Here is a 288,358-nt window from a genome sequence, read left to right as displayed (position 1 = left end):
TTTCTCCATGTTCTCTTCTCTCCATCAATTGGTGACCTTTCTTGCTTTTTTTCTTGCCATTTGCAGGATGCCAATAGAGCACGTAGACTGTCCTTTACTTATCCCAAACTCTTACAACATAATTAGGCTATCTTCTGGTTTCAAGAACTTTTATAATTGAAAAAGCAGGTCTTGAGAGAGACGATCACATCTTGAGAGAAAGTATGATAGCCTGAATATTGAAATAGCATCCACTAGTGAGGACCAGAGAACAATTTCCTGGACTCTGTGGAGATGTTCTGTGGAACATTTATGGAAGCAGATAGGGAAGAATCACATAGGAGGGTGAGAATGGGTGATGATTTGCACTGGTGCAAGGAGTACTCACAGTGATGAAATCATAGATCCATTGAAATATCAAAATATGTAAGAAAACAGCTTTGAGGAAAAGCCCCTACAGTGTTGAGAGCTTACACCACTAGAGGGTAAGTAATGCCGCCAGTTCCTCAAAAAACATTTCATGGAACAACATACTTTTCTTTATGTAGCAAGGGCTGTTTCCCTCCCATCCCCATCATGTAGAGTAGAAGTGTTGTAGTGTGGCTTGAAGAGAGGTGGAATAGACATCTCTAGCATCTTCTCTTTCCACATTTCTCTAAGGGAGATTTTAATTCTTTCCAGGAGGGGAAGCAGGAGGTAGGGGCCACTCTGTTCTTCTCAGAGGAAGGGGATACTAGTCTAGAATTATATCTCTCTGCTACCTTAAATATTAGTCTAGGGGATGTGAATTTCAGGTTTAAGCTAACTTTTGACCACTGTTTCATTTATGGGGGAGCAGGCAGACCTCAAGCTTTATATCTAAGGTTTGACTCCTTGCCCACCAAATATCAGTTCCACAATGAACATATAGTAGGTAGTCAAGAAACTCATTTATACAAGTCCATAGAATACAGAATTCAGAGAAAGTATATGTAGGAGAATATATACGAGATAATACAGGATGAAGGAACTCTCCCACTAGGAATAAGGCAACTTGGCTCAACTAAGACAGTCCTAGATCTCACCAAAGAGGAATTTCCCTGAAGTCTCTAGTGTAGCAAATGGGATAAGGACATGATGGAGACTAACAGCTCCTCTTATGTCTGCTTTTTCCTAGGGTCTTTTTCTTTAGCAACTTGATGACATCTTCCAACTTCTCTCTCAAAGCTAGAAGACAGAAGTGTCTAAAGTGACTGCAGAACCCAGAAAGAGCTAAAGAAACTTTAAGCAGTACTAACAACTGAAGAGACTGAAGCTCTCTTCTCTCATGCTCATGCCAACTCCACCTCCTTCCTCATAAGGACTCAGAGCACTGATTGCAGAGACAACCCCATGTCAATGGGCTTTCAGACTCAGGTTACATTTATTTGACATTCCAATGGCTCATAGAGGAAATTCAACATCTTTTCATTTTTTACATTAAATTTTACTTTTTTACTTGACAAAAAATCTATTTTTTTCTCCCTCTAGCCTTCCTCCTACCATACTAGAAAAAAAAATGAAAGGTAAAAAGCTCAACCCTTGTAACAAACATGCATAATCAGGCAAAACACATTCCCACATTGGCTATATACAAATTAAAATTTAATAATTATACTGGGATGCATTCTAGCCCGAACAAGAGTCAATAGGTTAAAAAAAAACCTCACTCACGCTATTGAACTCAAATGATACATCTTTTCTAATACTGTATTATGCTAAATAGAGAGATCCTAGGAACTGAAAGGATTTCATTTTGAGAACTCTAGATACTTACATTGTAATTAGGTGATTAATGACTTTAGTAAGATAAAGTATGTAAAATGGACGGGAGGGCTATGCTTTCAACAGAAAAAAAGAGACATTAATCCCTTATTTAATATCTAACATATCTCAAAAATAGAAGTTAATGGTGTGATTGGGCACATTATTTCTCATTTCTTGTTATAGACACTGAAGATTTGAGGGGTATATATGGTATTTTGAGTTCCTCTGGGACCTTTGTCTTCTGCATGTGTTGGCAGATACAGATGAGTTAGAGATTTGTACTCTCCTTTGATTTATTGTCAATGAGAGAAACCCTTTTGCTTCTTCCATAAAGAAATTAATATTATCCAAAAAAAGCCCACACTCTTTTAAAAGGCTTCTTAATCCTTATTTCACATAGTTCCATTTCCTACAATACAAGTTAGAGGTAGCTATTGTGGCTGCCTTTACTTGCCTCATCTATTTTAGAAAAATAATCTATAAAGATAAAACTTATTGGAACATTCCACTTTTAGAAGAAAAGAAAAACTACTGTGCTATAGTGAAAAGATCCTTCGGTTGGAAATCAGAAGCCATGGGTACTTAGTCATACTACTACTACTACTACTACTACTACTACTACTACTACTACTACTACTACCACTACTACTACTACCACTACTACTACTACTATTACTACTACTACTACATCATTCTGTTTCTCATAGGCTCTTGATTGAGCTATTATTTTCAATTCAACAAATATGTATCTACTATGCAAAAGACACTGTGCTAGACACTGGGTACAAAACATACAAACACAACAACAACCACAATAAACATTTATTAAGTGCTTTTTATGGACCAGGCACTATGTTAAGTTTAGGAATACAGATACAACAGAAAGACAATACTTGCCCTCAAAGACCTTACATTCTGATGAGGAAGGCAACACATAAAAGCTAAGTTGGAGAGTGTACTTCCAGTGGATGAATTCCAGGGCTGGAATGAATTTCAGGATGAAGAGGTTACTGGAGCTTAGTAGATAATCCATATAATTAAAGCTGTAGTTTTTCCAATAGCAATGTATGAAGGTTGAACTATAAGGAAAAGGGAACACCACAGAATCAACTCTTTTGAATTATGGTGCTGGAGAAAACTTTTGAGAGTCCCTTGGACAACAAGGAGGTCAAATCAGTCAATACTTCAAGACATTCATTCAGGCTATTCACTGAAAGGTCAAATACTGAAGCTGAAGCTTAACTACTTTGGCCACAGGATGAGAAGACTGGACTTGTTGAAAAAGACCCTGATGTTGGGCAAGATTGAAGGCAAAAGGAAAAGGGGAAGACAGAAGATGAGATGGATAGATACTGTCATGGAAACAATTAGTATGAACTTAGACTTTGAGATTTAGTGGAGGATAGAAGGGCCTGGCGTACTGTGGGTCATGGGGTCATGAAGAATCAGACATGACTGAGTGACTGAACAACAAATTGAGGAACTCCAGAGTGTAGCCTGCAGAAGAAACAGTGGCTGTCCTCAAGAAGCTTACATTATATTGGAGGATATAATACGTGCATCAGGGTGGCACAGTGGATAGAGTGCCAGGCCTGGAGTCAGAATGATCTGCATTGAAATCTAGCCTCAGACACTTACTAGCTGTGTGACCCTGGGCAAGCCATTTAACCCTATTTTTCTCAGTTTCCTCATATGTAAAATGATCTGGAGAAGGAAATGGAAAACCATTCCAGTCTCTTTGCCAAGAAAACCCCAAATGGGGTCATGAGAGTCTGACACAACTGAAAGGACTGAACAACAACATAATATGCATAAATAAGGCTATTTGAGAAAGGAGAGAATACAATTAATTAAGAGCAACTAATGGTATCAGGGAAGGATGCACAGAAGAGGTGACATTTGGGAAGAAAGTCAATTAACAAACATTTATTAAGAGCCCACTACGTGTCGGGCGCTGTGCTAAGTACTTGGGATACAAAGAAAAAGACAAGACAGCCACGGTCTTCAAAAAGCTCACAATCCAATGGGGAAAGCAACATGCAAACATCTATGTACAAAAAAGGTAAATATAGGATAATTTGGATATAATCAGTAGATTATATCCAAATTAAAATTAAGGGGAGATTAGCGAAGGCTTCCTTAGAAGGTGGCATCGAAGATTAGGTTAGGATTCAAGGTTAGGTTAGGGTGCCTTTGGATTCAAAGATTAAAGAGATACAGTGGCAGAGATCCAATTACAGAGTTAGATTTCTATAGAAATTGGGTGGATCACAATCTGAGATACAAATATCTACACCTGAAGTGATTTTTGAGGCAAGAGAGGAGGACAGCTTTGTGGAGCTTTGTAGGAGAGGGAAGCATAACTCTGATTTGGCGGAGAGAATGCTAAGTGCTAGTTGACCCTGTAGCCATAAGCGGTCCCCCCCAGTTGCTTGGCAGCAGTTACTTGGATAGAGGATGTGAAATCCAGGAGGAACCCAAACCCATAAAATAATGATGAATGCTACAGCCTCCCTCCAATTAAACTATGTAGAGAACTTCTTATTCTAAGTATATATAAGGTCGATCTTGGTAACAGTTGTAAAGTGATTTCACTTCTCAGTGATCTGTTATCATAAGAATAAATCTACCTTTGAGAATGCTGCTTAGAATCATGGGTTAGTGGGGATGATATACTCAAGTACTTGCTTAAGGCTCTTAGTTTAGTATTTTTATTATCATCTGTCCCCTTCATGTGGTATGCTAGCTACATCCACACAACTTTCATTTGATCTTTTTATTACTCAGTATCTTATCGTGTCATGTTTATCTCTGTCTTTTAAAACTTTAGGTCAGCTGGAAACCCATGATTGGCTGTAGGCGAGGAAGGAGATTCTGCAGAGAGTCACACAAGATAGAAATCTGGCTTCCAGTGAAATGCAGACCTTTTATAGGGCTTAAAGTGATGGTCACAAGCATTTGCTAATTGGTAAAGTCATTGTAAAACAAGGGTCAGAAATTATAGAGCTTGGTGATTACTTTTAGATACTACAAAGCGCTGCTTTTAGTCGGTTTCATTCCCTGGTTGGTAAATACTTTATTTGGCTCTATAATTTAGGACCCACCTTCTTGTAAAGAAATAGGGATCATAGCCTATATCAGATTGCATGCTGTCATGGGGAGAGAAGAGTGGAGGGGGGGGTGAAATTTGGAACTCAAAATCTTATAAAAGCAAATGTTGAAAACTAAAAATTAATTTAAAAAAAGAAATAGTGATCATGGGTTGTGTCAGACTCTTTGCGACCCCATTTGGGGTTTTCTTGGCAACTGCAATGGTTTTCCATTTCCTTCACCAAATCATTTTACACATGAGGAAACTGAGAAAAATAGGGTTAAGTGACTTGCCCAGGGTCACACAGCTAGTAAGTGTCTGAGGCTAGCTTGAGTATAAAAATTGCTTCCCCTAGACGAACAATATGAGATAAAATTCTAGCCCAGTATCCCATCTCTCTGAGAAGAGCAGACCGGCCAGCCTCTTTCCCCATCTTCTACAAAATAGAATATACAAGAGTAAGTGAGTTCTTTTGCTGGGAGTGATCAAGATAGGTTGAGGGTAGGTAGCCAACAAGCCTCATACCTGTTGGTGAGTTTGGAGGATGTTTACTTCAAGCATGTGAATGGGCTACAAAGATTAGAGCTTGGTCAGACATTGAGGTTGCCAAGGTCATCCACTGCATCTAAGGTATCACCAGTCATCTTGACTTTTGTCTTGCCACTGGACTTCAACGACTCTGGAAGAGAGAGTGGGACTGACGACTTTGTGCAACTCTGCCTCACTTAAATCTAATTCACCCGTGACATCACCACATGATGTCATCAATCCTCTTCAAAAATGAAGAGCAACAATCCAAGCAGAGCAACAGTTTGGAGAAGTTCTACAAAATAGAACATACAAGAGTAAGTGAGCTCTTTAGCTGGGAATGATCAAGACAGAAAGAGAATGATCTCACCAATGAGAGGTTCTCTCTCTGTAGACTCTCAAAGTACGAGCCCTAGAGGTTAGGAACATGATGGTCTGGCTCTCCTATATGTCTGTCATTCAGAGTCTCTTTCACCTTCCCATTAGGAGCGTCTCTTTCTACATATATCTTTGCCTTGCAACAGAGATATGCGTCATACTCAGCATTGTCTCAGCTAGTCAGGAGTTATATCTCCCTCCCCATATAAACTGGCACAAGACTCTCTTCTTTCTTTCCTCCCTCAGGAATCACTTTTCTCCTTGATTGGAAGGAATGGGCAATTCTACTTTTCAAATTCTTGCTTGGCTGAGGCTGAGGGTGAAGGTAGAAAAGATCATCCCATAAGGTATTAGCAGAGAATGTGTATCTGAATTGGACACAAGAAAAGGAATTAGAGTATTGAGATCAGAGTTCAAATTCTAGCTCTGCCGCTAACTAGCAGTGCAAATTTTTTGCTTGGGCAAATCTCTTTACGTCTCTCATTTTTATTAAATATCTGCAGTGTGCCAAGAGCTAAAGTATACAAAGACAAAACCCCCCAAAACCAGTACCTGCCCTCAAATAGCTTACACACTCTTAGGGGGTCATAATGTTTAGACAGATAACTATAAAGAGTATACTTAATCTGTAAATATATACTAATAAATGCTAGCTGTTATATAGTGCTTCTAAGGTTTACAAAGCATTTTATAAATATTATCTTTAATCTTCACACTAGCCGTCTAAGGTAGAAGCTTTTATTACTCTCATTTTACAGATGAAGAATCTGAGACTGAGAAGTTAAGTGACTTGCCCAGGGCAACACACTCAATCTACCTGGTAAATGTCTCAGGCACTATTTAAACTTAGGTCTTCTTGATTCCAAGTCCAAACTCAAAGAGCTAAGTGGCAGAGATTACAGAATGTGGAATTTGGAGTCAGGATGTTCTGAGTTCAAATCTATCTTCAGATACTTATTAGCTGTATGACTGTGGGCAAGTCATTTAATCTTTCTGTGCCTCAGTTTCCTCAACTGTAAAATGGGAATAAGAGCAGCACCTACCTCCTAGGGTTGTTGTGAATATTAGATGAGATAGTATTTGTGAAGCATACTTTAAAGTGCTATATAAATGGTATTGTTATTGTTATTATTATGTCGACTGTACCACCTAGTTGCCAAAGAGTATAAAGTAATTTTGGTCCGGTCCAACAACCATATAGAGAGTATTGTGTAGTCCTTGCATATGTAAAGACAAAACAAGAAAAAGAATCCCCTTCCTAAAGGAACTTATATTCTGCTGGAGGGAAACAAGATATATACAGTTAAGTCAATACCAAAATGTAAAAAAAAATACAAAATAATTTGAGGGGCCATCAAGAAAAGGCTAAATTATATTCAATGTCCTGTCTTTAATAAAGAAATAGAAGTATGTAATAGTACATTTACACAGTTTCCACTTAAAAAAAGGAGAGGCAGTGTGTCACAGTGGGTGGAGACTTGGTGGTTCTGGATCTAGGATGACCTGATTCAAGCTAAGTCCCATCTCCATTGAGAATGAAGTCAAACCAGAGAGCCTAGCACAGCAACCCTGGGCAAAGGACTGGTTGGCCACAAGCCTTCTGGGATTTGTAGTTCTTTCCAGTTGGGGGAGACAAGAAACTAAGATGGTATCAGTTGGGAGAAGGGATGGTACGGAGGTTTTCAGGAGAGAGGAGAAGGTAAGCTGGCTGTCGTCCCATGGCAGTGGCAGATTCAGAACAGCAGCAGGTGCCAGTCACTTCTGAAGGTCACTTCTGTAAGACTGTGAGAGATGACCACTAACTGAAGGGACAGTGTGGGAGGTGAGCGTGACCCTGCACGTGTTTTACCGCATTCCCTCCCTCACCCAGGAGCAAGAAGGAAGTGGGGGAGAGAAAAATAGGCTGGGGGAGAAAGGGACCCCTGCTGGACTTCCATTTGTATTTTCTTAAGTTTATCCTGCTAACGAACACATTTGCCAGATTTAATATTATTTCCCGTAAACACTTGTGGTCAGCCCTGGCCTTATGTTGCTGGGTGTCCCTTTGTCTGTGGCATGAGGGCTCTATGAGAGCTAGGGGAGAGGGAGACCTTTGCTCATTAGGGAACTATTGGGAGAGAGTTGGGCTCTCTAAGTGGAGGGCATGAACCTCGGACCTGTAGGATAAATCTACTCCACGGAGGTAGCCCAGATTACAATAGAACCAGATATGAGCTAAAGTTCAGACATATATAAGACAGAAGATTAAAGCTGAGGAAACAGCAAAGAATTGGGCATCCCCCAGAAGCCAAAAAAACAAGGTGGAGCAGTGGGTCAAAACTAGAGTATGTGCAGAATTCAGGGTTATACCAAGGTCAAGATGGGGCTGGACTTGGAATCAGCGCAAACTACAGTAAGGAGCTTTATCAACAATGTGTAAGAAACATAAACATTTCAGAACTGAGGGAAATCCTGCCTCAGACTCATGCTTGAACATCATATCATAGATATAGGGGAAGTTCCAAAAGTCTTAAGTTTCAGTAGTTTAAATCTGCAGTAAGACTGTTGGGACACACTAGGGCACATAAAGGGACCTGAGAGGTCATTTAGTCCAATTTCCTCATTTTACAGATAAGAAAATCGAGGCTCAGAGAAGTTAGATGACTTGTATAAGATCACACAGTAAATAGGAGGAATGTTGAGATTTGAATCCATATCCTATTGACTACTATAATATGCAGGGTACTTTCTACTGCTCCATACTGCCTATGGCTTCCTGCAGCATGCTAACCTAGGCTGTAGGGGCTCAAAGTTTCATTCAGTGGTTTAACTTGCCTCACTTGAAAAATTCAGACATCAAGCATGCCCCATCATCCAGTACTCTGTCCCTGAACCTGTAATAATTTGCTAGCAGAAACTCTAGACTGCTTACTGTTATGCTGTTAATTCTTTGTAGCATTCATTAGTCATCACCTGACCAATTATTCTAATTATTTATAGCCACAGTCAACAGCCTAGATAAAATATATCATAATTTGACCTTTTCCCAACTGTTCTGGGTTCATAAACTTTCATCCATCTTCCAAAAAATGACAAAAGGTTTATCTCTGTTTAAAAACAAAGTTAAAAAAACCTCAATCAAAGGTCTGGCTTTTGAGTTCCTTGAGCCAAATTTTCTCCTTGAGTGAAATATTACATTTCAGTTAGAAATCCTGGGATATATAGAAGTTTATATTGGAAGTACTGAGTCCAGCTTGATGGCAGAATAATAGTGTCATAAATGGCGACACCATCATAATCTGTTTGATAAATCCAGTAAATATTTGGTGGGAGCTGGAAATTAAAAAAAAGAAAACAGAGATAAGGGAAAATGGTGTTCATCAAAAGGACAGCTGTTTATCCTGAAGTAAGCTGCAGTAACAGAAGACTCAGCATTTGGTCAGAATCTCCACATAGTAGGTTGGTGAGGCAAGCCAAAGGGCTGGACCGGGATATTGAAGTGGTCCCTTCCTGAGCGGGGTCCATAGTAAGATCCAACTCAGAAGAAGCCAAGCCCCAACACACCTTAACTAGGATTTTCCACACCCCTAGTGTATCTGCTACCTAAACTTCTCTTTGTTCCGTTTTAATGAGAACAAATGTGAGAGCTGAATGTTTTTCCAGATTTCAAGGCCGAGTTATTGCAACCCAGAGAAGCTTTTCTGCCTTCTGCAAATAGCAAAATGAAGTCACTCTCAAGGATCTGTTTTCCTATCTCTAACTAGAGCATTAATGCTCTTTCCTCTTGTTCCTTGCTCCACCTCTGTAGGGCAGGCTACACTTATTCAAGGTTGGACTTCCCCTTCGGTGGTTTATCCCTTGTCCTTGCTTGTGTTTTCTTCTTCCTTTCAACCCTGGCTTTCTCAGCCCGTGGGGCCAATTTCATGTCCCTAGCCTGTCACTGCCCAATATGGGTCAAAGATTAGTCAGAATCTGTCCTGGGAACTTTCTCCACCAGAGTGAAGGCAGACAAGTTGGACTGGCAGGTGCTGTGAGTAGGTGGGCAGGAGGAAATGTGGCACAAAAGGGCCAACCTGCAGGTGCCAAGGTAGTAGAGTGAACAAGAGCTTCGTCAGGAAGACTGGGTATACATGGTGGAAAATCAAAGGCAAGGAGTTTTCCCCTCTGTAAAAGGAAGGGGTTGGATTAGCCATACAGATAAAACACTTATTAAGCACCTACTGTGTCCCAGGTACAGTGCTAAATGTTGGGTATACAAACACAAATAAGCAAGATAATCCTTGCCCTCAAGAAGTTGACTTTGTAAAGAGGGAGGGAAATTTATAGAGGGGAGCTAAAAAGGGAGGTTGAAGGAGGTAGGGCTAGATAATCTCTAAAGTTCCAGTTCTAAATCTAAGATCCTGTAATCTTATGGTAGGTTAAGTATAGGTCAAGTACGCAGGTGGGAAGGGAGGTAGAGAATCTTTACTGGACCTAGAAGGTGGGAATCAATATTAAGGCAGCAGCAGAACAGACAGATATAGAGTAAATAGGAGGTCTGGACTAGATAAACTGAAAGGGTTGGAAGGAGGTCAGAGGCAGTAGTCTGGCATCTCTCCCAGGAGGATGAGTTGCGCTAACAGATTTGCTGTCAAATGCAGTCTTTTAATGAGAAGGCTCAGGGATTTCTGGGACTCCCATACCAGAAAGGGCAGTCTATTTTAATATTAATGGAGTCTAGGTTTCCCCATGGGGATCTGTATTCCCCGGGCGTTAACTCCATCTTCCTTAACCTAGGAATAATGCAAGTTTGGTATAGAAGTCAACACTATGTCCTTGAGAGAGAGTCCAATTTTGTCAGGTCAATGAGCAATAACGTTCTCATTTAGAAAACTGCCTGATGATACGGCCATGCAAATAAACAAGTATTTTTTTCAAGGCAGAGGCCAGAGGCCCTTTCCAAGAAGCTTCATTCCAGTATCACCAGCATCTAGGATCCCGGAGGAAAAAGGCTGAAATGAAGATGAACGTAATGTCCACCACAGGCCATTCACATAGATCCAGTGGGGTACTGGAACACTCAGGGAAAATTCACATCATCGTAGAGCAGGGGTTGTAAAATTTTTGTTTTTTGCCAAGGACTCTTTTGGCAGTCTGGTAAAGCCCATGGATTCTCTAAAAGAATGTTTTTTAAAAAATTGAAGAAAAAGGTAGATTTCAGTTAAAGGTTAATGAAAATAAGGATGTCACTTTTTCCTATCAAGTTCACGCTGAACTCTATCCCTTTGGGGGCCCACAGACACTAGGTTAAGAAAACTCTATGCTGGTAAATGTGGAACCTCCTCTAGCCATAATGGGGAGAAGGTCCTGATTGGATGAGGATGTAGTACAGCAGTAAATCTGGCATCAATATATCACGAGCTTCTAGAAGTGGGGGCCCAAAGAAGGGCAAACTGCTCCAGGTAACATCCATGCCAGTCAGTAGCAGGATTGATCTCATGAGAGGTTGCTTCACTTCCAGCCTAAGTAAATTAGGAAGATCCAATAAAAAAAAAAGTAGTTGAACACTAAATAGCATAATTCTAAAGACCTGGTATATCAGAACAAATTATAGAAATAAGAGAAATTTTCATCAGAGAAAATGAGACAATATGCCAAAACTTATGGGATGCAGCTAAAACAGTACTGAGAAGAAAATTAATTTCTCCAAACATTTTCATCAAGAAAAAAAAGAATGTACAAATCAATGAATTGGGCATGTGATTAAAAAAATTCAAATGACCAACAAATCAATAATTACCAACTAAGTGAAGAAGCAGAAATTATGGAAATTGCGAAAGAGATTAATGAAGATGAAAGTAAAAAAGAACATTGATAAAAACTAGGAGATTAAAAAAAAACATAAAATCAATGAAATTAGTTAACCTGACTTTCAGAAAGGAGAGGAAAACCAAATTACACAAAAAAATGAAAAAGAGAACTTTGTTATATAACTAATAAAATATACTATTCTATCAATAGATGGTGAAAAAGCTTGACAAAACTCCATACTCATTTCTATTAAAAACTCTAGAAATCACAGGAATAATTGGACCTTTCCTTAATTTAGTAAATAGTATTTGTCTAAATCAAAGAGCAATCATTATATATTAATAGAGAAAAGTTAGAGGCCTTTCCAAGGTAAAGCAAAGGTTAAATCAAGTACACTCATTATCACTGCTATTTAGCCTAGTGTTGGAAATTCTGCATATTGCAATAAGATTAAAAAAAAAAGAAATCAAGATAATTAAGAAAGGCAAAGAGGAAACAATTATCACTTTTTGCAAATAATAAGATGGTATACTTAGAGAATTCTAGTGTCAGCTAAAATAAGTGGACATAATAACTTCGACATACCTTTCAGGATATAAGATAAATCCACACAAATCATTAAGTCATATTTAAAACCATTGAAACCCAGCAGGAAGCACTAGAAAGAGAAATTCAGAAGCTATAAAAGATTTTGGAATTAAGATTCACATAGGGACCATATGACAATAGGTAATGAATCTAACTAGAAAACATCATTGGGGGGCAGCTAGGTGGCACAGTAAATAGAATACTGGCCTTGAAGTCAGAAGGACTCAGACCAAACACTTGACACTTACTAGCTGTGTGACTCTGGGCAAGTCACTTAACCCCAATCACCTTAAAAAAAAAAGGAAAAGAAAAAGAAAAAAAAAGAAAACATCATTGGCAGAGTACAGACATAAACAGTGGGAGAAACATTAAGTGCTCATGAGTAGGTTGAGCCAATGTGGTAAAATGACTACTACCTATATTAAGTACTTATTCACTACTGTAACCAGTCAAACTCTGGAAAGAATGTTTTATACACCTAGAAAAATGATAATGAAATTATATGAAGGAAGAAAAAGTCAAGAATCTTAAGTGTAATAATGCAAAAAAGGGGGAAGGAAAGGGATATGTCAATATCAGATCTCAAATTCAAACTACAAAGAGGCATTCAGAAGCAGACAAATATGGTAACAAAGTGTTTGATAAACTCAGAGACCAAGTTATTAGAGAAAAGATTCACTATTTGACTACTGCTGTCAAAAATGTTCAGCAGTGTTACAAAAATTAGATTTACACCAATACCTCCCACCATAAATGACCTAGATAAAAAAATAGCTCTCTTTACCAAGATATATAAAAAACTGATTCACATTGATAAGAAAAAGAGCCATTTCCCAGTTAACAAATGGTCAAAAGATATCACAGGCAGTTTCCAAGCTCTCAACAATCACATAAAAAATGCTTTAAATCACTAATACTTAGAGAAATGCAAAATAAAGCAACTTCGAGGTTTTACCTCATACCTTTCACACACTGGCAAAGATGACGAAAGAAGGAAATGATAAATATGAGAGGGGCTGTAGAAAAAGAGTACACTCTTGATGGGATTGTAAACTGGTCCATCCATTTTGGATAGCAATTTGGAGCTATCCCCAGAAAGTTACCAAATTGTGCATGCCCTTTGTCCCAGTTATATGATTACTCCCAAAGACATCAAAGGAAGAAGAAAAGGATCTATGTGTACAGAAATATTTATAGTACTTTCTTTCATTGCAGCAAAAGAAAAAAAAAGGGAAACTAAGGAGGCATATTCTTATTGGGGCATGGCTTAATAACTTGTGGTTGTCAGAGTATTGGATCTCATGGCCAAAGGGCTTTTCTTGTATGCAAAATCCCAAATTGTTTCCCAGAATAGCTGAATAGATTCACAGTTCCAACAGCAATGAATTGGTATGTCTCAACGTTGTCTTAATTTGTATTTTTTTCATTGCTAGTGATTTTATATATCATTTCAAGTTGTCATTGACAGATTATATTTTACATTTCTTTTGAAAACATGTTTTCATGTCCTTTGATCTCTTGTCTGCCTTTCACTCTAGCCTTTTAAGACTTCTTTTGATGCTAGTTTTAACGATTTCACTTGAATAAAAAGTTTAAGATGGGATCACATAGTTTTCTTTATCTTGGGGTTTATACCTTCTCTAGGGATGTGTGTGAGAAAAGCTTTGATCAAAAAATGAATTTACTTATTAGAAAGTAGCTGTCGGGGTGATCCCACTGGAAATAATTTCCTAAGGTTAGGACTTAGAAGTCAACTCTTGCCAGAAACAGAGAAACTCTCAGCTTCCATTAATTATGAAGGATTTTTTGTAGGATAAGAGAAGTAGAGCTAGAAGGGACTTTAGATACTATCTAATTCCACTTCCCCCAATCTGCAGGTAAGGAAACTGAGGCCCAGATAGGTTGAGTGAGTTCCTTAATATCACACAAGTAGTAAATAGAAAAGCTGAGATTTGAATTTGAGTTCTCCAACTCCACATTCGATTCTCTTTCATCATACCTTGCTCACCCCACCAAAATGTATGAATAACCAAAGGACAAGACTGCCTATTGCCCTTTCATTAAACCAGATTACAGACTATAAGTTATCATCTAAAATGGAGGACCAATATAATTTATACTGGGAATATGCCCACACAAATGCCTGAGCATTGGTGTGTTCTAATTAAGAATTGATGGCAGAAGCTTAATTATGTGTTCATAATGAATACATAATTAAGAAAACTCTCATGGAATCTGAATAGACTATTAAAAATTGTGTGCTGTGGTGTTTTCATATTTCTCTTTGAGAGATAATTTAATATAATAATAGCTCAGATTTATATTTCACTTTAAGATTTGCTAAGGCTCATGCGATGTGTTAGTCCAAGTTTTAGGTCATGCTCACCGCTAATATGTTTGTCAGATACCTATCTCAAAGGCTTCAATTACAAGAAACATAACTGTAGCATATGAATCCTAATAGTGTGACTCCTTTTAAAAGTCAGGTTGTGAAATTATTCATTAACTACAGACTAAGGGAATTAAATAGATGTAGTTGATGTCAGGTGGAGGCAGGGTCAGGAAAGCGTGGTGTCTCCAATATAAAAGGCAGTTCAAAAATCTCAGTTGAATAGAATAGATTTGTTTGAGGGGGAGTTATCAGAGGGATCATTTCATACTGTTCTAGATAGAAAACAGGAATGGCTGTTCCTAAAAGAAAAGAGAGGAAAGAAAAGAAAGTGGTGGCTCTAAGAACTAAGGAAGTGTTAGATTATAGGATTTCAAGATATTTTGGCTCTTAATTAAACTTAGTGAGTACCAAAATAAGCTTAGCGTGAATGACCTGAGAGTGGAATGGGTTAGAAAGGGTCAAAACAAAGTAATTACAGTTAAGACAAAACAACACACACCATCTTTGTCCTTAGGAGATTTTTTTCCTTTTTGTTCTACCTGGGTTTATATAGTTGTATTTTGTGTTGAATTAATGGCTTAAGAAAAATTGTATAGTACTTCCAATGATTCCAAGTTGCTTCCTACTGCCAAAACCCATCTTTTAAAGCACCAATGTTCTCCTGATGATGCTGTGTGACTGCCCATCTTGCAACATCAGAATCTCAGAAAATGTTATAATTGTAGATGGCTCAAAGGACAATGAAAAGAAAAGACTGATGATGGGTGAAAGTAGGCTTCACTGTATTACCAATGAAACTGAACATGAGAAGAGGTACAAAGATATCAAAAATGTGTACGAGTAGGAGGACTGGACATGTAATCAGAATGGGAGATGACATATCGATATATCTTGTTCCTCACTGGTCTCCACGAAACATTAAAAAAGCCAGAGAAAAACCTTGAATATGCTGGCTAAATACTCTGTGGAAGGCTTACGGAAGAGAAGGTATAGACTGGTTATGGTCAGTATTGCTGGAGGAAATACCCACACAGCTTTTTTGAAGTGCATTAAATTTGACAGTCCCAACTGACTACATCTGAGAAGAAAGGGAGAAGGAAGAGTCCACAATGATTTTAAGGTTATGAACATGGTTATCAACCAGAATAATCATATCAGAAGCTGTGAGGAAGTGACAATAATAAGCTTGGGTTTGGACACGTTGAGTCTGAGATATTTTTGAAGAGAATTAGCTGTCCTGTGAGGAGGTGGAGATGTTGGTCTGGATCCCAGATGAGAGGTCAGGACTGGAAATAGAAATTTTTGAATCAGCTGTAAAGAGGCGGTAGTCAGATCTGTGGGCATTGTGTGGGACAGAGACCACTTACTCAAAATTAAAAACAAAGACTTAGATGCTTTTGAAGTAGAAAGGAGTTTATTGCTTTCTCATGAGAAAGGGTACCCTCTTAGTCACCATTGTGGGCTAGGCTTATTAATATCCTAACTCGAGTTCCTCTTCCCTAACTCCCTTCCCCTTATCCCATTGGCTGGGCTTTCAGGGGGTGCAATCTATTTCACGGAGACACAAGTTTGCCCAGAGACAAGAAAAGGTAGGAAGCTTTTCAAGGGCAAGCAGTTCAGGTTGGGGGCAGGGCTATTCTTTCTGCTAAACATTTAAAAACAGGGTGGGGGGGGAAGGGTTTTGAAAGCAACAACCAAGAATTATTAACAAGAACCATTGACTGAGAGATCATCTCTCACAGCATGAATGAGATCACCAAGGGAGAGGTATTGATTTTTTTTTGTTGTTGGGTTTTTTTGGGCTAGGCAATGGGGTTAAGTGACTTGCCCAGGGTCATACAGCTAGTGTTATGCATCTGAGGCTGGATTTGAACTCAGGTCCTTCTGAATCCAGGGCTGCTTCTCTATCCACTGCACCACCTAAGAGAAGGCCACGTGCTCTTGGACAGCACTCATCTCAAGGAATTTTAGAAGACATTTCATTGACATTTAAAGGCAAAGTAATAGTATCGATATTGTAACCTGGTTTCTAGTCCTGGGAGCAAGGTCCATGTGGATGTAGTGGAAATAGGGGGGGAAATAAGAAAGGAAATAATTTTAGATTAGAAGGGTGAGCTCCTTTAAGCTATTCCTACTTTTCACAGCCGTTTACTTTTCTCTATTTCCAAATCCATGGATAATTTAAAAGCCTCAAGTTTGTTTTTTTTTTCCTGTAATAGCCCTCATGGCAGTAGCAGTGGGAGGTCTGGATTTCAAGAGCAGGGAGGAAAGGATATGGGTGGTAGCCGGGAGTTTGTAGATGTGAATTGTTTGTAAGTCAGGGGCTGCTTGTATATATAATGTATATACACACGAGTGCACGTGTGGGTATGTGTATCATGTTGTATATGTACATATAGGTATATTTATTCAGAGGAGATCTTTTTTTTTCTGTTATATTTTCAGTTTGAGTTAAGAGACTTTGAGTGATTGAAATGGAAATTTTTTTAGATGTCTTCTAATAGATGCACCATTCCAAAAGTTAAGATAAAATGGTTCCTGTTATTTTATGGCACCCGGGCACAAAATTGGTGAAACTATGTCTATTTAACTTTTAAGCAATATATACCAGCCCAATGCCACATTTCCAGTGACTAAAAGTAACCCTGTTAAATGGAATTGATTAAGAATATCTAACCTAAGTCAGATATTTTTCTGGAAAAAACAGACTTTGATTCAGCCCCAGATGTACACAATTAAAGAATAGTCTTAATCTCAGCTTGGGTTCACTCTGCTTGGCTTTGGTTCAATGGTCCTTAGCTGTCTCCAGCTAGTTGCAAAGAATGGGTAATAGTCTTTATGCAAATGCAGTGTGGGCGTGTAGAACTCTGTCTCATATTTATGAACGTTGATGATTTAATTTAGTGTAATCTCTGGCTTTAAAGGTCATTTGGTTGAAGACTCTACTTCTGGGTGGAGATTGATCACTCATTGCTCTCACTGCTGGTTTGAGGGGTGGTGCTGGGGAGAATATATGGGAGAAGAGAGATCCTGGTTTTCTGGTTTCCAGCTTTAAGAGAGAAAAAAACTAACGTATTTTAGACTCTCTTCAAATCACTGAAAGGAGATAAAGACTCTGGGAAGAAGACATCTAGAGGCGCTGGCATCTCAGTGGATATTGTCCTATAAATTATGCTTGTTCCTTTTAAAAATGTCAGGTTGATGAGTCATTTACCCTGAAATAGCCTCGGGGTTAATTAGAAATACCTGGGGTGGGAAGGGCACATACAACTTGTTCTTTACTGCTGGATGAGGAAACCAGAAGAGAGTCTGGATTCAAGAGTCAGGAGGAGCCATAGGAGAGGACAGAGAAGTGATCTTGGGCAAAGTCACTTAACCTTTGTCTGCCTCAGTTTCCTTGGCTGTAATATGGGGATATTAGGACTTACCTTGCAGGTTTGTTGTGAGGATCAAATGAAATAATATTTGAAAGTACTTAATACCATTGGTGCCACGTAATGGGCGCTACATACATGCTTATTCCCTTCCTCCTTCTTTTTCTGAGATTGTCTCCAGTTTATTTTGTATGTATTTTGTTTGGGCATTGTCTACCCCATTAGATTATAAGCTTCTTGAGGACGGAGACTGTTTTTTAACACATAGTTACTACATGCTTGTTGAACTGACTGAGAATATATAGATGTACAGAGGGGAAACTGTAGGCAGGAAGCTCGAGTTGTCACAAGTCCTTTGAACTTGAACATTTTTCTTTTTTTTTTCTTCTAGTAACATTTGTTCCATAGTAGTAGAAGCACTAGGATGTAGGAGATAGAGTGCTTACTGAACTAAGAGTTAGGAAAATTTGGGTTTCAATTCTACCTCTGACACTCTCTAGCCATGTGACCCAGGCAAGTCCTTTGGGACTTCAGGCAACTCCTTAAGGCTTGTCTCCTAAGAAGGCACTGTTTATTCGCAGAAGACAGAGCTAGGAGCCATACATAGAAGCTGCAGGAGAGGCAGATGAAGGCTTAATCTAATGGAAAATTTCCTAACACTTAGAGTGATCCAGAAGTGGGAGGAGTTGCCTTGGGAGGCAGTACATTCTGTGTCTCTGGGCAGAGGCTGGGCGACCACTTGTCAGGGATGTTATGGAGAGTTTCTGTTTATGTGTGGCTTGGTCTAGATGTCTGTTCTAACTCTAAGATTTGTTTTGGTGGAGGGAGATATGCAACTGGGAGTCTCCCATACTGAGGAAATTGTGGTTTCTTTCCATATGGACAAGTATTTCTCTCCACTGATGTCTCATATGGTGTGGTCATGAAAAAAAATATTTTTGCCAGAGTCTGGGTTTGACTGGCCTAGCCTTGGAGGACCAAGGGGCATTTTCGTGACAGTAGGGCCTTACTGCAGGATTAATATTTATAAATTATGTCATTCCTTTTTTTTTTAAACTATAAGTAATTATCTTCCATTATACTGTAGAGCTTTGCATAAATGTTCTGATATAGGCCTTCTGGCTGTATCCCCAGGAGATGATTCTGACAGCAAGGGAGAGGCTGGACCTTTCTAGTCTTGGCAAAACTCCCTCTTTGTCCTGAGGATATAGAATTGCCTCCTGCTTCTAACTTGGGGTGTTTCAGAAAAGAGGAAGATTGCTCTCTATTGGAGCCTGATGTTAGCAGTGCCTTCGAACCCTGGCGAGGTCCCTTAAGGCCAGGCTAGGTTGCCTAAAAAACTATGAACTGCTTGCAAAAAGGTAGGCGATCGTAGACACTACTCTGCTTCCTGTGGAGAGATTCTGCAATTGCATCTCCCTCATCTCTGCTTGCTTAGCCTCTGCTTCTTTCCACCCTCAGCTTTGCCAGTTCTGACTTAGCCCGCTGGCCACGGCTCTCTCTTCTCCTTGCTACTGAGCAAGTTTCTTGCTTTTGAACTCTACACCACCTATTCTTCTTACCTGTTTTTAATAAGAAGTTTGGCCTCAGTTTTTTTCAGCCCACTTAGCCCTTTGACTTGGGCTCCAGCTGACCTCAACACTAACTCACTTCAGCAAACTCTCAAATAAGCAGCCACGTGCCACACCTACATCACAGCTTCTGTGCCTTGGAAAGGCAACATTTAACTGATTGGTTGGATGGACCATTAGAGAACATTAGTCTAGGGGTTGAGAGAAATTAATATTAGGCTGTTAAATTAATAACTGATTATTAATTTGTGATGTACCCTTTTTCTTTAATTTTTGTTAAAATCTAACTCCTGAAAAAATCAGTCAGCCTCTGAAGGGCATGGATGAGTGATGAGATTTGCTCTTAGTCCCCAAGGCAAGTACCTGTTAACTGCAACTGGGAAGCCTAATTTCTATTTAGAATATAAACAGAATCCAGTTTGGGTGAACCTTTGCCTGGATGAAGAACCTTGGGTCTTTGATCTCTTCCATTAGCGTTTAGGGCTACCCAGTTTGTGAAGGAGAAAACTAGCCAGAGAGGTCCTGATGGAAAAGGCTTCCCCAGTCCAGTTGCCTTGAGGCTGGTGATCAAGCTGCATTCTCAGCATGAGAAGATGAAGACTTTTAGCCCACCTCCTCACTAAATGTCTACCAGTCAAGGTTGATTTTTACTTGTCAGAAGAGTTCCCTTTCAGATGGATTTAAGGAGTTTCGGGGTCTTCCTTGGTGTTTTTGGTTACTGAGAGAAACCACTGATCATCAATTTATTGATTGCTGGCTAGCCAAATTAATTAATAAACTGATTATTAATTACCTAGAAACTCTGTCTCTCAAGGTTTTCATTTGTCACAGGTTCTTAACCTAGGGTCCATGAAATTGTTTTTAAAAAAATTTGGCAACTGTATTTCATTCTAATAGGTTTCCTTTGGAATCCTACATATTTTGTCTTATGCATTTTAAAACATTATTCTGGGGGCAGCTAGATGGCACAGTGGATAGAGCACTTGCCCTGGAGTCCAAAAGACCTGAGTTCAAATCTTGGACACATACTACCTGTGTGACCCTAGGCAAGTCACTTAACCTTGATTGCCTCCCAAAGAATCTCAGAAAAACAAAAAACATCTTTCTGAGGAGGGATTCATAGGTTTTGCCAGACTGCCAAAGAGGGCCGACACACACAAAAAGCTGTAAAACCTTTGTATTTTTACCCACGAGGAAATTAAAGAACAAAGCAGAGATATGACTTGCCTAAAGTCATACAGGTAAAAGGCAGCAGATATAGGATTTGAGCTGAGGTTTTCTGATTCCAGATCCAATATTCTTTCTGCCAACATTATTAGGAAATAGCATGTGACTCAACATGTATTACAATCTCTAGCAATAACCTCCAAACTCCAAATTAAATTATTTGTCTCATGACAGTTATAGTTTGAAGTTACTCTTAAGAAGGGGTGAATGAGTTCCCTAGAGTAACTGAACCTTTATTGTTTTCTCAAGTTTTCATCCTCTGTGTGTCCCTTCCCCCCACCTCCCAATTTTAATTACCTGATCAGCAGAGGAACTTGCTGGCTGCCCTCTATGGGGACTGAATTTTACTGAAAGTAAAGCTTTCATGTGTCCTGGCAGCATGCATTTTAGCCCAGTTAGGTGTAGGCATGCTCTGATTGCTTAATGGGCAAGGTGTAAATCTTTATTTATGTTTGTTTGTTTGTTTATTTACCTATTAATTTATTAATTATTTATTTATTTATGCGTTGTGGATGCTGTCTTTGCTTCTTCTCTGTTGCCATGGTTCTGAAGCTAGTAAGTTAGACTTACAGTGTTCAAGGATAAATGAACAAATAGCTTTAACTTGGAAGTATTTTAAATAAAAAGAAATATAGTCTGGTACCTGAAACCTTAGCTCTGCAAAGTGACTAGCTACTTACCACCACAGTGAAAATAAAGATATGGTCTTTTAGGAGTACTGGGGGGTACATAATAGGAGTGATTCTGGTTCCCATCAGCACTATGATCAGGAAGGGAATAAGCATTTATTAAGCAGCTACTATGTAGGCACTGTGCTAAGCACTTTACACATATTATCTCATTTGATCCTTAGCACAACTCTGGAACAAAGGTGTCATTATTATACTCATGTTACAGATGAGAAAACAGGCAGGTGGAGGTTAAATGACTTGTCCAGGGTCACATAGCTAGTAAGTGTTTGCAGCTGGTTTTGAACTCAGGTCTTCCTAACTCCAGGCCCAGTGCTCTATTCGTTATGCCACTCTGCTGTCTTTCTTTTCCATCGATAAAGCTAGTGGGCCATGGCAATTGGAGCCACTTGGGTGATTAGTGCAGTAGAACGTCATTTCTCTCTGAAGTAGTTACTGTCTCCGATGGTACCTGTTGCTCCTCTGTCATTCCACAGATCATTTAGGTACTCGAATGGACAGAATGTGCAGGCAGGGCTTCCATATTATGACATATAATGTAAGCTAAGCTAAGAGAGACTTTGTCTTGTTTGTAATTAGAGGGATACTCAAGAGCCCTCCAAGGTATGGACTGGTGGTTGTTATAGAACGTGACTGTGGTGGGATGTGACTGTGGTGAACCCAAAGGGACCCTGAACCCTTTACTTCTGAAACCAAAATGTGTGGGAAGTGATCCCTTACCAATACTGTCTTTGGGTATGCTTCAGAACATCATGTGCAGAAGACTTGGGGTAAATTGAGATTTCAGATTTTACTAAAGTAGATTTTGTCCTCTGTTAATTTAGGTTCCGCTTTTGTAAATGTACTCTAATCTACATGTGACAAATCTAATCTATATGACAAGTTCTTTTAGGATCCCATGAAGTTGATAAACAGATTATAATCTCAATGGTATGGGAACTGGATGATGAGAGAATTATGAATTATCATTTTGGTTAGCCATATCTTTACAGAGTCTGGGGAAAGCAATGGGAAAAGCTAAGGCTAGCAAAAACTGGCATTTCATACTTCCATCAGGAGTAACTTGATACAACATAAATTTCTAATGGCTTGATCGTTAGCATAGATCAGACAGAACAACCCATCAGTATGGTTGTTTTGTTTCACTTGCCCAGGTAGCGAGCTGGACAGCATAGACCCAGAGTACCACCTAGTGGTCAACCCAGATAGGGCATTTCTGGGACTATTAGATGGGGAAAAAAGCCAGGTCTTTATCAAAGTGAAGCAAAGTGCTTCATTCACAATGAAACTGACTCGTTGTGGTGTCAATTAGTTTCACTGGACTTTATTTATTATAGCAGGGGCAGATCTAGAGCGCATGGAAGATGGTCCGTGTAACTGTGTAGCCCGCCCATATGTAATATGTAATATGACAGTGTAAAAGACCTGCCCTAAGCCAAGACTAATTCAAGGCAGTCTGGTCATTCAGATTTGGTATTGGAATTAAATGAGATACTTGTAGACCATCTCGTAGTCAACAAAAGGAAATGTTCTTTGTACACAGAAAGGTTAGTCAGCAAGGACACAGCATTGATTCATCTTTGTGTAGCTTCCAGTTTTTGTGTTGGTCATGTTGATACCACTGGTGGGAAGCCTGGGGCAAGTCTGTCATTGTTTCAATGTGGGCTGGTTGTTGGCCACCAAGAAGCTATGTCAAGGTTGGAGTTTTAGTCCCCTAGAATAATTAAGACTCAATGATTGTTTCAATACTTTTAAAGGAAAAACTAGCCTCTGAGGGGTCATGATAACAATAGCTAGCATTTATATAGCATTTTAAAGTTTGCAAAGTACTTTACATATCTTAGTTGAGCCTTCCAATTACTCTATGGGGGTAGATGTTGTTACTATCATTCAATTTTACAAATGAGGAAACTGAGGTTGAGAAAGTCAAGTATCTTGCCAGTGGTCTTGATGCTTTCATGTGTCTGAAAGCAGAATGGGAACTCAGGTCTTCCTGATTCCAAGTCTAGTGCTATATTCACTGGGTCACGTAGGTGTTGCTCTTAGAACAGGGTCTCCAAGAGAAAGAATTGGATTTGAGTTTACTCAAGTTTGTCCTCTCTTTCTAAAGCACTTTAACAAAACATGTTGTATGAAGGTACTTCAAAGACTAGAGCATGAGTGGAAAGGAGCATAGGAGATCACTTAACCCAACCTCAGGTTTGAATCCCCTCTGTAACACCCTGGATTTATGGCTACTCAGCCCCATGTTGAAGATCTTCAGTGCTGGAAAACTTTATTACATTCGAGGGTAGAGTCTACACAGCATGAAAAGAAGAAAAAAGATAATGAGGAGAAAAAAACACCACTGAGAACTAACCAAGGTCAGTCCTGAGCGTTGAGAAGACTGGCATTTTGTTGCCAGTTCTTAGATAAAGTTCAGGAGGCTCAGATTGACTTTCAGTTTTGGATTGAGGTTGAGATAGACATGAAAATAGTAGAGGGAGCATCACCTATAAAAGAAACACTGTCTTTCTTGTTGATTAACACTGGGTTTCACCTGGAAGTAATTAGCTGATCTCAAGAACCCGTTATCTGAAGCTTAATTTCAAAGCGATTCATTTCTCTTTCAGCTATGTTGAAACCTTAAGAATTCTAAAGACATCCCAGGTGACATTGGCTACTTGCTGATTCCCCCATGTTGGAAATGACAATCAATGCTCCCTGGAGCTGGACTGTTTAATTCATGAGTATGAATCTCATGCCTTTTCATACAATCCTCAATGTTTACTAGGAGGGCAATATCTATCCTATTTCTTTCTTTCTAGGGGAAATGTTCTTCCCCTTTAAAATGTAATTCTGAAACATGGACCACATTGAGAATCACTTAAGGGTTTATTTGAGGCATTTGGGTGTCCACATGGATCAAATTAAAAACACTTCAAATCTCTGCTTCTCTTATTGAGTGAAGCTGTGTCTAGTTAGCCTAAGAATAGTTTGTTCTAACTGAGGCAGTCTCTTTATCATTCAAATACATACTGAGGTATGTATACTGTGGTATTGTTGTCCTTTGTTTTGAAGAGGACCAGTGACATCGAAGGGTGATGACTTGCGTGTGAATCGATTTTAAGTGAGGCAAAGTTGCATACAGTTGTCAGCCTCACTCTCTCTTCCAGAATCATTGAAGTCCAGCAGCAAGACAAAAATCAGGATGACTTTTGTGTTACAGTAGATTTGGGTCTAGAGGGTTTGAATCTCCATTTTGCCAATGACTACCTATGCCAATGACTACAGTGACCTCTTGGAAATTAATTTTCCCATCTGAAAAATGAGAGGGCCGAACCAGAATCAACTGCATACGTCTTAAAGAGCTTGGAGAGATGCCTGATTGACAAGAGACAGGAGGTACCACACTGTTAACAATGATTATTCCTTGATGTGTGGCTTTTATTAAGGATGCTTTTAACATAAAGGAACTTGGCTTAATCATGTAGTAAAAGCAGGAATAATAGATAGCTTTACATCTGTGATCCCACGACTTGAAAAGCAAACAAATCTGATTTTCAGATTTTAGATGGCAGTCATTAATCTTCCCTGCCTATTAATCTGTGGTTTTGCTTAAGTCCTACCCCCTGCTACCCTTCTTCCCCTACATACCTCTAGGCTTATCTTCTTTGCTTAAAGAGACATTAATGATGTTAAAAAGAGGTGTTAAAGATGGCACTTAATTAAGGTCTTCCCTTAGTTGTTTTCAGAAAGATTGGAGAGCTTTGGAGAGAGCTGTCTGGAGCATTTTGTGTCAAGAACAAATACTTTTGGATTCATTTGTTCTCAGGATTGTGTGGAGCCTGCCCCACTCAAATGGATAGCTGTTTGATTTCTCCCTAAAGAAAAAAATCCCAAATGAAAAAAACAAAAAACACATTGCATCCTGGTGAACTCCAATCTTATTTTGGCAGTTTGCTTTAAAAAGACAGCTTTTTGGACTAGTAAAATGGAGGATTAAGTCCTTCTCTTCAAACCTCTTTAACGCTCTAATTTCTAAGCAAAGGATTGTATCCCAGATTAAAGATATTAAAACTAAATCCTCAAGATAAGAAGAGAAAACAATCTCATAGGGTAGGAATCTTCTGACTTAGCACTGGTACACTTTAATACTTAAAGTGATCACTTAGTTATCTGCCCCCTCACCCCAATTCAGGCAGCAGCATGATGAACGATTTGTGTCATCTGCCATAGTGTAGTGACACCCATTCTCCCTCTCCCTGCAGTTTTTTTGCTCAAATATCACCCCTCTCCCACCTAAGTAGACACATAGGAAACAGAGAACCAGGGAAAAATCTCCAAGAGTCAAGCTAAAACCTGCCCACAGCCAGTGACTAGGATCCTAATTGGAACCAGTCCCATTCTAAGACAGAGACCCCAAAGACTGGAGTGACTCTGCCAGAATCCTCACTATCCTGCAAGAAGCAGCTGACTCTGAGGAAGGATAGAAAGGGAACAGAGAGAAGAATGGGGCCAACTTTAGAAGGGACCTGTGGAAAAAGTGGCTGGAAATGAGCTGGGATCAGTCCTGTACCTGGCTGTTACATGGAGTAGGGACCCAGACTAGAGAATCCTAAGTTCCTCTGAGACAAGGAGGCTAAGGCAGCTCTTCAGCTTAGCTTTGTCTGGTCAGTGGCACAAGTAAAGAGGGAAGAATCAGTGAGTGACCTGGCACGTAAGAAAAAATAAAGCTAAAACGCCAATATATCGGGAGAAAAAAAAACCCATCTTACTTTGATCATTAGTAATTCCATTAGTATAGGCATTCTCTCTACTGACTTGCACATACAATTCATAATGATAGTATTTATGTGGCATTTTAAAGTTTGCAAAATATTTTACGTATATCGTTTCATTTGGTCCTTACAACAACTTTGTGAGGTAGGTACAATTATTACCCCCATTTTACACACAAAGAAACTGAAACAGGTTAAGGGTCTTGTCAAGGGTCTCACAGTGATTAAGCGTCTGAGGTTGGATTTGAACTCAGGTCTTCCCAACCCTATGTCTAACACTCTATCTACTGTATCACCTATCTGCCGAAGACCTCTCATCTGTGCAATTTTTGTCCATGCCTTTTCATAAATTCTCCACAGACCTTCCTCTAAAACTCTCAATATTTTGTGCAGATGAGTGGATGACTCACCTACTACATGACTGGTCTGCCTCCTTTCATGGCCATACAGGTCCCTGATGATAGTTTGCACCGTTTCTGGAGTCGTTGCTCTTTTACCTATGCCCGTGGTATAGCTGTGCTTTTCCTTGGTCATGTGTGGTTTAGTTCTTTTGATATTACGGTGTTTCATGATTTATAGTCATGCACCATTGCAAGGAGAATCACTATTAAAATGGTGTTAAAAAGATGGGCTTTTGTGGTAACGAGCATCTGGGGATCTTTGATCATCCTGCCTCTAACACTTAGTACTTATGTGGCCCTCCCCCGGGCGAATCACAACCTCTCTGGGCTTCTGTTTCCTCTTCTATGAGATGAAGGCTTGAATCCCTGTGCCTTTGAGGGCTCTTCCAACTCTAAATCTATGATCTTAGGAAAGCACCATGCATACTAGTGATATAACGAAGCTATACATTCTTATTATTTCACATGGAAGTTACCTTTTATATTGGAATTTTAACCAAATGCGATGTCCTTTTGGAGTTGGTATAGAACGGTGGAGGGAGTTTTGCAGTCAGCAGGAATGTATGGAGCCCTCACTTTAAACGTCTTCATCTCCATCTCCATACTTGCCTTCTCCAAAGTGAAAAGAATTAACTAACAAATAGGTATAAATCCTTTGAGAAATGCCAAAAGAGTAGGAAGGGCATCACATATCACCATTTGCACATTTAGAAATAAGAAAATATTTGAGTGAGTTTGGGAAGCTTCTTTCAAATTCCAAGAGTTATGTTCTGTCTGGTCTCACTGGAGAGGAATGATTTCTGTCTGCCTGAAATGGCCTAAGGTTTCATGATGATTTGTCCTAGTGCTGGAGTTATGCTAAAAATCTTCTCCCTGGGCTGTTAAAGGTTACTTTCTTCTGACATTTTTCTCCCTAGTGACTTTCATTTACCACTGTGCCTGGGGATGGGAGTGGGAGTGGGGTCATTGTCTTGGGTAGAAAATCCTCTTTATTTTACAAACTTGTGCTACTGGCATGAAAAATTAGAATACCAGAGAGTAAATTACAGAGCTAAAACCAATCCATCAAAATGGTTTGAGATAATGGAGCACATCTTTAAAGTTTAATCATTTCTCAGGAATAATTTTTACATTATGCAAATTGATTGCCAGGAATTGATTGGTGTAAGTGTTTGACTTTGGGAAATGCCATCTAAGACTGATTGAACTGCTTGGGCTTAGCACAAATTCTTTTAATTTTGTAGCCTCAGTTTCTCCACCTTCACAATGGATTTTTCTGCTCATAGAGCCTTATAGTACTGTTGTAGGCATTAGCAGGTTAAAACAGGTCACTAACAATCGGTATTCTATTCGTAGAGCCTCATAGAATTGTAAGCATTAGTGGGTTAAAATTAGTAATAAAAATAGATTTTTCTGCCCACAGAACTGTTGTAGACATTAACAAGTTAAGATTGGTAACTAAAGTTAGAACTAACAGCAGTAGAGTCCTAAGCCCTTCCTTTATTTTTTTCCCTTGAAGGTCTTGTCATATCCCAGGTTTCAGGTATCACTCATATCTCTAGCTCTGACCTTTCCTCTCAATTTCTCTGAATGTCCAGTGAAATGACAGGACCACACCCTTCCTACTTAATTATGTGCCTTGTGCTGATCCCTACTAATGTCACAAAGTTAATTTGTCTCATCAATTGTTTCTAAGTTCTGTGAGGGTAGGTACCAGGGGTTTGCTGGAAAAGCTGAACAACTGGCTTTCTAGAAAAATAAATGGACACACAAAACTTCTAAGTTGAACATTTTTAACATTTTCTCTAGACAATGAACAAAGTGATAAATTAAGTGTTGATTTGTAGAGTTGCTGATTTCAATGTAGGCCATGTAAGTGCTCATACTGAAAGTTTAACAACTGGCTCTCAAGAGTCAGTTGGAGTTGGCACCCCTAACTAGGGACCCTGTCTAAACAAACTTCTGATTTTCCAGGGCATACATTCCGATCTTGGGAAACCAGAGCCCCTTTTGTCTGTGGAGTGAGTTTCCTCTGCCTGAAAAGGGTAGCCTGCAATAAATGGCAACTCAGACAGAACATTTTTTTTTTTCCCTTTTAGAAGCAGTAACAGCCCTGGCCCCATGTATTTATTTCCAAGCAGAAGAGGGGCATGCTTAGCCTACTCTGCTTGCCTTGCCAAAGTGGAGTTGAGGTGGGTCTATTTATTTATTCCATTAGCATCTGCTAAGTGCCTACTCTGTGAGGCACTGTGGTACTGAGAGCCTGAAGACAGACTGAAAAATAGTTCCTGGTCTCAAGAAGCTTGTGTTTTACTGGTGTGTTTCAGTTTGCCGCCTAATCATGTACTGCTTTATATCTTCTTTAGCACTGTAGCCTGGGAGCTTTGTTTGCCTTTTCAGGCAAAAGTCTCTTTAAAAATTCTTTTTAAAAAATTATAAATTTAACGAACATGAACATTGTCACATACAAAGACAAGCAGAATGTATATGAAGCCGTGAACTTTGGTTACGTACAATTTGCTTTTATATATTTGTGTCAAGTGGTAACAATCTGGGGGGGACGGTATTAAAAGAAAAGGGAAAAAAAGAAATTTACGTGATAACTTTATTACATGTTTAAAAGGAATAGCAAGCTTTACACAGTAGATTTGCAGTTTCATGTGCAATCTTTTATTATATTCTGTTGTGGAAATGCTTGTTTTATTCCATAAATTAAAAATAAAATAGATAAAAATGAAAATGTATATTAAATTTATGCATTAATATAGATATAATATAAACTAAATATATATTCAATTTGATACTTTTAAGAGTAGTAACAGTATTGGCCCTGCTTATCAGTTTCCTCTTCTGAACTTCTTGCTGCTTTTTGGGAAATATTTAATTGATGCTCTTTTCTTCCTGTTTTGTTTTTTTTGAGGGGGGGCTACTTACTTACATATTTTACATTTTGCACTGAAATGCTCCCTGGAGATGTTACAGCCTCTTAGAAGGAAAAAAAAAGTTCTGACTGAGTTGCCATTGATTGCAGCCTTCTCTTTTCAGGAAGAAGAAATTCACCCCACAGACAAAAGGGGCTCTGGCTCCCCAGCATCACACTGTATGCCCTGGAAAATGAGAAGTTTGCTTAGATAGGGGCACTACTTACGAGTGTATGAGAGCCAGCTCCTACTGGCGCCTGAGAGCTGTTAAATTTTTTTTGTTAAATTTTCAGCATGAGCATTTCCATGTCTCACATATAAATCAGCAACTCTGTAAATCAAGGCTTAATTTATTGTTTTGTTCATTGTCTCAAGAAAATGTTAAAAATGTTTAACTTAAAAGTATTGTGTGTCCATTTATTTTTCTAGAAAGTCAGTTGTTAAAAACCTTTACCAGCAAACTCACAGAACTTAGAATCAACCATGGTTGATGAGACAAATGGAATCTATGTCTCATTCTGTACTTTTTGGCCCATTGCCTCTTTGCGGAGTTCGGAAGCATGTTTCATCAATCTTTTGAAGTCATTATTGGTCATTGCATTCAATATCCTTTTAATTTCTCTCCTTGCCTCCAGATTCTTTCACTATCTAATTCATAATCCACAAGATGCCAAGTTGACATGACTAAAAGACCAATCTGACCATATTACTTAAAAATCTTTACTGTATTTCTATTGCTTTTAGGATAAAATACAAAAGAATTGGCCTGGCATTTAAAGTTCTTCGCAGTGTGACTCCTACTTCCCTTACCTCATATTATCCTGCTTCGCACACTCTCGATTCCAGGCAAACTGATTTGCTAGCGGTTCCCTGGTCACAAACAATATTCATTTTTTTTCTGTGCCTTTGATTTCCATGTCTAGAATACACTTCTTCCTCACCTCCACTTCTTAGAATATCTTGCATGTTTCAAAAGAGAGATGAGGTTCTACCTCCTATATGAAGCCTTTTCTGAGAACTTTTTCCCTCTTGAAATTATTTTTCATTTTCATTTTATTTACTTAACTGTGTGCATATTGTATTCCACCCTCCCTCTTCCTCCTAATGGAAAGTAAGTTCACTGAGTGTAGGGACTATTTAGTTTTTTTCTTTTTATCACTTTTTATTTAAGTGCACATGATAAGCACTTAAAATATCTCTGGAATGATAGCCTAGCATGCTATCCACTGTGCCACCTACCTGCCCTTCGTATACATCAGTGGCCCCATTTCTATGTGAATTTCATACCACTGGTGTAGTGGATGGTGCACTGGACTTGGAGTAACACAGACCAAGGTTCTGCTGTGCTCTGCTCTGCTCTCCTCATCTTTCCCCTAAATTTCATTGTGCACAAACTGGGTTGTGGTGTTGAGGAGCATCTACCATTTGGATTCGCATTCAGCAGACGAAATGTAATTTATTCATGCAATGTTGCCATTGCTTACCTTTTGGAGAGCACACACTGAAGTCATTAGAAATTGTAGGATGAGAAGTCTGTGGTGGCATGGATAGAACATAGGACTAGGAGCCCCAAAATCCAGGCTCTGACTCTAATACTGTTCCTTCACACCTTCTCTCCAGCTCCCTACCTGTATATTAGGATTTGGCTCTTATTTAGACTTTTTAACAATTTTCAGACTATTTGCAATGTTTGCTAAGTTTCCTCTCAGTCTTAAAAAGACAACAAAGAAACCCAAGCAAAACTGGCCCCATTTAAGTTTGATGTAGTTTGTATTGCCGTTGGTGATTGAGAGCCTAGTTTGTTTGGAATGATTACTCAATTTTTATTTGGCTGACAGGAGACATTCATTTCCTCATATTTTCCTTATGTTCTGATGAAAAATGGAAATACTCAAACTTAGCTTTTTTTGTGGCTAAAAACAGCATGAATTATTCTCCTAGTATTTTAATACCCAACAGCCAAAATTTATTATTTGCTAGCCAGAAATTCTATTATAGAGATTCATTCAGAATTGGAATACAGAAATAAATAAAGTTGTTGACTGACCTAGATTCAACAGAAAATAGGCAGACTATGCCCATTTGGGGAAACATGAAGAGGCAGAGAGTAATCCTAACCTGTTTCAGGAGGTTGATACTTTGAAGGATGTAACAGAGAAAAGACAGGAGAAATAAAGAACTTAAAATATAGCTAAGTAATGGCTAAGGGTCTCTGCCTGTACACTGGAGCTATTCAACTGTACTTATGCTCCAAGGAATAAGAATCTATATGTATCATAAAGAGAGAGGTCATTAAGTCATCTTAGGAGGAAGAAGGTACAGGAGTGGTGATTGGTGTATACCTCAAGAGAGGTACTGAGGTGCGTTTGTCAACTTGAAGTTAACAATAGAATGTGGTTTACTTCCTACTGCTGGTTATGCATGTGGATATAAATGGTGTCACCTGAAGGAAACTTGAGAGCATTTTTAGGGATTATGGGATTCTGAACAAGAAACTGAAGACTAGGGGTATTTCATCTCTGCTGACTGGAAGTGGGGGGTGCCAAAGAGAGAGGCAGATTTAGGAATTAAATAGCTAGTTAAGAAAGTAGTGTATCTTTTTTATGGATTTTAAATCTTGTGGAGTTCAGATTTTTTTTCAAAAAGCATTTGTTGGTTACTATGAATTTTTCATTTAGAAGTGGAAGATGTCTCCTTCATTTTACAGATGAAAAAGTGGGGTCCAGAGTTTATTATTTCAGAGGTGTCAAGCTCATCCCACAGTATGTCCTGCAAAACTCCTTAGTATAGCCTGAACAAGATCAAAGCGTAACTGGGAAAAGTTTAACAAAATAAATAAAAATACAGTATAAAATAGATAATATTAATTTATGATTAATATTAATTTGTGATTTTTAAAGTCATTATATAGCCTGCAGGGATCTATTTCTATCTGAGTTTGAGTTTCATTTGCAGAGAATGATGATGGGATATTTGCATGCGTAGGACATTTACTGTTTCATTTGTGGATATTTTAGTTGGGCAGAAAACCCAACTTAGGACCGCTAAGACACAGAATGTCTTGACGACCAGAGAGAAAACTGCCTCTCAGATAGATATGTTGAGAGATCTCTTTGAAGGCAGGGCACCGATTGAGGTAAAGATGACTGCAGTGTATTGTGGTCTCTCTGATCATTTACATGTGATTGTTTTTAGAGTTTTGAAGGTTTTAACTGAGAAATTACAATCAAACACCTGTTTGGGGACTGTGGAACAGTCATATAAAAGCTATTAGGGCCACATCTCACAGAAAGATGGATTTTAAAAACTTTCATATTGTAAATTAGCAGTAGTACATAAGTAGTCCCTAATTTGGGGCAGCAAGGCAGTACAGCATATAGAGTGCCAGGCCTGAAGTCAGGAGGACTCCTCTTCCTGAGTTCCAACCTGGCTTCAGGCACTTCCTAGGTGTGTGACTCTGGGAAAGTCACTGAACCCTGTTTGCCTCAGTTTCCTCATCTATAAAATGAGCTGTAGAAAGAAATGGCAAACCACTGCAGTATCTCTGTCAAGAAAATCTCCAATGGGGTCACATAGAGTTGTACTTGACTGAAACGGACTGAACAACAATAAAAGCCCTAATTTAAGCATTAAAAGCAGAGGAGGATGTGATATGATCAGATAAAGAGAGAAGAAGCAGGAGAGGAAACTGATTGCAAGATGGTTGGGCATAGAAGGCTAAAGAATATATAGATGAAACAGAATATAAGAGCTGAAAGGAGCTGAACTGACAGGCAAACTCTGCAGCTGTTTTTCTGAGAGTTGTACAAATTGGAAGAGAGGTATTGCTGAGAGCTGATTGATTGGAGAAAGACAGTATAGCCTTCTATTGCCACCTATAGCCTCAGAGAGGAGCAACCTTTTAATCTTGCCTATGTTGGAATTTTCTGCCCTCTATATCTTAAGGAGAAATAGATGGGACTGGAGGGTGGGGAAGACAGAGTTTGTATGTGCTTTGCTATGAACTGTGCAGATCAGAAAACAGGCATGGCTTTGCTGATAGATGATTGGAGAAAACAATATTCTCCTGTCTGGATTTAGGCTTCATGGTCCTATTTCTATACATAACTTGAAAGAGAGAAACTTCTCAAACACTAGAGCAGTTCTAAGGATCTCAGCTGTTCTCCAACCAAAAGGAACTGCTTGTCACTAAAATAGCTTAACACTCTTAGGCCTTGTCAAGAGTGTCTGTGTGCTAAAAAGATGCTGATTAAGTGGCCTGAGAGTAGCATAAAAGTGATTTTGTTAAGCAGGATTGCTGTGAGCTTCAGATGTGGGAGCAGATAGCAGAAAAGCAATTATGTCCAGCTAGTGATCTGTGTTATAGATTATTCTCTAAAGAGACAAAAGGATATCAAGGCCTTCCTTGCATTACTCTTTATGCACGTGTTGTTTTATGCTGTCTTCCCCATTAGAATGTGAGCTCCCTGAGGACAGGGTCTGTTTTTTTTCCCTTTGCTTCTATCCCCAGTTCTTAGTATACAATGTCTGGTTATAGCAAATCAACTCAAGTTAAGCCAAGGAGAATTTTTAAGGACTTACTATGTTCCACACGCATTGTGAATAAGTGCTTAATAAATGCTTATTAACTTGCCTTGATCTTGGTATAAGCCTTTACCTCCAAAATAAGAAATAAGGTTTAAAGTGCAAATACCACAGGGAGAGATAGCAAATTAACTTTAATATACACTCAAGTATATATGATTCAGAAACCTTCAAGTTTAGTCAGTAGGCTAGGACAATGGATATTATAGTAATCACAACAATAATAATAATGATAATAACCGATATTTCCATAAGCATCAAAGTTTACAATGCATTTTGGATACACTACCAGTGAAGAAAAGGTGAGTATAGGGATGAATAGGCAGCTCAGAGCTGGAAGGATTACATAAAAGGAAGCCTGAAGGCATCTAAGAAGAACTATAGACCTTAGGAAATTCTCTATCTCAACAGTGTGAGGAACAAATATCCCACACAGTCAATGGAGAAACCCAGGAGCTGGAAAGGATTAGAGGCTCCAGCTCAACTCCAGAGGTATTCAGACTCATGGGGAAAAGAGATTTGTCAAATGATTTCCATCCTTAGAGAGATCTTCCTAAGAATTCTGTAAGAAATGTTGCTCCAGGTGCCCTTCTATACTGAAGTGCCCTTCTATACTGAAGTGCCTAACCAGGAAATTCTAAGAAAGTCCTTCTTTGGTTATAGGCACCAACCTTGAGCAGAGGATCAACTGAGATATTTCTGTACATCTTAATTTTCTTTGGGGATCATATTCTTTAAAAAAGAAGCAAATGATGAAAGATGCTGATCATCTAAAGAACTGTTGGAGTCTAAATGCAGATCAAAGTATAATTTTTAAGGTTTCTTTATTTGCCTGGTTTTTTTTTTTTGGTCTGCATTCTCCATTGTAACATGACTAATATGGAAATATGTTTTGCATGACTGCATATATGTAATCTATATTAAAGTGCTTGCCTTCTCAAGGAGGGAAGAGGGAAGGGAGTGAGGGAAGGAAACTTAGAACTCAAAAATTATAAAAAGTAGACGTTAAAATTGTTTTTACATGTAATTAAGAAAAAATAAAAACATTCATAAATTAAAAAAAAGCAATAAAAACAAACAAAAGAAACAGACTTTATGGAAGACCCTGAAAATGCAGACTAGAAAGGGCTCTCAGAAGCATTCAGGCAGAGAATAGATTTAGTAATTAGGAATTTAATTCAACAAATTTACTGTCACATCTGGTCCAACTCCCTCATTTTACAGATGAGGAAATTGAATGCCAGAGAAGAGTCAGTAGAACTAATTGCTTTACTTTGGGGCATGGGGTGAAATAATTACTAATGTGTGTTTATTCCAAATGGGAGTAGGTTTGCGTATGTGTGTGCATGTATACATATGTATATACACACATATACACATGTATACATATATACATGTATACACACATATGTGCATGTGTATGGGTAGAGAGAGAGAGAAGAGACAACATAAAGAGCTTTTGAATGTAAAATAAAGCAATTGGACTAGAAGATGTCTGAGGCCCCTTCCAGTTCCAACTAACACTCAAAAAGTATGCCTAGACCAGAGGCTCCATAATTTCTTTGGGACCTGCAACCTTTGACTTTCGGTAAGCTTTCCTATATATTCTAATCAATATAAAGGAAATACATTTTATAATTTACCATGTACATGCACATAAAAATAAAATAGATACATTTTTCATAAAGAAAACTTCTTCATATGTAACATTTTTAGTCTGACCATGTCATTTCCTCTCCTTCACTCAAGAAGCGGTAGCGCCTATTACCTCCAGGATCCGATTAAAAATCTCTCTTTGGCATATAAGGAATCTCTTGACCTGTCCCCTTCCTACCTCTTCATTCGTCTTAAGCTTTTACTCTCTTGCATGCTCTCTTGATGATCAAGCCACTTTGACCTACTTGGTGTTCCTCACATGCAACATTCCACCTCCATCGCTTTGCACAGGCTGGTCCTCTGCCTGAAATATTCACTCTCTTTCTTCACCTTTGCCTGGCTTTCTTTGTGACAAGGTTCAAATACTACTTTCTGCAAGAGTCATTTCCTGGGCTTTTCCCAGCCTTTTCCCGCTTCCTCCTGAGATTACCTTCCATCTTCTAAGTACACGGTTTGCACGTTGTCTCCCCTATTAGAACATCAGCTTCTTGAAGATGGGGATAAGTTTTTTTTCCCTTTCTTTCTATTCCCAAGGTTAACACAATGACAGGCATATTGTAAGCCCTTAATAAATGTTTGTTGACTGACTACGAGTGCCATGAAGTTGTCGCTACAATTCACAAATTGTTTTCCCTAAATGTGACTCGTTTGTGCAATATTTTAATAGAATAATATAGTGATTTAGCAGATATTCCCTGTATTCTCCTGGAGATATGCTGTAAGGATCTCAACAGCCTGCCCAGCACAGTAAATGAAGAAGCCAGGGAAGGCCAAATCCCCTGAGTCACCTGGGCAAGGTAAGGTCGGAGGTAGGGTCATAAGCCCTTTTCTCCATTTTTGTGGAGTTTGACTGTTAACTAGCCAGCAATAACATTATTTCTTACCCAGCATAGATTGGCACCAATCCCTCAACCACGTATGATCTACACACCAGGTTTAGGTTTCCTATTCTCTGCATCCTAGTGTCTAGTGCTGCTTGACCCAGATAGGGACCCTGTAAAATCCACTTGGCTTTTTTCAGTTTTGGCATCACTTTCCACCAGGTCTAAGTGGACCTGGTTTGTTTCCATCTTCCCTTACTACCTATTATATTGTAAGTATTTCCTAATAATAATGATGATAATGATAATAATAATAATAGCATTTATGTAGTGCTTTGTAGCTTGGAAATCACTCTACAAATATTATCTTGTTTGATTTTTACAATAACCCTTGGAGGTATGTATTTTTCTTATTCACATGTTACAGATAAAGAAACTGAGACATCCACTATATCACCTATTGTCTCTGCTAGTTCTTTTCTTGTGCTGTATCTCTCTTACTGTGCTCCCCATCTTTGTGCTATACCCTGGGTTTCTGAATCCAACTTAACATTACAATATATGAATGCCTCAGGTTGTGAACACCTAGCCTAGACTTTTGCCATTGGGAAACATGTCCTGAGATCATAGAATTAGGGTTTGAAAAGATCTTTAAGATAATGGAGTCTATTTTGCAGATGAGGAGATTGACGCCCAGAGAGATAGAACGACTTAATCAAAGAACCCACATTCAAAGTGGCAGAGCTGAGATTCAAATAGAGTCTCCTACTCCAAACCCACTGTTCTTTCAACTTCATCAGTTTGTTTTTAACTTAATTTTTCTTCCTTAGGAGTGGATTCAAAGTTACTTCAATGAAAGGCAATAATTGTAGGTGGATATGACAAAAAATTACTGTCAAAAATATTTCATTTTCTTTTACCTTACAGCTGCTTTTTAACAGAAAAGATGAAAGGCAAAACAAGTTATTGTCTGTGCCTTTGACCTTCCAAATGCATTCGAAGATATGAATGTAGGGAGGTTCCTTCCCCTTATGACCTTTCCCCTCACTCCAACACTTTGTCCTTTACCTCTCTAATACACGTATCATGTATAGTTATTTGCATTTATGTCTTCTTGCTCTACTAGGCTATAAACTCTATGAAGGAAGGGATAAGATTGTGACTTCTCTAAACTTTCTGTCTTCCCCAATTTTCCCCAGAAGCCTCTGTACTGAGTAGGCAAATAGCTTTGTTAAATTGTTTTGTGAAATTAATAAGTGATGATGAATTATATTGGATTTTATGCAAATTAAAAATGCCTTGAAACTTCTCCTCTACAACATTTTACTTTTTTTAAAAAATCAAGCAATTCACAGATGTTGAGAACAGAGACCTTGTTTTATAATCCATTTATCTCTCTCAGCTTAACATAATAGCTTGCCCCCAAATAAGTGCTCAACAAATATTTGATGTGATTCAAAATTCTTAATTTTCTACTAAAGAGGAAGGTGGTTTGTTATCTATTTTTTGGTTAGTTCGAAACTTAACAACTTTCTGATCCCCTTCAATACACATTTCAACTTTGTGAAAATTTTTATTTCTTTTCCAAAATAGATATATTTTTGACTTGTGGAAAGTGTGTGATATTTTACAGTCTCTTCTGGGAATTAAATTGTTTATTAACCACTGATAACTTCTCTACTGTCTCAGTGCTGATTTCTTCAGGCTACTTCTGGGAAATATCTTCATCCCAAGTCCATTTAGCAAGAAATTCTACTTAGAGGCACGTGGGTTGCTTTTCTTCAGTTTGATGCTTAGCAGACACATTTTTCCCTAACTCACATTTTAAAAAATCACCTTTCCTATTTCCTGCACAATTGTTTGTAATTTCATATGTGGGCAATTGTCAAATGAATTCAAAATTCTATTTAATTGAATAGTTATTGTTATTTAAAATAAAGAGGTAGAATTTAGCTTTTTAATAAAAGCAAGTAATCATCTTAGAATAGATGTCCATTTAATATTTCAATATTCTAAACTGTCTTTGTTACTGAAAGGTGCCTTAGGATCCAAGATGGTAGCCACTTATACCCCAGGTTTCTAAGAATGCCCATTGCATTTAAAGAGTCCATCAAAGTCAGAGTATTATCTCCTGGAAACCATTTTAGAAAGTATGGGGCAAAATCAACCACTAGATCAGTATCTCTGTTCTGTCATCTGGTCCTGCCTTGAGACATATAGTGACTTTGGGAAAAGTTAATTTTACTGTTAAAAATATTGACAGCATTCCCCAAGAAAAAAATAAATAAAATTTGAAAAGATTAGGCATTTTTAGGAGTTTAGTAGGAGAAACTACTTCTTTATTAGTGGTCAATTAAAAGTAGGGTCTATCCAATTTAGGGAAGTATTAATGTGACCTAAGATTGTTATGAAGTACCTTATTAATCTAAATTCTCAGTCCTTCATGAAAGCTCTTCTGGGCTAGAGCAGGTATTTCCACCTGTGTTTTGGTCATATATTCAGCCTTTCAATTCTGCCAAGAGGGTAAGTTGAGATAGGAGAAGATCCAGGGTGTCTTGTGAAGTACCTGTAAACCTGAGTCCTGTCCATTGCAGGGTTGCATCACTCTGACTTCTCTTCTTTCCCCTGATTCATTCTCAAAAGTTGACCCTGCATTTATAATTTCTGTTCTATATGTTAAACAAACAAACAAAACTTCAACTGATTACTTATATACACATAGATGTGGAGATTCTCAGAATCTTCCCCATCAAGGAAGACCCAACTGAGATCTTGCAAGTCAAGTGAAATCAACCTGCTATGTATCAGATGCCATGCTAAACTCTGGGGATACAAAGAAAGGCAAAAAAACGGTCCTTGCTCTGGGGGAGCTCACAGTCTTATGTAGGACATGACAAGCAAAAAAGATATATACAGTATAAAATGGAGATAATCTCAGAGGAAAGGCACTGAGATTAAGGAGGATCAACAGAGGCGTTACAGGCATGGGGAAATGGCCAGTGAAAATGTCTAGAGTTGGAAGGTTGAGTGCTGTGCGTGAGAACAGCAAGATGGAAAGAGGATGAGAGCTATAGGAAGAAAAAGGGCGGCCTTCTTTGATGCACAAGACCTCTTCTGCAACTCTCCTATGAAAAGGTTGAGATTCTGATGCAGAGCGCCTAGCATACAGTAGGGACTTAATAAATGCTTATTGACTTGACTTGATACCACAATGGGCAAAGAACTTACAGCTTATATTAACTTGATGCTTATTTTCCTGGGCTTCATTTTAGCCTGGACATACACCTACAGGTATATGCCATTGTAATGCAGTATAGGAGCTTAAGACTTTGTGGCAGAAGACCTGGATTCTAAACCTGCTCACTCAGCCCCCAAACCCCTTTACTTACTGTTTTATCTTAAAGCATCTTTCTAGATGTAGCCCCATCCGCACTATAGAAGGATTCCCTGAAGGACAGGCTTATGCATATATTGTAGAAGAGGTATGACTTTGGAGAGAGAAGTGCAATTCACATACATGTGTACACACACACACACACACACACACACACACACACACACACAAATGGTATGAGACAGACAAGGTGCAAATTTTGGAATGTCCAACAGTAACCCCTTGATCCAAAGACAAGTGGAGAAAGCCAACCCCTCATCATGTCCATTGACTCCTAGCTGCTAAATAAGGCTGCAAAGAGCACACTTCACTGGTGAGACCATTCTCTCCTTGGTTGAATTAAGATTTTATCTAGCTCCTGAATCAAAAACCCATTTACTCATGTGTTCTCTATTATTTACTTTAATCTATATAATTTTCCAGATTTCCCTCTTATTGTTTGCTTATGGAATTGTTTGCTATCTGAAATTGTTTTTATGAAACACTTTTTTGGTGGGAGGGAGTTAAACTGACTGACATTGAGCTATTTCCCTTCTAGTCTGGAATGGGATTACTTCCCACCCAGAGTGACCAGGAAAAGTGGATTTTATTTTGTGCCCCCCCCCAAATAGCCTATTCCTTAGTGTGCAAATATTTGATATATAGTAGATAGATAGCAAAATGTATGAATTATCATCCAGTCTTAGCTATCGTCCTACTCTCCACAAAAACAGAATGGATGGGACAAATGATTTCTTGAGGTCTCTAAAATCCATGTGTTTTTGACTTATTGACCTTTCCTCAGGACATAACAATCAATCAATGAATTCAGCCAGCATTTATTAAATACCTGCAGTATACCAGGCACTGTGCTAGATGCAGAAGTTACGAGGCCAAAAAAGGAAGAGTATTTATTCTCAAGGGGCTTACATTCAATCTGGGGAAGCAACATATGCACATATAAATATATACAAAATATACACAAAGTAAATACAAAGGAATTTCAGCCTCATGTAGGAGTTGACGTTTGAACTGAGCTTTGAAGGAAGCAAGAGGAAAGGGCTGTTGCTATAGCCATTGACATTTATATTAGGAATAATGGATAATTTCTTTTTAGAGTTTTTTTAATGTAATGATATGATAATGATATGATAATGAATGATAATAATGAATAATGATAATAATAATAATAATAATAATAATAATAATAATATAATGATAATATGAGTGATGAGGGAATTTTATGTCTCCAGAGGTACTTAAAACAAGAAATGTTCTAATTTCTCTGCATTGTGTTAAAATGTGGCCATGCTTGAGACAGGTGACCTTGGGAAAGTCTTTCAGAGCTCAATATGACAGAGATGAGAGGACTAAGCACTACTCCTTGGCCCTGAATAAATAGTTAAATATTTAATGAGGTACAGCTTTTAAAGCTTTTGTAGACTTCACAATCCAAGAACTCAATAAGCATCTGTATAAGTAGATAAATTAAGGCAAAGGTAGTTCATGATGGGTTTTTTTCCTGCCTTATTTGTGACCACTGATTGCTTTAAAATTGATCTAAGTGTCATAATTGATGATGTTTTATTTGTGCCTGGAGGCTGTTAGTGAGATTAGTGAACCAGATTCATTTACCAAATATCGATGAGGCATTCCAGGAATCCTGCATGTGCACTGGGTGCCCACCTCCCCCATTACACTAGGGAAGGCAAACATGTCCTTGGGGACTCTTGAGTTATAGCTTAGGGTGGATGGAGACCCACAGAGTACCTTGAGTATCTTGAGCTTGAGGGAACGTTGTCTAGGGAAACCACCATGGGAGCTAGGCTATTACATCTGAGAAGTACCTGTTCCTCACCTCTATCTCTTAGAATCCATAGCCTCTTTAAAATTTGATTCAGGTGTTTCTCATACTAGATTATCCTAATTACTAGGGCCTTCTTCTTTCCTTAAATTATCTTCTAAAGACAAAAACTAAAAAAATTATCCATTTGCTTGTCTATTTAAATGTTGTACTACTCCTTCTCCTTAGAATAAGGGCGAGGACTATTTTTTATTTTGTCTTTAGAGCTCCAGCACTTAGCATAATACCACTCCCAGAGTAGGCCCTTAATAATTCTTTTGGTCTGGGTATGGTGGCATGGGCCTGTAATTGTTGCTTTTGGGGAGCCTGAGACTGGATTGCTTGAGCTCAGGTGTTCTGAGCTGCACTGGGCTAAAATGAATCAGATATGGGGGAGATAGATGGGACAGTGCCAAACATGCCAAGCCAGGAGTCAGAAAGGTCTAGTGTCAAATCTGGTCTCAGATACTACCTACATGACCCTAGGCAAGTCACCCTTAACCCTGGTTGCCTCAGTTTGCTCATCCTGTAAAATGAGCTGGTTAAGGAAATGGCAAACCACTCCAGTATCTTTGCCAAGAAAATCCCAAATGGGGTCGTGAAGGGTTAGACGTGACTGAAATGACTAAACAGTCTGTACTAAGACAAGCACTAGTATAGTGAGGGGGCAGCAGGGTTGGGGACAAAAGGTGGACCACTAGGCTTCCCCAGGAGGGTCAAACTGTTCCAAGTCAGAAATGGAGCAGGGCAATGCTTCTGTGCTAATCAGTGGTTGATTCGAGTCCGAGGCTGGCCGCTACGCTTTTGGGCTGAGCAAGATGGAGAGAGCTCAACTCAAAGTTTGTAGAACTAAGTTGGAGACGCAAAGGGCTTTAAACCTCAAATTATGAAGAAAAGATTTTCAGCGCGTCTGCATTGATAGTGAACATAGTCCTAACCCCCACCCTTGGATGTACAATTCTAACTGTTCTTCCTCCGCCTAATTCAGCAGCAGTAGGAAAGTGGACACTGGGCAGAGAATGAGTAGAACCGGGTTGTCATGCTGACCTTCTCATTAACTACCTAAGTGATTGGGGTACGCATCATAAAATGAAACGAGTTGGGGGTGTGCATTATAAAATTAAGCAAGTTGGATCAGATGATCTCTTACTGTCACTTTCAGATTTAATCTTTTCTGGTTCTATGACTCCCAGAAATTTGCTGCCTGGAAGTCCGTTCATTCATACAGCAAAGGTTTATTGAACCGTGCTGTAATAACAGTGTCGTGGAGGGGTGTAAGTCAATCCAACAAGCATTTATGAAGCTCCTACTTATGTGAAAGACCCTCGGGATACAAAAACAAAATGGAAAACAATCCTTGCCTTCAAGGAACTTACGTTCTATCTGGGGGAATTCAACATGTGTATGGGTAATAAATGTGATATAATTTGAGGGGAGACAGAACAATAAAAGCTCAGGTGATCAGGAAGGATTTCCCATAGGATACATGGTTACAGTCCTAGAGAGATTTATTATAATTATGCACATTTCTAGACTGGATTTGATGGCAACATATGAAAAAATTAGAAGAGAACAAATATATCGTATGAGGAGTAACGCTTGGTGCCTAGGGACTTTTATGAATCATTTGGGTGTCTTAGGTTCCTCAGTATCGGTGCTCTTTTCATGCCATGTCTTTACCTCATCTCAGACTTATTTCTTTGGATCATCTAAAAGTTTCATCATTGGTCTAAGGTTCTTGAGATCTACTACAATGAGAGCTACAACAATGCAAACTGTCAACATCTCCCATTCACCTTTCTTCCCTTCTTGGAGCTTTTTTTTTTTTGGTTAGGCAATGTGGTTAAGTGACTTGCCCAGGGTCACACATCTACTAAGTGTCATGTGTCTGAGGCCACCTTTGAATTCAGGTCCTCCTGAATTCAGGGCCGGTGCTCTATCCACTGCATCACCTAGCTGCCCCTTCTTCTTGGAGATCTTTATCGGTCTTCTAAGTGTTTGGAAATGTTTACCAAATCTTTCTCCCTTTAAAATCACCTTTATTTTTATTTTCAATGTTTATTTTAAACATGCTTTTCTTTTAAAAATTTGAGTTCCAAATTCTCTCCCTTCTACCTCTTCCCTCTGTAAAATTATATCAATTATATATGTGAAATCATGCAAAACATTTCTATATTAGCCATATCACAAAAAAGCAAAAAAAAATGATAAAATTGTGCTTCAACTTGAACTCAGAGTTTATCAGTTCTTTCTCTGGGGATGGATAGCATTTTTTCATCTTGAGTCCTTTGGAATTGTCTTAGATCACTGTATTGATCAGAGTAGCCGAGTCTTTCACAGTTGAACATCATTAAAACAATATGCACAATGATATCCCTATTCTTCTCACTTCACTTTGCATCAGTTCATATAGGTCTTGCTATATTTTTTCTGAAAACATCCTGTTCATCATTTCTTGTAGCACAATAATACTCTACCACAATCACATGCCACAACTCGTTCAGGTGTTCTCCAGTTGATGAGCATCCTCTCAATTTCCAATTCTTTGCCATGATAAAAAGAGCTGCTATAAATATTTTTATACATATAGGTCCTTTTTATTTTTTCTTAACTTCTTTGGGGTATGGACGTAATAGTGGTATTACTGGATCAAAGGATATGCGCAGCTTTACAGCCCTTTGGGCATAGTTCCAAATTGTTCTCCAGAATGACTAGACTAATTCACAACTCTACCAACAGTTCACTAGTGTATCTATTTTCCCTCAGCCTCTCCAGCACCTATCATTTCTGATAGGTGTGAGGTGGTACCTTAGAGTTGTTTTTAATTTGCCTTTCTCTAATCAATATCGATTTAGAACATTTTTTCATATGACTATAGATAGCTTTGATTTCTTCTGAAAACTGCCTGTTCATATTCTTTGACTATTTATCAATTGGGAACTGGCTCTTATTTTCACAAATTTGACTTGGTTCCCTATGTATTTGAGAGATGAGGCCTTTATCAGAGAAATTTAACTTTAAATTTTTTTGATATTATTTCATTGTCTGTGATACCTTTTAGCAAAATATAGTTTCCCTGATTATCTCTTTCAAATTGGGCCTAGTTTTGCTTTTGCTTTGTCTGAGGTCGTGACTGCTACTCATGTCTTCTCTAATTTGCTTTGTAAAATCATTTTTAAGCTCTTCCAGGAATTTTTTTGTGCCTGAGACCAGATTACATTTTTCTTCAAGGCTTTACACATAGCCATTTTGACACTATTGTCCTCTTCTAAGTCGATGCCTTGATCCTCCCTATCACCATAGCAGGTTTCTATAGTCAAGCTCTTTTTTCCCCCCATTTTTTCTTTTTATGTGGCTTTGGGTTTTCATGTAAGAGTTGGGCTTTGGTCCTGCACTGTCCCAAGTGCTTTGTGCTGGGGCTCTTGGTCCTACTGATGACTTTCACTGGACTTCAGAGCTTAGCTGCTTGCTTTCTCTGGAGGGTAGGCTTCCCTTCTGGCTTGTCCTGGGGTGGGGCATCCCTGTCGGCCTCCCCTGAGTGTGGGGTTTATTACTGGCCTGTTCCAGGGATGGGCTGGTGCTGCGGGTTGTTAAGGTTTCAGAGTCTTTCTGGTGGCTGGCCCTGGAGAAGGGATCTTGATGCTGGTCTGCCTCAGGGGTGGGCCCTGCTGCTGAGTTGCTATGGAAGCAGGGCCTCTTTGTTGGTAGGCGCTAGGGGCTGGGTCTTGCTATTGGCCAGCTCAGGAGCAGGGCTTCGCCACTGGTCAGCAGTTAGGATCGAGGCCTTGCTGGTAGCTTATGCTGGGAGTGGGGCCTTGCTGTGCTGCACAGACTGCGCACTTGATAGGAGGCTGCTGCTTTGCAGGAGGTTGGGGCCCCACTGGTGGGTTGCCCTAGCATGGAGCCCTTCTGCAGGCTTCCTGCCGTGAGGCTGGCTGCTGTTGCTCTTGGACCCCTCTCCCCTTCCATCCCAGTGAGACAGACCTTTCCTGTGCTGCAGTTAAGCTGCTTCCCTGCTTCTATATCAATTCTGAGGTGATTTTCTAGTTGTTTGGAGAGGAATTTGAAAGGGCTTCAGAGGGTTCCTTCCTCACTCTACCACCTTGGTCCAATTCTGTTTTTTAAGGTGTTATTTTCCTTAAGTATTTTGGGTGCCTTTTTGTCCCAAGGTGTTAATTCTCTTTTTCTTTTTTTGGCTAGGCAATGGGGTTGAGTGACACAGGGTCACACAGCTAGTAAGTGTTATATGTCTGGGGCCGGATTTGAACTCAGGTCCTCCTGAATCCAGGACCAGTGCTCTATCCACTGCCCCACTTAGCTGCCCCTTAATTCTCTTTTAATAATTTTCTTGTATCACTCTAATTTCTTTTCCAATTTTTCTTCTACCATTCTTATCTCTTGCTTGAACTTTAATTCTTGTTGGGCTTTGATCTAATTAGCACTTTTCTTTGAGGCTTTGTTTGTATCTGTTTTCACATTATTCTCTTTTTCTGAGTGTATGTCTTGGTCTTCCCTGCCACCATAATGGCTTTTTATGGTCAATTTCTTTTTCCCCCCTTCTGTTTATTCATTTTCCAGCTTATTTCTTGACTTTGAACTTTATATTAAAGTTGGACTCTGCTTACATGTGTATGGGGAAGTTCTGACTGAAGCTTCAGGCCTTTTCTTTTTTTTTTTTAGAGGCAATGGGGGTTAAGTGACTTGCCCAAGGTCGCACAGCTAGCTAGTAAGTGTCTGAGGCCAGATTTGAACTCAGGTCCTCCTGACTCCAGGACCAGTGCTCTATCCACTGTGCCACCTAGCTGCCCCCAAGCTTCAGGCTTTTTCGTGCTGCTATTTTCAAACTTATTGCTGGGAGTTTTTGGTGCTTCAAGGTGGTGTAATTCTGGTAGAGGAATGGTCACTGTTCTCCTGCCCTGTGCTTTGGTCTTTACCCAGAAAGGGCCCCTGCTCTCCTATAGTCACAATCACTAGCACTTCTCTTGTCCTTGGAACCGTGACCAGGTCCCCGATCTCCTGTAGCCGCAAGTGCTAGCTCTCCTTTTTGCCTTGGAATTGTGACTAGTGCCCCTATTATCTTGTGATCAGTCACAAGGACTTCTCTCCACTTTGGAACAGTGACCTAGAACTGCATATAAGCAACAGAGTGGCCAATCAGTGCCAGCTGCATCCAGTACCCGCAAAGGGTCCCCTGTAATCTCTTTCTGACCAGTTGTCCAACTCCCTTCCCGTCTCTGGGCTGAGACCTCCCAAAGCTGAAGCTGCTGACCTGCTATTGTAGCCACCTTCACGGCCCACTGCTGGCGCTGCCACCCCACATGCTCCAGATTGGCCTCACCCTGGTGTCCTAGACCTTTCTTGCCAACATCCCAAGTTGTCTTAGGCTGGAATAATGTCTCACTCTGACCTTTTGTTGGCTCTGCCACTCCAGAATTCCATTTAAGGCATTATTTTAAAGTTGTTTAGAGAGGAACATTGGGAGAGTTTGGCTGGGTTGCTGTCTATACCCTGCCATCTTCTTTAATCACTTTTAAAAGAAGATCCACATTTATACATTTTTTTTTTTGGAGGGGGTCACCTTCAGGCACTGCAATAGGAACACTGTTTTTTGTACTCTATATCTGAGGCCTGAGGCATTTGCAGTAGGTCTAAAATAGCCTTTGGGTGACTGATTGTAACAGTTCTTGGTGGAGGCAAGGCTTGCTTTGTGGCTAATCTACAACAGCTGTGAGGATGTTTTAAAAGAATTAGCATTTGAAGTTGTTGGCAGGATAAGCATAAACACTTCATCAGCAATGAGATGTTAATATGCAGAAAGGAGGCCTGAGTCAGTAAATAAGCAGTTTTTTTCTTGTATTAAATTTCCAACACAGAGACCAATATGAATCCTAGACTGGTTGGTATCCCTTAAACAAATCCAGTGGGTCAAAGGGAAATAAGCTGGCCAATCCTTAAGAAAATCTTACCTTTGCTGACTAGTTGAAGGACCTGGCCAAGACTGGTAGTGTTGACAAGTACTTATCATCAGAAGTAGATGGGCTAGGTGAGGACAATGTTAACTCTAGAAGACTGCCTAGTCTGTCTGAGCTTGGCTTCTGATTACAGCCAAGAGGTCAGTCCAGGGAAACCCACCCTAAGCATCATCTTGTCCACAGTGGCAATACTCAAATAATTCTTTGTGCCAGGGCAGATCATATCCATAAAATAATATAGAAGAAATTTTGTGTTACCAAAGAGGGTCTCTAGAGGTAGCAGGCCACTTCTTCTTTGATGGGTAACCAGAGCAGGCTGATGAAAGGCATCATTTAATACAGTAGCTTCCAAACTTCGTGTAGCAATGCTCTTCTTTAGAAAGAAATACAAACCCTTCCATATTTTTCATAAAATATTCAAGGCAAATAATCTTTTTTATTTACATTACACTTTTTAAAAGAACTTAAGAATTTATTATACTTGTATAATAAACGTGTCCTAAAATACATCAAAATATAAAGCACATACACTTATTCACAAAAGTCTTTATAATTTTGCTATTTATAACACAAAATAACAACCTAATAATATTATTAATGTGATGATTGGGTTTGTTTTTGGTATGAAGTTTTTAAAAAACATGGTGTTGCCACTCATAATTCTCTGTCAACTAACAAGCAGAACTGATATTTTCATCTTTGTAAGAGTTACAGCAGAAAACCTAGTTTTACACAAATAGAATGTTATGAACAGTTATGAGATTTGCATTACTTTGTTCTATTAAACAAAAGATTCATGAATACCAAAACATAATAAGATTTTAAGTTTCAAATGCTTGTTTTATATGCTATCACAAGACAAGTTTATTAGCCATTTTTGTTTATCTGGAGTAAGGCTAAATGTATCATATTCGCCCATGGCAAATTGGTTCCTTATCCATTCATATTCAGAAATATCTAGGTCTTCAAAATAAGATGAAAATTGCTTCAATAGTCTGGTCAAGTGATAAATAAGGAGGTCTGTATTTTCTTAGTATATAGGAAGTTCATTCCATCCTTTCTTAAGGAATGAGTAAACATTTCACATGTTGAATCCCAGAAGGAAAAAAAAAAACATGAATATGTCTCTGAGGCCTTTGATTCCTCATTTGAGTGAATAACCCAAAGCTATACTCTAGGCACTCACCAGATGATTGGTATATATCCCATAAATAAGGACTGTTCTTGTCCTTTGCTTTCTACTTTAACCCTAAAATCAGCTAGAAAGGAAGCCTTTCTTGGTCCCCCTTAAATCTGGTGCATTTGTTATGAGATTTTCTCCAGTTTATCCTCTATATGTATTGTTTTGGGCAGCTATGTGGTGCTGTAGATAAAGCACTAGACCTGGGGTCATGAAGATTTGAGTTCAAGTCCAGCCTCAGATACTAGCTGTGTGACTTTGGGCAAATCACTTGACCTTTTTGCCTCAGTTTCCCCATATGTAAAATGGGGATAATAATAGCACCTACCTCCCAGGATTGTTGTGAGGATCAAGAGAGATAATAATTGTAAAGTGCTTAGCACAGTGCCAGGCACATAGCAAGCACTACATAAATGTTAACTATGTATTACACATAGTTGTTTGCTTGTTGTCTTCCCTCATTAGATTGTGAGCCCCTTAAAGGCAAGGACTGTTTTTTGCCTTTCTTTGTATCTCTGTCACTTAGAGTAGTGCCTAGTATGTAGTAGGTGCTTAATAAATGCTTTTGACTGGACTGTTTCCCCCAAAACTTCATAAAATATTCATTTGGACCTAGAGGGTCCCATAACACCTGGCATCATAGATAAGATCCTCCAAATCTCCCTTATTAGCCAACCTTAAGTAAATCAAGGAACATTCTGTCCTCATGCTTTCACCCCCCTCAACTAATTACTGTACAAAAGATCTCAAAGCATAGATCTGGGAGAAGAGGTACCAGAATAACAGTTGTTCTCTACCATTCACTATCTAGAACCCCTGCAAAAGAAGGAGTGTCTGTAACAATGGCAGAGATGAGAACTTTCCTATACAAAAAGGGAAAGCTGGGGAGCCATCATGGTTTTAGGGTACTACAGTCTATCACTCCTGTCTCTAGCCTTCCTCAGGTCTCAGCTGGCTATACAGAATATCCTTTAATCAACCTTGAAAAAAAGTATTCTATGTGGGCTTCCTTATCCCCTCCCTAGTATGGATCTAGATTTGCCCCCAAAATTATTGCATGTGTACCTTCAACACCTCATTGCAATTTATAAGGTTTCATGCTATCTACAATGAGAGCTGTTGTGTAAAGCAAACACAACATTTTTTCACTTCTATCAGTAATAATACTTGTGAATCCCAGTGATACAGTAGGTTGTATTTTCTGGATTTGGACTTTTTACTTCCCGTTTCTGTATTTCTGTTACTCAAACTGCCTCTTGAGTTTTAGCTTATACTAGTCTTAGCTTTTCCTGTGGCGTTTCTCCTTAAACTGACTACGTATTTATATATCATAAAAGGATATTACTTTACTTTAAAAAATGGAGGCAATAAAAAGTTTAAGATAATTAAATTTAATTGTTGACAATTTTAAATGATAACCTATAACCATTCTGAGTTGTGTCAGTTTTTTAAAAGCTGAAGTTTTTTTGAAACGAGTTCCTTATATTATATTTATCAAAATGAATGACACTGAGAAATGTAACAGATGCTATGGTACTTTAAACTTCAACACTCAACTTGTTCAGCTGTCAGTTTGCATTCTTGACTTTGAAATGCAGCAAGCAGCTCAGCAGTGCAACTCGTCCTTGTCATGAACCTTTGCTAAATGATGGTGATGGTGGAAGATTGTGCCCATGTCACAATATGACACACATCAACTAAAATCTGGCCATATTTAGCATATTTTAGTAAACAATCTTTGTGCTGCATTTACTATCAGTTGAAGTAAACTTGCTTTTGCATACTAGGATTTGAATTTTATTTTCATTATAAATAGTGAATATAATTATATGGTAATTGTACTTGAAAATATCCGATACTTTTGGATAATGTTTTGCCTCTTTCTTCTCCAGGGTCTCCTGTCTTCCCAGGTATGTATACTATACAGTTTAGAAAACCCTGACTCAGTATTTAGCTGATGGTGAGGGGAGAAGAAGGGAGTTGTTGACTTCGGAGAAGGCACACATTTTCCTAATATACTCTGTTGGATAGCAACGGTAGAAGGAGAAAGACAGCTGTGGTTGTGTGTAAAAACTACCTCCTCCGTGGAAGATTTTCTTATCCAATTATTACTTTACCCCATCTCTTTCCTATTTGAATTTTTGTTTACGATGGGCATAATTTCAGCCAAAACCTTGTCTAATTTTCAAAATAGGATTAGCATTGATTACATAGGATATTTGGACTTTAGATTTTAGAACGAATGAAAAATAGCGTATTTAAGACTTCATTATGTGTGAAACTCTGGGACTGCAAATACTATCAAGGAGCTCACATTCTAATGGGGGAGACAATAGGAGCCTAACATGATTCAGCCGCAGGGCACGGGGAAAGGCCCAGGGGCTTTGAGTTTCAATAGCAAAGCAGATGGCAATGCATCTTCTCTGAGGTCTTGTAACACTATTTCTTGAAGTCCTCTTTCCTGCTTTTCTTTGTTTGTGACTGCTGATGATTAAATTACAAAAAAAAAAAAAATAAAAAGAAAGCATGGTAGAGACCTTAAGAAAGTTCTGGAAGGATTGTAGGAGGTTCCATGGAATAGATAGGAGTGTCTTTACTCCTTCAAAATGCCATAGAAGAGAAGGATGGTACAGGAGACCAAATAAATTGGGAAAGTATTTTGAATTTGTACTCAAAAGACCTAGGTTCAAATCCTGAATTTTCAAAAATAAAACCTCATCAGTTTCTGCTGTGGAATGATTAGATAGTGTCAAGGTCTCAGTGGTGAGAACTTTCCTTTCTGGATCTTCAGTAGCTGTGGCTGCAGAGGAGGCAGGGGCTGTAGTGCCTGCAGAAGCATTGCCAGGTTGTATCTTCACAGGGGTTGCTCTTTGCTTGTGCCTTTCTCATACATTCACTAAGCATTGTTTTGTTTAAAATGTACCCAATGTGTGTAGGTCTTATCCCCTAAACTCCATGAAAACTGGGTATATCCTCCAGCATCTTGCCCAATAATAGGTGCTTAATAAATATTTGTTGAATTGAACAAAACTGAAAATTCCATTTACCCTTTTTGCTACCAGGTACTTTATCCAGTTTTCCACTCTGAGGTTTGGGAAGCCTATGTGTGAGTCATGCCCAAGTTTTTGTGTTCAAAGCTGTTGATCCTCATGTCCTGAATTTACTTACTTAAGCAAACACAGGAAGGAGCAAATCAGGACATCAGAGAATTAATAGAGACTCTGATCTGGGTATTAATTGGTTTGGCTCCACATGGATCGCATGTACTCTAAGTGAAGATAAGGAGAGATTGAACAAAACTCAGCCAAAAGTCAAGACAGCCAGCCCACTTCTCTCTGGTGGTTTTGTGGTTTTTTTTCCTCCTCCCTGGTGGATTTACAGAAGCTAGATTTTCTTCTTATTGTTGGAATAATTTCATTTTCCCCATTGACCTGAAGACCTCCCATTGGTTGGGCAGGAGAGCTAAAGATGAACACCTTTGTTCAGAACATTCAGCTTTATTTCTTCACCAGTCAACAGGAATGGATCATAGTATTAAAGTTATGCAACTAAAAGAGACCTTAAAGTCATCTAGTTTAACCCTTTCATTATACAGATGAGGAAAATGAGGCTCAGAAAAGTTAAGTGAATTGCTGCTTACTGTGTGACCCATGTGTGTTGTTGTCCTTTGTTTTTCGAAGAGAACCAAAATGACATCACTATGCTAGAGTCAAGTTTTAGTGTGCCTGACTGTGGCTGACTAGACCAATATGAGTTCGGAATGTTCTACCACATTTGGGCACAAATAGTCCATGTGAACCTTTGGAATGGATTCTCTATTTTGTGTTTCTCTTAAGCTACTGCAATTCTGCTTTGCTCATAGAGCACAGCACCTTTTCTGAGGAGGGCACACCACGCTGGCAGTTCTGTGCCAGTGTCTCCCATGTCACACAAGCAATTCCAAAGTTCTTAAGAGAGACCTGGAGAGTGTCCTTGTATCACTTCTTCTGACTGCCAGGTGAATGCTTGGTTACACGGTAGATCAATGCAGTGCTCTGTGTTTGGGAGGTGTTAGGGGATGAGTTCCAGGCTATCTCTGATCCTATAAAAATTCTATAAAATAACTAATATCTTACATGTGTATAGCATCTTTCACTTTACAAAGCCTTTCGAAATACATGGTGGTTGTAACAATCATATAAGATCATGTATAAGGTAAGTAGGACAAAAATTCTCATCTTCGTTTTACAGATGGAGAAACTGAGATAGGGAGGTTAAAGAACTTCCATCAGTCAACAAATATTTATTGAAGCTTACTCTGTTCAAGGCCCTGGAACTATAAGAAATCAAAAACAATCTAAGATAAAGTCCCCGCCCTCAGAGAACTTTCACTCAGGTCTGGAGATAATTTCTTCAGGTATGTGAAGTAATGCAGGATAGCACTATAAGAGATATAGCAAGGCGGTACATGACTAAGTGGTAAATGAGTTGTTGAGTAGATTTCTGGGCAATGATAGGTATGGGGGGGGAAAAGAACATTAATAAAGAACATCAACATTTTTAAAAAGTTGCTCGGAGGGAAGGAGGGGAAGTGCAGAAGGGGTAAGCATTTTATCTGGACAAGTACACATAAGTATAAATGTATATATATGTATATACATTTCCAGTGGGAAGAAGAAAACAAACACGAGCACTCAAAGACAAAAGAAAAAATGACTTTTTGTTTCCTATATGGAAAGAGGAGTGACTCTTGCTAATAGCTCAGGATAGGTTCCTTTAACTTAAAATGAGAAACGGACACATCTAGATATGTCTTTCTTTCAAATATCTCTGCCATGTAAGTTTTTGTGGAATGTTACTCTGGTTTCGTACTACTTCTTGATCTAATATACATATACGTATACAGGTATGTGAATATATGCACACAGACATATTATATGTGCATATATATTATATATACATGTGTGTATCATATATATGTAGTCTGCCTACCTATCCATCATCTATCTGTCTATTATCTATCTATCTAAAATATTATATATGGTAAAGATTTACTCTTTCTTGTTTCCTCTTTCTTTGTTTGTGATTATTATTTAAAAAGTAAAAAGAAAGAATGGTAGAGACCGTAAGTGGGCTGTGGAGGGACCAGAGGAGGTTTCATGGAATAGGTAGGAGTGTCTTTACTGCTTTAAAATGCTACTGAAGGGAAAGATGAGAGGAAAGAAAGTATACTAACTTGTGAAAATATGTTAGATTTGAAGTCAAAGAACCTGGGTTCAAGTTCTGACTCTGCTACATATTAGGTTTGTGACTGTGGGCAAGTGACTTAATCCCTCTAGGCTACATTTTCCTCATCTATAAAATGAAGGAGTTGAACTCGTTGGCTCTAAATCTATAATCTTATGATTCCAAGTGGAAGGAACTTTCCTGGGAACAACAGATTGCACCATCAGTTTACCAAATGGTTATTCCTCAAAACTCTTTCACACGTTTCATACTCCTTACTAAAATGGATTATTTGCTGTTCCCTGGTCTTGTACCATCTTTTCTCATCTTGTGTAGAATGGTCTACCTGCATTCAGCTTCTCTACCCATCTATACCTGTTGAAATCCTTCCCTTCCTTCACTGCAGGTGCCAAGTCTTTCATGAAGTCTTCTCTTTTCAAATCTCTTGTGCCCCTCTGTTTGTATCCATCCTGTGCACTTATAACATGTACTAATTATCTGCATGTGGATCTTATACCTTTGGCTAGGTTGTAATCTCCCTGAGGGGTGTATGGGATGTTCATGTAGGAGTAGCACCTCTGCTGTGAAGGCTTGCTGAGCCCTTTTCAGGGCTGCTCATCTACCTTTGGGGTCCACCTTTTCATCCAACTCTCATCTAAGGCTCCAAGAAGCTGTGGCATGCACAGTGACCACACCCCAGTTAACACTCTTGGCAGATGGGCTAAACTAGGCTGGGAGTAATCAATATGCCTGAAACCTGTTGGTGAGTTGGGGCGATGCCTACCCCAAGACTTCCCTGGGAAGAATGGGTGGATGAGAACAATCTGTTCCAGTGGCCATCAAGGTTGTCAAGGTCATCATCCGTTGCATCCCAGGCCATCCTAGTTATCCTTACTTTTGCCTTACCACTGGGTTTCAGTGACTCGGGAAGAGAGAGTGAGGCCGACAATTTTGAGCAATTCTGCCTTACTTAAATCCAATTCATGAGCAAGTTAAGACATCACCCCATGATGGCATTGGTTTTCTTCTAATCGAAGGACTAACAATGATTCTTCCTGAATGCAGGAATCACGTCTTGTCATCATTGTTATCTCCAGTGCCTAAAAGAGCTCTATCCGTACATGAACAGACACTGAATCAGTACTTTCCAGAATTGTCCTGAATTAGAGACATTTACAGTCAGAGCCTCAATGGAGAGGCAAAGAGCTTGAGCTTGACATTATATAACAGAAATAAAGATGGGAGTGGGGGGTGGCAGGTAGGTGGAGCAGTGGATAGAGCGCTGGATAGAGCACCGGCCCTGAAGTCAGGAGGACCTGAGTTCAAATCTGACCTCAGATACATGATACTTGCTAGCTGTGTGACCCTAGGCAAGTCACTTAACCCCGATTGCCTCACCCCCTCCAAAAAAGAAATAAAGATACTTTCCTTTGAAAATCACTAAAATGCATTTTGTAAACTGAGATCTCAAATCAAATGAGATATTATTTGAAAGCTATTTAGCACAATGCCTGGCACATAGTAGGCACTATTTGAATGCGTATTCTTTTCCCCTCCCCTCTAATAAGATGCTAAGATTTAAATAACAGCACCAATTGTGCAGAAAATAGTTACTGCCCCATGCATTGTCTATATATAGTGGAAGGTGTGCTGGTTTGGGAATCAGGAGGACTGGCTTTGAATCCCAGCATTGTCGCTTCCTAGCTATCTGACTCTGAGCAGATGACTTCTCTTTTCTAAGCCTCAGTTTCCTCATTTGTAACAGAAGAATAATAACATTTGTACTGTCTTCCTGGAGATTAAGTATGGTATAAGGGATATGGTATGGCCTCCAGGGCAAGAAGACTTGGCTTCACACCCTGGCTAAGGGACCCTGGACGAGTCATCTGATTTCTCAGTGCTCAAAGTGACTCCAGGGCTCTACACTGCAGAATGCTGCTGATCTGCATTGGCAGAGGGAGTCTGCTGCGAGTTCTTTCCACCAATAAAATCAGTCTCTATCTCATCTTTATTAACTACCTCAGAGTCGCTATGAAGAAAATACTTGTAAACTGTGAGTGTAAGTTATTATTCTACTAGATTTCAGACTCCATGAGGGCAAGAGCAGTGTCTTATCTCATCCTTATATCTCTTTCAGCATGTACTATAAAATAATATCTATGGTAGTTCCTGGATATATATTTTTTGAATGAATTGACCCACTTGACCCACCCTCAGCAAAACATTTTTTGAGTAGTTTTTGTAGCAGATAGTTAGATGGTGAAGTGGGTAGAGAACTGTGTCTAGATTTAGAAAGACCTGAGTTCAAATCTGCTCTCAGACACTTACTAGCTGTGTGACCCTGGGAAAGTCTACTAAGGTTCCCCTGCCTCAGTTTCCTCAACTCTAAAATGGGGATGATAATAATAGTGCCCACCTTCTGTGATTGTTGTGAAGGTAAAATGAGACATAATTTGTAAAGCACTTTGCAAATCTTAAAGCATTGTAGAAATGCTACCTATTATTACTATCATCATCATCATTATTAGCAGTAGTGATAGGTCTACACACACTCTCTTATCTGATGTCCCATCTTTTTTGCATACACTTGCTAGCTATATGTCTCCTTTGTTATACTTATGCAGTTTAGTTTTTGAACCTAAGTATAGAATTGCACACTTATCTCCATTACGTTTTTTCTTGTTAGCTTCAGCCTATTGAGATTTTCTTGGATTCTGTTCCAAGTGGAATGATAGGGTAGCTAGATGAGTTAAAAAGATTAAGGGGAAAGACTTTTGTAGAACTTTGGAAGCCTAAACATGATTGTAAATGGTACAATAGAAAGGGGGCTGGTTCTGGAAGTGAGAGGAGCTGGGGTTAGATCTCAGAACAAATACTTTTAATATAGGATTTATTCTGTAAAACTTAGACTCAGTCAAAGGGCCACACTTAAGGACCTACAGGACCACATGTGGCCTTGAAGCCGTAGGTTCCCCACCCCTGGAAAGTATTCATTAGACACAGACAAACAATATGTGAGATAGCTCTAAAAACTGATAGGCCAGAAAGTGATAGGAGCAGAGCAGAACCTTTGTCTACTTTTTTTTTTTGAGGCAATTGGGATTAAGGCAATCAGGGTCACACCTTTATTTACTTCTTAATAAAACTTCTGAAAATTCCTGATCTATCTGTCTGTCTATCTATTTTCTGTCTGTCTGTCTATCTATCTATCCTGTCTATCTATCCACCCATCTATTGTCTGCCTATCTGTCTATCAACCTCTATCTATCTATCTATCTATCTATCTATCTATCTATCTATCTATCTATCTATCTATCTGTCTGTCTGTCTGTCTGTCTGTCTGTCTGTCTGTCTGTCTGTCTGTCTGTCTATCTGTCCTGTCTATCTACCTGTCTATTGTCTGCCTGCCTGTCAATCTATCTATCTATTGTCTGTATATCTATCCATCTGTCTGTCTGTCTGTCTGTCTATCTATCTATCTATCTATCTATCTATCTATCTATCTATCTACCTGTCTATTGTCTGCCTGCCTATCTGTCAATCTATCAATCTGTCTATCTATCTATCGTCTATCTGTCTATCAATCTATCTACACTCCACACCCCCCCCACACCCACACACCCACACACCCCTCTGCTAGATATATGTACAGATGTACTAACTCAGTAGTCTGGTCATGCAACTACATGTAATAATTTAAGCACAAGGTATTTTTCATCCATTTGGTTTTTCCTATATGGATTGTTGGACCAGTCTTTTAATGTCATACACAAAGAGGAGCATCTGGAAGAACTCATCTTCTATGAGGAATCTGATTTTTATTTGAAACATCCACAGGAATTTTACATACCATTGACGAAACACCTTTAATGAGCCTACAGCTATCTATTTAGTGCTTCACTTGACAATAGTTAGAGGGCAGTTGGGCAGTGTTATTTCCATAGTTGTAGTTATCAGAGAGTCATGTGACATCTTCATATGTATGGGATCATAGATTTAAAGCTGGAAGGTGCCTTAGAAACCACTAAGCCCAAACCTCTCATTTTACAGACAAAGAAATTGAAACAGGGAGAGGTAAAGAGACTTGCCCAGGGTCATACAACTTACCTCAGGCAGGATTTGAACCAGGGTCCAGTCTCTTTCCACTCCACCAATATACCATATGAGACCTGTTGTTGGAGGAGAGCCTTTTGCACTGCGTTTTGTTCAACTGAGTTGAATGCTTCCATGAAATCAACAATAAACAGAGGAGTTTGGATTGATTCTGCCCTATATCATTATTTGCAAAAGTCTGTTCCCTTCCTATATTTTCATCAAGGATACATCCTGTGTATGTATAGGTAGGTTTGATCACTATTTACTGGTAGAAATATTTTCATTTCCCACTCAATTCTCATAATGTCTTCTGTTATTGAGATATCTTGTAAAATGAGCACTTAATGCTTTCATAATTATGTTGCCTCCAGCATGGATTTCTTTTGTGTGTCTGTCTGTGTGTGTTTATTTGGTTTTTTGGTAAGGCAATCAGGGTTAAGTGACTTACCCAAGGTCAGACATCTAGTCAGTGCCTGAAGCCAGATTTGAACTCAGGTCCTCCTGACTCCAAGGACAGTGCTCTATTCACTGTGCCACCTAGCTGCCTCTCTTTTGTGTGTGCTTGGTCTGGTCCAACTGCTCTTCTCAACTTTACCTTTTTAAGTGTCATTCCTCATATAGCGTCTTGGGAACTGAGAGGTTAGAGTTCAATGTAGTGATTCTACCATTATTGCCGAATGAAACACTGCTGGCTAAGTTCCATTTTCCTGGTTCAGAGTTCTACCAGTTTTATCTCTGAGTGTTCTTGGGACGATTTGGCTTAGTTGGGTCTTGTACTAGGCTCACTTCTGCTTCTGTTACTTTTCATGCTTTTATGATGTGATATTGTCCGTATTTTCCCACTGACCTTCTCCAAGAGTTTTATAAATGAATTTGTATTCTAAAATGCTGTTGCTCTTGGCAGCTATGTCTCTTCACTGGGCAAGAAGATAAAATATTTACTGAGTAAGAGGGTTTCTTTGCTCTTTTTGCTTCCTCATGTAGCAACTGCTTTATGTCAATTGAACTTGTGTAGGAAATGATGAGAACAAAAAATGATTGTCTTTGCCTTTTTCATTTTTCCATTTTGACATCAATGACTAATTTGAATAGGTCAGGTTGTCGTTGTAGTAATTGCATACGATGTCATCCTTCTCATATTGGTCTTTTCTTTTAATTGATGCTAATTTTGACCTTTGCTATAACTGAGTGGTCACAATCATATTGCTGGTTCTGATATGACTGACATTAATCACTAATCTTCTCTTCAGATACAATATTGTAATATTACTGTATGGTTAATTAGGTCCTTGCTATGACTTATATCTTCAGATTCCCTTCATGAGGAAAGAATTAATGATATATAAATGTAAGCCTATTCTAGATTCTGTAACCCTCTGGCTCTTTTGTTGGATGAATCTGAACTATATATTTAAGTATATTTTTTGCTAACCTCCCCTTCACTTTGAAGTCACAATGCAGGTAGACTTTAATTGCAGGATATTTGGATTCCTTCACTTCTACTTCTTTACAATAGCTATCGGCACATAAACTGTAGGTGTCTTTGTGGTGGGGTTTTTTAATGCTCACTTTCATCATGAGCACGACGAATAATATTAAGTGTTCTATGAAATGCTGTTTTTATGGCCATTGGACCCACACAGAAAAAATTTAAAAAAACCTAAAAACTCCAACTTCTCCTTAGTTTGCTTCTCCAACGAGTGTCTATGACCCATCCTTGCAATCAGCTGCAATTTTCTTGTATGTTTTAGTTTCTATCCTAATCATAGTTCCACATCTGGCACAATGGATTGTTCAAAGTCCTAGTGTTCAGACAAACATATGCATTGTAATAAAAATATGCATATGCCCCCCGGGTAAAAGGAGTTCCCAATACAGTTAAAAGCAATTTAGGAAGATAGAACTACCAGCAAGGAGATCAAAAGCAGTTGGCAAAGAGGTTGAAAGAAGTTGGCAATTCCTTTGGTTCTCAAGAGCTCTGTGCCGAAGTCCTAACTAAAACACTCCCATTCTTCTTAACCAAAGTTCCCCAGTTAAGCTAGATAATCGCCTATGGCAAAGTTAACTGAAACTTTCCCAGATCTGCCCCATATTCCTTACTCACCATCCTAGTTTGTGTCGTGGGAATTTGTGGGTCAATGTGTGGTTCCTCGGTTCCACCAAAATCCTGGTGCACAACAGCTTCAATTACCGTAAAAATGTCAATAGCGATTCAATGTATTAATAGTGGTTCAGTAGTCAATAGTGGTTTGATCAAGTCAATAGTGGTTCACTTTATCCAATAATATGCCATTTGTGGAGACAGGGGACAAAGACAGCACATTCAGAGTGCCACAAGTTTAAGCTAACATTTATTTCCTAAAAACTCTGATTTTTTGCATATCCTGGCCTTTTTTTTAAAACCATTTTTCCACTTTTGCTATAAAAATGGAAGGGTGCCCACATTAAACTGAAGGACATTTAAAGTTTTTCTTTGTTTCATGGGCTGCATTAATAGAGAATTCAAGACTTAGTTGGAAACATAAGATATTGAACTTCTTTGAACTTTTCTAGGTTGGTATTTACACAGAATACTCAATCTATTGCTGGAGCTGTACCTTCTAGCTTGGAGAAATTTTGGAGAATTCATATTCTGCTGGCATAGCTTAAGGATTCTGTGGTAATTTCCAATAGAGTATTGGTGGAGGTTGGATTTAATATGATCAACAGAAAAAGCCATGGTAAAAAGGGTGTTTTAAGCACAATATTCTAACAGTTGCATATGTGACACAATATAGGTACACACATATATGTGTGTATATATACATGTATATGCATATATATATATATATACATACACACACACACACATACACTATCCTAGCAGTATGTTATTTTATATATATATATATGATATGAGAGACGAGGTACGGTGATGAGCTAAGAATCCGTTGTAGTAGGTTTAACTCTAAGTAAGCTGATGAGTGTATTTTTGATACTACAGCTGATGAGCCCTCACCAGTCACTTCTCCTTAGTAAACTTAATTATCAGCCAAACTTAATTGGTTTAATATTGGAAAAGGTATATGACAAGGCTATATATTGTCACTTTCTATACAGAGTACATCATGCAAAATGTCAGCCTGGAGAAAACAAAAGTCAGAATTAAGGTTGCCAGGAGAAATATCAACAGTCTCAGAGATGCAGATGATACTATTCTTATGGTAAAAAGAAAAGAAGAATTAAGAAGCCTCTTGATGAGAGTGAAAGAACAAAGTGTAAAAGTTGACTTGAAGCTTAACCTTAAAAAACAAACAAACAAACTAAGATCTTGGCAACTGGTTCCATCATTTCCTGGACAAATAGAGGAAAAAGAAATGGAAGCAGTATCAGATTTTATATTCTTGGGCTCAAAGATCACTGTAGATAGTGACTGCTGTCATGACATTAAAAGATGTTTGCTCCCTAGAAGGAAAGCTATGGCAAATCTGGACAGTTTACTAAAAAGCAGAGACATCACCTTGCCAACAAAGGTCTGTGTAGTCAAACCTTTGGTTTTTCCAGTAGCAGTGTATGGCTATGAGAGTTGAACTATAAGGAAAGTTGAGCACTGCAGAGTCGATATTTTTGAATTGTGCTGGAGACGACTTTTGAGAATCCCTTTTTTACAGCAAGTAGATTAAATCAGTCAATATTTAAAGAAATTAATTCAGACCACTCATTGGAAGCACAAACACTGAAACTGAAGCTTACGTACTTTGGCCAAATAATGAGAAGACAGGACTCATTGGAAAAGACCTTGATTGTTGGGAAAGATTGAAGGCAAAAGGAGAAGGGGATGGCAGAGGATAAGATGAATAGATGGTGTCATGGAAACAACAAGTCTGAGCTCATACAGACTTTGGGAGATACTGGAGGGTAGAAGGGCTTGGTGGGCAATGGTCCATGGGATCATGAAGAATCAGACATGGCTGAATGACTGAACAATAAGAAATTTAATTAGCTTGTAGAAAGGTATATTTTTATTAAAGCAGCATAGCAAAACAGTTGGTATAAAACATCCTCCCAAAAGTCAGTGATACAATCTCCCACCAGTAAATACAGAATCAGGGGAAAGTGGGCTAAAGCTTGGAGTTCTTGTGGCAAGGTGGAAATTCATAACTCCTAGTAATCTTTTTGCTGCAGTCCTCAAGATGCTCCCTTTATGTATGGTATGACTTTTCCTCTGGGGGCTATTTGTAGAGTTCTTGAAGCTGCCTTTCCTCCATATGTCTAATTTGTCTTCAGACATTGCCTCTTTTCACTGCCACTTGTTGGGACTAGAACTAAGGTCTTTCTGGCTTAAAAATTGCTTCTCTATTCACTATTCTACAAGGGGAGGAATGACTACTAATATTAAAGAATAGCTTAAAGTATTTGTTAATACTAAAGAAGAAGCCTGACATGAACTAATGTGATGACCAAGCATGACTAAAGAAAAAAGATAAGGAGGCACTTCTCCCTTTTTGGTGTGTGTATAGGACTGTGGGCTCAAATACAAGATGTCCCAAAAATCTTAGTGCAAATCTGAAATCTGTTCCAGGACGCATGGTAGACTCTGACACTGTTAGATGTTGTTTAGGTATCCTTTGGCTTTGCCAAAATGCTTTCCTTTATTATAAAGGAGGATTCATTTGGTGGTAGTGTATATATAGATTGAACTATTATATAAAGAAAAAGGCACCATTTGGGCTTATTTTTTCAAAAAGAATTATTATTAATTAGAATATAATTTGTATATAAATGGATGCTCTAGACTTGAGTTACCCCATTGAACTAATTAGTTAAATAGCAGTTAGTGTCAGGCTTCTTTTTTCTTTCAGAATATTGTTCAGATGTTTCAGTCATGTCCAACTCTGTGATGCCAATTGTGGTTTTCTTGGCAAAGAGATTAGAATAGTTTGCCATTTCCTTCTCCAACTCATATTACAGATGAGAAACTGAGGCAAACAGGGTTAAGTTACTTGCTGAGGGTTACACAGCTAGTATCTTAGGTCAAATCTGAACTCAGGATGACTACAATCTTGCCACTCTATGTACTATGGCAACACCTACCTGCCTTAGCATATGTTCCTTGTCAAGTACCACCGGAAAATTTTACTGCTGATAGTCTTTAAATAGGCATTAGTCCTATTTCTCAACAAGAAATTATTGCACTAGTTTAAATATTGCCCCTTCAATTGATACTCTTTACTCAGAAAAAACGTTTTATCACCGTGTAATGATAAACTCCAACCCAATACCTAACTTAATTTTGAGAAAGTCCGTATTAATAGAGGAGAGAGGGAGGATGCAGGCTAAGAAAGTTTTACTACATTTTACACTGGGCAGAAGGAGGAGGCATTTAATAAATGTGGAAAACAATACAATTAGGTTACAACCTGAACTTCTTCCTTTTAAAGTCATTAGGCTCTTTGGAATTCTGAACAAGTGGCAATACATTCTATTTGGTCCAGATGGGCACAAGCACCAGAGACTGTAGCTCACTGTTGACAATAGCCTTGAGCTTATTTACAAAATATGGATGTGGATTGGCTCAGTTTATAATCTCTTCAACTCCTTAAAGTCACAGCAGATTGGTGGCCTGAAGCTACTAATGGCATCTTTCCAATTGTTGCTGTCATGAAAGAATTAATACATTTCTTTTGAAATGGCCTTGATTAAGCCTGTTTTTAGCAAAGTCACTCCCAAGGCATCTCAAGTCATCCATCATCTTTATGGCACCAACATTTTGCCATCAGGGTGACCTTTTGACGACACTCTCTTAGGTTCACTGAGACCTTTCCAGTAATGCTAGTGGGTTAAATGGATCCTCAGGCCGACGTGACAATTACTGAAGGAAGTGGTCTGTCTGGACATCTTTTTCTTCACACGGGGTCAGACAATCTTTCTCTACTCCTGTGATAACTTCTAGTCCATTTCAAGGTGACTGAGACAGTTTTCAATGTGAATTTACAGTTAAGAATTTTTGAATAATATTAGATTAAACTTTGCAGTAGAAAACTCTAAATCACCCTAGTCCACTCTTTTTTGTTCCTGCCCTCTTGGCATTTTTTTCCCTTTCTGTTGCACAATCCAGGATTTTATTTTCAGTTATGGTGGCCACTTAGGAAAAAGAAAAGCAATTTAGCAAAACTATCCAATATGTCAACCAGGTCAGACACTACATGTAGTTTTAGAGATCATCTAACCCAACCTTTTCCTTTTACAGATGAAGAGACTAAAATCCAGAGAAGTAAAATGAATGTCACCATAATGAATTATGAACAAACTCAGGACTAGAAACTTGGAATTCTGCTCTCCAGTTTAATGGGTGATATTCTCTGTGCTTCAGTGTTCCTGGGATAGAAAACGATAGAAAAACAAAGATAGAGTCAGCAATCAGAAATCCTACAGGAAATCTTACCTAATTTGTCAAATGTAGTGACTTTTCTTTTTTTCCAGTTCCTTCCTTCCTATCCTCCTTCCTTCCTTCCTTCCTTCCTTCCTTCCTTCCTTCCTTCCTTCCTTCCTTCCTTCCTTCCTTCCTTCCTTCCTTCCTTCCTTCCTTCCTTTATTTGCTTTGCCTTGCCTAGCTATATAAATGAAAGAGATGATGATAATTGCGAACATGTTTTTCTTGCCTAAACATCATCACTTATTTTTTCAATGATCAAACATTTGTTTTTCCTCCCTCCCATCTCCATGCCCCCTTTGAAAAATGAAAGAAAAACAAAACCCTTGCAACAAACATACATAGTCAAGCAAAAGAAAAAATAAATCTTGCATTGTCCATATCCAAAATTGTATGTCTCATTTTGCATCTTGAATTCATCATCTCTCTGTCAGGAGGTGTGTAATGTAATTCATCAAGGGTCTCCTCAAATCTTGGTTGGTCATTGTATGGATCACAGTTACTAAGGCTTTAACAGCTATTTGTCCTTATGATGTTGTCATATATATTCTTCTGGTTCTACTCATTTTGCTCTGTGTCAGTTCATAAATGTCATCCCAGTTTCTCAGAAGCTACCTTTTTCATTATTTATGATGGCACAGTGGTATTTCATTACATTCACATGCAATAATTTGTCCAGCCATTCCTTAATTCATGGGTACCCCCTAGTTCCCAGTTCTTAACCACTACAAAAAGAGCTGCTATAAATATTTTTGCATATAAGATTCCTTTTCATTCTTCTTTGTTCTCTTTGGGGTGTATCTACCAGTGGTATCACTGGGTCAAAAGATATGCACATTTGGGTGACTTTTTGGGCCCAGTTCCCAATTGCTTTCTGGAATGGTTGAACCATCACACATGTCCATCTACAGTGCATTAATATTCCTGTTTGGCCATAGCCCCTCCAACATGTATTGATATCTCTCTATCATTCCTGTCTTGTCTTTCCATTAATTTTTTTTCCCCATGAATTCCTTCTAGAGCTTCTAGTTTGGTGGCAGATCTTGGCCAGCTATACTTCATTCCCTTCTGGCTAGGTTCTGACTCTAAAGACTTTGCTATCATGATGCAGCTGTCCTGTCACCCTGAAATTTCCCTCAGTGCCTAGGGCTTTGCACTATTGCAACAGTGCACCCTGCACTATTCCTCCATCGCTTCAACCCCTTCTTCCCAATGGTAAATTCCTTTCTAGATCTCCATTTTGGGTGAGAAGCCAAGACCAGCCATGTTTTTCTATCCTTCTGGCCTTGCTTCTTACTCTAAGGACTTTACCATCATGCCCTTATATAGGTGTCCCTTATCCCCCTCCTGCAACCATCTTCCAGTTTTCCTTCATTAGAATATAACACCTCTTCAGATCAGGGACTATCTTTCTTTTTGTTTGTACTTGCATTCTCCTGGCTTAACACAGTGTCTGGGCATGTAGCAAGTGCCTCTTACCCAGCTACCTTGTCAACTTTGCCAATCTGCCAGGTATAAAATGAAACTGAAGAGTTGCTTTAGTTTGCATTTTCTCTAATTCATAGAGATTTTGAACATTTAAAAAATGTGAGATATATGAAAAGCCTGAGAAACAGAATTTCTAAGTCATTAATAACCAATTTATTAATTAGGCAAGTAAATAATCAATAATTTGATGGTCCATGGTGTCTCTTGGTAACCAAAGACAAATCCGTGGAGATCACCAACTGCTTAAATACCTTTGGTAAAGGGGGTGCCCCTGACAGATGAAAATCAACCCTGACTGATGAACAGTTAATGAGGGGGTGGACTTTCAAATGAGGTGGTAGACTGAAAGCCTTCAGTGCCTCCTGCTGAGAAGGTGGCTTGATTGTGAAACTCAGTGGCCTCCAGCAATGGACAAAGCAATCCATCTCTACCATTCTGGTAGACCACTCTGGTTGGTTTTCTCCTTCATGAGCTGGGTTACCCCAAACTCCAGTGGAGGGATGCAAGCACACGGGCTTAATGCTTTGGGCCTGGAATTCACCTAGATTAGATTCTGTTTACGCTCTAAACAGAAGTAAGGTCTCTTAGTTGAGTGGAGTCCAGCCCAAGATCTCAGAGCATGGGTTAGGCCAATCTCTATCAGCCTTGTCCTTCAGAGAATGGCTGAATGACTTATAGGGGCTGGTCTAAAACCTTAATCCTAATTTAATAATTGGTCATTACTATAATAGAAAATAATAGTTTCTCCCAAATGATTGTTGATAGCTTGGATTTCATCCTTTGAAAAGTACCATTTATCAGTTGGAGAAACATCACCACTTTCTGTAATTATATGATATGGTTTCTAGTCCTCTTACCATCCTGGTTACCTTCCTCTGTTTGTATTCCGTCTAGGTAATTCCTATTCTAAAGTAGACTCTGAATTTAACTAATACACCCAATGTGGCCTGAGCTGGATAGAAATGAGCCTGAAGGTAGTGTGATATAACAACATAAAATGAAGGGGTTGAAAAGAGAATGAGAAACTAATTCACATAGAGTAACCTATGCTACCCCTATGTTCTATCTATCATTCTGCTCCCTGGCTACTCCCTGAGTATCTGATCTGATGAAGCCTCTCCGGGTAGGTACTTGTCTCTGCTATTTCTGAGATGTCAGTCTTCCAGGAATTCTGAATTCAAGGTCACCTTGTCTTTCTTCTACTATACAGCTCCTTCTAGCATAGTACAGTAGAAAGAAATGAATTTGTTAGACCAGAGTACAAGTTCCTCCCTTAGGACTTTAGGACTTAGGACCTTACACAGGTTCCTTAAGCCCTCTAGCTTCCATTTATTCAATTATAGTGTGGCATAGATGAGTTCTGAGGTCCCCTCTATCCTCTTGTAATGAGGAGGTTGCCACTGAATCTGAGCATAATGCCACTGATCCGATTCCCCATAGAATTAGGATACTGGAGCCAGTTATAGAATGTCTTCACATATTCTGAATCTCTCCCACTTTGTTCTTCCATTACATGCTATCATGACTCTCTTGGAAGCAGAATCCTCTGTTTCTTACACACGGGAATTACATTAGAACACTGTGGTCATGCTCATAAGTACTGGGTTCAGTGACTAGTGGCCTGTGAAACTATGATAAATGCTCCCGCCATAGCCTGGCATCTCTCTTTCTACAGTGACCCTTATGCACCAATGGCTATGCTTTTAAAAACTCCTACCTCTCAGAATATTCTCCATCAATCAGAGTCCTTGCCTTGTGATGAAACCACTCTCTGCTCAGACATACAACCCCTTCAGAAATGGAGTTCCAGAACGTTCTTTCCAATGTGCTCAAGGATCCAAGAATCATGGGCAATGATATCCTGGGTAGGAAATTTTCTCCTTAGCTATGTCTACTATATGCATAAGAACAATTTGCTTAGAAAATCAATTGGATAAAAGAAGGAGGTGGATATTTTTATATTAATTTAAAAATAAAAGAAGTGTGATGATTTATTTACAAACTAGCACAAATAAAACAGTCATTTTCATTAAAGGTAGTGGGTTGATTTTAAGCCTATTGGCAGAGAAGGGAGATGAAATCAAACCTCATTATGCCCTCCTTCAAGCCCTATAGGAATTCAAATATTACATCTTACATCCTGAAATTCTCAACTGACTATACAATAAATATATACCATGCATAAAAAATGTAAGGAATGGGCAAAACAGACTCATTGGGCATCCCAAACTAATATGGCATCCAAGATTTCAGCTTAGTCTGTTCTCCATTACAGGGGAAGAAGAATCTTCAACAGACATGGATGGGACTGCTGTATCCACATGACTAAGTCCTTGATTTCATAAACATGCTTGCTATGTCTCTCGGTAAAAGCAGTTTTGGTTTTGTCCCTTCTAGCTCTAAATCCTATGATCCTATTTGCATTAATAAATGACTTCATAAGCTCTTTTGTTAATGAACATTCTGTGGACTATGTAAAATACCAATGGAAACATTATTATGAAGTATTTTAATAGTAGGGTATGAGTATTACTAAAATATTTTCTATAGGGGCAGCTAATAATAATGATAATAATAACTGGTATTTATAGAGTGCCCTAACAATTACAAATTGTTTTACAAATATTTTGTTCTTACAACAACCCTGGATGTTAGGTGCTATTGTATTTACTGTATTACAGTTTAGAAAACTGAGGCAGACAGAGGTTTATCGACCTGCCCAGGATCATATAGCCAGTCAGTGTCTGAGGCCAAATTCGAATTGTCTTCCTGAGCTAAGAGTTGTGAAAACATTAAAAGTTCAATCTCTAGTTCTAGCAAACTAGATTTTCTGACTTAAACTTTTCAGAGTAATAGGTTGGCTGGGATGTAGATTTCTCTGAAATAGTTGGATCTCTGTCCTATTTGTTCTGGAAATGTTAATGATAACTTTTTCTTCATAAGACTTTCACTTGGTGTTAAGACTTCCTCCTTTCTACCACTGGGATATAAAATGATGCAAATGTTAAATTATTTCACCCACTGATTTTTGATCTTTTTTTCTCTCTCTCTCTTTTTGGGCTGGTTTTACTTTTTTCTTCCTCTAGGAGTATCTTTGGTAAATGTGCTTCTTCACTGTGGTTTATCCTGCCCACACTCATTCCTATTTCTCCATGCTCAAAAAAAAAAATTCCTCATTCACTATTAGCATCCTAAGGTGTATATTAAAGGTTTCCATTGTCTTTGATCTCTGGTGACAGGTGGGCAGAGTTCTTCCCTGAGAGCAAATCACCATCAGATTTCTCAGTTTGTTGGTAGGTTTTCAGTAGTGGAGATGGGAAAAATATTATTCAATGAGTTTCATAAATCATTCCCTGAGGAAGAGGCTACTTTTCACATAGAAAACATCTGATAAGTCCAAAAAGAGGAAAAGAAAGCCAAGACAGCAGATTTGCGAAGTTTTCTGCACAAAGCTGTTTCTCTGTCATTTTAAAATGTTGCCTTACCCTTCTCCCCCCTTCTCTGCAGCAGCTGGAATATTTTGGGCTTTTTTTTTTTGGTCATGATTTCATGGTGCCTGGCCCAGAATGTCCAATATCCACTTCTGCTGAGTGAAGACTTGCCATTCGTTTTTGATTTAATTATAGATGGCTACCATCTTTGCAAATTAAGAATGTCATTCATTCCAAATTTCTGCTCTGCAGAAATTTGATAAGGAGGCAGACTTAGCACCTGCTGTGGGCCCTTTGCAAGTTCAGACGGAGTTCATGGCAAACCTACTAAATTGGGCCTCATGTTGTCTATGCCAGCCTCTCTGTCCTGGCAGAAGCTGGCACCAGGGCAGGGCAAAATATAGGAAATGGTTTGGAAAACTGAACATAGACTCACAGATCTTAGAAGCTGGAAGGGATGTGAAGAGATCATCTGACCCGGTCGCTTCCATTTTTTACTTACTGTCCCCCTTGCCCAGAAGGTTCTTTCTCCTTCTCTCTGACTCCTAGCTTTTCTTGCTTCCTTCAGATCTCAGATAAAGCCCCACCTTCAGCAAGAAGGCTTTACTAGTCTTCCCTGATCTGAGTGCATTCCCTCAAAGACTGCCCCGACGTCATCCTGTACATCTCTTGTTTGTGCGTAGTTCTTTACAGGTTGTCCGTGTCATTAGACTATGAGATCTTTGAGAGCTGGTGTTGTTTTTCTTCTTCTTTGTATCCCCAGCAACTTGCTTAGTACCTGGCAATGGCTAGCACTTAATAAATGCTTGTTGACTGACTTGTTGACTATGTGACTAGACTAGAAAGAGACACATGATCTCGTTTGATTGGAAGTGGTTTGGGAGGTCGATTCTTGGCCCTGCTGTTCCTTTCCTCTTGGCTGAGAACGAGAGAAGCCTCTGAGGTCTTCTCTAGGCCATTTCCTTTTTGGATGACCATGAAGAATAGCAGGATACAACCTTGTTTTGGCCTGCCTCTTCTTCAGCCTAGAGTTTAGCTGAGGATCAGAGACCTGGGCTTGTAGCCCCACCCCCTCTCCTTCTCCTTCTCCTTCTCCCTGGGGATGGTCAGTCAGTCAACAAATGTTTACTAGCCAGTTACTAATGGAAGGGCTCTTGACCGAAAAATAATGGTGGGAATATTTTAATTTGAGAGCCAGAAACTGGGTGAGCATTCACATTGGAATGTGATTCAAGATGACAGTTTTTCTGAGGCTCTGATCTGGGACACATTTGGATCCTCTGCTTTGGCTGTGAACCATGTGTTGGAACCAGACTGAGATGTCATATGCCTGCTGCAGGGTTCAGTATTCATAAGGGAGAATCACAATTTTCCCGGGGGTCATTGCTTATTCATGGAAAGCCCATTCCAAGAATAACTCTATGACCTCTGGCCTTTGACTGATATAGACAGGCCTTTTTTATTCTAATCCTTGTAAAGTCTCCTTTTTTACGCCTTTGTATGAAATTGCTTCTGTGATTAGTGTCCTTATCACCATCATCTCGATCATTATGCTTGCTTAATAAACATTTGTTGACTTGTACATTGAATGAGTCTGGTCTGGGCTCAGCCCTTCGATAGGGCTGTAATGGGAGTAATGACACAAACATATACACACACACACATATACATACAAAAATACACATACACACACACACACACACACATATTACAGCCTATCAGGAAGAGACTATTACAAACACGTGCCTTCCTCACCTCCCACTCCACCTGTTGAAATCCTACTACTACCTTCAAGACAAGGCTCTGATGTCTTCTCCTTTGCAAAGCTTTCCACATTCACAATCAGCAATTATCTTTCATTCTTCTGACCACGTGTTATATATGGCACTTCTCTTGTGCCCTCATCTTGACATGTTTTGTATTAAAATTCTTTGTACGCATATTACATCCCCCTTGCTGGATTGTAAGCTTCATGAGGGCAAGGATATTTATTTGTATCTCCCTCACTGCCTGGTACAGTGCCTTACACGTAGTACATGTACAAATGTTTGTTAAACACTATTCAATAACTTATTGTTATTATTATATTATTATTACATTAGTTAATACATTATTAAATGTTTGCTGCGGACCAGGTGTGTAGGGTACAAAGAAGAAAAAAAGGTAGAGTCCTGTCCTTGAAATAGTTTAAATTACAAAATCACGGAATGCGACTTCAGCTGGATTTTGCCTCTTGACAATTGGATTTTAATTTCATTGACTCTGTACTGTTACAAACCTTCATTTCCCTTCTCTCTCCTACAACAGTTCTCTTAACACCTCCGGCAGATGACCCAGCCACCAAATAAGATCAAGGTCATCAGACACAGGCTGCCTCAGCTACCTTCCTTAAATCCTTACATCTTTTTGACAGCACCCCTGGCTCTTTCCTCCCTCACTCTGGTCACAGATGAATTCCCCCCATTCCTCACTAAGGTTAATCCTACTACCATTCATTACTTCCTTTCCTGGTAGGACCTTACTCTAGTAATAATTCCCTTCCTTTTCATTTTCTGCCTTTCTGTTTCTACTGGTTCCTTCCCATCTGTCTCCAAACATGCTCTGGTCTCTTTCATCCTAAAAAAGTCTTAATTTGACCCTTCTTCCACAACCCACTACTCTGCAATCTCTCTGCTTCCTGTCACTAGCATGCTTCTTTAAAAAGTCATCTTCACCTGATGCTTCCCATTCCTCACAAATCACTCTTGCAATAAAGTGTCTGTTCAGACTACTGAAATATATCTCTTAAAAGTCACCAGTGACCCTCTTAATTCCCATATTCAGTGGCTTTTAAAAGGTCTTTGGATGTCTTGTCTCTCTCCCACTAACAGTCTAGATGTTTTCTGTTCTTTGGCTATAGTGATAATACCTTCTCCTTGTTTCTTTTTCTGCTTAGCTAAACACTTCTTTGCCCCCTTTCCTTGTTTCTCATCTTCTCCCCAAACCTTAAGTTGACCATTCCCCAAAGGTCTATCCTCAGCCCTCTTTTCTTCTCCTTCTCTCATTTCTTCTCCTCCTTTCCCCTCCCTTTTCTCATTCACTCTCATTGATTTAGTTATTTCACCCAAGCAGTCAACTTTCTAATCTATGCCTTCTGAGTTTCAGACTTGAATCTCAAGTTGCCTATCTCCACCTGGATGTGTTTGGAATCAGAGGACCAGAGTTCAAATGTTGACCTGCCAAGTTACCATCTGTGTGACTTTGGCCAAGACAAGTTAACTTCTCTGGGGCCTCAGTTTCTTCATTTGTAAAATGAGGGAGCTTGGACTAGATGATGCTAAGTTTCCTTCCAATTCTAAATCAGTGATTCTGTTGACTTTCCATAAATAATTCAAAGAATCATGTTTCTTGTTTTTTATTTTCTTATTTTTTTTTCCATATGCTTTTGAGTTGAAAATTTTTCTCCCTTTTCCTCCCCCCCACCACCCTCCCCAAGACGGTGCACAATCTGACATAGACTTTACATTTACATTCCCATTAAACATATTTTCATATTAGTGAAGTTGTAAGTAAAAATTAAAACCAATAGGAGGAACCATCAGAAAGATGAAACAAAACTCAACAGAAGGTAAAAATAAGTGATAGCGATTCGACTTCCACAGTTCTTTCTTTGGATGTGGAAAGCATTTTCCATCCTGAGGCCTCTGGAGATGTCTTAGATCCTCATAATGCTGAGAAGGGTTCAGTTTAACATTCTTAGTCATTGCATAACATGGCTGTTATTGTGTACAAAGTCCTCTTGATTCTGCTCACTTAACTCAGCATCAGCCCATATAAGTTCAAAGAATCATGTTTAAAGAAGTGTGGTATCATGGATAGGGCACTAGAATTGGAATCAGGAAGAACTGGGTTTGTATCCTACCTCAGATACTTTACTAGTTGGGACAGTCACTTAACCTGTCTGTGCCTCAGTTTCCTCATTTACTACCATTCCTCCAAGGGGAGGATGGAGCACTGGACCCAAAGTTGGGAAATCCTGCCTCATCTGGCCTCAAACACTTTCTAGTTATGTGACCTTGGGCAAGTTACTTAACCTCTGCCTCAGCTTCCTTAACTATAAAAGGAAATAAAAACAGTACCTACCTCACAGGGCTGTTGTGATGATTGAAATATATACATATATGTATATATATTTATATATATTTATATACACTTAGCCCAGTGCCTACTACATGGTAGACATTATGTAAATAATAAGCTCCCTTCTCCTTCCCTTGCCTCTTTTATAAAATAAGGGGTTTGGTCTTGGTGACCCCTAAGGTTTCTCCCATCTCTAAACCTATGATCTTATGGTTCTAAAACCAAACCCATTGGTTTTAGAAACCCAAAGCTGCTCCTTCTTCTGTTGTTACTCTTCCTGTGTGTGACAGCACTAGTCTCCCCCATTCCTAATCTGGAGGTTATCTTTGACACTTTTCTCTTATGTACAATCAGTTCTCATTTTGTGTCTTTTTTACTTCTGCATCTATCTCCTCCTCTCTCTTCCCCGTATCACTGCCCTATTACAGGCAGTTATTATCACCTGTTTGGATCATTTAATAGCCTAACTACAAGGCTTTCTGCCTGCCTTCCACTCCTTAATCACCCATTCACACTGTTGTCATAATTATCTTATGTTCACAGATCTGGTGTCACCCTTCTCTGTTCAAAAGTGTTCAGGGGCTCCTGATTGCCTATTGAGTCTACCAGGGGTGGGGAACCTGTGGCCTCAAGGCCACATGTGGCCCTCTTGGTCCTCAAACTTTACAGAACAAGCCCCTTTAATAAAAAGATTTGTTCTGTAAAACTTGGACTCGGTCAAAAAGCCACACCCAAGGACCTAGAAGGCCACATGTGGCCTTGAAGCTGCAGGCTCCTCATGCCTGGTCTAGACTACTCTTCCTAACATTTGAGGCACTTAGCAATCTAGAGACATCGTTGCCTTTCCAGCCTCACTTCATATGACTGCCTTCCATGCATTGGCCCAACAAGACTGCTCTTTGACCTCCAGATACATGCTGCACTCTTCCCGTTCCAAGCAATTGCACGTGCTATTGCCTGTGCCTGGAATGCTCTCCCTCTCCATCTTTACCTGTTAAATTCCCCTCTCTCTCTTCTATAAAGCCAGACTCAAACACTACAAAGCCTTTCACTCTCCCCTGTTCTGGTTCTTTTCAGTACTGCCATTGACTTGAGCCCCTACTGACTGTGTTCCCTCCATTGTTAGGGGTCCAGTGACTAGCACCCTAGTTTCTTTTAACCACTTAACATCAGGTAGCCTTCCCAAAGGTATATTTGCTTCAAAGATATAGTGAGTACAAACATATAACCCCTCCCATGTTTCTGGGACATTCCTTCCTTATGCCACCTTGGTCTCAGGGAGAATGGGATGAAAACTTAGCTCAATGGCTAAACTGCATGTATGCCACCAAGTTCACATCCTGCAGAGACATTGCCATCAAAAGAGTTCTCCTTTCAGCTTTTGTTGGCTTTGGTCTAGACAGAAGGTTTCTTCTGAAGGTCATTCTTTTATCCTTGGGATGTCATTGACACGGTGGCTGTACCACTTAGCTTAGAATCCAGGCTCTGGAATTTGGGTATGTCAGAGTTCCCTTATGATAATCTTTTGAACTTTCTAGGTTGTGAGACTCCACTATCTTAACATAGAACAGAAAAAGAGCAAATTAATGGGTTAAGGACTCAGATCTATTTCTCTTGGGACATATGGCCTCAGAAGGAAAGAAAGTCCTAAAGATGTCCTCCTTACTACATGGTCTCTCATTGGATACTATGAGTGAATCGATGAGTTCCTCCAGACATTAGTGAAAATAAAGAGAGATACAAAAACCATAGTACTCAAGTCTTTTTTGAATGCCTCTAAAGTCAGAGGACCTCTTTTTCATCAAAAAAATAAAAACAATTTAAAAAATCAGAATTATGTCAGCAATATGCAATATAAAGTACCCACAAATATAAAAAAAAACAACCAAAAATGAAATCAGGAAGGATTCTATGGGTTCAGCCAAGAAGCCTGGCTGAGAAGTTATTCTTTCTCTAACAGTATAAATACATTAGAGAATTCATCATAAAGAAACAGCCCATTGTGGGTCATGTCTGGCATGTGCCATTTTAATCCCGAAGTAACAGAAGGGAATTAAGTTATAGAAATGTGGAATTCATGAAGCACTGGAACAGAAAAACATCTGGAGGACACCCAGCCAAAGACCGTAAGCCATGGTGGGAGAGATTTCAGTTCTTGGATCACTGGCTTCTCTTATAATGTCTGATGGAGCACTCTTTATGGTAAGTCCTTCTTAAACATGCAGGAATTACTAATGGGATTGCTCCTGGAAGGTGCTGCTGTGTGGCAGTTAAAAGCAGCTTTTTGGAATTACATTTTAGCTGCTATGTCAGTAACCCTAATTCATCACAAGGGCAATTGTGGCTGGCAGGGCTCCAGATATAGATGGCATAAAACCTGTTAGGGATTTTCCTCTCACCTTAGGGAGGCAGCGTGGTATAATGGCCGATGTGCTGGATTTAGCATCTGGATGCTCTGGTTTCAAATCTTGTCTCTGACTCTTTACTAGCTCTGCAGCCCTAGATAAATCATTTATTCTCTCTTGTCCCTGGGGTTTTTCTCTAAAATGGGCATAATCATAGTACCAATGTTTCACTGCTATGAATACTACCTCCCAAACTTTCTGACTCCAAGATGGTGCCTCTCCGCTAAAGCATGTTTTATCCACAAAGAATATTAAGTGCTTCTCAGATTGTAATAATCTTTGCACAAGTAGCATAGTAACCCCACGTAGTGTTCCATTTTTAGCACCTATACTTCCACAGTAAGGTGAGATCAGTTTAGTTGAGCAGGTGGCCCAGGAAGTCAGAGGGATGTTAACTTGCTACAGTGGAAAATAGAGTCCTTCTAGTACATGTCAGGAAGCACAGAGAAGGAGCCTTGGGTTGAGAATTAAGAAGCCTGGACTTCAGTCCAAGTATTCTATGAGCTAGCTGAATGATCTTGGCAAGTCACTTCCCCTCTGTAGGCCTTAGTTTCCTCATCTGTAAAATGACAGGTTTGGACTAGATAACCTCTGAAGTACCTTCTATCTACACCTGACATTTTATGAATCTAAACATCAAAAACCCAAAATGAATTGGTTGAAGAAATCACAGTTCCAAGACTGTCTTTAAATGTTTAATGTATCCATCTTTGCCCTATTTTTCCTCCCCCCACCTTACTTTTTTGGTGAAGATTTTGGCCTTTAAATGAATTATTTCACTTAATGAATGACCATTGTTTCTGGTTACATTTCTTATCTAATAGACTGGCTCTTTTGGGTTGTTGTTCTTTAATAAGAAACTTCCTTGGTTGTAATTGAAACTCATGGTTCCCAGCACATAATTGGAGTGCTCTGTGACCCAAGCAGCTGGTACTGTGACATGTCATCTTAGAAACTTACTGTTGGATTTTTTAGAAAAACTGCTGCAGCAATTGTGAGACTAAATTGCTATCTTAGAAACAAATGTCCCTCCCTGGTAATTGGTTATGTCTTAGAGCTTAGACTCTAAGGTCAGGTCTGTGGTTCTATAGATCTCAGGGAGAACTTGCCCTTTGTGAATACTGGGTACTTCTCAGAGGGTAGGGTGGGGGAGAGGGTCAGAAACTCTAAACTGAGAAAGTTTCACTCATGGAGTAGCAGTGACAGGGTAAGGAGTGAAAGAGCAGGAATTTAAATGATTACAGCTGGTGCTCACCCCTACATAGAAACTGTTTGGAAAAACACAGCAATGATTCAATGGAAAGAGCCCTGGTCTGGGAGCCAGAGAACCTGGGTTTTGTATCCTTGCTTGGTCATTTAGTTCTTCTGTTGCCCTGGGCCAGTCTGGGGCTCAATTCACTCACTTTTACAATGAGAAGACTGGACTGAATGACTTCTCAAGTTCCTCTCAGCTGTAAATCTATAATCAACCAATCAACAGGCATTTTTTAAAGGACTCATGATATGCCATATACTTTGCTGCCCATCAAGATGACAAATACAAAAGTGACATAGTCTCTGACCTCAGGGAATTTATATTTTACTAGATTTTATGATCCTATAATCCTGTTGCATTGACTCCTCCTCACTAGCCCCCACTTCTCAAATATAAAACCTTAAAACTTGTATGCTAATTTAGGTGTTAGAAACCAGGTATACACCTCCTTTTTAACAGCTTTTATTTTTCCTTTTCGATCATAAAAAAAAATTGATCAAATTTCTGTTCCTGTATCCAATGATATACTAGGCACTATAGAGAATACAGGAGAAGAGTCCCTGTTCTGCTTTAAGCTAAACACTAACAAACATGAAACAATAAGATTAGAGCTTGAAGGGACCTTTAATGTCCTTTAATGTCATTTGCTTCACTCTTTCCTCTGTACCAGGCCGTTACTAACAATTAAATGCTAAATTGTATTATAATAAGCTCAGAAATGGAGAAATTGCTGTAAGTTAGAGCAGAGGTGTCAAAAGTAGAGCCAGAACCTGTTTAAAATGTATTTGGGAAATTGTCTAATAAAAAAAATAAAAATACAATACAACAGATAATGTTAATATGTGATTTTCTAAGTTAATAAACAGGGGGCAACTAGGTGGCAGTGGATAAAGTGCTGGACCTGAAGTCAGAAAGACTTATCTTCATGAGTTCAAATCTAACCTCAGACACTTACTAGCTATGTGACCCTGGGCAAATTACTTAACCCTGTTTGCCTCAGTTTCCTCATCTATAAAATGAGCTAGAGAAGGAAAATGGCAAACTACTCCAGTATTTTTGCCAAGAAAACCCCAGATAAGGTTATGAAGAGTCAGATGTGACTGAAAATGACTGAACAACACTCAAAGAAGACTGAAGCCTTTCTTCAGAAATGGAGAAAAAGATAAAACTAATATTCACGGCACTTCACAGTTCTTCAAATGTTTCACATCCATTATCTTATTTGATCCTCAGAGCAACTTAGTAATAATAGCAAGTGCTATTATTATTCTCACTTTCCAAATGAAGAAACTGAAGGTCAGAAGTTATGTGACTTGCCTGTGATCACAGAAATATTAAATATTCTGATGTTGCCTTTGAAGGCAGGTCTCTCAATTCGAGGTCTAAGGCTTTAAAAGGGGAGAGCAGTCCAGAACAGGAAGCATCCCAGCAAGCCAACAGGAAGCCCCACCTTTGCAACCCAAACTACCAGATCCCACAGCTTCCAGCAGCACCAGCCATCCCCCACCCAAACCCCCTGGCATGGCTCCAGATATGAGGGTCCCCCATAGGGCAACATCAATGAGGCACCAGATAAACAGCCTGGCCCTGTAGCCATTGGAACAAGAAGGCTGAGTAGGTGCCCCTTACATCCTGGGAGCAGAACTCAACTTTAAAAGAAAGGAAATAAAAAAAAAATTTAAAAAGGAAAAAGTTGAGCAAAAAACAACAAAAAGCGAATCTGACCATGGTGACAGGGAAGACCAAGATGCAAACTCAGAAGAGGATAACAATGTCAAAACACCTAAGAAAACTCCAAAGGAAAACAGGAAGTGGTCTCAAGCCCAGAAAGTATTCATGGAAAAGCTCAAAAAGGAGCTTAAAAATCACATAACAGAGGTAGAAGAAAAATTGGGAAAAGAAGTGAGAGTGATGAAAGAGAATTATAGAAAAAGAGTTGACAACTTGGAAAAAGAAAACAACTGCTTAAAAAGTAGAATTGGCCAAATGGAAAAGGAGTTGCAAAAATCTACTGAAGAAAACAGCCCTCTAAAAAGTACAATTGGCCAAATGGAAAAGGCAATATTAAAGCTAGCTAGGGAAAACAAACTCCTTCAAAGTTAGAATTGGGAAAGTGGAAGCTAATGACTCTGAGACATCAAGCATCAATCAAACAAATTCAAAATAATGAAAAAAATAGAAGAAAATGTAAAATACCTCATTGGAAAAATAACTGACCTGGAAAATAGATCTAGGAGAGATGATCTCAGAATAATTGGATTACCTGAAAGCCATATAATCAAAAGGAGGACTTGGACAGCATCCTTCAAGAAGTTATCAAGGAAAACTGCCCTGATATCCTGGAACCAGAGGGAAAAATAGATATTGAAAGAATCCACTGAAAGAAGAATCTCTTTCTCAGGAAAGAGATCCCAAAATAAAAACTCCAAGGAACATTATATGTAAATTACAGAGCTATCAGGTCAAGGTAAAAATACTGCCAGTGGCCAGAAAGAAACCATTCAAATATTGCAGAGCCACAATCAGGATTACATAGGACTTAGCAACTGCTATATTAAAGGATCAGAGGTTATAGAACATGATATTCTGAAAGGCAAAGGTGCTAGGACTACAACCAAAAATCACCTACCTGGTGAAATGAAGCATAATACCCCATGAAAAAAAAATGGTTATTCAATGAGATCGAAGGATTTCAAGTTTTCATAAGGAGAAGACCAGAACTGAACAAAAAATTTGATCTCCAATATCAAGACCCAGAAGTCTAAAAAGGTAAAAAGGGAAAAGAAAACAAGGATTTAATGGAGCTGAACTGTTTACATACTTATATAGGAAGATGGTACTTGTAATTCTTAAAAATTGTACCACTAATGGTACAGTTAGAAGGAATATACATAGACAGAAGATAAAGGTATAAGGTGAATTTGAGGGAATGACAAAAAAATAATTAAGGGATGAGAAAGAGGAGTACAATGGATGCAGAAGGAAGGAAGAGGTAAAATGGGGTAAATTATTTCATATGAAGAGGCACAAAAGACCTATCATAGCAGAGGGGAAGATGGGAAGGCAATGAACATTGCTTGAACCTTACTCTCATCAGTATTGGCTCAAAGAATGAATAATATACACAATCAGTTGAATATAGAAATCTATCATAACCAACAGGAAAGTAATAGGGGAGGAGACTAAGTAAAGGCGGGGGGACTGACAGAAGAGAGGGCAATAAACAGTAATCATAACTGTTAATGTGAGTGGGATGAAATCTCCCATAAAAATTAATAGCAGAGTGGATAAAAAACCAGAATCCTACAATATGTTGTTTTCTGGAAACACACTTGAAACAGAGAAACACACAGAGAATAAAGGTAAAGGACTGGGGCAGAATCTATTATGCTTCAGCTGAAGTAAAAAAAAAAGCAGGGGGAGCAATCCTGATCTCAGACAAAACCAAAGCAAAAATAGACCTAATTAAAAGAGATAAGGAAGGAAATTACATCTTGCTAAAAGGTATGATAAGCAATGAACTAATATCAATACTAAATATATATGCAGCAAGTGGTATAGCAAAGGAATTCTTAAAGAAGTTAAGTGAGTTACAGGTACATGACCAAAAAAAGAGATAGAGAAAATTATGAAATGTAAAATAGATAATTTTGATTCCATTAAATTAAAAAAGCTTTTGCACAAACAAACCCAAAGCAACCCAGATTAGAAGGAAAGTAAGAAAGCTGGGAAACAATGTTTATATCAAGTGTCCTTGATAAAAGCCTCATTTCTCAAATATATAGAGAACTGAGTCAACTGTATAAGAATACAAGCCATTCCCTAACTGATAAATTGTCAAAGGAGGTGAACAGGCAGTTTTCAGATGAAGAAATCAAAGCTATCTATAGGCATATAAAAAAATGCTCTAAATCACTTTTGATTAGAGAAGTGCGAATAAAAACAACTCTGAGGAAACACCTATCAGATTGGTTAACATGACAGAAAAATGAAAAAGATAAGTGTTGGAGAGGATATGGGAAAATTGGAATTTGTACTGTACTGTTAGTGTTGTGAACTGATCCAGCCATTCTGGAGACCAATTTGGAATTATACCCAAAGGACAACCAAACTGTGCATACCCTTTGATCCAGCAATACCATTACTAGGTCTGTATCCCAAAGAGATAATAAAAAAGGAAAAAGGACCTACCTGTCAAAAATATTTATAGTGGCCCTTTTCGTGGTGGCAAAATATTGGAAATTGAAGAGAGAGCCATCAATTGGGGAATGGCTGAACAAACTGCGGTCTATGAATGTAATGGAATACTATTGTAAATAGGAAATAATGAACAGGCACATTTCAGAAAAACCCAGAAAGACTTGTACAAGCTGATGCAAAGTGAAATGAGCAGAACCAAGTAAACATTGTGCACAGTATCAGCAACACTGTGTGATGATCAGCTATGAATGACTCAGCTCTTCTCAGCAACACAATGATTCAAGACAAGTATAAAGGGCTCATGAAGGAAAATGCCATCCATCCGCATCCAGAGAAAGAACTGATGGACTCTGAATGCAGATCAAAGCACACTTGTTTTTCACTAACTTTACTCTTTTTCATGTTTTTTCCCCTTTTGATCTGTTTCTTCTTTCACAACTGTGACTAATATGGAAATATGTTTTACATGATAGCACATGCATAATCTGTATCAGATTGCCTACCATTTCAGGAAGAGGGGTGGGGAGGGATGGGGAGAGGGGGAAAATTTGGAACTCAAAATCTTGTAAATAGGAATGCTAAAAATTGTCTGGACATATAATTGGCAAAAATACTATTAAAATAGGCTTATTGGTAAAGCTGTTTCTTTTTTTGTCCTGAGAATAATTTCTAGCCTCCAGGTTTTCAACCATCACAATAAAAACAAAACTCTAGGGCTAGTAGGTCAGTTTATTCAACCTCACTAATTTCAGAGAAGAGACTGAGACTTAGAGAAACTTGTGTCTTGTCCAAGTTCACACAACTAGTTAGTGTCAGGAATTGGGTTTGATCAATGAAAGGATGGTGAGACCATCCTTGGCCAAGGTCAAGACTTGTGGAATAAGAAAAAGAAGGCTGGATTTGAAGTTAGAGAACTGGGTTTGGATTCTGGCTCTGCCACCTCTTGTGACCATGGAAAAATCGCTTTCTCTTTCAGAATTTTAATTTTCTTATCTGGGAAATAAGGAGGGTGGACTAGATCTCATCTCAGGTCCCTTCCAGTTCTAAATCTACATTCAGATTCCCTCTGTGGCAGACTGTGGGCATCGGGAGAGTCTAGCCACAAGCAGTAGGTAGAGGTCCAGCTAGGGAGACAATTTACATGAGGAAAGTCAGACAGAAAGAATCAGAGACCTGGCTACCTTCAGAAGGCAAAGCACAACCCAAAGAGTTCCTTCCTGCTCTAATATTCTATCCATTTGTGTGAGTGGGTAGTGATAGAATGCAGAACAGTATAGAGGGGGAGATGTTTTAGAAATAAAGAGACACTCTTAGAGCCCCTTACATCAATCACCTCATGGAGCTAACTGCTTCCTCCAATGATAAATTTCTTAGGAAGTTCAAACTGCTTGGTTTGAATCCTAAATCCAAAGAAAACCGATGTATCTTTGAGAGCTGGTCCTAGAAATATGCTTAATTCAGATTCGAACTTCCCAGAGGATAGTGTTTCATCTACTTCCCTTGGAAAGACTGATTACAGTCTCTGTGTGAATTTCGACAGAAGCATGCTTTTCTGCTGTACAATTTACATTTTTCTACCCCTCCTAAATATTTAGTCTTGAATCTGGCTTCCTAGACCCCTCACATAGTGAAAATAGGCTCCTCCTTTGACTTCACAAAGTTGTTGGCTCAATGTTTATATAAATAAGTTGGAACCTGTGGAGGCTATTGGAACACATAAGCAGAGCAACTTAAAGCTCAGACTGTTTGTATTTAGAGGCTGGGAGCTATTTATTATTTATCAGACAGCAGCTATTTAATGTGACCTAAGTCAAGCTGAGTCCTGAGTTGTCCATTTTGTCTGTGCTATCAGGAAATGTGTTTGGCATTTTGCCCACAGTAGCGATATTCATTATCTACGGGGTCCTGTAAAGTAATTTGACCAATTTTCTTGTGCGTCTTATTACTTCAAGCCCTGAATGTTACCAGTGGGACTGATCAATACTCACGGGCGCAATGGACAGATTTAGGGCGCAGGTAGGTGGAGAAGGACAAAAAAAGAGGAAGAAAAAAAGATTAAGACAGGAGAAACAAGAGTGAAGAGGAGGAAAAATGAGAAAAAGATAAAAGCTTGAGAGGAAAAAATGGCAGGTGAAACGGTGTCACAGAAGGTAGTTTGTGGCATGGGAACAATCTTTTGTTTTGGATCAGAACTGTGAGTCTGCACCTGCTCTGGCATTTTTAGTCTTCCAGAGCTGCTGAGGAAGATGGAAAAGTTACATGACCCGCTCAGGATCTCACAGTCAGTATGCATCAGAGAGAGGACTTGAACCCTTTTTTCCTGACTCTTCCTAACTCTCCATGAACATGGCCACATTGCCAGTGTTACTAATGGAATACTAAGAGAAGTGATGGCTGGGGTTAAAGATCATTGCATAGCTCAGGTTTTCATCCTGGGGCAATTGGGTTAATAATGAGCTAAGGTTATGGTGATATTTGGTTATAATGATTAAATTATATTATTATTTTACCTTTTTGTTAATGTTACATTGTCTTTTTACAAAAAGTTCTGTGGACTTTTAAAAAAATTACTATTATTTCCTGATGATTCTGTTCCTTCAATAATGATGAAAATAATAATAATTAGTTTGTAGTGCTTTAAGATGTACAACATACTTTACAAATATTATCTCATTTTGTTATCACAGAAAACCTGGGAGGTAGATGCTATTATTACTCCCATTTCACAGATGAGAAAACTGAGGCAGATAAAGGTTAAGTGACTTCCCCAGGGTTATAAGATAGTTTGAGGCTATATTTGACACCATGATTCCATTATTGATACCACATCCAGTGCTCTCTATTCACTAACCAAGAAATATAATTAATCAAAAGAAAATAATTGTTATGCCTGACCACATGGCATTTTTTCTGTAGTCCCCCACCTCTCTGTTGAAAGGAAATTGGTGTGCTTTGCCATGAGTCTCCTGAAGCCATACCAGTGATACTCCATGCAAAATTGTACTGATTGGCCCTCATGTTATATGGGGTATGCCTATAAATGCTTTTTAATTTCTTCCAAAGCACTGTGTCTTTGTCTCAAGTAGCTCATACAAGATGACCAGTAATGCCCGAATAGAGTTATGCAGGCACGGAAATGAGAATGAAATATAATTGGAGACATTTAGTAAAGAAGAGATTAATTCTTTTTCTACTTTCAAACTTCATTCCACTCAAGTTTAGATGAATCTTTAGAAAAATAAAAAAATTCTAAGTATAATTAAGCATCTTGTCACTAATTAAACTATGACAATCTCAACTTCTCCATATTTCTCCCAGTTGGGCTGAATCTGGATATTTTAGTGGCTTCTGACCTCATCAATTTCAGTGTATCCTTGGTTGTTCTTTAGAATATAAATGTTAGATATATTTTTTTTAACATCTGCTTTTTACTTGGAGCAACAGATGATCCCAAGTGACTTTTTGTTTCTTTCTAACTCTTCTCTTTCTTCAGTGCCATTGTCATTCTTCATGCCCCCAAATGTTTCTAACCCACTCAGTAATGCTGCCTCTGGGTAAATGATATAAGTAGGTCTTTAAATGAATTTAATGAAATTTAACAGGTTTGTTCATAAGATAAAACTCAAATTCAGAAAGTGCTCAATATTTTTAATCTTTTCCCACAGCTAAAAACTTTATTATCTATGCAGGCCCTATTAGACACTAAGCATTGAGCTAGGTCTTGAAAAGAATATTAAAAAAAGACAATTTCTGATTTAGAGCATTTTACTATATAACTGGGAAAACAAAACTAACACTTATGAAAAGATTTGTGAACAATGTGACACTATATACTTAAGTTTCACATTGTGTGGCTTAGATTACAAGTGGTAAAGGAGAAAAAAAAAGATGGAAATCTTGTTTATTTTGGGAAGACTTCAAGGGGTAATATGATATTTGATTTGGGCCATCTAGGATGATTACGTTATGGCTACAAAAGGGCATTTTAGGTGATGGAACCTACCTGAGCAGAAGCACAGAGATGAGAACACACATTGTGGATATAGGAGACAGGAAAAAAATACAGATTCACAGCAAGAATGAACAATCTTAATAGCTCACTTTTACATCTCTTTCAAAACACTTTTCTCAGAACAAGTCTGTAAAGTATGTAAGTATTATTAAAATTTATCATTATTTTCTATAGATAAGGACACCAAGGCTAAGTGTTTACTCCAGACTATATACAGACATAGTTGGTAAGAAAAGGACCTAGGTAGGACTCAATTCCCAAGTGTTCTGACTCTGTACCTAGTATTCTTCCTGTTATATCCATCAATCAGTTAACAAAGACTTACCACCTATTACGTGCCAGGCATTATGCTACATGTTGGGGACATGAATTCAATAACTGAAACAATCTCTGCTCTCATGGAGTTCCCATTGTAGTGGTGATGCAGCAAGGCCATTTATCAGTATAGACAGAAGAAACATAAAAAAAAAGAATAAATGTAGAAGAGTTTGAGAGGACGGAAGGACATTAGCAGTTGAGGGGATCAGGAAAGGCTTCACAGAGAAGAAACATCGTCTTAGAGGAAGAGAGGGATTCTCTAAGGTGGAGGCAAGGAGAGAGTGCGTTCCTGGCTTGGGGCATAGCCAGTGCAAAGACACAGAGATTCAGTGTCATATGTGAAAAAGAGAGGTAAATTTGGCCTTACTTCTGAGTGTGGGAGAGGAAATAATGTACTATCCCTAAAATTAACTTTGAGTAGGTCATGCTTTATGACCTAGTCACTGATGGTGCCATATAGAAGCATGGACTGAGCCTAGCTCCTTGGGTGTGAAGTATAAACATACTTCATGGAAGCTCAATAGAATTTCATTTGCTAATGGACTTTAATCAAGAGGTAACCTGTGAACTAAGTAAACAAATGGTTTATTTGTTGAAAGTGCAAACATTAATTTGCAATTTGTTCTTTCTTTCTTCAAACATTAACCAATGTCTATTTTTAAAGAGTGAAGCATGAAACGATATCTATAAACTTAATGGTAATTCATAGAATGAATAGAAGTTGTATTTATCAAATTCACAGTATTGTAGAACTTAGAGCCGGGAGGGACCTTGGAGATGGATCATCTAGGCCAGACACATCATTTTATAAATGAGGAAAGTGAGGACCAGAGAGTGAAATTTTTCATCCAAGTTTAGCCCAGTCCAGTAGCCTGTGGTCCCTTTGATACAGGTATGCCCTTCAACCAATGTAAACTACAATTCATCCATGTCTGCCTAGTCATTTATAACCTGGTTCCATGTCCTCTTATCCCATCCTATGTAATTTCATAGGATCATCAGTTTTGGGCTGGAAGATGCTACTTAGAGATCATCTAGTCAAACTCCCTCATTTTATAGATGAGGAAACAGGTCCACAGAATTTAAATGACTTGTCCAAAGTTAAACAGGTAGTAAATGGCCGAGCTGTGATTTTAATCCATTTTCATTGCCACCAAATCTAGTACTCTTTCTACCATACCATGCTGCCTCAATGTTTGACATGTTGCTAGTGCTTTCCTTATAGGCAGCTAGGTGGTATAATGGATACAGTGATAGGCCTGGAGTTAGAAAGATTTGAATTCAAATCCTGCTTTAGACACTTATTCTGACGCTGGGCAACTCACTTAAACCCTGTCTTCTTCAACTGTAACATGAGATAATAATAGCACCTATCTCCTCAGATTGTTATGAGGATCAAACGAGATAATATTTATAAAGTACTTAGCACATTGTCTGACACATACTGCTTAGTGAATGATTATTTTCTTCCTTCAAAACTAACTTTAACTACTCTGTATGTTTTAATAGGCTTATTAACTTTGTATTTATGCTGTATGTGTTTTATATACACTTTTAATCTCCCCCATCAGAATGGAAGTTCCTTTCTTTGATTGTCTATCCTTGTTCCTTCTGAGCTTAGTAATGGCTGACGTACATGAGGCAGTTAACAAATCCTTGTTGATGACACATTTATTTGATGACACTTCTCTGTAATTCCTTGTTTATAAGCTGATGCAGCCTGCTCCTGTCCATCATGCACCTCTAGCGGGGCTAGTATTTTAATCTTTAATCATTTGATAATGACATTCTTTTTACTATACTCCAATGCCTTTCTTGTTAGAAAAAGAATGCAAATTTCTTCTCGGTTTTGTTTTTGGAGTTATCCATTTTTGTTGAGTGTTTTGTTTTAGAAATTGCTGAATAGTGACCTTATTGACGGTCCTTATTGTTATGGCTACAGGTCAAATCCCGTTCCACTAAATATCTTTACAACCCAAATCCTCCACATAATAAGGGGAATTTTAAGCTCGAAGGGATGGCTCACTTATTGGAACAATATTCATCTGCACAAAATTTTAGTACAACTAGTCCCATAGAGTCTGTTGTTACAGGAGTTCCTCTTCATAGGAAATGATCAGGCGGGATGCATAAAGACTTAATGGGTTTCATCTTAATTAGAACTAAGCCAGAACACATGGACTAGGAAGTCTTTGGGGCCTCTTGCATCACCTAAATAGACATGAATGGAAACTATACATCTCTCTGTTCTTCACAAGTGACACTCTATCACCCAACTCTTCCCCTTGAATGTACTCCCTTCCTATCTTACCCTTATAGTCAGTCCCTCTATTCCTGTAAGATGCAGCTCAGGCACCATCTTCTGCATTAACCCTTTCCTGATTCCCTCACCCCCACCCCAGTTAGTGCCCCCTCTCTCAGACTACCTTGTATTTAGTTACTTTGTATATCATTTTTTTTACTTTATATTTATGCTGTGTGTCTGTATACAGTATACATATGTGTGTGTGTGTGTGTGTGTGTGTGTGTCCTCTATTGGAATATGAGCTCCATGTCAGTAGGGATTGTTTCATTTTTTTGTATTTTTATGCCTTGTACCTAGCAGCAGTGCCTGGCAGTAACAGGTGCTTAGTAAATACTTGGTTGATTTATTGATTGATTAAATCCTGTTGTTTAAGATGAGCAGAATGCCTTTGTGTCAGTAAGGTGATAGATTTGTATAAGCCTAATAGAAGTGGGCATCCCATCCTGCTTCTCTTTAATTAGAGATGACTGAGATGGGATAGCCTTGGTGGGGGGGGTGGTGGTGGAAGGAGATGTATGCATCTTATCCATCAGATTCTTGCTAAAATGGTAGATTCTCTGCTGAAAGAGCTGAAACCACTAGCCAGATTAGGAGAGGGAATTACAGTTCTCAGGAAGAGTGATAGCTGTCATGGGGCATCTGAGAGAACTAATGGCCTAGGAGAAAGGAAGTTTTTGCTAACAGTGTTCTGTGCAGCTTGCCTGTGGTGATAGCAACCTGCTCCAATTGTAAGGGTAATGAGAATATGTTGATTTTCAGAATGTCCATACGTTCTTGGTTATAAGTGTGGCAAAAATAAATTTTTCACCGTATCCATCCTTGGAAGAAAAGACCCAAATATGGGCCAGTGGTGTAGTACCCTTGGGTAAGATAGTGATTGTAGTCTATAGATGGAAACAAGGAAAACAGTCCATTTGCCTCGGGAAGTGGCTCTGGATTCCACTCTATCAGTGAATGGGGAGCTAGAGTGGGGATGCTAAGAGGAGCAGAATTTGTAACTAGAGAGTAAATTATTGTGGGAAGAGATTCCTGCTGCAGGAATGTGGAGATTCACTTCCAGCAGGGCTTTTTGGTTTAGGCCAGAGAGCCCAAACCCTGCTTAGTGTGTAATTCGAATTTAATCATCAAGGGTAGAGCCAGTTAGAAAGGACTTGTGACCATCATTCACACTATCATCTCCTCTCCTCCCCTTCTGTCTGTCTGTCTGTCTGTCTCTCTCTCTCTGGCTCTCTCTCATTTTCTATTTCCCCCCTACTTCATCTTTATCCTTCAGAAACTCTAACCTGATTCTATCATCCCCACCAGCTATCATCCTATATCTCTCCTCCCCTTTGCAGCTTAATTCCTTGAAAAACCCAGTGCCTTCACTTCTCCTCCCCATCTACTAAACTCCCTTCAGTATAGCTTCTGACCTCATCATTCAAGTGAGATGGCTCTATGCACAGTTACTAATAATTTCTTAATAGTCTATTCTTGATCTTTATCCTTCTTGAAACACCTCCCATCCCTACCTCTTGATCCCCTTTTCCTCCTGCCTGCTCTCTTTTCATGAGGTTTTTAGGACCAGTCTCTTTAGTTCTCCAACCTGCTTAACTGCTCCTTTTCAGTCCCTTTAACCGCATCTCCATCCAGTCACGCCTACCCACTTCGAGTGTCCCTTAAGGCCATTTCCCCCCCTTTTTTCTCTATATTCTCTTATTTGATCTTAGTACTTCCCATTGGTTCAATTATCATCTCTATGAAGACAACTCTCAGATCTGTATATTTATGGAGAGATATTCTGATAATGACTACATGGGGAGAGGGAGAGATGAAGGCACTTGCCTGAGTTCTAGATTTTCACATACACAATTGGATGTGAAGCATATTTCAGAGGGCTGAGAAACAGCAGCCTAGTAGTCATGGAAACTCACAGAACTGAGTTAATTCCAAGGCCAAGAACAGGTAGGAGGTTAGCTAGGAGGATATTCAAGAAGAGTAGGCCCAGTGATTATAGATAATGCTTAGAACCAAGATTGTCTATAAGACCCTGTGAAATTGTCATATTTTCCCCATTGGGTGTTTCTCCAGTCTTGGGTATATTTTGCACATTAAGATGCTTCAGTGACCTTTTTTATTTGGGGGGTATCTCCACGGCCAGTTTTTCTCCTCTTCACTCCCCCCTCACCATTTTAAAATAAAACAAAACTTTGTGACAAATAAAAACAGTCAAGCAAAACAAACCAACACATTGGCTATTTTTGAAAACTTGTGTTCATTCTTCGCCATCGCTTCTTTGTCAAGATGTGGGTAGCTTCATCACTGGTCCTCTGCAGTCGTCATTAGTCGTATTGATCAAAGTTCTTAAGTCTTTCAAAATTGTTTTTCCTTCCAATGTTGCAGTGATTGCACAAGTCATTCTCTTGGTTCTGCTCACTTCATTATATCAGTTCATGCCATTATTCCCAGGTTTTTTTGAATCAATTCCTTTCAGCATTTCTTATGGCTTAATAATATGTTACTTTTATATTCTATAGTTTGTTTAGTCCTTTCCTAATTGATGGATAATCCCTTTATTTCCAGTTCTTTATCACCACAGAAAGTACTCTCTGTATGTATGTGTACACGTAGGTCTTTTTCCTCTTTCTTTGATCTCTTTGGGATATAGACCTAGCAGTGGTATTACTAGGCCAATGGAAAGTCTTCATTTTTATAGATAAAGGAGTTTAAATTCATAGAGATTAAGTGACCCATTGACATGAAGCTAGTAAGCCACAGATCTAGACCTTAGGTAATGGAATACTTCAAATGAAGCATTCTTTTAACCATACCACACTGCTTCTCACTGTAGTGGAGCTCAGTGAAGCAGATTTCACAAAAGAAGCCCAAGGCAGCAGAGGATCCAGATGTGATTAAAAAATGGATTTGTAAAGTGACATTTAGGAGCCTTTGATAAAAACAGAATTATAACTAGCAATTTTTGCATCTGGAACCATCAATCAATCATGAGTCAATCAATCAATGTTTATTGAGCACCTCCTATGTGCCAGGCACTGTGCTAAGTGACAGGGATACAAAAAGAGGTGAAAGGCAATCCCTGTCCTTAAGGAGCTTACAGTCTAATGGGGGAGAAAACATGTAGCACAGAATGTACAGAAAGAGGAAGATCACAGAACATGAGGAAACCACTTTTACTTGGAATGAGTTGTTAATTAGATGCTAAGCTTAGCTGTCTTTATAATGGTAGAGAACTCTAAAGTTTGTTGTCTTGGAGAAAAGTTCCAGTCACCCATGGTTATGATTCTGATTATAGGACTTTTGACCATTGTTATTTACTAGATATAGAATATCTCATCTTTGATTAAATGTTAATAAAGTTTTAATAAAACTTCTTTTTGCTACCATATAGGTAGCATAATCAAAAGCTGGGGAGCATATTCAGAAACCAGGGAGTATATTCTGAGGTTCCCCTTTTGGGTAGTTTGGCAAAGAATTTCTGCCAAATTTCTGAGTGTAGCTCAAGTTATTCAAAACACTTGAAGGTTATTCTAGTACAGAGGAGGGGAACCTTCAGTCAAAGGGCTGCCCTTGAGGACCTAGAGGGCCACATATGGCCTCAAGGCCACAGGTTCCCCATCCCTGTTCTAGTACAACAGGGCATCTCTGACCAGGGGTCCTGTTTTGGCTAGTATAGTGTGGTAGAAATAAAGATTAGAAATCAAATAGAAACCTAGATTTTAATCCCAGCACTGCCACTGTCAACTTGGGCAAAAATCACTTAATCTTTCTAGGCTTCTGGTGCCTTATCTTTTAAATAGGTGAGTTGGGGTACATTATTTTCATATTCCATTTCAGCTCTAAAGTTCTGTAAGTATATGATTTTGGTATACATTATATTTGGCTTCTATAGCTCTCCATGAGTTAGAAATGCTACACAGTTCATAATCTCCTGAGAGTTAGGCTTCTTACTAGACAGCTCTAATAATTTTATCATAGCATAGGAGTTTAAGAAATATCAAAATTCATGGTCACAAATTAAAATCTGTTAGACTGTCAACGTGATGACTGAAAAGAAAACAATTTTTAGGGAAGCATTTGGGTTTGAATGATAGCATCTAAATAAGCAAAGCTTGGAACCTGATGTGTTCTTTTGTAGTGAAGGTAATTTTCCAGCCCAAATAATTAGTGTTCTAGGTAGATAGCCTAATTAGTTTGTCTGCTTTGGCTTTTTGTCCTGTTCTATAACAAACTTGACTATCTTTTCCTACTGTCTCTTCCTACAAAAAAACATTCGCTCACAAACTTCTCTCAAGTTTACCTACCACTGAAATTCTCCTGTCTTCTTAAATCTTTTTTTTTTTTTTGGTGAGGCAATTGGGGTTAAGTGGCTTGCCCAGGGTCACACAGCTAGTGAGTGTTATATTTCTGAGGTCAGATTTGAACTCAGATTCTCCTGACTCCATGGCCGGTGCTGCTATCCACTGCGCCACCTAGCTGCCCCCCCCATCTTCTTAATTCTTAATTAATTATTAATCCTTCCCCTTGTTCCTTAGATTTGGAGATTCAGGACTGAGAAGAGTGGGGGAAAGAGTTTGGAGTAGAAAACTCACTAGTCTGAGGCATATCTACTACTCAGGTAGCCCTTACAAGACTTGGGGTACATAAATAGAAAGAGGCCCAAGAAACCCAATGTGGAGACTGTAGTAATTGCCTTCTTTTACTACCAAGTGCTATCATATTTTGTCAGGTTGTTTTAAATAGAAAATCCTGGGCTGGGCTTATGTGAAAATAAGAATAAAAAGCTTTCCATGTAGTGTAATATTTAGGAAGATTTAGGAAGCAGCAGGTAAAGGGCAGAGCCACCATGAACCCAGGTTTATGACTCCAAATCCAGGGCTTTTTCTGGAACACCAGATATATAAATCAGTGGACTAGTGAACCAATTTATCAGGTTATTCCCTCCAGTGGTACTTGTCACAACTTCTCTAGGCTTTCTCAACTGTGGTACTCTTGTCTATGTCCTTAAACAAATCCTCCATCTAGGCCTTTTAACATTCCAGGCTCCCAGAATATGACTCAAGCAGGTTTTCCAACTGTCACATCCCTCGTATGACGAGTCTATCTCTTTCTCCTGTTATAAATTTCCTGGGTTAATTCTTTTATACAGCTTTTTACAAAAGAAATCATTGCTGATGATATGTTTCAAGTAGCTTATTCCCACTATACATATTTCCATTGCACTTTGGATCACCCACAGTTTTTATTCTTTGGTGTTCCATTATTCATAGACATATAGTATTGCTAGAAGAAATTATTTTAAAGCTGGGCTTTTCTGCCAGGGAGCAACTTTAGTTCCATGAAAATGCTGTGTGATTCCTTAAATGCTACCTTCTTCTCTTTTTTTCTCTTATTTAATTCTGGGCTCAGCCAATGGTCTATCTGCACTACCTATTCAAGATATACATCCTGATGGACTGACTTAATGGGCTACTCATACAGCTATTTGGCTTACTGTGAAAATAAACATTCTTTTTGTGTTCGATGTTATGCAGTTTGGCTAACCTCTTTTCGGTGGCCACAGATCTTGTTCAGGGGGCCCTATCGTTTTCTGGCTCTTAATCCCTGGCACATAAAAAACATTTAATAAAGGATTGCCTGGGTTGTTGAGTAACCACTACTATGTTGAGTTGTTTTTCAGTCATGTCCAACTCTTTGTGTCCCCATTTGGGGTTTTCTTGGCAAAGATACTAGAGTGGTTTGCCATTTCCTTCTCCAGCTCATTTTTCGGATGAGGAACTAAGGCAAACAGAGTTAAGTGACTTGCCAAGGGTCATATAGCTAGGAAGTGTCTGAGACCAGATTTAAATTCACAAAGATGAGTCTTCCTGACTCCAGGCCCAGAACTCTATTTATTATACCACCCAGCTGGTCCAGCTCATTTTACAGATGAGGCAACTGAGGCAAACAAGGTTAAATGACTTGCCTAGCTGTCCCAAATCACTACTATATCAGACACAAATATAGAAGGTGGAATTGTAGTAAAAAGAAGACTGGCTTTGATGTCAAGTGACCTAGGTTCAAAGTCTTGCTCTGCCATTTGCTACCTGAGTGACCTTCAACAAGTCATTTAACCTGTGTAGTTCTCAGTGTCTCATTCTCAGCTCTGGATATATGATCCTATGACTTAAAAGCAGAATATTTTCTATGAGACCTCTGATGAGCCTGAATATCCCCATTTTATGCTTTGCTCAATACTGATAATCAGAGGATTGTTGGAATCCTTGTTGTTTTCATCAAAAGAATCTTTTATAAATTTTAACTGTGTGGCAAATACCTTGTTGGAGAGCCTTTTTGGCTGCTTTTGCTGCACTGAATCAAATTCTTTAAAAAAAATTCATAACAAACAACACAGAAGATCATATATTTTGGTTCTCTTTAGTTGTCAGTGCTGTGACTGTGAAGCTACAAATCTGTAGAGCAATGCTTGCAAAAAACTACCTGTCTTCTCTTCATACTTTCATTGAGGATACTCTTGAAATATGGATGGATTTATTTCAAAAATATTTTTACAAAGATGAGAAAGTAGGCATGTAGGTTGGCACATATTAAATAAAGTTCATGATTTTTTCCCTCATCATTTAGTGCCCTCTCCTCTTTTATACCTTTACTATCATACCTATTCAGAGCTAAAAATGATATTCTTCATGGGGCCCTAAGGCAGATTTCTGGAGATGATTCTTTTTTATTAAAATTAAAAAAAATTCTTTTTTATTAAACAAAGTTGAATAACCAGCAGCTTAAATGGGAAAACAAAGCATCACTTAATTGTCTCTGCTAAAAAAAATCAGACTCTCTCTATCAATGAGAAATTGGCTCAGTTCCTATAGTGTCTGATGATTAAGTAGGTCAGGAACCACATAAAGCCACCCCCAAGCTTTAACACTCGCTTCTGCTATCTCATTTCTCTAATCATTATGCATGGCTCATGAGCTATTTCAGCCCGACTTAATAGCTTTGCTATTAGAATCCAGAGCTTGCATTAGTTTTTACAAGATATAAAACAGAGACTGAATAGCAAGTGTGTTGATGACTAAAGTGGGAAGTGGTAGACGGCATGACCCTCAGAAGTTATAAAAGTCTGTTTATGTGCATTTACCTTTATTGACAGTCACCTATACAATTGGACAAAAACAATTAAAACTAATTCTATTATGTAATATTTAAGGTTGTACATGACAAGTTGAGACTGTTTATAGATTAAGAGAACAGAAAAGGAAATTTCACTTGATACCTGACGGTATACTTTTACTCTAGAGAATAGAAATCTTACAGGAGACATGAGAGCCGGCTGCCATTTAGAAATGAAATTAATTTGTTATGCTTGGTCCTCGAGGGCAGAAGTAGGAGCAATGGGTAAGAGTAACAGAGAAGCATATTTAGGTTTGATACATAGAAATAAATCTTAACAATTAGAGCTAGCAAAGAAAAAAGACTAGGATCCCTTCCATCCTTAGTGTTACTGCTGGAATAGTGAGCCTGCTAGAATAGGGAAAACTTTGGAAGACACATTCTCTCTGTCATGTGCGTGTGTGTATTTGCCCCGAGCAGATCTGGGTAGTTGCAGGCTAGATAAGTCACATATATCAATGTATCAATGGTATTGATATGTTATTATTAAGACATTATATTTTCAAGTATATTATCAATAAGTATATCGATATATGGCAGGTATTCCAAATTTACTAGGGACCAATGCATTTGGGAACTTATAGGCATTGAGCATGAAACTGACTGGAAAACTGAACTCCCAAAAATGAAGACACAATTATGCTTGGGAGGGACACATCCACATGGATTCTAGGGTTATTATTAAATCAATGATGAACGTGTTAATCAGCATGTGAATTACCAGTGACCTATTAGAATAATACAGGTATGCATTTCTATTGAAATGACTCCTAGATAATGAAAATAGAATCCTTAACAATAATTGAAAAAAAAATCAGACACAAGTTTGTTTCTTCACAGAGGGTTGCCACAGATCAATAGGTATTCTAGGTCCAATGGGGCCGGCCAATGTGCACGACTAGCTACAAAGACTTTCTAACTCCTGGCCAAGAAAGAGAAAAACTACCACAGATTTAGAACTAAAGGTACCTTAGAGAGCATCTGATTCAGGGATTCTTATCCTTTTCTGTGTCATGAACCCTTTTTTGGCAATCTGGTGAAATCTGTGGACCCTTTTTCAGGATGATGTTTTTAAAAGTATAAAACAAAATACATAGAATTAAGAGTAAACTAATTATATTAAAATAGTTTTTGACGCATTTTAAAGAAACAAGTTCAGAACCCCTGATTTAGTCTAAACACTTTATTTACAAGATGAGACACTAAAGCCAAAAAAGTGACTTATGTCAAGTCACACACATAAAGTAGATCCAGGATTTAAAGTTAGGTCCTCTGGTTCTCAAACCAGCCATCTTTCCATTGTCCCATTCTGGTGACTTCTCTGACTACTTGAAGAAAAGTTTTCATCGATGCTTGAAAAGAAGTTGAGGGGTTGCTATGCTCCCTAATGTTCCACCTTGCAAAGGAGGAAAGAGCAGGGCAGAGAGTCCACCTGGGCTGCTGTGTTCCCTCATGGCCAACTGGAAGGGGGAGGTAGGGAGCTGGAGAGCAAAAACCATCAAAGAAAAGAGCCAGATAGACAAAGACCTCGTTATTAGGACCCAAGGCTATTTTTTAGCTTCTCCCTGAAAGGTGAGGCTATACTTTATTTGCCTTCTAAACTGTGCCAGGGAGAAGACAGTTAAAAACCAAAGATGTATGACCCCATTAATGGATAGAACACATCCCCTCTTTAATCTAGTCCACATGAATCACTGGAGACCACAGTTTTGAATTAAGAACTACATGACCTATTTATGTCAGTGTCTCTTTAATCACATGACCCATTGGTGACCATCTGTACTGGCTGGAGCTAAATGAGAGAGAGTAGGTATAACTTCTCTTAATTCAACAGCCAAGTATCAGTTATTAACTATGATATTGTAAGCATGGGAGGAGTCAAGGTAGCTTTGTAACATTGAAGGATACCATCGTGGGTTTCCTTTCACTGGAGGTCTTTAAGTAGAGACAGGGTGACCTTTTGTTGAGGGTACTGTAGAAGAGATTCTGATTTAGGTATTGTTTGGACCAGGTGACTTCAGATGGCCTTTCTAACTCTTAGATTTTGTTATTGTTGTAAGGATCAAATAAAATAATATTTGTAAATCCCTTTGCAAATCTTAAAGCACTATCTAAATGCTAGCTATCATATTAAAAATGTAGCCATCACTTGATACGTAAACATACCTCCACATATTAAAACAAATTATACAAAAAAGTTACACTATGGTGTTTCCTGCTTTATATCATATTGGCATTTTCGAGATAATGAATTCTATTGATTTCACTCTTTCATATGGCTGTTAATAGTTTGCAATTCTTCTTTTGAGCACAGTTCGCTCATATCCTGTGATTACTTACCCATTGGAGACTGACTTTTGGCCTTTCACATTTGTATTAGTACTGTCTCTCTCTTACCATTCCTTAATTAGAGATATTTGATACAAAGGTTCCCCCTTCATTGACTGTTTTCCATATTAACCTAGTTATATTGATTTTGTGAAGCAGCTTTTCAATTTCATACCAAAGCAATTATGTCTTTTCTCTGATTGATTCTTCTCCTTGCTTAATTAAGAATCCCCTCCCCCCAACCAAAGTTATGAAAAGTGCCTTATCTTGTTTTCCTCTAATTTGTTTATTATGTGATTTTTAACATTCAGGTCACTACTTATTTTGAGTTTATCATGACATATAACATGAGAAATTGATCTAAATCTAATTTCTTCCAAATTGCTTCCTATTTTTTCCAATAATTTTTAACTAACAATGAGTTCTTCCCCATGTAATTTATGTTCTTGGATTTACTATATGTTGAATTGTAAAATTCCCTGCCTTTTTTGACAAAGGGTAATATTTTCTTGTAAATCCAGGGTTATTATGAATAACAACTAGACAGTTATGTCATAGAAGCACAGAGCAGGATGGGACATTAGAGTTTATATAGTTCAACTTTCTTACTTTATATATAAGGAAACTGAGGTCTGGAATGATGAAGTGACTTGTCTAAGACTATAAAGTGGCAATGCTGGCATTTAAACCCATGCATGTCCCCTGACTCCAAATCTGGTGCTCTTTCCACCGTACCATGATGTTACTATGAAGCTCTTGAGGTTTGGAGGGTAGGTTGGGCCTATACTAAATGGCTCTAGAGTGCTTTTCTTGTGTTTAGAGTTATAGTTTTTGTTTTAATCTCCTTTCTCACTATTAGACTGTCAGACACCATTTGTTGCAGAATGAGAAATATGTGTTGTTTCTTTCTGATGAATCCTTTTAATTAGTTTCTTCTGATCTGATGGGAAAAAGCTAATGTAGGTTTAAAATTATATGTAAAATAGAGAAGAAATTAGATTCTAAGTGAGAGCCTCAAGTCCCTTAGACTGTGTGACATCTATTTTGTGATCTCTCACAGGTCTTTTGTTGTTGTTATTGTTTTGCTTTCTACTATATTTGTGCTGTGTTCCAGAGAACTCAGGTTGTTAGGAGTCTGAGCTATGAACAAATGTAATGAAAAAAAGATTAATTTTGATTTGTTAAAGCAGATTTTAATCAGTAATTAATTTTCAGTGTATTTTGGTATAGACTTCTATTGAAACACACTGGGACTAGTGAATCTGAATAAGTGTAAAATCTAAAATGTGGGATATTTTAAAAAATATTAAAGTTTTATTATTTTCAAATATAGGTAGTAAATTAAAGTAGGTTAATGAAGTATTGTCTAGGAATCCCTAGAATATTAAAAATATGGTTTGCAATTAGCATATTAATATAATCAAGGTCTATAGTATGGCAGAGTTTAAAGAACTCTAGATTTGGAGTCAAAAATCTTAGTATGAATCCTAGCCCACAGGGTAGCGTTGAGGTAGGAATTTAACCGTTCTGGTTTTCATTTTCTTTACTTGTGAAAATGAGGGAATTAAACTAGATTATCTATAAAATACCTTCTAATTTTAAGTCCCATGTTTCAGTGTGCCTAAAAAGTCTGTCCTATTAACCATTTAAACACCTAATTTCCGTATTTAACAATAATAAACGTGTTTATCAAATCTCTTTTTAAAAATGCAAAGCTCAGTCTGATTGATGAAAACTCTAAATCACTGAAAATTTAAATTGTGTTAGTGAGCTTTTTAGCAACTAATAGAAATAATTTGTTCATCAGTGCAGTCATAAGTTCCTCAGATGAAAAAATGTGAATGTATATATATATATATTATATATTATATACACACATACATACATATATATACACATACATACATACATACATCTAATGGAGTAAGTAGACTTTTCATATTAAAAGCATACTTTCCTTTATGTTGAATTCTTTTGGGGGAGTCAGTTCTATACAGTAAATGTATCACTTCAATAGTTATATATTGTATTTCCCCTTCTCTTCCCATGGGTCTCTTTCCCAGCAGTGGTTTTCTTCTATGCTGAAGGGTTTTCATTATGCATCAGAGAAGGAAATACAGAAAAACCGGAACTTGGGAGAAATTGACCTATCTGGAAGTATCTCCTGACAATCACTTAAAGAAGATGACAAAGTGAATTACCATAACACAAGAGCAGGGTACAAAGTCTCATCTGAAAAGCCCAAATCGAGGCCAGCTTCCTTAGGCTGGCAGTATTTCATCATCAATTAGAAGCATTTTTCAATTGCGAAATTTTCAAACAATGAGCAAATGAGTCATAAAGCATTAACAAAACATATGGAATGTTCCTGAAGTTACATAGTTGAATTAAGTGGGCCAGAAGTTTTATATTATATAAAAACTGTATGAGCAATTCCACCAGGTTTTCAGTTTTTGCCTTGGCTGCTCTCTGAAGACAAATCCAGAAGGCTTTTACTCATTTTTGATGATGCTATGATTTTTAGTTTCATTTTTGGTCTGACCTGAAGTATTAAATTATTATTCCATTACTTTAGCATTCTGCAAAAGAGCGTCTATTATTCCATTTACTAGCAATTGCAATAGTGACCAGAGATATAACTATGAATTGTTGTGCCCCAAGCCAATATCAAGAACTGTGACTCAGGAAAAAGGCCGAAAGCAACCTCTCCTCAGTTGAGTGGTGCAGTGGAGGGACAAATAAGGGCAGGACAGTAGCTTATTCCAGCCTACCATTGGGTAGCTCCCCACTTTAACTAATTATTCTTGTTAATTAGGTGCTACGTTCTTTTATTTCTACCTGCTGAAGAATAGTTAATACTGTTAATACATCCTAAACATGGTACCATGTTAATTTGGCACCCTTGTTGCCTCACCCTAACTATAACTCTGATAGATATTACATATCGTTTGATCTGAAAACTAAAACATCAGCCCAGGGTATATGCTGGAGTCAGCGCAATGCTGCCTTCAAGTGAGTAAAGATGATTAGAAGTAGTTCAAATGCTGCCTGCTCTAAAGTGATTCTGCCTGGGATTGTTTCTTTGGAAGCAGCAAATCATGCTTTTCCCCACACATTTCCTACCTAGCTTCCTTACTGTACCTTCTCTCTTAGGGATTTCGGGCTTCGGTCGTTAGGCTGTTTTGCCAGCTGTTCCTGGAATCCCTAGACCAGGGTTTTGTTCTTGGATTACAATGTCCCCATTTCTTGGGACTTGCCAATTGTTTCATCTGTTAATGATTGGCATGTATGAGGTGCAGAACATTACCTTTATGCTGCCTATCACATATAAAAATGTCATGGCTGTATGTGTTCCTATTGGTGTTACATAACTTTGTGTTGTTACTTCTGTTAGATAGAAATGGATTTCTATGGATCAGTCCTCACATTCTTACTTTTGTGGCTAACATTATGCATTTATGAGACAAGAGATTAGGAATGAGTGGCTAGGTGTATATAATATAATCAGTAGCCATGAAATAGAGGAAAACTGATCAGCTAACACAAATTTAATTTAGAGTTGTAGTCTCATTAGCTTGGTGCTCTAAACAGATTAAAAAAAACTTACTGAGGTTTAAATGGTTCAGTAGTCATTGGTTTTAAAAACTGAATTTAAATTTTTTTGAAATTGAAAAAACATTGAAATTTTGAAAAAAAACATTATTAGCCCACAGAACTAGAACATCTGATATTCCCTTTTTTGTAGAAGATTCATCCTCCTATTGGTCACTTTGCTTTGTACTTCCCATAGCCAAACTGTTCAATTTCATGCTAGCTGATATTCAAATATGTGCCCTGGAGCACTCATAGTCACATCATAGCTGGGCAACTCAAGTTAAGGAGCACAATTTCTGGCTTTAGAACAAAGTCTATCTAGTACACTTACACAAATATGGTATAATGGACAGATAGCTGGACTTGGAGATAAGAGAGAGTTATTGTTTTACTGTGGGCAAGTCTCCTAATTTCTCTGAGCTTTGGTTCCCTAATTTCATAGAATGGGGCTAATAATGCCTGTGATAATGACCTCACAGAAAGGTGGAGGCAGTGGAGCATGGGCAGTCCTTTCCTGATCTGGAGTGGAGCCAGTATTACTTACCACTGAGAATGGGGGCTCTAGCCTTCGTTTCATTAAGGGTAGTGTTTTCTTTGCTCTGTCTCACTCAACCATCTGAGAAAATAGCACTTCAGCTCAGAATAATCCACTACTCTGGTATATGGATTTTCTTTTCCCATTTATCCTCTGTCATTTACCTCATCTAGCTCAGGCCTATCTTTTCCCAGTCTCTGTCATTCTCTATCCTTCAGTCCCTTTGTGTACTCTAGAACTCATGTTATTTTGCTGACAAATTTACCTTTATCCTAGGTCTCTTCATCTCATGCTCTTTCTTGCTCTATGCAAAGTTGATTCTCTTAAGACAATGTTGCATCCTGGTCACTCACTTCAGAACAGAATTTTTCACCAAATAAGTACAACCAGGGGCAAGGTGTCATATTGCTTGATCCTTACTACCACTTCCATATCCTTCCTTAGCCATCATCATTTAGTAACTTTTCCTTTTAGGTTTGCTCTTTCTATCTATATTACCTGAGTATAGGTCATTATTGCTATAATATGGAAGTATCCAGCAGGCAGTTGGCAGTGCAAGAATAAAGTTCAGGAGAGAGTAGGATTTGATTTATTAGGAAGTATTGCCAACTACCTGCCTCCATCCAAGTGGAGCTGATGGCCATTTCTACCTAACTGTCTTGGACCATTTTAAACTCAACACGTACTAAATGAAGCTGATCATTTCCCTTCCTTCAATGTCGTTGTTTCTGATGAGGATATCACCATCCTCCATAATCTTGGCTCCTTCTTTTCCTCACTCTTCTCCTCCATATCTAATCAGTTGCCAAGTCTTACCTAATCTTACCTAATGTTTTTCAAGGCTGTTCCTTTCCTTTTACTTACAGGACAACCAATATAATTGAGGCCTTCATCACCCCTTCCCTGGACAATTATAATGGGCTCCTGGTTGCTTTCCTGCTTCCAGACTCCATTCTCCAATCTAGACTTCATATAGCTGCCAACATGATCCTAAGACATGGATTTGACCATGCCATTTCCTAGCTAAAAATCTCTGGTGTCTCCCTGTTGCCTCTAGGAAAAAATATAAATACCCCATCCTGTCCTTCAAAGCCTTTGATAACCTGGCTTCAACATACATTTTCAGACTTACCTCATATTACTCCCCTATATGTACTCTGCCAATTTCAACCAAACTAAACTACTAGTTTTTCTTGATCCTCAGCATATCATCATCTCTGTAAAGTGCAAGGCCATCTTCCATACTTGAAATGCGTTCTCTTCATACTTTCTCCATTTTGCTCTCTTCTCAAATTTCCATGTATTTATTTTTCTGTGCATGTACTGTAACCCAAGGTAAGATATAAGTTCTTTGAAGACAGGGAAGGTTTTATTTTTGTCTTGCCTTTTAAAATTGAATCAATTGAATTGTGGAGAGCATTAAATGAAATAATGTATGTGAAGCATTTTGTAAGCCTGGAAGTCCTATGCGAATATAAACTATTATCTGTAAGCCTAATTTTATCACTGTGTTCCAATCCCTGGAAACAGAGAGAAATCTCATACAACACTCTCCCTACAGTGTTGTATCCCAAGCACAAGAAAGCCTGCCACAAAACAGGTGCTAATAAATGCTAATTGACTGACTGATTCATTCAGGGTTAAATGCTTTGGGTCAAATGTTCCAGGTGGCTAAGAAATATTTAACAATAGCCCTGACCCAAATGTGTTTGGTATTTAAAGTTAAAATAATCTTAAAGAAAAAAGAAAGTGGGGACAGCTAGGTGGTGCAGTGGATAGAGCCCCAGCCCTGAAGTCAGGAGGACCTGAGTTCAAATCTGGCCTCAGACCAAACACTTGACACTTACTAGCTGTGTGACCTTGGGAAGTCACTTAACCCCAATTGCCTAAAAATAAAAAAAAAAAGAAGAGAAAAAAAGAAAAAAGAAAGTGGTGCAGCAGAAACTGCTGGGTTTGGAGTCAGAACCTGGCTTTAAGTGCTAGCTTTGCCTCTTAACTAGCTATGGGACCTTAGGCTCGTTTCTTTCCTTCTGATCTTGTTTCCTCATCTGTAAAATAAAGGGGTGGGATGAGATAATCTCTAAGGTGTCTTCTAGTTCTAAATCTATGATTCTATGACCAGATATCTCTAAGGTTCTTTGATTTTCTTGGAGGAAAATATGCCCAACCCCATACAAAAACTAGAAATTAATATATTTTTTTTTTCCCGAAGGAAGCACTTTGAAATTTCTTGGCTAATTATTTCCAATTCTGTTATTTCTAATTCAGTTGCCATGGTAACAGTTACCCAAGTGTGCTAAGGTGGGTAGTGCGGATGATGCAGACCTGAAAAGAATGATCCCCTTATGCTTTAATCACCAGTAATTTTAGTGGTGTGAGCAGTCTCTTTAGTGATGCCCATTCCCTTCCACGTGCAAAGGAAACAGAATATATACCTGTGGAGCCTAGTTAGGAAGGTTGTGGGCCCTGGGCCCAAGTGCTCATCAGCACAGAGTAACGTCAGCATTCTGAAGATCTGATAAAGATGACACATATAAATCTCTGATCGGTATAATTCTGAAACCGCAGGAGTTTCTGAGTGGGAGAAGAGAGCTTTTGGGGGAGGCGAGAGAAAAATCTGAGTCTGCATGTGAGAACATGTCTATCAGTGGTCATCCAGCTTCTGATTGGACGCTGTCCAAACAGAGGAAGTTTGTTACCTCCCAAGGTAGCTTATATCCATTTTAGACAGCTCTAATTGTGAGAAAGCTTTTCTTTACATTAAACTGAAACCTGCCTCTTATTATTTCTACCTACTTGTCCTACTGGAAATAATCATCCCATAAATTTCGAAGTGCTTCCTCAGGAAAAAAAATTGATATATTCATTTCTGGCTTTTGTATGGGGTTGGGCATATTTTCCTCCAAGAGAATCAAAGAACCTTAGAGATATCTGGTCAAAAAACCATAGATTTAGAACTAGAAGAAAACTTGGAGATCACCTACTTTTTATACATTTATTTTACAGATGAGGAAACTGAGGCTCAGAAGGTAAGAGACTTTGTTCTGGATCTGTACAGAATAAGCAGAACCCTAATCAGCTTGGGGAGTGTGTGAGGGTAGGGGATATGCCTTCTTTCCACAGTAATACCATCACTGTGCTCTTTGGAGAGCTCCTCTAGCACAACCCTCTTTCTCCAAAACCCAAAGGAGGGGAGTGGTTGGAGGGAGGGGCACCACTCGCCTTGGGCACCATTGCACCTGAGATACAATTCCTCTCCCCACTCTCCACCAGCTGTTTTTCTGCAGGTTAAAAATGTCTGGTTATGGTTCTTAGAATAAGTATATCTTTTCTTTTGGATGATAGCCCCCCATGAGTTGGCTCCGAGTTCTCTCACCATCCTGGTCATCTTCCTTTGAGCATTCTTCAAGTTTTCTCAGTGTGCCTTCTACAATGTGAGGCTCAGAACTGAACACAGGACACTGTAACTGTTATTCTGGCTCCCTCCTGGAGGAGATTACAGAGCAGCCCATCAACTGGTAACTTGTCTTAGAGAGGCAGTGTGATTCAGTGGAAAGAGCAAAGGATTTTGGAGTTAGAAGATGTGAGTTCAAATCTTAATTCTGCTACTTACTGCCTACATTAACCTTTCTGGACCCCAGTTAACTCATTTGTAAAATTCGGGGTGATGGTGGGAGTTGGATTACATGGTCTCTAAGATCCCTTCTAGTTTTACATCTATGATCCTACAAACGGAATGTGTTAGTTCATGTTAGATTCAGAATAAGAGAGTGAGCTGAATTTGAGTGAAGGAGACTTTCTGGAGAAGGTGAACTTTGATCTGAATTTTAAAGTAGGTGATTAAATTCTACCATCTTCTGAAGTAGATCTTTTGATGCCCTTGAAGCCTGGCAGGGGCACACCACATTGCTATGATTATTGGTTTTAATGATAATAGCTAGCATTTATATTGTGCTTTTAAGATTTGCAAAGTACTTTAGATATGATCCTCACAACAGCTCTTGGATTATTTCCATTTTATAAATGAGAAAACTGATGAGAAGAGAGTATACATGATTTGACCAGGCTCTTACAGCCAGGAAGTGTCTGAGGCAGGATCTTCCTTACTCCAACTGTAGCAGTCTATCCACTGAGCTGATTGTACTTGAGGCTGAGTATTAGTTTCAAACTCAAAAGGAAATGGGGGTCGTTACCTTACATAAGGATCTCTGTAGACACATATTGATTTAGAAAACCATGTATTAACATTATCTATGTTTTACCATATTTTTATTTGTTTTGTTGATTATTTCTTAGTTACATTTTGTTCTAGTTCAGACTGTACTTGGGAGTTTTGCCCGCTATGTTTTTGAGACTTCTGAAGCCACAGACCAAGTTCTCTAGGAATCATCTTATCCCCATTTTTCTACTTTTCATTTTCAGATTCATAGGTCTGTCATGATACCATTTTATCTTTCTAAATATGTTTCTCATTTCTATAATGAGGAGGTAGGACTACTACAGGAAACCTCTTCAATGTCTGGCTCAGCTATGTGATATATGAATCCTGTCCCTGCCCCTGAGGAGGTGACGTGGACATGGAAGGTGCTGAACCTGCACCCATCTTCATCCTCCAGAGCTCACTCAGGGCACAGCCATGCCTCCTGTATGTGATGGGGAAGGTTCTTAGGGACAAGGTAAATGAAGATATTGCTTTGTCTTTGTCTTTGTGGTTTTGTCTTTGGGGTTGGGGTAGTCTACTTCAGAAAGGGTAGGTCTGCCTGTAAAACCATTAAAAAGTATTGTCAAAGGAGAGTTGCTGTTGGCACAACTCACTTTTCTTGAAGACCTTCTGATTACTGCTTCCTCAGCCTAGTTCCCTGATTTGTTATCTCTTTGAATTCCCTTATTTCCGCCCAGATAGCCAACCCAGTCCATGTTTGTTTCAATCTCGATCTAGTTTTGCTTCCCACCCGTCGGCTTTCCTCTATCTACTCTCCAAGGTTTCTGTCTCCATCTCCAGCTCGTTATTCTGAAAAGTGGTCTGTAGGCTTTACCAGACTGCTACAGGGGCACGACACTGAAAAAGGTTAAGGACCCCTGGCTTAGACCCCAGTCCTTGGGGCTTGATTCTTCACTGTAACTCAGACCTTATTCAAGCCTGGCAGAATCTTTTCCACTCTCTGACATGTTTCTGATCATCCTAGAGCTGCAACCTCCCCAAAATAGAGGTCTGGCAAGGATTTAGGGCTAATTTTATGTCAAATAGTGTTTTGGAAAATTTGTTTACAGGAATCTGCTACTTAATCTGAAAATGTATTCTAGATTTACATGTCCTTCAGAGTGAATGGCAAGTTGCTTAATTATTCCTAATTAGGAACACTCATCACAAGATCAAAATGCTTTGACCTAAATTAAATGTTAATTTGGCTAAGGTTCAGTTTGGAGAAGGTTTAAATTTTTAGATCTGGTTTTGTTTTGGTTGAATAATTTTAGAATGTATATAATTTAACTTTTTTTTTTCAAGGTAGTCTATTAGGTATTATGTTGAGGGAAAAGCTTAAAGTTCTCAGATTAGTTTAAAAAAAGGAAGAAAAAAAAATATGTGGCAGAGAAGGGCGAATGAGCTGGCTTATGCTTGTCTAATAGGGGTCATCATGCTCATTCCTGCAATTTAACCTGTGTTCCTGATATTTTCCCCAGCTTGGATTTTCCTCTTTTCAGTGGAATGCTAAAGGTTAGTAGCTCATGGGCTAGTTTGGAAGGCCTGGGCTGGTATAGCCAATATGGTAGTTGTATACCAGTTTTCCTCAGCTCTTACAGATTTTTCCCATGATAAGAGAGATAAGTCACATCCTTTATGTCATGAGTTTCTCCTAGCCTCATCCTTCCCTACTAGGCACTGTGACAGGCAGGTCTGATTCAGGCTAGTCTCCTGTTAGTTTAGATTTGGTGCTCAAATGAAATGAGACATTAGTCATGGAGTACTTACTTAATAAAAGGAAGTCTGCTTAGCCAAAGCACAGAAAGAATATTTAAAATAGAGTCTTTAGCATTTAACTTGGATAGATGTGAGAACCTTCCCTTGCTTCCATATAGAAATCTGTCTGGTCAGCAAGATTGAATATACTAACTGGAGACATCCTTCAAGTCTGAAGGAACCCACTCCACGTTGCCGACCTTCACATACCTGTAGGTGACCAGTAAGCTAAGTTACTATGGCCTGAGACTACCAGGAAGCTGCTATAAGGTACAGAGACAGCTTTGTTGCCTTTTAGAGAAAAAATAGCTTGCATCATGTATAATGAATGGGGTAGGGTGTATGTGAAGGGAGAATTCTGGTAGATAGTGATCCTCTCACATGTGCCTGTATGAGACTGGACCAGGAGAAAAGCAACAAAGGTAGTATTGGTATTCCTCCATCTGAATGCCTCCAGCAAGCCGCTTCAGAGATGGAGAGGAGACTTGGGGACAAGTGGCCTCAGGGGGCTCCCACTCTAGGGCTAGTGGGAATAAACTTCAGATCTGCTGATTTTTACCTTTTCCTGTATTTCCTTCAATAAGTATTTCTGTTTTTATAAGACTCTTGTTTAAGTCATTTCTAGAACCTTATAATTCTTATTTGAGCATTCATTGGTTGAACATTTAGACTAATACACTCTTCTATCCTCCCTAGTTACTTAAATCTTACATATCCTTTAAAGCTCAGCTCATATCCTTCTTCACTGCTGAAGCCTTCCCCTATCACCATGGCCTAGAAGGATTCCTTTGTTGTTTGAACTCTCATAACATTACTTTTCTTTACCATTTGGCTCTAAGGAGATACTGACTGGTAACGTTATTTATTTCTTCTTTGGGTCTATCTCTTACCTACCAAGCCAGAGGCTAAGTTGAGAGACAAGGACTATGCCTTAGGTTCCATTAAATTTCCTGTAGCACCCAGTTCATTGGTGCTCAAAAAGAGTTTATTGAATATCTCAGGCCTTTCCTCAATAGAGTCATTTATTTTGAAGGATCAGATTGGCCCATCAGAAGTCAATATATAAATACCAATGTGTTAGGTTATCATAAACTTTTACTCTATTGTCACAACCAGAGTTTCAAGTTGGACAGGACTCAGAAACATGTAGTCCAATGCACATGTGAACAAGAATGTTGTCTATAACATTTCCAGCCAAGTGGTCAGTTAGCCTTTATTTGAAGTCTAATGACTGCTTCTGAGTCTGCTTTTCCTACTTTGGGATAGCTCTGATTGTAAGGACATTTTTTCCTTCTTTATATCAAGCCTAAATTTGTCTTCTTGCAACTTTTCCCCATTACTCCTAGCTGTATTTGGCAGCTAAGCAGAACAAGTCTAATTGCTTTTCCTCTTGATAGTTTTTCGGATATTTTGAAGACAGCTGTCATGTTCCCTTTGTGTATGCTTATAAGAAGGAATATGGTTTTTAGCTGTCAGGTGCTTTGCACTCATATTTTTAAGCCAAGATCTTCCATACAGCTCTTATAATTTTTGTGTAATTATTAAATGAATCATGTGATGGCATATTTGTAAAATAACTCCTGAAACAATTTGTGGTGTGACAATATCTGTGGTGCAAAAGTAAGACAGGTAGCTAGGTGGCATAGTAGATATAGAAATGGATCAAGAGTCAGGAAGACCCGAGTTCAAAATTTGCTGTAGACGCTTACTAGCTGTGTGATTCTGGGTGGTTCATTTGTCCTCTCTCTGCCTCAATTTCCTCCTGTAAAATGGGGATGGTAATAGCAGCTACCTGCCAGGGTTGTTGTGAAGATAAAATAGGAAAATATTTATAAAGTACTGTATAAATTATGTAAGGATGATGATAATACTATTTTCACAAATGTCACATGTAAGAAATGAGAATGTCTTTCAGAGCACATTGTATACATTATTCACTTTGTTCCTCACTGCAGACTTCTAAGGGAACCTAATTTAAATATTATCATCATTACCTCTATTTTACAAATAAGAGAGATGAGTCTTAGAGAAGTTAAATGATTTGTGCCAGGTCACCTAGCTAGTAAATTGTGGAGTCCATACTCAAACCCAGGCTGTTGGATTTTAAGTCCACTGGTCCTCCCAATACATGAGGCTGCTTTTTGTGGTTTTATTGTGACCTACTCTATCTGCTAACCATTTGTTCTGTAAAATTTTGATTCAGTTGAAAGGCTGCACATAAGGATCTAGAAAGCTACACATGACCTTAAGGCCACAGATTCCCCGCCCCTGTCAGCTAAGTTCTGCTTTGGGCTCTTCCTTCAGTCACCAGAAACGTACGCATTTGTGTGGAAATTAAAAAAATGAAAATAAAAAAGGTTCCATTATTTTCATTTATAGTAACAGTTCCATTTGGGAGCTAAAATTACACACCTTGTAGGGGAGATTTGTTTTAGATGATGTCCCAGACAAGCTCAAACTGATGTGAATCCTTTCTCAACAAGGAGACTCCCTAACCTACCTCAGGCTTCTTTGTCAGCTCCTTTCCCTGATTGAGCCTCTGGAGGGAGGGAAGGTAGTGACAGGTTTTTTTTTTTTACTTTTTCCACTTAAATACCAAATTTTCCATATGAAAAGATGCACTAAATCATTTTTTGTTATCACTAACCACCAACGGGTCCCCTCAAAAACTGCACAATAAGCTGTAGGAGGCATCCTTTCTAATAATAAGACAAATAATACAGGATGTTTGTTGAATGTTTGTCAGCTGGAGATAACATTCAGAGGAGGAAGAGGCTGACTGGCCGCTTGCTTGTCAGATGTTTGTGGATCAGGATGAGACTCAGCTGTAGAATGAAAAATATTTATATTTTCATTTAAAAAAAAGATTCTGTGAGAAAAATAAGCCGTGGTCCTAATGTGGACTCCTCCCCATCTGTTGCTGTCAGGATTTGCTTAATAACAACAATAAAGATGGCCTTTCATAAACAAATTGTTTTGGAAACATTGAGTTGACCCAAGTAACTTCTGCTACATGTGCATAATAGCATAGTAATGATTATAACTTGTATCTTTATAGTGTGTTAAGGTTTATAAAGTATATTTCTCACAACAGGCAATGTGCTTAGTGGATAGACTGGCTTGGACCCAAGAAGATCTGGGACCTCTGACACTTCTTAGCTGTGTGATTACAGGTAAATCACTTAGCGTCCTGGGATTTATCCATCTTGTCATGGCCTTATAGGTACCTATTCCCTGGTACAGAAGGTCAGAGAAAATGAAGGGAAATACCAGACTCTTTGGACACCTGAGCAAGGTAAGGAGTACACACATTATTATCCCCATGAGGAAACAGTCTCTCAGAGGTAAGTTGACATGTCCATGATCATACCAGTAGTAAATGACAGGTGTGGTATTTGAATGCAGACCTCTTGACCTCTGAGTTTAATTCTCATGCTTTCTTTTGCAGACCTAGATAAGGCTACTTCCCCATGACTGTGTGGATTTATGCTTTGAGGCATTTCTCAAATGGAGAGGCACAATATTACAGTGGATAGAAAGCCATTCTTGAAGCTAGGAAAACCTGATTTCAAGTTCTGAGTCTGACACATATTGGCTCTGTCACCTGCAGTAAGTTACATTACCTCACAGTGCTCAGGAGACTTTCTAAGACACTGAGTTGTAGACCAAGTGCTGGCCTGTTTTGGTAGAGGGAAGTCCATCCCTCAGGAATTCCCTTTGCCAATAAAATCAGTTTCAATCTTTATGTCATTTCTTATACAATGGAGATGGGTTTATGTTGATCTACCCAGTTTTCTTCATGACTAATAGCATATGTTTGAGGTTGACTAGGGTTAAGAGTTCAGGTCACAGTCACAGAACATGGTAAAGGCGGCTCCCACTTGTGAACTTGAATGCTTGTTAAAGAATTAGGCTAGCTAGCCCCAAAATGAGTAATGTCTGAATGTGGCTAGCTTCACCTCAAAAATAGTTCCACTTACTAAGAATATTACCATTCCTTTTAGGTTTCCATAATCATTCCCAGTCTTCCCAGGGAAGGAGAAATTGTGCCCCAGGTGCAATGGGGCTTGAAGCAAATGGCACTCCTCGTTCCACCCACACTCCTTTTTTTTTTTTGTGGGATAGAGGAGGGAAGGTTGTGCTAAAGGATCTTGAAGGGAAGGATAGGGATGCTTCCTTTAGCAGAAAGCCTTAAAACATGGATAAACATGGTATGATGGGGTTAGTCAAACCTCTTGATTTTATCAGGATTCCTGTTCCAGAGAAAAGTATTCTTCTGATGTCTCACTGTGGTGTGGCAGTGACCCTGGGTTCTTGAAGTCTCTAAGAGGAATACAAGCTCTAAGAAGTCCTACCAAGCTAGTATCATTTGGAGCACAGGCCTAGTGATGGATGGATTGTATGTCTCTTGTCAAAGAACTGGCTAGAGTTCAGAGAGGCTCTTCACCAGTATGGCTGTAAGATAGGAGTTTTTAACCTTTGTGTGTGTGTGTGTGTGTGTGTGTGTGTGTTAGGCCCATTTGGCAGTCTTGTAGAGCCTATGGATCCTTTCTCACAATGATATTTTTAAAAGCATAAAATAAGATACATAGGATTGCAAAGGAAATCAGCTATATTGAAATAAAGATGTAATTTATTATTTCTCATCTAAGTTCACAAATCTCCTGAAATCTATTCATAGACCTCTTAGAGGCCTGTGGAGCCTAGATTAAGAACCCCTGCTGTAGCCTTATGGATTTTTAAGCTACCATAACTATGGAACCTGATCTGCTAAAGTGTGGAGGGACTGAGGTCTGCATTTGTGGAGACAGGGGGATGAAATCAGAGATCACCGAGGTATCTCTGTATTCAAGCTTCCGGAAGACCATGGAAATCCTGAGCTAAGAGAACTCTTAGATCAGACCATCTGGTCTTGTTTTTTCATTTTACCAATGAGGAAACTGAGGATCAGAGAGATGAAGGGCCTGTACTCATTTGCCCATGTCAGTCATCTGCTGGGTATTATAAGTATAAGGTCTGCCTCTTTGTACTGTGGATATTTTGATTGCTGAAAGGGACGGAAAAAGAACAATTTGTGTGTGGATGTGAAATGATGACAAAATCAGCTCGAGAAGAAATATAGATCATTGATAAAAGAGCTTGAGGGAAAACAGAGATAGTTCTGAGAGGGCTAGAGAGAGAGAGCATTATCTCTCAGAGGCAAAATCGCTGACTGAGGTGGGTGGATGTGGCTGCAAATCATTGCTGCCTATCAGTTCACTTGTGCATGACTGATTTAAGATTTTAAAAGGCTATTAAATGAAAAAGTATAAATCAAATAACTTTTGAGGGACTATATGATGATTTTTATAAGAACGATTAGGGTACCTAGATTTAAAAAAAAGTTCCTCATCATAAGGTATAGGTGAATCACTAAATATAGGGGATCTCTGCTTTAAGGCATTACAAGATATAGAAGATAGGTGATGAGAAGAAATTGAATGAAGGACTAGTCAGAAAACACAAAAGATGATGAGAAAAGTTGTTCACAGAAACCAGAAGCTTGAGAAGTCAGTATGAGATGATACACAAAAGCTCATAGAGGCTGAGCACCTGGTACCAGCAAAGCTCTTCCATTTATTTTACTGAGAAAAGCTGCATAGTCCTACAGCTTAAGAGAAGGGAAAGCCCCGAGGAGCTTGCCTGTGTTCCTGTTACTGCCCTCTGCACCCTGTAAAAGGTAAAATCACAGTTCATAAAGAGCAGACCTGATTAGCTTGACCAGTTACAGATTTATGGGAACTGCTTGTGCAGAGTGTAATGTGGAAATATTTTACTAAAAGAACATGACACTGTTATCAACACCTTGCCAGGGGTGTCTGTGTGCTAAAAGAGCTTGATACTGTTTCAGTGGCCCAAGAGTAGCAGTGAAGCAACTTTGTGCAGCACGAATCTCTGAGGCCCAGAAAGGGTGGGATGGGGTGGGGGAGAGACAGAGAGCAGTGAAGTGGTTTTTCTTTAACACCTTAGAGACAATTCTCTAAAGAGACCATAGACATCAAGACCTGCACTCCAGAATCATAAGTTGCCCTGGGTGTAGGTTTCCCTACTTGTGTACTTTACTCCTTTATTTTTGTATGGGCTTACTGTCCCCTAGAATACTATGTGAATTGGGAGAAGAATGTGACCTAGGTTTAAGGGTGGACTATTAAATTTTGATTAGTGCTGCTTTTTGGCATCTAATGAGTAAATTTTTTTACTCATTTAAATTTAAAATTTAAATTTAAAGATTAAAAATTTTGCTTTTGCTTTATTGTTTAATCAGTGATGTTACTGTGGCTAATTTTGTGTAAATGGGAAGCCCTTGTTCAGGAGTAACAGTAGCAAGTAGTTGGAGTATAACCTATTCCCCCTTCCTCTATGTTCTCCTTCTCCTTCCCCCTCCCCTACTAGCATAACCGTTTGCAATCTTAGACTCCAGTAGTAAACACATGGCTACCTGTCTGGGGACACTACTCCTACATATTACCATGAGTACAGGTGGGGTGAGTGAAACAGACCTAGCTTGGGCTGAGAGAGAGAGACAGGAAAGAGGTAGGTATCCAAGCCATTCCCAGGTTACATAAATTTTATTTGAAGCTATGCTATTAGTTGAGCGAGTAGGATCATCCAATGCTCTTACCACTCAGCAGTTCTTCTATCTTATTCTTTTCATCTGTCAAGTTCTTTCTTTGTAGAGACTGTTCTAAAACTCTTCCCCTCACCCTAAGCCCCAAACTGCATCTCCAGCCCTCAGACTTGTAGCACTAACTTTGTTTCCTACTTTACCAAAAAGATATAGGCTACTCTGATAGGCTCTTCCTTCAGTTTTCTTCTCAGCTCCCCAAAACTTCTCAGTGTTACCAGCCATAGTCTTTTAATCACTGGAAAAAGGTTGTGAATAAAGTTGTTTTGCAGCTTTGCTTCTCTATTCTGTAGTTCCATTACACAACTATTTATTGAGCAGTTGCCACATAGAAGTCCCTGTGGTAGGAACAAAGAAGCAGAAAATCTTCCTAGCCCTGTCTTCAGGGAGCTTATAAATCAGTTTCTTAGAAACAAGTGTCCCCTGATCTCTGGAAGTCATCTAAGACAATAATGAGAGATTGGGTCAGAACCAGGCATTTTTGGTATAATATTGTTATTATAGTTTCTGTAAAATGCAATGACATTCTCCCATCAGTCTCTGTTCATGGGGCATGCTGCCATAATCTTATTCATTGATGGAACATGGGATCAAAAAGATTATTACATTGTTTAATGTGTATTGAATAATACACAGGATACGAAGGTCCCCATGTACCCGGACTAGATCTTGATTAGTTTTGCAATCTTTTACACTGGAAAGGTAATAAAGGCGAAAATCTCAGTATGTCAAATACCACTACAAAGAATACAAAAATATAAATGTTGCCACAACTTGGGATGGCCCAATGATTTATTGATTTGGTTACAATAGGTTTTATACAACACACAATGTTATGCAAGATTTTTCTTTTTTCCCTGACCATGCAACTGACTTGTTCACATTGTAGGCAGGGTAAGTAGAAATGAGTCAAACTACAACTGAGTTCTTTTTTACATATCTTTGGTCCTGCTATAAATATTAATCACTTTTCAGTTTCTCTGACCCTTTTCTGACTTCATACATCTTAGCCATCTAATCAGAATGTACTTAAATTTGCAAGCCACCCACGCAAAGATTAACAAGCTAGAAAAAAGGGAAAAAAAATTATATGTAGTGGTTGTAGGTTTCTGTTGGGAGGGTGGGGAGGCTGGAGAACAGGGAAAGGAAGCCTCTATATGTATGCACTTAACTTTTTCACTCCTATTACTGGATATAGAACACTGATTTTCATTTATTCAGTTCATGTTTATTGAACACCTACTATGTGGGAGGTACTCGGGGGGGGGATACAAAAAATAAGACAATCCCTACCCTCATGGAACTTGCAGTCTAGTAGGATTAATAAGACATGTACATAAATAACCATTGTACCTATTCATTCATTATAGAAAATCTGGGACCCTTGCTTTATTTCCAACTTCTGCTGTCTGGGAATGTGATTCTAGCAATGGATTCCATTTTTATATTGCAACAAAACAATCTGAAGATCCTTGGAGTTTGTTAGAATATCTTTCACCTTTGTAGGGTAACCCAAGATCATTATATTGGTGACTTAGAAGTCTTGCCTTCACCCTTCTCAGTAGGTGATTAGTAGTAGATAACCTTCTGATGTCAAATGATGTCCTGGCCTTCTCTATACTTTTACCTGTCAGTAGCTTCATTTAGAAAGGCAGCTAGGTGGTGCAATGGATAAAGTGCCAGGCCTGGAATCAGGAAGACTCATCCTCCCAGGTACAAATCTGGCCTCAAACACTTACTAGCTATGTGACCCTGGGCAAGTCACTTAACCCTGTTTGCCTCAGTTTTCTCATCTGTAAAAATGAGCTGGAGATGGAAATGGCAAACCACTGAAGTATCTCTGTCCAGAAAACCACAAGTGGAGTCACTGAGAGTTGGACACAGCTGAAACAACTGAACAACAACAAAGCTTCATTTAGAACCTCGTGTATGTCCCACTTTGGAGGATCCCTTCTATGTACACTTTGGGTGGCATTCTCAGTCAACTTACATATATGAAATTATTATGTTGAAAGTATTTACAGTTTATTGAGCTTGGGAAATATTTATGACATGATAGGCTTTGTTACAATTGCCAAATATATGTTCCAGATTTTTTTTAAAAACTTGAAGTATTTGAGCATTCATTGCTTTTCTAAACAAACTATCCTTTTAGTAAATATTGCAGTCATTTTATGATTTCCCTTTACTGAACATGATAAAAGCAGAAGAGGGCTTCCTATTTTGCCTTGGCAAATATATAACTGAATAGAATTTTCCAGGATAGTTCTTTTCCTATTTTAGTTCCCATACATACTTCTGAAGCATGATAAGACCCTTAATCAACTAAAAGGAAACCTTTCAGATTTATCAAAGATCTTGGGAGTCTGGGCCAGAAGAGATCATTGATCTAAACTCTCTACCATCACTTTACAGATGAGGAAATTGAGGCCCACAAAAGAGAAATGACTTGCTTAGGGTCATATACCTATAACCTCTGGTGATAAAACTAGTTCTTTTTATTCTTCTAAGAGCATTCACTCTGTAGTCAGATGGCCCGGATTCAAATCCTACTTTTGACCTTTAATATGTGTACTCCTTTTGGCAAGTAATTTAACCTCCCTGGGTTTCAGCTTCCTTATGTATACAAATGAAGGGTTTGAGTTATATGCCCTCTGATGTCCTTTCTAGTTCTTTTATTTTATTCACCTACTCTCCTGGAGCAAGGAGGAAGGAACACCATTACACCTTTTTATCTTGTCGGGGACTCAAGCTATGGAGATAATTTTGTTGGGTTGATCAATTCTTACCTTTGTACCTGCCATGCTGAATGCCAGAGAAAAACAAGGGATTGAAGACAATCTTCTAGATAGGCCAGACTCATACCCATGCCATCGTTTCCCCTCCCCCAAGAACATTTACTCCAACTATTCTCCAGTCCATTCAGGTAAAAGAAAAAGCAGAATCTGATTATAATAAAGTAACTCACATTCTTATAACATCCAGTTCTATATCATGAGGCTGGTCCCATGGGCTAATGGTTGTCCTAGAGTAGCATTGTTTTCCTGAGCTGATTACAACTAATTCTATTAAATAAAACATCTCATATGAGTTAAGGGTTTACCAGTCCATCTCATTGGCTTTGATTTCTATATTGAAGAGACTGTCACTCTGTCATAATAAAATCTAATTTTTACCTAACCTCAGTTTATCAAAAACATGGATTTTATGAAAGTGACTTGTAATGAAGATCTGAAATCTTTATGGTCTCCAGCTGCCCAGTTGCAGCAATGGAAACACCTGTCAGAAAATGTGAGAAACCACTGCATGAAGGATAGGATGGGACTCTAACCACCCCACTCCACAAGTCTATTCCATTGCTCTCATCAGTTTCAGCCTACCACTCCCTCATTGCTCACCTCAGCTTTCTACTTGTCACTCCATTTTGATAGGACCATGGTTCTGCTTTATGTTGTAATAATAGGGCTTACCTTTTCCCTTAAATTCTTTGCCATGTAACTCTACCTTCTGAACACAATGTGAGAGAATCTTAATACAATTTCATGGTTTTCAAACTATAATTTAAGGGTTTTGTTTGCATGTGGTTATGAACTTTGGGATGGGTGCTTTCTGAAGGACTAGGAGGTGGGGGGTGGGGAGGCTGGCAGAATTCAGGCTACCTAGCAAAGTTGAGTGCATAGTGGTGGTGGTGGTCATAGTAGTGGTGAGATTTCAGAAAGCCTTTGGAAAGACAGACAGGAATTGGCTTTTCACCTGCCCTGCATCCTTCCATCTTTATTAAGTGACTTGCTCATCACTCTGTCACTGTTTCTTTCACTATAAACTTTTTAACCCAGGAAGCTTTTTTTTTTTTTTAACATTTTGTGTGTTATGGACCCCTTGGGCAATCTGCTAAAACTTATGATCCCTTCTCAGAATAATGTTTTTAAAGAATCGAAGGAAATGCTAACTTTCAGTTAGAGGTTAATGAAAATAAAGATAGATTTTTTTTCCCCAATCCAAGTTCGCAGACCCCTTGAAATCAATCCATGGGCCTCCCCAGGAGTCTTGACAGGTTGAGAACTCTTGCTTTCACCTCTGTAAAAAGCAATTTTTTCTTCTAAAAACAAACCAAGAGCTGTAAGGCCACCACAGAACCCTGGGCAAGACTTGTCAGATTTCATTGTGTGTGATATGGCCTTCAAAGACAGGTACCTCACCCACACAGCATAAACAAGGAGGCCCTTTACAGGGTCTACCCTTCCTACTGGAGCTGCTCTACTCTATTTCTTTCAGATCAGAAACCCCCAATTCCTCTAGAACCCAGAAGTTCTAACTGCTGATTGCGAGTACCGTATTTATAAAATGAATCTGTAGACAAGGCCCCTCTTTGTACACTGTTCTAATAATTCTCCACTTAAAAGCAATTTTGAAATGTGACAGAGGGGTTCAAAGTGTCTCCTCCCCCGTTACCATCTTTTTAGCTTCCTTCTTTGTTCCTTTGATATTGTCTTCATTTTTACTCTGGTTACTGGGATATGGCCTATAACTTCATGTTTAGGTTGAGTATTTAGGCTGGAGTTTGACTTCTTACATAGGCAGAGTATGAAGATGCCTATGTGGTATATGATATGAGGAGGACTTTTATTCCCCTAGACTCTAAATATCTTATCTACCTACCTGTTATGATGCCTAAAATCCCACCATGAAATATTTAACAGGAGAGGAGGAGTTAGAAACCCCTGTTTAAAAAGTAAATACTCACAAGACCGGCAGTACTTTAAGTACTTTTTAGTCATTAATACTTTAGTGAGAATTAGTTGATTAGATTACTTTTCTAGCTGAGAGAAAAACCACTTGGGGATGAATCAAAGGATGAATTAATTTTGTTGAAGAGAGGGGAGAGAGAGAGGTCTGGGATAATGGGTCCTGCTTAGGAGGAGAAAAGTCTGGAGAGATTCCACAGTGGGGATACCCAGATAGCCAGGGCTCTGAGTGAGTGATAAGGAGGCAAGGGGTAAGTGAAGGCCCCTTGTGAGTTGAAAATCGGGGCTGAAAGTGAAGTTTGAGCTATTTGATGGTTTTGCCTTTTTTAAGGTTCATTTTTTGATATTAGCCTTGGGGTATATCATCATCTAAAAGCCAGACACTATGAATAAGCTGTCGTGGCTGCCTTGTATGCCAGAGAGTAATACCCTCTTGTAGGGTACAGATTTCACTGAGGTAGGTCTGAATCCAACCAGGATTTCTCATAGAAGATGAAGGTTCCTTGTCTCCATGCTTAACTTAAAGGCTCGAGCAGAGAGGTTGATGAAGTCCTCACTGGGGTCAGTGGGAGACCACCGTGAGCTGTGCTTCGCAGGGCAGGATCTAGCTCCTCGACCTCTCTTGCTGTAGTTGAACAACTTTGACCTTTTTATCTCATGAATCCTCTCCATCCCTTCTCTTTTCTCCTTGATAATGGACACATTATCAAAGATCCCAAATGCACATACATTCTAGATCTGAAGCTCTTTAAAACAACAAACAAACTTAAATACTGCAATTTAGCCATAATTAGCTTTCGGATGCAGATACAAGATAAACATCACATGAGAGTGCAATGTGAGTGGAGCTATGTTAAAGCTCAAAGTCTACAGGGCTGAGCTTACAGAACTAGGCCATTCCAGACATGGAGACGGGGAGGGGAAGCAAAAGCACACAAAGCAGAGCTGAGAAATCTACCACATTTGGCCGCATGGGATACAGTCTTTCATGGAGCTTTTTTAGCAAATACGGGCAGCTGGACGTTGTTGCTCATATCACTGTGGTTTCAGTCTGCAGGAAGGAGTGGGCTCGGGAATTCCGATGAAAATGTAAGATGCTTTCAGAGCCATTGCGAGAGATGGAAGAGCTGTGCAGCCTGTAATCCCGGCTCATGGACTGGTTCAGGCATAAGCTTCGCCATTTTCTCTTTAGCTCAAATTGCACCTGTGGGGAAGGAGTAGAAAAGGGATGGACAAGTCAAGAATGACCTCGTGTTTATTTTGTGTGGGCTTATACAGATATGTGGTGTCTCTCCCTCTAGAATGTAAGTTCTTTGAGGGCAGAGGCTGCCTTGTTTATTTTTATCTTCCCATCTCCTGCATCTACCACAGTACTTGGAACATAATAGGTACTATGAATGCTTGTTGACGGATTGATGAAAGGAAGAGTGAGTCTGGGGGAAAGAGCCTCTACTGGAGTCAGAGGATCTGGCTTCAAATCCTATCTCTGTTGCATGTGACCTTGTGCAAATAATTTAACCTCCCTGGACCACAATTTCTTTATCTATGAAATAGATGGACTACGTGGCTTCTCAGGATGCTTCCAGATCTATAAATAAAACTTCATAATGTTGCATGCGTGTCCTTGAAAAATGTGAGCCCAAGGTGATCATTAAAAAGACTTTGTTTCTTGGTTTAACCCCTATATTCAAGGCAAGACTCATTGTAGTCCCAGGCTTCCCCATGTCCACAATCAGGACAGTAATGGCCTAGTAGAAATAGACGAAAGAGAAGATTAAAGGATGGGATATGATAACTGCCTTGAAAGCTTGTAAAGAGCTGTCATGGAAGAGGGGAAGGGAAGAGGATAAGTATTTATATAGCACCTACCCAGGTGCCAGGGACTGTACTAAGCACTTTCCAAATATTATCACAATTGAATCTCACAACCACCTGGAGATGTAGGTGCTATTATTACCCCCATTTCATAGTTGAAGAAACTAAGGCAAATAGAGGTTGAATGATTCTATCTGGTGTCACATGGCTAATAAGCATCTGAAGCCAGATTTAAACTCTGGTCTTCTTAAGTCTTGGCCCAGTTCTCTATCTGCTATGCCATCTGCTGCTGTTGTTGAATCATTTTCCTTGTGTCTGACTTTTTGTGACCCCGATTGAGGTTTTCTTGCCTGAGATTCTGGATTGGTTTGCCATTTCCTCTTCCAACTCATTTTACAGATGAAGAACTGAAGCAAACAGTGTGAAGTGCCACACAGCTAGTAAACGTCTGAGGTCAGATTTTAACTCAGGAAGACGCGTCCTCCTGACTCCAGGCCTGGTCCTCTATCCACTATGCCACCTAGCTGCCTTTATATACACCCAGGGGTGTGTTGGAACCAGGTCAAATCAGGCTGATTATTAAATTTTCAGTGTGAGCATTTATATCTTGGATATCAACAAGCATTATACCTCAATGCTTGATTTATTGTTTTGTTCAGTGTCTAGACCTAAGAAAGTAATGGAAAAGATGTTAATGATACAGATAACCCTAAGAGTACATTGTGTGTGTGTGCATGTGTGACTGTATCTTTTTTTTTGGAGAGCTGGTTGTTAAACATTTACTACCACACTGCTGGATTAGGCTCATTTTTCTTGACTCTAGAAGGGAACAATAGGTAAAAGTTTCATGGAGGCAGATTTTGGCTACACTGAGAGCCCAATAATCCAAGGCTGTGGAAAAGTTGAATGGGTTGCTCCAGGTCAGAGCTTCAGGACCTCGCCTCAGCAGAGGTATTCAAAGACTAGAGGACTACCCTTTTGGTGTGTTGTAGAGAAGATTCTTCTTCTTCTTCTTCTTCTTCTTCTTCTTCTTCTTCTTCTTCTTCTTCTTCTTCTTCTTCTTCTTCTTCTGGCAATTGGGGTTAAGTGACTTGGCCAGGGTGACACAGTTAGTAAGTGTTATGTGTCTGAGGCCAGATGTGAACTCAGGTCCTCCTGACTCCAGGGCTGGTGCTGTAACCACTGTACCACCTAGCCGCCTGTGGGGAAGATTCTTGTTCAGAGATGAGTTGGACTAAGTGACCTCCGAGTTCCCTTCCAACTCTGAGATTCTGAAGCATAAATATGAAATGATGGCAAATAAAAAAGAAATAGAAGGAAGTGGGCAGAGACTCTTCTCTGATGAGAGAGTGCCAAACCTATGGGAGGGTCGAAGCTTTTAGTCACTAGAATTGAGGGAGATCCTAGAATGTACCGAGCGGTACCGTGGATAGAGTGCTGGACCTGAAGTCAGAAAGACTCCTCTGGGCAAGTTCAAGTCTGGCCTCAGGCACTCATTGACTGTGTGACCTTGGGCAAGTCACTTCACCCAGTTTGCCTTAGTTTCTTCATCTGTGAATGAGCTGGAGTAAGAAATGGCAAGCCACTCCAGTATCTGCCAAGAAAACCCCAAATGGGGTCACAAAGAGTCGGACAGACTGAAACGACTGACCGACAAGAAGAATGAATAGATGCTGGGCCATTCATACAAAGGAAGATTAGATGAGACGGTTGATTTAGATTTAAAATCTTTATGTTGGATATAAAACAGTATTTTAGAAAGCAAACCTTATGTTTATCATTTGTGTTTTCAGGTAGGTCAGGTCAATTTTCCTGTATCAGGAGTGATAATTGGGAATAGGCTTTAAATGACTTAAGGGTCTGCAGGTCAGCCAAAGTGGAACTGAGGGATTGTTTCCTGCATGTAAGGTCCTTAGGCCCATTTAGCTGGAAGGGCCCTCAAAAGTCCAACCTCTCATTTTGGAGATAAGGGTTTTGTTATTTGCCCAAGGTCACACTACCATCATCATAGCTAGCATTTATATAGAGCTTATTCCGAACCAAACTTTGTGCTAAATGCTTTACAGTTTTCTCATTTGTACCTTACAATACCCCTGGGAAGCAGGTGCCAGTATTTTCCACATTTTGCAAACAGAGGTTAAGTGACTTGGCCAGGGTCATGAAGCCAATAAGAGTCTGAAGCTAGATTTGAATTCAGCTCTTCCTAACTCTAGACCCAGATCTCTATATACATTGCACCATCTAGCTGCCCCATAAGTATCAGAATTTGAACCTGGCTCCTCTGACTCTAAAGGCAACATTTTTTCAACTCCATTTTGCTGTTTAAAAAGTGTTGAATTTAGGGTAAGAGGACTCAGGTTCAAATGGAAAGTATGTTTTCAGTCAGGATGCTGATGGAAAACACACTAGATCTATGTCAGAGACACAATGGGAAATGACAAGTAGTGCTGATGGGGTAGGCAGATGGAAAGAAATGAAGAGCCAGAGAATATTTTAGATGGGGCAGTAGAGTGGTCAAAGCCGAGGGCTAGCAGCGCAGTGGGTGGGTAATCACCCTTGGGAGCTTGGGTATGGGTATAGCCTGTGTATAAGCAGGTGGTAAACAGGGTGTCCACCCTGCATCCTACTGTCTCTAACAACTTTGCTTGTTGAGAATACTGAACTCTTCCTTTCTCATGTTCACTTCTGCATGTTAAGTAGCCATGGGCTGATTTCCACTATTTATCTGATTAAAGGATGGAGCAAGGTGACAGCAGCTGCAGTGAAGTGAGGACAGATGCTTATTAAAAAGCATGCAGGCTCTAATTAATTTTCAGCTTGAAATTTCCTGTTGTTGTCATGGGCCTAACAACCTGGCATTTCGGACTCTGTTGAAAGTGGTAGGGGAGACTATTTTGGTAACAGCATTTTACAGTGACTGAAGGAGAGAAGCATGTGACTTTTGGGGGTAGGGGTGGAGGAGAAGGGCAGTGTGGATTTTGTGAATGTGGCTTTGATGAAAATGACTCAGATGAGGAGAGAGTTACATGGAGTACAAGATGGAAGTTGTAGAGTAAGGAACATCTAAATTTGCAAGTGGAATCTATTTTGAAATTCCCTCTCCTTTCCTTCCCAGACAGTCCATTTTTTGTGTTAGAAGCCAGAGTGGTATTTTTTGCATCTTTTTGATGACTTAATATTTTATTTTCCCCCAATTACCCATAAAAAACAATTTTCAATGTGGTAGTCTTAACAAAAAAGCCAGATCCTTTTGATATGGATGGGCATTTTGAGATGACACATGATTGAGCAAACATTTTAGAAACCCAACTGAGAAAGTTAAAATTTTACCCATAAAGCCTGAGAGAAAGGCAAAGCACTTACTTCACTGTTCAAAAAACAGTACAGAACTGCAACAACCAGGCCCTGCAAATAGGAAAAGGGTGTCAGAGGTTATGAGGCTAAACATGAGAAACTTTGACAGAAAGAAGTGGCTCTGAGGATAACAGTACCTGGAACGATCCGATACATAGTTCAAACAGTATTTGATATTTGCTGGAAATGCCAATAGGAAATACAACAAAAATCATGTAGTGAACTCCAAACAAAGGGATGAGCAGCAGCGTGGACTTAGCGAGTCTCCTAATCAGAAGAAAAGAGATGGTCAGCTAGCTGTCTCTGCAGGTTTCTTTTCCTTTTCGATGCATCCTGAATATAGGTTCCAGATTTGATATTCCCAAGGCACATTTGCAACCATGTAATTTCCCGGCTCTGAAAGCTTCAGCATTTTTCTAGCACTTTGGGGATAAAAATCAAAGCTCTTAGTTTGGTACTTACAATAAGGGTCCTACCTAAATTTCTAGACTGATTTTCATATGATCCCCTCTCAAACATACTATACCCTGTCCAGACTGGCCTACAACCCGTGCCTTGAGGGCCATGCATAATCAGTTTACTGGGATGACTCTAAGGTTTTCTTACCTCCTTTACTTGGAATCTCTAACTCCTTTCGACGATCAGGTCAGTTTCTGCTTCTACAAGAAGCCTCACATGATCTACATATTAGTCAGTGTCCCACCTCCACGTTATTTTTATTTGTATACATTTTAGAGTTCCTTATAATAGCTAGCACTTATAGAGCCTGTTAAGATTTGCAAAGTGCTTCACAAATATTTCATTTTATACTCACAACAGCCTTGGGAGGTAGGCACTATTATTATAATATCCATTTTTATAGATGAGGAAACTGAGGCAAATATGTGACTTGCCCAGGGTCACATAGCTATAAGAGTTTGAGGCTGGATTTGAATTCAAGGTCTTCCTGACTCCAAGTCTAGTGTTCTATCCACTATGTCACCTTATCTGGTTATGTCTTGCCTTATGTTCTTTCCTCCCTCTTTCCCTCCTTCTACAGAATATAAGCTCCATGAGAACAGGGACTATTTCCTATTTCTCTTTCTATCTCTAGTGCTTAGCATAGGAATGGGATATAGTAAATGCTTTTTGGATTAAACTAAATGGGACACATTATGGCTTTTAGGAAGGTAGCAGAGTTCAGTGGATAGAAACTGAGGTTTTCAAACTGACTTGGTTTCTGTGTGATTGGTGGCGAGGCATTTAGAACTCTCTGGCCTCCTGTATCTCATCTCTACAATGGTAATGCCTACCTTTTAATTAATATTATTGTACTTCCTTATGATGCTCCTGTGTGGATGAATATGAGAACCTCATTGAAAAGCACTAAAAGTCTGAAAAGGAGCTATTTAAGTTTAAGGACTTATTAATATTGGACCTCACCACTTTATTGGTGAATGACAGCATAATGTACGGTATAATTCTCCATTCTCTTACGTTTATGGTTCATAGTACCAGGGCTGGAAGGGACCATCAAGTCATACACTCATGATTCTGAAGGTGGTAGGGTTTTCAGAGACCATGTCGATTCAGAGCTAGAAGGGACCCCCGAGACCACTGAGTCCAGCCTCTTCACTTTATAGGCGAAGCAACGGAAGCTTGGGGAGGTTGAAGGATTTGCCTGATGTCACATAGGTAGTAAGCCTCAGAAGTGGAACTTAAAGCTAGGTCTTGGGAATCTAGAGTTGGCATTCTTTCTACTCTACTATGCTGCTTTCCTATGCTTTTCCACGGCACCTAGAACTCTGAATAAATTGTAGCCTCCGATAGAAGCAATGGGATGCAGTGGAAAGAATGATGCAGGTGAAGGTGAAGGGCTTCAGGTCAAGTCTGACTCTGCTGTTTGGACTGTAGGAATGGTTCCATTTAACAACTCAGGACCTCAGATCTTCCTGTGTAAAATGAGGGAGTCGGGCTAGATGACCCATAAGGTCCTTTTCAGCTTTAAATCTATGATCTTATGATATAAAGGGCAGAATTGTAATACAAGTGTAATTCCATTAGTGTTCTTTGTACCAAAGCCATTTCCAAGTTCCAATAAGAGCTTTGTAAATATTAAAGCACTATGTAAATGTGAGCTATCATTATCACCATCACCATTGTTATTCCCGGCAGCCAGTCTGTACAAAGAATGCTTTATTGATCTAATTTAATGGAATTTTATATGGCAACAAACAATCATGTATAACAAATGCATTTTCTGGACCTTGCCTATGAAAAAGTCACTTCTGACAGTAAAGAAAACCCTTTCACTTTATGTTAATTTATATTGCATTCTTTTGATGGGGGAGGGAAGAGATGGGAAGTATGGCACTACACTTGAGCCAAGATGTACCTACTAAGTTTCATGTTTCTTTTGTCAAGTTGCATTCACAAAATAGCTATGACTTGCCCACTGTTATATAGGGACTTAGCAGCAGAACTGGGATTTGAACCCAAATCCAGCAACAGGTCCACTATTTACTAGCTGGGTGACTGTTATGCAAACCAGTTAATCTAGTTAAGCCTCATTTTCCTCAGCTACAAAATATAAATAATGACAAGGTCACTATCTACTTCACATAGTTATTGTGAGGTAAGTACTCTGCTGACTCAAAATACCTCAAAAATGTGAGTTGTTATTATTAGCATCACAATTTTGTTTCTAAAATAAAAGTCATCATTCTCCTAAGATATCCATGTGTCTAGCCTTGATCATAGGATGGACCAAAAGAAAAGGTCAGCAGTAAAGCTGTGCAAGAGTTACAAAAATTCAAATTTCAACTTAAAAGTACAACCAGGATGCAACATTCATGTCTTCCCTGAAGCTCCAAAGCCATGTCTAGAAGTCCTGAGAGCCCTACACTGGCCATTTCTTTCTAAATTCATTGCCTTGACTGTAAACCAATTTAAATTTAGCCCTTGCTTCATGGATGCCATGTTCTCTCTTTAGGTCTTACCTATCCACCAGTCTCTCCCTGGCTGCAAACATGAACATATCTTCCAAGGATACTGTCCTCTCTGATGGCAAGAAAAGGTAGGATAGAGTACAGTGACTTTTTCCTCTGTGCTTTACTCATTGAAATGGGCTCAGCATAGCCCATTCAAACCCATGTCGATGCATTTAGAAGGAATTTGAGTGTATTTAAGTTATTGTTTGTCCTGAGACTGTCAGCATTGCAGTAAACTGTGTAAAACTAAAATAAGAAATGCGTTGAATTTTCATGGTGTTCGTATGGGATCACTTATGTAGAATGAATTGGAATTCTGTTCCAGTGCTAAGAGGCAGCATCTCTTAAGAGCTCTAATTATTAGAGGATGATCACTCTTCTTAGGCGAAGGGACCATGCATCTCATAGAACCCATGACCTTCATTGGTCCCATTCATTCCGCACATCCTGACTGACTTAAAGTGAAGAACACATTTAATCCACTCAAGCCATTTTTAGTAGATAGTATAATTTACTGTGGCTTATTGTTTTTGCCCCAGAGGGTAATGAATCATCCTAACAAAAAGATTCAGTGATTTTATAAATTGTGCTCAATCTCTTGGCAATAACAATTTTTCTGTATCCTCAGTCTGCTCCTTCCACTCTCTGAGTACCAGGAAAAAGTCAGGATTCATAGGTGGACACAAAATGTGCATCTTTTTTGTCCCTAAGCTCTAGTATGTTCAGCTGAACTAATGACACTGAAATATATCTGATGTCCTGAGTTGTATTTCTTTTTCTCATTCTCCGAGGCTGAGAGAACAAGCCACTGACTGATTATAGACTTTAGTAGGCTGTCTGGTAGCATGAAGAGAAATTTTGTCAGTGGATTGCTACCCAACAAGGCTTTTCTCTTTGCCAGTGGAGACATGATTGGGAGTGTTCATTGTCTCAGGTCATCACTCAGTGAAGAAGTCATTTGGGGTTTTTAATAACTAGCCGATAATTGGAAGGTTGGAAAATGCAGGACAAGTATGGCACCTTTTCTATTTAAATTCTCCACAAAATCTTTCCCAGTTCCTTCGGCTGAATGTCATCTCTCCTCCTTCTGAATTCTCACTGAAGGGGTGTGTAGTACAGGGAGAAATTGAGAAATTGCAGGTCAGAGGATACTTCTGCCATTTACTGCCCATGTAATCACATCATACTTTGCATTATAATTATTTGTCTTATATTCCCTACCAGACTATTTACATTTCTTACTAGCTCTTGGAAATGAGAGACCATGATTTATTTTTCTTTTCACATCCAGAGTTTCAGCACAATGACTCTCCTTGCTCATGATAAATAAGCAATTTTATTCTGAATCCCAGTTACTCATTAAGTACTCATTTTGGTGATGAATTTTTTTATTTGTATATTAATTAGTATGCTCTGCTAAAGTTGCTTTGTGTGAATTTTTTTTTCTCTTCCTAACTAGGACCTAAGTTCTTTGAAAACCATTTTCTATGGTTAATTCAACAGACCTTCAGGAAATATCTATGTGGTTAATTTAACTTTGGGGACTGATAGGAAGTCCCCAGGAATCTTGTTTAACTTTTACCACTAATTGGCTATGTAATCTTGAGGAAATCACTATTTCTCTTTACTTCAGTTTCTTTACTCAGTTGCCCCATTTGTAACATGAAGATGGGATGGCAATGTGTCTATAATTTCATTGGTAGCCAATTAGCACCTGGCTCTGTAACTTGCCACCTCCACTGCCTTAGAATTTCCTATGGCACTGAGGTAGTGACAATCATATTCAGATAGTTGGTATGCGGCAGAGGTAGAATCTGAACCTGGACCCAGGTCCTACTGATTTTGAGTCCAGGTTTTTATCACTGTGCTATATTATCTCTCAACACAAGAGCGATCTTTGCCTGTGTTAGAGGACTATGAGAATACTTGAAGCAATATGTTTCTTCTTCTGGCAGAACAATCTTTGTTCTGAGCCTGTCAGCCATGTTTACAAGCACCAGCCCGTGTGCCCAAGTCTCAGAAGAAATGGATAATTTTTTCTCCTTTCTATTCCTATCTAAGTAGGCATTTATCCATTCATCCTACAAATATTTATTGAATACTTACTATGTAGAAGACAATATGCACTGTGCTAAGTGTTGAAAAAGAAAAGAAAATGCCTAATGCCATCTAAGTTTTACAACAACTATGTGAGTTAAGCAGGGCAGGTATTATTGGCATTTGACAAAGGAGAAACCCAGATTTTAGAGAGGTTAGAAAATTTGCTTGAGGCTATCCAGTAAGCAAGTGGCAGAGCTGTGACACAGACTTAGCAATGAATTGACTCCAAGGCATTATTCTTCCTATGATATCATGCCGACTCTACTGGATGGGATGCACACAAGTTTCAGACCTAACATAATTTCTTCGGTGGAATGATTTTGGATAATTCTTTGCAAATCTGGCTTTACATCATTATTTTAGACAAATTTCACAGCCTGCAGGATTTAGGGTTATGCTTTCAAAATAACATTTAGACCAAGAGAAAAAAAATCCCTAAATATCCCACCACTTTTTTTTTAATTACACCAGCTTGGGAAAATGGAAAAAATCCAAGTTCAGTCTCTTAGAGAACTTCATCTTTTCTTCCTCGGAGCCAGTTTCACCCCATGGTTTGTTAGTCTGCGTCATACTCATTAGGAACCATCTCTTTTTCATTATCAATACCAAATAGTGACTCCTCTAGTGGGAGGCTTTCTGCTCTCTGAATTTCAGGCTGTGACTTCTGGTGGCATTTTGGTTGGGGGCTGGAAATGAGGGATTGAATGTGGCATTAAGGCAGCCCCACATTTATGAATCCAAAAAATTTAGATACTGCCTGCTGTTACTAAGCCCAATGTTAATTACTTTAGAGTGACTTCAGAATTTTATCTCCAATGCTGGCTTTCTGGTTCTCTCATGGCAGGTGCTTGGAAACCTTGAACTCTAATCTACATGTGGTTTATCCCCTTGGTGGATCATCTATAGCCACTTCAAATGTTTATGAGCACAAATCTGTCACCTGCCAGATTTCTAAGCTTCTTCCCCCATCATCCTGCTAGTGAGTTCTCAAAGGCAAACATTTTACTTTAACTTGAAGCAAAGGATTGAAATAGAAAATCAGAGCCCAAGAGGCTTATTAATCACTTGTCACATAGATGATTCGTGACAAAGTTGGTACTAGAATATAAGTCTTGACACTCAATCTAGTACTTTCCTCCCATTATACCGCATGACTGCCCTAGTATTTGAGGAAGTTCTTCTGTCCCAAATAATATTTCACTTCTCAAAATCAGATAGAGATGATCTGTCTATTCTCTATTCTTAATGCATGCCCCAGAACTTCCCTTTTTCAATCTGTATGCTGAAAAGTGGAGGAAGGTTGCTGGGATTAATTCAGATCACATGCAAATTACAAATTAGTACAAACATGTATATATGCAAGCATATTAACATGCATGTAGGCATATTTACACATACACAAATCTACATAGTCTCTTCTACAAGATACATATACACATATGTATAACGTGTATATGTATATGTGTGTGTATGCATACATGCATGCATGCAAAATCTGGTGAGTCTCCAGTTATTGTGACTAGGTGTCACTTGTCCACCCCTCCTTTCTTCTGAGACTTAGTAGAGGAATTGAGTCTACTTTCTCTTGCTCTTAGCCTCAGTTTTCTCATCAGTAAAATGTGGGGACTGATTCCTTCCATTGGCAAGATTCTGAATAGGCTGAATATGCCTGTAACTTGGTGAAGTAAGTCTGATCCTTGCTTCAAGTGAGATGGTCCCAGTTTTTATGTCATAGAAGCTTAGTGTGAAAGGAACTTCTCCCGGATAATTTTTTTTTTGTACTTGCATTTGTTCATATTATTTCAACACACACACACACACACACATACATACACACGATATATGTATTTATACTCACTTGTACTGTGACTGATCATTGCCTCCAACATCTGGAGATCTTAACTTCTGCAGTAAAATTCTTATGATACTAATGAAAAGGATAAAATTCACCTGCTCCAAAAAGAAAGATTTGTAAATGATTTTGATTCCTTGCTTCCCTTGTCTGAACACTGAGAATGCCTCTGAAAGGTGGATCCTACTATTTGTTAGTGAAATTTCTATGTTCAATACCTACTAAATCACATAGGATTGTCTTCCTTCCTGCTTTGTTTATTTCTCTGGTTTTAACCCACGCAAGATTCTGAGAACTCTTTCCTCAGGGATGACACAATCGTCTTTAGAAAAATGATTTTATCTGATAAAGAAGTACATAATGAATACTGGTCCAGGGCATGAGGAGAACAGACAAAGCTCTCAATGTGATAAGACGGAAGATGTGGAAAAGCCCTCTTTCTTAAAAATATCTTCCTCATTTGCCGGTCACAGAACATTACACTTCTACCATCAGTTGCCTCTTTGGTGATTGTCCTCTGATGACTCCAGTTGAAAGGTAAAATATGTGATGAGAGGAGTAAAAGTAAAAGTTGACGTTAGCTTTGGGTAGGGATGAGTTAATCCAGTGTATTTGTCAGTCACTTAACAGGACCCTAAGGGGATGGGATATGGGCAGGTAACTTTTAGCATTATGAAGAGGTCAAGAAAGGCCTGCAGATCATTCATTCCATGCTGCACTGAGAAAGGCAGGACAAAGTAGGATCATGTTGGAGGGACTCAGCAGCTAGGGCAATGTAAGGGTCCTTGATGCTGGATAGAAGAGAGCTTGGGAGTAACATTAAAAAATGTCTGTGTATCTGTGTGTGTGTGTGTGTGTGTGTGGAAGGGTCATTGAAGGTAGAAGTTGGGGAGGATCTCAAGAATGGCTTCTATCTCAAGACTTTTACCACAGTCCCCTCTCATTTAGCCTCGACACTACTGATCTTCAAATAAGATGAACGACCAATGTTCTCACAAGAGTACTTTGGCTATCCGGTGGAAAATAAGCCATGGACAGCAGAGCTACCACCCCTTGGGAATGGTTTGCTCTTTAGAAGGGGAGTGTGACACAACTATTACACCACATCATCTTCTACCCTTTTCTCTCCATACCTCCAGACTTAACTTTTCCTTTCTGTAAGGGAAAATTGGGAAACTGCTATCTCCTTGTGGACCCCATAGGGATATTGGGCATGGCAGCAGTTTATAAGAAGTGTCAAGGAGAAGGGGAGAGGGTATATCTTAAAATTGGTAAAGGGACCTAGAGTTTTCTTTTCAAGACTTGATTTACTTTTTAAACCATCCATCCAGGCCCTGAAGACGGGAGGTATTGGTGGCAGAGGATGGGTACTGCCATAGAGATAAATATAGCGAAAGAGGCAGTTGGGAGGGGGCAGAGAGGGGAGAGGGAGAGGACAAGGACTTGTAGAGAATTTAGAAAATTTCATTCTACTCGTTCTGTGTGGGCTTTTTAATTGCTCATTATGAGAAAAGGGCAAGAACAAAGACAAATAAGTTAGAATCTTCAATATCTTCCAGGCTATGGATACAGTCAATCATTCATCATGATTTACGTTTGTAACAATGCTGGCAAACTGATTTTTGAAGGTGAAGCACACACCAATGGACATGCAATTAAAACCTAAAATCAAGCACATTGATTCAACTTGTGTCTAATTCCCCCTGAGGTTTCCCCTCTGCGCTAAAAGAACAAACTTTCTTCCTTCCACCCTCTTCTTTGCTCACAGATGAAGAATCCCCTCAGGCCTTCCTTAAACCACCCACTCTGACTTCTCTAATGGACAAACCATCACTTAAATAAGTCTAACTAGAGTTTTGCAAGGAATGAGTTCAGATTGCCTGGGTAACAGTGAAACTTAGGTGAGGTGGCTTCCTCAGCAGTCTGTATGAGATTGGGGTTATGTTTAATAAAAGAATAATGGGTTTTTTGTCATCTTAAGCCTGTGAATCAATGGAGGATTTGTCTTTCTGTCCAGGGTTTACTTACGATGATAGAAATTAAAATTGGTATTCGTATCACCCACCAGGGAACATTATGTTCATTTGTATCCCAGCAGCTATGAGAGATTGAAAGAGAGAAAGAGAAAAAGAGAGAATAAAAGAGAGAGAGAGAGAGAGAGAGAGAGAGAGAGAGAGAGAGAGAGAGAGAGAGAGAGAGAGAGAGAATATTATGTTAGGAGTAATTTAATCTGGCAAGGGATATAAACATCAGTGTGTTACACTTGGATCAGTTATGGTATTCACAAAAAACCCAAGAATTACTTTCACTGGCTGCTACTGTATGTACCATTTTATTTCTATAAGTTTGGTTTTGCCTTGCAATCTTTTTTGAAAGGCCTATTTTAGTCTGTTTTACATATCATAATTATCTTTTTACCTGGAGACTCTGGAGCAAATAACTAATAAAGAGTAATATTATTTAGTTTGATTCTTCTGGGTGTGATACTTTGGTGATGGAGGCTTTGGAGACAAGTGCATGGCCATGGAATTCACAGGGAAGTAGTAGGTCCAAAAAGGATCTTGCCATGGTTTGGGAATGGAACTAATTAATCTACTGTTAGTCCCAGACCCAATTCCTAGTACCACAAATATGTAACACACATACATAGATATACACACATAATCTATCTGATATTTAGGGTTTGGTCTTGTTTTGGACAACTAAAGTGGGTAAAGCAGGAAATATATGAAGTTTGGGTTTTGGAGGGGCTGGCAGAGGTAGTCACAGACTATGCATGTGTGTGGTGAATGTGATTTGGTGGGGAGATGTGTATGTATGGGGGAGGCATTTGGGTGAGCAGGGATAATGCTGGCTCAAGGCCTAAGGGTGTCTATAGAATATGATGAACTTTCTTACATTGAATGCATTTTATACTTGCCCTACCAACTCAAATGGAAGCAAAGTTAAGTAAGGAGGTTGGGTGCTTCAAAATACATTTCTGCCATGAGAGTGCTTAGAGACAGCCCCACATGACACAGCATAGGGGAATGAAAGTGTTTAGAACTTAAGCAAGGAATCTCTGTTCCCTATCTTTCCCAAACTGTAAGAGATTTTAGGACAAGGACCTAATTGAAATTCTCGATAGCTCTGTTTTTTAGCACCATGTGACCAGTAATTGATGGTGAGATGCCTGATTTTAAGAGGTTCAAATTATCATCATTCCTCCAAAATGTTTAACGTTTTTTTTAATTACTGCCTTTTGACTTAATATGTTATCTTTGGCTGTGTCTCCCTCCCCCATTCCAACCAAGAAACAGAGAAAAGAGTTAAACCTTTAAGCCAAATCAACCAACAGATTGTGTATTAAATGTATTACATACCCATAGACCTCCACCTCTCCAAAGAATAGTGTGTAGTATACCAAAATTTTATTTTTTAATAGTAGAAAAGCCTGGTGTTACCAAGCTACTTAGTCTGAATAATGAATCCTTACTCATGGAAATGAAATCAGTCAATCAGTTTTTATTATATGCTTACCATGTACCAGGCCCTGTGCTAAGTGCTAGAATAGTCTCCTTTCCTTAACTTGTGTAATGAAGGATAATGCCACAATAAGTCCTCTTGCTATCCAGGCAACATGGTATATGAATTTTTCATTTAGAAGACTTTCTTAAGGAGCAAATGCATAGTTAGCTAGACTCTTTTCATGCAGTCCAACATAATGCACCTCAACTGCTCTCATCAACAATTTTCTCAAGGTAAATTTTGAAGTACTTGTTCTTCTCTGTTGCCCAGAGGGCTAGATTTTGGCTCCCATTAAAGACTGAATCTTGAGTCCGAGGGTGCAGTGTCATTTCTAGCCCTGACTGTAATCGTATTCTTCTCTTAGGAACTTCTCATTGCTTCTTACTTACGCTGGCTGTCCCCCATGCCTTCCATGTACTTCCCCCAAATCTTTCCCTCTTAGAATCTCTTGTTTCCTCTAAGACTCAGCTTAAGAGCCACCTTTAACAAGAAGCCTTTCCTGATCCTCCAGTTACTAGTACCTTAATCCCTTCAATTACTTTGTTTTGTTTATATGCTATATTTTGTTTATATAGCTATATATACCTAGATATATATCTAGATCTCTGTGTGTGTGTGTGCGTGTGTGTATGTGTGTGTGTATATATATATGTATATATATATACAGCTTGTTCAGAGATATATATGTATGTATCTCTGAACAAGCTGTTTCCCCCATAGAATGTAAGCTCCTTGACACCAAGAATTATTTCACTTCTGTCTTGTGTTATGTACATGGTTCCAGAATGCTTTGAGACATAACTTTAAAACAGCTTGGGATCAAAATCCTGTTGTCTTTTTGCCAACAATCTCAAGCACAGATTTGATAATCTATTTATAATTATTGATGGGATGGTTTAGTTATTTTCTCTATCCTCTCTTGTCACTTACTTGAGTCAGTGCCAAACCTCTAGGTTTGTCAAACCTTATGACTCAGCTCGAGTTTTACTTAAAGACATCCTTCTGCAGTTTTGAATCTTACCTAGAATGGTTTTCATCTGCATCAGGCTCTCCATTGATTATATCCCAATCAGTAATTTCCCAGTGGCTATTAGTTCCTTTTTCTTTTTAAAAATTGATTTATTATTTATTTTTTAAAACATTTTTCTTTTTTAATTTTGAATTCCAGCCTTTTCCCACCCTCTAAGAAGGCAAACAATATGATATCAATTATACATGTGAAATCATGCAAAATATATTTCCATTTTAGCTATATCATAAACAAGAGAGCAAGAAAATTATACATCAATTTGTACTCAGAGTTCATTACTTGTTTCTCTGGAGGTGGATAGACCTGTTATTTAATTCTCAACATAGTTATATCTTGTCCCTTCCCCAATTAAAAAAATCGTTAAGTTTCCTGAGGGGTGGGACTGAACCTTATATTTCTTCATATTGCAAGTGTGCCTAGCTCAGTGCCTACTTCCAGACCAGGTATAGATTAGCTAGATGCCCAATACACATTGGTTCGTCTAATTTGATGATGAAATGAATGGGATGGTGCTTACCCAATATCTTCTAAGAAGATCCTTGTCACAGTCCACACAACAATAAAGATTGTAGGGATTCCTGCAGAAAGACATTTCATTAATCAGATCTCCCTGAAGGATTCAGAATGGTATTAAATCTTAGAATTTTTGAGTGTGATAAACCAAGAAAGGACATTGCATGTGTGGAGAGTGAAATACCTGAAAACCTCAATTAACCAGACTGTTGGAAAAAGAACTTGTTCCACAGAGTTCATCAAAGGATTAGCAAAAACTCTCTTTTGTTCCAGCGTGTGTTGCTGAAAATCTTTCTAAAATATATCACTCTATATTTCTTCCTTGGTAAAGTGATCCCAAAGTCATAAGAGACATGCGGAGTGAGCCTTAGAAGACTGCTATGGGTGACTAGTGATGAACTGTCCATCAAGAAATGGCATCAGGGATATTATATGACTGGAAAAGGGGGGTGGCCCAGTTGGGAAGCAAGCCCAAGGAATGACACACATGAGTGCTACAGCCTGAGTGCTACCATGATAACCATGGACTATCAGAACACTAAGACAAGTGCCTCCAGTAGTTTGAGTGGATCTTCTGTGTAGGATTTATGGGAGGAGATAGACAGGAATCACATAGGATGAGGCTTCAGGGATAAGTTATGATCCATACCACTGGAGGGATTATTTATACCAGAGGTATCAAATTTGGCTCTCAGGGTACAGCAAGTAGCCAGCAAAAGTCCACAGTGCTGCCTGAACCAGATTGAAACGTAACTGGAAGATATTTAACAAAATAAATCAAAATACAATACAATATAGATGATGTTAATTTGTGGTATTTAAATCAATAAGGCAGGGATCTATTCCTAGACTACACTATCTCTACACTGTCAAGATTAAATACCCACTGGAGTACTAAAGAGGTAAATAGGGTTCAATGGAGATATTTACATCTTGGCTGAAAATCTTGTAGAGCCAGAGGGACATCATTCTCCATATCAACAGTCATTGATCAGGACTATATATGAAGAGATATGAGTTTGGGGTAGAATGTAGACTGCCGGTAGGGTGTTGCTATTCTTAAAAAACAAAACAAAATAAAACAAAACAAAACAAAACAAAAGCTCAAAGCAACTAAATTCTAGATAAGAACTCCTTTTGTTGTGATTTTCCTCTTTATCACAACCAGGATGGCAATCAGCCTCTGGGGCAGAAAGGTAACAGCTGATACTAATTGGCTTAAGTAGGGCACCTGTATCTGCCTGTAAGGCAGCAGATAGCAGCAGGGTGAACTGGGGGTTTGGGGTGGGGGTTGGGTTAGCCTTTTAGATTGTGGTCACTGAGCTGCGTATGTCTTTTAGAAGGAGGAGAATAAGAGGAAGATGAGACCTCTTTGTGAGTCTGGGTGACTTTTCCTGTATGTGTCTACTTGAGTTCTCATTACCGAAAGAAATGTTTTTATTCTTTCAAAAGAAATCATTTTCTAACAAGAATCTTCTAATTCGTAGGCTCTCCTTACATTTTCTTTCTTTCTGACTAAACTATCATGTCTATCTGTACTGTTGGCACGTCTCCTCTTTGAAAACAAAAGACGAAAAACATATCTTTTAAAAATGGTGTTATTGCTAAAGGTCAGAATAATACAGTAGCAGTGCCACCTTCTACAAATACCCCAATACAAACACACACCCTGGGGAAATTTGTGTACTGTGGGCTGTTGCATAGACTGCCTGAAGTCTCAGACATAGGATATATGGAAGGGCCAAGCAGTGATAACTCTGTCATAAGATCAATGACAGCTTCATCCTTAATACCTTTTGAGCCATTTTCTGGTGTCTCTAATGCCTTTTTAAAGGTGGGACTCTGGCAGTCACTAGTTGTGGGAACTTTACATTAAAATGCAGTGTCTCTCTTTATATCTCATGCTTTCCTTGAATTCCAGTTAATTAGAGGTTTCTGTTAGTTGGGCTCTTAGCTCCTCAAGACTTCATTTTATAAGGTCTCTGCTTGTTTATACATCCACAAGAAAGTAATCAGAGGCAGAAAGAATGAGGTGAAATCAGGTGGTTTTATTTTTTTATTAGAAGTTTAGTTAAAAGGTTTGAATGACAACCCTTCATTTCCCACCTGACCGATCTCCTGGATTTCATGATCTTCAGAAACTCATTCTGCAAGATGAAATCATCCCTGAAACTCACATCTCCTCATGTCACTTCCTGACTTCAGGACTTCATCATACCCTACGTCAGGTACCTTCCCCTTTTCTATTTCTTTTCTGTATTGTCTTCTCCCATTAGATTGTCCGGTTATTGAGGGCAGGGACTATCTCCTACTTTTCTTTGTACCGCTAGCACTTAGCACAATGCTGACACAACAGTAGCTGCTTAATACATATTTATTGACTCTGGCTGTAACTCTGACAAGGTAAAGAAGGATGAAGAAAATAACCAGAAAGGAGAGAGTTTAAAATTATTTATGAGAAGATTATTGAAAAAACATATTTTAGGGCAGCTAGGTGGCTCAGTGGATAGAGCACTGACCCTGGAATCAGAAGGACCTGAGTCCAAATCCAGCCTCAGACACATAACACTTACTAGTTGTGTGACACTGGACAAGTCACTTAACCCTAACTGCCTTACCCCCCCAACCCCCCCCAAAAAACAAACAAACCACATTTTAAACAATCTGTCAATTTATATTATTGGTGTTATTTTGGTCCCTAGTTATCACAAATATTTGAATATATGTTAAAAAAAATTTCGACAAACCTCTACAAAGGTGTAGCTTTGAGATCCTGAAAGGTAAGCTTTCATGGACTCTAAAAATGCTTTGCCGTGGGGTTAAATCTGTCTGCTTTTGTTGGGTCAGATGATGGGTGACTTGTGAGCTGAGATGGTTACGGGTAAAAGAATGTGTGGGAGCACAACCATAAATGAGAACTAGCTCAAGTGACATGGAAGCTAACCTGGATAATCACTGAGGCAGGGAAGAAGATATTGGATATGAGAAAGAACCAAATTCTTAAGAAATTCTTACCCCATCCAATCAGAAGATACATCAGGAAATGTCGGTTTGAGGAAAATATAACCATAAGGAGTGTGTGGAGGTAAAGCCCTTCCACCAGGAGCCAATAAAAATTTGCCATGATACAGTACTGGAAAAACACCAAGCTCAACTTGCAGCCAACCTGAAATAATACAAACAAAGAGTAAGGTCTGCTGAAAAGAAGAGGGAAAATGTGGTAACAGGCTGAAAATAGCTCATGGCAGACAGAGATGCCCTAGTACATATTATGTCCCTCTGTTTGAGTTGGGAACAAAGGACAAATTGGTGTGCTGTCTAGGGAAGGGAAGTGATTAATATAAAGTATTCAGGGTGTTTATATAAATGTGAAAAAGAATGTATGTTATGTTAAAGTAAGCCCCCATGTGTGTATCTGACACCCTGTGAGACTATTTATTTGGGCATATTAAACTCACTGTTAAGATAAACATTTTTTTAAAGATAAATGTAAATAACTATCTCTAAGAATAGTAAACTCATAACTTTCAAGTCAACTGCTGGAAGGTTTAACTAAACAATTAGGTTTTTAAGCACATCCCTCTAACTTCTCTTTCTTCCTCTCTTTGTCTTAGCCTCTCTTGTTCCTTGGGCTGTGCCATTTTTCTTTTTCTTTTTTTTTTTTTGGTGGGCTTACTTATGCTTTGCCCTTCTCTGCCTTGTACTATCCTCATGACTCTTCTAGTATCAAATAACATCACTGGAGAATAATAAGGGGTTATTCTTTCCCTTATGGGGGAGGACATATTTCATTTATCTGGGCATATAGGTTTTTAGAGGGGTCCATAGAAAAATCATTGGTAATGGTATGGCCAGAGGAAATTGTCGAATTGGAATCTTCTCTTATAGGAATAGGGAGCCTCAAAACCACATGTGGCCTTCCATGTCCTCAAGTGTGGCTCTTTGAAAGAAACTAAACTTCACAGAACATTTGACCTCAAGAACATTTGTTTTATGAAATTTGGATTAAGTCAAAGGGCTGTACTTGAGGACATGGAGGGCCACATGTGGTCTCAAGGCCACATGTTCTCCACCCCTATAAAGTATGTTCAAAATCAGAAAGGTGTGGAAACTTTCTGAGCCATTTATGGACATTAATTAGTGCTTGGACTGGTCTCATGAAAAATCAGCACCCAACAATGTTAATAATTGTTTCTTTTTATTAGACATAGGATGTATATATGGAAAAGGAAATGGGTTTGTATTTAAAGAAGCTAATTTTACTTCAGATTGTCACCTCTGAAAGGCTTTGGGGGGGCTAAGGCAGGAGATCCTAGCAAAAAAGAGATTTCTGACATACTATCTGGTGGATTATAGGTGTAGAATAGGGTATCCATTGTCAGATATAGCCAATGTATTTGGTTTACCTACACTTCTTTGTTAGAAAGGTGGGTTCTAGTTGGGGAATGAGGAATCACTGGAAAGTGACAATGGTGTTAAAAGAAACATTAATAACATATTTATTTTAAAAAAATGTAATTTCTGGCTTTTTCCATGAATTTTAATCATTAATGTTAATTGTAAACTCTTATATAATAAGGATTATAGTTTTAATGTTAGGAACTTTAATATGAAATAGGAAAGCCTAAAAAAAAAACAAACAAAAATTTGGAAGGAAAATCTTATTGCTGCCAAGACTTTTTTTAATTTTGTGAAAGTTGCTTTTGCATATTTCTTTTTTCTTCATTCCAAATATGCCTAATGAGATACTTTGAAGAATATGTTATATTATGCATAATATAATAAACACTTGTTGAATTGAATTTATGAACATGCCACCTGTGGTACATTATTGATACATTTTTATCATCTCAAATTCAACAAAATGCCTTTAGATCTGTAAAAGGTGCTCTTAAGTATTGAGTACATTTCAGTTCTCCCCAAAAGACCCTCATATTGGCTCCTAAGGAATTCCCTCTCCACTGCGCTCTTCCTCAATCAGTTTCCGCGTTTCTAGGAAATTTTATGTTTTCATTTAGATCAGAGAAAACATGCCACGAGGCAGGGAGCCAAAAACAGTGGCACAGTCACAATAGTCAGGGGGGTTTAAAGTCTTGGTTTTCCAACAAGAATATACTACCCTGTTTTCCATTATTTCACTACTGTATTTTTTCTGACTGTGTTATGGGTATGCCTCTCACAACACTGTGTTGGTGTGTTTGCTAAGCATCAGAACCGCAGAGCAGCAGTAATTTTAGCCATGGAATCTCATTCACAAAATGGAAAAAATTTCTTTCCATTTCTATCTTGTAAATTTAGATAATGAGATGAGTGTGAGATATTTTCAGGAGTTGGCCTTGGCTAGGTATTTTACTATTCAAATGCCTTGACCTTACTCATGACCTCACAGTATATACCATTCCAGGTCAAAGGACTAGAATTTCCCTTGGTTGATTCTAATGTATGTGACAGGTTTGGGACTTGAGAAAGTTCTCATAGGTACCACATTTGATAGCCATCTGGCCCATGATGAAGATAAACTATCGATCTGTTTGTCATGGAAGCCTTTTCCTCTCATAGATTTCTATTCTTAGCATCCCTTCTTGGTCAAACTTACCTTATACTACCTGCCATGTTTGTCCAACCCCAGTATACTTCAGGACAGAGTGGCTCTTCAGTGGGTCATTTCTAGCATTAACCAGGGAATTTATGGGTTGTCCACAACATTCTACAAATTTGGCTCCTCTCAGGGTCATCCCGGGAGGCTCCTAGTGTCCCTGTTCACACCTCTTGATCAATGGTGGCAACTAGCTGAAGGTAACATACTTAACACTGAACAGTATCTTAGGTTTCTGCTGTTTGGAAAGTCAGGCCAGCAACTAAATTTAGTTGTGCTGCCTTTGTCAGTTGATCTGTCAGCTAGTAAATGTTTAACAGGAGTCTGGAAGTTTTCAGTGTTGAAAGGGGAACATTTTCAGACTCTTGGCTACCTACTCTGCCCTGCCAACATCTCGAGAAAAAGTCCTTCACCACCTATTTTGGAAGACCTGCCTCAGAAATTCTGTTTCACAGAACAGTATTGACTAAGCCTGCTTGGAAACATAAACCCCAAGTAACTTCTCCTTTTTTCTTTCTTTCTTAGAATGTATCTTTTTATCCAAATTTCTGATTTTCCACTCTCTGAGGAAAAAACAGCAACAACAATAACAAAAACCTGGAAATAGACCCAGCTGTATCTTTTTTCTTTTTCCTTTTTCTCCTTTTCTCCTCTCTCTCTCTCTTCTTTTATTGTCTCTTCTTTCTTCCCTTCCTTTCATCTTTATTTTTATCTTTTGGTGAATAGAGGGGATAGCAACAGTGGCAAAGACATGACCAGAGAGGAGGCATAGCTGAAGAATTCTGGATACTCATCTACCTCTTTCCACTTTGCTCAAATTAAGTTTCAACTGAAGGAGTGGATCGACAAGTGGAAAGAACATGGTCATCTACCATTCTCTTCTTCTCTCCCCAATTTCTCTCTAGGGAATCCTTTTGGGCATTATACCCTTGCCATGCCTATCATCCACAAATATTTACCAAGGCTGCCCCCTAGATTGGCCACTTAGCATTTGACCTATGAAGGTACTCAAGTGATTCAAATATCTGAGTTCTACCCTTTGGAATGCTTGATGGACTCTTAGGTTAGACTGATTGCTCCGGCACTTCCTTGGAAAACTGCCCACCATGGTCTAAAGGGAGCCTGGAGGAAATGAGGCCATAGCAAAATCCTGTATGTCATACCAAGAAATCATTATGAACAGAGATGTTTAGTGTTCAGAGTATGATCTTATCATCTTCCCCACCCTTTCTGTCAATTCTCAGGTCTTATTTAGTGAAGGGTGGGGGAGGCAACTACCCAGAAATTAAGAGCAAAAATTCTCTTCACCTTCAAATGTTACCTTTTCCTGGGCACCGTGGCCAAAGTGTCCTGTTTCCCATCACTGGATTACAGGAGGGTATCATTCATTAAATCAATTTGCATGTACCTTAAGACAAACCACTCTTGACAACATAAGTCCCTGAAGGAAAAGAATGAAGGAACATAGTGGCTTTGTTCTTAGTACTAGATGTATATTTGTCCCATTTAGTGCTATAAATGACTGCTATTATATTGGAAAAATAAAACGTAATAAGGTGAATTCCAGGCTAAGGCAGTCTTTCAAGTCATTCATCTGGGAGCAGTCGTGCCAGCTGTGTAGTCCACTCCAGTGGAATGTGGATGGGAGATTCTGACAAACCCAGTTGTTTATGAACCAAACAGAAGTTCCGAGGTTCCCAGTAGCCCAGCAGGGTCAAGCCTAACCTGACAAACCTCCCATCCTCAGAACAATACAAGAGAGATTTGACTATGACTCAGAGGTCTTGGCCATATCGTAAAATGGCTATCAAACAAATCACCCCAGAAGGATACCTGAAGCGCTATGTGAACCAAGGGGAAAACAACACTGACAATGAAATGGGTGGAAAATACATCCAGTTTGGAGAAAGGATTCTTCCTCCTTACACTGAGGCTATGAGGATAAAAGGATTTAGTGTTAGAAGGGGCCATCTATGAAGTACCGTCCTGTATCTTAGCATAATAAAACCGCTTGGATACTTTATGTCATTATAGCTTGAACATGCTTTTTATTTATTTAAAATTTTAATTTTAATTTTATTTTTGCAAATAATGAGCATTTTAAAAAAAATCTCTGTCCCCCTCCCCCATGGGAGCTTGTGTCATAGTATAAGCTATTCTCATTTGCTTAATGATTCTAGTTCTGGTTTCTGGCAAGAGACAGTTACTCCTTGATGATTCTGTCCCCCTCCCTTCCCCGCCAGCAAGGAGTCAGAAGATTCAGAAAAATGGAAATTTCTTTGTGCTAGGATTCTCCACTGGAAGCTGTTACTAATCCCTTTCCCAATATGTCCCACCTCCACAGGTGCCATCCACTTATTAATAAGGAAAATGAAAAATAGATTATAGAGCTTTAAGGCTTGGCAGAGTGCTTTACATGTATTATCTTATTGGATCTTCCTTATGACACTGAAGTAGGTCTTATTATTATCCCCATTTTACTCATGAGAAAACTGAGGTTGAGAGAGGTTTAATAAATAACTCACCCAAGGTCATAGCTAATGACTTGCACTCAGATTTTCCTGACTTCAAATCTAGCACCCTTTCCACTATGCCATCTTGCATCAGGGATTAGACTGGCTTCAGTAGGACTGGCCCTGGCCACACCTGAACCATAGAAAAGTCTAGAAATAAGGGCAAGAATTTGCTTCATTGATCAGATGCCATTGCCATTGGCTCATATTTCTTCTCATTTTCAAGTCCTCAGACTCCCTAGCCCCCAACCACTTGTCTTGGATCATCAGATACCTTAGTTATGATCCTGTCCTGTGTCTTTTCAGACATTCTGCTATATTTTTTTTGTCTTTCGTGGTAGTGACCTCTAACTTGGCCTATCCTTCCAAATCTACATGTTTGCCTGCTGACTGTTCATCCTCTCTGTCATTGGCCTATGATAATGTCCTGGGCTCCTTGTCCTGGTCACTGGTGCTCAGCCAACTGTATCCTAGTACCATGATACTCTGCAATGATAAGAAGTCAAAATGGAGAGAAAGGAACAATTTTCATAATAATGCCGATGATGTAAAAGAAAACAGTGCTGAAAGACACCAGAGCTCTCATCAATGCAGTGACAAATCATGAATTCAGAGCATTGCAGTAAAACATGACTTTCTCTTCTCATCAGTGAGGAAGTAGACAATAGGTACAGAATGAGACATACTTTTTCAGTCTCGGCCAATGTTTTGAGTTACTTAGCTGTGCTTCTTTGTTAGAAGGGAGTGTTCTAGGGCAGGGGTAGAAGTTGTCATCGGAAAATGACAGTGATATAAAGAAAGGCTTCAATAAAAATTTTATTTTTTTTTAAATGGAGAGAAAGGAATCAATTTGGCACAAGGTTGTTCTGCTCCTCTTGGTGAACATTGTGGGCTTACCAGTGCTAATGTCTATAAAGTTAAGGAAGCAATTATGTGATTGTTAAGAACAGTCACAGAAGGGAAATCCTTACCCATGAAGATGCCTGGTCCAGACAGTGGAGAGCACTAGAGTTAGAATAAAGAATGTCATCCTTGACTAAAACAGAGATAGCTCTCAAGATGAAAGAGAGGAAAAGGTTCAAATGGATGTAATTCCTTGTACAGTGCAGTTTCCTAGAAGAGAGAAAAATTTAAATACCATATTTTAAACATCCTCAAGAATGAGGTATTTTAATAATTTGTCTATTATCATTTAATTTGGTCTCTTAAGTGAAACCAATTGGAAGCCAACAGCTCTTAGTTTCTCCATGTGCCTGGCATCAGCTTCACAAAGCAGATGAGAGAGTTAGACATTCAATTCATAATATTTTTTTGAGGATTTAAATTCCTCACTTCTGCAGTGCAATGTATAGCGTGCTGGATCTGGAGTGAGGAAGACCTAAATTCCTATCTGGCCTCAGACAGTGTCCATACACAACAACAACAATGATAATAATAATAATAATAATAATAATAATAATAACTAAGCTTTATGCAACCCTTACTATATGCCAGGCACTGTGCCAAGAGGTTTACAATTATTTCTTTTGTTCCTCACAACATCACTGGGAGGTAAATGCTATTATTATCTCCATTTTACAGATGAGGAAAGTGAGATAAACAGAAGTTAAGTCACTTACCCACAGTTATACAGCTTGTAAGTGTCTAAAGCCATATCTGAACTCAGGTCTTCATGACTCCAAGCCTAGTGCTCTAACCATTGTATTACCTAGCTGCCTCATAAGTCTTTTAACCTCTGTATGTCTCAGTATTCTCATTTATAAAATGGGGATAATAGCATCTTCCTCCCAGAGTTGCTGTTATAATCAAGTGTGACAATATTTGTTAAGTGCTTTGTAATCTTAACATGTGCTTTAAATTCTAGTTATTATTATCACAGTTGTTATCTACCATGCCTGTCTCTCAGTAAATTTTGTATCAGCTGACCAGCATTGAGTGCCTAGGCTCTGATTTTTCATCCTTGTCCTTTTTGGAGGCAGAAGAGATTTTGGGAGGCTGCATACATTCCTCCTTGATATTGTCCAATTCTCTTCATTTCTCTTGACATGAAAACATTTTCCAAGCAGGCAAACTTTCCCTTGCTAATTAATGTCTGGCTTCCAAGGTTTTGCCTAGACTTTTAATGGCTTAAACATTTGTTATATAACAGTAGTTGTCATTTAGTTATATTTTCCTTTGTCACACACACTAACCTAAAAATCTCTGAAATACAAACCACTGGCAGACTTTTTAAAAAAAATTATCATTACCAACAAAAGAAATGGTGCTCTTCATCAGAATGGAGTCCCCAGGACGCAAGCAAAATAACTCACCCCAGAACTGAACCCTGGAACTACAACTGGATTGATTGATAGGAGACATAGCTTTTCCCTATGGCTAATATGAAATGCATTTTGCATAATCTCCCACCAGTTTCATAATGACTCTGGTTATAACATTATACTCTTTATTTGCCTCATGTAAATCTCATGGTTTGGGTTTTTTCTCCCTACTAATTACAGATGGAAGATTTGTGCTTTCCTTCTGTTAATTGTTCTTACTTCTTGCTTTTGATAAAGTGCTGAGCACCACAGTAGAATAATACTGGAAGAGACCATAGAGGTCATCTGGTCCAACCTCTTCCTTTTAGAGGTGAAGAAACCAAGGCTCAGAAATGTTCAGTTCATTTCTCAAAGTCACACCGTAGAGCCAAGCCAGATCTAGAACCAGCATGAAGTAGTGTAGCAGCTCTCAAAGTGTGGTCTGCAGACCCCTGGGGCTCCCTGAGTTCTTTTAAGGGAACTTATAGGATCAAGACTATTTTCATAAAAATACTAAAACATTATATACCTATTAAAATACTCCTCCCTTTTCCAACTACTTATCTGTGTAAGGTTAGATTTTTTTTTTCATATATTTCCAACAAAACAAGAGATTGCAATAGATTGAATGTAGAAGAAGACTGTCTCCAGGTCTAACTTACCTTATCTTTAAAATGTGGGGGTTAGACTAAATGGTCTCTAAGGTCCCTTATAAATTCTATTACTATATAATCCAGAGAATAAATGGATTTGTAAAAATATATAAAATACTGCCATTTTTCTCACTGATTTTTTTTTATTTTGGAAAATATAATTATTTTTTGTAAAATGTGTTTTGTTAACCCAAATGAATTTATTATTTAAAGATTTAATTAAAATGTAATTAAATTAATTTAAAATTTAAAAAATTTTAAAATTTTAAAATGTAAATTTGAATTTAAAAATTGAATTTAAACAATTTTAAAGTTAAATGACAAAGAAAATTAAATTAAACTTTTAATTTAATTAAAAATTTAAATATAAATATTTAAAACTTTTATTTCTAATAAGGTAAATATTGGTAGCTATAACCCACATAAACAAAAGCTTTTTTGGGGGGGTCCTCAAAAATTTTAAGAGTATAAAGGGTCCTGAGACCAAAAAGTTAGATAACCATTGATTTAGTGGAAAAAATATCACATGGGGTATCAGAAAATCCAGCTCTGGCTCTAACTTACCGTGTGCTCATTTGGCAGGTCATTTAATCTCCCCAGATCAAATTTACTCTAACTTTAAAATGAGAGAGTTGGAGTAAATTGCCTCAAAGGTCCCTTAAATTTCTATTACTACACAACCCAGGTCTCCCAATTCTCAGACTAATGCTCTGTCCAGCACACCAAGTAGCTTTCAACCAATCTTCTCTTCATGGATTGCTGTGCTTCATTGATCTTCACTGAATGCAGCAAGAACTCATTTATATGACATTATTGATGAATGAATTGTCTCACAGAAGTGGATTTTTCAGATCGCTGAATTTTAACCATTGAATTGCTGGAATTTTAAATACTGTTTTTTATGTTAATATTTTAAAAATGTTTCTAAAAATATTTACACTTACCAGTTTCCACACAGGCTTAGTAAACAGTATATTGACCATAATTCGACCTTGGTTGAATGACTTGGAGTTATATTATTGTGCATATCAATGACAGTAGCTTAAAGCAGTTGAGGTTTGAATGCCTCTTCGTTCCTACACTCCAGAGTGATCCTAGCTAATCTGTGTCCTTAGAGATAGCTCTTTTATCTCTCTCTGGTGCTGTTAGAGTGTAGTTCTCATTACTCCTGTTGCCATTTCTACTCTTCACCATTTTTGCTGCCTGTTGTCCTTTTCCATGTTAAATCAGAATTTCTATTTTCTTCTGTCATATTGCTTTTTCTTGCTACTTTCTCATATTTTTTGGCTTTCCCTTGAGTGGGGCATACATCATTGTCTGGCAAGCCAGTGATAGTGTTTCTTTCCTTTTGGACAGCCAAATACCCAATCATAACCCTATGCACATAATCTTTCAGTCTGGAGAGCATTATTTTTGTTCTTCATTGCTCAGTGCTCTTTTTTTTCCTTTTTGAGTGTGATACTATTCTGACTAGGACAGGTTGGCCTCAAGGCTGAACTCCAGGGAAATGAATCTTTATTGTATAAAGTTAGAATAGTAAGAAGGCAATGCAGTTCAGCCTTGTGGAAGAAATAGAACAAATGTAGGCATGGTGCCACAAAAGGCCGCTGGTGTTCCCACATGAGTTCAGATGATGACTGATTGGCTGACATATTGATGATGATAGTAGCAATGGAATGACTGCTGACCTCACAATATTGCAGAGTGATTAAGAATGAAGAGAGAAAAAGGAGGGGTCAAGTAGGACCCTCATTGCAATGGATTCCCATGACTATAGTGGCATCTAGGTCTCTTGAGATTTTTCTTCTTGTGGGTGTCTTAGGTACTCTTGAGCTGATTATTAGTATCAAGTGAGGCATATATACACGAAGAGGCAGCTAGTTGGTTTGGTGGATAGAGTTCAAGGCTGGGACTCAAGACCTGAGTTCAAGTCCAGTCTCAGAAAATTGCTAACTGTGTGACCCTGGGCAAGTCACTTAACCTATTTGCCTCCATTTCCTTACCTGTAAAATGGGGCTAATAATAGTACACACCTCACAGGTTGCTTTGAGGATCAAATGAGATAATAATTGTAAAGAGCTTAAAACAATGCCCAGCACATCAGTGCTGTATAAATGCTTATTCCCTTCCCCTCAATGTCACAGACAGCTTCTAATACAAAGCCCAAATGGAATATTTCCCTTTAGAATCTAGATAGAATCTTGATAGAATCTAGTCTTTAGACGTTCCTATCTGTGCTTAGTGAATAGAGTCCTTGAACGTGATACATCCTCCTGAATGAGATTCACAACCACTCAAAGGAGTTCAGCCTAGCACCTTCAGGTTTGCAAAGTGCTTTAAAATACTATTTCATTCTCACAACAACCCTGGAGGATAGGTGCTATCATTGTCCCCGTTTTAGAGATGAGGAAACTGAGGCAGATAGAGGTTAAGTGAATCTCTCAGGGCCACACAACTTAGTAAGTGTCTGAGGTTGGATTCAAACTCAAGTCTTTTTACTGTACCAGGCTGATGAAGAATGACTGGGGAACTGGATGGAGAGCCCATCAGTTCCCATATCTTAGAGAGACAATGCAGAGGGACAACGATTAGGATTCAGAATTGGAAAGCAGAAATAAAGCAGAAGGACTGCATTGGAGAAGTTGCATGATGCTTTCAATGACCATAAGCTTCTCCCTGGAACAAAAAGTTGTCTTTTTTTTTAAACAACAATATTCTTCTAATGATGCTATCTGTCTCAGAATCATTGAATACCTCAGTCTCTGAAAAATCAAAATGGTAAGGACTCCTCAAAAAACATGGAATGACATATATGGTTATAAAGAGGCTCAAAAATAGGCCATGTGATGATATTTGATCAAGAAGATGTGGAAATATGTCATTTGTAAGCTTTATTACTAGAAAAAGAGATGGACCAGTCATATTGGAAGTAAGGGATAAAAGCATATGTGCTGTAATGGTATCCAAGCAACATAAAGAGACCTAGAGGGTGAACCTATCTCTCCCTCCCCCAACCTAAGCACACTGTGTGGAGCCTCTATATAGCATTTATTGGACAACACTGACAAAAGTGAAACAGATTGAGAACATAGGGGTAAAGCATGAGCTGAACGACTTGTAAGAATACCCACATTGGGGACAGCGTGGTTCCATTACTATTCTCTAGGTTTATAATGTCTGCCTATTTTGCTAGTAGGCTGGCTAGTTCTTTTCTAAGGAAGTGTTTCAGAAGACTGTCAAGGAGGGTGGGTGTTACTTGCATTTCTCTAAAGGTTTCCCTTGTGTCCATAACTCTGTTGTTGAACTCTACCGAGGTTCTGACATAGGACTGTTAGGAAGTTTCTTTGCGATGGCTCTGTGTCTCTAGGCTTAGAAACACTGATTTACTTGACAGTACCTTCTAAGAGCACGTTCTCCTTTCTGGGCTAGGGACATAAAATGTTGACTGATGATGAATATATTTGGGATTTCTACATGAGGAAGGCAGCATTGACATGGGGAAAAGAGAACTGCTTTTGGACTTGGATTCCAAAAGGACTTGGATTCAGGTACTATCTTTACCACTCATTACCTGTGAGATGGTGGGCAAGTCACTTAACTTCTCTTGTGTGGTCCCTTTAGGTTATAAATCTATGGTTCCCTATACATTCTAGAAAGTAGATATTACTATATTCTATTGGTTATAAGGCTCAACTTTTTGTATACTGCAACAACCTTCAGGAGAGAGACAGCTAGAAAGAACATTGGCTTTTGGAGTCATAGGATCTGCATTTGTAACCTACCTCTGTCATTCTCTGTCATCACCTATGTGATCTTAGTCATGTAATATCTTTAGTCTCAGTTTTCTCATATGTGAGAGGAGAGGGTTGAATTAGATGACCTCTGAGGTCCATTGCCCCTCTGTATCTATTATCCTAAGAGTCTAAGACTATAAACCTGTGATTCATTACAGCCACTCCAACTTCATGTTCTCAATCTATGAAATGGATTTGCCCCTTCCCCAGTTCACAGGGATATTGTGCACACTAACTGGGTGATGCTTGCAAATGGCTCAGTGCTCTTTGAACAGACATGTCAAGCAAATGAAACACGTTATATGTGTAATTGGGATTTGTGTGATTGGACTGATCTTCACATCACTCTGGGAAGTTTGGACAGAGGAGTTAGTTACATGTGATTGAGGGGGAAAAAAGGAGCAGTAGAATGGTTCTATGGTTGAGATTCCGGGAGTGAAGTGGTAGAGTCCAGAATGGTACTTGGCTGTCTGGCTGTTCTGTTATTCATCAGCAATGTAAGCTCCTGTACTGTTGGTTAAACTTCAACAAGCACAGAAAGTTCCTTTTATAAACTGAGTGCTTCAGGCAGGTGACTGTGACCTGCGTTTGGAGGGAGTCGTGTCTGATATCAAGTGAAGCAAATTTGTATTCACTTAGTGCATGAATGAACAAGCTTACAGGACCTCCTCAATTGCTATCAGGTCAGCTAGTTAAGTAGGTCACTGAGCTCAAACTTGAGGGAAATCGATTAATGCCAGGAATTTGGATTCTCTGATGATATTCTCTCTGTCTCAAATCCTCATATTCACATTTACTTCACATTCTGTAACATGTATCTCCAACCTAAATGGTACCGACTCAGAGACAGAGTCACAGGAAGGGAAGTAGCTTGAGAATATTTCTCAAAAGGTATTTAAGGTCAACTACCTGATAAAGCTGGAATCCCTGAAAAATCAAAAGTAGTACTGAATCATACTTTAGTTCCTGCGCTTCTATTTTTGGAAGATAATCCACTGATCACATGGCCAGCTTTATTTGATATGTTTGTCAGTGCGGGAAGAATATTCTAGTAAAATCTGAATGATTAGTACACTTGGTTGGAATTCATTGCTAATGAGACGTAAGTTTGGGTTCAGTACACAGATGATCTAATTAGCTTGTAGAACTTCTGTTCTGTGATGGTAGTCTATATCATTGATCCTGACTAGTCACAGGAAAGTACCATTGAAAGAGGAATTAGTTTGGATTCAGAGGATCCAGATTTGAATTGGGAAATTCATTTCACATCCCTGAGACCCATCTCTAAAATGAATTTCCTCAGTCTTTTCATCTGCAAACTGAGGAGATTTTACCAGAAGACCTCTGACATTCTTTCCACCATTAAATCTGGGATCTTGAAAATATGTGTCACTTGTCACAAGGATGGCCTATTAAGAAAATATGGTTGGCTTATGCCAAATATGCCAAATCTCTTTCTACTATTGGAAAAACAGCTCAGGGTATATGCCCAAACAGCTTAGAAGCTTGTTAACGGCAAAGTCTGAGTCACCCCTTTTGTGTTCCCCAAAGGGCAGATATCTATTTGCCTCTCTTCTCCCTTCATATCTCTCTCTCTCTCCTTCCCTCTCTTTTCCTCTCTCTCTCTCTCTCTTCCCTTATCTTCCCCTTCTTTCCCCCTCTTTTGATCTGTCTTCCCCTTTCTCTTTCCCTTTTTCTCTTCTCCCTCCCTCCCCCTTTCTCTTCCCCTCTCTCTTTTCTCTTTCTTCTCTCTTTCTCCCCTGCGTCCATCTTTTCTCTTTTCCTTTTTTCTTTATCCTTTTTCTTTCTCCATCCCTCTCCTTTCCCTCCTTCCCTCCCTTCCTCTTTCTCTTCCTCCTTTGCTCTCTTTGCACCCCATTTTATGATTTCACCAGTATAGAAAACTCTACCTAATGAAGATAGGCAACTCATCTTTACCATATAGCATTAGACAGTTTCTCAATATTAGATGCTCAATAGTTTTTGAATTGAATGTCCTATTAAAAGTGAGCCTATAGCATCATTTTTAATAATGATACTAATTCACAATCAAAGGGCACTTTGAGGTTCAGAAAGTGCTTTTCTTACAACAACTTCTGAGGCAAGTAGTATAATTAACCTCATTTTACAGCTGAGGAAACTAAGGCTCAGAAATAAAGAGTGACTTGTCTAAGGTCACAAAGCTAATAAGCGTCTGAGCTGAGATTCCAGTGCAGATTTTGGACACTCCAAATTATTGTTCTTTCTATTTTCTTTGAAAAAGACAGTGTGCTAAAATGGGGGTGAGAAGAAGTTAGCAATGTATTTTGGTCTAGCGCTGAGGTATATGAAGAACCATCTGTTCAGAATTTTATGAGGATGCTTTGCAATCTTAGCTGACATGCACTATTCTCCCCAGGGAAAGAGGCATTGGACATGGGAATGGGTGTTTCCTAGTTTCTTTTTATATTCACGGATATGTAAACCTGAGAAGTCACCAACCCCTGCTTTCTCCCACTTGTTTGCACCCTCTCCTTACCTGAATAGACAAAGAATTATACTTCCAGTTGTCAGAGCAATCAGAGAGACGCTGTATCCCAGGGTATAAATTGCCTTCACCAGGATATAAAAAGTGATCTAAGAAGAGAAAAATTATTAATAAATTCTTAGTGAGAAACATAAAGAATAAGACTCCTGGGGTCAGTCTTTCTCTTAGTTGTCAAACATGAATGTAGGCCCACAGAACAATCAGCACTGTTGCACCAGAGTAAAGAGGTTTTGTTCAGTCGTCCCCACTTGTTGCTGTATGAGGTTTCCTTGGCAAAGATACTGGAATGGTTTCTCTAGTGGATTAAGACAAGCAGAGGCTAAGTGACGTGCCCAGGGTCACATAAGTAGTGAGTGTCTGAGGTCATCTTTGAACTCAGATCTTCCTGACTCCAGGACCAGTGCCATACCCACTGAACCACCTAGCTTCCTCCAGAGGGAGAAGGGGGGTTATGTTGAATTAGCACATGGCTGCCTTAAAAGAAAGCAGTATGATAAGAGTAGAAACAGTGCTGGATTGGCAACAGAGGTTTGAATTAGGAAATTAATTTCACCTCCCTGAGACTCATCAGGGAAATAAATTACCTCAGTTTCCTCATCTGCAAAATGAGGTTGTATTAGATGACCTCTAAGGGTCTTTTCAGATTTAAATCTATGAGTCTTGGATTTTGAAAATGTGTGCTTTTTGTCACAAGGATCGTCTTGTTGAGAAAATGAAGATGGCTAAACACCACGTTCAAATCTGAGCTCTTCAACTTACCAGGGAGAATCATGTTGACACTAACTTATCCCCTCTCTTTCAAATGAGCATGGAGTTTGGAGGTCATTCAGTCTCAACTCCCTCATGTCAGAAATGAGGAAACAGAGACCCCGAGAGGTGAAGTGATGTATTCCCAAGTCGAAGGTCTCACAGGAAGTCAGAGCGAGGGTTTAAATCCAAATAGGTCCTGTAGCTCCAAACCTAGTGCTCTTTCCACTAAATCACAAATTCCTTTCTTTGGCCTTTGAGATTTATTTCCATCATCTGGTTGCATAGCCCTTAGCTCTTCTCTGTGTCACACTGTGAGGCAGCTAGGTGGTGCAGCAGACAGAGTTATGGGCTTGCAGTCAGGAAGAGCTGAGTTCAAATTCAGCCTCAGACACTTCCTAGCTGTGTGACCTTGGGTAAATCACTTAACCTTGTTTGCCTCATTTTCTTCATCTGTAAAATGTGCCAGAGAAGGAAATGGCAAACCATTCCCGTATCTTTGCCAAGGAAACCCCCAAAAAATGGGTCACAAAGAGTCAGAAACAACTGAAAAGTGACTAAACAACAACAGTAATGTCAGACTGTAAGGTATCCTGTCATTGTTGCTACCATTCTTATTTCCCATAATTCTTTTCTAGTGATCTTCCACTGTAACCAAGCTAACTTGCTTGTCATCCTTGGTCTCCCGATCTTTGCAGGTGCTATTTCCTCCACTTGGGATACAATTCCATATCCTTTCCAGTAATCTATACCCTTCACTGCTATTACATCTAAGTCCAAAATTCATCCCTTTTACTAAATCTTCGATCATTGATTCCATTTAATTGTATGGGTTTGTTTCTTCCCTCATCACATCCATACTTAGAATGTGCTATGTTATTAATTATTGGTTATTAAGATGTAGCTGTGCAAGTATTTCCCATAGGTGTTCAGCTGTTTGGTGTTGCTTTTCTGTCTTCCTTGCTAGATGGATAGCATTTATAGGGTAGAGATCATGTCTTCTGTTTTCCCATTTATTCCTACAGAGCCAGGTGCACACATAGCTGTGCAGTACACACAGTAGGTGCTGAGACTACTTGTGCTCATAAGTTGATTTGACACCATTGCCTATTCAGAGCAAATGTGGAGAAAGCTGTTTTACTTCAATAAATTTTAAAGCTAGACTGAGAAACGGCCTGATTGAAGAACTCTTTAAGCATACTTCTATTGAGCATCCGTGGTAGTATTTTTTAAAACACACAAGCACCAGCAGAATCCCTGAATGTGTCATAGTAAAGAAGACAAACCTGTGGTGGAAGCTGTTCGCAGTTTTGTGTGTGTGTGTGTGTGTGTGTGTGTGTGTGTTGGGTTCCATTTGGGAAAGAGAATGGAATAACTCTTCTGAGTCCAAGATGCAGGATGCATTGGGCATCTCAGTTGGGTTTTCTTTGATCTTATTACTTTAAACATCACTTGGCCTTGCATAGAAAACTTAACTTTCTTCATAGTTGATATCATATGATAATGAAGACATAAAGAAAAGCAAGCAATGCATGTCTACATTATATCAAACATCCAGCCAAAGACTTTAAAATCTATATATCTGTATGCATTAGCACCGAATTTTCGGATTTTTGGCTGAAATGTTTAGCTTCGATTGGGATGTCTGTCATCATTCATTCATTCATTCAACAATCAACATTCATTTGTTAAGCTACTACTTTGCATCAGTTGTGTACTAGATGCTGAGGACATAAATATAAAAATGATATATTCCTTTCCCTTAAGGAGCTTACATTCTAAAGGAGGAGATACAACACATGCATATGTAACAGGGGGTAAACAACAGACCCTCCTGGCCCCCTTAGGATGGAACATAGCTCATGGAATGTTGACCCTGTACCTTGGTTACTTCTGGGGAAACATGGCTCAGTACTGAAAGGACATGACACTTTGGCTTATGTAACAGGGCTGGGAGATGACCATGGAACTATCCAGAGTTTGGAACTTGCTAGTGTGAAATCCTTTCATCATCAAGTCACATTTTCTTGGAAGTAACAAGGATGCTGGGTCAGCACAACAAGGGGAATACTCTATCCAATCAAAGTAGACCAGGGGGCTTGCTATTTGCAGATCATTAATGCTCAGATAGATAAATGCAAAGTATATGCAAAATAATACAAAGTAATTTCAAGAGGCTAAGGACCTTAATAACGGAGAAAGAATGGTCTCACACACTGTAGGAGATAGTATCTGGCCTATATATTAAAGGAAATAGGAATTTAAAGAGTAGAAGTGAAGAGGGAGTGGATTACAGATACGCAGGGTCACAGGGGGTGGAAGTAACATTTGTGTAAAGACACAGAGGTGGGAGATGGAATGTCATGTGCAGAGAGGGTGTAGCAAAGAAGTCTGATGGAAAGAGAGAATGCACAAATTCTCTACAGGCATAAGCGTGGGTGCTACAAGTTCCATGGAAGACAAGTAGGACAAGGGATATCTAGAGTGAAATGAAATGGCTGGATTAGCTGATCTCAGGACTCAGTTTAATTTTGTAGCTGGGATTTTGGCAAGATGAAAATGAATGCTATATGAAACAAAACATTCTACAAATGCAATATAATAAGTGCACTCAAGTTAAAAGTCTAAGGAAAATAAATTGCCTTGTGTTAGCAGCCAGATCTGAAGTGGACTTGATACAAATGGCACAGGGCCCAGTTTACAGCAGGATGAGGGACTACATAGGTCTGGAATATTCCAAGTGCTGACATTGAGAACCTTGCACTAATGTAGATGTCTGGACACATCTCTTCTCACCTCTCCCCTGCTTTATGCTGGTATGGACCTAGCTTTAATACAATACTCAAGACTTGGGCAAGACTAGATCTATATTTTGGTCCAGTATAGCCTTGTCCAGACTTATCTCCAACTCAGAGAAATCCTAGTTGGCCATTGAGGGTCCATCTATTGAAACCTACTCAGGCACATTTGTTCAGTTAGTTCTATTTAAATCATTTCTGCAGCAGTATAAAATATGTGTATCATGATATAATTATAGAAGGTGAACAGAAATTATGTTTGGATGGAAGTAAGTTCTTCTCTGTACGCTTTCTTTCATCTTCACAAGCTCACATCTTATTCAGCAACCCTGAGCAGGGACTTGCAAATCTAAGGAAAGGTAGATAGTTTTCTTCTTACCTATCCTCAGAGGTATAGTAGGCTAGACACAGTAATGGGAGGAAAGAAAGGGGACTGTGTACTTCAAGGGAATTTCTTTGGGGCTGTGCGCTTTCTTGGAAAATCTGGGTAGGCAGATACTGAGGAAAAGAAGTCTGACCTAGCAGAGCCTAAAGAACCAGGACCTTTTGTATCATCATTGTCATCATCATTACCAGTAACAAACATTTATATAGCACCTATTATGTTCCAGATTCTGTGCTGAACACTTTATAAACATTATCTCATATGATCCTCACAACATCCCTATGAGGAAAATGCTGTTATTATCCTCATTTTACAGATGAGGAAACTGAGGCAAAGAGAGGTTAAAAATCTGTGTGCAGAATCACACAGCCAGTTAAGTGTCTAAGGCTGGACTTGAACTCCAGTTTTGGCATGCTGTCCACTGTGCCACTTAACCTCTCTGGACCTCAGTTCTCTCACCTGGAAAATGAGAAGGTTGAGCTCATCAACCACCAGAATCCTTTTTGTCCTTGCGCTGAAAGAATTATGACATCGTAAGTACCTAAATTCTTATCAGGCAAAGCCTTGGGTGTTGGATTCACTGTGGAAATGTCTGGCTCTCACTAGCCACTTTTTGGCTTTCTATCATGGCCAGAGTACTCCACAAAAATCACTGGACATGAAAAGGGACATGGAATGTGATCCTAATGAGTATGCAGAAAAAACTACTGAGATCAACCAAGTAAGCAACAAAGCCTTATTCTGCCCTTACTACATTATGCTAGGCACAGATGTACTGTGACACTGAGAGATAAAGAGGCAACTATTGAGCACCTATTATTCCTTTCTTGTAAAAGCTATGAGTCTACTAGGTCTGCTTAATGGAGAGAAGAGAATAGGGAGGTCCCTAAAGAAGACCTTCCTAACTGAGGGAATGAGAAACAGATGAGTGCTAGACCTCAATAATAAAATGGTGTGTATAGAAACTTTTGGGGAGACACTGAAGTTAGGTGGAGCACTTGGCCTGGAGTGTGAAAGACTCCTCCTAGGTTCAAATCTGGCCTCAGACACTCATGAGCTGGGTGACTCTGGGCAAATCACGTCACCCTGTTTGCCTCAGTTCCCCCTCTGTAAAATGAGCTGGTGAAGGAAATGGCAAACCACTCCAGTATCTTTGTCCAAAAAACCCCAAATGGGGTACAAAGAGTCAGGCATGGCTGAAACAACATGACAACAAGAGCAACAGCAGTGCATGAGGAAAGAACCAGGAAAGGTATCTAGGAAGGAAGCTCCGTAAAACAGATCCAATCCTCTTAACATTTCTGTGAATTAAAGTCAGAGAATATAAGAACTAGAACTGAGCTCAGAAATGATCTAGTCCAACCCTAGTATTTTCCAGGTGAGGAAACCAAGTTACAGAGAGGTGAGATTGTAGAGCAGGATACTGGGGGACCTGGGGAAGTGTGTGTTAATCCCCCCCCCCAGAGCACTGGGGATTGTTCTGAGCAGATGAAGTTAGGGTTCAGACCTGGAAGCAGTTTGGGTTAACATTTTCCCTGGGGGGGGGTCAAGTTGGGACTCATATGAGGACCCTTCATGCAAGAAAAGTATAATGGTGGTTTTTAGGACTTTAGTGGAAAGCTCCTGAGACCTCCCGGAACTTGCTTGTGGACTGATTTTTCTCTCTTTGCCAGCAGTTCTTACTGGCTTTTATCTTTGTGAACTTCTTGGAATGTGATTTTAGTAAAAGGGCTATTTGATTAAGTCCTTGGGCTCTAAGTGATGCATTAGGCCTGATGTGGGCTCCAGATTGCTTTGATAATAAGTGGCAGTTAGGATATGCACTGCCGCTGCCTTTGCTTTCAGCCACCTAACTTCAAAATCTCATAGGCCTCAGTGCCTTCAGATAACATTTGGATCTAGCCCAATTTGGTCACAGCAAGACCTGCATTATAGAAACCCATGCATCTCCTCCATTTTGTCACAGAATTGCAGAGCTTTACTGAGTGGGAAGGGACCTCAGTGGCCATCTAGTTCAACCAATTCCAGGAGAGAAATACCCACTAGAACATACCTGATAAGTGGTAGGCCTCTGCTTGAAAATCATGGCCACCCATTCCACTTTGGGCGGCTCTAAATGGGAGATGTCCTCCTTGACATCAGGCCTGAATTTGCTTCTTAGTAATTTCTACATTCCCCCTCCAAGTGACAGCCCGTCAGATACCTGAAGGTCATTATTACATCATCCCTTTTGATTCTTCTTTTCTCCAGGCTAAACATACCCAATTCCTTCAACCTATTTTCACATAACATGGACTTGTGAGTAGTATGAGCTGTCCCACTGGGGAACCAACTGGCCAGTTCCAGTTGGGCCACTCAGCAACTTCTTCCTCTTCTCTTTCCTCTCCCTTCTTCCTTCTTTTCCTTCTGTCCATGTATGGAAAGAACCTGGGATTTTGGATTTCTCTAGCATGGGGAATTCCTCATATGGGAACTCATTCCATCTACGATAATCTATCTGACCCACATAGATCTTGAGTCAGTAGAGGTTAAGGGACATGAAGTCACATAACTAGTGTCAGCGGCTGAATATGAATACAGGTTAAATCTGGCATCACATTCATTGTGCCCTTCTAATATGCACCTCATATGTGCTTTAACAGGGCAGCTAGGTGGCACAGTGATAGAGTGACAGACCTGGAGTCAGGAAGACTCAGTCTCCTGAGTTCTAATATGTCCTCAGACACTTATAAGCTGTGTGACCCTGGACAAGCCACTTAACTCTGTTTGCCCCAGTTGCATCTGTAAAATGAGCTGGAGAAAGAAATGGCAAACCACTCTAGTATCTTTGCTGAGAAAACTCCATATGGGGTCACAAAGAGTTGGGCACGACTAAAACAACAAATGTTCTTCAATAAATAGTTAGCAAAATGAATTGAATCAGGATCTCTCTGTCTCTTTCTGTCTCTGTCTCTCTCTTTCTCCCCCTCCCTTCCCTTCCCTAAACCACCCCTGAAAGCACAGAGATCTACTTGACTCTTAGACAGATATTCAAAAGGCAGTCATTGGGAATAATATTCATCTGCTGATTTCCTTCAGTGCTTTGATGTGATGATCTCTTCCAGCAGGAAGGGGAAAAACAGAAATCATTACAGTTATTGTTGATCTTAAGTATTCATAACAGCTCTGATCATTACCATAGTATTATGAAGAGAGTAATTTCTGACTTCAAAGGAGAAGCAAGCATGCTGTGGGATTGTCTGCATTTGGTCAAAGCAACCAAGCAGCTGCAACCTTAGAGGAAGTCTGGGTTATTCCAGAAGTTAATTCTGGCATTGAGTTTTGAATAGGAAAGTTCACGACTTTAGTTCTTGAATTGAAGGTATAATGACAGTATTATCTCCATAATGATAACGATAATGATACCAGACATTTAACACTTGCAAAGTGCTTTACATTCTCATACATTAAAACATTTTGATAGATGGATATTTTAGGTAGTTCGTGGCTTAGTCATTTAGTCATGTCTGCCTCTTTGTGACCCCATGGACCATACTGTCAATGAGGTTTTCTTGCCAAAGATACTGCAGTGGTTTGCCATTTCTTTCTCCGGTGGATTAAGGCAAATTGAGATTAAGTGACTTGCCCAAAGCTCGTAAGTGTCTGAGGCCGTATTTGAACTCAGGTCGTCCTGATGCCAGACCCAAAACTCTGTTGGGAGAGACATCTAGCTGCTTACTTTAGGTATTACCATCCCCATTTTACAGATTAGAAAACTGAAATCCAGAAAAGTTAAGTGACTTGTTAAATGATGCAGCTAGTAAGGATTTGAACTCACATCTGTCTTGACTCTGAAGTCAATAATACCTTTTCCTTTGTGACTAAAATCAATTTTATTTATTTACTTACTTAATTATGTGATTGGAGCTGACTTCAATATTTTTAAAAATTAATTAATTAATTTTTAGTTTTCAACATTTACTTCCACGAGATTTTGAGTTCCAAGTTTTCTCCCCATCTCATTTCTTCCGCCCGCCAAAATTAATTTTATTGATGTTACCTTTTGTATTTATATCACAGTTATTTCTAGAAATACCACCTCCTGCTGGGCATGTTGGTATGTACTTATACCCCCTGCTACCAGGAGGCTGAGGCAGGTAGATTGTTTGAATTTGGGAATTCTGAAGTACCAAGTAAATCCTGCACCAATATTGTAAAATTGTGGGAGCCAGGACCATCAGGCTGTGTAACAAGGGGTAAGCCAGCTCCCAGCCATACCAGAGCAGGTCAGAACTTCCATGCAGATTAGCAACAACGGGGTTAGGCTATGAGGGGCTGCTTGCTTTCAGCCTGAGTGAGATGAGAAGGCCCAGAAGAAAGAGAGAGACAGAGACAGAGAGACAGAGAGACAGACAGAGACAGAGATAGAGAGACAGAGAAGAAATACTACCTTTTACCTGTGACCCTACCTCCTTTACCAAATTGAACCTGATTTGTAAATAAGAAAAACAGGTTAGCAAAACCAACTGATACCAGTCTTATAATACACACCATTCTGCCTTACTAGTCTCCCATATCTCTATCAAGGGGAGGAAAGTCTATTTCATTATTTTTTTCAGGTACCATTGCTGCTTTTAGTGACCTTTTTTATGCTGTTGTAAATACATACATACATATATATATGTATGTATGTATGTATGTATATTTCTTAGTATCTATTTGTACTAATCTTCCCAAGTTTTTCTGAATTCTTCATATTTCTTCCTGAACAATAAGAAAAATAATAAAAATATTGTATAACATCCACAAGTAATAATTGATTCAGCCATTTCCTTTGCTGAGATGTTGGCAATGTTGAATACAGACAAGCTAGATATGTTACATCTCACCTTGTTTTCTTACGGAGTGGAAGCAGAATATCCCAAAATCCAGGGCCATCTAATGACCAGCAACAGAAGCAATATGCTACAGTCAGGAAGAAATGGCAGGATTCTGGACCACGTCCAGGACCCAAGCCTTACAGGCCAGAATTGGCCCCAGTGTATCAGAGAAGCTCAATCATCTTGTTCGAAGTGATTCCCTTCTCTGTGCTTCGATGATGACTTCTTTAAGGTCGAAATGGGCCTTTCAAACAAATGATGTAATTATTCTGAAAAGAACCAGGTTTGTCACTTCCAAGATCAAGTTATGTTACAATTTGACTGCAAGCAGGAAGTGGATGAAATGTTAGTTCCAAAAATTCCCCGTTGAGTCCTTTATTCTCAGTCCTCCCATTTATTTTCTGTGCTGATGATTCTCTTGTTGGCTGAGGCCCTGTTAAACATCTTTCGCTGTTCTCTACACTCAAATGACTCCATCAATTACTGTTTCTTGTACATCTTAGGTTTATATGCACTTCGGTGGAGTAGGACCCAGGTGCAAGCTATTGAGGATGATGGTGGAGGCAGCAACTTTCCATCATGTAGAAGGAACTGAGACAAATATTTTAGTGGACAAGAGACATTTTGCTAGCCAGGACACAGTCCATTAATAAAACAGTGTATAAACTCTATTTAAAGCCAAATTCCCTCTTCCTATCCTAAGCCAGTCTTCTCACTGTTTCTTAGGTGTATCTATCATCTAAGGGTGTGATCTCTGGCCTCAATAAGATTACATTCTATTCTTCCTTATCTCTAGGAATCTGGTTTCTTTCCTTCAAAATTGAACCATGTCTTCCATAGTGTGATCACCTTAGATGGACATCTTCTATTCCTCCTCCAATTACCTAGACCACTCTATCTTGTAGATATCATAGGATGATGGGTAAAGAGCTATTAGAAGGGATGTATTCTTTCTTTCTTTCTTCTTCTTCTTCTTTTTTTTTTTTGCTTTTTTTTGGTGAGGCAATCGGGGTTAAGTGACTTGCCCAGGGTCACACAGCTAGTAAGTTTCAAGTGTCTGAGGCTGGATTTGAACTCAGGTCCTCCTAACTCCAGGGCCGGAGCTCTATCCACTGCCCCAGGATGTATTATTTCAATAACTCTTTGGCATAACAAGAAATTACTCTCAAAGTTTGTGCTGAATTTAATGTTCAGTTTTGACCCACTTAAGATCCTAACTGTATTGTATTGTATCCTACCCGTATAGAAAATATTTTCTTTTTAAGACTACCTAGACAGGATTTTATTTTCCTTGAAAAAACAAAGAAGAATCAAAAATCAGGTAGAACTCACTAGTTTCTATTTTACTTCATTGACTGATTGAATGATCCATTCACTAACAGGATGGTCCTGAGGAAAGTGCTTTGTATACCTTAAAGGGCCATATAAGTGAGTTACCATCAATAATTCATTCATTCATTTATTTATCCTTTGTTCAGTGCCATATATATATCAAGCATTTAATCTCTGTTCAGAGAATCAAAGATTCCTATATTGAGAGTTAGAAGGGAATTTAGAAATCACCTAGTTCAACCCCTTCATTTTATATATGAGAAAACCAAGGCTGAGGAGGGGTAGGAGTGTTGAATGACTTGCTCATGGTTGCTCAGCCAGTAAATGTCAAAGGCAGGATTTGAACCCAAGTTTTCCTAATTCCAGGTCCAGTCCTTTAACCACCATGCCACATACTGAATTGAATGGAATGCATTCACTCAAGCATTGCTTTAGTGAGTATTATGTATAAGTTGCTTTCAGCAATGTGGTATGGCCCATTCTTTCATTAAACTTTCTTTTCTCAAAGTAACCCTTTAATGCGCTCTCTCTCTCTCTCTCTCTCTCTCTCTCTCTCTCTCTCTCTCTCTCTCCTCTCTATCTTAATATGAATATGTCTATACTTGTTTCTATATACACATACACATATATATATATGTATATACATGCAAGTAGGTATACTTTTCTGCATTCAGATGTTCCTTTATACAACAAATATATTCTTTAAAGGTTGTGAAATGAATTTTTATAAAAAACATCTATTTCAAATGCCCTAGGGAAGCTTTTTTTTTTTAAGGAACCCTGCAGTGTATTCTTCTGTAAAATTTAGGATCCTTTGTAGTGATCCCGTAATTCATCTCTTTTGTAAGTTCAGACTCTTTTAAAGTAGAATAGAGTTTTCTTAAAGAGGAGAAGCACATAAGATTTACACGTTGTCTTTGCCCTGAAAGCCAAATGGATTTCCACTAACAGAAAACAGCTATTTCTATTAAACTCAGATTGATGTGAGTTTTATATGCAATCTTTTCCCTTCCTTCCCATTTTCTAGAAAAAGCTTAAAAATGGACACAGTTTCTGAAGGTTCTTTCTATAGGGTCCATTGCAAAGCTGATTTTGGATAGAACTAAAAAAATGAAACAAAATGAGAATAGATTGGATAAAAGAGAACAATTGCATCTTTTTTTTTTAACCAAGGCACTTGTAAGATCTACTATAGTTTGGTATTATCTTCTCTGTCTTCTCTTTCCTGCCTGCCCCCATCCCCACCCCACCCCGTAGGAGAGAGTCTTTCTGGGTTGTTTTAAATGTGCCCCCCCCCCATTTTGCAAGATCACTTTTTCTAGAATCCGAATGTAATTGAGAAGACCATGCCAACAATTAGCCTCTGTATCCATTATATGGTGCATTGTTTTGAAGATTCCTCACTATAAGTTGATTGTATGTGTATGACTACATGCATTTCATATGAAATCTTTACTACTGAATGTATACATGGATTTTAAATTTTATAGACGTTTCCACTGCAGAGTTCCTTTAAATAGTCAACTTCCTTATGCCTTTTATGGTTGATTTATTTTTTGCAAGCTTTTTAGGAATACTTGTGAAACATCTGAATATATGCAAATATCCCCAATTACATATATGTATGCATATATATAGTGACTATACATGAAGCATATATGAAGAGAGAGAAAGAGAAAGGGAGAGAATGAGAGAGAAAGGAGAATGAAGAGTGGGTTATTTTAAACATATGTGAATGTATATATACACATACATATATGTATGTGTATATATACATATACATACATACACATGCACACACACACTATATACACACACACACACACACACACATATATATATACATATACACAATTGCTCCAAGTCCCAATGACATGATTTTCATAGTTTAACTAAGGTAGCTATAAAGAAGGAAATAGAAGGTCAAAAGCACTTGGTTTGCCCATAGAAAATTGACATGTCATTACCCACTGATAGGTCTCTTTTCCTCTGTACAACCTGTCTTTCCCTCACAAGGATGCCTGAAGACACCCTCTATATGTGACATATACTTAGCGACTGAGATCCTGTGTCAAGAGAATTCTTGGCCAGGAGAAGTTTACTAAATGATCCCTAGGAAAGAGTTTTGGTGAGTCAAACATGGAGTAGGAAGTTAGACAAACCTTGTTAGGAAATGAAACTAGAAGGACGATGCTAATGCCTGCAAAATGTATAGGAATTAATAAATGATTTATTTGAATGAAAAAATTATGGAACTCCATGCCTAGATAACAAATGGCTAACCAATCAGGTTGTCAAAGGGTATACTAGCTAGAAGCCCAAGTATTATCCAGATGTTACACTGTCTTCTACCAAAAAATTAGCATAGCCATGTGAGGGGAGGCTATAGTCAGAAGTTTGCCCCCAAGGTGATCAGTTCGTTGGCTGTGGCAGCCCATGGAACAAAATAAAATACCAAATGGCCCTTAGTCCCATAAGGCCTGTTTCTACTTCTGCAGTGATGGTGGCCAAATGGCAGAAAAGAGGGAAAAGGCTGTAAAGAATAACATTTTTTAAATCATCTGCAAACATTTATTTAATTGTTGATTTAAGGAACAAAAAAGTATTAGGACTGTACCCCCTAGCTGCCTAGTAAGAGCTAAATAAATGCCTTTTTGTTCCTTCATTCAACATTAAATGTCGCGAAGACCTGAATTCAAACCCTGTCTTACATACTACCATAGCAGTATGACCCTGAGCAAGTCACATAACTTCTGTCTTCCTCAATTTCCTCACCAGTAAAATGGGAATAATAATGGCACCTATCTCATAGGGTTGTTGTGAGGATTAAATAAGACAATATATGTAAAACACTTTTGTAAAACAAAGTCATGTAAATGTTAGTAATGATGATATGGTAGAGGATAAGAAAGTACCAGGCACTATGCTCAGTGCTGGAGATCCAAAGACAAACACACAAGATGATGCCTGACCTCAGTGAGCTTGTATTTTAATGTAACAAGATAGGAAAAGTGTGGTCAAGGAGGTGCATTTTAGACAGGGAGGCCAGAAGAAATGAGATTGGAATCACAGGGCAATGGATTCATGCATCCTTTCCCAAGCATGGTAGTGTTGATTTGGTTAAGTGATCTCAAAGCTAGATTTGGAAATATGTCTTGGAGAGGGCAGGGCTAAAAGGGGTGGGAGAGATGGAGAAAGATCCTTGTTCAAAGAACAAACAGCTGAGATGCTACCGGAGAATGAAGTGTACTGCATCGATACTGACTTTAACGCTAAAAATCAGAAGACACAAAAGAAATGGTCCTGAAATGGAAAACCAGCGCATGAGCTCTTTTTGGAGAGACAGAAAAAGGAGTGGGAGAAATTGGTTTTAGTGTGTACCCAAAGGCAAAAAGGAGTGTAATTCCAGGGGCTACTTGGTCATCTCCTTTGGCAATGCTTGTGATGAATGTGAGTTAAAAGAACACCATGATAAATGTGGTTCATGAGCCAACACATGTTACAGGGGATTAAGAAAAATAGAAATTTAGAGAGTTGTATAACCTTCTCAAATCAATATATACTTGAAACTCAATAACCTCGATCAAAGGTGGGTCCAGGGGTATATATTTTTAAAATGTTGGAAATGGAGTCCTAAATGGGAATTCCAGTGTCTCAGGCAAATTAAATTGGAGGAGGGTAGGGCGGATGTCTGTACAATGCCTGGCACACAGCAAACACTTAATAAATGTTTATTGACTTGACTCATCTTGGGACGCAACACCCCCATGGAGAGAAAAACCTTAGCACCTTATTTTGTTCCTGGGGGTAGTGAGAAGGAAGAGAAGCAATGATCCTGGCTTTATCTTGCTGAGGGCATGGCATAGGTCCCCAGCAGTCTGCCCCTATTTGATGCAACTGTGCTGGGAGAAAGAACAGCCCATCCACACTCCACACTCCCTAAAGAATCTGGCGTTGGCAGCCGAGGCCCGGCTGATCTCTCATTCATGCTGTTAATGCCTTATTGAGGTCCTTTTACCTTCACCCAGACTATTATATGAATGATTATTTGGTCTATATGAGAGGTTTTGTGAAGGTAGAAATGATGAGGTTTGTCAATGAAATGGATATGTTGTGTGAATGTGAGTAAAGAGCTGAAGATGCAACTGAGGTTGTAAATCTATGAGACTGATAGGATAGGCCTTAGACAGTAATAGGGAAGTTTAGAAGAGCAGACGATTTCAGGGGAAAGATAATGAGTTCTGTTTTGGAAATGGTGAGTATGAGATACCTACAGGCAACAGAAATATTCTGGTGATGCTATATGGTTGCTAAATATGGAACACCATGATGTTCGAAGAGTAAAAATTCTGTATGACTCACAAGACAATGAAGAAATGCATGGAAGATTCAAATAGTCTGTATCATGTTACCTCATGGTACATTGTATGCAAGCATTGGCATAAGAAATGCCACCAAGGACACGACTGATAAGAAAAGGAAATGAGATGTTATATAGTTAGACTGAGGGATAAGTGCAAGTCAGGCTAAGTGTCACTTGGCATATACAAAGTATTATAAGACCTAGGGGAAGAAGTTCATTTTGATGGGTAGATTCCTTTGTGGAAAATTTATAGAAGACATGGAAAAGAAGTGCAGAATAAGAGGAGGTTTAGGATCCACAGAAATGGTGGCAGTACCTACAGCAATAAGAGCAGAGTTCTATAAAATCCTAGGATTCTTACGAATCTTTTCAACTTGGAATCGTATACATTTTTCACATCTTGCCTACTTAAAATTAAGAAAGCCATGATAGAGTGGAATGGACAATAGCCTGGGAGTTTGGAGATTTTTTACTGATGTCTTTAAAATGAGGGATGTGGACCATAGAATCTCTAAGGTCTATGAAATCAGACCAATAATGGTTTCTGAAAAACCTGGGAAGATCTATATGAATTGACACAGAGTGAACTAAGCAGAATCTGGAAGCAGTTTAATCAATAACAACTTTGAAAAACTTTAGAGCTCTGATCAGTGCATTGATAAACCATAGCTCTGGATGACCAAAGATCCACCTCCTGATGGAGATTTGATGGACTCAAAATGCAAAATGTAAAATATACTTTTGGATACACCCAATGAGGGAATTTTCTTCACTTGACTATGCATATTTGTTAGGAATATTTTCTTTCTCTCTCTTTTTTTTAATTCAGTTGAGAGGAGCAGGGAAGGAAATGTGAGAGATTAAAAAAATGATTGTTAATTAAAAAAAATTAAAACCAGGTCCACACCTTCTGATCTCTGAAAACATGTCCTTTTATAAGGAAGGTGGAATTAGTAGATTTACATTGAATTGTATAGAGAAGTTGTCTTAAGACCCAGAAACTTTCAAGGCTCTCTAAACTCAACAACAAAACGGTAAACTTAAAAAAGTCAAGCAACAACAAAAGACAGTTGCTTTCTTCATATTGGGCTAAAAATGATTTGATTGATTCCCTTCCCCCCAATTTGTCCCATGATCTGGTACCATATTAAACATCATCAAAAATGTGCCTAATGAAAGCAAGTGTAGTCCTGGGTAGAGAACTGATGGCAAAAGGATTTGGGTTTGGACAGATTTATGAGTATACAGAAGGAACGAAAATTAGGCTGGGATAAAAAGCCACTGACATTTTAGAATTTGCCATCAAAATGCTTCCACATTGAGCTGATAATTAAATGCCAAATGATTGATCTCTTTTTATTGAAGGCACTGCAGATAATCCACTTGGCACTGAAACTCTGATGTGCTTCCACCAGAAGGCTGTGTCTGTAAGCCTCTCCACTTGAGTCTCTTAGTGACAGGGAAGATCCTAACTCAATAATGTTGAAATTCGGGCTTGCTCCCAGGCCATGGATGTTTCCAGGAATACAGACAGGTCTGTGAGGAGGGTTCCTGACAAAACTGATGAGATCGATCGGCTTTTATGGGTATGAGGTAGTCATGGCTTCTGCAAATATGAGGAGAAAGAACTACATAGTTCTTTACTCTTCAGCATAACCCTGGCAAGGGAATATTGGTGTCTAGGAATGAGGCTGTCTAGAGAAAAAAAAACTCTGATTTTATTGGTTTAAAAAATTCCAGAGCTGTCTCAGTTATGATGTATCCCACTTGGCCCCCTTCACTCAGATAGGAAGCCTGACATGCATTCCAGACTGACAGGATATAAGGGGATTATTGAACTATCTCAGGACATTATAGGGAGAGAAGAGCCTGTTGACAGTACCAGAAACAGAGACACAGTTCTTAGGATCATTTAGATCTTGTAGAATCACCTAGTACAAACTCATTTTACGGATAAGGAAACTGAGCTCCAGAGAAGTCAAGCAAATTGTAAGTAGTAGAACTGTGTTTCAAACCCATGTTTGACTTCAAATCCAGGGCATCAAGCTGGGACTTGTCATACACAGAACCCAGGTTGAAATCAGCCAGGTTTATAAGCACTTTACACACATGTGATTTTTACAGCTTTGTGAAGCAGCTTCTAAAGGCATTATTGTTACTATTTTACACATGGAGAATCTAAGGCTCAGAAAAACTAAATGACTTGCACAGAGTCACACAGCTTGTTAATGTTGACGCTGGAATTCAAGCCTGGGATTCTCTTCCTTTCAGATTTAGGACTCCTTCCTCCACGCCACTGGAAATTTACTGTATACATCTATCAATCACTATGCAATATGCACAAGAAGACTTGATTTCTCTGGGACTCGGTTTTCTCATCTACAAAACAAGGAGGCTGAACTAAATGAACCTGTGTGGTTCTTTCCCCTGCTCCAAAACTTATGATCCTAAGACGCCTGGCTCTGGTGACGGTTCTTGTTAGCAAACTCTTTTCTTCCCCCCATACGCTGAGATGGGTAGATAACGTACGAGTTATAACCTCTCCTTGAGCTAGGCTAGATATTATCACATCTGAAGCAGAGCATAATTAAATTCTTAATTGTTGGTACTGATTGTAAGTGCTCAGGGAAGGGAGAGATCAGTATAAGCTTCATGGTCAGGGAAGGCTTAATGTAGGAAGTAGGACTGAAATTGGTTCTTAAAGGATGGGTAGAGTTTGGAGAGGCTTTACATTTGACGGGGCAGTATGAGAGGAGCAGTATTAAGAAGTATCAATTAACCAATTAAAAAAACATTTATTAAGTACCCACCACATGCCAGCACTGTGCTAAGCACCGGGGATAAAAACAGAGGCAAAAGACAGTCCGTGTCCTCAAGAAGCTTATAATCTAATGGAATATAAGGAAGCAGGAACCAACATGGGAGGAACAGGAAGAAAGGTCATAAACTAGCCCATGTACAATAGAGGAAATAGCATGGGGAGTAGCAGGTAATGTTGGGTAGGTTGCCTGGGACCAATTATGGAGGACATTGAAAGCCAAGCAGAAGCAATTGGACTAGATGCAGAAAATAATCATTTCATGCTGATTGATACCATCCTTCATTCACTTCCAACTCTCTTATTTTTAAGGAGAACTCACAATAGTTCAGATATTCTCTCTGCCAGTTCAGTGAAGGAGACCAATCTAAGCAGCTAAGAAAACCTAGCATGGAAACCCATTAGATTGAGAAGATAGCTACTGTGCTTTGTTTAGGTCTCTGATGTAGTGGCTTCCTTCTTTAAGACACTTTAAAATTTATTCAAAAAGCACTTTCACCTAAAGACATCGGACCCCTTTGGCAATTTCCTTTGGGAACACAGAAGAAGAAATGAATTTTCCAGCCTCAGCATCTGGCAGATCTCAGTGTAGGACAGCCAGCAGGAGGGAAAAGAAAAGACAGGTACAATCTGTTCTTAGGGGCAAGGGTGTGCCTGCATTTTACTGAAACAAACAAACCAACAAACCACAACAGCCTGAAAGATTTGGGGTGGTTTGTTTTTTTAAATGCTTTTCAAGATAGCTTAAAGCTCTGCCTTATTTCTCCTAGTAAATGTTGTTCCTGAGTAGTTGGGTGGCTCAGTGAGTGGATAGAGGGCCAGGCCTGGCTGGAGTCAGGAATTTGACATTGTGACTTGAAGAGAAGATACACTGAGTTTGAATAGTGCTGTTTAAAAAACAAATAAATGCCCTGAACTTTCCTGTCTCTGAAACTACATTCACTATACCATATTAGTCTCTCTAAATGCATTACAGAATGTTAGAAAGGAAAGTAAGATGAGTTCTGAAAGTACTATGGAATAGCATTTGAATTGGTCATTAAAATCTGCATAGGAATTTGCACTGCCAGAGTGCAAGGAGGGGACTCTCTTGGGCACTTAAAGCTCTTCACAATCTTGTTCCAACTTTTATTTCCAGGACGATTACACATTACTTCCCCTCTAGTGGTATGCTTTCCAGACCTACTTGCTCTTCCCTTGAACATAACATTCTAACTTCCATCTTTGTGCCTTTGTCTCTCAAGTCTGGAAGGTTCTCTTGGGTATCAGCATCCACCTTCCTACAAGAAACCATTCCTCATTCCTCTGGGTTTTGCGTATTTCATTCGCTTTTCCCCAAAACAAACATATTGCATTATCCATGTTGATGTCTATGTCTATAGACATATAGACATATACAATATCTCGCTATCATCTATCTATCTATCTATCTATAGATCTATCTACGTTTAATATATGTTCTGTCTCCTTCAGTACAATCTCAGCTTCCTGATGGCAGGGAATGTTTTAATTTATGTGTATAGCCCTGGTGCCTGGCACTGTGTTTAATACTTCTTGAGTCAAAGTAGTTGATTTGAGGACATTCCAGGTGCAGAGGTGGAAGAGCCTAGGGCTGCCTGATGGGCAGGGTTAGGGGAACAGAGAGTGGTTTGGTTTGACTAGAGCACAGAATAAGTAGAGCAGAAGGTTGGTGTGTAACAAATCAGCCCAAGAGGGAATCAATCTTATTTGAGCAAAGGCTTTAGGGCAGACTCAAAGTCTGAGAGACCAAGCTTGAGGCTTCCAGAGCAAATCATTGTGCAGTGCCCTAAGGGCCATACTTGAAGTAGCTTTTTATTTCTTAAAGCCCCAGTGACATTCAGCATTCTGCATTATATTGTCACTGTTTGCCACATCTTTGGGATAATTGTGTGAGACTAGAGCAAAAAACAAAACAAAACTCCACACTTAATTGTAATCTTTATAGATGTACTCTATGTGAATTATCATGTGACTTAGTAATCCACTGAGATGATTAATAAATTTCATTAGAACTAAAGAGAGGCAGCTTGGTGTAGGACTAGAGAGCCATCCTCAAAGCCAGAAGACCTCAGTTCATGGCCCATGTACAAAACATTCTGTCTATGTAACTCTGGGCAAGCTGCTTAACCTGGCCGTGTTCTAGGAAACTCTTGAAGACTGCAAATTGCAGAGAAGATGTCAATCTGCATTGGTAGAGGGAATTTCCTCCCCCTAGAGTTCCCTGTGCCAATGAAACTAAAGGTCTAGTTTCAAGTGCCTGTCTCTATCCAGTTAAAGGAAGAAAAAAAGGGGCCGATATGTTCTGAAATATTATTAGTTGTACCTTTTTTGAGGTTACAAAAAAATTGGAAACAAACTGTGTGCTCATCAATTGGGGAACTGTTAAACAACTTGTGATACGTGATATAATGGGATTTATTGCCACATTGCCATATCTGTATGTGTACATATGATGTAATGGAATTCATTGCTTCGTGTGAAATGGAGACTATGAAAAATCCAGAGAAACATGGGAAGACCTGTATGAACTTGATACAGTGTAAAAGAAGCAGTCATATTAACACAATGACTATAATAATATAAATAGCAACACATAAAGCCATTGAACACAGCATAAATGCAACATAAAATCCAGAGGTCTTGCAATTATAAAATTATTAATATAATATAAAATATTATGGATATTAAATACAGAAGTCATAGAAAGGTACAGTTCCTCTTTTGCTTGGTTTTGCCTATTTTTCTTGTTATAAGAGAGTTTCTTGTGTGTGTGTGTGTGTGTGTGTGTGTGTGTGTGTGTGTAAGAGAGTGTAGAGAGAAATAACTGTGATATCAAAAACAAGGCATTAAAATATTTTACAGTTTCCAGAAAGGGCAAATAATTCATTGATGACTTTCATAATGAGGAAGTAGTTGTTCCTTAATTTTCAGGTGAACATTTTGGCAGGGTCATAGCCCAAGTTTGTCAATCTCCAGCAGAAAGCTGGAAATGGAATTAATAAATCAGCTCTAGCTTCTGCAAGGAACAATAGGATATAGCTACTGTAAAAACATGGAACTTAAAAGATCACTTGAGTCATCACCCTGGGCCCAGGCACTGTTTTAGCAAGGGCAAGGGTTGGGCAGGCTAATATGTCCCAAAGTAGGGCTAAGTGCTGGTTTCCTGGACCAAGTGTTGTGGTCAAAGGAAGGAATCAGATACTAAAGGGGATAGGAATAAAAGGGTTAGGAATGCATGGCATAGTATAGTCTGATTCTAGTCCTAGCTTTTCTCCTAACTAGTTATGGAACTGAAGTAAAATCATTTGACCACTTGGGGTTTCAGTTTTCCCAATTATAAAACTGAGATAGTAATACCTAGCTCACAGGATTTCTGTAAATGTTTACTATATAACAGTGCGCATATAGGTTGTATTTATATCTCTGTATAGATTAGATTAAGTCATGTCACTCCTGCTCAGAATCTGTAGTAACTCACTATTGCCTGCTGAGTAAAGTTGAAGCATCCTTGCCTTGCATTCAAAGCTTTCCATAGTCTGTTCTGTCCTCCCTTTCTAGTGTAATTTCACAATACTGCCCTCCACATACTCTATGCTTTGGCCTAATTGTTCCAAATTTCTTGTTCCATTCCCCCACCCCTACCTTACCACAACTTGCAAACTTTTGTACTCTTCCTATGACTGGAATGGCCTCTCTCTCCTTTGTCTCTTAAATTACCATCTGTCCTTTAAAGCTTCACCTAAATGTCTTCTGTGTGATTTGTGTGATTTCCTTATTCTTCCCTATCCTCCCACCGTTGGTAACATCCTGCAAAATCATGCCTTAGAAGGAGGATTGAATTTTGTTTCAGAGGACCCAGTGTCAAATTGTGCCTTTGGCACTTATGATCTGTGTGATTTTGTGCAAAGCAGCTCACCCCTGTGGGCTTCAGTTTCCTCATCAGGGACATAAGGGTGTCAGACTAGATAACCTCTAAGGTCCCTTTCAGATTAAAGTTAATGATCCTGTGCTAGAGAAAAAATATGGTGGATAAAGCATTGGGTTTATAGTCAGAAACACCTTGGTTTGAATGTTATTTCAAACACTTACCTGTCAATTAACCTCATCTATAAAAAGGGATGATAATAGCATTTACCTCACAGACTTATTGTGAGAGTCACCGGGTGACAGATCTAGAAACTGAATGAAACTCAGAGGCTACCTATTCCACCCTTTGTTTTACAAACAAGGAAACTTGTTTGGTGTTTGGTATTTAGGTGTTTAGGTGATTTTTCTAAAGTCACACAGGGAATAATCATCAGAGGCAATTGAAAAAGCCAGGTGCTCTGGCTCCATACGCTTTCCATGGTACTGAATCAAACAAAGTGGAGTATTAAAGTGTACTGTTTTGCACTTTGCTTCTGCACTTAGTTATTTGTGCATGTGTCTTACACCTTCACAGTGGATGGAATGCCAGGCTTGAAGTCAGAAGGACATCTTCCTGAGTTCAAATCTGGCATCAGACACCAGCTGTGTGATCCTGGGCAATTCACTTAGCTCTGTTTGCCTCAGTTTCCTCATCTGTCAAATGAGCTGGAGAAGGAAATGGTAAACCACCCCAGTATCTCTGCCAAGAAAACCCCAAATGGGGTCATGAAGGGTCAAATCTGTTATAATAATAACAACAACAACAACAACCCGAGCTCCACGAGGGCAGAGATAATTATAATTTTGTATTTCCTTGGCACCTTGCACAGTGCTCTCCACCCAGCAGGTGTTCTGCAAATGTTTGCTGAGCTGAATTGAATCTCAAGTGAGAGAATGTGTGAGAAAGTGCTTTGAAAAGGTCCAAGTGCTCACCCAAAGTAAATTATGGGGTTATTAAGAAGCACTAGAGGGGAAATGCGGAGGGGGAAATAAGCACACGTTAGCAGTTACTGATTTTTTTTTTTGGTGGAGAGAAAGACAATAAAAAAGAGAGCTTTATATGCGGGAGCAGAAAGGAATGGGGCACTGAACTCAATCTAGATTCAAGGAGATAGGTAAATAGCAAAAAAAAAAAGCAAGAGAAAAACCCCAACAACCTCCAAACGAACTCTGAGAGTCACCTCTTGAAGACAAGCATCTTGCAAGGAGTTAAAAGGTAGTTTCCATTTCACAGCTTATCAAAGAGCAAAGCTTGGCTTCTTCATTGTCAGTTAATATGATAAATAAATGTTCACACAAGGGCTGAGATAAAGGTCAGTCTGAAAGACTGTGACATATTTCCCTGGCTGCTTTTCTCTGATAAGATGTCAACAAAAGGTCAATTTTTTCCCTTGGAACCTTGGCCACTGAATTAAGCATCAGACTGGTAGTCATCTAGAGATGGTGCTTTTGTCACCCCAGATTCTTCTTCTCCAGCCAATAGTACATTTTTTTTGGGGGGGTTGAGACAATTGGGGTTAAGTGACTTGCCCAGAGTCATATAGCTAGTAAGAGTTATGTGTCTGAGGCCAGATTTGAATTCAGGTCTTCCTGACTCCAGGGCTGGTGCTCTATCTGCTGTACCACCTAGCTGCCCCAATCCTATAATACATTAAAACACTTGCATATTCAGGGTTTCTGTTTCCCATCTTCCTCTTCTGATGCCTCCCTAAATTTTGAGGGTTAGAACTGGAGGGGGCCTTAAAAAGCAAGTAGTCCAACCATGTCATTTTGTACAGATGAGAAGCCCAAGGACACAAGCAAGTGAACTTATAGCTGCTAGGGAAGTGGCTGGTGCACTCTGTCCATGAACTGCATCACAGACCAGGTCACATCTGGTAAATCATTGGCAGAATTGGGACTAGATCCCAAGTCTCTCTTCCCTCTGCCTTCCTCCCTTCTTCACCACAACATTTGGTCCAGAAGAGCACTGCCTGCTAGTTAAACAATCTTGCCTCCTTTGGGGCTTAATTTCATCAAATGACTAGCAATAAGCTTGTTATTCCTTTGTTGCTAACCATAGCTTCTGCTTGACTTTGGATTTCAATAAGTGCTTGTGAGGGTTAGAGTTGAAAGCAAAAGGGAATAAAGAGATGAGATAATTATAGAGTCACAGGGCAGTTGCTCACTTCATTCATTCACTCATTCATTCATTCATTCATACATTCAGATTTTGTTTCAGGCAGATGTCTGGTCTATGGGCAAAATGGACCATCCACTTTTCATCCATCTATCTCCCTTCAAGTTTTAGTTACTAGTTAAATGACTGAGCTAATGAGCCAGGGATGAGTGTATGCCTGATGTCACTGATGAGGAATCTTCTATCTCCCATAAAATTCCAAGTAGAGCCACAACTTACTGGTTCCCATCACATCTGTTTTCTCCTCTTCCCTCACCTCCTTTTCCTAAGCTGCCTCCAGGCTCTGGCAGTTCTAAGCTACAGAGATAAGTCTCCAGGGATTCCTCAATGCCCAGATGCCACGTACCCATATCTGGGTGAGGTAGTTGGGGAGCATGGGAGCACTAGACACAGAAGGTCTGGACCAGCCCATAACTACAAACCAACTAGGCATGTCCCAGCTGCCATCAGAGGCAGTTACACTAACTTCTTGGAGAATAAGCTATCATTGAAGTGGGGGATTTGGATGCCCTACCCAAGCTACCTTTGACTGGCACTGCCCATAGGACCAGACTTACAGACCTGCTTCTCTTTTGTGTCCATGGGCCTCTCTACCTATGCTTGCTGAGAAGGCAGCTTTGTGTAGTAGAAAGATAGGAATTAAGAGACTTGAGCTCTGCCTCTGACTCACAGCATGAACTTGGGTAAGTTATTTCACTCTCGGTTTTCTCATCTATAAAGTAAAAGGATTGGACTCCATGATCTCAGAGGACCTTGTAGCTGTGGTATTCACTCATTTTCTTTCACGACTGTGGGGCTCAGGTGTTTGGGAGAAGATGCCAGCAGCAGAGATGCCCTCAGGTAGAGCTCACAAGGGCCTTTTACCATGAATGACAGGGGTCATTATATAAGCAACTTTCTTGGTTACCAGGTGAGGCATATGTGATTTCATTGCCTGAAAACGATGATCCTTAACAAATACCTACAGGTAGAGTTGCCATTTCTTTATTTAGTTTCTGAGTCAAACAAGGAAAAGGATTTGGAAAAAAAGATTTTTTTCTCATTCTATGGAGATTTCTTTAGTTTTCTAACTTTATTAGGGGTCATATGACTAAATTCTTACTCAAGCATTCAATGAAATCTGCAGAAAGAAGCCTTGAGTGAAGAACATGTGCGTGGGCCATAGTATTATTCAGAAATTAAAAATCTTCCTTTGTTTCCCTTGAATGCAGTGATGGCCTACAATGGATCCTAGAGATTTTTTTTTCTCCTTCTTCAATGAGCACTATAACACAGAACAACCAGCAGACCCCTACACAGGTCAGAAAGTTTCAGAAGCTTCATTTACATTTTAGATTTCTTTTCTTAGAATAGCTGTAACCAGGCACCCAAAATAATAAAACTTGGTTCCCCTGGTAATCATATTTCCCTTCACGAGCTATAATAGATTGGTTCTGCCTTGGATCTTAAAGTTGGAAAGAATGTCCAATTATATTTGATAAATATTTAATAAACATCTGCTATGTGGAAGTCACAGAAGGATAAAAAGAGGACTAATAACAGCTAGTATTTGTACAGTGCTTTAAGGCTTACAAAGTAACTTGTACAAGTTATATTATTTGACCCTCCCAATAACTCTGTGAGGTAGGTGTCATCATAATCCCCATTTTACAAATGAAGAGATGGTGGTAGAAAGGTTAAGTGACTGGTCAAGGGTCACACAGCTAGTAAATGTCTGAGGCAGGATTTGAAATTAGATGTTCCTGACTCCACATTATCTCTCTGTTACACCAACCTGCCTCATGGTCCTTTGCCCTCAGAGACCGCAGAAGAGGTAAGCTTGCTACTCAATGCAGAAAACCGCTCTTCAAAATTCCTAATTAATGATCACCCAGCCTCTGCTTATGTAATCTCACTGAAAAAGAGCTCATCTGGCCTATCAAACAGCTCTTGTTAGAAATGCATCCTTAGATCAAGCTGAAATACTTCTCCTTGTAACTTCCTTCCATTCATGAGATTTAATTCTTTTCTTTGATGCCACAAGGAATATACCTTGTACTCGATTTTCCACATGCTGGTCTCCATATTAATTTACTACATTTTGCTGTATAGGAAAGCTGTGTGCTCAGAGGTTCTCAGGACAGAGACAAGGAAGTATTAAACCAGTTTCTAAATAATTTGTAGGCCTTTAGTTTCAGTTACCTAGGTAGTTCTTCCCCACTTTCTCCTAACTCCCGCTATTCTTTGCTTTGTTTGGAATGGCAAAACCAATGTGTGAAATTGTTGGGAGAAGATTGTCAGTTCTGTGATCAACTCACCACTTAATGCCTCTCTGACTAACATCTTTTATTTCCTCGCCATCCACAGTATTTTCAGTTGAACCCACATTTCAGAACTGGCAGGCCTTGATTTATCCAGTCCTTGAGATCAACTCTAGTAAGAAATTCATTTGGAAAGGGATATTGGAGCTGGCCCTCGAAGAGAGATGGGTCTCTTTAAAAAAATTAATGGATTTTAAAAAGAAGACAAGTCCACTTCCATCATGCCAAGGAGGGTGGAAGAGGAAGGCTGATGATGATTTTTTTTTTTTTTGCATTTGACCTTGGATACTGAGCCAGAGCTTGAAATTGCACGGACCAATTTAGCAGCTGCTTCTCTGGGGCAGGATCGGATAAGAGGAGTTTTTCAGTAGTCTAGGCTAGACAAAAGTCTCGGTATCACTCATGGCCACATGGCTGGAGACGGGCCTGGGATTTATCTTTGGGATAAAACAGGTACATTCAGAGTAATTTATTTTTTTTTTATTCCTCCTTGTCTTTTGCCAGCTCCTGGGTTCTATTCACTGAGTAAAGCTCGCAGTGCCAACAGGCACTACACTTAACTCTGCAGGTGGCCTGCGTCACAATGTTTGTCTGCTCCCATTCTGAATGAAGGCCAATTTTCAAGGGAAAGGTTTACATTGTTATTACTCAAAGTAAGAACACTCTGAGGCTGGGCCTACTGGGATAATTGGGAGGTTACTGGCACAATTTCTTTGTAGGGCAGCTATCCTACAGTGACATTTTAGAGAAAAGGTAAGCTCCCCAGAAGAGCTCAAGTAATCAGGCGTTATTACATTGTGTGAATGTCCAATCAGAATTAGCTAATAGCTTATTTGTGCAGGACCATCCTATTTATAAAAATTAGCATTTACATAATGCTTTCAGGTTTGCAAAGTGCTTTACAAATATCTCATTTTCTCCTCACAATAATCCTGTGGGATAGGTGCTATTATTATGCCCATTTTACAGAGAAGGGAACTGAGGCTGAATAAGGGTAAGTAATTTGGCCAGTGTCATGTTGGGTGTTCCTTTTTGGCACTGGAGGAAAGATTGATTTCATTTTAAATCCAAATACAGTGTATGATAATTTTTGTTTTCATGGAATTATCTCATGAAAGTCACTTTTAGAGGATGAGGATTGTGGAAAGAAAGGTTAGGGACAGGAAACTATGACCATGGGCAAGTCATGCAACCTTTCTGAGCTTCAAATTCTTCATCTGGAAAATGGTCATAATAATTATATTCATATTATCTATCTCACAGGGCTGGTGAGGAAAATACTCTGCAAACTGTACAGTTTCACATTATAAATGTTATTCCATATTCCATAAATGTTGTTATTCTGAATTAAGGTAGGTATCTAGGTGGTACAGTGGATAGAGCACTGAGAAATGTCAGGAATTAATCCCTGATATTTCTCTCCCTCTTTGGACATTTGTTTCCCTAAATGCTACTAAATCGAGTAGATCCCCTTCTCATTTCCCATCTGGCTGCCTACTTTACTTTAGAATGATTTTGATGCTTCAGGACTGGGATTGTCTTTCTTTCTTTCTTTCTTTCTTTCTTTCTTTCTTTCTTTCTTTCTTTCTTTCTTTCTTTCTTTCTTTCTTTCTTCTTTCCTTCCTCCTTCCTTCCTTCCTTCCTTCCTTCCTTCCTTCCTTCCTTCCTTCCTTCCTTCCTTCCTTCTTCTTCCTTCCTTCCTTCCTTCCTTCCTTCTTTCTCTTTCTTTCTTTCTTTCTTTCTTTCTTTCTTTCTTTCTTCTTCCTTCCTTCCTTCCTCCTTCCTTCCTTCCTTCCTTCTCTTCTTTCTTTTCTTTCTTTCTTTCTTCTTTCTTTCTTCTTTCTTTCTTTTCTTTCTTTCTTTCTTTCTTTCTTTCTTTCTTTCTCTCTTTCTTTCTCTCTTTCTTTCGTGCTTAGCATAGTGCCTGGTCCATAATAATTGACCAATTCATTCCCACCACCACCTTAGTTTTGTTCTTAAATTAGAAGTTTTATTTCGTGTTGGCTCACTAAACAGGAAGATTTGGTACATGGCAGAAGAAAGATGAGGTCAGAAGTGGCAGGGGTGGAGGAATGCATGAAGCTAGGCCCATTATGCTTATGCTCAGAAGGGTGGTATCAGTTACTACATGAAAGCCAAGATAATTTACTGCCCAAGTAGACAAGTCAAACTCCCTTTCTCTGAAGACTAGATTAGTACTTTTGTTTGGTTCCTTGTACGCTACGAAGGCTCCACACATTCCCCTACCCCTTGTTATTTGATCCTTTTGATTACTTTGGATTTGCTTTTGTTATCACTCTTTCAGAACTTTATTTAAAACCTTAATTCTACACAGAGGACTTTTTGGGTATCCTCTGGCCAATCAAGGTTTACACATTCAGCCAAGAGTGGACCTAAGCCTCAGGCATCAATGGAATACCAAAAATAGATAGTCAAAGGAGATAGCCAGGACTCCAAGATGTCAAGGAAACTGGACAATCATTTGTTGGGATTTTATAGGTTAAGATGTATTCTTTAGGTAGTGCTTGGCCAAGTTGAGTATTGTTGTCTCTTTGACCTCTAATACTGTAATTTCATGGCAGCTCATATATAAAAATATAACAAGAGTTATGGTTATCAAATATGACACTAGGAAAAAAAAAACATTGGTTATTCTATAAATGACTTTTCCTTATTTTTGAAACATAAAAACTACTTCCCAGAAACAGAAAATACAGATGATTGCTACTATATGGAGCCATTTCTTAATATCTTTGAATTTTAGAACTCACAAGAGTATCATATAGTCCAATCCCTTCATTTTACACACAAAGAAACTGAGACCTAGAGAATTGTTTGACCAAGCTCACAAATATAATCACTAACAGACCTGTGACAAGTACCTGGCCCCAACTTTGCATTCTCTTAATGCAAGAGAGTGGTCCCAGAAAGGAGTATCAACTGGATACATAACTTTCAGTGAACCTCAGGATTGAAATCATCATAGACCAACTTCTTTTGGTAAATAACATTTCTCCAAAAGGCGAAAGAAGTTTTGATACCTCTTCCTAGAAAACAATATAAACAGGTCAAAAATTTAGAGAGCTACCTTCAAAATGAACAGACCACACTTCACAAAGCAGAAATAAAATCTGATAACAGGTATTTTCCATTGGATTTATCAAATGTGGCTGAAAGTGGTTTATCTTCAGACAGACCCTATGAAATAACTAAGATGTAAGCCTATAATCAAAAGGCATTCTGTGGGTGACATCCAAAGGAACTCAACTAGCAATATGTTGACAGAGTGAATGATACAGATTTGTTCACAGAAGAGAAGTTTTATGATAGTGATTCTGGGCTATGTCATTGCCAACTGGAAAATACAGAAAGGTTATCTTTAAGGATCCTAGATTTATGGAGTAGTGCAGATTATTGCAATGAAATAATGGAAACTGAGAAACATATCACTTTAAGCTGAAAAATTTTAGCACCTCCTGGATATCTAGAAAGATAAGATCAGGTGGCTAGAATTATACACCAGCAACTCAATACCATTATAAACTAACAGATGAAAAATCCTTGTACTATAAACACAAACTCCTAAATAGCCTTGAAAATTCAGCCAACAAATCATAACCAGAGCATTATTACAGACAGAATTATTGCCATTAACTGCCCAGACATAAAATTGATCCATAAATTTTTTTAAAAAAATTTGTTTTCATTATATTTGAATTTATTTAAACTTAAATACAAAATAAGAAAAGAAAAAAAACATTGCCGTGTACACAGCAGAATATGAGAGGATTCAATATAAAGTAATAAATTTCCATTTCAAGAAAACCTACATAGGAAATGCTATCTATTATTTTCAAAGCTGTCCATCTTTTCTTTGCTCCCTTGTATGTTTTATTCTGTCCTGTGCTGTGCACTTTTTACTTTATTCTCCCCTTCCCACCCCCAAGAAGGCTACAACTAAGTGCGGATACACACACACACACATACATATATGTATATATACATATACATAGATATCCACAAACATGCACATATATACACATATACACTCAAATGTATATACATAAGACCACATTATGCTTATTTCCACTTGTCATCTGTTTCTCTGTAAGTGGATAGCATCTTTCTTTATAAGCCCAAGTCTTTCCATATTGATCCATAAAATTTAAAAACAACATTTGAATTAGACATTATTAAATGTGAGTCTAATGACATTGCCCTATTAGTTCAGTTTTAATGTTGGGACAAAATGAGGTACTCATAAGTCATTGAACAGTTAACAAAAAAAGTGTACTTTGTCCCAAACAGCAATGAGAGGCATCCAAAATACTGTGGTACTTAACTTCTTTGGAATAGATTCACTTATCTTCACATGAAAATGCATGTGATCATTAGGGCAGGGTGTGAAGACTTTGGACTCTGACTCCACCTGGGGTGGTTTTTTTTTTTTAATGCATTAGGTGATCAGAAAACTTTGCCAAAGAAGGCAAGGGCCATTCAAGTACCAGGGACAGCTCTGTAGTCTTTTAGAGACTGTAGGGAAAGGGGGAGTCCTGGTCCTGTCATAGGTGTCATTGTCCAGAATACTCACAATCTAGAGACTACATGAAAAGCTTTAAAAACTGCAAAGATGTAGAAGGAAGAAATAAAACCACATGGCAACAGGTCAAGATGCATACCATCCCTGTTATCCTGTCTGCTATTGGAGTTACCCCAAAGACACTTTCAGTCAATTTATAGAAAATGAGCTAGCGTCCCAATACTCTTAGTCAATGACAACAGCAATAATTTTGTCCACTTTCATAATAGACCATAGATCATTAAACATAAAAGAATTATGGCAATATATAGCAAGTTGTCCTCAAACTGTTTCTCTCTAAAAGCCAGATGAGGACAAGATAATTGTAATAATCACAACAAATCTTGACATTATATAGTGTCTTTAGGTTTACAAAGAACACAAAAACTCTGAAGTAGGTACTATAAGCGTTATTATCTCTATTTTATAGTTGAGAAAACTGAGGCTTAGAAAGGTTAAGTAATTTGCTCACGGTCATACTGGGAATAATGGAAGGTAGAATTTAAACCAAGTTTTTCCTCCCTCCAAGTAATATCCTTTCCATTATGCTACCCAGCCGTTATTTGTATGGCTAGACTTAAAGCAGCTTAGCAACATGGCCATAATCCTCATGAGATGCTTCTAGGGAAACTCACAGGCTTGTTTCTTTTGGGTGTGGGTGGTGAACTAGTAGGGTGCACATGCAAAAGATCCCAATCCACTATAGCTGCGTTGCCTCACTGCAGTGAAAGTTCTACCTGACACCTCCCTTTTCTTGCATTTATTTTCTCTGTAACTACAGAATTGTGAGGGCCAGACTATAAACGCCAGGAATCATGCCATTTCTCCTTGCTATTTGATAACTGAGAAGTAGTCAGCTAACCTTTTTCTTAAATACCTCTAGTGCCAGGGACCCCACACCTCTAAGTTTGTCCATTCTACTTCAGGCTGCTTCTGTTAGGAAGAAGTCCCTTTTCAATTCTCATCCCTAGATCTAAGTGTTAAATATCATTTGTCTGATCTGGCTGCCAATAGTATCAATGAATCTGTTTTTTAATTCTGTCTTTTCTCAATTTTTCCTGCCAACAGAATAGCATGGTGTGTCTAACAGATCTTCAGTCAAGATTGTAGAGGTACCACACCCTGTACTTGAGAGGACTCTAGCCAAGGTCTTCTACATCTCCCCATAATTGCTGCCCATACTCTAGATGCAAATAATACCAGCATTTAGCTCTTTTCTTCCAGACTGAAGAGCTGGTTTTCTTCAAGTTTATTATTCACCCTCAGAAAATGTGTTATGCTGAAAAAGAACAAAATGAATAAAGGTGCCCATCATGTAGGATGTACTAAAAGAATACAAGAGTCTTTGAAGTAATTCAAATTCTTGTGTCTTGTTTGGACAGGGACCAGTTGCTATGCTCTTTTCTGCTTGTTGCTGCTAGGTCTGTAGCCAACAATTCCCATCTACTACTCTGTATTTTCTTTCCATTAGAGTTAAGTGGCTTGGAAAAATAGGATGCCAGTAAGGAAATGGTCTCAGGGTTCACCTTTCTCCTTTCCAGAAAATAGCATGACAGCAGGTCTGTTTGCTGCTCTGGAGACATCAGTTGTTATATACAAAGGCAGTGTGAATTTGGATATTACAGAAAGAGGACTGTCACAAACACCTCTTCAGTGCCAAGAATGCCCCTTTGTGTTTCATTTTCCACCTGGTTCCCTTTATTGGGAGCCAGGTGAAGAGCTACATGAATTTCAGGTACTGGGTACCAGTGAATGATAGAAATTGGCCAGCTTTAGAAAGTGCTTCAATGACTAAACTGTTGAGTGGTGTGACCCAATCTTAGATTGCCATGCATAAACTATATCCATTTGTGAATCATCTGGCCCTAAAATGAATTCACAAGATATTGATTGTAGTAGAAAGCATTTCCCTCCACCCCCTGCCCTGGTTTTTGGCATAAGTAGTGTTGAAGGAGTCAACACCTACATGAGTCTGTTCTTGGGGAGATAAAATGGTACTGAAACATCACCAGGGTATTGGTAAACTGAAGCAGCATCTTAGAACCAGAAATATTTCTATTCTTGGTCCTTTTTTTATCTTCAATAAGTTCATTCATTAATTAGCTGGTTCATTCTGTCATTTAACAAGTAATGATGATGTATCTACTATGTGCACAGGACCATCTGGCACAATCCTACACTTCTAACTTCATCTCATCCCCCTATTACATATGCTAGGCTCAACCAAACTGGGCTACTTGGCATCTTCTGTGCACATTCTTACACATCCTTGACTCTGTGCCTTTGATTTTATTGTTCCCTAAGCCTGGAATACCACCTCCAGAATTAGAATTATTTGTATATGTGTCATATATCTCTCCTCCCAGGTAGTAAGCTCCAAGAGCAGAGGAGCTGTCTCATTTTTCCTTGGATCTCCCACAATGCCTACCACAGTCCTTCGCATATGATAAGTGGCTGTTGAATTAATAAATGAATGATGCTGATAGTAATATTAATTAGTACCAATGCCTGTAAGAACCTTAGACACTAGCTGTGTGACTCTGGGCAAGTCATTTAACTTCTTGGATCCATTTCTTTTTTCTTTTAGATAATCAATTTATTTATTTTTAGTTTTTTTACATTCACTTCCATAAGATTTTGAGTTTTAAATTTTCTCTCCCTCCCACTTCTCCCACCTCCCAAGATGGTGTACAATCCGATATAGGCTCTACCTATACATTCATGTTAAGCACATTTTCCCATTAGTCATGATGTAAAGAACAATTAGAACTGATGGGAGGAACCATGAGAATGAAGCAATAAAACAAAACAACAAAGGAAGAGAAGAGCAAATAGTATGCCTCCATCTGCATTCATACTCCATATTTCTTTCTCTCAGGCAATTTCTATCATAAGTCTTTTGGAATTTTGAAGCTGTCTTGGATTCTTGCATTGCTGTGAAGAGCCAAGTCTGTCAGAGTCAGTCATCACACAATGTGGCTGTTACTGTGTACAATGTTCTCCTGATTTCTTTTTTTAATTTATTTTTTTTGGCGAGGCAATTGGGGTTAAGTGACTCGCCCAACACACACAGCTAGTAAAAGTCAAGTGTCTGGTCTGAGACCGGATCTGAACTCAGGTCCTCTGACTCCAGGGTCAGTGCTCTATCCACTGTACCACCTAGCTGACCCTGTTCTGCTCATTTCACTCTGCATCAGTTCATGTAAGTCTTTCCAGGTTTTTTGGAAGTCCGCCGGCTCATCATTTCTTACAGCACAACAGCATTTCATTACATTCATATACCACAACTTGTTCAGGCATTCTACAATTGATTGGCATCCTCTCAATCTGTTTCTTCAAACTGTAAAATGGATATAATAATAGTACCTACCTCTTAGGGCTATTGTGAGGATAAAATGAAGTAATATTTTATGAAGCACTTTGAGACCTTAAAGCATTATGTAAATGCTAGTTATTATTATATAGCATTTTACAAACTTTCAAGCACTATATCAATAATCATGTATTACCATTATTCTTATTAATCAATGATTGCTGCTTCTAGGTCCTGCCTCTGGCTAGTGGCCATCTACGTGTGAGCCTTATCCCAATACACTTTCATTCAAGCTCAATGCATCCATCATTGATAACTCTGGTGTCTATACCTCTTGTAACTAAATGCCGGTGCAATCTGCCTGCTGATGCTAAATCTGAAACATTAGGTTTAAAGTGCTGTGCTCCAAGGCATTTCTTCAGCCTGTCTCACCCATGATTGATTTCCTCCCCTTACTTTACCAAACTGTTCCCGTTCCAAGTATCATCACTTGATGAGCCAACCCAGTACATCTGGCTTGCAATGAGCATGGCGGTCATTAAGCACCTAAAACATAAGACTGGAAGCTTTGTTTAACCACCTGGTGTGAGCTGAGACAGAGCTCCTGCAGGTGAAACTTGTTTGGGAGGCCAGAGAAATCTTGACAGGAAGCCTGGCTGTAAATATTGAATAGATTGATTTGGTACTGATGACATTAACACCTGCCGCCATTTAGATAGCCTATTTAGGCTTGCAAAGCACTTATAAATGATCTGATCTAGTTCTCATAATAACTTTGCGGGGGACAAGTACTATTATTATCACTTCCATTTCATAGAAGAGGAATCTGAAGATCAATAACTCTCTGAGGTGGGATTTGGGGGTTTCCACTTTAGCATTCTGTTCATCATATCATGTTGCCTCTGTATAATTCTTAGTTTCAATTCAGGTATCCAACACTGATGTCTTATTGGTATCAAATTCTTCATGCCATGTAACATGTGAACTTTAGAAAGATGAATTGTACTGCCTCCTAGATAAAACAAGTATACTAAAGCCCCACCCTTGGTACATGGGACCAGTTAGCCCCATGCACAATGCTGATAGATGCATTCTGAATATTTGTTGAGTGAATGAACAAATGATAGAATGAATGAACCCATTTATTTCAAAAGGGGAGCAGGAATACAGTAAGAAGACTACAAGGAGATGTTTTCCTTCATTTGAGTTCTTAAAACAAAGGCTAGCTGACTACATGGAAGATATGTTGTAGAGGAGAATCCCTTTCAGGTAACAATGGTATTGGTGGCCTCTAAGATCCTTTCCAACTGAAATTCTCTGATTCCATTGGCAGGGCCTCAAAGGAGATCAGGTAAAGGTACTTCTCAGTAACTTTTCTAGTAGGGTTAATGGGTTTGCACAGAGATGTCCTCATAAATTCAGTAACTTCCTATGAAGATCAGTGATATGCATTTGTCTGGACTACACATGTTGAGATGCAGTCTATGGCCACTGAACAGAATTCTCATTAAATAATTACTTGAAAAAAATAACATTCATATGAGTATAAAAATCATCACCTTACCGTTATCCTCATAGTACTTGTGCAAGAAACTAAAGAAAAGGCAAAATACCTCAACCTATATCAATCTATATCTTCACTTTACTCAGATAAAGTACTTTTTTATCATCATAATTAGAAAGCAAGGCTAAGGAACCAAGTCAGCTTGGACTTCACATTTGGGGGATTATTCAATCAATCCATCCATCCATTAGTCAAAAACGTTTATTAAGTGACTATTATGTGTCAGGTACTGAGCATAAAAGTGCAAAGAATGAATCCCGACTCTCAAGAAGATAGTATATTCTGAAATTGCCTACTTCACCATCCTAGTAATATTGTAACTATCCACTAACTTTTTATTGCCTTTTAATTATTTGAAATGGAAGAATGGGCATAATATTTGGCCTCTCCCTGACTTGCTTTGAGCCAAAACAAAAAATAAGAGTAACAATGAACCATTGGACTGGATTGAGGAATTAGCTTTCTGTTCCTAGCAGGGCAGAACCTTCTTGATTGAAGGCTTATTCTTTAAAAAGAAGTGGCACCTTCATTGGCTTTCAGGGTTGGCATAGAACTCAAAATGAAGAAGATATGATGTTGCCTCCAGTCCTCAGGAGATGGTAAAAAATGGGCTATAGATATTCTACCAAAGAAGTAAAATAATTTTTTTTTGTCAGGTAGTTGTGTTTGACTCTTTGTGAACCCATTTGGAGTTTTCATAGCAAAGATACTGGAGTGGTTGGCCATTTCCTTCTCCTGCTCATTTTGTAGAAGAGGAACTGAGGCAAACAGGGTTAATTGACTTCCCAGGTTCACATAGCTAGTAAGTGTCTGAAGTCAGATTTAAACTCAGATCTTCCTGACACTGAGCCACCAACTATCTCAGATAATTAATTATATATGACCTAATTAGACCAGAAATATATGAAGGATTTGAGATTGAGTAGATTTTAGGAATGGTGGGATTTAGAAGTGGAAGAGGCCTTTGAGATAATCTATTACAACCCCTTTATTTTACAGATGAACTGAGTACCAGAGACAATAAGTGAATTGACTAACATCAAATAGGGAATAAGTAGTAGGGTTCTCTTAGTTTTTCCTTAGCTTCCCCTTCTCTTTGACTTTTCTCTGGTAGTTTCATTAGAGTTTTGATTGGGTTGGGATAGGTCTTATTTGCTAATCTAGTTACACCTTTTTTGCTGGAATATTTGTCTGCTATAGTTACTGTTAAGTATCATATTCTCATTTATAGAAGCTGTTTTTTTTTTTATGGATTTCCCTATTTGTCTAGCTAGAAATTGAGCTGGAAATTTCCCTGAAAATCTATAGCCTCTCAAGTCTTCAAGAACCAGCTTTCAAGCAAAATGGTTAATTCTGGAGGATTCATCCAACCAAGTATTCTATCATCTACTGCTTAAAAATCCAATATTATTGGCTGGGAGGAAGAGGTTAAATTTGGCTCCAAATTTTATCTCTGGGGAAATGAAACACAGTGGAGAAATATTACTTTTCCAGTCATTTTGATTCTGAGGTAGTGAGTAGCTGTGCATAAATATTTTTAGGAACAAGGCATTATGTAGAAGAAATGTGTCCATTTCATACATGGGAAGAGTCTAAAATGTCAAACAATGCTCCCAGCTAAATGTAGCGGATATGCTCTTTATAAAAAAAAAGTAAGGTGCATATATTAGGAGACAAATGGTGTAGAAGGCATGCCACAGGAACAATATTATGACTGCCAAAACCAAGTACAAACTCATCATTGTCATACGTGTGGCTTTGTTAGAAGTGGGTTAGGGCAGGAGGGAAGTGCGAGGATGTAAAGACTAAACAAGCCTACCGGGGTAAGGCAGGGAATTGGAGGAGGTCCAGGCAGCAGATAATAGAGGAGGTAGTCAAGGCAAGTGGGTGGTCAGTGTCAGGGAGGTGGTGAGAACCCAGTTTGTAGGACTGGAGATAAACTAGGATACTGAGTTGGTTTAAAAAAAAAAGAAAGAAAGAAAGCATAGATTCAGACATGGGGAACCAATGTGGTTTGGTAGAAAGAATTTCACTACATCACTCTCCTTTGCCTTTAAGACAACATACAAATTAGGAGCTCCCCATTGCTTTTAAGATAACATACAAATTACCCTTTTTGGCATGTAAAACTCTTCACAATCTAGCTTCAATTTATCTTTCCATACCACTTACACATTACTTATCAACTAGGTGGCACAGTGAATAAAGTGATGGATGGGGACTCAGGAAGACCTAAATTTAAATTTGGCCTCAGACACTTACTAGCTGTGTAACCCTTGGTAAGTCCCTTAAACTCTGACTGCCTCAGTTTCCTCAACTATAAAATGGGTATAATGGCACCTACCTTCCAGAGTTCCTCTGATGATGAAATGTGATAATTAGAAAGCACTTAGCACAATGGTTGGCAGACAGTAGGTGCTACATAAATGCTTATTCCTTTCCCTTCCTCCTTTCCCTCCCAGCCAACTACTCTATACTCTAGCCAAAATGGCCTGCTGCTGTTATTCATGTACAATATTCCAGATCCCACATACACTTTTGCTCTACCCTTTCACCTCCACCCTAGCTCCCTTCAAGGCTAAGTTCAAGTGTTCCCTACTACAAGAAACCTTTCCTGACTCTCCTGGCCTGGTTGTTCATGCTCTCCTCAAATTATTTTGTATTTATATGCTGTATATTTTGTATTTATATGCATGCATGTTGTTTTTTCCTTTAGAATGTAAGCTCCTTGAGGACAGGACTTAACATTTTTTTTGTATCCCTAGCACCTAGAATATTGTGCTAATAAATTTGGCCTCAGATACCTAATAAATGCTTATTGAATTAAATTAAGAGCTCTAGATATAAAGTCAGATCCTTCCTTTGTTACTTATTAGGATGTGACCTAAAGCAAGTCATCTCTGAGATTTAGTCTAATTGTAAAGTGAATAGCTTAGTCTAGGTGATCTCTAAGCACCAGCATGAAACCCTGTAAGGACAGTTACAAAAGAACAAGGCAAGAGGCCAGTAGCTGGAGCCAGAGTACAAGGTCAGAATGGACTAAAGGTAGGGCTGATTGGTTGCTGCTATGGCCTTAGGCACTTTCTATTCCTCCTGACTGGAGACAGTATTGGAAGAGAAGCCTAAGCATTGCTGGAGGCAGTGTTGACCATAAGAGTTAGGCTTAAATGACTCTTTCCTCTTCTGCAGCCTCATGAAGTCTGCGGATCCCTTTCTTACCATAATTTAAAAAAAATAAAACATTTTACTTCTTTTTCTTAAACATTCACTTAAAAAATTTTGATTCCAAATTCTTTCTTTCCCTCCATCCTCTCCCTTACCCTTTGAGAAAGTAAGCAATATTATATCTCCTATACATGTGAAGTCATGTAAAATATTTTCATATTAGCCATATTGCAAAAAAAAAGCAAGAAAAATAAAGAAAGTGGAAAAATATGCTTCATTCTACACTCTGAGCTCATCAGTTCTCTCTCTGGAGGGGGGGGATAGTATTTCATCATGAGTCCTTTGGAATTGTCATGGATCATTGTCATTGTTCTGGTTCAGAATAATTTTTAAAAAACTTCATAATTGAAGGAAATGCTAAATTTCAGTTAAAGTATAGGGGAAATGGATAGATAGGTAAATAGACAGTCACAAAGGAATGAAACGAGATCCCAGTAACTGGAGCCAGATTATAACAGATAGGACTAATAGACTAAATGAAAGAGAGAGAAAAAAATAGAAGGAAGAAATTTAATTTTGGGTATGTTATTTTTTCCCACCTAAGGTTTTGGACCCTCTGTAATCTATGGGTCTGTGGACTCCCCAAAGGGGTGCAAGGGCAGAAATCTAAGCAGAGCTTTATAGTTAGAAGCAATATAGTTTATAACACCAGTATCTGACTCACATCACTATATAGGGCCTTTATTCCCCTACTACATCTAAGAAGCCCTTGGCATTCATGAGTATATTGTAGATGTGCACTTTAGGGGAAAATCCCTTGAATTGGAGTCCAGGGAGCTAGCTGGCTCTGTTGCTTACCAGATGTGAGACTTGGGGCAAGTTATTAAATACCTCAGGGTCGCAGTTTCTTCTGTAAAATGGAAGAGATTTAACTAGGTGATCTCAAGACTTTCTCCCATTCCTAAACTTTAATATCTCCCATACTTTTGGAAATTTTATTTTTAAAATTCTTAATACAAACACTGAAAAAGAAGAAGGGAAGGAAAGTAAACAAGCATTTAGATAGCACCTACCATATGTCAGGTACAACGCTAGATACTTTTCACAAATTTTATCTCATTGGTCTTCACAACAAATTTGTGAGGTAGGTGCTGTTACTGTCCAATATTTTACAGTTGAGGAAACTGAGGTAAACAGAAGTTAAGTGACTTGCCTAGAGTCACATAGTTAGTATCTGAGGCTGTTTTTGAACTCAGGTCTTCCTGATTATAGGCTCAGTGTACTATCCACTGCACCACCTAGATGCCGCAGAAAGAGTATTTTCATACGTTGCAGACAAAGTACCAAAAAGGGACTCTAAAACCTGTGAACCTTTATTTCACACTGTTTTAAAAACATACAACAAATGCTACATGCCATCTTACATATCACAACAACTTCTACAATTACTGAACAGGACAGCTGAAACTGTCACTGCTTCCTTCTGAACAGCCTTCTGTCCATTTTAAAATGTATTTAAATGATTGTCTTTCTTTTGAGGGGGGAGGGGGTTAGCATTATTATTGCTAACCCCTTGACCTTGAGTTCTACTCCAATTAACATAGAGGGAGAAAGAAGTGAAAAGTCTTTGTAATAAATAAGCATAATCAAGCAAAACAAATTTATGCAATGATCATGTTAAAAAAATTGTCTCTTTTGCATCTATCACCTTTCTGTCAGGAAGCGAATATTAGGCTTCCTCACAGGTCCTCTGTGATCATAGTCGGTCATGGCCTTGATAAAAGTTCTAAAAGCTTTCCTTTTTTTTTCCTTTACAAGGTCATTACCCCTGAGTAAATTGAGTCTATATACTTCTATTTCTAGTTTAAGGTAATCAAAAAGCCTACTGATGGGAGATATATACCAATTCTTTCTATGTTCCTTGCCAGATCTTAACAAAATGGTGATGCAACCAAAGTTTGCTTTATAAATCTCCAAACTCTGCAGGAACCCATCAAGTGTTTCTCAGTTGGATTCCTGGGGAGAGCTAACTTTATTAGTCATTCACAACTTCAACTCAATGCTTTTTTACCAGACCACATGAAACTGAGATAGCTTTAATGATTAGATGTTTTAGAAGAAGCTAGGGTGATAATTTTGGAACTTTGGGGTAAGACTTTGGATGAGAGTTGGGGAAATAGAGGAAATGAGTAGGCAGGTGTAGAAAGGACTTCACTTGCTTTGCCATTTTGTCTGGGGTCTTGGTAGTGATTGGTAGGTCCCTGAAAAGCATCTCTGAAGTGACTTTGGCCCATGTAGACTATTCTTGTGTGTCAATTCCTGAATTTGGGTGCCATGACTTTGGGAGGTAATAAACTTAAGCCTGCTCTAGTCCATCTTGGCCTTCCCAGTCCAGGCTAATCTTATTTCTTCCATTCTGGCTTCTGCTAGGTCCCCTACCCCTCTTGGAGGAGGGAGACAGAAACAAAAAGAAGAAGAGGAGAAAATGAGACCATGACATGCTCCTAGGAGGGAGGTAGGTCAGACTCCTACTCATATGATGCTTGCCCCCTTGATGTCTCTATTTTTACTTCTCTTTGTTATAGATATTTCTGTCTTACTTTACTAGATGATCCTATGATTTAAAAGAGGAAAGAAGCTTGGAAATTAATCCCTCATCTTACATAAAATTAACCACAGAGTTAGAAAAGAAAGCATTTGTCCAAAACTTTTAGAGTTGCGGAGCCAGTATTGGAATTCAAATCTTCTGACTCTAAATTCAATACTTATGCCAGAAGCATTATGAGAAACTATGTCCAACTTTTTGCTTTACTCCTTTAAGAAAATCTCCAAACTCCGTTTTAACTGATGCTATTGCTTACGCAGTAAAGACCATGACCTGCAATGTGGGGCAAGTTTGTTTCTTGAATCAAATTAGCGTTGAACACATAAATAAATAAATTGTTATGCACACTCCACAAAGCAGTACGATACTTTGGGTAAGCTGGAAATCCAGTTGAAAGATGCAAGAGGATGGGAAAAAAGTGAAATGTTGGAGATGAGCCAGAGCAAGGGAGGCTATTTGGAAAAAAAATAGTTTCGTCAAGTTTAAAAATGTTCTGGCTTTGAAGGTATCGCTCTACGAGAGATGTAGCCATGACCATTGATAACCTGTTTGTGGATTTGATTTTTGTCCAGGGAAGTTGAGCATAAGTACCCTAGTGCTATATGCTTGTTTTCTCACTGAGGATAGTTGAGTGAGTCACAGCTATTGTAGACATGAGTGCTTTAAACTTGGCCTACACTTGGGACGTGGAGAGATGAAAAGAAAAAAAAAGACCCAAGCTGACAGAAGGAATATACATAGAAAGTGGACTTGGGTCCCTGTGGAACAATTAACTTTAGGTTCCCACACAACTCTCCAGGAACCCTCATGGCCCCAGAGATGGCAGCTATGAATCAGCAGCCCCAGAAATGGTAGATGGCAGAGATTTAGGGGCAGAACCATATAGCTCAGTAAATGGCATAAGGGGCATTGATGGCATGTAAAAATTCTTGAATCTAACCCAAAGAAAGGAGAAGAGTTCCTGTAACAAGGTACAGTATTAAGAAACAGGGCACTGGTATGGAAAAATGAATAAACAAACGTGTATCGTGACCTTTACGGTACCTTTGAGTTGTTCAGACTGTGCAGGTCAGATGAGAAGGGGGCTTACTCCCCAGTAATCTCAAGTGCATTTTCCTTCCAAGAGATCCCTCAAGCACAGGTTGGTTCTCTAAGTCTGGAGGGTTATATTGGACTCTAGCTTGCAGGTGCTGTAAGTCTGGAGAATTCTTTGGAAACCCTCAAAAAAGAGTTTTCATAGATAGTTATGCTTTGGAATACAGAAAGTTCTCTCTTATTTTTGTGGGATGAACTTAAGCTATCCTGTCTTCACCAAGAATGACAGAATCAGCTGAAAGTGACCTCGAAGACCATCTATCTACTCCAATCGATTTCTCAACGGTAATGCTCTGGGGCAGCTAGGTTACAGAGTGAATAGAGCACCAGCCCTGGAGTCGGAGGACCTGAGTTCAAATCTGGCCTCAGACACTTAACACATACTAGATGTGTGACTCTGGGCAAGTCACTTAACCCCAACTGCCTCACTAAAAAAAATAAATAAATAGTCCTCCATACAGCATTTCTATCAAGAGAACATCCAGCCTCTGCTTAATGGTTTGTAATGATGGGGTATGCAACTAACTCCTAAAGCAATCTATTTCACTTTTGGACATCTCTAATTAAGATGCATTTCTTTACATCAAAGCTGAAATGGCCTCTGTCTAATTTTTACCTGTTGTTTCTAATCCTTCCCTCTGAGACAAAGCAGAATGATTCTCTTCTCCATTGCAACCCTTCACATACGTGACTACAGCCAGCATGTTCCCTCTAAATCTACTCATCTTCAATTCAGACTTTCCAGTCTTTCAACCAATTTTCATACTGTGTGTTCTTTAGCTCTTTGAATATCTAGGTTATTCTCTTTTGGATATACCTCACCTTATCTATGTCTTTACAAAAGTATAGTGATAGAACTTAATACAATACATATGGCATCCCCAGAGCAGAACATGGTGGGACTTCGATGTACCTTGCTTTGGACACTATTCTCTTTAATGCAACCTGGGACAGCATTAACTTTCTTTGGTAATATGACGCAATGTTGCCATATTAAGCTTGTAGTCTACTTAAACTCTCAAATCTTTTTCATAGGAACTTTTGTTTAGTCATACCCCCATCCTATAGTTCGTGAAGTAGATTTTTGGATCCCAAATATAGGACTTCACATTTATTGTTATTAAATTTCATCTCACTCAATTCAGCCCAGAGTTTTAGCCTATCAACTTCAGTTATTTGGAAACTTGCAGGAGTGATGTGTTGTCTTATTTAACCTGAGTACTTGCATGGAAGACTAAAGGTTCTTTTATCTCTTCTACAGAGATCTAGACATAATCCAAATTCTGGTGTTCCCAAGGGAAATTCTAGGTGAGGTAAGAAATGAACCACATATAAAGGTTTCTAGGGGATACCTGCATGGGGACATCAACTAGAGAACTGATCAATCAATCAATTAATCTTAAAATTTATTAAGTACTTCCTTATGTACCAGGTACTGTGTTAAGTGCTGGGATAAATTTTTGGAATTTGTCAGAAGTCTACTCAAGGGTCATCTAAGTCCGTATGGACCTATAGCCAAGGTTCTCAGACACAAGTCATTTAACATTCCACAAAATCCACTTTTGCTTTATTTTATTTCCTCCCTTCCAAAGCCAAGCCTCATGGCCCAGTTCTCCTCTGAAGCTTGAGTACAACTTCCTTTTTGGAAGCTAGAGATCTTCAGTCTGGTGTAATAGTGGATGTGCAGCTCTGGTGTGCTATATTTTTGATTGTTTCCTATTTCTTTCAAGTGATTCTTCAATGCAATCAAGCACTTCATGCATTAATTATTTTCCCAGCTCAAAATAGATGAGGAGAGACATTTAAATAAAACTTTCCAGCTTGGGTTTTGTGCCATCATTTTCTCCCCCTTTCCCACACTAAGATGTTTTGACTTCTTAATCCATCAGTAGGGAATATTCATTTATAGTATTTGTAGATTCCTTGATTTATCTAATTAAGAAAAAATTTTGGTTCTCCCAAATAGAAAAAAAAAAGGCAGAGGAAGGAGTCCTCCTCTGTAACATTCAAACAGAATAACTGATGTGTTTTCCCACAGACAGAAATAGAAGAATTTTCCAAATGCATTCACCAAAAATACCAGTGACTGAATAAATGGTGGATGGAGCAGGGAACAAGCAATTTACTTCTGTTTTATATTTAAAGAGGCTGGCTTTAGAGTCAGAGGGCTTGTGTTCAAAACTGAGCACTATCACTTACTCCCTGTGTGTCATGGGGAAAGTCACAGCACCTCCTGCTGCTTCATTTCCTCATCTATAAAATGGAGGCATTGGACAAGATGGCCACTAAGGTCCCTTCCATCTCTCAGTTGATGCCCCCGTAAGCACTTGCAGGTAACATTCGGTTTGTACTGCCTAGCAGCACATACCATAGCTGGTTCATGCCTAATACAATGTCTTCAATGTCTTCCCCCTCCCATTCCCACCCCTGTTCTGTATCCTCCAACGCAGGAATGGGACTCTCAGTAAGTACAGAAAGTACTGGTTCCTGAATGTATAGAACAAGGAAAGTGTTCCTATGTTCCCAGAATGAAAAGGTTTCTAATCCATTCTGCAAAATTCCTATTTATCAACAAATATTTCCTCAGACCTTCACCAAATTTCTTCTCTGATGGCATATAGCTCAGAGATGACCCTGACTTGGATGGGGGCATAGATGGAATAAGCATTTGTTAAGCACCAGGCACTGTGCTAAGCACTGTCTAAAGAGATCCCCAAGACCGTGCCAATGAAGCACAAGGTCCCCAGGTCCTGGGAAGATGGAAAAGGCTTTGGATCTTGGCTGGTAGTGGACAGTGCATCTGTCATTCAAGGACCAACAGGGCTAAATTTGGGGAGGGGGCTTAGGTATCAGGCTGCTCACAAGCTGATGTGTCTATCCTTCACAGTGACTTTGAGGCCATCTATCCTGGCATCAACTGGGAGAGTGTTCACAATGACAAAGTCACAGATCTTTGTAATATGGAAATGTTTACCGAGGAAACTCTGAAAAAAATATAACATAACAAGCAGGTCATGACTTGCCCATGCTGAATGTATAAATGATCTCATCAAGTGAATAGCAGCCATGACTTACACTACAAGAGACATCCCTAGAAAAGAACACAGAGAAACTGGTATGGAAGCCCTCAGAGTGACTCCTCCCAAAGCCTGGGAAGGGGATCTCACCAGAGCCCTCAGAGTTCTCACTGTTCTGCCCCTTGGAATCCCCTATGTCCTTTTTACCCCTTCCCCTAATCCTAAGAACTATGTGCACATTTTTAACAGCTGGAACTGTAGAGTGGGCAATACCTCTTGTGGCAGCATATGGAACCATTGGGACTGTTGCCAACGTTGCCCAATGTTAGTGGGAGGGAGGTAGAGAAACTGAGACTTAAAGAGGGTAGATGACTTGCTCAAGATGACATAGCTAGAAAGTAGATTGTAGCAAGGCTAGGATGAGAACCCAACTCTTCTGACTCTCAAATCCAGTGTTATTTTCCCAGTTTATGTAGTAGCATTTATAAGATCTATTCCAACTCTCACATTCAGATTCATCATCAATTACTAAAAGATGAAACATTATGTTAAAATAGGAATAATGTAATATTTAACGTAAGAATTTATTAATAATTATCCATGAATCATGGTAATTATGAATACTCGCTATTATTTCCATAACGCTTCAAGGTTTGTAATGCACTTTCTATAGTTTGCCTCATTTGGTTCTCACAGTGTTGTTCTTCATCCTTTGTTCTCGAAGAGGATGACATCACAATTTTGGGAGCATTGCAGTGTGTTCAGCTGGCTGATGAGTCCAGTACAAGCTCAAAAGGCTCTCCCACAGGTTGGGTACACATAGTTCATTACAACATCTGGGATAGAGAGTTCTCTGAATTTGTGCAGCCCATGTTTCCTTTGTGCTCCTTCGATTCTGCTTTGCTCATAAAGGACAGCACCTTTGATGAGGCTCACTATACTGGGCAATTCTGGGCCAGTGTCTTCCACGTCTCACAACTGATACCAAAGTTCTTCAGAAAGACTTTGAGAGTGTCCTTGTATCACTTCTTCTGCCCATCATGTGAGCACTTGGTTTTGTGCGAGTTCTCCACAAAATAGTCTTTTAGGCAAACATATATTTGGCATTTGAACAACATGATCAGCCTGTCAGAGTTATGTTCTCTACAGTAGGGTTTGAATGCTTGGCAGTCCAGCTTGAGTCCAGTAACTTATCTTGCCAAGTAAACTTCACAATCTTCCCAAGACAATTCAAATGAAGTGATTGATTTTCTTGGATGGCACTGGTATATTGTCTAGGTTCCACAAGTATACAACAATGAGGTCAGCACAATGGCTTTGTAGACCTTCAGTTTGCTAGGCAGCCTAATATTTCTTCTCTCCTACACTTTCTTTCAGAGCCTCCTAAACACTGAGATAGTTCGGGCAATGTGTGCATCAACTTCAACATCTATGTGGACATCCCTGTAAAGTATACTGCCAAGATAAGTGAACTTATCCACAGCATTCAAAATTTCTCCATTTGTTGTAACCAATGGTTCCACATATGGATGATGAGGTGCTGGCTGGTGGACAGCATCTGCTTCCTTGGTGTTGTCAGGCCAAAATTTGCACAAGCAACAGAAAATCAATCCATACTCTGTTGCATCTCAGCCTCAGAGGATGCATTGAATGCACAATCATCTGTGAGCAAAAGTCTCACACCAACTCTCCCTCCATTTTAGTCTTTGCTTATAGCCTTTTCAAGCTAGTTTGCCATCAGTGTGGTAGCTGACCTTGGTGCTATTTTCATCCTTGTTGAAGGTGTCTGACAACATCACAGAAAACACCATGCTAAAAAACAGGGGAGCAAGCACACAGCCCTGCTTTACTCTATTAGTGGCTGGGAAAGCATGATAGCATTGTCCTTTATCCAGGATCTGTGCAAGCATGTCATCCAAGAACTTTTCTGGGCAACTGAATTTTGCCATGATCTTCCTCAAGCCCTCACAACTGATAGTATCAAAGGCCTTAGTCAGATGGATGAACATTGTATACAGACTTCTCTTTTGCTCCTGGCATTTCTCCTAGAGTTGTCAGGCAGGAAACACCATGCTGACTATTCCTCAGCCCTTTCTCTCAGTAATCCTGGGAGGTAGGTGCTTTATTAATCCCCATTTTATGGAGAAGGAGGCCAAGAGGGGTTAAGTGACTTGCTTGTCCAGGGTCACACAGCTAGTAAGTGCCTGAGGCAGAGTTAAAACTCAGATTTTTCTGACTGGCGTGGGAAGGGACAGTGGAATTGAGTTAACCAGGAAGAAAGTTAAAGCCAAAGACATTGGATGAGAAATACTCATGGGGGTGATTTTTGCAAACAAAAAACTGCCTGGCTTAAAGTGGAAGTTAGTGGTACCAAAATGTTTAAAAATGGATTTCTCCCTCATTTAACTCTGCTCCACTACTTCAAAAACAATTTCCTTGCAGTAAGAGATTGTTTTTCTAAAAAATGTGGCATCACTACAGTAACAACAGGACCTACATTCACTGCTACCAAATCTTACACAATAAATGGGGCTTTATAAAAATGTGTTGACTCCATTCTACCTGAAAATCTAACCCCAAAAGTCACCACCACAGTGGGTCTTCTACTAAAGAACTGGGGAAAAAAACACCCACCTTTTCCTTATGAGTATCTGACTATGAAGAACACAAGCCTGTTAATATTGAACTGAACTATATTCTTTGCTAGGCAATGAAAGAATCATCTGCCTCTTCCAGAAACAATAAGTTATTGTCACGTACAGGGCTTGGAATATAGGAACTATTTAGTAAATGCTCTAAAATACTCTTGGTTAATACCCTGGTAATGAAGTATGTGCACAGAAGTAGAGCTATATTGGCTAAAGAACCATCTGCTTGTTGTTTGTGACTGGTTGGCTTAGATGGTAGAGTGTAAAGTTAACAAGGATTAGGTTAGTTCAGTATGGAACAGTTATTTATATAGATTCCATGACTGCAAAACACTCTCATATGGGAAATTCACAAGGGACTTTGGCTGAGAAATTTGTCAGTTGCAACTTCACCAATACAAGGAGAGCTCAGTCCACATGCCCTTCTCACAGTGGGGCAGAAGGTCTGTCAGTATTCCAAAGAACAGTTCAGAGTCAACGATATTCTCCTTAATCTAAAGTTTCTTTTCCTAGAGTTTAATGATTTGTAACAAAACCAAGTTGGCCTTACATTGCCCGAGAAGTGCAAGAATGGCTAAAACTTGTTTGTATTTCCACTTTAGGGCAGGCAAGCACAGACATCCTAAACTCTTCCACATTTTAAAGAATAAAGATGGAAAATTAGAAAGGACTAGAGTTAGTGACAAGATTAGACTAGATAAAGGATGAACCCAAGGGAGGAGATAAAAGGAGAATTTATTTAAAAACACACGGCTTGAAGTAGGTAAGCAGAAGAATGTTTGATGTCTTTGAATTGGTCTTAATGCACTTTGTCCTAGTATGGTTAATATCATGTCATATCTTATTCCCCTTCATCATCTTGCATTAAAGCCACAATTGGCCTTCCACAACCATGCTGTGAAGAAAACAGAATGTGAACATAGTGGTTTCAACAAAGTTGAAATGCACCTACTAAGAAGGCCTACAATGATTTACTTTCCTGGTAATTGGCCAGATAACCTGAAAATCATGCAATATCTAAAGTGTGAGAGTGTAAAAAGAACAAGGTCTCCAATGGCAACTGCTGGGAAAGTTTATATTGGCAGAATTCCCGAGTAGAGATTTTTACCAGACTTGGAGTTTTGACAGGGCAGCTTTTATGAAAAAATGTCCTCGGCTACTTATGAATAACTTCATTACTTCAGGAAAGCTTCATGCAGAATATGACACCTTTATAACCTCCCTGAAAACTCTGCTGGCAAAGTAAGGTAGCCCTGACAAGGAGAGAAACTTGTCACCTGCTGAGTCACCAGCGTCTTTAGATAGTTATTGCCAGCAGCAGCAATATGCTCCCTTGGTCTCTTGACCAAGGACTCACTCTACCTCAGAGCTTTGCAAAACAACACTCTCCTCTTGGCTACCTCTTATGCTCATGAACTGGGACCAAGGAAAGAAATAATGTGGCATTTGTTAAAGTTCCAAACTGTAGCACAGTCTCAAATGAGATGGAAACACTAATAAAATGAACAACACATTTTTCTTTGTGCAACCTGAGATGGCGACTGTATCCGTTTGACAGCTTTCCATTTTGTTTCTAGATTATAAGCTGATGCAGTTTTTCATTTCACATATAGTCCTATACCTTTAATAACTGACCATGTCTCTTCAAAATGAGTCAACCCTTTTTTTTTTTTAAATATTGGGTCTCTTTATCTTCCTCAGGCTAGAAATACAGGGGCCTTTATGGATCCAGTACCAATAGTGATCAGCATGAAAATTCTAACCTGTTTTTCTGTCCATAGGCAGACTGGTGGCTCTTTGCTCTCATGGCCTCACCATATTAGCAACTCACTTAGTATAGATACTTTGGCTTCAGCCCTAAGCCCTACCGTAGCTTCGAACTCCCAAACTGAAGCAATCCACCAGCCTCAGGCTCTCTAGCAGCAGAAATTACAGTAATGCACCATCATGCCTGGTGTCAACTCCTTAACAAACAGTTATCATGAAAGAGAGTAAAGAACAGTACAGAGCTGTCAAACTTTAACATCTTACATAGTTTAATCACTGAAATAATATGGGTATATTTAATTAGTTACAGAGTGGAAGAAAGTCAAGATACTCTAAACATGGTTAGAAGATGAGGGAAAAAAATCCAGCTTTCCTACTGGTTTTTTAAAATACATGAAGCAACAGCACAAAATAAAGCATGAAGGAAGAAAGTGAACATATCTTACCTTATTATCATCTTCAAGGTCAGTATAGCCACAGGCACTTATGATATCTGGAAACATCTCTGACCATCCCTCACTAGTACAGTTTTTGCTGATATTTCCTGTAAAACAAAATCCAGACCTTTGATCTATAGGTTTGTCAAAGTATACCCATTAGCAATACTTCAAGCAGCTGCAGACAAATGGTGGCTTTTTGGGTGAGCTTTGAAGGCTGTACAGAATGGGAACTCTTAAAAGACAGAACTTGCCCTGTCATAATCAGAAATACATTTATAGCTGACTTTTGATTATTCAGGAGCCAATTAAGAAGCTAGCCTATTATTTTGGTATCTGACTGCTACTTTTTCTCTCTCCTGCTGCCTGACTCCTAGGCATTATGCTTCTCATTAGAACCAGAAAGTGGGAAGGGCAAGCTAGAGGGGGGAGGAAGCATAGCAGGAGAGAGGATGTTCAGATTATTATCTTGCTCCAGTCCTCTGAATAATGCACTTAATTCTTCCCTGGGCATAATGAACATAAAGTAGCTATCCCAAAGTAGAATGGATTGCTTCAGAAGATATTGGGTTCTTTCCTTCTACAGGTTTCCAGGGAAAAGAGTAGATGGCAGTTTGTTGGGTATCTCATAGGATATCTTCTTATTCAAGGATAGACTGGGCTAGGTGGCCTCTGAGCCCCCTTCCAATTTCCAGAGACTATGAATGCCCTCTAAGTGAAGAGGCAGACAAGGCTAATGTGGTTATGGGATTCTTCACGCGTTCTCATTAGTTATATCTTTACTTCCTAATTTGACTCAGTGGAAGCTTGCTTCTCAGTTCCCACCACCTGTTCACAAGGAAAAAGTCTAGGCCCAGCCCATCCCTTCTTGGAAAACAAAGAGATGAGATATTGCTTCTGGGGCCTAGAGTCCATTGTACAGGTTCCCCAGAAAGCATACTATTACATGAATGAACAAGTGAAGGATTCCAGCACTGTGGGCATGAAAGTGTCTGATTTCCACTGTTTGGCAAACATTCCTCTGGAAGAATACATCATATCCCTCAACAATAATTTGCCCCTACACCCTCAGACATGGTGGAGGTATTGGTTGATTTAGCTTAACTCTTTCCTTTGTTACTGGGATGTGTGTGTGTGTGTGCATGTGTGTGTGTGTGTGTGTGTGTGTGTGTGTGTGTGACAGTCATATTAGAAAACACCTGTGGTGTAAAAACAAAAGGCAGCAACAAAACACCTTCCCTCTCTCACCTCACAGTTCATTAACAAAGCAGAGCACTAACCATAGCTAACTAACATAGCTAACTAACCATAGATGATGTCAATGCACAAGGCAGTCTGAGGAGTAGTTGTAACTAGGAATCCTAGTGCTTCAGTACAGACAAGAGGCAGTCTATTCAGATGCAATTGTTCCAGAAGAGTGGGCAGCCCCATGCACACCTGTTTCCAAATCATGAGTAGAGGTGGTGGAGAATAATGGGCCCCAGGAGAGTTAGCTTGGCAGTAGTACCCTGCAGAAGGAGGACCAGGATCTGCCCAGGTGGTAGACCACCACAAGGCATGATGACAGATGGCTGGAAGCGTACCTTGGAGAGGATGTAAGTACATGATATCCTCTCTCCCCAGATATGGACATGCTTGGAGGAAGCTCCAGTCACTCTGCCTAGTTACAGCTTCAGTCTGGAACTACCTATGCACACCCAGTAGAACCTATATATAGGTGTGGTTTATGCCCATAAGCTCAAACTAGCCAGGTGCATGTATTGCTCAGTGAGCCCCAGACTAAAAGATTTAGTGGCAAGACAACTGGTCTTAAAGTCAGAAAACCTCATTCAAGTCCAAACTCTTCCGTTTAATAGCTCTGGGAACCCCCTTAACTTCTTTGAGCCTTAGCTTTTCCATGTGTAAAATGGACAACACTTGGCTTGTCCGCCTTACCAGGTTGTTCTAAGGAAAGTGCTTTGTAAATTGTAAAGAACTGTACAAGTTACTGCTACTATTAAAGTCGTTTCTTCATTCCTACCCAGCTACACTCCTTGGGACTTCTCCATCATGCCCCCTGCGCTGGGTACCTTCAACTCTCTCCCTCGGCTTTTCATCTTTTTGTGTATTGTCTTCTCCTTTCTACTGTAAGGTCCTTAAGGACAGGGACTAGCTTTCTTTTTCACATTCTATCCCCAGCACTTAGCACAGTGCTTGGCACATAGTAGGTGCTTAAGAAATGTTTATTGATTATTAAAGGACCAAAAATCCCCTTAAAGTCCCCACAGAGCAAGGACTACCTAAAAAGAATATATTAAAATAAGCCTTTTTATTTCACATGTTGCCGCACCAAGGAATTCATTATTTAGTGGTTAGTTTGCTACTGATGCGTTTCTTCACACTTAGCTAGTCTAATCTTTAGAAAACTAACACAATCTGTCACTGGGTCCATCCAGCTTGTACATCTGGTCAGACCTTAAACTCTGTCATCACAGCCTTTGAAAACCAGTGTTAACCTGCATGCATGGAGGCATGGTGGGAGGACTGGGAAAAGAGCCTGTTGACTTTGTTTGCCTTCCTGGTTACAAAGCCTTTTGTGAAAGTATGACAGTAAATAAATTGGTTATCCTAGGGAATGTGGGATGGATTCCCCCCATCACTGCCCTGATTTAGAACTCTTAGGTTCATAGAATATTAGAGCTACTAAAGACTTTAGAGATCTTCATATCCAATCTCCTCTTTCTGTGAGGCAATTGAGGTTAAGTGACTTGCCCAGAGTCACACAGCTAGTGAGTGTTATGTGTATGTACTACACATTGCATTAATGGCTTGAATAACAGTCCTCACTGTTAGTCCACTGCCTTCTGCACTGCTCTGTGCCACCTCATGACAGGTTCCTTTGATTTTAGACTTTTCCCAATACATTTGTAGCTAGTGGAGTAAGCATGAGACTTTCAGAAGAAAATGAATGGGTCTGGTAGTTAAAGATTTTGTTATTATTGTTCAGTCTTTCAATTGTGTCTGATTCTTTGTGACACCATTTGGGCTTTTCTTGGCAGAGATACTGGAGTGGTTTCCCATTTCCTTCTCTGGCTCATTTTATAGATGAGGAAACTGAGGCAAACTGGGTTAAATGACTTGTTCAGGGTCACACAGCTAGTAAGTATCTGAGGCCAGATTTGAACTCAGGAAGAGAAGCCTTCCTTATTCCAGGCCTGGCACTCTATCACACTGTGCCACCTAGCCTCCCTACTAGTGAAGGAAAGATTCCTCTTATCTCCCTTTGTCTATCCTGCCTCAGTTAACTCTCTAAAACAATAAGTTACAGAGAAGGTACTTATCTGCATTGGTAGAGAGAGTTTCCTCATATGGGAATCCCATATATCAGTGAAATCACAGGCCCATTCTATCCCTATTTCATATGTATTTTACAGTCTTTATTTTGGAAAGATACCTTGTTAGTATGTGTCATTACTTTTAAATGAGTTAATTTAGAGAGGTTCAGACAGCTTTGTTGTTCCAAAGATTCCCCCCCAAAAAAAAAAACCCTCCACAAAACTGGAGGTATTTCATTGCCATAATCTTTTATTTTAAAGCAAAAAGAATTCATCATGTTACATATGATCAGAGGGCTATTTAATAATATTGCAAAGTATATCCAGATCCCTAGCTGGACTCAAGTAGTACTTTAAAGCTTGCAATCTTTATTTGTTACTAAATTATGAGCTCCTTGAAGACTATTTTTTGCCTTTCTTTGTATTCCCAGAGCCTAGCTCAGAGTCTGACAAATAGTAGGTGCTTAATAAATGCTTGTTACTTGTTGACAACGCTATGTATGTCAATCCTATGAGGTCAACGGTAGGGGTATTATTATTTACATTTTGCAGATGAAAAAACAAAAGCTTTGTGAGATAAAGTGACAACCAAAGTCACAAAAGCAGAAACAGCAGGTATCATAAGGTTCCTCAGAACCCCAGCCTGCTTCTGCCTGGACACTTGCAAAAGACTACTTAGAAACCATTATTTTGGTATGGACCAATGTGAAAATTGCTGGACTGCTTTTGAACCCTTGTAACAACCCTTTTAATGCCATGATACAAGATTAGAAAGAACCCAGATAATGCCAAGTAATTAAAAAATATTAGAACAATAATCTGCAGCCCAAAGTGTTTAACAGGAACATTATTGACTTGATGGTGATTCATAAAAGCTCAGCCACTCTCAGGTTCTCAGACCTGGGAGATGATCAATGGTCTTAATGTAGGTAGATTCAACGACTCAGCATATACTCAACCTACAAGATCATTTTCTAAGTCCTTTTGCTGCTGCTTTGGCAATAGGACAGATGTTCTGTAATGAAGATTTACGCTGATGGAGGATGGAAGCAAGGGAGGAAGTGGGATATAGTGCTATCTTCTCCAAACTTTCCCTACAAGGCCTCCCACTTATCCTACCTATTTCCTCTCACCCCAATACCAACCCTCACCAACTTCTGTTCAACCTGCTGCATTATTGACCCTGCAAAAGTATTTCCTTTCATTATTTACCTAAAATGAAAATAAATTATGTCTCTATCTTTTCTAGTAGTTTTGAAGACCTTAGAACTTGCCCTTTTTTCCCCAGACAGCCTTTTGCCTGTTACAAACCCCTGAATCACTTTAGAGAGCCTCCCTGGCAAGGATAGGGATGTGGGCTAGGGAATAATACACAAGCAGGAATACAGAGAGAGAGAACAAGACATGGGGGATGTGCTCATCTGAAGTTTGCTGCTAATGGATGCTCAATTTACCATGACACCCAAGAAGCCAGGTTTTTTTTTTACCTGATTATAATAACACTGAAAATCTCTGCAGAAGCCCAGAGAACAGATAAAATTTCACTTAAAGTAAGGTGTGGAATGAGGGACTGAGGGTGGACAATAAACTAGGTAGTGAGTGGTAGCCTGCTTTTTGGGTAGCTAGGTGGCATAATGGATAGAGTACTGGCCATTGAGTCAGGAGGACCTGAGTTCAAATATGACCTGAGACACTTACTAGCTCTGTGACCTTGGGCAAGTCACTTAACCCTGTTTTCCTCAGTTTCCTCATCTGTAAAATGACCTGGAGAACAAAATGGTAAATCACGCCTGTATCTCTGCCAGGAAAACCCCAAATGGGGTCATAAAGAGTTAGACAACAACTGATTGACTAAAGAACTACAAGCCCACATTCTAGCAAATGACAAGTTCCCCAATCATTAATGCTTGGGAGTCAGTCCTTCTACATATTACCATTGACTCCGCAATGCTAACATTGAGGTGGACTAAAATTTCCCACTCACATGTAAAGTCAACAGAAGAACTTCCCTCCATGGTCTTCTGACATCTCAAACTGTACCAGTTTGTCAGATCAGAGAAATGGACTGAGAGGCTCTTATTTAGATCAGTGGCTATACATTAAAGTCAAGTTCACATTCTTATTTTGGTTGCCTTCCATTATATAATGGCAGCAGTCGTGGTGTGTTGCATAGAGCACTGAATTTGTAGTCAGAAGACTAAGATTTGAATCATAACTTTACTATTTACTAGGAAAATCATTTCCATTCTGAGGCTCTGTTTCCTCCTGAGGAAAATGGAGATAATAATACCCATAGTACCTATTTCACATGTAGGACAGTAATGAGCCATCAAATAACTTACTATATTTAAAATTCTTTGTAAATCTGAAAGTGCTATATAATGTTTAGCTACTGTTATCTATGGTCAGTGTTGTCTCTCTGTCTCTATGTACAGAAACACAAATATATGTGTATGATATAAATATATGTATGTGTGAACATATTCCTACATGTGTATATGTATAAACACCCTATATATGTATGCATACATACATACACAGGATTATACACTCCTACATACATATAAATACCTACACACAAATACACATGCATATATATACATGCATACACATATACACACATACATGCATGCATGCATGTATAACTATAGGCAAACAGGTATAGATATATAGAGTTAGGCATTTGGCCTTGTTGGTAAAGGGATTACTCAAATGTCATTTTGGTGCTGATCTCTTCCTGGACAATTTCTTTTTCCTTTCTCTGATTTGTATAAGGTGAATGACCCCAGGCAGGAAGCTTTGTGTTCTCTCTAAAACTAACATTTATTAAAATCCAGCTGGATGCTGGTCCTCATTTTAACTCGATGTAAGTAAATGCCCAAGGGGGCTGATGTTCTGGCTTCTTTCTGCCTTTACAGAATCCATAGCATCTTCGAAAAAGAGCACTCTGGAGAGCTCCAGGAATTCTCAATACAAGCATACTTTACCTGGTTTGTTGTAAAAATGCCTGAATACTTTTGGACAGGGAACTGTGACGGTCTCTCCAATGTCAGCAGGGTGCCAGCACGTAATATTATCCCAAACTCCACTACATGCTGTAAAAAATTTAAAAAAAACAGAGAGAGATAAAGGAAGTGAGGAAATGGCTGTTCACTCTTGCAAATAAAAAAGTTTAAGAGAATGGAGGCTTAAAGAAAGAGTCAAGATGTATATGTTAACATAATTTATAAAAATATTGTATAAATAGAAAATTTATAATTACACAGTTATCTCGCAAATTCTCTTTCTCTAATGGAAGCGAGCAACAGTGATTTTTCTGGAAATTATATCACCTTGTTGTTTTGATTCCATTAAAATAATTTTTGAGCATTTAAAAAATAAGAATCAGGAGTGGAAACACATAGGAACAAGTTAACTTATGTTTGCTAATGCCTTCATTTTAGTTGTTGAGTTAGATTCTCCTGATGCACAAAAGTGTTCCCCAGTAAGGTAACCGGGGCTGTGAACCAGAGGCTCTAGTCCTGGTATATTAAGAATGACAGTGATCTGATTGACTCTTGCCTATGGCTAGCTCCTTCTTCTCTTACTTAAATGTCCACTGCCCATTTAAGAGAGCTGTGGTATGGTCCTTGTTCTGAGCCCACTGGCACTGCCAGGTCAGGTCATAGGATTAAGGATGCCATGCCATCGAGAGCCCAGCACTGCCATTCTATTACCTATCTTGACCCCCTTCTTGGGAGGAGGTCTGAGATATTGCCTCCCTACATGTAACCCAGGGAACTGACTCATTTCTTCAAGGGCATAGACATCCTCCTGCCCCTTGACATTCAGTGTGGTTATCAGTGTATCTATGACTAGCTATTATGGGTCAGTCGACCTTGCCAGAGCTGATGACTCAGCTTAATTAAAGGCTTGGACTGCTGAATCTGTCAGTGCCCTATCCTATACTCTCTAACAACAAGAACAACAACAACAAACAGTGCTGAGAGCATTTATGGAGCCCTCTAAGGTTTACAAAATGGCTTTAGAAATCTGATCTCATTTTATCCACATGGCAATTCTGGGACATAGATGCTATTATTATCCCTATTTTACAGATGAGAAAACTTTGGCAGAGAGAAATCTACATGATTTTCCCAGAATCAGAAGCCTGTATGTGTCTGAAGTCAAATTTGAATTTGGGTCTTCTTGACTCTAGTCCAGTACTCTAACCACTGCACAACCCTGCTCTCTTTCTGTGTTGGGGGCTACAGATCATCTTCTTTGCCATTATTTTCTTGAAGGGCTGATCTTTAGGTTGACTGGGTACTGCAGTTTTTGGCTACCTACAGTGGGGTGGAGGTCTCCTGCCACCTCAGAAGCTCCTTCTGATCATTCAATTGAACTATCATATCAACAGATAAGTTCTTCCAGTCAAATGGGTTCTTGAAGGTTAGAGATTGTTTTGGTTTTGTTTCTGCCTCTCTAGTACCCACTGCAATGCCTTGTACATACTAGGTTATTAATATATGTTTATTGAATTGATATTCAATAAGAAACTTATTTGTTTTGGCCAGCCAACGTACCTCAAAGTAAACAACATTTCTGATTATTTATTATGGAGTTCATTATCATCATCCACTAATGGCATCATTATCATCACCTTCATCCAATTAGGGCACTGGATTTAGAATCAAAGGACGTGGGTTCAAATCCTAACTATCTTTTACTACCTAAGTGACCTAGGTTAAGTCACTTTACTTCTCTGGGCTTCAGTTTTCTCATCAGCCCAGTGAATAGATTATCTCTTAGAAAACTTTCATCTCTAGATATATGATTCTACTGATTTCATACATATGCATACAGCATGTTAGCCAAGATTAAAACAAATTAAATAGATGCAGTAGCTGACCTTCAGGAGTCTATAATCTAAAATAGATTGAATCCACTTGGAAAAAGCCACAATAGAACCATACAGAAAAATGAAGAATTATAAAGGACAATGTTACCCAGTAACATATAATGAATGTATAATATGTGGTTTGAGTACGGAGCACCTTGCTTTCAAAAATACAGATGTGCCACTGAAAAGTTGGCTATAAACCAATTTTTGCAAATCAAAATTTGTTTTCTTATTGAGTTTCATTACATAAATGGAAACCTGTTATCATGAAATCCAAGCTATAATGGGAAGCATATTGGGCTTAGAAGCAGAGGACCTGGCTTTGAATTCCAACTGTGTTACGTAGGTAACCTCAGTGTAATCTTGAGGAAGTTACCTCATCTCTCTGGTTGTCAGTTTCCTTATCCTTAAAATGAGGGTTCCCTTCCAGATCCCTTCCCAGTCCTATGATTCTAAAAAGAAGGCTCAGCTTAGGATAGCTCAACATTCTTATATAAATACTATAAGCTTTTTAAAAAGCATCTATTTAAAGGAAAATGGTAATTTTCTTCACTATTACTCTGAGACTCAAAAGAGGTATATCGCATCAGAAATTGAATTCCCTTGTGGTTAGTACAATATGAGCAGAAAATATGCCCTATCAGTAGTGGCATCTGTATTCTAAGCACAAATTCCCTATTAGTGTCCTAAGCTTATAAGAAGGAAGTGCAGAATTAACAACGGAAATCCTGACTTAAGGGAGTCAGGACAACTGGTTAAATCAACCCATATACAGGGTGATAGGAAAGGTCTGGCTGTCCGAGGGCACCTAGAGAAGAGTTTTGAGGGGGGAGTGGGAGGCTAAACACTTTTCCTCTTTTATTAAGAATGATGAAGCAATCTGGCATTGCCTAAGAAATACAGTGGTTGATTAATGGAATACCCTAGGCACACAATATAGAGAAATAAATGAGCATAGTAACTGGGGTTTGATAAATTCCAGCTATTGGAGCAAGAACTCTCTTTTTGACAAGAACTGCTGGGAAAACTGGAAAGTAGTCTGACTGAAACTAGGCACAGACCAACATCTCACACTGTATACCAAGATAAGCTCAAAATGGGTACATGACTTAGACATAAAAGGTGATGTCATAAGCAAATTACTAGATTACAGAGAAAAAACTGTCAGATCTGTAGCTGGAAGAGTTCATGTCCAAACAAAAGATGGAGAAGCTCACAGGAAGCAAAACTGATCATTTTAATTACACAAAATTATAAATGGTTTGCAGTAACAAAACCAGTTCGGCTAAAATTAGAAGGAATACAGGAAGCTGGGGAAAATTTTATAGCAAATTTCTCTGATAAAGGCCTCATTTCTCAAATATTTAGGAAACTGAGCCAAATTTATAAAAATAAGAGCCATTCCTCAAAGGCTATGAACAAGCTGTTGTCAGAAGAAGAAATCAAAGGTATCAGTAGTCACATGAAAAAATGCTCTAAGTCACTATCGATTACAGACATGCAAGTGAAAACAGCTGAGGTACTACCTCATACCTATCATATTGGCTAACAAGAGCAATGCAAAGAAATAAAGAAAACAATTGAATGGAAAAGGCAAGATCTCTGCACAAAAAAAAATCAAATATAGCAAAGGAACATTTCATGTGAAAATAGGCATGATAACAGACAAACACGGTAGGGACTTAATAGAAGTAGAAGAGCTTAAGAAGGGGTGACAAGAACACACAAAAGAACTATACAAGAAAGATCTTAACATCACTGATAACCATCATGGTGTGGTTACTGATCTAGAGCCAGATGTCTTGGAGAATGAAATCAATAGGGCCTTAGGAAGCATTGCTAAAAATAAGGCTAATGGAGGTGATGGAATTCCAGCTGAACTATTTCAAATCCTAAAAGATGATTCTGTTAAAGTGCTGCACTCAATATGCCAGCAAATTTGGAAAACTCAGTTTATGTCATAAGCCCAAAGAAGGACAATGCCAAAGCTTATTCAAATTACTGAACAATTGTGCTAATCTCACATGCCAGCAAGATTATGCTTAAGATTCTGCAGCCTAGGCTCAGCAATACGTGAACTGAGAATTACCAGAAGAGAAGGATGGTTTTCAAAGACACAGAGCAGCTAGACACCAAATTGCCAGCATTCACTAAGTTATGGAGAAAAAGAGAGTTCCAGAAAAAAAAAGTTCTGCTTCATTGACTACACTAAGGCCTTTAATTGTGTGTATCACAACAAAATGTGGCAAGTCCTTAAAGAGGCGGGAGTACTAGATCATCTTCCTTGTCTCCTGAGGAACCTACATGCAGGCCAAGAAGCACAACCATGGAACCAAACATGGAAAAATTGATTGGTTTCAGATTGGGAAAGGAATAGGACAAGGCTGTATATTGTCACCTTATTTGTTTAACTTACATGCAGAGTACAATATGAAAAATACCAGGCTGGATGAATTAAAAGCCAGAATTAAGGCTGCTAGGAGAAATATCAACAATCTTAGAGATACAGAAAAGACAATTCTGATGGTAGAAAGTGAAGAAGAATTAAGAAGCCTCTTGATGAGAGTGAACGAGAAAAATGTAAAAGCTGACTTGAAGCTTAACATAAAAATAAAAAAATAAAAACTACAATTGTGGCAACTGGTTCCATCACTCCCTGGCAAATAGAGGAAGAAGAAATGGAAGCAGTGTTAGATTTTATATTCTTGGGCTCAAAGATCATAGCAGACAGTGACTACAGTCATGAAATTAAAAGCCACTTGCTCCTTGGAAGGAAAGCTATGGCAAATCTGGACAGCATAATAAAAAGCAAAGACATCACCTTGACAACAAAGGTGTAAATAGTTAAAGCTATTATCTTTCCAGTAGCAATGTAGGAATGTGAGAGATGGACCATAAGGAAAGCTGAGTGCCAGAGTTGGTGCTTTCAAAATGTGGTCCTGGAGAAGAATTTCGAGGGTGCCCTGGAGAGCAAGGAGATCAAATCAATCAACAATTAAAGAAATTAACAAAGAATATTCATTGGCAGGTCAAATACTAAAGCTGAAACTTAAATACTTTGGCCACATAATAAGTAGGCAGGACTCATTGGAAAAAATCCCAATGTTGGGAAAGATTGAAGGCCAAAGGTAAAGGGGACACCCAGGGAATGAGATGGATAGATCTTATCACAGAAGCAACAAACATGAGCTTGGACAGACTTTGGGAGATAGTGCAGAATAGAAGGGCCTGGTGCATTCTAGTCCATGGGGTCATGAAGAGTCAGACACAATTGAATACAATTGGACAACAACAACAAATGTGATAGAAAATGAAAATGACAAGTGCCGGAGGAGATATGGAAAGATAGGTACGCTACAACAGACACACTGATGGTAGATATGTGAACTGGTCCAAATATTCTGAAAAACAATTTGAAAGTATGCCAAAAAGGTTATGAAACTATGAGTACCCTTTGACCCATCAATACTACTAGTAGTTCTGTATCCCAAAGAGATTTTTAAAAAAAGGATCTATATGTACAAAAATATTTATAGCAGTGTGTGTGTGTGTGTGTGTGTGTGTGTGTGTGTGTGTGTGTATGGTGACAAAGGATTGGAAACTGAAGTGATATCTATGAATTGGAGAATGGCTGAACAAGTTGTGGTATATGATTGTGATAGAATACTATTGTGCCATAAGAAATAATGGAGGGAATGGTTTCAGAAAAACCCAGGAAGATTTATATGAGCTGATACAAAATGACATAAGAAGAACTAGGAGAACATTGCATACAGTAATAGCAATATTGTAAAAATAATCAACTGTGAAGACTTTGATACTCTGATTAATATAATGATCCAAGACCATTCCAAAGCACTCATGATGAAAAAGATTGTCCACCTCCACAGAGAGAATTGATGAACACTGAGCGCATATTGAAGAATTTCCCCCGTTTTCTTAATTTTTCTTATGCTTTTTTTTTCAGTAACATGGCTAATATGGACAAATTTTTTGCATTGCTTCATATGTATAATTGTTATTGTTTTTCTTGTCTTCTCAGAGGGTGGGAGAGGGGTACAGGGAGAGAGAGAATTTGGAACTGAAAACAATTTTTTTAATTAATTAAATAATCATGTCCACCAATCATTTCTGTCAATTGTTTTGAAGGTTTAAGCTCCAAGGCCTTAGGGAACATGCCTTTTTTTTTTAAAGGGATAATATTTTTGAAACCATGAACTTGTAAGATCATAAAATTTAGAGCTAGAAGGGATCTGGAAGGTTATCTTATTCAACCCCCTAATTTCAAAGATGAGGAAACTGAGACCCAAAAGATATTCATGACTTGCACAAGGTCACAAAGAGAGAATGTGGAAGAGCTGGGATATAAACCTACATTCTCTGATTTCAAATCTGGTGCTCTTTTCACTATAAGAGACTGCCTCCTTTAATGCATTTGCTTTCAAAGAAGTCACACTCACAAAACTAGGGACCTAAATTTATGCATAGATCACCCTATCTTGCCCAGGATAGTAGTAAAGCAGTCACTCATTGCCTCTCCCTGCTGCTGATCTGCCCAGGAGTTGACTTGGGCAGCCTGGTCTCCTTTCTTCTGTGGGGCTCACTAAACTGGTGTGCTGACATCCACATGGTTTTATCTCTACTATGGCACAAAACTTCAGATCTCAACAGATCTACCAATCTCAAGCTTCCCCAGAAGATTACAAGTGTGTACTATCAAACCGAGCAGGTTCATGTGCTTTTAATAATTTTCTAGTACTTATTTTATCCATCTTTGATTCATTAAATATTGATTGGATGTCTGCTGTGTTTACAAGGGACTGTTGGCACTATGGACAAGGCACAAAGATGTATAGAGCAGGTATCCGTAGTCAAGCATTTTTTAATCTAGTGAGGGAAATAATACACACTGAGAAAATTTGGATATAAAACAGTATGAATAAAGTGCCACAGGCTTAGCTTGGCACAAAGGCAATAGGAATTTAGATTAGGGTACTCATGAAATAATTTATGGAACTGATGGTACTGGAGCTAAGCCTAGAAGATAAGATATGGATAAGGGTAAGATAACTATGGGTTGAGACTGAGGGAAGAGTATATCAGGTGGTGGGAACGGCATAAGTGGTTTTATTATTGTTGTTTGTCCTTTGAAGAGACCATGAATCAGGAAGGTGATGTCATGACTTGCAAGTGAATTGTATTTAAGTGAGGCAGGGCTGTGTGCAAAGTCACCAGCCTCGCTTTTTCCTGGGGACCATCTGGTAAGATATAGATCAGAATGACTGAAGATGGCACTAGATGAAGTGGGAGACCTCAGCCTATTTAAGCTAAAGTCTATCCCAGGCTTAAATGGAAGTAGAGAATAAAGGAAGCAGAAAGCATTTAATTAGAATGCTTATTGGGGGGCAGCTAGGTGGCGCAGTAGGTAGAGCACTGGCCCTGAAGTCCAGAGGACCTAAGTTCAAATCTGGCCTCAGACCCAACACTTGACACGTACTAGCTATGTGACCTTGGGCAAGTCACTTAACCCCAATTGCCTAAAAAAAAAAGCCAAAAAAAAAAGAATGCTTGTTGGATAAGTGAGTGAATGACTATTTGAATGAATTCAACTTAAATCAGCAAGTGACTAATGACTAAGGGTCTGTTTCCTCAGAGATTGGAGAAAAAGTAGAGAAGATAAAGGATAACAGAAGACCTTTGATGAGTGAAGTAGTAGAGATCCTTGAAGACAAGGATCACATCTTCTGTGTGATAATGTCAATGTTTTCCTGACATTTCTTCGGTTCAATTCAAGAAAAGTCTAAATGCCTGAACCCATGATAGTCCCTGCCCACAAGGAGCTTATATTCTATTTTGTCTTGCAAACAATAGCTACTTAATATATTTCTGTTAAGTTGAATTGAAAAATGAATTGAGTAATTGAAGTTTCCAGCCAAGGTAACTGGGAGAATGCTAGTCATTTTTTTAAGAATAGGAAGATTAGTTTAAAGACTTCTTTTGTTTTGTTTTGTTGGGGGGAGATGACGAGATCAGTTTTTGGAACATTTAATTTGAGTTGCCAGCAGGTCATCTCCATGAAAATGTATAGCAGACAGACACTTACTACCTGTGCGATCCTGGGCAAGTCATTTAACCTCAATTGCCTAAGAGAAAAAAAGAAAAAGAAAATGTATAGCAGAGACCTAGTACTGCAGTTCAGGGCATGGCCAGACATATAATTTTTGGAATCATCTACATAGGGTTGAAGATATCTGAATTGATCAGATCACAGAAGAAAAGCATAAAAGAGATAGAAGATAATGTGTAGGGTTGAAATGAAACCTTAGAAGATGCCTCACTAATGAGGGGGAAAATTAGTGTAGTAATCCAAAATAGAAGCTAACTTACAACCAGGAATAACAAAAATCATTTCTATTTAGCTTTGACATGCAGTGTGCAAAGTTGTGAAAAAAAAAGGAAACACTTCTTAATTATGGTTTTAGGCTAAAATTTAATTAATTTGCATTCTCTGAGCACAATTTGACAGGCTATAGACTAAAGCTGAGCTAGAATGAACACTTCAAGCTGCATTTTTTTAAAGCAACTAAGAGTTGACTGTGTATAATTTGCCAGTCTTTTCTGTCTTGGTGATTTTCTTGGTATATTTCATAAATACAAATTTTATGAGCTATGTACAGTTTGAGAGGCTAGAGAGGACTTTAATTCACCAATGCAATTTCTTCCATCCCACACCAAGACATTAATGTCTTGAAGGCAGGGCCTCTTTCAGATTTTTTGTTGTTTTGCTTTTATGTAACCAACATCTAGCATTTTACTCTGCATGGAGTAGGCACTTAATAAATATTTATTGAATTATAAGCTCTTTGAGGGCAGATGCTCTGTCATTTATGTATATGTATGTGTGTGTGTCAACCTAACAATTCATACAGGAAAAAAATGAAAATTGATTATTTTCTAGACAATGAAAAACAGTTGTGCTTTTCTGGACTATGAAATACAGTGACCATCCTTATATAATTACATGTATTGTTAGCAGACATTTCAAAGGGACATTGAGTCAGTACTAGAATTGAAAAGGGGAAGAGATTAACCTGTAGTGTATCTGGAGAATTGTTAGATGTTTTCAGTAATCTTGAATTGCTTTCTGACACCAAATGTGTATACACACACACACACACACACATATATGTATATATATATATATATATATATATATATATATGTATGCATGTATAAAACTACCAATATTTAGCCAGTTATGCTATATGATTGCTCATCATGACATACCACAATCTTTGAAGAACTAAAATTATGAGGGATCCAAGAGCTGGTAGAAAGACACAGTGGGTATAAGCAAGCTATTGCATATTCTCAACAATAACAAATATACAAGAAGGGCATCAAATATACAGGGTGTTGCAAAAGTCTTAGTACAACTTTGAGCCTTAGTAACTTAACAGTATGTGAAATAACAGTAATGATATATGTGATCAGGAAAGAAGATGGGCTCATTATCATACAATAAGAGAGAAGTTAAACAGGTGGACAGCTCAAGTGCTGCCCTGGAAACCTCTAATCTACTGGGCAGATTCTCTGTGTGGGCTTTTTGGCCTATACAGATATGACCAGTACCTACCTGCACAGGACGAAAAGGGTGGCTAAATTGTGATCTGCTCCAATGGAAGGAGTAGCCATATCAGTGATATCATGTATCTATTTAAACAATGATGTATATGTCACTTATTGTGTAGTTACTACAGGATTTTGTCAATAATGGCCACAATCAATATTCATTAGATGAATGAATGAATGAATGAATGAATGAATGAATGAATGAAGAAAAGCTGTTCCCCACATTTGCATACCCTTTATATTGATTTCAAACTCCCTCATAGCCCTTGAATTAATACTAGTCTGTGGGTCCTATCCCTTTTTCTATTTCACTAGGCCTTAACATTGCCTTTTATTTATCTATAACTGTAAAAATTTGACATGATGTCTGCTTAAAATTTTAAGTTACACTGAGGTTATAGTTTGTGAAATGACTCCTCTCCTTTTGCTAAAGGGAAGGAAAAGCTGGTCTAAACACTGCTCAGGTCTTTGATGTCATTCATCATGTGTCCAGTAAGCAATTCCAGGATTCATAAGTACTCTAAGGATATTTTAGCACAGTAATGATTTCACAAGTTTGAGCTCACATTTTACTTGAAGTATTTGGTCACTAAAGGTCATAAGTGTAGATTTCCATTAAACAGGCCACTAGTGTGGATCATCAGGAAACTACAAAATAAATGGTAGTGCATACTAGCTCTGCAAATTGATGTAAGATTTTTTTTAATGTTATGATTTTCTTGCATTGAATATCCATGAATATTAAACAAAAAGTATCCTTTGTACTTACTAATGCCTTGACAATACAATATAAATAAATGGACTTTTCGAGGTTTCCCTCCTCCCCTCACTGGCATGAGAACAAAGAAATGGTCTCAGAGTTATTTCTAGAAAAGATTTAAAAGAAAAAAAGCTTGAAAGTAAGAATAATAAATATTATTGCTGTTAGGGGCTCCTTTGCTTTTAAATGCAGTCCAGGGGTCAGTGAACTACAGTCAAATCCAGCACCACCTGTTTTTTCTGTAGCCCAGAAAGCTAAGAATTGTTTTTATATTTTCCATTCTTAGCTTTCTGGGCTGTACAAAAATAGCCATTAGGCTGAATTTGGCTTGTAGGACGTGTTTGATTGACCCCTGGTGTAGTCTATCAGAAGGTACATTCAACTAGATGGGACAGGAAATCTGGATTCCACTAATATCTTGAAGTATTAAGGGACTAGACATTCTCCTCAAACCTAGAAATCTGAGCTAGAAATAATGGGTAGAAGTTGCAGAACACCAGGTTTTGGCTTAATATAAGGGAAAAACTTCCTAGGGATTGGAACTACTCTAAATGGAATGGGCTATCTGAGGAGGTTCCTCCTTCGTGAAAGTCTTCAAAGTAGTCACTGTTAGTACTTTTGAAAAGGGCATGCCCATTCAGAGAATGCAGTGGACTAGATGACCCTGTAAGGTCCCTTACGACATTGAGAATCTTTGAGATGTCCCTCTTTCTCTGTCTGGCCCATCTTATTCCTCTTCTGAATTCTTAGACTTTTTTGCATTGTTGCCTCTTTTAAAAAAAATTTCCAGTGCTTAGCACAGTGCCTCACACATAGAATTTAATAAATACTTGTTGGGGCAGGGGGAGGGAGAGAAGACATTTTCTGAATGTTATTTTTTTCAGGTGGTTGAAGTATTTGAACTATAAATGTTAATAGTGAAACAAAAGAATTTGTCAAGACTTCAGCTACGTAAGGATCAATTGGCTCCTGCTGTCTTCCTTCCTGCCTATAGTAAGAGCAGTCCTCACTCACGTCCTTTCATTATAAAAAATGACTGCTACATGGATAGGGAGCAGGGAAAGCATTTGTGATACGCAGATATTTTAAAGACTCTATTGTAAGCAGATCAGCAAAGCCATTTCCAAGGCCATCTGTCAGAACATGGAAATAGCTCTGCTATATAAAACTTCTCTTTGTAATAGCATTAGTTATAATGGGATATTACCTGTTTAGAAGAATGTCTCTTTTAGTTACCTAAAAAGAGGTCAGTGGTTTTCTCCATATTTTGAAGTTGAGTATTTAGCACTGTACTTTGATTACCATATCCTCATGGAATGTTAAAACTGAAAGGGACCATGCCTAGGATGCTCTCTGTCTTTACCTCTTAGCTTTACTGGCTTCTTTTAAGATTTAGCTCCAAGTCCATCTTCCATTGGAAGCCTCTGATTCTCCCCCATCCCCTTGGGGATTATCTTTCATCTCTTTTGTATGTATCATGTATGTGTATAGTTTTTTACATATTGTCTCCCCCGTTTGAGGGTAAGGACTATTTTTCGCCTTTCTCAGTGTCTGGAACATAGTAAGCAATTAATAAATGTTTGCTGGCTGACTGATGTATACTGAAAGGGACCACAAAGCTCACCTTGTTAAGTCCCTCCATTTTACAGATGAAGAAACCAAGGCTCAGAGGGATTAAGTGAGTTACCCAAGGTAACATAAGTATAGACTCCTATTATGATTATGGTTTTAAAACTCTAAGAAATCTCAGAGGCAAGCTAATCCAGCTCCTTCATTTTACACATGAAAGAACTTAACCTTAGGAGGCTAAGTGACTTGCCCAAAGGTCAAAGAGGTAAGAAGAGGCAGAGCTGAGATTGGGACCCCCCCAAGTTCTTTAATTCCAAATCCAGCACTCTTTTCATAGTACCATGCTATCTTAGAAGTCACCTACTCCAATACCTTCATTTTATGGATCTGAGGCGAGGTTAAATCATGTGACCTATAGCTAATCAGAAGCAGACCCAGGATGAGACCTTAGGTATCTAGGCCCCTACATACCATACTACTATTCTATCCTTCTATAGAAAAGAAAACCAATATGCGATGCTAAAAAAAATCAGTCAACTTTTAAGTGATAGAAAAAGGACAGCAAATAAGTTTGTATGACTTTACACAGCAACAGCCAGCTCTGACTGGTGAACATTTAGAACTCCTCTGGAGTAAGTTAGCTACTGCTCAGGAAAGATGAGGTACTAGCAGAAACATTAGTGGGGCTCATTAGCAGGGAGCAATAGGGAATTAATGGAAAGATGAGAGAGGCCACTGTTTCAGAAAAGCTAGCTCTGCTCTATCAGCCAGAGAGAATTTTTTTTTTTGTCTGGGTTGATTCAAGCCAGAACATATAACCAAAGGTCACAGAGAGGGGAAAAAAAACACTTCCCAAAATGAGTTTAATTCCTGCCTGTCCCCGCCTCCCCATGCCTGACTTTATTTACCATTCATTTCATTAGTTTCTCAATCCTTAAAATAGGTACCATTCAGTGCCAGAGAAAAATTTAAAAATGAAGGAAGGAAGGAAGAGGAAAAAAGAAAGAGATCACTCAGGCTTGGACAGCCATATAGAAGGGAGTTTTACTAAAAAAACAAAACAACAACAAAACTATAGTCATCACAGTTTTAGAAGTAGAAGGACCCTCCGAGATCATTTCCCTCATTCTACTGAAAAGGAAACTGAAACCTAATGTGAATGAATTGCCCAAAGTCACATATCTACTTAATGTCAGAGCCAGGACTAGAGTCCAGATATCCATATAGCTAAAACAAAGCAATTTCCAATTTAGCTTAATCCTTCCTGAATTCAACTTAATGCAACATAATGTGATGCAACAAATATTCACAAAGCACTTAATATGTGCAGGACAGTATGGCTATGGACTAGGGAATCAAAGACAAAAACAGAACAACCCTACCCTTGAGGAGCATATATTCTATTGGAAGGATACAACAGATACATGACATCCACAAAAGTAAGTAAATCTGAACTATGTACTAAGTGATATAAAGTTATTTCAATAGGGCTAACTCATTGCTAATGGGATAATATTGATTCTTCCATGGATTAATTATCTCCTACATGTTGGTACTTCCTCCACTGGGACAAATGCTCCAATTTACTTATATCTCATCCTGTGCTATTAGTCTTTCTTGTCTTCCCATAGAGTATCTATCCAACAGTATAGATATCTGACCAAATGAAGACTTTAAAAATTCTACACTTAAAGGAATAAAAATCACAATCTGATAATACATCTTAAAATAATATTCACATAAATACCTCATAGGTATTTCATTATTAAGTATAAAGAGAACACTGGCCTTATAGGCAATGTGCAATGTATCTTCACATTTCAAAAAAATCTCGCTTTCTTCTCTCTAAGAAAACCATCAATTTTTTCTCTCTCTTTAATTTTTATTTTTTTAACTAATTAATTTTTAGTTTTCAACATTCACTTCCACAAGATTTTGAGTTCCAAATTTTCTCCCCATCTCTCCCTTCCCCACACCATGCATTCTGAATACCCCTTTACACAATCTGTCCTCCCTTCTATCACCCCCCTTCTATTATCCCTTTCCCTTTCTATTTTCCTGTAGGGCAGGATAAATTTCTATACTCCATTGCCTATATACCTTATTTCCCAGTTGCATGTATAAACAATTTTTAACATTCATTTCTTAAACTTTGAATTCTGAATTCTCTCTCTTTCTTCCTCCCCACCCACCCTCATAGAGAAAAGAAGCAATTTGATATAGGTTATATATGTATAGTCACACAAAACACTTCCATAATAGTAATATTGTGAAAGATTAACTATATTTCTCTCCATCCTATCCCACCACCCATTTATTCTGTTCTCTCCTTTGACTCCCTCCTCAAAAGTGCTTTGATTACTCCCTTCCCCAATCTGCCCTCCCTTCTAGCATCCTCCTTCTCTTATCCCCTTCTTCCCAATTTTCCAGTAGGGTAAGATAGATTTCCATACCCAATTAAGTGTGTATGTTATTCCCTCCTTAAGCCAAATCCAATGAGAGTAAGATTCACTCATTCCCTCTCACTTCCTCCCCTTCTCTCCACTGTAAAAGCTTTTTTATTGCCTGTTTTATATAAGATAATTTACCCCATTCTACCTCTCCCTTTCTCCTTCTCCAAGTACAATCCCCTCTCATTCCTTAATTTTATTTTTTAGATATTATCCCTTCATATTCAATTCACACTGTCCCCCCTAATCACTCTCTCTCTCTCTCTCTCTCTCTCTCTCTCTCTCTCTCTCTCTCTCTCTCTGTCTCTCTCTCTCTGCCTGTCTCCCCCCCCATCTATCTATTCCCTCCAACTACCCTAGTACTGAGAAAGGTCTCATGAGTTACAAATATTATCTTTCCATGTAGGAATGTAAACAGTTCAACTTTAATAGGTCCTTTATGATGTCCCTTTCCTGTTTAACTTTTCATGCTTCATGTATTTGAAAATCAGATTTTCCATTCAGCTCTGGTCTTTTCATCAAGAATGCTTGAATGTCCTCTATTTCATTGAATATCCACTTTCCCCCCTGAAACATTATACTCAATTTTGCTGGGTAGGTGATTCTTGGTTTTAATACTAGCTCCTTTGACCTCCATGATATCATATTCTAAGCCTTCTGATCCTTCAATGTAGAAGCTGCTAAATCTTGTGTTATCCTGATTGTGTTTCCACAATACCTGAATTTTTTTCTTTCTGGCTGCTTGCAATATTTTCTCCTTCACCTGGGAATTCTGGAATTTGGCTGTAATATTCCTAAGAATTTTCTTTTGGGGATCTCTTTTAGGAGGTGATTAGTGGATTCTTTCAATTTCTGCTTTACACTCTGGTTCTAGAATAGTAGGGTCTTTTTCCTTGATAATTCCTTGAAAGATGATGTCTAGGCTCTTTTTTTGATAATGGCTTTCAGATAGTCCAATAATTTTCAAATTATCTCTCCTAGATCTGTTTTCCAGGTCAGTTGTTTTTCTAATGAGATATTTCATTGTCTTCTATTTTTTCATCATTTTTGGTTTTGTTTTATAGTTTCTTGATTTCTCATGAAGTCATTAGCTTCCATTTGCTCCATTCTAATTTTAAGGAATTATATTCTTTGGTGACTTTTTGGATCCCCTTTTCCATCTGGCCAATTCTGCTTTTGAAGGCATTCTTCTCCTCATTGGCTTTTTGGACTTCTTTTGCCATTTGGGTTAGTCTATTTTTTAAGGTGTTATTTTCTTCAGTATTTTGGACGCCTCCTTTAGCAAGCTGTTGACTCGTTTTTCATGATTTTCTTGTATCACTCTCATTTCTCTTCCCAATTTTTCCTCCACTTCTCTTACTTGCTTTTCAAAATCCTTTTTGAGCTCTTCCATGCCTGAGACCAATTCACATTTTTCTTGGAGGCTTTGGATGTAGGTACTTGACTTTATTGTCTTCTTCTGGTTGGATATTTTGATCTTCTTCATCACCAAAGTAAGATTCTATAGTCTGAGTATTTTTCCCACTGTTTGCTCATATTCCCAGACAACTGCTTGACTTTTTAACTCTTTGTTAAGGTAGTGGTCTACTTCCAGTGTGGAAAATGTACTGTTCCAAGCTTTGGGAGCTTTATGCAGCTGTTTTCAGAGATACTTCTAGGGACCTGTAAATTTTCAGTTCTTCCAAGGTGGTATGATGAAAGGAGAGGTGTTTACTCCTTTCCTGGCCTGTGTTCTGGTCTGTGAGTGACCACAAGCATTCTTTTCTGCCTTGGAACTGTGAGGAGGATTCCTTCTGCACCACTACCACAAACTCTGCCATGTCAGTACTCCTCCTCACCCCGGTATGGCCACTCAGAACTGTGACCCAGATCCAAGCACAGGCAAAGAAAGAGAATGCTGCCTCAGTGCCAGCAAAGAGATCCCTGAAATCCCTCTCTGGTCAGCCACTTGATCCCTCCACTGTCTGTGGACTGAGAGCTCCGAAAGCAGTCACCACATCACCCCAGGGCTGGGCCAGGGCTAGGGCTGGACCACACTCTTTTCTCACCCAGGTCCAACAGACCTTTCCTACTGACCTTGTAAGTTGTTTTTGGAATTTATGGATTGAGAAGTCTGGAAACTGCCACAGCTGCCATTGATTCAGTCCTCTGAGGCCTGTTCATGGTTCACCTTTATCTACGTGGCCCACGCAGAACTCAGCCTGGCGCAACAGACCTTTCCCAACAACCATCCAGGTTGTCTTGGGCTGGAAATTTGTTTCACTCTGTCTTTTTGTGGGTTCTGCTGCTGTGGAATTTGTTTAGAGTCACTTTCACAGGTGTTTGGATGGGCTCAGGCAAGTCACTGCTTTTACTCAGCCATTGTGGCTCCACCCTCCCCCATATCTCTTCAATTTTTCAAGGTACGATTCCTTTCTCTTAAATTGACACTCCACCCACTTTATCATCATTCACAGGTTATCAAAATAAATCATAAAATGACCTATATAGGTTCTGGAATTTGAACAGGGTACTAGACTTAGAGTTAGGAAAGACCTGGGTTCAAATGCTGTCTCTAAAATGTATTAGCTGGATACTGTAAGTAAACTGGGAGAGCAAGGAATAGTTTACCCATCAGATTTATGGAGAACAGAAGAATTCATGACCAAACAAGAGATAGAGAACATTATGAAAAGCAAAACATATAACTTTGATTACATTAAATTGAAAAGTTTTTGCACAAACAAAGCCAATGCAACTAAGATTAGAAGGAAAGTAGAAAATTGGGAAAGAATTTTTACAACTAGTCTCTCTGTTAAGGCCTCATTTCTAAAATATATAGAGAATTAAGTCAATTTATAAGAATACAAGTCATTCCCCAATTGATAAATGGTCAAGGATATGAACAGCCAGTTCTCAGATGAAGAAATTAAAGCCACCTATAGTCATATGAAAAAATGCTCTAAATCACTATTGATTAGAGAAATGCAAATCAAAACAACTCTGAGGCACCACATCACACCAATCAGATTGGCCAAGATGACGAAATGATAAATGTTGAAGAAGATGTGGGAAAATCGGAACACTAATGCATTGTTGGTGGAGTTGTGAAATGATCCAACCGTTTTGGAGAGCCATTTGGAACTATGCCCAAAGGGCTATCAAAATGTGCATACTCTTTGACCAAGCAATAGCACTTCTAGGGCTATATCCCAGAGAGATCATACAAATGGGAAAAAGACCTACGTGTACAAAAATATTTATAGCAGTTCTTTTTATGGTGGCAAAGAATTGGAAATTGAGAAGATGACCATCAATTGGGGAATGGCTGAATAAGTTGTAGTATATGAATGTAATGGAATATTATTGTGCTATAAGAAATGATGAACAGGCTGACTACAGAAAAACGTGGAAAGACTTGTATGATCTGATGCTGAGTGAAATGAGCAGAACCAAGAGAATGTTGTATACAATAACAGCCACATTGTGTGATGACTAATATGGATAAACTTAATCGTTCCCAGCAATACAAGGATCTAAGACATCTCTCCAAAGGCCTCGTGATGGAAAATGCTATCCACATCCAAAGAAAGAACTATGGAGTTTGAATGCAGATCAAAGCATACTATTTGCTATTTTTTTCTTCTGTTGTGTTTTGTTTCCTCTTTCTGGTGGTTCCTTCTATTGGTTCTAATTCTTACTTACAACATCACTAATGTGAAAATATGTTTAATAGGAATGTATATGTATAGCCTATATCAGATTATGCAACATCTTGGGGAGGAAGGTGGGAAGGGAGTGGGAGAAAATTTAAAACTCAAAAGCTTATGGAAGTGATTGTTGATAATTCAAAATAAATTAATAAAAAAATTCAAAACAAAAACAAAATAAAATGTATCAGGCAACTGATAAGTCACTTAACCTTTGAACTACAGTTTCCCCATCTATAAAAGGGGATAAAAAACACCTATAGTGCCAACCTTGTAAGATAGGGTCAAATGAATATCTGCTATTATTATTATTATTATCATTATCATTATTATTTGAATTCAAAAAAGCATGAGTTCAATCTTAGGTCTGTTACTGACATTTACATGACCTTTGGCAAGTTGTTTCATTTCTCTGGGTCTGGGTTTCATCAACATTGTAAAATGAGGGTGTCATAATCAATGACGTAGAAGTCCTTTTCAGAACATCAAGCAGTTAAGCAACCAGCATTTATGAAATAGCTACCTACTATGCTAGACGTAGGGGATATAATGCCCCAAATGAAACAGTTCCTGCCCTCTGAAAATCTTTGTCTTCTGCAGCTTTTGTAACTTGTCCCCATTTAACGTCTTAGACAATGCCATATGTGTTGGAAATACTGAATAAAATAGTTGTTCACTAAGTAGAAAAGAGGGTCTGGTAATGGCAAATAAGCCCCTTGGTGAGGAGTGATTGGCTTCCACTGAAAATTTCCTTAGGGATCATTGAGTGGCGCCTTTGTCTTCTGAGATTATAATTTGAGTCAGAGTTGCTCTAGCATAAAGTATCTAGGAACTCCAGCAGGTATAGAGAAATCCAGAGCCAGGCAACTTGGGAACAAATGTGGTCTGCTCCTCATGAGAACAGGTTACAAATACAAATTATAGTCACTAAATGCCACCTGCCAACCTGCAAACACAAGGAAGGTAAACATTTTTTGTCTTTTTGTATCCGTGTTATGTGTGAGTTTGTGTGTCTTCTCCCAACAAGGGACCTCAAGAAGGCAAGAGGAATGTTCTTCTTGATAAAGGGAATCAGATGACTACAGCACTTATTTTTCCCCTTAGAAAGTGAATCAATCTTAACTTCCCAGTTTAAGCCCTTGGTAAAGCTATTTAAAAACTGATTAAAATAGAGCAAGGATTCTTAACTTTTGGGGTCATGGGCCCCTGGGATGGTCTGTTACAGCCTATTGACCCTTACTGTAAATAATGTTTTTAAGTGCCCATGAAATACATAGGATTACAAAGGAAAGCAATTGCACTGAAATACTGTTACATAACATAAAAAAACCCCAAATAGGATCACAAAGAGTCAGACACAGTGAAATAATTGAACAACATACAAAACAAAACAAAGCAAAAAAAAACCCAGAAACCCAAGTTCAGGACCCTGGGTTAAGAACTCCTGTAGGAAAGGGTAAAAAAAATCTCATACCATATGCCACATGTCAAGCCTGGGTCTGGACAGCCTCTGTCTTGACATCCTTAGTCCAAGTGACTGACTGGCTACTAGTAGAAGAAATCAGGAAGGGCAAATGTTCCAGCAATAACAGCTTTGCTGTGACTGGGCCCTATTTTTAGACACTTTAACAACATCTTTGAAATACCTCTTCTTGCCTTCTGCATTTTTATTCTTTGAAGATGTTAGCCGGCTGCATTCCACTTGTCTGTGTTCTCTTAAGAATAAGCTAAGGTCCTACAAATACTTCTATGTAAAGAAAGCAAAGAGGAGGTTGGTCCAAAGATGCTTATGACTTCATAGGCAGGGATGAAACCAATGCCATATCTGGGCTCCTCCCACCTTAAGAAGGGAGAACTACATGGTTGGCACATGTTTTTTATGTGTACATATTCCCTGAAGACACTCTACCACTCCCTACTAAGAAGCTCTCTATTCCTGTCAGGCTAATTGAGAAGGTTTTTCATCAGCTTAGAATCTTAACACCAAGCAGCATAAAGGACAGAAAGCAGGGGTTAATGTTTTTGATAGCTGTGGGTTAAAATTCTACCTCTGACATGTACTTTGTGAGCCTGGGGAAGTTATTTAACCTCCATGGTTTTGAGCAGCAATAGGATTTATCCACCACAGGGATAATAGAAAGAACACTGGCTTTGGAAATGGAGGACCTGGGCTCAAGGCCTGGCTGTGTCATTTTCTACCTGTATAACCTTAAACCAAACATTTGACTTCTTTTGACTTCACTTTCCTCTTCTATAAAATGAGGGGGGTTAGGCAAGATCAGGAGTTCTTAATTGGGGGGGGTCTGTGAATTTGTTTTAAAAAATTTACTTAAAAAATATTTTGATAATTGTATTTTAATATAATTGAATGTAATTCAATGTAATTGAAAGCCTTTGAAAATATTTTATTTTATGCATTAAGAACATTATTCTGAAACAGGTTCCATTGTCTTCATCAACCTGCCAAAGGGGTCCAACAGTCAGTCAATAAATATTTATTAAGCATCTGCTATGTGTAAGGCACAGAGATAAGTGCTAGGGAATCAAAAAGAAGCAAGAAACACTCCCTACTCTTAAGGGCTCCCAATCTAATGGTCCCAATCAAGGTAAAAAACACCTGGACTAGATAGTCTCTAAGCTTCCCTGTGCCCCTAAATCTATAATCCTGTCATCCCACTAAGTCATAGACAGGTTGAGACTTGAGTTGGTAGGAGAGTTTCTATGCCAGGAATTCCCTAAGCATATGAAATCACAAATCTTTTGTGTATTTGTGTAATATATGCAGATCATTGTAATGAGGGCATATACATATGTAGCCTTTATCTTTGGATCTGAAGGTGATGAGGGTAACAACCAAGTGTATGTGGTGGTGGTCTGGGAAAACCAAAAGCCCTTCTTGCCACTGTGGTAGCTATAGTTATTATTTGTAGTATTCTGACATTGTTTTCATGGTTCCCTCTGACTCATCTTTGCTGAAAAACAACCAGTCTCAAAACAATCCCTCTCCTGATTGTTATGTTCCATTCTGCTCTGTCTACTATTTCCCAACAGCCCATAGCTCAAATCCATCACGATTAAATTATTCTTTAGAATTTCTTTGAGTTCCTCAACCCATCTCATTCACTATGAGTGCATTGCTGTAATGAATGAATGAATCAGTGAATCATTAAGCATTTATGAAGCACATACTACTCTGCTAGAGAGACAAAGAAACATGAAAACAGTCCCAGCCCTCATGGAGCTTGCATTCTAATGGAGGAGATAGTCTAGTAGTGATCATGGTGCTTGTTCCTTTCATGTTAGTCTACGCACACATCCCACTTGATGGAGCAAGGTTGCAACAAACTCCTTTGTATTTTACTACCTTTCAGGACTCCTTTGTCTTGCTACTTAATGTGTAATAAGGATTACATCTACCGAAGGTCTTGTTGGACATATGATGACATGAAGGTGACCATTGGTCAAGAACTGTGTCAGTGGCAAGCTCTGGCAGCTTCTACCAAGGTGAAAGGCAGGCTTGGTGGTGGAATAATTAAGTGGCTGTGGTGTGTCAACTAAATCTATAGGGGCTCATGACCAGGCTAGCCACAGGGTGATATGTTTTTGGCCACAGAAATTTTTGATGACTTTCTTATAAGTCATGGAGAGGTTGTGTGTACCTAAAGTGATGAAATCATGGATTTGTCAAGTATTAAGGAATACGAAATTCATGGGTAATGCTAATGGATGGAGCCACTCAAGAAACCAGAAGGAATATCTCGATCTCGTAGCTATGAGAAAAATAAGACATTAGCATTACTTGATAGACCTTCACTTTGGTCCTAAATACACTGGTGCTGTGCTCTGTCTTCTAGTCTCCCAGAAGACATATTTATTCTCTTGATTTGGTTTTCTTTTTAGAGCTTCAAAGGGACACAGTACTGCTTAGTGTCTGCTAATTGCCTCCTCTTCCTGAGACTTCACTGAGATTTTGGGGAAGGAATGCTTCAGAAATCTACTTTCAAACACACACTAAAGTTACAGCACTCAGGGCCTTGTTTCATCAAAGGCAAATTCCTATTGTGATCTATTTGACCTAAGTAATATTCCCAGCTCACTCCTGCTAACCACAGACAGAGACTAATTGAAGCAATAAAGAGATCACTCTAGGAGCAACACACAGACAGAACTCATCCCCCACGGTCCAGATATCATGGAAAGAAGCCTTATCACTCAAGAGGCAATGAAAGAGGAGGAACTAGAAACTATCATGGATTTGGACACTACCTAATAGTGTCTTTATTCTTGTCAGTCTATAAAATAATAATAATGATAATCATAATGATAATTAGCATCAGTTGGGGCCTTAGTTGATCCTCGTGAAAGCTCTGGAAGGGAGGTACTATTATCTTTACAAATGAGGAAACTGAGGCTGAGAGAAATAATGTCATTTGCCCAGAGTCATGCAGTTCATGGGGCAGCCAGGTGACACAGTGAATAGAGTGCTGAGCTTAGAATCAGGAAGACCTGAGTTCAGATATGACTTCAGACACTTACTAGCTATGTTACTATGGGCAAAACAACAACAAGGATTTGAACTCATATCTTCCTCACTACACATCCAGGGTTCTTTCCAATACATAGCCCAAAGGATAAAATACATTCAGGCTCCACTTGGACTATGTGAATGGTCTTAGATGACCGCAAAGGATTTTTTAAATGAAACTGCCTTTTATACAGTCTTCTCAATTCCTAAAGAGGGAGCATGACACAGTGAGTAAAGAGCTAGCTAAAAAGACGGGAAGACCAGTGTTCAGCTCTTTACCTGTAACACATACAAGTCATTTAATCTTCAAAGCCTGAGAGTTGCAGAGGAGGTGGCAGAGCACATTAGTAGGAGTTTCCTCACTTGGGATTTTCCTATACGAATGAAATCACAAGTGTGGTTCTTGTCATATCCCTTTTGATGCCTTCCTTTGGGTGAAAATAAAAAACATCTTCCCCAGGCTGTTGGCCTATTTTCCTTGAATGGTTGCATTCTTGTTTTTTAATTAATTATTTTTTCAAATGAAGATCTAACTTCTGTTCTTCCACTTTCCCCTCACCACCACCCATAGAAAAAGCAAGAAAAACAAATCTCTGTTACAAATATGTAGAGTCAAGCAAAATAAATTCTTTCATTGACCGTGTCAAATATATCTGTGTATATGTATACATAAACAAAGCATATATATTATATATGTATTTACACACAAAATACATAATATACACACACACACACAAATAAATGTGTGTAGGTATGTATACACATATACACACATACTTTGAAAGACTTAGGGACTCAATACAATCATCAATTACAGTTACAGAGGACCTATGATGAAACATGAAATAATGAAAATATGTATGTAAGCATTTTATGCTCACAAAATATGTGGGTTCTGTTGATCTGAGCTATTAATATCCAGATAGTGTAATTCAAGCTTCTCCCAACTTATGTTATCTTAATTCCTAAAGAAACCCCAAATATTCTGAACATTGACATGATTATGATACTAACAGTAGAAAAGGAGAGGGCTTTTTTTGGTAATATGGCTAGGTGTTTTTTTTTTTGTAGTGGGATTAGCTTTTTAACATACCTTATGTCTGTGATATCAGTAGATATATTTTCTATGGGCTCATTCTGTATAGAATTTGAAATTTTGATCTGGATATACCATAATTAACAATGTAATTGCCAAACTTTGCACCCTTTCCAGTGCAGAGTACAATGCTTTGCACACAGAAGTTTAGTAAGTATTTATTTATAATTAAATTGGGTAAATTGCTATTGTCAAGAGCAGAGTAAAGCATTTGAGAAAAAAGATAATAACAATACTAACAAAGAAGTATCCCTGGCATAAGTAGTCAGTGCAGTCTGCTAAAGGTGGTATGACAGACTGAAAGAGGATGTAATATTCATAGGGGATAACAATCTTGGTTCAGGTGAAAAATGACCAAAGCAAAGAAAAGGATATTAGTCAGCTGCAAGGATGTGTGGGAAGGAATGATTTCCAAAGAATAAAGAAAGAAACAGGGTTTAATGAGAGTTGGGCTGCACAGAAATGCAGAGAATCTGGTCAAGTCACATAAAGCCTCTCCCTTGCTTCTCTACAAAAAAATAAATGGGGATAAAATAACAACAACAACAACAACAACACAATAGTTGCACTTAGCTCACAGAATTGTGAGGATCAAATGAGGCAATGTATATAAGGCATTTCGTCAACCCTAAATATACGGTGCATCCCAAGAGTTTTAGTGCAGTTTAACAGTGGTCTAAGACCTTTGGAATACCTTTGGAATGTCCATCACTGTTTTTTAATTAATAATCAGCAGTTAATAAACAGTCATTCATTGGCTGCCTACTATGTACAAGACATCATGGCCATATAAAAAAAGCCCAAAATATGAACCCTGGCCTCAAGAAATTTACCAGTCTTGTTTTGGAGCTGAAGCACACACACACACAAACAGAGAAAGAACCCACATGCTGCTTGGCATTGTTAGTTAAGTGGTACATGAGTGATACAGATAATAAGTTCTTTAGGAGGGAAGAAGAGGTACAGAGTATTTCCATGTGGGGCCATGAGGGCAGGCTTCTTGGTGAAGTGAAATTTAAGCAAGGCCACCAAGAATATGTAAGATTTTTTTTTTCTATTTCATTCTGATTCTGAATTTAACAAATGTGAAGTAAAATGGGCATTTCCACATACACAGTAGAACAGAAAAAGAGGATTGTCCATGAAATTGCAGGTCTCTATTATGAACAGCTTGCTTTTCTTTTTACATATATATAAGCTCAACCTGTAGTATTCAAAGCTGTCCCATTTGTACTTCTTTCTAGCCTTCTTTCTGTTCTCTTGTCTGCATTTTAAAAATAGATGGCCCTCTTTTCTTTTGCATCCCTTTACTCCCCCTTTACCTCTTACCTCATCTGCTTTGGGGGAAAAAACCCAACAACCAAATAATGGTTGAGATTTTTTTTAGATAGAAAAAAGAGAAGGAGCATTTTAGAAAGTAGGGGAATAAAAATGACAATTCACATGTGTATGGCACCTTAACATTTACAAAAAGCTTTTCTCACAAACAATCTGTGAGATAAGTAATATAAGAACTATTATAAACATTTTCAAGCTCAGGCAGTCTGTTGCTTACCCACGGCCATGCAGTAAGGGGAAAAAGCAGGACTTGGGCTCAGGTCTTCTGACTCCAAATTCACTGTGCTTTTAGTTCGCACCATTCTAAATCTCAGAAAAGCACAAGGAGAGAGCTGGAGTTGGGTAAGGACAATGAATAGATCAGTTTGCGTGGAGCTGAGAGGTTTCATCTGGAAGATTAGCAGGCAGTAATCCTGGAAAGGTGAGTTAGCCTCAAATTATGGAGGGCCTTTAGTATGAGGCTAGGAATAATCAGAACAGCACATTAAATCAAAATAATGCCATGTTTGAATAATTCCAGGATGAGATGAATGTAGGGGCTAGTAACTATGAAAAAACAAATGGAGACCTTTGGGGCAGAAGAATGAAGGCTTTATTTTTGCCATACTAAGTTCTAAATGGCAAGAAGACCTTCAAGAGTGATGTTTCTGTTCCAGCACGCACCCTCCCCTTCAGAACTAGCCCCTCTAAATGAACGTTTCTACATTCTGGGCCTTTTTAATTGCCACACTTCTCAATCCTTACAGGGAATACTTTTTAGAAGCTGATTTAATAAAGAGGAAAAATCTGTCTACTAATGGCATCCTCATATTGAAAAAAAATCTATCTCACAATCTCCCCTTTTCCCTTTTTGCCCAGTTCTGTATCTTTTCTCCAAGAAAGGCATCCATTTCTCATAGTTTTTTAATTTCCCAAGCTTCCATCACTCTCTCTTAAATGATCACCTTGCCTTTTTTTAATCATCATCATCTCTAGGTTATTAAGATAGAGCACAGAATATGACCTACATAGATTCTTATAGTAGAAAGGGGACTTAGAGAGAATCTAGACCAAATCACTATTCTACAGATGACAAAAAAAAGATACAGAGAAGGTAAGTAAATTAACTACGGCTATACCACTATTATGATAAAGCTAGGACTAAAACCTTGTTCTCCTACTTCCCAATTCAGGATTCTTTCCTTAGGAAGATGCAAAAAGAGCTCTCTGTCTCTCTCTGTCTCTCTCTCTCTCTGTCTCTCTCTCTCTCTCTCTGTCTCTCTCTCTCTGTCTATGTATGTATGTATATATATATATATATATATAATATATATATATATACACATACACACACACATTATATATATACATATACATATATTCAAACTCTAACTGGACTTTAGAATTTGGGGTACAATGAAGAGAAATTTTATGATATGTGAACTGAAACTGCCAGGCCAACTCTTAACCTCTAGCTAATTATCTTTGTGAATAGAGCCTTGTGATAATTTTATTCTCGATAACATAGAAAAACGCACAAGATAGGGGCTGGGGGAAAAACCCCTTACCACGACATTGCCACAAGATGGCGCTTTACAATTGGATTCCAATAGAACAGAGAGGAGGACTTTTTTCCGTCACCAGGCTAAAAATTGCCTTCAAGAATTTCAATTCATTTCAGTTCAGTTTGATTCAACAGACATTTATTACCCTCCATGAAGCTGAAGACTATCAAGGTCAATGTAAATCATGCACAATGTAAAAGTCATCTTTGCATTTCCTCCATAATACAGACATGCAGAAATAAAAATTCCTAATTCCTTCATAGGTACCAATTTTGGTTCATTGCACAGAAGCAAGTTAAATTTAATGGATTTTAAAGAAAATATTGAAGTTTTTTATATTTGCCAGAAATTACAAAGAAGCAAACCCAAGAATGCTTTTTTTCCCCTTTTGCTCAGGCAGAAAGATCCCACTGAAGGTCACAGAAGGAGGCACATCTGCTGGAATAACAACAATTTTTTTTTCGTATATCTGTAAGGCAGAGAGCAATTTCCTCTGGAGGATTTTGGTTTAGCCATTCAACTCCAGGAATTTCACTGTTAAAGAAAAGATTTTGTGCTTTTTTGTTAGAAAAAACACATTAAAATTTAACAGTTAGGGTTAGCTAGATGGCAAAATGGTTAAAGCACCAGCCCTAGGGTCAGGAGGACCTGAGCTCAAATCCAGCCTCAGACACTTACTGGCTCTGTGACCCTGGGCAAGTCACTTAATGCCTATTGCCTCCAAAAAATAAAATTTAATAGTTCAAGGTATAGAGGAAAGAACACTCGACTGAAAGCTGAGACCTGGATTTTTGCCCTCACTCTGTTATCAGCGAGCTGTGTGCTCTTGAACAAAACACTTCAACCTCTCTGAGCTTTAGGTTTCCCCATCTATAAAACCAAGACATTGGCTTGGTTGATTCTTAGGGTATTTTCTAGCTCTTACATGTTCTACCATGAGGTCAGATAAGCTGGGCTCAACTTATGGGTTCATCTCTTATGCTTACTACCTATGTGACCTTAATCAGATCACAACCTGTACGGTCTTTGGTTTCCTCATCTATAAAATGTGGGGGATTGGTCTATCAGGACACCCAGAATCTGAGTGGGAACAGACTTCAGAAGCAGGGATTCCTAATTCGGTTTATGTCACAGATCCCTTTGGCAGTCTAATGATATAATAGATAACCCCCTTTTCAAAATAATGTTTTTAAATACATAAAATAAATTAAGATTACAAAGAAAACTAATTATATTGAAACAGAGATGTATTTTTTTCCCATTCAGGTTCACAGACTCCTTAAAATCTATCCATAGACCCTTTGGATCCCAGGTTAAGGACCTCTGTCCTACTCCAACTCTGTCAATGTAGGTAGCTCCTTGGGAAATAATTCCACTTTGGGATAGCTCTAATTATTAGGAAGTTGTTCTTCATATCAAGCTTAAATTTGCCACTCTGCAACTTTCATCCATTGCTATTAGTTCTAACCTATGGGCCCATGCCAATTAAGTCTGCTCCCTCTTCTATGTGGTAGTACCTCTCAGGCCCTTCCAGCTGTAACTCCAGGATCCTATCTCCTGTCATATTTTAAATTTTACATTATGGGACCACTGGTGAAAATGCCTTTTTTAGTTGTGCAATTCAAAAATTCATATTATGAATGATATATGTACTATCATTAGAAAAGAAAAATCAATTAAAAAGGGCTATGACTGGAGAATGAAGTGTCTACCCTAAAAGGACTATGGCTTTTATGAAGGGGAGCAGTATGAAATAAGGCTGGAAAAGTAGAAAGAGGTCAGATTGTTGAAGGCCTTGAAGATGGAGTAAAGGAGTTAGGTGGTACAGTGGCTAGAGCATTGGACGTGGACTCAGGAAGACCTGAGCTTAAGGCTTGCCTCACACATTTACTAGTTGTATGACTCTAGGCAAGTCACATACTCTCTGTTTGCCTCAGTTTCCTAATCTATAAAATGAGGATAATAATAGCACCTACCACTCAGGGTTGCTGTGATGATAAAATTGTAAAGCAAACACTTTGTGAACCTTCAAGTACTATATAAACATCAGCTATCAATGCCATTGTTGTTGCTCTAGACAATGGAACACCACTGAAAATAGATTTGGGTATTTCTTGGGAGGGGAGAAGAGTTCACAATGACATGATTAAAGCTATGTTTTAGGGTAAATACTTAGCAAAGAGCCTGGCACATAGTAGGCACTTAATATCAGTTTATTGACTCTTGGGTAGCTAGTTGTGTACAGGATAGCGTGGAGGTGGAGGGTTGGGAATTGAAACAGGGAGCCCAGTTAGGAGACTGATGCCACAGTCAGGAGAGGAGTAGTGCGGCTCTCGACTAAGTTGTTGACAGTGGGAATATTAAAGAGGGGACAGATAGGAATAATACATGATGAAATCGGATGGTCAGAGGAAAATGAATCTGGGTTCAGGGACTTTAATCAAATGCAAACCCTGAAGCCAAAATGACTCTAATGTATTAGAAATAAAAGGCTGAAAAACAATCAAACCAATAAACACTTTGGGAACAAGCTCAAATCTATCGGTAGAGTTTCTAAAACAGCTTAATAAAAAAAAGTCCAAGAATCGAAATAATTCTACAAGACTAAACCAAGCTTATATGTCATTTGGTCTCAGACTCTGCCACAAATAGGAAGCATGACACAGTGGAGAGATCACTGGACTGGGAGCTCTGGGTCCAACTCCCAGTTACTTCCAGCCTGTGTGACCTCTCCAGGCCTCATCTACCTCACCTGCAAAATAAGAATGTTGAATTAGATAACCTCAAAGGTCCCTTCTAACTCTAAATTCTAGGAAACAGCATCTTGGAAGCAAGAGCTGCCTCCTTCCTCCCTCCCGTCCTTCCTTCCTTCCTTCTTTCCTTCCTTCCTTCTTTCCTTCCTTCCTTCCTTCCTTCCTTCCTTCCTTCCTTCCTTCCTTCCTTCCTTCCTTCCTTCCTTCCTTCCTTCCTCCCCCCACTCATACCCCCGTCATTCCCTCCTCTTTCCTCTCCCCTATAAGAAGACCACTATTCAGCCTCAGTGCCAAGCCCTTTAGCACTTTAGTAATTGTTGGCAACTGCTACTGCTGCTAAAATTTGCTTAAAATGACATGAATTGTATAAGGGAAACTGATGAACATGAACTAAACCAGGGATGGGGAATTTGCAGCCTCAAGGCCACATGTGGCCCTCTAGGTCCTCAAGTGCGGCCCTTTGATGGAATCCAAACTTCACAGATGAGTTTGGATTCAGTCAGAGGGTCTCACTTGAGAACCTAGAAGGCCACGTGTGGTCTTGAGGTCACAGTTTCCCCACCTGTGGACTAAACTGTTCACCTGTAAGAAAGTTCTGCCTTTTTTCAATCCCTCACAAGAGAACTCATCAATGATGTCAATTGTCATTTGGGTCATAACTGGCCCCAAAGGTCAATAAATTTAACAAGCATTTATTAGGTGCCTCCTATATGCTAGAATGCTAGGGATACAAATAAGAAAAAGAGATAGTCTTTGCCCTCGGGGAGCTTACAATCTAATGCAGGAAGACAGTGCACAAAAGGAATCTGAGAAGGCAGTACCTGGTGTTCCAGTCCAGTTGAAGCTAAGCTGAGCTGCTGATGGACAATGGAGTTACCTGAAAGGTTGTGAGCCCTTTATAAAGGAAGGCTTTGGAGTTTAATGCACTGCCTCTAGCCTTCCCATCAGAAGGGCTATAACTGCCTTTGAAACTGTTTCTTTAAGCCATTTAAAAGAGTATTGTCAATGCCTCAGAAAATTCTTGGGTTCACCAAAGTTTTAATACTGGAAGAGAGAGTGAGTTGTCTGTGTCAGTTTCCACCAAAGGCCTTACCTAGGAATGTCATTTTATCTGAGGATAATGAATGCTCTAGGAATCTAGAATTGAGTTATTCCTAGGACACACCACTTTGGGAGTGGAGCCATGTTATTCCAAAGGTAATCTTCTGATGATTTATGACCAGGACTTGGGTGACTTCCCAGTGCTATTCCAAATCATACATCTATCAGTGTTATGATATCTCGTGACAAATAGGTCATTCACACACAGAACAGCAGAAGAAAAAGAGAGTCCCTGCACTGTTTTCTAGGTGACTTCAGGTAAAATGACCCCCCATCAGAAGGAAATAGCAAGTCACTAGTATTACCTCTTCCAGGTCACAAAACAATCCCCTTGTTCCAATACCCTCTCCTATAGGTTCCTTCCGGAACCTGTCAGACCAATGCCAAGGTGTCATTTGCTGAGAAAATTGCAGGCTGGATTAATAATCCTTGTATCTTACACTAAAGGCATCTTAGAAATCATATAGTACAGCCTATTCATTTTACAGAAAGGAAAACTAAGCTCTAGACTTTAAGGATAGAAATTCTGGCACCAGATCAATTTGAGTGCCCCTCAGGGTTTTTTGATCATAAATGGATATGGCTTAAAAACCAACCCCTGCCTCTCCCAACAGATCTAAAATGTCAAGGGATCCAGCATTGACCCAACACCTAGAATAGCCTCTGACTAACAGAGGTAGGCCAAGGTCAGACAAGACATCATAGAGAGGCTATGGACTTAATAAGTTGAATTCCTCTGTATCCGTTCTGATTTAGCGCTGCATCCCTGGCACAAGAGGGACCCCAGTCTGGATGGAAACTTGGAATGGTCCAATCCAATCTAAACAGCATTAACTAAATATCTACTATGGTGGTAGTGATTTGGGTAGTCATATTGGGAGGAAGTACAGTGGAAGAGAAAGCATATTATATTTGCAGCCAGAAGGTCTACTCTAGGCACTAATCTCAGCACCATGGCTTACTATCTATGTGACTTTGGGCAAATCATTTAATTTCTCTGAGCCTCAGTTTCCTCATCTGTAAAATGGTAATAATAATACACTACCACTATTACAGGGTTGAAATAAAGTAAACACTTTTTGGAGCTGGCAGGATGGTGTAAATGGAAAGAACATTGGATTTGGGATCAAAGCACATGGATTTGAAGCCTCTTCTGCTATGAATTTAACATCTCTGGGCCTCAGTTTTCTTGGCTATAAAAATTAAAGGCTTGGATTAGATATTCTCTAAGGTCCAGCTTTAAATTTATGATGCTAAGACCTCTAAAATAACTTCATATATATTTTATAGTTACTTATCTTTTCCCCAGTAGAACATAAGCTTCTTGAGAGCAACACCTGTTCTGTTTTTACCTTTGTATCCTAACGCCTTGTGTAGTAGCTGGAATGTAATAGATATCTAATTGACATGTGTATAGTTGAGTTCAACTGAATTTAGTTCAACTACCTGGATACCTCAGGGAGCCACACTTCCATATACAGTCATGGTCCACCTTGTCTAGACAGGGTACAGTCACCACAAACACAACCTCTGCTATTCTCTTTGAAGGATTACATCTCACCCTGGATGAAACCAAATCAACCAAACAATCAATCAGTATTTACTGAGCACCTACTTCCCAACACTACACTAGAATCTATAAGAGACTCAAAATCATAACAAGACAAGCCCTGCCCTTAAGAAACTTACAATTTGATTGAGGAATCAAGACTAAAGTGATGAAAACACATAAAGCAATTACATTGGCTTTCAGGTGCTAACTTGTGTTGTGCTCTAAGAGTTCTGGGTAGCTCCGTGGTGCAGTGGATAGAGCACTAGGCCTGGAGTCAGGAATATTCATCTTCCGGAGTTCCAATCTCGCCTCAGACACTTACTAGCTGTGTGACCTTGGGCAAGTCACTTCACCCTGTTTGCTTCCGTTTCCTCATCTGTAAATGAGCTGAAGAAGGAAATGGAAAACCACTCCAGTATCTCTGCCAAGAAAATCCCAAATAAGGTCACAAAGAGTCAAACATGATTGAGACAACTGAACAAAAATAGTTCTAAAAAGAGAAAAATCACTGCTGTCTGTAAAAACCTCATGGAGGGAATGGTACATAATAAAAATCTTCAAGGAAAGGATACTTGCTAAGTAGTGACAAGAGAGAGAAAAAAGGAACAGATAGGCAAAGTCATGGGGGCTGAAAGAAGTATGAGATATAGAGTCTGGCCTGACTTATAGGGAAGAGTATATGTCTGTTAAAGAGTTTTGGAAAATAAGACTGGATAAGGAAGCAAAGAGGACTTAGAAAACTGGAAATGAGTTCAGATTTGATGCTATTAGGAGTAAGAAGTTATTACAGGTAGTTGAGCAAAAGAATAACATGATAAAATTGAAAATGAAGTGAAGGAGATATGGGCCATAAAAATGTATCCAGGCTTGTATGTGTGGGTATACATGTATGTGTGTGTGTGTGTGTGTGTGTGTGTGTGTATAATATATGTATGTATAATATGATCAAAATAAAGTATCTTATAAAAAATGATACTTTTGAGTATCATGGTCATAAAACCATTTTGTATTTTTCCTAATCCACTGTACCTCCTGTGTCATTTCTTCTGCCTTACATTTCTCAGTAAATTTAAAATCATTCTCTAGTTGATTTAACCTTGGTCATATTCTGGTTCCAAAGAATTTTAAAGATATACTATATCAATACTAATACAATACAGTGGAAAGCGCACCAGGTTTGGAGTCAGAGGACCTCTGAGCTGTCTTGCAAGGGCTAAGTTGCTTCACTGTTTTGACCTTGGGCACCTCATATGTGTAATTAGCAGAGTAGATCTCGAGGATTTCTTTCAGCCTTAAGTCCTACAGTCCTATGCAGAGACATTGTAAAAGTTAATAATTGAGCATTTGCTATGATGTGCCTGGTGTAGAGGAACAAAGGCAAAAAGGAAACAATAATTCCTGACCTCAAAAGGCTTATATTCTATTAGAGGAGAAAAAAAGCAAACATATAAATATATACAAAATGGGTGCAAAATGAATGCAGGAGGGCTGGTACTTGTAGCTTAGGGAAATGTGAAGGGTCTTATGTAAGAGAAGGCATTTAAGCTGCCCTTTGAAGGAAACAAAGAATCTAAGATATGAGAAGACAATTCATTGCAGGCATGTCAGACAGTCTATATATACAAAGGCATGGAAAAAAGTAAAGGAATGTTTTGTTAAAGGAACAGCAAGAAAATCAATTTTTTCTAGGCCCTAGAGCGAGTGAAGGGGAGTAATGTATGATAAGCCTAGAAAGGTAGGTCAGAGCCAGATTTTGAAGGACGATAAATGCTGCACAGGGCATTTTGTGTTTGATTTTAAGAGGTAATAGGGAGCCACTGGGATTTTTTGATCAGGTAAATAACATGTTAGACGTGTGATTTGGGATTAACATTTTGTTAACTGTATGAAATAGTGGAAAGGGAAGAGACGAGGTGTGTAGACCAACTTATTGTAAAAGTCTAGTCAAGAGGAGGTGAGGGTTTTGAACCAGGATGATGAACCTGATGAATAACAGCTCGATGTTCCTGGAGATAGAATGGACAAGACTTGGTAGCTTATTTGGGGGTGGGGGGTGGGAATGGGAGAACAGGTGACAGGAGACAAGGATTACTACAAAGTTTCAAACCTTTATGACTAGAAGGATGGAAGCAGTCTTGACAAAATAGGAAGTTCAATAGAGGAACTTCAGAAGTTGGTTTGGGGAAAAAGATAAAAACATGTTGAAATAACCCAGGGTCTTTCCACTCTTGACAGGCAATTTAAAAGCCTGCTCCCACTGTTGACTCTTTCTATTCCAGCCTCTTCTCACACTGTCTTCAGAGAAATATATCCTGTGCACAAAAATAATGCTCCCACCTTGTATTCACTCTGGTATAGTAATGATTGATGGACAACAGTTAAAACAATCATTCAACAGGAGCACAGCCTGAATAATCAGCAGAGCACCTGGACACAGTCTTTTCAGTCAGGCAGTACTCTTCTAAGCTCCCAATGCCATCCACAGGGTTAAGAAAGTCTCCGTGGATGCCACTACCATTGGGTAGGGACTGAATACAGTTTTGATGCCTAGAGAAAGCTTCACAAAATGGCCCTGAGAAAAAAATGGCATGAAACTCTTCCTCCATTCAAGTTTTAAAGATAAATTCAGGGACAACATCCTGGGAAATAAGGTCCATGGTGGGAGAGGCTCCATGAAATCAACCTGGGGTAGCTGGAGACACAGAATTCAACAGATAGAATCTTGCGGGTGGATATCACAGGACACTCAAAGACTGTTGTTGGGGGCCCCACTAAAAGGTGTAGGGAGGATTATTGGGAAATAGAAGAGCCAAGTAATAAGAGAGGTCCTCACCTAAAGTTCTATATGTGGTAACTTCCTTTTTTAACTAAATATTCTTGCTAATTAAATGCCAAGCTCATTTGTTTCTCTGCTGATGGAGTTCTATCAGTGTTCTCTAAATTTTGTTTCCCTGAAGCAAAGGCCTGATCACCCTACCCTACTTACGGCTCTGGACAATAGAAAAGAATGATGGAAAAAGCAGTTGTGGGAATTGGTGAATAAGAGATAAAGGTAAAGGAAGAAAACAAAGAGGTGCTGTTATGGTGGGGAGAGTTGAAGTGTTCTTAAATGCCTTACTCCCTGCCATTGCATGTCATTAGTTCCATATTCTGGCCATCCTTGAGTTATAGGGAAAGAGTGAGAAAGTGAGGAACTCATTCATCTTCAATCCAAATCAGCACCTTTGTGATTTAAATACTAAGTGCTTCCTCTTTTGAAGTATATCACATTTTTAATCATTGTTTTAATAGATTCTTCTCAAACCAAATTGGTTATCACTGCAGTCTTTAGTGATGTTGCTGTTTCACCTGCTTAAGATTCATGTCTTTTCCATTATACCTTCTATGATTCATAATGTTTGAATCCACACTTTGCTGCTAGGCTGTTTTCTTAGAGCAAGAATTCCCAATAATCTCTGGGATTTAGAACTGAAAGAAACCTTAAAGAATATGTAGTTCAATCCTTTTATTTTATAGATGAGAAAACATTTAAGTGTCTTGCCTAAAGTCAAACAGGTAATAAAAAAATGTAGCAGGATAGAATGCCAGGCCTGAAGTTAGGAAGACTCATCTCTGTTAATTCAAATCCAGCCTTAGGCACTTACCAACTGTGCTACCCTAGGGGAGTCGCTTAACCCTGTTTGCCTCAGTTTCCTCATCTGTAAAATGAGCTGGTGAAGGAAATGGCAAACAACTCCATTATCTTTGCCAAGAAAATCCCAAATGGAGTCCCAAAGAGTCAGACACAACTAAAAATTACTCAACAACAACAACAACAAATATATGAGGAACTGTGCTAGGTGCTGAGGGTACAAAGAAAGGCAAAAAAGTCCTTCTAGGAGGTCACATTTCTAATGGGGTAGATAAAAAGTAAACACATATATGCTATGCATACATATATATCTATGTAGGCATACCATATATGCACGTATGCAGGTTAAAATAAAGGTAATCTCAGAGGAATTATTTTGAGGGGTGGTATAGCAGAAAGTTGAGGTGAGGTGGAAGACAGGGAAAAGTCTGTTTTAACGGGTGGATTTGGAGTTGAGTTTTGAAGGAAAAACCCAAAGAAGCTGGAGGTGAGGAGGGTAAACAGAGGGACTAGCTAACTATATATATATATATGTAGCTAGGCTATTGTAGTAGTCCAAATGTGGAGTGATGAGGGCCTGCTTGCAGTTGGCAGCTATGTCAAAGGAAAGAAGAGAATGTATACAAGAACTCAATTCAATAGGTATTTTTCCTTCAATGTCTATTATGTGCCAAGCATGCTTCAGAAAGATTAGTTGTCTTCTCCTGTAGAATATAAACTTCTTGAGGGCAGGGATCATTTCATTTCTGTATTTGTGTTCCTGGTGCCTAGCACATACTGTTTGATTGAATGGGGGGAATTTAGTTCAGAAAGCACCAACCCCTCAATTAGGCATAATCCTTGAGGTCATTTGCTTCTTCAACCAATCAACCAACAGAATTATTAATTGAATACCCTATACTATGCTAGACTCTCTGCATACAAAGACAAAAAAAAATGGAAAAGAAAAAAATTCCCACTCTCAAGGAGTTTACAATGTACTGAAGGCCTCTACAATTCAACACTAGCACTAGGTTGCAGCAGAAAGTGAAGTTGTGCTGTATTGAAATGCTGTCAGGATCATCATGCTAATAGACAATGGAAGGGTGACCTCCTATTCCACATCTTCTCTAGCTGGCAGCCTTGGGATGGTGGTCCATCCAGATCTAAAAGAATATAAGGTACTGGGTAATAATCCAGCTAGGTTTGTGGAAAAACAACATGTCCCTATTAGATGAATGTAATTCCCTTTTGTGACAGTGGCATGCTAAAGGTAAGAAGGAGAAACAAGAGAGGTAAACTATTTTTTTCTCAATACTTGTATTCCCCACACATTATTCATCAGAAAACTTTCCAGTGTTCTTAAACCTTATTCCCCTCCACGTACTCTGCAGTCCAGTAACATTGGCCTCCTTCCTGTTTCTCACATATGATATTCCTCCCAACTCTATGCATTTTCCCTGGCTGTTCCCCATGCCTGGAACTCTCTCCCTCCTCCTCTTCACCTCCTAGTTTCCCTGACTTCCTTCAGTCTCAGATTAAGTCTCACTTTCTGCAAGAAGCCTTTTTCCGTCCTCCCTAGTCTTAATGCCTTCTCCCTGAGATTATCTCCAGTTTATCCTGTATACATGTTGTTTGAATGTTGTCTCCTCCATTAGACTGTGAGCTCCTTGAGATCAGGGTCTGGGTTTTGCCTTTCTTTGTACCCCAGCATTTAGCACAGTGCCTGACACATGGTAGGAAATTGATCGATGCTTCTTGACTTGACTTGAAAACTGAGAAAGGAGATCATAATCCTGTCAGAACTTCAGATTGGAGGATCATATTCAAAGTTGAGTTATTATGTCAATTCAAAGGAACGTGGTAAGCCACTATAGAGAGGCTGATACTGGTCCAGAGACTAGCCTCTTTGCGGATGATGATGTGGACAATAGAATAGAGTATGCTCATTAAATCTGCAGAAGATTCCACATTGAGGGGAATGGCTTATAATATATAAAGACCATAACAAGTTGGGGTGGAAAAATGGTCAAACACAAATGGATTGAAGTTCACTGAGACAAATGTAGAGCAGGGCTCTCTCCACTGAACTACCTAGCTGCCTGAGAGCACTAATGGAGAACTGTAAAAAAAAAAATTGGTATTATTGAACCCATAAGAGAAAAAGCTGAAGAATGACTTAGCTCTACGCTACTCAAAGCCTAGATATGTGCTAGCCTGAAGGGTTTCCTCATCTGTAAAATGAGAGGCATTGAACTAGATCATTTCTCAGGTTATAAAATTCTCCATCTCTAAAATTCTGTGAAGTAGAGTCTCTCTCAACTCCCTCCCATATTCTTCCCTGCTTAGCAAAAAATATGTTATTTCCATTTAGGTACTTAGAGGTGATGATATAAAAAAGTAAGAAATTGTCTTGCTTCTGAATCTAGCAATGTTGTCACAATGCCATTCTGACTCAAAGTAGGAAGGAAATAACAGCAACTGTCCTATCTACCCTATATCAAGGTACCTTGAAAAATATAAAGTGCTGCCTATAGTTTATTACCACTGGAGAGATGCTATGACCATGGCTTCATAGGGAGTCTGGGGATTGATTGAAAAATACACCCATTCATATAGTATCAGTTCAAGTTGGGAGTAGGCAGCAGTGGAGAAACCTAAAGCCACTGGCTCCTCTCATGTCACCTGTCTGTAATACTGGAGAGGTGGGTGGCTGAGTGGGTGGAGACAAAACTAAGGCATCTTCTAGCAGGGTTTGGTGCCTTATGTCTGACTTGGGGGTTGTGGTATTTAGAGTGCTTCACACACACATTGGCAAGATTAATTCAAGCTTAGCAATAAAACAATATTAAATCACAAAGCCCTATGTGCCCAGTAAGCCTTGCTTTCTTACAAATGATTCCCTTCAAATGGTTTGGAATTGTTATTTGCTTTTTTTATTCAACATAGAGCCAAGGGAAAGAAGATGTCATGTAACTAGCAACTGCTTCCTCCTTTGTAACTGAAAATCAGTGTGCTTTCCTTCTGTGCTCTCCCAAATAATTTCTTAGGTCTGTGTTATTTAGTGGACTATCCCTTGGAGACCTCTTTGGATTGAAAAATACTCCATCCGGCTTTCATTTAAACTCATACACACATGCAAATACAGAGGAAAAAATATGGCATCACTTCCTCCCCTCCTTTCCCAATTCCAATTAGCATGCCTTGACTCATCTTTGACAGTTCTGCTTTACACCATCCATGGAATCTTTATTCTGGTGGCTTAATATCCTATTTTTATCCCTGGCATTTGCGCTGCACGAATTTCAAATAAAAAAATTAAAGTAATCTAAAACAAGAGTTGCTTTCCCTTAGAAATAAAAGTATAGCAGTGGCCAGCCTTAACTTATCACCAGTTCTACATTATCATTGCTTTTGTCTTGGAAAGTAACAAACAAAAGTTTGTTACCAGGCATTTTGAACAGATACAAAGGTCAGTGGAATCAAATGCAGATCTTTTTTTTCTCTATAGTGCTAATAGTGGAAATTAAAGCACTATGTATAGCTAACAGAATAGTGGAACTTATTATTACTAAGCAACCGATTAGTAGCTTTGTTTTCAAAACACTTCATTGTCCTGAGTTACATGCCTCAAGCAAGGGAAGTTGCTTTATAGATGATGGCTAAAAATGTCACACTCTGTCCTTTCCCAGTTGATAACAGATAGTCTTGGGAAGGATGTGGAGGAGATAAGAGTGTGAGAATTTTTGTAGAAGAAAGGTCATAGATGATAACTCACAGATGTAAAGTTAGAAGGGACCTTTGGAGTCATTTAGTCCAATCTCATTTTATAGGTAAGAAAAACTATATTACTAGGGGGTTAAGTGACTTTTCCAAGATCACACAGGTGGTAAGTGGCAGAGCTAGAATTGAAACTCAGGTCCTTTGACTCTGAATCCAATATTCTTTCCACTGTATTAAAAATGAATAAGATCCCATCATCAGATAAGAAGGTAACTCTACTGGCCCATTATCACTGGGGTATTCACACTGAGTGGTAAGGATAGACTTTTCCTTTTGTGATCCACAGTACTTCACTTGGATTCTTTTCTGACTGATAGCCTGTACTTGTGAGATAGCCAAATCTGTGGCCATGGAACTCAATAAAGTCAACTGCCCTAAGTAGGGAATGAACAAAATGAGCTTAAGCTCATTAGTACCTAGCCAACTGAGATGCTGTTCAGTCTTGTCTGGCCCTTCATGAACCCATTTGGAGTTTTCTTGGCAAAATGCTGGAGTGGCTTGTCATTTCTTTCTCCAGCATTTTACAGATAAAGAAAGTAAGGCAAGCCAGTTTAAGTGACTTGCCCAAGATCAAACAGCAAGTGAGCATCTGAATTTGAATTCAGAGAGATGAGTCTTCCCGTCTTTAGGCCCAGTGTTCTATCCACTGCAACACCTAGCAACTGAGATAACCAATCACAGTCAATTTAGAAAGGAAAGAAAGAAAAAAAAAACTGGATTGTGAATCATAAAACAACATTTCATAAGTTCACTTACACTAATGAGGCTTAGTCATACACTTAGGTTTATTTTGTCTGTTTTTATTAACCCCTTAGTTGCAAACTGACTGATGTCTCCCTCCCCCAGCATCTGGTCATATTCCATATTCAACAAATGATTATTTGAGTATAGATTTTTCTCTACTAGGGACATCACATGGCCAGAGCCCTGCTCCTTGGGCAGAAGGGTTGGTATCCAAGTTGGGTAAGGATTAGAGGTAGGTAGATCATTTGGTTTTTTTCTCTTTTTCTTTTTTTCCCCACTAGTATCATAGAACCCCGGAGTTGGAAAGGACCTCAGAAATCCTGATCTGACCTTTACTTAAAGCATGAATCCTAACAGGCTATGTTTGAACATTCCCAGTCACAGGGAACTCACTACGTTATGAGGCAGTTCATTCCATTTCCAGACAGTTCTAATTGTTAGGCAGTTATTTCTGACATTGATCCCAAGGTATCCTAGTTCTTTCCTTTTCCACATTCAAACATTTTATGACAGTGATTGTTTCCCCTATTAATACAGATAGTAAAGGGTTGGTTGTGTGTCCAGTCTACAACTCTGAAACCTCAGCTTTCACTGCTTTCTACTCTATGAAGTTCTAGAGCTTTCAAATAACCTATTTGTAAAATGCTTAGCACAATGCTTGGCACATAGTAGGTGCTAAATAAATGTTTATTCTCCTTATTCTCCTCCTACATATTTTGTCATCGTAGTGCATCTCAAGGTTTGTCGGAAGCACACATATCAGGAAAGTTCCCTACTTGAAATGGTTTGGGGGTCAGGGACGTGGGAACAGGGGAGAAGATGGAACCATAACAAAATTTTAAGGAACTAGAGTTTTTTATTTTCAGACACAATGTGGCTTCCTCACAGTTTTCTTTCCTTTGGAGAGGTGGCATGGTATAGTAGAAAGTGCTATCTCGATCAGGAAAATTTGTTGTCTTTGATACCTACTACCTAGGGTTGGATAACCTGTAGCCTGGAAGCCACATGTAGTCTGGAGGACGGCAGGCTTCCCACCCCTGCCTATTACCTGTGATGACCACGAGTAAGGAATTGCATCTTTCAGTGCTCCAGGTAAATCTTTAAGGCTGTATATTATATATGAGTTGCTGATCTGTACCAATGGAGGGAATTTCCACACCGGAAATTTCCTACTGAAATAAAATCATAGGTTTAGATTCTATTGTTACTCCCTTAACTCTCTCCTCTAAAACCTTTCCTACAATAGGGATGAGATTATACTGTAAACTGAATACCTATACTTTAGGTTGACAGTATGGAACCACTCAATAGGAAAAAAAACCCAGACATTTAATGGGGTCATTTTCATGAATCATTAACTTATAAGCTGTGTGGTCTTGGGTGAATCACTTAAACCCTCTAAATTCCCCTCCTCCAATTTTCTCATCCAAAAATGAGGAGGTTGGAGTAGGTTATGACCTCTAGTGTCTTTTCCAGTTCTAAATTTATTATCCTATGAATCCCCTTAGATGGGCACCAAGACCGATCAGTATAATATCATAATATTAATGGTATTATTACAAGGTTCCTTTATATTTATATTCTCTCTCTCTCTCCCACCATCTATATTTTTATGTTTGTCTATGTGTATGTTATATATACATAAATATGATAACTATCATATTGGGTTAAATTCATGGCCCACTCATCTCAGTAATCTGTCTCTGATAGAAGCACTAAGGGTTGTACTAATACAATAGATAACAGAATCTCAATATTCTGTAAATGAGTGGAAAGAGCCCTGGATTTGGAATTAAAAGGGTTGGAATCACAATTACATACTTAATAGCTGCATGACTTTAGGAAAGTCTTCTTGGAGCCTTGGGTTTTCCATCTATAAAATAAGAAGGTTGGATGGGATATTAAGGTCCCTTCCATTTTTAAAATTCTGTCATCCTAGACAAAATTTAAAAGGAATAAGTGTGAAGTCCTCTAAGTTTTTTAAAAAATCAGCTGCACGCTACAGGATGAAAGATACTTGACTTGACTTGAAAAAAGTCTGGGGTGTGTATGCAAAGAATTATTAATATTAACTAACATTGTAATAATGCTGCCAAAATGTGATTTTGATCTTAACCCATACTGATAGAAATATAGCATCTTGACCATAGAAAACAAGTAGTCCCACAGTGCTTTAAACTGGTTAGACTATATCTTAAATACTGTGTTCAACTCTAAGTACCACGTTTTAAGATGGACACTAATAATTTAAGGTATATCCATAAGACAGATTTAGAAATGTGTACATTGAAGTAGGGATGACCTGAGTTCAAATCCTGCCTCAGACACTTACTAGCAGTGTGACCCTGGGTAAGTCACTGACCTCTCTGAGCCTACGTTTCCTCATCTGTAAAATGGATATAAGAATATATCAAATGTGATAATATGTACAAAATGCTTTGTAAACCTGAAGGTCCTAGTAAATACTAGCTATAATAATCATTGTTACAATTATTAACAAAATATTTTCCAAGAATTTTCAGGGCTGTCATTCAGAAGAGGTAGTAGACACGGCCTCTAACGCTTTAGAAAGCTGAACTAGAAACAATGTTTGTAAATTAAAAGGAGGCAGATGAATTCAAAATAACAAATAATGTTTATACAGTGAAAGCTGAAAAACAGTAGAATGAGCATAGTAAACTGCATTTCTGGAGGTATTCAGGCAGGTTCCTGAACCAGGTGACAGGTTGGAATACACGATATTTCAATTCTATAATTTGAGTAATGGTGTGGCCTTTTATTTATTCTAATTTTTACAGAGTGTTGTACCATTAAATAACAGTGCTTTTGGTTCATATTCAAGGCAAAGCAAGGTTATTAACTTAGATGTCATTCTTAACTCCTCAATCTCTTTCTCTCTCCCTCCATATCTAACCTGTTGCCAAAGCCTCTAGATTTTACCTTCATAACATCTCTCTCATATGTTATGCATTCTCTCCTCTGACATCACTCATCACCTCAGGTCTGGTTGGCCTCCCTGCCATGAGTCTCTCTTCACTCCAGTCTATTCTATATTGAACTTTAAAGTTTATTTATTTATTTTTTTGCCTAGGCAATGGGGTGAAGTGACTTGCCTAGGATCACACAGCTAGTAAGTGTTATATGTCTGAGGCTGCATTTGAACTCAGTCCTCCTGAATCCAGGGCCAGTGCTCTATCCACTGTGCCACCTAGCTGCTCCTAAAATTTATTTTCTTAAAGAACTGGTCTGACCATGTCATTCCCTGCCTTCCCCACTCAGTAAACTGCAGCCTCACCCTTACCTCCAGGATCAAATATAAAATTCTTTATTTGGCATTCAAAGCCCTCCTTAAACTTCCCCTCCCTTCCCAACCCTGCCTTCCATTCTTTTTACATTTTATACTCCACCGTGTCCTCTGTGATCCAGTGCTCTGGCCTCCTTGCTATTCCTGGAATAGTATAGACCATCTCCCAATGTTAGTTATTTTCCCTGAATGGCTCCCATGTCTAGAACTCTTTACCTCGTCATCTCCATCTTGTGGCTTTCCTAGATTCCTTAAAAATCATACCTATTATAGGAATGGATTCCTATTAATTCTAGTGTGAAGTGCCTTACAATTGGAAACTATTTCCAATTTTTCCTGTTTTGCTTGTGCATAGTTTGCATGTTGGTTTTCATCACTAGACTTGGAGTTTCTTGAGAGCAGATTGTCTTTTGTCTTTTTTTAAAAATATCTCTAGCAGTTAGCACAGTGCTTGGCACATAGCAGGAACTTAATAAATGTTTATTGACTGACTGACTGATTTAGTCAGGCACTGTGCTAAGCACTGAGGATACAAATACAAGCAAAAAAACAGTTCTTGCCCTCAATGAGTTTACAATCTAATGGGAGAAGACATAAAAGGGAACTAAAAAGCATTAGGGATAGGGGCTCTGTGTGTGTATGTGTGTGTGTGTGTGTGTGTGTGTGTGTGTGTGTGTGTGTGAAGGTACCCGGTATGGGGCACTGTGTTGAAGTCCAAGAAGTCTGAAGCATGGCTGGGGGAGGAATGAAGGTTGTTCATGCTAGGACCCTCTACAGAATAGAGATTCAAGGAAGACCTCATCAATGAAAGAAGGGGGTCAGCATAGCAGAGGGGTGTTCCAAGGTGAGAAGGCTTCAGGGAATGATGAATGCTCAGTGCCTATATTTACAGTATTCACCATTACTGACACCAATTATACAGTTTTTTGAAGGCTTTTGCTTTCCAAACTAAAGAATCTTAATCTTTTTCATTCCCTTCATTTACTCTTTGCTCTAGCCAAACCAGACCACTTCCCACATTCCATACACACATGGCATTGCCTTGCTCCTGTACCTTTGCTCATGTTGTTTCCTGTGCCTAGAATGTCTTTCACCAGCCTCTCTCAATCCAACCCTTTCCACTCCTCTATGAGCAAAGGATTTGAGTCAGGTAAAATTCTGGCTTTTCCGCTTACTAGCCATGTTTGTTTCTTCTTCAGCAAAATGAAAAGGCTGAACTAGATTGTTTCTCCAACCTCTGCCATTTTATGATTCTTTGAATATCCCTGAATTCTTACCCATCCTTTAAAGCCCAACTCAAATACACTTCCCCAGGGACATTTCCCTAGTTCTCCAGTTGGAAGTGACCTTTCTTCACCACTTTACCCTTCCCATACATGTCTATATTATTTTGGAATATAGTCACTTGTATATAAGCATTATTAAATCTCTACCAGAATGTGAGCTCCATGAGGGCAGAATTGGAATCTCATCTAAAACGTGAATCTCCTCTAGTACCTAGCTATACATAGAATAAGAACTTGATAATTTTTGACAAGGTGATTTTAATCTGTTTGCATATAGCAGTTGTCCTATTCCCTTAATAATTTTCGTGCTCCTCTCTGAGACTCTTATTCAGATTTATTATGTCTCTTTTTGAAATGTGGTAGTTAGCGACTGAGATTGCACAGAGCTGGGGCCTTCTTGGTTCCTAACTTCCATATCCTCTTGACCTAGACAGCTAGGACTACTTCACATCTGTCTTAGGTCTACATCTGCCCAGACTGTGGAATCAATCTTTTCTTGGACAGAATACTAGACTTGGAATTGAGATCTACACTCAAATCCTCCTTCTGAAACAGGGACGTCACTTTTCCTCTCTGGGCCTCAATTTCCTAATTTGTGAATGAAGATAATAAGATCTGTAGGACCTACCTCACAGAGTTGTTATGAGGTAGGCTCAGATGAAATAATGTATATAATACAGTGCTTTGTGAACTTGAAAGCATTATATTTCTCAGTTATTATTATGAATAATAACCTAACTATTAATTATACTTGGAGACGGAAATGGCAGACCATTGAAGCATCTTTGCCAAGAAACTCCAAATGGGGTCATGAAGAGTCAGACATGACTGAAAAACAACCAGCAACAACAAAACTAATTATAGTATTATTCAATGAGATACATGGTGCTTTCAAGTTTGCAAAGTGCAACAACGACAATAATTTGAAGGCTTAGGCAAATAGTTCCATAGCTTATCATGAAATCATTTCTAGTCATTTAATATGAATAACTGATATATATGTATATATAATGCTTTCAAGTTTGCAAAGCATGTTAATAATAATAATAATGATAATACTGGTAATAATATGGATCTTTATGCCAGTTGCTTCCATAACTCAATATAAAGTAAGTCTTGTTTTGTATCCCACTCTGAATTTGTTTCCTCTTTCCAGTAAATGAACTTTTATTTCCTTGTGACAAAATACCTGCCTTGTAGCCCTGTTCTAATAAGTAGATCATTTTATTTTTCACTCTGTGCCTAAGTCCCTTTGTTCCCTGCCCAATATTCCCAATTCTTTTGGCTCATCTCCCCACAACCCCAATCTTTCCAGGTACTAGAAGATTTTAAATATATATATATATACATATATGTGTGTGTGTGTATATATTTATGTGTGTATGTGTATATATATTTATGTGTGTATGTGTATATATATAAAGATATATGTGTGTGTGTATATATTAATGTGTGCATGTGTATATATGTATATATAAAGATATATGTGTGTATGTGTATATATATTTATGTGTGTGTATGTGTATATATATGTATATATATAAAGATATATGTGTGTATGTGTATATTTATGTGTGTGTATGTGTATATATATGTATATATATAAAGATATATGTGTGTATGTGTATATATATAAAGATATATGTGTCTGTATATATATAATGTATACTTGATACATATATGTATATATATGTAGATATACACACATATGTATACAAACACACATGCACAGATAGACATGATTCAATAAATCTGTTATCTCATTAATGTGATACTCCCTCCAGGGGGGGAAAATTGCAACCCATTTACACTTTCTTATTCTGTGGAGCTCAGATCCATATTCTCCCATATAGCCTCTATAAAAGATCCACCCCATAGGCTTAGCCTGGCCCTCATTAGATAACTATGAAGCACATAGGCAATCTATCAGTTATCCTTCAAGCACCCTCCTGGGTGGGACAAAGCCAAGGGAGAATGACCAATTCAATCCTGACTTTTGTCCTGGAGTCATAGATTGAGAGCTGGAAGAAACCTGGAAGATCATCTAGTTGAACTTTTTCATTTGACAGATAAGGAAACTGAGGTCTAATAGGGTTTAAATGACTGGCCCAAGGTTACATATCTAGTAAGTGGCAGAGGCAAGATGTTAATAAATATTTTGTGTGATCCTATCTCATTTGTGTCTGTGTTTTCTGAGCATTCTTTTTTATTTGTTTGAACTCAAAAATTTTAACCCAACAAAAAGGTATATTTATTCTACCCTTAGCGGAGGCAGTTTTCCCTATTTGCATTCTGATAAGCTTTCCACTTATCTGAACTTAAAAATAAAACAAACAAGTAATATAGCACCCCAAATGCAAGGAATGTAACACATTTTCCCTTCATGCAACACATGGACTACTTTATCTTCTAACAATTACCATGTTATTATTTTAGTAACTGTTGCTATCAGTGCAAGCCAGCAAAGCTGTGTTACTATTGAGGATTAAAGCTTACTTTTAATTGACTGAAATGTCAAAACTGCTCAAACTATTCTTAACACTATTTTTCCTGGGGCTCATAAAAGAGAAAAGGAAATTTTAGTTAGAGCTGCAGTCTTAAATAGTACTTTCACTGAGACAGAATTAAGAGATACTCAGGCCATGGCAATACTTATTCATTTTTTCAGGGCAGGTAGGTGGTGCAGTGGATAGAGTCAGCAATCAGGAAGACTTCTTTCTGAGTACAAGTCAAGCCTTAGACACCTCCTAGCTGTGCGACCCTGGACAGGTCACTTATCCTGTTTGCCTCAGTCTTCTCATCTGTAAAATGAACTGAAGAAGGAATTGGCAAACAATTCCACTATCTTTGCCAAGAGAACCCCAAATGGAGTCATTAAGAGTCCGACACAATAACAAACAACATTTCTGTCTTTCAGGAGAGATCCCTTTTCTCTTACCTTTGTATTCTGTTTGGGCACTTAGGAAGGCCATACATTTGGTTTCCTCTTCATGGATTTCCAAGTGTAATCTGCATTCTGGGTGAATGCTATTTACCTATAAGAATATAAACGAAGGTTTCAGAAGTGATAGTCCTTCCACACTGGAATAAAATTAATCCCATCAGCACTTAAAAAAAATTCATACTCCCAGATTTTCTCAACTGTTTCAAAATAATATTATTCAAGATCAATCAACCTTATCCCTCTGGTGTTATTGTTTAATGAAGTTCTCTTTTTTGCTTTTGGAAAATATCAGTGTAAAAAGCAAAATTGAATATCGTCTTCTTTCACCTTTAAAAGAAAATTATATTAACAAATGATATGTTGTACTGAGTTTGCACTAATCTTAGGATAACAAGAGTGCTTTACTTGAGCAACTATTTGGTGCAGAAAATCATAACATTTCAGAGTAAATGAGTTGATTTAAGTAAATACACGAGTGTGTATTCATAGGGGACTACTTAATGACACTGTGTACCAGATGCAAATATGTTAACATATTTCCACTGAAAGCACTCTCCACTCTTTTGTAAGTTAGCTATTACTAATCTAAGCAAAACCAGGGTAGAGAAGATTTCAAAATGAGTCACAAAATGTGTGATTGTGCCTTCTTTAACTTTAAAATTTAAAGCAGAGCATGGAAGGGAGGAGAAACAGAGAAAGAGAAAGATAATTTCCCATTTTGTAACTGGATTTAAATATATTATATGCATAGTGATTTCAAAAATGCTAGCTGTCTCCACAGGAAGATAAAACTAAGGGACCTTCTATATCTTAGAAGATCATATTACTATCCATGTAGTAGCTCTGATTCTCAGAGCTGTGTTTTTGGATAAGAAGGTTCAATTCCCCCTTTTCCAATGTCCACACCCATTTATTCAGCTGCATTTCACCAGTTAAGGAATTCAGATTTGGGGGGCTGAATGTATGGCCAAAGAATATTTTTATTAAGGAAGTGAATAAGCACAGAATCATGTTCCTTTTGTTTTTATAAACTCATATAATTTCAGTGCCATTGAAACAGGTAGAATGGAGTTCCTAGTATGGACTTTTTTTTTTTCTGGAGGAGAGAACATTCACAGAATATATACTACATGATGTGTTAGGCAAAGAATTTGTTTAACCTTGCATATTTTTTAAAGAGCCAGGTCTTATTTTTTTCCTCTTTGTTGTACAAGTTACAATTAGAGAAAACTCTTAATTGCAAATGAGGTTGTGTTTTTGAGAGATAAGTAATTGTGCACAGGCTTAAATATCAAAATGGGGAAAAACCTTATTGATTAAAAAATGTATATCATTAATGAGAATTGGCTAGGATGGTTAAGAATGAGGACCAGTATGGTTTAGATACAGGTAACAGATGCACTAATAGTATGACCAAAGTAACATTAGTAAATAGCAGCACCTTGGAGTGCCAAGAAAGCATGTATTTCAAAATACTTCCACAGCAGTACTTATAAGCTACCAACTTCTGAGGGAGGGGAGTGATGGGTCAGTTATGGGTTCATATACGATGAGAAGGCTCCTCAGAATAAAGTTTAGTAACTCTGGTAAGCTTCCTAGATTCCCAAAATAGGAAATATTTCAGAAATTACAACTTTCCCCAGACTCTTGCATTCCATTGAAAACACATTACATTATGTTCTCAGACACAGACTAATTTTGACAAAGAGTTTTGCCATTTTGCTCTAATCCTTAATTTCCATCTAACATGTTAGTGATAACAGTGCTTATGCATAATAAACATTTTCAACTCTCTGAATGTAGGGCATGCACCTAGGAAGTTCCAGTTCAGACTTAACTTTCATTTTGTTTGGACAGTGGTTTCACCTGTGTGAAAATTCCTTCCTCATCTGGCACACAGCAACTGGATTGCAATTTGTTTTAGAGACTTACAGGGGGCTGAGAGAATAAATGACTTGCCTTCTGTTCTCATAGCTAGTATGGTCAAAGAGATGATTCGAACCCAGGTCTTCCTGATAAGAACAGGCTCTCTAGCCATTGTGACACATTACCTTTCATTATCATATTCCGAATAATAAAGTGTCCAAGCTAAAACAAGAATAGATTGATTTATCTCTCTACTGACACTACCTATCCATTACACTTTGGTTTATTTTTTTTTGTCCCTCTGCTTTGAAATGGAGAGTTTCATGCTGTGGCAGTTTAAATATTTTCATTTCACTTTTTTTTTAACAAGAAATTTACTTAGGATCTTCGGGAGGTTTCTTTCCCCTCTCCTTTCTTGGGAACAGAAAAGTGTTGGATTGTGCATGTATGTACTGAGTAGGGGTTGGGGTGGGAGTGGATATAGGGATTAGAGAGGGAGAATAGATATGTAGTGACTCAGTCAAATACAAGCTACTGCTCTTTGAAGTTTGAAACCTGTGTTAAAGACTGCCCAGACTGATTTCTGCATCTGAAAGCTGAAAAGTCATTGTCAACTCCAGTCTTCCAGGTTGGGTTTTATTTAGTAGCCACGTTTCTGCAGTCAAAGGATCAGGATTTGTTTTTATTTATTTATTTTATTAATGGTTCAGAATAGACAACCAGTCCATTTCTAGCAAGGGAAGGATGTTGGGGGAGAACTTTGGTGGGAAGGAAGAAAAGGTTCTTTCTAAGCCTAGAGTTCCAACATCTCTCCAGATTGGAGCGATTCTAGTTCGAAACATCTGCCTGTGTAGGCTGTGAGCTCCGTGGGAGAACTTGTTTATCTGATAGGTAACGCATGAAGAGCACAGCAAGCCAGCCTGCAATCGACTATGTGTAATGCACAAAGGAGCTGGGGATCTGGGGTATCCGCCAAGCACCCTAGCAGGCGGGCAGCTGCCCCAGAGATCTCTTCCGTAGAAATCTGACCCCCAAACCCTCCCCATAGGTTTGCTTTTCCTTTTTCTAAACTTTTTTTTGATAACTCTCAGCGTAGGCGCACCCCCTCTTCGGTTTCTGTAAGAGAATTGATAACAGCTTGATCGAGCGGAACCAGCATTTGGCGGGGAGGGCTGTAGAGCGAAGAGAGAATGTTGCCATTTCAAAGTCCCCCACCCCCTTACTCCCCTAAATACTGAAGCCCCCTCAGGGGAAGAGTGTTACTTACAGACACCGGCAGCAGACACCAGCAGGTTAGGAGAACAGGGACCAGCACTGTGTATCTCCTCATTCCCTCAGACTCCTGGGTCCTAGATTTGGAAGATGCAGGGAGGATGGAGGTGTAAGAATCAGCTGAGGAGAGGGGATCCAGTCCCCGCTGTCTTCTTCCAAAGAGCTCGGTAATCCCGGAGCACAAACATGGGGTCGGGTCAGCAAAGGGGACAAGAGCGGACCTCTCTCACCTCCCCCCACCCCTCTTCCTAGCCCTTCTCTGGCTTTCCTTACTCCTACAGGCAGCCGAGGCGCTTTAGCCCTGCCTTGTCCTGTCTTCCCCGTCTGAAGGGGGAGAGGTGCCCACCCAGGACCACGTTCCACTTCCCAGTCCAGCTTGTGCAGCCTTTGTCGGTGCCGCTGCTGAAGCCGCCACCCACGTGGACTCCAGGGCAGTGGCTGCAGCTACAGTAGCCCAGGCCTTTAGCCAGTCGTGGGTACCTCCGGGGACTCTTCTGGTCCTTGGCTGTCCCCAGCCTCAATCCTGCCCCCTGCGCGGTACAGTGTGAGCGTGGGGCAAGGTCTCCCAGAATCTTCCTTCCTCTTTTTCTTTCCTCGCTACTGAGCTGTTCCTTTTCACTTCCCTTCTCTTCCCACCCTCTCCCCCCTTTTGTCTTTCTCTCCTTCCCTCTTCCTCCCTCTCTTCAACACAACACTCCTTTCCTCTGGTGCCTGACTTTGCTTATGGGGTGGGGAGAAGAGGAAGGAGAGAAGAGAGAGTAGGAGGGAAAGAAGGGAGCCGTGTCAAGGGGTGATCCTGGGTTTTTCTCATGGGAGGAGGCCCTCCTGTGGGTTGAGACAGGTCAGGAGAGATGTTTCTTGGCTGGAGATGCTTACTGAAATTTACTAGAATTGAGAAGGGCAAGAAGTGAGTGTATCTACATAAAATTTGAACGTGCATTCAATTATACACCTGTGCCATTTATATAAATTTTTAATTTTCAGTGAAAGGGAGGAAGAACCACTAACTCTCTATAATCTTGGGCAGAGGACCTGGGTTTGACTCCCACCTCTGCCCCTAAATACATGGGCCTCAGTGTTCTCACCTGTAAAATGAGCGTGTCAGTGGATGTCCTCTGAGGCCCCTTCCAACTCTTAACATTCTCTGACTCTTACCTGACAGTGGCTTTGCAATGGAGAAAGGGAGAAGAATAGCTCGTGGCTTAGAGCTAATACATAGTTAGAGTTAATATATAGTTCTTTCACATTTGCAAGTATCATCTCATTTGATCTCTACAACCCTGTGAGGGAGGCAATATTATTAGCATTACCATTTTTACAGATGAGAAAACTAAGGCTGGAAGGTTGTGATTCACTCCAGGCCACAGCTAGCAAATGTCTAGGCAAGATTTGCACTTGGATCTTACTGATTCTAAGTCCAGCACTTCTATCTATGATGCTACCAAGATGACTGTAAAGATGTAGGGGATTTCTTTTCTTTTTTTTTTTTTAATGAGAATAATGAACTGAGGGGAAATATGAGGGCAACATTTGGGAAGAACCTAAAAACAAAAAGTGGAATGGAGTGGAAAGAGTCAGAGGGGCTGCTTTATATCCTGGTTTTGCTATTTACACCCTGTGTGACCTTGGACAAATTGTCAAGTTGTTTGACCTCTCTAAACCTGATTCCTTATCTGTATCCAAGATATTGCCCCCTTCTTGTGGGGATATTTTTGTTTGCTGAAATGGGCAGGGAAAGGACACTTGTATCAGTAAAACTGATAAAATTAGGTTGAGAAGGAAGGAACGAAGTCTCTCAGATAAAATACTGAGGGGTGACAGGCACTGTTCTGAGCCCCTTCACCCCCAAATGTGCTAAGAGGATCTGGTATAAGGTAATGATGGTGGCAGGGCATTGTAAGCAGAGCAGGTAGGTAGTACAGTGGATAGAGCAACAAACCTGGAGTCAGAAAGAGCTGAGTTCAAATTCTGCCTCAGTCACTAGCTGTGTGACCCTGAGCAAATCATGTAACCTCTGTTTGTCTCAGTTTCCTCATCTGCAAAATGGGAATAAAAATAGCACCTACCTCCCAAGGTAGTGGTGAGGCTCAAATGATACAATAATTATTAAGTGCCTAGTATATTATCTGGCATATAATAAGTGTTATATAGGTGTTAGCTATTTTTGTTTATCATCATTCCATTCACATGTGATTCTTTTCAGTGTTTTGAGAATTATAACTGAGAGATGATAAATAATGAGATAAGATTGTGTGTAGATGGATAATATATGTATATAGGACAGCTCGGTGGTGCAGTGGGTAAAGCACCGGACCTGGATTCAGGAAGGCCTGAGCTCAAATCTGACCTCAGACACTTCCTAGCTGTATGACCATGGGCAAGTCACTTAACGCTGTTTGCCTCAGTTTCCTCATCTGTAAAATGAGCTGGAGAAGGAATTGGAAAACCACTCCACTATCTTTGCCAAGAAAGTTCCAAATGGGGTCAAAAAGAGTTAGACACAACTCAAAACTAAACAATAACAAAATTTGAAGTGTTAGGAGCCAGAGAAGAAGAATAGGGTGGGACATGACTGATGAAGCTAGAAACAGGAGAGAAGGCAGAGCTCTGGAGGAATCAGGTACAGAAGGCACAGGATTCGGAATATAGGAGCTAATAGGTTAGCAATTGTTTGGTTGGGAACCCTTTAGACTGGAAAAGAGGCATGGCTTTAATGGGATCTAATTGGCTAGAGGAAGTCAGGATTGCCCTCTAGTGCCATCTACAAGCTTGTAGATTTTCAGAGTTTGTGTTGCCATTTATTTCCATCTCTGAGAGGGAAAAACAGAGGGGGAAAGACAGGTTTTGCATCTGCTTTGCTGGGAGGAGAGGTGTGGATTGGCTGAGAACTGATTGAACAAAATAGAATCCTTCCCCATTTGAGGAGTAGTCTGGGGGAAAGCTGTGTGGCCTTATCACCATATAGGTGATACCGAGAAACTCCTCAGAACAGATCTTAGAGAACTTGGCAGTTCTCTTCAGGCCTAAAAGAGCGCTGGTCACTGAAAAATTGTAACAGTTTCTCAGTATCCTGGTAAGGATGGCTTTGTGTTAAAGAGTTTGCCACTGCTTCGACTGCCTGAGAGTAGCAAAGGATCAGCTTTGTTCAACAGGACATCTGTGAAGATCAAGTGGGGAAGAGTTAGCAGGAAGGTGGTTTTGCCCAACAAGTGATAGGGTTGTGTTGACTATTCTTCAAAAAGACTCAGGGCATCAAGGTCTGCCATCCAGAATTGTGAGTTGCCAGCGGCACATTGATTTCCCTATTGTGTGCATCAGGGTTAACAGGAACTGATCAAAAGCTGACATGATTTGCATCTCAGTGCATTGTATTGGTGAGAGAGTGTGACTCAGGTTTATAGGTGGACTGTTATGTTTTCATTATTCCAGCCTTTGCCTCTCTTGAGTGAATGCTATGATCTTTCCTCCTTTGGCCCTTTAAATATAGTTATTATGATTATTTTTGCTTTTACCTTTTAATGGATAATTGTTATGATTATCCTAAGTTTTGCCTAATTATTTAGTTATTGATTCATGCTTAAGAGTCAATGGTATCACTGTGACTGACTGATTTTGTGTATATGGAAAGCAACCAGGTGAGGGCTTGGGATCTACAGTGATAGATAGTAGGAATATATCTCTTCCCCATCCCCAGCCCAACACACTCCTCAAGTGTTTTCCCATGCATCTCTCCATTGCTTTTGGGAATACTAGCCACTTTGATTCCTTGGAAATTCAAAGTTTCCAAGTAAGTAATTAATAAATATTTTTTAATTCAGTGTGTGTGTGTGTGTGTGTGTGTGTGTGTGCAGGTTCTGTGTTTATTTGATCAATGGACTAGCCTTGGGAAAAGGTTGATTTTCATCTACTTAGTTTTTCCTATGCGGATTATTAGTATATTCTCTTTTGAATGATTGGTCTTTAATGTATTTACAAAGTAGAAAGGGCACTTAGGAAAATTAGGCTGGGAAGAGCAATTGGACCAGACCAAGTGCAAACTCGCTAAAGGTAGCACAAACTTGGAAGCTACTGGGGATCATTTTATGAGAAACTTCTTGGAGAATGGGGGAAAAATTTAGCACTCTCCCTCAGAAAAGGCAACCAAAAAGACATAAAGAACTAAATATATATACATATATGTATACTTGTTCTTCATAAAAATCTTTATGAGAATGACCCTATGTGCTTATTCAAGTTATCCTTGACGAAAACATGGGAAAGCTTTTGAAATCATTCTGCACTGCAAACTGTCCTCTAGAAAACAGTTTAGACTTTTTCTGCTTGGCCCTACAGGGCAGAAGCTCTGTCAGTAGGGGAGTGATGAAAAGAGATAGATTTAGGCACAATGTAGGGGAAAACTTCCCAACAGTCACACAACTGACGATTGAAAGGTGCAGAGAATACAAAATCCCTCTCTGTTCGTTGTTTTTTTTTTATTGCAAAGTAGCATTTGGTATAGCAGGGCAAAATTAAGTCTTCTAGGCTGTCTGCCAGCAACAAGTCTCACGTGATGTTTATGATAAGATCATATAAGATTCCTTGATAAATGCAACCACAAAGATAATTGTTTTGTGATCATCTGGTTGTTAATAACAGAAAAGTCATATGTTCACCAAAGATATTTTCCACTATCATGGAAAATATCTTACATATGGTCCAAATGAAAGAAGGATGTCATAAATGATGAACTCCTTCAGATTCTTCTATTTGTGACTACTGTAGTGATAAATGCATCAAATGTCCTAACATGATACAAAGCATTCCTTAATGAGATTCATGATCACTCCAAAGAAATAACTTGACTCTCCAGAAAATGAAGTCATGGTAGCAAAATTTAAGGATGGAGTTCTGTGATTCTGTACATAGCTCTAAGGTACTTGTCTATCAATGCTTTCATTTCTTCACATATAATAAGTAATGCTCAGATCATAAATCAGAGGGAGAGGTGTCTTCCTTTTGTGAACTGACTATTTTATTGTTTTGGGCTTTTTTGTTTTCCTCTTTTAAGAACCAGACAACTTTGATAATTGACTTAGTACTGGGTCTAGAGTCAGGAAGACCTCAAAATCTAGCATCAGACACTTAGTAGTGTGTAATCTTGAACAAGTCAATTAACTATTTGTCTCCATTTGTCTCCATTTCTTCTACTATAATATATTGACAATAACTATACCTACTTCTGAGGTTTGTTATGAGGATAAAAGAAAAGCATATTTGTAACTTATCTAGCACAGATTCTGGCACATAGTAAAAACTATAGAAATGCTTATTTTACTAAAGAGATAATTAATCTTATCATAGTTATCATTTATAAAATACTAATTGTGTATCATATAATTATATAACCTAATGTAAATATGATATAAAATGTACAACCAAACAATAATAATAATAACAAGAAAAAATAATAATACTTGGAATGAAGGGAGAGCAGTAATATTAGCTGGATTTAGAGTCATGGGAGTTTAGTTCAAATCCCAGTTCTGCACATTACTGTTTGTGTGACCTCAGGCCAGTCCATCGACTTGTTAATTGAGTAAGTCAGTTAAACCTCTATACAGTTTTGCTTCTTCATTCACAAAATGGTGGCCATGAAGACCCACCTATGATTCTAGAACTGAAATGCACTTGAGAAGTCACTTGCTTTACCCCACTGTATTTTCAGGTTTGGGATAAAGAAAACATTGAAGATCAAATGTATAAAAACCTTAAACATATTTCAAAAAATCTCTTAAAAATCTTATTTGCAGGGGCAGCTAGGTAGCGCAGTGGATAGAGCACCGGACCTGGAATCAGTAGGACCTGAGTTCAAATCCAGCCTCAGACACATAACACTTAGTAGCTGTGTGACCCTGGGCAAGTCACTTAACCCCATTGCCTAGCAAAAACAAACAAACAAACAAAAAAAGAACCAAAAAAATCTTATTTGCATCAAAAGGTCCTCATAAAGAATTTGAGAAGTGATAGCCCTACTATGACTTTGTCCTGGACAAACCACATTTAGAGCATTGTATTCAGTTCTGGGCACCACATTTTGGGAAGGACCTTGATAAGTTAAAGAGCATCCATAGGAGGGCAGCCAGGATGGGAAGATCAAGTAAATCAATTGGGAACATTTGGACTGGAGAAGACTTAGTGGGGGAAATGAGAGTTCTTTTCAGGTATTTGAAGGACTGTCCTCTAGAAAACAGTTTAAACTTTTTCTGCTTGGCCCTACAGGGCAGAACTCTGTCAGTAGGGGAGTGATGAAAAGAGATAGATTTAGGCACAATGTAGGGGAAAACTTCCCAACAGCCAACAAAGTGATTTTTCTAAAAGGCAGGTCTAGGGGCACCTAGGTGGTGCAGTGGATAGAGCACCTGCCCTGAAGTCAGGAGTAGCTGAATTCAAATCTGGCCTCAGACCAAACACTTGACACTTACTAGCTGTGTGACCCTGGGCAAGTCACTTAACCCCAATTGCCTAAAAAAAAAATAAAAGGCAGGTCTGTCCATGTCACCTCCCTACTTAATAAATGTCAATGTCTCCCTATTTCCTCCAGGATCAAATACAAAATCTTCTGATTGGCATCCAAAGTCCTTCAAAACTTAGCACTGTCCTATCTTTCCAGTCTACTTACACCTTATTCCTCACTCTTTAATCCAGGGATATTGGTCTCCTGGCTATTCCACTAAGAAGACTTTCAGCTCTCAGCATTTTCTCTGGTTGTCTCCCATACCTGGAATGCTCTCTCTCCTCAATGCCACCTATTTGCCTTCCCTGACTTCCTTTCAACCTTAACTAAAATTCCTTCTTTCCTAACGTCTCTTAATTCCAGTCACTTTCTTCTATTAATTAAGGAAATTAGGAAAATTTAAAATTAAGGAAATTAGGAAATCAGGAGGTGGTGGGTTCCCCAGGGGTGTGCTAATAAATGTTTAACAGTTGACTTAAATATTTAAGGTTCAGGAAAGATGCATGCATGTTACATTTTAAAGTTTAATCTGCATTATTAACACTTTCTTCATCACTGCCTTAAGTCCAGACAACCAACAAAACAGTAAATCAAGTCTTTATTTGTAGTATTAAGGGTGTACAAGTTGGGTCCAGAACACCACTGGGCTTCCCTTTACTGAAGGTCTTTAGGCAGAGGCTGGGTGATTAACTGTTGGAGAAGAGATGTCTATTAAAGGATAAGGTAGACTAGGTGAGCCCTGAGGGCTTTTCACACTCTGGTTTTCTGTAATCTGGTGATTAACCAATAAAAAAGCATTTATTAAGTGTGTGCTATGTACCAGATACCCTACTTGGTGCTGAGGATATGAATATAATGAGTGAAAGAATCCTTCTTTTCAATGATTTGGATTGTCTCTTATAAATCTGGCCTATGTCTTCAAACTGAAGGCTTGGAAAACAATTAGGAAAACATCTCTCCCTTGTACCTGCCTCATCCTGTCTAGGCAGAGAGTAAAAACTCCAAAGCCCTACTCCAAGAACCCCTTAATCCCTGGATGGCTTTCTTGGTTTATTGGCTTTATGCCTCCTCTAACAATTTTCACCATCCAGTTCTTCCACACTGAATCTGTACCAAAGGGCCTTAAATATCTGGGACAGAGGAAGGTTCCCCACATGTTCCCCAGATAAAAGAGAACAAAGACAACATGAAGGATTATCTTTAACCAGAAAAGGGGGTGGGGAAGGTTCATGGGGAGAGAGGAAGAAGCTATTTTAGTGAATAAACTTGTATTACTTTCTGCACTGACATTCTGCTTCAGTGCTTCATTGTGGTAGGAAGATGACCATTCCTCCCCACATGGGGGTTATCTGAGGCTGTATTAAAAGATCAGATTCTTTGGCAGATCTAGAAGCCTGGAGAGGCTTTGGGTATTGATGGTGAGTGACTATGAATAGCTGAACCCAGAGAAACTTTGAGAGTTGATAATTAGGCAATGATGATTTTGTTTTGTTCTAGAGTTTAGCAACTCATAGAGACTGTCTACTAAAAACATAGGCACATTTGTAACCTGTATTAGTGGAAAAAATGCTGATACAAAGAAAATAATAGATCCTTGAGGGACTCAAATAAGTAAATTCCATGGATTAATAAATTCTCACATTTCAAACTTTCTCCCAGACTTTTTTCCAGTAGGAATGAGGAGAAGGAGATGGAGAATGCCTTTCCAACTGACAGATGTGGACAGGAGGATTTTCTGTACCTTTAAAAGAATCCCACAAAAGCTCTGGTAGTTACAACCTTGATATTTTAGATGTCTGATAAACCCAAACTAACAGGATAGAGCAAAGATTACAAGAGAAAAGAATGGTGCTGCTTGAGTGTTAGTCAATCCTAGCTGCTTAATATCTTCCCCCCAAAAAACCTCAACCTTGTATAGCATCTTCAGGGGTAGTGCAAACAATATTTTCCTTCCAGAAAAAAAGAAGAGGGGGGGCAGCTAGGTGGCACAGTGAATAGAGCTCCGGCCTTGGAGTCAAGAGGACCTGAGTTCAAATCTAGCCTCAGACATATGACACTTACTAGCTGTGTGACCTGGGGCAAGTCACTTAACCCCATTGCCTAGTCCAAAAGAAAAAAAAAAGGTGAGTGAGAGAAAAAAAAAGAAAAGTAAGTCTTACAACATCCACCTTAATACTTCATTTGGTGTTTGCAGCCCACACCCTGCCATCCTCTATCGAATTCACTTTGCCTCCAGATATAAATCATCACTAAATGGCGCAGTTACTGTTCCCAAACAGCTGCTTCTCATATCCCCTTGGGTGACGCTGATGTTGCTGCCCTAAATTTGCAGTAGTGAGCTCTAAAGTGTTGGAGACTAAAGAGCTAATAAACACCTTCTTGTCTTAACTGTTATGTGTAATGCTCTTCACTCTGGGGTGTGCTGGAGAAGCATTTCACTGCAGCCTGATCAGTATGAGTACTGAACCTGCTCTTCCCAGAGCCTCATCTTCTCCACACTTGTTAATTAGACAGCTTTAGAAGCAATGGTTTTCCCTTTCAGGCCACTAAGCAAGTTGTCCCTTCAGTGATAGCCTAGTGACCTGGGGCGGAGGGTAGGGTGGGGCTGGGTGGGCTCATGCTTCTCAGAGCTGAATTTTTAACTAGGCAGCTAGGTATCATAGTAGGTAGAAGGCTGGCTTCGGAGACAGGAAGACAGAAATTGGAATCCTGCCTCACATGGTTACTAGTTGTATGACCCTGGGCATCACTTAACCTCTAACACCCTCAATCTCTTCATCTATAAAATGGGGATAGCAATAGCATCTACCTGAGGATCCCGGGAAGTTATATGGCCCAGTGGACAAAGGGCCTGGCCTGGAATCAGGAAAACCTGAGTTCAAATGTTACCTCAGACACTTCCTAGCTATGTGACCCTGGGCAAGTCACTTGACCCTGTTTGCCTCAGTTTCCCCATCTATAAAACGAGATGGAGAAGGAAATGGCAAACCACTTTGGTATCTTTCCCAAGAAAACCCCCAAAGGGGTCTGAAAATGACTAAACAAAGACAACAGCAACTATGAATAAGGTATTACTTGAAGGTGAAAGGAAGGAGGAACAAACAGTCCTAATTTAAGACCTGCCCCATGCCCTCAAGGAATTTGCAATCTTGTTGGGATGAGAACATAGGTACACTTGAAACTTTAGGATAGTAAGGCCATGTATAATCATTGCTAATGATTGGCACAGGTAGTGAGTGGTGTAAAAGTCCAGAGAAGGTAGAATCACAGTGGAGTGTGTTAAATTTTGGAGAGGAAGCTGGGACTTAATGGAAGAATGGAGGAAGGCAGCTAGGTGACCTAGTGGATAGAGCACTGGTCCTGGAGTCGGAGAGACTAGAGTTCAAATCTGACCTCAGACACTTAGTAGCTCTGTGACCCTGGGCAAGTCACTTAACCCTCCCCCCTTCCCACCTGCATAAGATTAAAGAAGGAAATGGCAAACCACTCTGGTATCTTTACCAAGAAAACCCCATAGGGTCATGAAGAGTTGGACCTGACTGAACAACAAGGAGCTCACATAAGCACAGAGAAGAGGTGTGGGTGGGGGTCTACACAAGGTCTCTGAATACCAAAGATATGTTTGGGGAATAGTGAATTATTAGATTAGAGGACCATATAGAATTTCAGAGTTGGAAGGGATTTTCAAGGTCATTGTGTCCAATCCCCTGTCCATGCATGAATCCTTCCTACAATATCTCTAACAAGCAGCCTCCCAACCAGTTTTTGAATATTCCCAATGACAGAAATTTTCCACTTCAGTTCCACAGGGAGTAATAATACTGACATGTTTATATAATGTTTTAAGACTGGCAAAGCACATTACTCACAAGAATCCTTTGAGATGGTTGATGTTATTATCCCCATTTTACAGAGAAGTAAGCTAAGAGAGAAGTTAAGTGATCTGCTAAAGTCACTCAGTAAGTGCTGAAGCCCATACTTATGTGTCTTCCACCGTCAACATCCACATTCTTTCCTCCTACATTAATAAAGGCTAGAATATTTACCAAAAGTACTACTTTTCCCAGAGGCATACATGTTTGAAGAGGGTTCTATGTTTTGCAAACCTTAACTATTATGTAAATGTTAACTATTATTCTTATTATTAATTATACGAAAGCTCTAAGTTAAATGATGGAATTTGCAGCACTGTGACAAATATTGAGAAATATTTGAGGTCAGGAGCACTGCTAAGAATCTTTCAAATCTCACTTGATGAATGATCACCTATGCTTCCTACTTATGAGGCTGTTCTTATCTAGTAGAATCAATTGCCTTGAATATTTAGGATACAATAACAAAACTTGGGAGAGCAATCAACAGTTATGGTGATTTTTTTTCCTTTTTACTCTTTAATTTCCTGCTCTTCTTCCCAAAATTGTGATGACAGAGGATGATTACCAACTGGTATCAACCTGGGGCAGGGAGACATTAAATAGGAAGGAAAATCAAGAAAAGGAGAAAAAGGAGGATTTTTTTATTTTGTGGAGAAAAGATCACTCTGCCCCTACCTGCTGTCAAATGGAGCTATAATTTTCCTAATGCCTTCTGATCACTCAGACTAATGGAAGTACTGTTCTGTATGATAATCCCATTCCCTCTCTCCATTCCCTCCATCACCCCCTAGCTAACCAAAACAAACAGATTTTGCATTCTCAAAATCCATCTATTGCTCTGCAGGGATAAATCAGAAAGGAACAGTGAGAAATAGAAGATACCTTAATTATTTTTTTTAAGCACAAATTGGAGTAGCTCAAATCAGTGTAACTCATATTATTAGCAGATGGTTAGTCCATTACTCTAGGACTTAGCATAGTATTTTGTAATAATAATCATAACAATGACTGGCATTTATATAGCACTTTAAGGTTTCAAAAGTACTTTGCACACTTAATCTCATTTGACCCTCCCAACAACCCTGTGGGATAGGTATTACAAGCATTATTATTCCTATTTTACACATGAGATAACCGAGTTTAAATGACTAGCTCATTATGAGCTCATGAGCTAGCCAGAAGTGGGATTTAAACCCAGATCTTCCTAATTCTCCATCTACTTAACAATGCTGTATGATAATGGATGAATGAATAGGATAAATGAATTTTATAGTTTCATGAAATAACAACAATAATAGAAATAACTGAAATTTATGTATGGCCCTTTCAGAACACTATAGCTGGGTAAGTAGATAGAACATTACACCTGGAAGACTTGAGTTCAAATTAAATTTCAAACACTTACTAGCCCTCTAACAATGGGGAAGTCATTTAACTTCTGTTCGCCTTAGTTTCCTCATATGTAAAATGTGGAAAATAATAGCACCTATTTCCCAGGATTGTTGAACGGATAAAATTATATAATATTTTTTCAGTGCTTTGCAAAACTTGTTTTTGTTATTTAGTCGTTTTGGTCATGTCTAACTCTTTGTCACCCCTTTGGGGTTTTCTTGGCAAAGATACTAGAGTGGTTTCCTTCTCCAGTTCATTTTACACATGAGGAAACTGAGGCAAACAGGGTTAAGTGACTTGCCTAGGGTCACACAGCTATGAAGTGTCTGAGGCCAGATTCAAACTCAGGAAGATGAATCTTCTTGACTTCAGGCCCAGTACTTCAGCTGCCCAACATAGCTGCAAATCTTAAAGCACTATGTAAATAGTAGCTATTGCTATGATTATTTTTAATTTTAATTTATTTTTAACATTCATTTAAAAAACTTTTGGGTTCCAAATTCTTTCTCTCCCTCCAGCCCCTTCCCTACACATAGAGAAGATAAGCAAAATCATGTCAATTATACATATAAAATCATGTAAAATATGTTTTCATATTAACCATGTCACCAAAAACAAAGCAAGAGAAATAAAGTGAAAAAAATTATACTTCAGTTTGTACTCAGAGTTCAACAATTCTCTCTCTGGAGGTAGATAGCTTTTTTCATCATAAGTCCTTCAGAATTGTCTTGGATTGTTGTGTTCATCAGAGTAGCTTAGTCTTTCACAATTGATCTTCATCAAAATATTGCTGTTAGTGTGTCCAATGTTCTCCTGGTTCTGCTTACTTCACTTTGCATCAGTTCATATAAGTGTTTCCAGGTTTTTCTACAATCATCCTGCTCATCATTTTTTATAGCACAGTACTATTCCATCATAGTCATATACTTGTTCAGCCATTCCCCAATGGATGGGCATCCCCTCAATTTCCAATTCTTTGCCACCACAAAAAGAGCTACTATAAATATTTTTTGTACAAATAGATCATTTTCATTTTTCTTTGATCTCTTTGGGATTCAGAACTACTGGTGGTATTGCTGGGTCAAAGAGTTTGTAGTCCTTTGGATGTAGTTCCAAATTATTCTCTGAAATGTTTGGACTGGTTCACGATTCCACCAACCCTGTTCCAATTTTTCCACATCTGTACCAGCATTTGTCATTTTCCTTTTCTATCATGTTAGCTAATCTGATAATTGTGAAGTGGGTAACTCAGAATAGTTTTAATGGACATTTCTCTTTATGATGGTGATTTAGAGAGCTTTTTTTCATTTAATTATTGATAGCTTTAATTTCTTCTTCTGAAAACTGCCTGTTCACATCCTTTAAACCGTTTATCAGTTGGGTAATGACTTATTTTTATAAATTTGACTCAGTTCCCTATGTATTTGAAAAATGAGGCCCTTATCAGAGAAACTTGTAAAAAAAATCCCAGTTTCCTGTTTTCCTTCTAATTTTGGCTGCATTGATCTTATTTGTACAAAACTTTTTTAATTTCATGTAATCAAAGTTGTCCATTTTACTTCCCATGATCTTGTTTATCTTTTGCTTGGTCGTAAACTCTTCACTTATCCATAGATAAAACTGGTACATTTTTCCATGTTCCCTTAATTTACTTTTGGTATCAACCTTTATGAATAAATCATCTATTCATTTTAACCTTATCTTGGTATGTGGTGTGAAATATTGATCTATGCCTAGTTTCTGCCAAACTTCTTTTCCATTTTCCCAGCAATTTTTGTCAAATAATAAGTTCTTGCCCCAAAAGCTTGGGTCTTTGAGTTTATCAAATAGTAGATTTCTATGATCATTAACTACTGTGTATTACTTAATCTATTCCACCAATCTTTCTCTCTGTTTCTTAGCCAGTACCAGATTATTTTGATGATTACTGCTTCATAACACAGTTTTAAATCAGGCACTGTTAGACCACCTTTACATTTTTTCATTGATTTTATATATATTTTGAATATATTACCTTTTTTTCCCCCAGGGAAACTTTGTTTTTTTTCTAGCTCCATAAAATAATTATTTGGTAGCTTGACTGGTATGGTACTAAAAAAGCAAATGAACTTAGATAGAATTGTAATTTTTAATATATTGGCTTGGCCTACCCATGAGCAATTAATATTTCCCTAATTGTTTAAATATGTATTTGTATAAAGATTATTTTGTAATTGCGTTTTTATAATCTCTGGGTTTATCTTGGCAAATAGACCCCAAAGTATTTTATATTGTCTGCAGTTATCTTAAAATGGAATTTCTCTTTCTGTCCAATCCTGTTGGATTTTGTTGGAAGTATATAGAAATGCTGATGAGTTATAGCTTATTTTATATCCTGCAATTTTGCTAAAGTTGTTAATTGTTTCAACTAATTTTTTATTATTGCTTACAGTTCTCTAAGTATTCCATCATATTATCTGCAAAGAGTGATAGTTTTGTTTCCTCATTGCCTGTTCTGATTCCTTCAATTTCTTTCTCTTGTCTTATTGCTATAGCATTTCTATAACATTTCTAGTATAACATTGAATAATAGTGATAATGGATATTCTTGCTTCACCTCAATCTTATTGGGAAGACTTCTTGCTTTTACCCACCACAAACAATGCTTGTTCTTGGTTTTAGATAGCTACTACTTGTAATTTTAAGAAAATCTCTATTTCTATACTTTCAATAGGAGTGAGCATTATGCTTTGACAAAATAACTATGTGATTTTTCCTGTTTTTGTTACTGATATGGTCAATTATGTTGATAGTTTTCCTAACATTGAACAAGCCCTCCATTCCTGATATAAATCCTGCTGAGTTATTATGTATAATTTTTGTGATACATTACTGTAATCTCCTTGCTAGCATTTTATTTAAAATTTTTGCACTGATTTTCATTAGGGAAATTGGCCTGTAGTTTTTTCTTTCCTTTTTTTTTTTGTTTTCCTGGGTCTAGGTACTAAAACTATATTTGTGTCATAAAGGAGGTTGATAAGACTCCTTCTTTGCCTATTTTTCAAATAGTTAACATAATATTGGGCCTAATTTTCCTTAGATGTTTGGTAAAATTCACTTGTGAATCCATTTGTTCCTGGGGATTTTTTCTTAGAGAGCTCATTTATGGCTTGTTCAATTTTTTTCCCCCTAAGGTAGGGTTATTTAAATGTTCTATTTCCTCTTCTGTTAATCTGAGCAACTACTGTTTTTATTAACATTCATCCATTTCACTTAGACTGTCACTTTTATTGGCATGTAATTGGGTAGAATAACTCCTACTAATTGCTTTAATTTTGTCTTCATTCCCCCTTTCATTTTTCATACTGGTAATTTGATTATCTTCTTTCTTTTTTAAAAAATAAAGTTAACCAATAATTTATCTGTTTTATTGGGTTCTTTCCCCCATAAAACCAGGTCCTAGTTCATTGTTGTTGTTTTTTTTACTTTCAATTTTATTAATCTCTCCTTTGATTTTTCAAGATTTTAATTTTGGTGTTTAATTGAGGATGTTTAGTTTGTTCTTTTTTAAAAAAAATTTTTTAGTTGGATACCCATTTCATGAATCTGCTGTTTCTATCTTTTATTGATATATACATTTAGAGATATAAAATTTCTTCTAAGTACTAAGTGCTTATACTGCCAAGCTTCATCCCATGGATTTTTATATGTTGTTTCATTGTTTTCATTACCTTTAATGAAATTATTTATTATTTCTGAGATTTATTATTTGACCCACTCATTCTTTAGGATTAGGTTATTTAGTTTCTAGTTAATTTTTAATTGATGCTTCCACATTCCTCTCTTGAATGTAATTTTGTTATATTGTGGTCTGAAAAGTATGCATTAAATATTTCTGTGTTTTAGCATTTGCTTATGAGATTTTATGCCCTAATACATGATTAATTTTTATGAAGGTGTCATGTACAGCTGTGACAAAGGCATATGCCTTTCTATTTCCATTTAATTTTCTCTAGAGAAATGCCATATATAACTTTTTTAACATTCTATTCAACTCCTTAACTTCTTATTCATTTTATGGTTAAATTTATCTTGCTCTGAGAAAGAAAAGTTCAGGTCTCCCAAGTAGTGTATTTTTTATAGTCTATTTCTCCTGTAACTCCTGTAACTTTTCCTTTAAGAATTTGGATACTACGCCATTTGGTGCCTATTTATTTAGTATTAATGTATCTTCATTGTCTATGGTACCTCTTAGCAAGGTGTAGTTTCCCTAATTATCTCTTTTAATTGGGTCTATTCTTGCTTTTGGTTTTTCTGAGATCCTGATTGATACTCCTGCCTTTTTTACTTCAACTGAAGCAGAATAGATTCTGCTCCAGTCTTTTATTTTAACTGCATATGTCTACTGTTTCAAGTGCTTTTCTTTCGAACAACATATTGTTAGATTCTGGTTTCTAATCCATTCTATTTGCTTCTTGTTTTATGAGTGAGTTCATTCCATTCAAATTCACAATTATGGTTATTAACTGTGCATTTCCCTCCATCCTATTTTCTTTTGCTTATCCTTCTCTCTCTCTCTCTTTTTACCCTGTCTCTCCTCAAAAGTCTCTTTTGCTTCTGACCACTGCCTCCTTTAGTCAGCCTTCCCATTTTTTTACTCCCCCCTTCTTTTATACCCTTTCCCACCTACTTCCCTGTTGAGGAAGATAGATTTCTATACCCAACTCTGTGTGTATGTGTGTGTGTGTGTGTGTTGTGTGTGTGTGTGTGTGTGTGTGTACGTATATTCTTCTCTCTTTGACCCAATTCAGATGAGAATAAAATTCAAGCACTGACACCCTGCCATTTCTCCCTTCACTGTGAAAGCTCTTCCTTCATTTTCCCTATTCTTCCTCTCCCTTCCCCTTTCTCCCAGTGCATCTCTCTTTCTCATCCATCTGGCTTTTTTTTTTTTAGATCATCCCAATATAATCAACTTGCTCCCATGCCCTCTCTGTGTACGTAGATTTTTTTTTAAACATGTATCGTCTTTCCATATAGGAATATAAAGTTTAACTTTAGTGGGTCCCCTATGACTTCTCTTTCATGATTATCTTTTTATGATTCTCTTGAGTTGTGTTTGAAAGTCAAAATTTCTGTTCATCTCTGATCTTTTCATCAGGAATGCTTGAAAGTTCTCTTTTTCATTAAACATTTTTTTCCCTTAAAGGATTATACAAAACTATAAAAATAGTTTTGCTGAGTAGGTTATTCTTGTTTGTATTTCTAGCTCTTTTGCTTTCTGGAATATCACATTCCACACCCTCTGCTCATTTAACATGGTTGCTGCTAGATCTTGTGTGATCCTGCGTGTGGCACTATAGTATTTGAATGGATTCTTTCTGGCTGCTTGAAATATTTTGTCTTTGACCTGGGAGCTCTTGAATTTGGCTCTAATAATCCTGGAGTTTTCATTTTGGGATTTCTTTCAAGACATGACTGATGGATTATTTAAATTTCTCTTTTACCTCTGGTTCTAGGATATCAGGGCAGTTTTCCTTTATGATTTATTGAAATATGTTGTCTAGGCTCTTTCTTTGATCATGGTTTGCACATAACCCAATAGTTCTTAAATTATCTCTCTTCAGTATATTTTCTCATATTTTTTCATTCTTTTGACCTTGATTTATTGTTTCTTGATACCTCATGGAGTTATTACCTTCCACTTGCTCAGTTCAAATTTTTAGCAAATTATTTTCTTCAGTGAGCTTCTGTACCTCATTTTCCATTAGCCAATTCTGTTTTTAAGGAGTTATTTTTGTTAGTGTAGTTGTGTATCTCTTTTACTATTTGACCAATTCTGTTTTTTAAGGTATTATTTTCTTTGGGTTTTATGTGTGTGGTTGTTTGTACCAAGCTGTTAATTGTCTTTTCATAATTTTCTTGTATTGCCCTTATTTCTTTTCTCAATTTTTCCTTACAACTCTAATTTGGTTTTTAAAGTAATTTTTTAAATCTCTTCTGGGAATTCTTGTTGAGCTTGTATATTATTTACATTTTTTTAAAATTTAAGGCTTTGATTTTGACTGTTTTGGCATCTTTGTCTTCTGAGTTTATATTTTGCTCTTCCCTGCCACCATAGAAGATTTTTCTGGTCAGGTTCTTTTGTTGTTTTTTATTCATTTTCTCAACCTATTTCTTGACTTTTAATTTTATGTTAAAGTTGGGCTCTGTTCACAATGTGGAGTGGGTTGGGGAAGGGTTGGGTCATATTGGTCCAAGCTTTATATTTTTTCATATTTTCAGAGCTAATTCTGAGGGTTGGGAAGTTTTTAGTGCTTCTAAGGTGGTGTGATCCAGGGAGAGCTGCTGTCATTGCTCTCTTGGTCTGTGTGTTCTGGTCCTAACTCAGGAAAGGTCCCTGCTCCCCTGGCAGCCATAAGGGTTATTGCTCCTCATGGCCACTGTTTCCCTGTGACTAAAAGTGCTCCTCTTTACCTTGGTACTGTGACTTAGAAGTGGGTATAGGCAATGACATTGCCAAATAGTGTCCTGTCCTATACCCAGTGCCAACACAGAGGTTCCCTGTAATCTCTTTCTGACCAGTTGTCCAATTCTCCTAAAGCCTCTGGCTGGAGAGTGCTGCAAGCTGCTATTGCTGATGTCAGTGCCTCCAAAACTTTACAGCTGGTATTGCTGCCAGATGCACTCCTGGCCAGCCCCCACCCTGGTGTCCCAGAACTCTCCTTCTGACCTCCTAAATTGTCTTGGGCTGGAAAAATATTCACCCTAACCTTTTGTTACCTCTGTTGCTCCAGAATTCAATTTATGGTATTATTTTAAAGTTCTTTGGAAGGAAATATGGAAGAGCTAAGCTATAGTTCTTCTTTACTTTGCCATCTTGGCTCATTGTTATTATTATTATTATTAGTAGTAGTAGTAGTAGTAGTAGTAGTAGTAGTAGTAGTAGCAGCAGTAGTAGTAGTAGTAGTAGTAGTATAGCCTCTCAACAACCATGTGCTAGCTACAGATGGATAAAGCACACTTCATGGAGTCATCTCACCAACATCTCAAAATAGAGACTGTCAATAGATTTTTAAAGTGGTGTCAGAAAATGACTACCAATTGAAAATGTCAAAACTAACCATAGAATACACTTTTTGAAGCTAATTTGAAAAAGAGAATTAAAAGTATTTTCTATCCACCTTCCCTAGGGAGAGCAACTATCTTTTTTTATGACTTATGACTGGCAGGCTGACATACCCCTGAGGTGAGCTCTACCTGCCTTGCTCTTTACCCAACACACAAAGTGTATTCCTCCTAGGCTGGCAGATAACAGTATTCCAGTCTTAAGAGGGGGAAATAAGTTCATAGCAGTTAAATTACATGCCCAGCAAGTACCTGAGCTAGCATTCAACACTAGGTTTCTTGACACTTGAGGCAGAATGATGTATAAAGAACACTGGATTTGGAGTCAGGGGACCTGAGTTCAAAGATTGAATTAGGTATCTCTATGGTACCTTCCAGCTCTATATCTGATCTTTCTACTGTATCACAGTAGTTGGTCACCTACCCAGTATAATTAAGAATACTACTAATAAATAATTGTAAATATTTATATGCTGCTTTATGATATACAGAGCAATTCTATGAAATAGATATTGTAAGTATTGTTATTTCTATTTTATAGATGGGAAAACAAAGCCAGGATTCAAACCTAGTTCTCTAAATACCAGGTCTAATGCTCTTTCCATTATGGAACATTAGGTCATCTACCAAGTATAATTGAAAAACATTAAGAGGTCTCCTCCTCTTCCTCCTCCTCAAGTATCTCTCTTATCTGGGATCTCAGTCCTTGAAATTCTTCCATTAATTCTTCCTTTATTAAATTTTCCCACTCTTATGACATCATTTAAAAAAGCAAATAGCCCTAGGAGGAATATCACATTGAGTCACTAATACTTTAGCACAAGTTAGTTGGTTAAATTCTTTACTTCATTGGCAGAGGAAAGGCAAATCAGGCCATCTTTGAAAGCCTTCGGATGAAGGGGAAGGATTGAAGGAAAATAGGGGAGAGAATAAGAAATGGAGGAATGCTTATTCTCAGTTTTGCCTACGGTCTGCTCTGTTTTAGAAAACAACTATTCTGCCATAGACTTGAAAACTAAACAGAGTACCCTATGGTGTGGAAGACTTTGATACTTTCAGGGTGCCTTTTTTCAGGAAAAAAAGGAAAAGGAATAAAACTAAAGGGCGTCATGACAAGGATCATCTGTTTTTAACTGCTTATTCAGCAGAATTAAGAATCCAATTGAGGGGTAAATTAGTTAATGGTACTAAGTTTTAAAAATATGCATTCAAAGTGAACAGTGAATGATAATTAATTACTCAGGTGGTCCTTTAAATAATTAATAATGTTCTCTGGAGAGCAATTAAAACCCCAAATGAAAGTGAGGAATTTTGTATGCCTAATTGTTCTCAACTTCTTGCTCTTTTTGCCAGTGAAAGAAGCAGATTTTTTTTTAAATCAAAGGAATAAGTTTTGTCTTCAAGATTGGTCCCTGAATGTAACTCCCTCTCCAGTAAAAAATTAAAAAATCTTCTCTTGCTTTTTAATTTTAAAAATTTTATTTATATATTCTTTTCATATCTTCATGTCCAAATACATCCTTCTTTTTCTTGAGCCATCTCTTGTAAGACAGAATAAAAAAGAAAGAAAAGTACTGCAACAAAACTAAGCAACTGACAGCACTTAATCTAACCAATTTATCAACCAAGTCTACATGCTGTATTCCACATCCATACCCTATACACAACATTTTTTTTCATTTTTTTCCTGTGGTCCACTTTAGTCCTTATTTTTAGACCATTCCATATATATTTTTATTAGGTCTCTAAAATCTGTCTAGAAAGATGAGAGAGAAAATGGAGAAGAAAAATGAGTGTGTGTGTGTGTGTGTGTGTGTGTATGTAATGGGTTCTCTAGTGGGTAAACATGACTGCTTTGTAATCAGGAGGTCCTGGGTTCAATTTGATGATAAATTTCAAATAAATTCAATGTTTCAGGGAACACTATAAACACTAAACATTGTGGCCCCGAAGAAGACAAAACTGAATAAGACATAGTCACAGATGCCTGACCTCAAAGAACTCACCATTTTGAAGATGAAGTAAGAAGTACACAGACTAATATTATAATATATTATAAGAGGATTACAAAATACTAGAACTCTGAGATATATAGGTAGATAGGTACATAGATTGATAGAGAGATAGATAAAGAATTTATTATTACCTTAATATGTGCCAGTCATTGTGTTAAGAGCTAGGGATACAAATATAGTCAAGCAAGATAGCCTTTACCTTCAAGTAGCTTAAATTCTAATGAGGCACTAAAATATATAAAGGGGACAGAGCAGCTAGGTGGCTCAGTGGATGGAGTATCAGCCCTGAAGTCGGGAGTACCTGAGTTCAAATCCAGCCTCAGACCAAACACTTGACACTTACTAGCTGTGTGACCCTGGGCAAGTCACTTAACCCCCATTGCCAATAAAATGAAAAATATAAAAGGGAGCTGCAAAGGGGGAAGGGTATGTTTATTGTCTGTGTGAGCCTGGGCAAGTCACTTTTTTCAGACTCAGTTTATTTCTCTGAAAAATGGGGAAAATAATAGCACCTACATCCCAGGATTGTTGTGAGGATCAAATGAGATAACACGTATTACTTTGTGAACTTTTTTTGCTATTTCAATGTGTTTCCTCCTCTTCCTCCTCATCCTTCGCCCTCCCCCCACATGGCACTCATTAGTCTAGTAAGTACAATGGAGGCTTGGACCTACAAGGTAACATGAAAGCTGTTTTATAACACCAGAATGACACAGGGACAAAATCCACGATAATGGTGTGTAGTAGGTGGAGGAAAGATTGAATTATTAGCAGCATTTCAAGAGGAAGGAATGGAAGGAAGACATTTCAGGGATAGGGAGATGAAAGAGGCATGATTGGAGGTTGGTGGGTAGAGGCAAGGAGTTAGTGGAGTGGTAAATTCAATTCATTTCAGCAAATTGTATATTAGATACCTCTTACATATAGCATTGTGCTAGGTGCTTGGGATTCAAAGATAGGGGCAAAAAACAAACCTGACTTTGTAACCTGGGCTTGTCTGGGCATGCCCAGTTTAGATGATATGGAGACTCCTGTGAGGGGCCTTTGGAGCATATTCAGATTGACCGCCAGGGAGCTCTCACCTCCCCTATCCCATGGGTGGGGGGAGTGTACTTTGACTGGCCACCAATATCTTTAACACTGGTCAATCTGAGCTGATCACTCTCTATCTGCCACTCTTCTTTTTTGGGGCAACTCTTATCTGCTGCATCCAGAGGGTAAAGATCCCAATTCACTCACAGTTACGTACATCATGAACTGAACCAGGGAGAGAGGGGAGGAAGAACTTTCCTTCCCATTCTCCTTCTCTTTCATCCCAGTGAGCCATGGTGATCTTGGAGCCAGGATTAAAGGTGGGATGGTGCAACCAGGCTGGCTTGGAAGTCATGAGAAGTCAGGGTTCCTGGGAACTTGAGCCTGAAGTAGTGAAGGGGAGGAGGAAGCCTGTGTCTTCCATATGTTGGGAAAGTAAGTTTATATATCTGTGATTATACCTTTGGAAATGATGCAGTCTATGGGGTGCTAGGAACCCTGAAATGCAAGGGTACAGGGTGGGTCTGCCCCAAAAGAATTTGACAACTCACTCTGCTTTCTCTCATGCCAAGGGCCTGTTGCAGACTATCCTCTGGAGAGCTCTAGCCAGCAGCTTGAGGATGGCCTTGAGACAGCAGCTCAAAACTGTGACAGAGCTCCTGTGTCACCTAGAAGACCGTCACTTCATGTATGGCCTGAAGTGTCTGCATGAAGGGGATGGCTCCTTACCCAGCTGCATTCATCACAAGGCAATGAAACATCACACAGTTTGGGATGGTGGCAGGTCCCATGAAAAAGAAAAGGAGAGAAGAGAATACACCAAAAGGAGAGAGGTGGTAGTAACTCACCCAGCCATATGGAGCAGTAGCATCTGCAAATCTTTGTTAGCTCCCCCTCCTCAACCCCCTGTCTCCATGTAGAAAAAAAGAGCTAAAAACCCTCAAGCAGCAAGGGGTAGAATTACTATGAACTTGAGTTTATCTTCTCAATGGTACCACAAGCCTAACCTGTTCTGAAGACCTAGTGCTATGATACTACTGAACACATGGACAGATAGAGGAAATAGAGAAGGAGTCTGGGAAATAGAAAACATCTTGCATAAAAGCAAAATATGGCAATGATGGTGTTCTTCAGTTATAAAATTCTTTGTTAGAGATGTATTTGCACAAAAATATTTATAGCAAGTTTTTTTGTGATGGTTAAGAATTGGAAATAGAAGCGATGCCCATCAATTGGGGAAATAGGTAAACAAGCTGTGGTATGTGATTTTGATGGAATATTGTTGTTCTATAAGAAATGACAAGTGGAATGATTTCAGAAAAACTTGGAAAGGCTTATATGAACTGATGCAAAATGAAGTGAACAGAACCAGGAGGATGTACATAGTATTGGCATAATCTATATGCTGAACAAACTGTGAATGATTTAGCTATTCTCAACAACATAATAATCCAAGACAATCCCAAAGGACTAATAATGAAGCCTACTATCTACCTCCAGAGAAAGAACTGATATTGTTTGAATACAGACTGAAGCATGCTATTTTTCACTTTCTTTCTTTCATTCTTTTCCTTTTATTTAAGTCTTCTAATTCATAATGACTAACATGGAAATATTTTACATGATTGAATATGTATAATCTATATCTGATTGCTTACTGTCTCAGGGAGGGGGGGGAGGGCAGGGACAGAGGGTGGGAGGGATAGAATTTGGAACTCAAAATGTTTAAAAAAAGTTGAAAATTGTTTTATCATGTAATTGGGGAAAAATAAAATATATTAAAAAATAAAAAGAGTGGAAAAAAAGAATTCAATCACTCAAGCTTTCTTTCAGTTAAAGTAGTGAGGTTTGATTATAACACTGATTGGGCAGGTGAGATTCTAAGACTCTCCACAATTTAATGGGATTAACATTGGTACTTTTATAAAGGAAAAGGGAAAAAGGGTCAAAGGGTTAGTGAAAGATCTTGATGGGATTAAGGAGTGGCAAGTAGCCTGGGGTGGTCCTGGGTTAAAAGAATGAAAAGCTGGACTGGGTAGGAGGGTCAAAATGGAAGAACAGTTGAAAGGATTATACTGGGATGGGTGGTATACCTCAGGGAAACCAGGGCTGAAATATCATTGCCCCATCAAACAAATAGGATGTGGTCTAGTGCACTAGGAACCCTGAAATGCAAGGGTGCATGGCAGGTCTTCCTCAAAGCAATTCGACCATTCAAGCTTCTTTCAGTCCAAGTAACGAGTTTATTATGACACCAGTTGAATGGGCAAGATTTCTGGTAATCCTGTAGTATTTGTGATGCCAATACAAGCAGGTGAGATTCCTAACAAATCTTCACAATTTAATGGGGGCAAGATCTGTACTTTTATTTGTTTTTTTTTAATTTATTTATTTTTAGTTTTCAACATTCACTTCCACAAGCTTTTGAGTTCCAAATTTTCTCCCCATCTTGGCCCTCCCCCCACTCCAAGATGGCATGCATTCTGAATACCCCTTCCCCTAATCTGCCCTCCCTCCTATCTCCACCTTCCTTCTCTTCTCCCCTTCCCCTTCAATTTTCCTGTTGGGCAGGATTTCTATACCCCATTTCCTGTATATCTTATTTCCCAGTTGCATGTGAAAACGATTTTTTAAAAACATTTGTTTTTAAAACTTTGGGTTCCAAATTTTCTCCCTTCCTCCCTCCTCACCTACTAGCCTCATTGAAAAATCAAGTAATTTGATACAGGTTATACATGCGTAGTCATGCAAAACACTTCCATAGTAGTCATGTTGTGAAAAACTAAGTATATTTCCCTTAAACCTATCCCGCCCCTTCCCTTTATTTTATTCTCTCTTTTGACCCTGTCCCTCCTTACAAGTGTTTGTTTCTGATTACCCCTCCTCCAATCTGCCCTCCCTTCTATCATCCCCTTGCTCTCTTGTCCCCCTATTTTCCTGTAGGGTAAGATAGATTTCCATGTCCAATTGAATGTGTATGTTATTCCCTCCTTAAGCCAAAGTCAATGAGAATAAGATTCTTACTTATTCCCTCTCACCTTCCCTTGTTTCCCCTCCACTGTAAAGGCCTGTTCTTGTCTGTTTTATGTGAGATAATTTACCCCATTCTACGTCTCCCTTTCTCCTTCTTCCAATATAATCCTCTCTCACTGCTTAATTTTATTCTCCAGATATCACCCCTTCATCTTCAACTCACTCTGTGCCCTCTATTTATTTATTCATCTATCTACATACATATAATTTTTCCTTCCAACTACCCTAATACTGACAAAGGTCTCATGGGTTACAAATATCATCTTTTCATGCAGGAATATGAACAGTTCAACCTTAATAAGTCCCTTATGATTTCTCTTTCCTGTTTACCTCATCATGTTGAGTCTTGTATTTGAAAGTCAAATTTCCTATTCAGCTCTGGTCTTTTCATCAAGAATGCTTGAAAGTCCTCTGTTTCATTGAATGTCTGCTTTTCCCCCAGAAAGATTATACTCAATTTTGCTGGGTAGGTGACTCTTAGTTGTAATCCTATCTTTTTTGCCCTCCAGAATGTCATATTCCAAGCCCTCTGGTCCCTTAATTTAGAAGCTGCTAAATCTTGTGTTATTCTGATTGTGCTTCCACAATACTTAGAATTATTGCTTTCTGGCTGCTTGCCATATTTTTACTTGACCTGGGAACTCTGAAATTTGGCTACAGCATTCCTAGGAGTTTTCCTTTGGGGTTCTCTTTCAGGAGGTGTCGGTGGATTCTTTCAATTTCTATTTTGCCCTCTGCTTCTAAAATATCAGGGCAGTTTTCCTTGATGATTTCTTGAAAGATGATGTCTAGGCTTTTTTTTTTTTGAAGATCTGTACTTTTATACAGAAAAAGACTGTGAGAAAATCTGGATGAGATCAAGGAGTGGCAAGTAGCCTGGGGTGGGCCAGGTGCAGACAATGAAAAACTGGGCTGGATCAGAGGGCCACAATGAAAAGACAATTAAAAGGATTGTAGTGGGATGGGCCTGATGCTTTGGGCCAAGGCATCAGTGATCTGGGCTACTGAAATGTATGAGGAAATTCAAGGACTGGGTTATTTTCAAAGACATGGTCTTTTTCTTTTAGGGGGTCAGATCCCATCCCCTTCAGAAATAAATATTTCTGTGTAAAAGCTAATCTGACTGTTAGTGTCTATTGTAATTGGCAGCAGAGGGCCACCCCTATGATTGAGGGAACAACAATGGTTGGGGCTAGAGTAATTTGAAGGGAGCCTAGGTGCCCTCAGTCCCCCTCCTTAAGAATACCAGAGAACCCTGGGGGAGAGGTGAAATGGTAAAATCTAACACATCTAGTTTTAAGGCAGTGGGGACCAAGGTGTGTTACACCTTGAAGGAACTTCTATTCTTCTGGGGAACACAACCTACACACAGGGAGACAGCTTTGACAAGGATATTCGCCATTATCAGGTCCCCCAAACACTCTTGTTTGTAGATGACATTGTGCTGATTGAATTAGACTCCTAAATGAGATCTATAATTACTCAAAAGACTTCAGCCTAACTATCTACACAGGAAAAAACTAAGTGGATGAAAAATGCCTATTGTCAAGATTGTGTTATGAAGTTGGAAGAATGTGATCCATTAGTGTAAATATGTATCTTGGACAGACACTGTGGTTGGAAAAGAAACTATGCCTCTAATTGAATAAGAGGAGAATGGGCTAGAGTGCTGTTGGGAAATTGCGTGGTGCTTTCGATGACCCCAACAGAATGAAATAGAAATCTAGTCTTTTTAACATCAATATTTTTTTGGTGTTGCTGTCTGACAATGAGTCACAGAACACCATAGTCTCCAAAGAATTAAAATGCAGGATCACCCAAAGGGCAAGGAGGGCATGATGAGGCAGCAACATATTAACAGGGAAGAAAGGTACAACAGAAGTAGTAAAAGATTTATGATCAGAAAAGGGATAGAGTTGATAATGTAGCAGAAGTAAGGAATAACCGGGGACTAGCTTATGTACACCATTGCTGTCTGCATGATGTCAAAAGGTCTAGAGCTAGCCCTCCAGCATGCTGGGCAGATCCACCCATGGAAGATTATAGGTGGATGCTGATCAAAGTCACTCAGGATGAGAAAGTATGGACCTTCACTACTGGGGAGAGCACCCACACCATCTACTCAGATACAAAAGCATCCCTTGTTTATGAAGGCAAAGAAATGTATAACCCATTTAAGAAAATATCTTCCTTAAAAGTATTTTTCTAAGATGTTATTTATTCTTTGAAAAAAGGAGAGGGGGAGAGATTTTAATTCTCTGAAAAATGCACGTATGCGGACCAGTTCATTCCCCAGAGATCAGTGAGGCATCGGCGTAATTTCAGAAGAGTTAAGAGGTGATGTTCACTAGGGAGGGGGATATACTCTGAATAGAGTAAAGTGTCAAATAAATAATGTATTACAGAAAAAAATAATTTGAAATTGAGTCACCCAGCAAGGTGGAAGTAATCCTCTTTGGGCTCAGTACATCCTTTTAGGCTGTCACATCTTTGTTGATTGGTTTCCCAGATGATGTACCAGCTCTCACATATGATGACATCACTAACCTTCTCTTAGCAGGGTACATGCTTTGGATTTCCCTTCTGGTGCAGCAGTGATAACAGAAGGATGGAATCAGACTATAAGAAAATGAAAGGGATGTCAGAACTCATCTATCCAAACCCTTTCTTTTTTTAGAGGCAACAGAAGCTCAGAGAGGGAAGGACACTTACCAAAGGGCACACAGCTAAGTAAAGCAGCAGCAGTATTCAAACCCAGGTTTTTGGACTCTTAAGTCCAGTTTCTTTTCACTTCACCAGAATACTGTGGCCTATCCACTCTGTCTCATGAGAATTTCTGGATGCACAGAATGAATGT

General features: G+C 38.8%; 1 protein-coding gene across 1 annotated transcript; it reads right to left on the bottom strand.

Moving 5' to 3' along the window:
- Positions 1-115,132: 115,132 nt before the first annotated feature.
- On the bottom strand, positions 115,133-261,176 carry VIPR2 (vasoactive intestinal peptide receptor 2). The gene is made up of 13 exons (XM_078152529.1): positions 260,550-261,176; positions 257,411-257,507; positions 209,842-209,949; positions 203,550-203,647; positions 153,634-153,731; positions 145,340-145,481; positions 139,275-139,425; positions 136,264-136,324; positions 133,238-133,307; positions 131,216-131,307; positions 124,426-124,555; positions 124,298-124,339; positions 115,133-120,323 (listed from the first exon to the last, which is right to left on the bottom strand). The coding sequence occupies exons 1-13, from the start codon at positions 260,610-260,612 to the stop codon at positions 120,150-120,152; spliced, it is 1,326 nt and encodes a 441-aa protein (XP_078008655.1). The 5' UTR covers positions 260,613-261,176; the 3' UTR covers positions 115,133-120,149.
- Between the last annotated feature and the right edge of the window lie 27,182 nt (positions 261,177-288,358).

The sequence above is a fragment of the Phascolarctos cinereus genome, unplaced genomic scaffold (assembly GCF_003287225.1).
Source record: "Phascolarctos cinereus isolate Bilbo 61053 unplaced genomic scaffold, phaCin_HiC Scaffold_1;HRSCAF=81, whole genome shotgun sequence".
NCBI lineage: Eukaryota > Metazoa > Chordata > Mammalia > Diprotodontia > Phascolarctidae > Phascolarctos > Phascolarctos cinereus.
The sequence above is the reverse complement of the archived record's forward strand: the minus strand, read 5'-3'. Positions and strand labels throughout refer to the sequence as shown.

What these genes read in the sequence shown, in the direction of transcription:
- VIPR2 (XM_078152529.1), bottom strand. Translation starts at nt 260,612, where the DNA reads ATGAGGAGATACACAGTGCTGGTCCCTGTTCTCCTAACCTGCTGGTGT. An exon ending in ACCTTGAAGATGATAATAAG is followed by an intron (nt 153,732 to 203,549) that starts GTAAGATATGTT and finishes TTCTCTTCTTAG; the next exon opens with ATCACTTTTTATATCCTGGT. An exon ending in CAATTTTAATTTCTATCATC is followed by an intron (nt 131,308 to 133,237) that starts GTAAGTAAACCC and finishes TTTTTGGAGCAG; the next exon opens with GTGAATTTTATCCTTTTCAT.